This window comes from Panthera tigris, chromosome A1 (assembly GCF_018350195.1).
Source record: "Panthera tigris isolate Pti1 chromosome A1, P.tigris_Pti1_mat1.1, whole genome shotgun sequence".
NCBI classification, from domain to species: domain Eukaryota; kingdom Metazoa; phylum Chordata; class Mammalia; order Carnivora; family Felidae; genus Panthera; species Panthera tigris.
This window is the reverse complement of record NC_056660.1, coordinates 168790880-169079237: the sequence shown is the minus strand read 5'-3', so window position 1 is coordinate 169079237 and position 288358 is coordinate 168790880. Positions and strand designations below refer to the sequence as shown.

Below are 288358 nucleotides of genomic sequence, written 5' to 3'. Positions count from 1 at the left end.
AAGTTTAGAATGATTTAGTAAAAGCTTCTTTCTACTTGGAAAGAAAACATCAGAGTGAAGTCTCTCCAGCAAAAGTTGGGTGACCATAACCTTTCTTTTTGAATAGATTGTCTTCTGGCTACTGTTAAAAATAAATCTGAAAGGCAATTTAAGGATGAAAAAAAGAAACACCAAAATCTACCTGAATTAAGCAGAAGAATCAAGGCACCAAGTTTCCTGGGTTAAGTATATTATAGTTCTTTTTTTTTTTTCTCGTGATATCTTTCTTTTTTTTTTTTCAATATATGAAGTTTATTGTCAAATTGGTTTCCATACAACACCCAGTGCTCATCCCAAAAGGTGCCCTCCTCAATACCCATCACCCATCCTCCCTTCCCTCCCACCCCCCATCAACCCTCAGTTTGTTCTCAGTTTTTAACAGTCTCTTATGCTTTGGCTCTCTCCCACTCTAACCTCTTTTTTTTTTTTTTCCTTCCCCTCCCCCATGGGTTTCTGTTAAGTTTCTCAGGATCCACATAAGAGTGAAACCATATGGTATCTGTCTTTCTCTGTATGGCTTATTTCACTTAGCATCACACTCTCCAGTTCCATCCACGTTGCTACAAAAGGCCATATTTCATTCTTTCTCATTGCCACGTAGTGTTCCATTGTGTATATAAACCACAATTTCTTTATCCATTCATCAGTTGATGGACATTTAGGCTCTTTCCATAATTTGGCTATTGTTGAGAGTGCTGCTATAAACATTGGGGTACAAGTGCCCCTATGCATCAGTACTCCTGTATCCCTTGGGTAAATTCCTAGCAGTGCTATTGCTGGGTCATAGGGTAGGTCTATTTTTAATTTTCTGAGGAACCTCCACACTGCTTTCCAGAGCGGCTGCACCAATTTGTATTCCCACCAACAGTGCAAGAGGGTTCCCGTTTCTCCACATCCTCTTCAGCATCTATAGTCTCCTGATTTGTTCATTTTGGCCACTCTGACTGGCGTGAGGTGATATCTGAGTGTGGTTTTGATTTGTATTTCCCTGATAAGGAGCGACGTTGAACATCTTTTCATGTGCCTGTTGTCCATCCGGATGTCTTCTTTAGAGAAGTGTCTATTCATGTTTTCTGCCCATTTCTCCACTGGGTTATTTGTTTTTTGGGTGTGGAGTTTGGTGAGCTCTTTATAGATTTTGGATACTAGCCCTTTGTCCGATATGTCATTTGCAAATATCTTTTCCCATTCCGTTGGTTGCCTTTTAGTTTTGTTGGTTGTTTCCTTTGCTGCGCAGAAGTATATTATAGTTCTTAAACCAAAGTGTTGGCCACTGGGAATAATCTTTGTTTGCCCAGATGCATAGAAATGGTAAGACTTAATTCTACGACTTATGTTTGTACTATAATGGAAACGACACTGGCATAACATGAGCCTCAAGTTCCAGGGTCCAGCAAGTAAGCCTAAAAATAAGAGAATGGTGGAAAAAGAGCACGAACAGCTGCACAACTCCAGAGAGCACCACTCACCCAGTTTTCCATGTAACAGGAGTTCTACAACAGTGGTTCTGGCTCACAAGCAGATCGGATGACATCATCTACACACTGAATAAAGCCCCTCCTAAAGACAGCTCTAATCTTGGACCTAGTCAGTTATAGAAGCCAATAAGTTTTCTTTTTCACTTAAGCTAGGTCATAAAGTACGTGCAATTTATACATTTACTTTATAAGCCTCCCATAAACACTAAACAAGGTAATGGATATCGAGTATCTAGCACGTGTTGAAGATATAATAGGCACAGTTTAACGTTAGCTCTCTTCCTCTCCCAAATGTTTCTACTTCATTAAATCCTCACTTAAATTGGACACCATACATTAAATAGTTATTAGTAATTCCAGTAAATGTGATTAACTCAGTTAATTACCATTTCTCCTCTGCTGTTATAAGGATCTTAATCTACTTCTGCCCTTTTGTGCTGAAGTGCAGGAAGGAAGGAAGGAGGAAGGAAGGAAGGAAGGAGGAAGGAAGGAAGGAGAGAAGGAAGGAAGGAGAGAAGGAAGGAAGGAAGGAGAGAGGGAAGGAAGGAAGGAAGGAAGGAAGGAGAGAGGGAAGGAATGAAGGAAGGAAGGAAGGAAGGAAGGAAGGAAGGAAGGAAGGAGAGAGGGAGGAGGAAGGAAGGAAGGAAGGAGGGAAGGAAGGAAGGAAAGAAAGAGGAAGGGAGGAAGGGGGGAGGGAGGAAGGGAGGAACGAAGAGAAAAGGAGGAACAGGGGAGGGCCTAAGGGGGAGGAAGAAAGGAAGGAAAGGAGGAGGGAAGGATGGGGGGAGGAGAAAGAAAAAGAAACAGTCAACACAGAAAACCTCCAGCCATATTCACAATCTCTCTCTCACCTGCCTCTTTGCCTATGTTAGAAACATGGGCTCAGACTTCTAGAACAAAGTATACATCCCCCTGTATTAATCTGTATTTTTTGGCTGAAAGTAACAGAAACAAAATTCAAAGAATTAAAAAAAATTTTTTTAAGATGATTTACTGGATCATGGAACCAACACACAGAAAGGAAGAAGTACAGTGTCCCCAGGAATACAGAACGGAAAAGAGTTTAAGTATTCTCACTGTCTAACCTACACCCTCTCCCCCTCTCATCCACTCCACTTCTACCCATTCCTCATCTTGGTTTCTGTCCCCAGTGACTTCATCCTGTCTGCTCTACTGCCCATTCTGAGGGATCTGGAAACTTTGAGGTCATATCTCTGCAGGTCACTGTCCAAAGGGAAAGAGAGCTCTTCTTCTCAACTTCCACAACGAGCACTGATTATATAAGCTTGGTTGACAGACCTACCCGTTAGACATCACAGAGGTAAAGGCTGTAGGTGCCAATTCTCACAAAAGCACTTGAGTGGAGGAGGACCAGTTTCTCAGGGGAAGTGGGTGCTGTCATAAAAAAAAAAAAAAAAAAAGAAGAGATGCTGTTTGGAAACAAACAACAGTTGTTCACTGCATCTACCCTCCTCTCTTTGAGCCTGGAGCAAGACTTAGACTTACATGGCTAGCACATGCCCTCTTTCTCCTCAGTGAGCCTCATGATGGTTTGAGTCTACAAAGTCAAGGTTGTCCTGCAAGCATTATGCAAAGACATACACAGATAGAGAATCCCTAAAACCCCAAACTCCAAAATCCACATGGCAGAAGAGCCCCAGGGAACTAAAAAGATGCATTTTTATTATTCCTACTCTTACCCGAGTTTCACTCCTATCCTCTTCCTGGAGGTTCCAGGAAATGTAATTGTTGATCAAAAAGTCTGCCTGCCAAACCTCAATCCCAATATGAAAAATCATTCTACTGCATCTCAGTCTCACTGGTCCGTATTATCCAACTGTTGTGTTTGTTTGTTTTCATCTAAGGACTGGCCCCCTATTTTCCCCTGCTGGGCATCTAAGGCTCTCCCTGGAGGAAGCTGAGGTCAATAGGATGCCCAAAGAAGCCCAATGCAGTGACTTTAGGTCACACTAATATCTGTTAGGACAAGGTACTCTTATTCTTTACTTCCAATGTCAGCTCACTTGAACTGTGGGCATAATAGTAAGCAAGGAAAAAATGGCATGTAGCACAAACACATTGTACACTAGCTTTACGATGTAGTTTGAAAGGAACACAGAAAGATAAAAGAAAGATGTTTTTTAAATCAAATATTCAAGTACATGATATCAATCTAATATAGAACTATGGCAGTGGTTCTTTCCTGTATATTTAAATAATAAAACCTTGGAAAAAAGAAAAACACCTATACTCTACCACCCAGCTCAATTACTTTAATTCTTATAGGTGTTCACTCAGTCTTAGACATTGATTTTAAATTGCCTTAACTGTAGTCTTGATACCCCTTAATTTTATTCAAAACCAATCTTGGAAAGACAATTTTCTGCAAACACATGGGCCTATCAAGGATAGTCCCACTGGTAATCATGGATGGTGGCAAAATGACTTCTTATCTGTGTTAGCATGCTGGTGAATACATACCTTAATCTGCACAATCCTAGCTTCACGCAAAAAGATTGGGCAAAATATATAGAACAAAAAGGTGAAGATCAGAAATATCAGCAGGAGGATTTGATTTCACTTGAGACTCTTTTTCAAAGAGGTATATAATCACATACCCATCAAAGTGTGGTTTGCAGGTGTGTGTAGGGCAATAGAGGTCTCTTCCAGTCTTATCTCTAACCATGTTGAGACAGGGGTTGTAATAAGATGAGGTGTGATATTGGTTGTGTCTAGTCTGAAAGCTGAATAAGTGATTAAAAGTTTGAACCATATAGAGAGCCACTTATTTGTATCCTACAGGAAAGTTCTGGTAAAAATGACTTGTTCTTGCACTCTAGGCTAGTCTGCCTGCTGGTTGTGATTATCTGCGTCCATACCTGTCTCCCTACGTAAGGAGTAAGAACTTTGAGATCTGGAATGGCTGTTCCATCATTTCTGCCTATTAAGTGCTCTCCAACTCCAAGAACTCAGTGTGGTCTGGCTTCAGGCTGGGTGCTCTTCAGTGCATGGGATACATGCACCTCAAACTCATCAGTCCAACACCCACCTCCTTATCTTCCCCATCAAATTACTCCTTCCTTAGTTGGCTCCATTCTACCATCTTAGTACTAGACAGCTCATTCTTCAAATCCTTTAGACCAAGTCCTATAAATATCCTTAATTTCTCATTTTCTTTCTTTTCTAAATAGCCGATCTAGCAGACTCTACTATCACAACATATCAGAATTTACCACTTGCTACTCCCCTGGTCCAGGATGATGACAATACTCCCCTAATGAGTCTCTCGGCTTCCACCTTTACTTTTGCTCCCTTCCCACCCAACACAATTTCTTCTCAACAGAGAATCCCAAACTTAAATCGGATCATGCATGCCTCTGCCCCAAATCTCCCATGATTCCCCATCTCCTCTAGAAAAGAAGCCAATATCCCTTCAGTGGTCTGCAAGACCCCACATTTTCTGCCCCTACTAGCTCTCTAATCTTATCTTCTGCCACTCTGCCCTTTGTCAAGGTACTCCAGCACAGTGACTTCTTGACTTTTCCTTGAACATGGCAGGAACATTCCTGCCTCAGGAATTTTACACTGTTTCCTTGGTTGGAACACTTTGTACTCAGATATTTGTATGATTCACTCCCTCACTTCCTTTAGGTCTTTGCTCAATGCCACCTTCTCTGTGAAGACTTCCCTGCTTGCTCAATTTAAAATCACCACTCCCCAGCACCCTTCCTCCTTAATTTTTCTCCATAACACCCGTGATCATTTGTATACTGTACAGCTTAATTATTTATAACCTATTTATTTTCCTTTACTAGATTTTAAACTCTACAAGGGCAGACATTTTCTAGTTTTTTTGCTGCTTTATCCCTACTTCCTGGCCCCTATTAGAAATAAATATGTTTTGAAAAGACAAATTGTTGGTTGGATAGATAGATGGAGAGATGGATGGGTAGATAATTGAATGGCTGAATTAATGAATACGTTAGGTCATTTCATTTTAAATCATATGTAAAAAAGTCAATCATGTCAAATGCCCTACCCAAATTTCAGGGAGAGTTAGGAAAAGAACTGGTCTAGATGCTAGGCTGTCAGACTAAAAGATCAGTGCTCTTTCTATGCTGCTAATTTCAAAACACCCTCTAGATTAAACTTTAAATTTGGAAAAGGATTAGAATTAAATGGTTTGGGTGAATAATCACCTCTTTGTGCACATCAGTTATGACAAACAAGCAAGTAAAAATATTTAGTACAAAAAAAATGTGTTGTAGACAGTTTCAGGACACGAAACATTAAAATTCCAACCAACCAACCAGAACAAAAGGGGGAGAGATAGAAAAAAATACACATTGAAGGATGAGTATTCTTGTTTGTCTTTCTATACTGATAAAAATTAATCACATTTTCCGTGCTTTATTTTATTTTGCACGGTAAGGGTGGAGACTGTACAACTAGGTGTCATCCTTTCCAATTTCTGATCAATAACATTTCATGGCCCTTAAGGATTAGTAGATACTACAATTGGTTTCTCAGGGACATGACTAATAAGCAAGAGAAGCTGACAGATGGCTTTAATGCAGATGGCTGCCTGAAAAGAGATGGTCTTCAGAGAACACGTCAGATCTTATCATTTCATGATAGGATGATGTTCTTTATTGGGGTGAAAAGGAGAGAATATATTGGTCCAAACATTTTGCTTTGTCCCTTTGAGGATAAAGGCAGGAAGCACACGGCCAGGATATCTGTAGTTTGTGGTGTAGGCTTGGATGCTGCCCCTGTCGCCCCAATAAACCCAATTGGGTTTATCTTGTACTTTCACTGCTTGTCCACTTTCCCTGTCACTTAAGTCCTTCCTCAGACTGCATTCCCAGAGCTTCTTTATCCAATTGCAGTGTTGTTCTCACTCATGTTTAAGTGTCTAATTTCAGCAGACTCTCTTAGAATTGTGATAAGGGGCCCCTACCCTAGGGCTAATTATTCATGCATCAGTATAAGTCCTTATCATTCTCTACGCATTCTCCATCACTTTACCATGGGCAAGATTTCATTGTAAATCTACTCCTTTTACCTGTCACATTTATGGGTGGCTTTGCCAAGCCAATGAATGAGAAGATGCTTATTTACCTTAGGGCTCACCACTGGTGAGTCATCGTCTTACTGAAAGCTGTCCAGGCCTTCATTAGTTAGTTCTGCAACTACCCACTGTCTTTTCTACTTCACTTCCAATTTCCTTATTTCTCACCAGTCATTAATAGAAGAAATGTGTTACTCTTAAAATTATAACGTAACTTCTCATGAGGGAAAATAGTGGAGGTCTCTTACCTATATTGTCATTACCTTTACTATGATATTTTGGATTCGAATGAGAAACTGTGTGGTGAATTGGAAGGAAAAGTGGATTGAGAGTCGGATCTGAGTTCTAGGATGAGATATGGCCCTGCATAGCTCTATACCCTTAGCCAAGTCATTTAACCAATAGGCTTCAGTGTTTGCAACCAAAAATTGAAAGGATTGTATCAAATCAGGTTTTTCAAGTTGTATGTCTTCCAGAAAACTAGTGTCATGTAGTAAGAACACTTTTTCAAGTTCAGTATTTCATTTCATTCAGAAAAAATTTTCTGAATGCCTACTATATTCTAGGAAAATAGGGCAAATGATCCTGAACGCAGTGTGAAGAATAAAAAAACACAGACAAGAGGGCAAGGGATGGTGAAAATGTAATGACAAGGTAAAAATCCTGGAGAACTAAAATGAGAGAAGAGGCAGAATAGGTCAAGGCAATATTTGAAAAGATGGGTTTTTTTTTTTAAATTTCAAGGACTAATCAGAGCCAGGAATCCAGAGATTCAAGAAATCTAGTGCATCCCAAATGGAATAAATTAAAAGAAATTTTAATACATTATAGTAAAATTGTTGAAAACCAATAAGGGGAAAAATTTTAAAGATGTCAGGGGAAAAAGCCAGATCATAAGAAACAAAATAAGACAGCTGACTTCCCAATACATCAATGGAGTCCTAGTGATAGTGGAATGGAATCGTAAAGAAAATGCCTGCTGATCTGAAAGTCTATATCCTGGGAAACATCTTTCAGGAAAGGAGTAAAAATAAAGACCTTTACAGACCTAAGAGAGTTCATCGTTAGCACACACCCATTAAAAGATCATCTAAAGCAGGTACTTTGGCAGGAGGAAAGTGATTCTAGATGTAAGCTATGAGATGCAGGATGGAATAAAGTGAACTAATATTAATCAGTTGGTTGTATAAAGCAGTGATAATAATGTCAGCTTTTTAAAAGTAGATTTTAAAATACAACACAATAACCAAAGTCACAGGGAGATAATGGAATTCAACTTTGAAGAAAACTGGTATTACTGGGAGGAGGGTCTATATTCTGATGAATTTTAAACTTCAACAATTTAAGTATATTTGGTAAAATTCTAGGGTAACCACTAAAAGAAAGAAACAGCACATGTAACTTCCAAACTAGTAGAGGGAAAAATAGAAGATAAAAATCATTCATTCAATCGAGAATAAAAGGCAAGAAAGGAGAGAAAAAACCCACCCCAGAATAGTCCTGGCACATGGTAAATAGTTTTAGAATATCGGCGGGATAAACAGCTGCATTCATGAAGGAACGGATGGATGAATGCACATGTTGATACTCCTATACTGAAGATACCAGGTAAAAAGAAACAAGGTCCAGGATCTTGCTTAGTTTAGACGTTGCAATTTAGAGATAAATGAGTTTGCTAACCTGACAGACATCAGTACTTGTCCTGAAATATACACAGCTCCTTTGAAATCATGACTGAGAATTCTCTTTCCTATATCCCCAAGTTCCGTTCCCCTTGAGGTGAGCCAGCTGAAAAGACACCATCTGTATTCCACAGCTCTGATGTATGTTTGGTGGCACCCCAGGATTTCCCCATTCCCCACATGTTTAGGCAAAAGTCATTTTAATTTTTCACTTCATTTCAGTATTTCTGAATGCTACTTACCACGTAAGATTGCATTTTCAGACTGCCTTGATCAGTAAAGGATTTTCAGTTGTGCTGGCCCCTCTCTCCACTAGATCCCCAGGCGGAACAGCTGCAAAACTTAATCTAGCTTTTGGTAATGAATTCATTCATCTTATTTGTATGCAACTCAGGCAGACTAACCCCAACTTTAAAGGAAAATGAATGCTGATCTTTTTAAAGAGAGTGAATATGGAGCAGCCTGATCCCTGAGAGGCTCCAAGAGATTGAAGTTGTTCAAGTCTCACCCCCCTCCCCCCGGCCTTAAAGGGTAAGGCCGCACAATCAGGAACCTATTTGACCATCCCGTCAATCAAAAAAGCTGCACAGACCTCACTCACCCAGCCTGATTAGCCGGATGGACTTCTCTTAAGATGGTAAAAAGAGCACTATTAAAAATCAGCAGCTCTGCTCAGTTTCTTAATCTTTCTGAGCCTCAATTTACTTATCTGTGAATTAGGATGAGTTCAAACATAAGCATCTACAACCCTGCTTCTTCAACTTTTGGGTGCATTAAAAGTACCCAGTGTGGTGTGTTGGTTTGTTATGAGTTCAAATCCACTCGTTTACGACTTAAGTGACATGGTTTTGATCTACTTGTTTATCACTTGAGTGAAGTTGTTTTTCTCTAAGGGAAAATTTGGGAAGCCGGGTCAAGATGATATTGGCAGAATTGTTGTGCTAGGGAATGCTTATCGGTACGAATATACAGAGGAGCTACTCTGGTGTAATGCACATCTAAACTTTAAATACCAAGAATTTGTGAGGACTTACTGAGAGTGTTGTCTGGGCAAGACGACTCTTTGCTGATCTAAATAGCTCTCCAAAGATTTTGAGACACTTGCTCCTTCCATAGCCTCTTGGTTGGCCGTGGTGGTAAACCGTGCAGCAGACTCGGGAGAGAAGGGACACCTGTTTCAGCCTTAGCAAGGCTACTCCTTGCAGACAGTGGTGCAGGCCATACAGAGATCCCTGCAATAATAATAACCTTTGGAGCAGCCCACTTTGCCTTCCAATACCAGTACCATCGCCCATTAGGTATGTGCCCCCAGCAGCAACGGACCTTAGCTAGAAGCTGATTCACAGTTGTTTTTAGTTGGAAGGACTGATTCTACCAAGAACAACCTGTACAAAGATATACCTCAGCTAAATTTGGACTGTCTTTCCTCTCCTCTTTGCCTAGAACAAATAGTGCTCTAGTGTAATTACACTATCATTGGTTTGGAGTGTGTTATTTCTTTATTGGCTTAATAAGATACATCACCCTATCTGCTTTTGGCTTGTGAAATGTTACTATTAAAACTTATAATTCTGGGGTGCCGGGGTGGCTCACTCGGTTGAGCACCCAAACTCGATTTCAGCTCGGGTCATGATTCCAGAGTCATGGGATTGAGCCCCACGTCGGGCTCCACACCGAGTATGGAGCCTGCTTGAGATTCTCTCCCCTGTCTCCCTCTGCCTCTCTCTCTCTCTCACTCTCTCTCAAAAAAAATATAATTCCCACAATAAACCTGTGTTATATAAATTATTGACAAAAACAGATCTCAGTCTCTGAGCATAATTTGCCCCCTGAAAACACTCAGAGAGATTGTTAAAACACTGACTGCTGGGCTCACCCCCAGAGTTTCTGATGTGATATGGGAAAGTGTGCTGGTATAAAGACCACACTTTCAAAACATTGAGCTTTAAAGCTCCTTTTAGCTTTATTATTGTACCGTAGAGTGTGCAAAATTCAAGTTACATAAATTTTTATTTTAATATTAATTTTATATGTAAAATAGCTTTTGCTAGTTTTTATAAGCATGCATATTATCAGACTGTGTTGCTGCATTGTAGTTAAGGATAATTTATATTTACTCTCATTATTTGCCTTTAATAGTGAACAAAAGGTCTTGGCACACAGTTTATTTTTCTCTTCAAGTGAATATTTAATATGCAAGGTCAGTGTTCTAAGTATGCAGTAAAAGTGGCCATTTATGTGTTAATGAGCATTAGAAACGTTCAACTCCAAAAATACGCTTGGTTGACCAGTTCCTTACTTCTAGAATGCATTAATTCTTTTGGTTGAAGACTGGAATTCTATTAAAATGCAAATGTCCCAGAATATAATAGAAATAAACAAACAAACAGATCTTGTCAATCACCTGTTACTGCAAGTGATTTTCTCAAATTATTTCATGAGCCCCAGGTTTGATAGGATCAGGAAAGTGGAGTCATAGGCATGATTCACCAGAGGTGGCCTCACCATGACAGGAAAAGGAGATGCCATATTGGGAAAGTTCAACACTGAAAAAGTTCACCAACGTCACCATTTGGCCTAGGCCTGGACTGGTCTAGACATCTAGCAAGGCCTTCGCTCAGTAGGCTAAACCCTCTCAGTGATCTGAAGTTAAAGACTGTGGAATCAAAATGAATAAAAGCTCCATGGATTCAGATTTACCTAATAAAAGATGGTGTCCTCAAAATTCATGTGGTTCCCTGAACATGTTACTGATGACATCTATATAATATAGTATTCTGTCTTCTGGACCACAAGTTACCTGTGCACTTGGTAGAAATGGTTAGGGCAATGGCTTCTGCAATCAAGGATGGAAATCTAAGATCCAACCATTCTCTGTGGCACAGAAAGGAGTTAAACATTGCAGATCTCTGGGTATATGCTATAAATGAGAACAAGCAGAATGAAATTTAGCAGCTGTGTGTTCTCCTGAGTGCTTCTTATTACCTTATAACTTGTTTCTTTCTCTCTAACTAGAAAGCATTAGAATATTTGAGAACTCCTGGGGCCTGGAATGTCTTAGGCTACCTTATCCATTTGAACTCAAAATACACTCTCTGTTACAAGCAAGGCAAATTTGTGAAAGAAAAACAAGCAAAATGTCGAGCATAAAAGAAGTTGGAGTATGCATAAATCAGACAACCAAAATCATGAATTCCCATAAAAATAACATCACAAAAGCCCGCCTATGTATAGCTAACAAAGATGGTGTACTCTGTGATCTTGCCATGACATTGTATCTACTTAGCATATCATTAAAGCAAGGTATATTTCCAAGATAACAAAATGAGCAGACATTTAATTTGATTTCAGTAAATATGGGTTAGAATCCCTGCTGCTACCTAACTGCTCTAAAATTAGATGCCAGTGACACAATCCTAGAAGAAGCATATCTTTAACTTTGGGTAGCAAAGCCTTTGGGTTGCTGAGATAGAGGGAACTCTTTCTGCTAACTGCCATTTTGCTTTGTACACAACTCTATTACCATGATATAAAGCCCACGGGGCTATAAGTAGCAATCATTGCCTCCACTGTGCAAGAACTTTGGCGCTGGGTTGCCAGGGCTTAAATCCTAGCTCTGCCACTGAAAGACTGTGACTTCGGCAACATACGTAAACACTGGGTGCCTGTTTCTTCAACTGTAAAATCAGAGAACAATAGTATCTACGTAATGGTGTTATTGTGAGGATTAAGTGACTGAAACACTAATACACGTAAAGCACTTAAAACAGTGCCTGGCACACACTAGGTGCTAAATAAACATTAGCTATTGAAAGCTGATCATTTCTGCTGTCTTTCTTCTGCAAGTCTATCCACAATCATAAATGTGTCCATGGGCTCCCCTTGGGAATGAAAGTCCTTGTTCAAAGAGAAACTATTCATTCAAAGAGAAAACTCTGCTTGCAAAATGCTAACACACGAGACGGGTACCTTCAAGACACACAAGAGAATAGACCAAGACGGAGAAATGTCCAAAGACTGACCACAACCCAAAGCCAGCACTCCAGCTGGCCTGCAAAGGTCTGCTTTGAGAACTCACCATTCAGGGCTTATGGATCAACCATATTACAAAATATGGTTGGGGGAACTGAACTTGAGATGAAATCTCAGATCTACCGCTTAATTGTCTTGCAGCCTTGGGAAAGTTGCTTACCTTCGCTAAGCCTCAGTTTCTGAAGTTCTAGAATGGCGATGGTCATGCCACCTCGCAGGGTGAGTGTGAGTGCTAGAGAAATGCAGCATGAACTCTGGGGCCTCACACCGTTGTTCAACAGCAAAGGGAAGGCCGTTTCCAAAGGGAACCTCTGTGCTGCTAACCTGTGAGCCAAGTATTCACACTAGGTCAGACTCTTTTGTCTCTCTAGCTAGACCTCCGTGTACATTTTTCCCCTAAGTTTAACAGCATTTATCATTACTGTTAATAATAACAATAGCAACCTGCGCTTTAGTACTTACCATGTGCTGCTTGCTGCTTTGCTCCGTTTCTTGATCATAGGAACTGATACACTGGGAGCTATGTACATATAATCTATTATTGTCTATATATGAAGTGTACATTTATACATTACCACGACACATGTATATATATCCTTCACATATGTTTATGTCCACGTGTGCAAGTAATGTGTATATGCATGTGTGCATACACACATATACACACACATACATGTACATATAAAGATTTTTAAATGCCTACTCCAAGACCTATTCTTAGGAAGCTAGGCAGATGTGGATTTCAAAGAAACTTCCCTCTGTGAGTTAGTATTAAAATAATGAGGCGCTCCTTTTTGGATTCAATTGTCTCTTTATTGTCTCTTCAGGCTGAACTTGGTTGTAAGGTCACACAGTTTTGTCGAATCAGCTCAATTTGTTCCTTTAAAGTCTTACAATCTTTCCCACTGATGTGACTTTAAGTGAGAACAGTTCAGATCTTGTAAGTTGGTGACATCCTCAGGTCCTCTGGGCTCTAGATCACTGCTGAACCCCTCGACCTACCCCACCCTCTCAGCTTTTACAGGAATGTTAATGGTCAGCCCCTTGACGCTTTCTATCTACTTGTATCTACTTTTATCTATCTCCCGAGTCATTATTCACCTTAGAATGTCAGGAGTTCAGGCATTAAAATTCAGGCCCCATATAGTCCATCTACTGGTAAACCTAATGTCCATTAACCTCACCTGAATTCATGCAGCTCAGAAAAGGCAGAGAGAAAGCTTCAGTTCACTCAGAGAGAGTCTACTGAAGTCCTTCAGGGCAGCTCCCACGTTGTCTTATGAAGCCTACAGTAAAACCAAAGACCGTGCAAAGGCCATAGAATTTATTTTTACTAGAATTGTCTCCTGAGCTACAAGGAGCAATAATGGTGAACTAGCAGGAGCTTGAATATTTTACAAGAAAATTTTCTACTCACAATAATTGAGTTGTTCAAGCTATGTCCCTACCTTCCTTGTCTCTGTTTCTCCTAAATGTTCCAGCTCTTGAACACACATGCAAGCTCTGTGTGTACATATATGTTTATGTGTTTGAGAAAAATCTTCAGAGAAAAATATAAGAAATAGTACAACAAACAATCCCATAACATATTAACTACTGGAAAAATAGCATTGACTATTAAAAATATCCCGAGAAACTTAATAGAAGACCATGAGGGAAGGAAAGGGGAAAAAAAGTTACAGAGAGGGTAGGAGGCAAACCATAAGAGATTCTTAAAAACTGAGAATAAACTGAGGGTTGATGGGAGGTGGGAGGGAGGGGAAAGCGGGTGATGGGCATTGAGGAGGGCACCTGTTGGGATGAGCACTGGGTGCTGTATGGAGACCAATTTGACAATAAATTTCATATTAAAAAAATAAAATAAAATAAAAATATTTTGTTGTATATGCTTTGGACTTTTTATTTTATAAAATAAAAATAGGTCACATTGCAATCTTCTCTGACCATTCTCTCTGAATCCATTAGCATTAATTAGCATGTATATACTTCTAGTCCAGTTTTTATACTTTAACATATATATATATGTGTATGTGTGTGACCATTAAAAATATGGTATAGTATACATCATTTTTTTTTAATTTTTTTAACGTTTATTTATTTTTAAGACAGAGAGAGACAGAGCATAAACAGAGGAGGGTCAGAGAGAGGGAGACACAGAATCTGAAACAGGCTCCAGGCTCTGAGCTGTCAGCATAGAGCCTGACGCAGGACTTGAACCCACGGACCCTGAAATCATGACCTGAGCGAAAGTCAGCTGCTTAACCGACTGAGTCACCCAGGCGCCCCTATATATCATTTTTTAAAATTTACCTAGATGATATCATCCTTTATCATTCTGCAAGTTTCTGTTTTCACTCAACATTCTTTTGTGATGTATACATATTGATATACATGGATCTAGTTATTTATTTTTAATTGCCCAAGGTCACATGATACATTAGTGTAGGAGAAATAAAACCTGCCCATTTTACCACTCATGTACAAGAGACTAGGAACTCCAAACCATAATCAGCATACAGCAATGCTCTTGGGGAAAAAAAAGCATCAGTTAATATTTCCCAAACTGTAGTACTGTCTGAGAGTGTTCATGCCCTACACCTAGCTACATAAATAAATTAAAATTACAAAGGGGTACTACCATTGCCAAATTCACAAATGAATTGGGAATAAAAATGTAACACTTGAAATAATTAAAAGATAATGAAATAGATTCTTAAGGGTATTTTTTAAGGATAAAATCATTTCAGAGCTGGGAGAGAACACCATGGACAGGTACAGTTAGAGAAGTCTTTCTAGAAGAGGCAGTAATTGGGACAGGTAATGAAGGCTGGTGAAAAGCTCAAATACCATAAGAGAATGGGAGAGATAATACAGTCTGGGAACATAATTATTAAAAAAAAAAAAAAAAAAAAAAAAAGGTTTACAGGTTAGAATAAATATGGAGTATGTAGAATAATCCTGAATGGAGCAGGAAACAGCTCTTAGAGGTTAAGGTAGGGTAAACGTGGAGATTTACCATAGGAATTAGAGGAAGGGTAGGGTAAACGTGGAGAAATCTGCAAACCAGATGACACAGCCTGTGCTTGTTACCAATATGGAGCCCTTTAAGGACATCCATGTAGGCTTGGCTCTAATTGCTCTACCTACAGCTCCTAGGATGTTCCAGGCCTTCTCACGCTCCTGTACCTTTGAACACACTCTTCCCTCAGCCAGGAATGCCATCTCTGACCTCTTCAGCGTTCATCTCAGGCAGCATAGCCGCAAAGCCTTCCCTGACAAATGTCCCCTGCCCAGAATTAGGTTCTCCTTCTCCTTCTTCTCACATACTCTTATATCTTGGGCTTCCTTCTAGCATAGAACTTGTCAAAATGTGTTGCAATTATGTTTAGCTGTCTTTACCATTAAATTATAAAGTCACTGGGAAGAAGGACTTTGACTTATTTATCTTTGTGCTCCAGAATATAACATGTCATCTGTTTCAATTATTGTTTGAATCAATGCCTTAATTAATGATTCCTTAAGGAATATGTATGCTCATATAATTTCCCATATTTGAAAATATTTGCATGTAAATATTACCCACTTAGGCTAAAACAGACTCATTATTTTGATGCCTCTTGACTTTTAGAATATTTCTCACTGGAAAAAAAATTATAGGCAACACAAAGAACTGTCAATAATACATGAAATTAGTGATGTAAATTCTGAAAGGTAAATCGAAGTTCTATTTGTCCTGAAATTGTACAAAAACTTAAAACCTTCTCATCTATAGAAAAGAAAAACTACCAAAACTTCGACGTAACAGACTCTGACACTTCAATCATGCCATCTTCAAATGGATATATTGTTAAAAAAGAAAAAAAATTGAAATTTCCCATAAAATCTACTCATAAAATATTAATTTGTCCAAACCATCGTTTATCCAAAAAGTGTATTTTGAGTTCTGGCCCCGGGGATACTGAGTGAGTAAGCCAAATGCCCCATTCATATGGAGCTTATAGTCCAATGGATGGGAGATACAGAAACAAATAATGAATAAATAAATGCAATCATTGCAGAGTGTAGCAAGTCACGAAGAAACAAGAAACAAAGAAAAATCACAGAGTGGGTGGGCCAGCCATTAGATCTGTGGTCAGTAGTCTCATCTTGGAAGAGGATAAGCAGCCCTGGGCCAAGGCTTTGAGGGAGAAGACATTCCGGGCAGAGGCAGTGGAGGGAAAAGGCTAGGAATGCTCAAGAAAGCACAAGATCCCATGTGCTTGAGGGTGGGGGCAGCATGACAAGAAATCACAGAGGCGGGCAGAACCAGAGCAGGCAGACCCTAGTGAGAGGTATGGATATTTTTCTAGGAAAATGAGAAGCCATGAAGGGGTTTTAACAGCAGCAGCATAATCGTACATTGAGCACCTGCTAACTGCCAGACATGGTGCAAAGGGTGGAAGTGAAGAGCATTAATCCAAAGGCGCACTGCCTGGGTTCAAATCCTGGCTCTGCCACTTGCCAACCATGTGACCTTGGGCAACCAAGTGACCCACTTAGCCTCTGGGCATAGCATAGGGTGGTGTGAAGATTGAATTAGTGATCAGAGATTAGTGATTAGTGATTAGTAGATCAGAGCCTGACACACCATAAGTGCTTTATATATGTTTTAATTAAAACCTGTGAATATGTCAGGTTTCCCAACACACTTAAAATAATACCCTAAGTCTTTCTTTTGGCTTACAAGGCCCTACATGATATGACTCCTTATCTAACCTCATTTCCTATGACTCTTCCCTTTCCTACCAGCTTTTAGTCATTTACCAAGCACACCAAGTCTGTTCCAGTCTCAGGGTTTTCTTTGTTGTTCCCACAACCTAGAATGCTCTTCCTCGAGAGAAAGGCATGGCTTGCTCCCACTGCTCATTCATGGCTCCTCAAATGTCGCCTTTAGACAAGAAGCCCCACCTAATACCCCTTCACTTCCTCTACTCACCCTGCTGCACTTTGCTTCTATCACTGCTTAGGAGCTGACGCTGTCTTTTATATTTCTATGTTGAGTTGTTCGTTGTCTGTGTCCTCCGTGGAGGCAGAGACTTTATTTTTAAACTGATATCCTCACTACCCAGAAAACAAATAGACGAATGAGTTAATGAATAAACCACTGCATGACCTCATTTGATACTCACAATTCCATACAAATCCTCGTTACACAGGTGACAAAAGAAAGGCCTAGTGAGGAGAAGGGAGCTGTCCATGCTTGGTTGCATCCACTCCCGGGGTCTCATTCATGACAGTGCCCAGTCTGTGCCTGACTTTGCACCACCCACCCACCCTCAGCCATGCCCACACAGATGAATGAAGCTATACTGGTGCCCAGCCCATGATGATGTTTCTAGCACTTGGCAATTCCTGTCAGGGAAAGGGGGGCAGTCCCTCATACTTCTGCCAACTTTCACCCCACCCCGGAGTGATGTCCATGTCAGAGTGGTACCTCAAGCTCTACTGAGTTCTCCCTTCATCAGACATACATGCCGCTCTCCCGTCACATCATTGCCAGCTGAGCCACCACTTTCTCCCCACTCCCAGCTCTTTTTCCTCTTGATCTTTTCTGGGTGGACTCAAAGATGCAGACTGCATTGGAACGAGGGAGCTATGAATAGACAACCTCCCTTGATGCCTTTCCCTAGCTGCCTACAATCTTCAATAAAAAGGCTACCTCATTCTGCCAGCAACCTGTTGGTGGTACCTGACCTTCTGTGGTTTGATCTTTTCTCAGCCTGTCTTTGCAATCCCCTCAAACCTGGTTTCCCTTTCAGTGCCCAGAATACTGATTTATTTTGAAAGAGCACCATCGGCTGTGTCTTCTCTGCTCCATAAGTTAATCAATAACTGAGTCCAGCCCAGCAGTGGCTCAACTAATATTCCCCTTCTGCTCACCCCAGCCTTCCAACTCTGCTTTGCCCTGAGTTATGAAAGCATTGAGTTCCAGGGCCTGGGAGGGCAAGGTGTACCAGGAAAGCAGAAATGCAAGAGCAGATCAATCAATCTGCAGAAAGTAGGGTAAACCCAACTTCCTTTTGAGGGCAAACCTCTACTCTCTTAGCTCTTTCAAAAGGAAATACAGAAAGAAAAATTCATGCTGCTTCCTCTCCCCCCATTTCCATGGAACCCTGAACATCCTGTGAAGAGATGTGATAGCTAGACACTTCCACCCCAGCTGAAGGAACTATTTCAGGCTCCACCTCCCACTTACTTCTCCAAGCCTGCAATCTGTGGGCTCACCAGGCTTTTCATCACATTGGCTTTAAAATCTAGAATTTCTCTCTCTGCCTAGCCCCTTCAGGCTCATGACTGAAGCAGCCACATAATATTTTGAGATATTAATTTAGGTAGATTTCTTTCCTGTGCTTTCCCCTTTTTCTTCCTTCATCAAAGCAGGTAGCCAACTCTTTGATTCATTGCCTTAGGGCAGGTACATGGCAAAGTACAAAACAAGAAGCCTGTTAGATTTTCTGGTTTGTGTTTCCTTAACCCTAAACACACTGAGGAGGAGAAGGTCTGACAGAAGATGCAGAGGGGCTTGGGAGAAGTAGCAAATACCTGGCGGGATTTCCCCGGGCAGGGGAGAGAGAGTGATGGGCACCCAGAAGAACAGGATGACAGCATGGTCTTCTCTGAGGTGGCCACTTGTGGCACAAAGACCTCAGAAAGAGGTGGTTCCATGGGCATCTAAGGGGACAGAAACCTAAGCATGGAGGGTCCTGACTCTGTCAAATGCCCATATCCCATGTGATGTGGAAACAGACAGCTACCGGATGTCAGGAGACACTAAAGGTTTGGATAGTGAGGATGCCAGCAATGGACACAGTGGACTTCGAAAACTTTTTTTTCTTTTTTGGTGCAATCCCAAGGGGAAGAAGGAACTCCAATGACAGATGTGCCACTATCTGAACAGGATGGGCGTTCAGGGTCCCAAATCAAGTTGGTTTTTTAAAAAACAAAATGACATTGCTTCTACAATGGGGTTTATTGGAATGAGTTCAAACACAGATTTAGACATCCTCCTGGCTTTTCAATATGCTTTCCCCCAGATGTTATTTCTTAAATCTACCCAAGGCGCACCTCAAGTCCAGGCACTGCCAGCAACCTGCACGGAGATTCCATGCCCGACTCCAGACCAAAGGCTCACTCCTGCTTTGCTAGAGTGCAGAGGGAACATCTTCAGACAGACATCTTAATTCACTAAGGGTTACTGTGTTAAGTAGTTAATTTTTAATTTCCTTCATGTCAATTGGCACCTTGAATCCATCATTCCCAGAACTCAGTTAAGGCTGTCTCCAAGAGGAAAAGCTCAGCTATCCAAATCCTTCTTCCTCTACATAGAATCACTTTCCTGGGGATTCTATATTAAAATGTCCTTCAGATCTACCTTTTTTTTATCTCCATCACCATAATCCTTCAGAACTTTACTAGTCTTTGCTAATACTATATTAGTACATGTCGATAGACATGTCATGAGCATTTAAATGAATATGCAATAGCAGTGAGGTAAAGAACCATGTAGCATGTATTTTATTATATGAATTTAAATGAAGTTCTAATATTTATGATTGGAATTTATTTTGTAGAAAGAGCCTTAAATGTGATATGACTCTCCATTTTACTATTTTCTTACATGTATCTGTTATCTTTGCATGCAATGGGGTTTGGACACTGTTTTACCCAAATGCTAACATTAGTTGAGGTAAATTGGCATGGTCAAGAAATTTGTCTTGTGACAAAATACCCAGCCTGTCAACCAGTCATTTGGACTCAGTTCAGCTTGGGAGGTCAACCAAGGTCAATAGTTGCTATCTAATAAAGTCAAAGGTCTTTCTAATTAATGCTGCAACAATCACAGATTTGCAAAAATGCACCCTGGAAAAAAAAGTTGATGCTAGAATTGACATGGTTATTCTTTCTTGGTGGAACTGCATTTGATCAGAAAGCTTGCCAGAAATTCTTATTCCTTTTTCAGCACTACAGCAGCCAGGGAAAGGGGGTTTGTTTCAGTGGATGTGAATTCATTAGATTATATTTCAGTAATGTGAAGATGTTAGGTTTTGGTGATTAATGGCAGGAAATTTGGACATAGTAACTTATAAGAACCTATAAAATATGACACTGACATCGAGCAGACATGGGAGTATAGGGCGTGTTGGCAAGCCTCAAAACCAGCATCCTCCAGCAAGGAAAAAGAGACCAGCCTTCTTGTGCCAGAAGAGCAAGGAAGGGAAGCAGATGCTTCATTGAGAGCCACATGCCTCCACTCTTCCAAGTTTGGATGTAACAAATGACATTTTCAATATTCATAGGGTGGGGAAGGTAACCACTACATTCCCAAAATGATTTTTTACCTTTTAGTCATTTGCTATCTATTTATGCTGTCACAGGAGGTGGCAAAACAGATTTTTTTTGAATTTTACATTGACTCCCAGTACAGATATATTTGCAACCAACTTTCTATTGATTCTTCATAGCTACAATAGTTTGTACTTGTCATGTATCCTTTTCTCCTGGTTTGTACTCACCCCCTCACCATCCTAACAGAACAGATGTTATATCTAATGTTTTATTTTATGTAACTGTAGAGCTACAGATGATTCATGGGCTTCGCTTAGGACATGCTCCTGATGGACTAGCTGTTCTCTTCCTTGAGACCTCTACCTGGGCATCCAGCAGCCAGTGCAGTCCAACCTATTCTGTCCCAGGGCCTCCATTCCCATCCATGCAATTAACCCCCAGGCTTGGCAGTCAGTGTTTGCAAATCATCTTCTGTGATTTTATTTCACCCTGTGCTATCTGAAGCAGAACTCATTATCTTAAAGTTCCATCATCTAAAACTTGCAGATATATGCTCGTTGTCTGTTCTTTTATCTAGACTAAGTGTTTTAGGCAATGGGGCCTCTGCGGAGTAAGTGCTTTCATGTGGAGAACCTTTCCTGTAGCTCATCCGTTCCATTCCCTTTAAAAAAAAAAAATGGGTCTTTTAAAGATGAAGAAAAAAAAAGAACAGTTTCAGTATTAAAAGTATACTAAGGATCAGAGATTTTAATATTAATTAGGGGAAAATTGTGACTCTTCCTCTCTCTCCCTCTTCCACAATGATCTTTTCTAAGCTCTCTTTCTTAATTTATAATTCTTGAAGTCAAATACCTTCCAATACTTTGTCAGAGTGTCCTAGGCTTCTAAGACCAAGAGAATTATGATCCTGGTCAGAAACTTGGCAGAGTTTGGAAAGGCACCTATAAATCAAGTTGAAATTTTTGATAAAATATATAAAGGTAAATTGGTAGACAAATGATGGCTAGATATGGATTTATTAGCACAGGCAGAATTGCAAGGATATATACCAAAATGCTAGCAGTACTTATCGCTAAGGAGTATACTTCCAATGATTTCTATCATCTTATGTAAGCTTTTTTTTTAAAAAACCTCATTGTTTTCAGGGCGCCTAGGTGGTTCAGTCGGGTGAGTGTCTGACTTCGGCTCAGGTCATGATCTCATGGCTTGTGGGTTCAAGCCCTATATTGGGCTCTGTGCTGACAGCTCAGAGCCTGGAGCCTGCTTCAGATTCTGTGTCTCCCTCTCTCTATCTCTCCCTCTCCCCTTCCTCCATTCATGCTGCCTTTGTCTCTCAAAAATAAATAAACCTTTAAAAATTTTTTAAAAACTTAATTTTTTTGAGCAATTAATGCTTACAGCAAAATTGAGGGTAAGGTACAGATATATTATGTACATACCCTGCCTCCACTCAACATAGTTTCCCCCAATATCAACATCCCACAACAGGGCCTTGCATTTGTTACAACTGATGACCATACATTGACACATTATCGTCATCCAGAGTCCATAGTTTACCTTAGGGCTCCCTCTTGGTGTTGTGCATTCTATAGGTTTGGAAGAATGTGCAATGACATGTTTCCAACATTATAGTATCATATAGAGTGTTTTTACTGCCCTCTGTGTTCTGCCTATTCATCCCTCTCCCTACCCCCACCCATATTTCTTTGTTTTTTTTTTCCAGTTTTCTTCTACAATGAGAAATTGTAGTTTGCAATGAGAAAAAAAATGTTTTAGTAAAATAAAAACAGAAATGGTCTAAAAAAACTTGGAAAACCCAGAGAGTGGATAAGATTCCAACCACCACTTGGACTTCTTATGTAATTTTTCAAGAGAGAATGTAAAAACTGCTGACATTCTTAAGTCTAGGTCTAGAAATGGGCAATATCACTTCTGCTGTATTCTGTTGGCCAAAGCAAGCACAAGTGAGCCCAGGTTCAAGTACGCTGCAGAGATGGAGATTATGCATCTCAGTGTGGGAATGACATGTGTATACACACAGGGAAGGAACTGAAGGAACTGTCATTTTTTAAGATAATTACCATATATTTCCAGAAGGATCTGATAGGGAAGAGAAGTTAAAAGTCTCAGTGTGTTGGCTTCTACCTGATTCTTCAGAGGAACTCTGGAGAGAGAGAGAGTCATGTCTCAGAGTTGTCTCAGCCTAAGAGATTACAGTGAAATGTTCTCACACCAAAAAGTTATTCGTCAACAGGGTAGATGAACCCAATTAAAAAAATAGGCAAAGAATGTTAATAGACATTTCTCTAAGAAAGATATAAATGGCCAATAAGCACATTTTAAAAACTAGTCCACGTCATTAGTGATCAAGGAAATGTAAATTAAAATCACAATGAGATATGACTTCACACCCACTAGGATGGCTAGAATTAAAAAGTCACATAATAACAAATGTTGGTGACAATATAGAAAAATCAGAACCCTCATACACTAAGGATAGGAAAATGTAAAATGGTGTGCGGCCACTTTAAAAAATAATCTGGCAGTTCCTTAAGCAATTAAAATAAAGTTACCTTATGACCCAGCCAAGTCTACTCCTCAGTATGTGTACAAGGGAAATGAAGGCACATGTGCACAGAAAAACACATACATGAATGTTTATAGCAGCATTATTCACAGTAGCCAAAAAGTGGAAACAATCCACATGCTCACTGGTTGATGAATGAATAAAATGTGGTACATCCATGCAATGGAATATTATTTGGCCACAGAAAGGAATAAAGCACTGAAAGGAAGAAAGCACTGGTACCTGGGTGAACCTCAAAAAACATGGGTGAACCTCAAAAAACATGCTCAGTAAAAGAAGCCAGTCACAAGATATCACGTATGATCCAATTCATATGAAATGTCCAGAATAGGCGTAAATACATAGAGACAGAAGGTTGATTAGCAATTGCTTAGAGATGGAGGTGGATAGAAGGTTAGTTGCTACGGAGTATGGGTTTTGTTTTTGAGGTGATGAAGATGTGCTAAAACTGACTGTGGTGGTAGTTGTATGCATCTGTGAATATACAAAAACCACTGAAGTGCACATTTAAATGGGTGACGTGTATGAGATGTGACTTACAGTTCAATAAAATTATTTTTGTTTAACTGGCCAAAATCATGGAAAACAAAAGCAAAAGCTTGAGGGGAAGGTTTAGGGTAGGTAATAAAACTCTTTGGCACCTCCAGTTGTCTGTAGTTGGGGCAAAGTGGCTGGCATAGTCCAAGAGTGGTCCTCAGAAGAATGACCATGGTGTGTGCTCTTGAGAACACATTGAAGGTGTAGGGATAGAGAGGGGAAGAGGTTCAAAGAAATGGTAAAAAGAGCTCCCAAGGTATGTAAACTGGATCAGCTTGAGGAATGTACCATTCCTTAACCAATCACCGTGATCAAGAAGATACCAAATTGTGATTGTCCACGGCTAGGTCGTATGCCCACCCCAAAAGTAGACCAAAGAGAAGAGAAGAGGGAGCCTGTGAAAGAAAAGTGAAGTGCCTGCATCAGAAAGGAAAGGAAAGCTGAGCAAGTGGCAAACAAAACATGCCCACTCTAAGAAAGCAGGTTTGAGGGTTCAATCTCAGGAATTTTAAAAGTTGAATGGAAAAATCTTCCCCAGAAGTGACTAAGCTTCCTGTACAAGAAGTATGCAGACAAAGATGTGGTTGCCTGAGGGGTCTAAATGGATGGCCCTGAGGTAGGCAGCTTTAAAAGAATCCCCAATGACTCAATCCCCCAGCATTCATGCCCTTGTGTAATCCCTTCTTCTTGACTATGGGCCTGATTTACTGACTTGCTTCTAGAGAAAAAGACACAGCAAAGATGATGGGAAGTCACTTTGGAGATTAGATGACTTCCATATTGGGTGCCTTCTCTCCCTTTCTTGACCTCTTGTTCACTTGCTCACTTATTCTGAGGGAAGCCAGCTGCCAGCTTCTCTGTGGAACCCTTGTGAAGGGAACTGATGTCTCTGGCCAACAGCCAGTGAGCACTCAGGACCTGTCAATAGCCCTTATAAATAAGTTTAGGAGCAGATCCTCCCCCTGTGAGCCTTGAGACAATGGCAGCCTCAACTGACACCTTAATTGCAGTCTTGTAAGACACCCTGAGCCAGAGGCACCTGAGCCTTGTCAGTTTCCTGCCTTGGCCTCTGTGAGATAATCAATGTTTGTTCATTATACTGCTAAGTTTTGGAGTACTTTGTAACACAGCACAGCCTTTAAAGCCCCTTCTCATCCTAATATTACATTAGTTTGAGAATCTATTTTTTCAAAGGGACTATTATTGTGGGATGAGTGTGCATGTGTCTATCTGTATGAACACAACTGTGTGTTTGTATGTGCCTGCATGTATTTTGAAGGGGAGGCCAGGAAGGTGATGCATAGACAAGGAAAAAGGACAATAATTTCAGGCTCCAGACCATTTCGATGCTGATATATCCTGGCTCTGCCTAGTAACACACTTGTTTCTGAGAACAGAACTTGCCTCATCTTTCAAAAAGAAGGAAAGTGTGGCTGTGACAATGGTCACTAAAGGACTAGAGCTATCTCTCTTAACCATGTCTCATGCCCTGAGATTGCAGCCAGCCCCTGAATTTGAGCAAGCCAAATTAGCAACCTCCCAAAAATTGTTTAAAGTATAATCAGCATTACTTAGACTTTTTTTCTGATTAGTATGGGATTGGTCATGAGCTTCTCGAGGACCATTTATCTCACTAATTCTATTCTTTGCTCCACAAGAATATGTTAGCCTCCTTTTCTGCCCAGAAATCTATGGCTGCCCATTCTAAAGCCATAAATTATGCAGGAAGCTCTTCTGTGCAAAGATCAAACCTGGATTACTACATGGCTTTTATTCATGCCCAAAGCATGCAGCCTGTCTTGCCCTGGAGAGAGGGGCCCTCCCCCCAGCAGGAGCTACAGAAACATTGTTGACATGATCAGAAGCCCAGTTTCGCTCCCGCTTCCCTCCTGCCCCCAACAATTAGCCTCACTCAGAATGTCAGCTTGCCCTTATCCTAACGGTATACAATCACAAAAGAACAAGAGCTGGCATCTCAGAGCAGTGAGTGAGGGCCTGTCTAGGATTCTTTTCCTCCAACGATAATCAAGTGACCCCTCCCCCCCACCCAAGGTGGCAGAGGCCATCATCTTCATCACCTGAGGCTTTCCAGGGAAGGACTTCCAGAAACTGATCCTAGGGGGGTTGGAGGTCATACAGGAATCAGAAATCCAAGGGTCCAGGAGTTTTTCAGGTTTGCCATTCAGATAGCCATGTGGAGGGGCCACAGTATGGATTTTTGCTCCGGCCTGAGTGAGGATGAGCCCTGGGTGTCAGTAGATCATCCAGTTCGGAAACAACCTGGGGCAAAGCGCTGGAGGGAAGGCCCATTCGGGGAATAACCTCTGGTCTGTGCTCCCTGGCTCCACCAGGAAACGGCTGAGCTATCACAAAATAATTCTTCCCCTGTGGTCTGCAGTCAAACTAAGAGACAAAAAGTCTGGTAATGTGGGCAATAGGATCTCCAGGGAAGGAAGATCTGAGTTTCAGTCCTGAAACTTTCTTGGATCAATTTGTCTTCGCCAAACTTCTTTTTTTTTTTTTTTTTTTTTTTTAATAGCAATAAAGCTAAACCCACTCAAATTAGCTTAGGCCAAATAAGGTCTCAGGTATAGGTCTTCTATAGAACCCAAGGCAAATGAGTAGAATTGAACCCCAGAAAAAACTGTAACTGGAAACTAGAAGGTGACCAAGATCCAAGACAGCTTTTCTCTCTCTTACTCCTTTCTACTCTCTCCACCTCCCCCCCACCACACCCCACAACCTCTCCCCACTCCCCTCTTCATGTTCTCTCATCTAGCAATGCTGAATGACTATCATTCCTGCCTGCCTGTGCACGCCCACATGAGTTGGCCCTCCAAGTGCAAATGTTCTTAATTTAAAACACTGCTAAACTGACAAGTATTGCTGAATTCCATTTGTAAACTCCCAGATGAGAGACGCTGACCAGACAGATGGGGTCAGGGTCTGATCCTGGTCCTATCACCTGTGGCCTAGAACCAGGGTTGAGGTGAGATTCAGGCTCACACAGCACAAGAGAGCTGTTAGCAACAGGCTCTGAGGATTGGGAAGAGGGTGATGAAAGGGCAGGCATCAGGAGGGGTCTCTTAGGCTGGGCACACTGTCACAATGCATACGTTCTAATACATAGCCTGTTTTGATGCAATTCTTTGAAGAGCTGAAACTTCTAGTGCCTAAACTCCTCCCTTGTGAGTTCAGAGTTCTGTGCAATGAAGACAAACAACCTTGGAGTAGGATAACATATCCTAACTTTGCCTTCAGGAAGAGCAGACAATCACTGAGACAATGTAGGAAGACTTTGGTCACAAAATACAGAATAATAAGGACAAGCCTGAAAAAAAAAGGAGTGAGAGCATAGTAACCATTCACTCATACACTGCACCACCCTCTCCCCAGTGTCTAAGCAAGGAGATGGCTGAAGTCTGATGGAGGTGCTTTAATTAACCTATTGAGGCCCAGAGGGAATCATTGATAGCATCATCACTGCACTAAATGGATCAGAAGTTCCCAATGTCTTGCTAAGGTTTTTTTTGATCTCTAAAGGCTTAGAGACAGGGGCGCCTGGGTGGCGCAGTCGGTTAAGCGTCCGGCTTCAGCCAGGTCACGATCTCGCGGATCTCGCGGTCTGTGAGTTCGAGCCCCGCGTCAGGCTCTGGGCTGATGGCTCGGAGCCTGGAGCCTGTTTCCGATTCTGTGTCTCCCTCTCTCTCTGCCCCTCCCCCGTTCATGCTCTGTCTCTCTCTGTCCCAAAAATAAATTAAAAAAAATAAATAAATAAAGGCTTAGAGACAGTCAATGTGCCACCCTAGAAGGTGATCTTGGTCACCTTCTAGTTTCCAGCTCTCTGCTCTACCACAGAGCAGATGGGGCACTGGGGAGAGGAAGACTCCCTGTGTGGCCAGCAGAGAACTCTTCTAAGGCTATTCACACAAGTGGCAAAGACACTACTCTAGCTTGTATGGAGACATGTGCCCCATATTATACACTCAGGCCCTTTTAGGGATTTCTTACTCTAGTACATTCATGTTGGTTTACTTCCTATCTTAGCCCATACACATCTCTTTTTCACTGTCCTGTCTTCCTGCAAATGGTTCAGAAATTATATGACCCAAAGACACCATCCTTGGACTGAGGTTTCCTTTGGTGTCAGTCACTTTTGAATCAAGTACATTTAGCTGCAGTCTTGCTATTTTTCTAAATTACTGTCTTCAGCAAATGCTTCAATAAAACAGTCTTTTTATTATTCTGATGGAATTCAGCAAACAGTGTCTATGGGACTTTTGTTTTTTGTGAAGTGCTCTGTTGCCAGGATACCCAGGGTGAAGATGTCAAAAGAAGACACATTGAAAGGACAAGCTATAGTGAATATCCCAGACTCAGCCCCATGCATACTAATTATTATGATTTACCCTATGTTGCTTCTGTTTGCTATAGGAAAGATCTTCGAGTCCACAGTTTCTAAATAATAAACTATCCAGAGAATAGAAAACATGTATTATTAAGGAGGGCAATGAATGCTTAACTCCCTTCTTTTTCCTTTTCTCCATTCTTTTAAAATGTGGCACTAGGACCATTAGAGACAAATTCTGGTGTTTCGTTAATGCAAGTAGGGAGAGGAAAGAGAAATATATTTCTTCACTGACAACTTCAAGAAGAATTCAAAATACAGTAAAAAGGAAAAGGAAAGGAGGAGAGGAACTAAAGCAACTTCTAACAATGGCAGAAAGACTCTGTGGTCACCTAATTATTTCAAAAGCATATATTAAGCATTCTGTTAACAAGCATTTATTAAACACCTTCTAGGTACATAGTATGATATTATGGCCTTAAACTTAAACTAGATGCATTTGAAATGACATAGATGTAAAGTCCTATATTCAAATAAATAGAAAAGGGAAAAGGCAATTCTACAAGCTCAGAATAAATAGACTCAAGATTATCTTGGTAGTAACTCCCAAGGCCATAGCAGACTTATGATTTATGATAAGCAAAGGGTATGATGTGTGTGGCGATTTAACTTTGGACTGTCTCAGTGGTAGGATCCTGATCACATGAATATATTACACTATTAGAATGTGGGCTAGCCAATTAGATGACACATGATGGAGTATGTTAATGTAGACACAATACTTCAAAAAAAAAAAACTTCAAAAGGAGTGTTTCAAGAAAAATTCTGGATGAGACCAACAAGCTTGGTGGTCTTGTGGAGGAGGCTGACCAGGTAAAGTTCTAGAAACTACTCTACCAGAATAATTATTTAAGACACTGAGGATGTTTAAGCCAGGAGAAAAGACATTTACAAGGTTAGTAAAAATGCTACTGGAGTTGTAAAAAGCACCAAAATTAACTCTAAACACATCCATCTTGACCGAAACTTGTCTGAGCTCCAGACTAGCACTATTCACTCATTGTTCAACAGAGTAGAAACTTGAATGCTGTATTCTCCAAAGAAAGTTAGTTGGCAGTCACCCCACTGGCCATGCACTGCTAAGTCATAGCACAGGGCCTGGGGTGTGATGGGACCCTTCCTCTCAGATATGGCATCGTGATCTGAGTCCAAAGTATGATCTTGGTTCGGAGGTACTCTTCTCTCTTGGCCCAAGAGAAAGACAATTCAGAGAGCTATTCTCTTCTGCCGAGGAGAGGTTTCTCTCTTGCCAATAACAAGTTCTGAGAGAGCCACAGAGAGATGGAAGCTATCATTTTGGACCTGAACTTTCACCTCAAGGAGACACAAAGCAACTACAGATCCTGAACCCCCACTTATGGAAATCCATTCCAAAATTTCTGCCCAATTTTTACAATGCTCATCCACAGAAGCTAAAAGAAGATAAAACTCATTCTTTTTAAAACTGAAACATTTTCTCCACAATTTGTGTGCAAATATAAGAAGTGTAGCCCACCTGAGACTTCTTAAGCGGTTTCTAATGGAAGAAATGTCTGCCCTTCCTCTCTTCATGCTGCTAACTTGGCTTTTAAAGTAATTTTAATACAAAGATGAGCAAAAAAAGGTATCATTAAGACTCCAAGAAAAACATCAAGCCATGAAAAAACATAAGAGTAATAGAATCAACCTCTGTTATTCTAGTATCCAATACTGCATATCACCCATCTTAAGTACAGAAGAGCCAAAATATTTATATTGAAATCTAGATTAACCTATATGCTGTCTTGACCAGCATATGTTACAGAGTGTGGTAAGGATTAATTGCAATGATTATACTTAGTGCCTATTACATATCATTAAAAGATTTTGAAAAGAACATTAATTGTGAACTGATCACAGTAGTTTAAAATAGCGTCTCAGTTTTTCAGTAGGCATAAAGAACTTTCAAATGTTCATACCTTTGTCCCTATAATTCTTCTTCCTTAATTTTTATACTAAAGAAATAATCCCAAATGCAGACAAAGACTTATACACAAACATGTGTATTTCATAAATTTGAGACAAATGAACTCTAATATTTGAAGAATAATTATGTAAGCTTTAGAAAATTAATCCAGTAGAATTTCAACATAGTAAAATTATAGCGTGAGCAAAAAGAAAAATAAAAGGAATAAAAGATTGTGGAAATATGACCAAATAAAATATGCCAACACAGTGGTTGCATATGAATGGTAGAAACGGAGATATTTCCCATAATAAACATGCACTATATCGATGATGCACTAAATACAAACACGTTAAAGGCTCTCACTTCTTGTGTACTTATCTTGACTCTAGGTGAAGTAGTAAGCGATTATAGATACAGAAAAAAGTAGAACCTGGTTGTGCCTGGAACTTTACATCTTGCAGACACAGGACACCTGTCACTATACTGTATTTCGTGTTTAACCAGCCGAAACCAACTGCCTGAGAATGGTTGTGTCTGGATCATCCTTTCTCTTGGTCTCCCCAGCATGGTAATCTGGTTGTTTGTTGTTGTTGTTGTTTTTCAGATTAATTTTTTTCTGTTATTGGAGACCCAAGTCTCAGAGCACCCACAAGTCTTTCCACAGAAATGCCATGTTTGCAGAGGAAACGAGCTTATTTCAAAAGAACATGAGAGAGGGGCTAGAGCATAGAAAAGCATCAAAACCTCAAGACATATAAAATACATTGACAAACCTCAAACATGCCCTGGAGGATTCATGTGCAATTATCATGTAACCCTGAGTGGAAATAATTTCCATTCTGTGTCTAAAATCAGCATTCTCGTGTCTTGCACTAGAATCACTTCTAATTCATTTCCCCTCTTACCTTCTAGCTTTCTTCTTTCACTTAATTCTCTGCCCCATTTCCATCACAAAAATTCATTTAAACTGCAGCCAGGTACAATCCATCCCTACCCTCACTACAGGTGAAAAACATTGTCTTTAAACAAACATCATAACTCCTTATTGGGTTCCATGGACATGTCTAGGTGTTTTCATAAATGTATTGACCTAGTTGACACTCACAAAAACTATGAGGTACTATTACTTCCATTCTCTGGGTGAGGAAACTGAGGCTCAGAGAGACTTAAGTTGTCCCACCAGCCATGGAAAATACCTAGGGTGAAGGGTTTCAAAGATGCTGTTTAGTTCTAGGCCTCATTTTTCAACTATACCACGGTGTATGTCCATGGGATATTTGCTCTGGGTCCCCCAGAAATGGCATAACCATATCATTTACCATCCAAATTTGGCCAATTTCTAGAGGGAAAGTGATATTATTCATAATATTAGGCATAAATTTGGGTTAGCCAAGGAAAACTGGGAATAGTTACCCTAAAGTGGGAAAGGTATAAAATATGGTCAAGGGCCTCCTTCAGGCCACCATACACATAACCATGTGTGTAAGGAATATGTCACAATCTGACGAATAAATAAAAAGTTGTCAGCTGAATGGAAGTCATTAAATCATTTTTGTGTCTCAAGAAACCATCCATGTTCTTAAGAGAACATGGCAGGGACAATTCAACCTGTACAGCTACTCAAAATAATCATGCTTGAGAGGAAGCCACACTGTTGGGATATCATTAAAGACAGAAAATTCAAAATTGACCTTTAATGATTTCCAAACAGAAGAGTAGGCTTCCTTCCACTAATCATGGAGACTCCTGCTTCATAAATCTGTTTCTTAGTTATGATTTAAGTGTTAATAAATTTATCCTTCTGTGTAAATGGTATGTACCAATGCAACATTTTTATTTGGTCCCTTCGCTCCGTCACCCTTAGGTAAAACTCTGTGGGCCCAACTGAAAAACAACTGAAAACCACTGCTGGCTGTATTGACTGGGGCTGAGGCAAGGCCCAAGCCAATGGTTGAATTTCAAAGGAAACTTTGCATCTCTTTCCTTCTATCAGGAGATAATTATCAGAACATCAGAAGACCTAGAATTAGCTAGAATTTTACATCAAAGGAGGACAATATCCACAAACATAAGCAATACATTTCAGCTTTGAAGTCAATGGGCATCTCAAGGAAGCCCTTCAATGCCCATTCCTCAAAGGGACACACGATAGGTCAGCCCCCACCTGCCAAGCAAGGTCTTGTCTCTAGCAAAAGAGCCAAATGAGGTTTAAGGTTGAAACAGTCTCAGATGGCGCTACTTTGGAGGCAAATAAACTACTTCCTGTCAGGTAGAAAAAGCTGAAAGTGTGACAAGGGACAGCCATAGGAGATAAAGAAGAGGAAGATGAGACATTCAAAATGCCTTTAAAAAGGTGAGAGTTTCAGGGAAGCATATTTCTTATCAGAGTTTAAAATTACCAGCAGAGACCAACAGAAAACTCTTGCAAAATCAAACCAATAATTCATGTTAAAGCTGGAATTTCTAGAAAGATCTCCTGGGCTTAGGAAATCAATTGGGTTGTATTTAAGTCTACATGTATTACAGCTCCTGAAGAGTAGCTGTGTACAGTCACTACCTTCAGAATAGCTGATCCAAAATAGTTCACTAAGCACCAATGGATACATTCATGTTTTCACTCATCACACGCATGTTAGTGCACCAGAGGGAGGCAACATCACAGTGGTCAAAGGGCTGGTGCCTCCACTCAGAGTAGAAGATTTCAAGTCTTGGTGCCACCACTCCTTAAATGTGTGGCTTTGCAGGGGTTACTTAATGGCTCTAGGTTTCAATTTCCTTCTCCTCAGAATGTAGGGAGGGGACAATAATGGGGCTTAACTCAAAGGAGTATGGGAGAATTAAGTGAGTCAATATATATGAAATGATGAAACAATGCCTGGCAAATCATACATGCTATATAGGTGTTGACTATCATTATGAATAATAGAAACACATTGATTGCTTTTCATAGCTGGACAGATTATTCGTGCTTGTTGTTGTTTGAGTCCCTCTTATTCTGGAAAGACTGTGACACAGCTAACAAAAATAAGTAAAATACAGTAGGATAGCACACTTTTCAAGTAGGAGCAAAAGAAGTTAAAAGCAAGGGTGGAGATGAAATGAAGCTAGAATGTTTGCTGATTGTATTTTTTTAATTGTGAATTGACCTCTCAAAGACAATAACAGGTCAGAGACATGGGAAGGTGAATCCGCACGTCTGATGTGCCTTATATTAATGTTACAGTCCATTCTTAAACAATTCTCAGGTTGATGTCTCACTATTGCTTCCTCTGAAGTCAACATTTTTCCCGGTTTTGGTCTCTTTCCTTTGCATCACTGATCCTTAATGTTCATGTCAGAAATGTATAGCAGAAAGGAGGAACACACTACTAAGGAGAAGAGGGGGAGGTGGTGAGGAGGTGGAAGCTAAGCACAAAGGTGTCACAGAGCACAGGAAAGGGAAAGGATCAGAAAGTCTAAGGAGCTTAAAACACTCCCTGCCCAGCCCTCAAAAGATGTGCTGTATCTCTGCCAGAGTCCTCTCGAGCTCCCAGGATCTACAGGGAACTCCCAGAATGACCTCTGCTTCCAATTAGTGCTGCCCATTAACATTTTCATGAGGTGATGCATTTGTCTTCTGAATATGGTAATGATGTCAGTGTTCTTCCTAGTCTTGGGAGAATTTATTCACCAAAAGTGTCTGCTCCAGGAAGCAATTAGGAGAGCACTGTCTTGAAGAATTTTACTGTGGTTTGAACATCAGGATTAACTTCAGTGTAGGTCATGTTTATGTGTCACATAAACAAAGAAGTTATTGATATTCTAGAACTAGATGATTACAATAACAATTCATGTTTAGATTCATGAAACTAGAAGGGACCTTTTAGAGACCATTGAATCCTGCTTCCCTATTTAGCAGCTGTGATGAAGTGATTTTCCCCAGACCACCATACCTTGTTCTCATTAGAGTAAGAGCAGATTCACAAACGTAAATTTTTGTCAAGAGAGATAAATGGAACACAGTGCATGATTTCCCTTTTTATCTGTGTGTGAGCGTCTTTCACTGCTTCAAGCTGTTGTCTCAGGGGCTGGGTGTGTCAGGATGTTCACCACAGTTGCTTTGTAGTGGGCCATTCGGGACCTTCTGTTGATTCCTTTCCAGCTGTCCAGCTGCCATCTGTCAGTGTGGCCATGGTTATTTCTCATGAGAATCAACTATGATTTGAGAAGAGTTGCCACTTGTCAGAGTAACCAAGTAACATCACCAAGATGATTACACTGCAAAGCATAATTTTGTTCAGAATGCAGTCAGTAAACTCTACCTGGATACCGGAAGGAGATTCCATACTTATGTGCATGAGTTTCGTGGCACCTATTTTCCCACTTCTTGGAAACATGGTAGCAAAAGGAGTGGCCTCTGTAAATAGATTGTCTTGGTTATCAGCTACATGATCTTAGGCCAACCTCTCTAAGCCTATCTTCTCCTTACTGAAATGGAGACTCTGACAATAGTACCTATAACATATGGTTGTGGTAAGATGTGAATGAGATTAACCAAGCACTGGTACATGTAAGCATTAAATGAAGCAAAGAAGGGGCACCTGGGTGGCTCAGTCAGTTAAGCACCTGACTTCAGCTCAGGTCGTGATCTTGCAGTTCACGGGTTTGAGCCCCGCATCGGTCTCTGTGTTGACAGTTCAGAGCCTGGAGCCTGCTTCAGATTCTATGTCTCCCTCTCTCTCTGTCCCTCCCCCACTTGCTCTCTCTCTCTCTCAGAAATAAATAAACATTTTAAAAAAATTAATAAATAAATGAAGCAAAGAAGTAAGTCAAGAATGCGGAGTAGACAGACACTCCTTCAGCATAATAAAGTAATAAAAGAAGATGCCATGCTATGAGACATTTTTGCTTCACTAGACAACTGGGGCTTGGGGAAGGGATATAGTGTTTTTCCTCATCCTCACATCCGATTTCTAGCAAGTAATTTAGAAGGTAGAGAGAAACAGGGACAGTATTTGGGAACCAAAATAATAACTGACTCAGACAAGAATGATCATAGGATGATAAAACAGTTGGGTGAACATTTGATAAGAAACAGGATAGTTATACAGTTTCCAAATACTTTATTTAAGCAATTAGAAAGAAAAAAGTGGCAACTTTACAGTGGATGCCTCATAACCACACAATCCAAACTAACATCACCAATAATGAGACAAAGTGACATGATGTGCCTCCTGGTATGATGCAATAGGATAGACACAATATTACTTATGTAGTATTCCTGCAAAAAAATTCATAACTTAACAGTAATCATGAGGACTCAGAGAAACACAAATCAAGGAAGCATTGTACAAAACAACTGTCTAGGTAGTTTTTCAAAATGTAAAAGCTCTGAGAGACAACTAAAGGCTAAGGAACTATTCCAGATTAAAAGTGACCAATGAGTACAATGAATTTTCTTAGATTTGACCATGGATCAAGAAAACATGGTGTAAGAGATGAGATCTAAATATGAATTGTATATTAGGCAATATTATATCAGTGTTAAGCTTCCTGAATCTGATCATTATAGGATGAGTAAGTAAAAGAATATTCTTGTTCTTAAGAGATACACACAGAACTATTCAGAGGCCAATGCCATGGCATCTCAAACTCTTGGCAAGTTTCATAAGAAGAAAGAAGAGGAGGAGAAAGAAGGAGGGGAGAGAAAGAGCAGAAGTGTGGTGGGAGGTTCTGTAGAAAGAGAGAAACAAAGCAACGATTGCAAAATGTTAACACTTATGAATCTAGGCAAAGGGTATATAAAGTTCAATACATTATACTTGAATTTTTCCATTAAGTTGGAAAATTTTGCAAAATAAAACATTTCTGTAAAACGTTGCACGAAAAGGGAAAAAAGAGAAAGCAAGAGATTCTAAGACAACAAGGTGATTGCAAGAGAGATTTGTTATTGAAGGCACCATCCCCTTCCATGAAAGGCCCACTGGCCTGGGTCACACTTCCCTTGGGGGTGCTTGGCTAAGCTCCCATAGTGTTTCTGTCTCCAAGGGTATGACCATCAGTCATTGTGCTTTCACTGTAAACCTAGACTGCTGATCTCGTGTGCCCTCAATTCTTTTTGAATTTACTAATTTTTTCTTTAGTAGAATTCCTAGGCTATCTACCAATCAGAAAAAAATTGCTGACTGGCTAATTATAAAAAGTTTAAGAAGGCAGCAAACCATTTCCAAAAAGTATACATACATGGTTTAAATATTTCTTTTCCCATGAAACTTTAAGTGTACTTCTTTGAGTGGGCATTTGCCAATTGGAGCTGCATATTGTCTTTCTTGCATCGAGCACACTCACACAGCCCCTACATCAATTATTGCTAGACTTAGTTTCTTTAAAAGTTGAAAGTGTATTTCTCTTAGATGTTTACTTATTTTCAATCATTTACAGGCATCGTGCCCACTAATTTCATAGACTTTTAAACTTGACTATTGAATTCCTCTAGAATGTTCCATTTATTTTTCAGAGGGGAAACTCACTTTCCCTAAAGATATCATCAGTTGATGTAATACTTAACTGAATTCTAGAACTACAATCTAAGGCCAAGTAGATGGAAGAGATTCAGAAGCAAACATAACTGGCTCTTGGTAAGCATATAGGCATATAGCTAGCGGAGCAGAAGAAGCACAAGGGCATAATTCTGCGTGGCACCTGGCTATATGTATTCACAAGCTTCAGTCACCATGTATTAGAGAAGAAATAGAAGTCCACTGGTGAAATCCATGAGTTGGGTGTCAGTTAAATGGAGGTCCTTATGAGATCTTCAATATGACTTATTTTCAACAAGCAAAAGATTTGCTCTCTGCAGGGGTAAAAACATCTCTTCTGGTGATGAATACTAATTCTTTATGAAGTTTATCACCTATCAGAGAAACTAAAATAATGAGTGGTGATTTGGTTAACATAGAGCAACTGAGTGCCTGCTATGTGCCGGGCACTGTCAGGCACAGATTTCCTTTCTGGAGCTTCCATCTAGTGGGTCTAGTTCTGTGGGCGGCTGGGTGTCCCTTCTTTACCCCAGTAGAGTCTGCAAAAAATGTCTACTTGACTCAATAAGTAAGGAATTAATTCAAGGCTGTCCTTTTTCTCTTCTGAGGGACTGGAAGGATGAAAACATGGGAGTTTTTTTTAGCCTGTGTCGAGTCAAATGATGTTATCATTTGCCACATGTGCAACATGTTGTTTATGGTACAGTCAATTGATCATGACGCCTGAAACCAAGTGATAGATGGGACATGGCTGTAGCAGCAGCAGAGAAACAAGGAAAAATAGCCATAATTAACATATGGAGGCACACTGATGCAATTTTGTGTCTTCCTTTATTTAAGCAATTTTCTAAATTTGAGATGATTCCTTTAATTAATCATGGAGTGAAGGCTTTTTAGTTTTCAGTATTTATCTCTGCCTTCAAATTACTTACAAAAGACTGCTGCTGCTATTAGTAGAAAGAACCTTGCCTTAAAGTGGAGAAGCGACTGGGAAGATTAAAAAATGTGTTAAAGAACATAGCCATCGGTTCCAGTGTTGAGATCTGCATTGCCCATCCTCCTAATTGGCTCTGCCCATCTCTGTCTATAACATGTATCCACTCCCCTCCTGCGCTCACCTCTGCACACACACACCTACCTCTAGGTTTGATGCATAGAAGGGGGCACCTGGCTAGCCAGCCGGTAGAGCACATGACCCTTAATTAAGGGTTGTGAGTTCAAGCCCTACGTTGGGCAAGGAGCCTCCTTTAAAGAAAAAAAAAAGTATCTCTAAGAATGGCTCTTCCTTCATCTCTATGAATTAAATCCTACATTCTGCTAAATGCTCAAATCAAGACTCCCTTCCTCTGAGCAATTTTCTGTCCCTACTCCTGTCTCATGGATACATGATCCGTTACACGAATACTCTTTAGCAATGACAATGTTCAAACTCTTATTTTATCAATGAGAAAAGTGCGACTGGGAGAGCATGAATAAATAGCGCAGACACTGTCATGTGGTAGAACTGGAGCAAAACCCCAAGTCTCCTCTGTCCCAGCTAAGGGCTTTTCCCACTAGACCACACTCTCTTAGTTTTATCACATTAATACTTATTCACATAGACTGCATAACTGCCCTGAACTTGCTTTCCATCAGAATCCCTCTGATTCAGGTATGTAGAGCATGCCCACCCAATTAGCATGCAGGTTCCTTGAGGGCAGGGACTGTGCCTTTCATGTCCTCCGCATGCACTGAGTGCAGAGACACTGGCTTAAGGACAGTAGGTTTAATTAGCTAAATCTCAGATCAGACAGCATCGAAAGCTTCCTCCCAAGAACCCTCAGGTCCCCCAGTAATCTCAGACAGCACACGTCTTCTGATTGCATTTCCAGGCCCCCCCTGTGCTTTTGATTAACTTCTGTATTTTTCAGCCATAGTATTGCCAAAGCATCCATTTTGTTCCCCAGGTGGGATATAGAACTGTAGGTAACAGGCAGTTAATAAGCTTAACAGGTAGGGACAGAGGCTCATTAATGGTTGCTCTGTGATTTGTGGCCAGTCCCCCCAGCACCTAAATCTTGAAATAAATATATTCAGAGACTCCGTTATCCCAGAAGAGGACATGGATCATTTTTCTTTCATTAACAATGGAGCCGCTACAGCAACATTTTTATTTATATGCACATTTCCAAGCCTAAAAGCTTGTCCCTTTAAACCTGCTTGCACTAAATTCTGATCAGCCCTTGATGAAAGAAGACTTATGGATCGGAGACAACCTGGTAACCATCTGTGCCCAATGCATATTAAAGGAAATGTAAATTCACAAAAGACTCCCCAGCATACATCAGTTTATCCGCCCAGGGAAGACAGAGGATGATTACATAATCTGGGACAAAATCTCCAGATTCAGAAGGGCCATGTTAATGTGGTACTTTGCTGATGTACAAAGCAGAAAGGTGCCTAAAAAAAAAAAAAAGAAAAAAGAAAAGAAATTTCTAGATAAAAGGTGGATCCAACTTTCCTCTCTCTATCTGGTTATCTATCTGATGTGGTAGATACGCTGGAGGTTTCCATCCAACCATAAGATCTCACTCTCACACACACACACACACACACACACACACAAATACACATCTCTGAGCCCTAGTGAATGAGGGTCCAGGCAAGCATGTTAATATTTTATGACATTCTCTCTAGTACCACTCCCCTCCCCCACCATTCTCTCTACCTTGTCCCACCAACCTATGATCATAGCCTTGGAGCTGCTCTGGCCCCAGGCTACTAGACATATGATCAGAACTGAGGCAATGACCATATCCCTCCCTCCCAACACTTTAACCTGCTCTGACTTAATCTTAAATTAATCAGATTCCTTTCTGTGACTTCAGAATTTCGGTGACGACCAGCTCAACTTTTTGCCTGAACCGAGGGTTTTGCAAAATTAGGAGCTAAGAGGCGGCCATCTTCTGCCATGTGCTTGAAGAAATAGCTAATGTTAGTGCAGTGAGAGAAAAATAAAGCAGATACATAATGGCATGTGGAGAGCCAGAGTCTGGCAAGTCCCAGAGTGAAACAAAGAGAAAGAAATTGTGTTGCTTTCTGAACATTTTCCAGGTGCTAGTCCCTGCCAGCCCTGGGCCCAAGACTAGCCCCACGTTCTTCCCTTTGGTTTCAGGCAATAGCCCCATTTTCTTAGCATCAGTCCACCATTTTGCCTGCTTTGTGTGCAATCAAAACGAACTTTGAGGAAGCCCTCTGGCCAAGTGAGGGCAAGGCCCAGTCCAGACTTCGGGGCCATGCTGGGCTGGGAACCTGCCCACCGCCTGGCCTGACCAGTGCCTGGCCCGTTTCAGAGCCAGATCCTCCTGCTGGCTCTGAAAGAATCTTTTCAACGCTCTGCCTTTGCCAGAAGCACGCGGAGCTAGAAGACAGGCACCAAGGATGAAGGAGAGAGCCTCTGGCAGAAGTGAGAGCAAAGCCAGAGATCGCTGTTCACAACTGCATCTCTCCCTGGCTGTTCTCAAACTATAACTTATTACGGATCCACTGAAGTGTCCCTGAGCTGTGCCCTGGGGTCAAGGACAAAGAAGCTAGGCCACATCACTACAATGGGCAGTGGGTCACACCTGAAAGCTGCAGGCTTCAGTGCCTGTGGCTAGCACACAATCCTCCTGCCGCAGGGCCAGAAGGAAAGATAGGTGGGTAACTCCCTTCCTCTCTACCACTCCAGAGGCCTGTTCTTTCTTTCAAAGATACTTTGTACACTATTCCAATTTTATTGAAAGCTCAATACCAAACCTGGTTAAAGTTTTGTTTCTCCTTACCTCTAACACATATTCTAGGATCTGATCACTGGACTGAAAACTCCCCAAGCAAAGCCCAAGCGTGTCCACTCACAGATTTCTCCAAGGCACCCCCCTTCCCCACCGGCCCGTCTTGCCCCGGCTTTCCTCCACCCTAATTCCTGGATAAGCCTCCCCATTCATTCTGCAGACTGCCTGAGCCATCGGTACCACACAGGACACCTTATCCTTGGAGTGCTAAATACAAGTTAAGACTTGTGACTCTTTTCAGCTCTAATCACAGACTAATTTCTCTGATAAAGCCACTCCAGATTTCTATTCAGCTCAGACCCTTGGCATCAGGCCTTGGAACTCTTCTGGGCCCAGGCTGCAGGGCAGATCCTGTGATCTGAGCTCAGGCAGTCACCATATCCCCTCCCCCTTCAGACCTTTCTACCTGCTTTGTTTTGATTATTTTAAAATCCTGCCAAACCCATTAGGGCTAATGCTCAGCTGAAAGCAGCCACGACCTCCTGTCAGCCCTTGGCAGTGTGCAGAGCCATTGGGGACAAGGAGGAAACTCGCCATCTTCTCTGAAAGGGGCGGGCAGACTTCGCTTCCAAAGGGAGGGGGGTGGGGAGCAACCGTGGAAAAGGCACCTCCCACTTCAACCGCTGAAGCCAAAGGCTCCCCTCCCCCACCAACAGCTCAGGCCTCCCCTCTTTGAAGGACACAAGCAGCTGCGGAAGCAACAGCCGCCTCCTGGTTCAGAAAGTCCCACCAGCCGCTCACGGAGTTTGTAATCAAAACAAAAGCACACCTGTGTTTTGGCAGGCTTCAAAGAGGTTAGGAGTGAGAGCAAAAGCAAGATGGTTAAGAGAGCAGTGCTGTGAGCCCTCGACTGTGTGGATACACCACGGCAATCTGGCACCATGGCTGCTTAGTGACCTTGAGGGGGTCACCTAGCGGACCCTTGACATGCGGGAGATTCACACTTGATTTGCCTTGAACAAGGGTGCCTTCGGGAACTCAGTGCACAGTCAAAGACCCTCACAGCCTGTCCTTCTGTGGCTTAGAATTGTTCCACTTTTCTTGAACATTGAACAAATGCTTCCTATAACCTCCCCTTTGTTCTTGACTCTAAGGACGTCCTTCCCTCCCCCTACTCAAATCTGGCGCATTCCCTAAGACCAAGCTTTACTTACTTTTTCTTAAAGCCTGTCTTAGCTACCTACTGGAGCCTTCAGGTCTCCTCCTACAATCTTTTCAGACAGCCGCACATAATTCTGCAGTCATCTGAGACTCCTTTCTGTTGTTCTCAAATACTATGCCTGTGTATCACTGCACCCCTCTGCATCATTAGCTCCTTGAGTCCAAATCAGTTCAGCACACTCTTGGACTGCATGATTGATTAGAAGGAAAAATAAATAAAACAGTGACAATACACATCCCAGGGCATGGTTTCGCAGTCCCTTCCCATTCATGCTCTGAGTCAAGAGAACACAGCACTCTGTCATTCCCAAAGGTCAGAAAAAGGTGATCTTGGTCAGCCAACAGAGGCCTGGCAAGCCTTGTCCGTATGGATGTTCCTGCTGTCTATTTCTGTGTAATCCTCCCCTCAGTGAGGGAGTCGGTGATACAACAGTGGTGGCTTCCAATCCATAACTGTAGCATCTTTCTTTAGTCCCAACTGTGGAGCTGTTCTGGGTCTCTCGCCTTGGCAACCAAAGGCCTTATCTGGCCCCTATGAACTGCAAGAGATGGTGACAGGACCATGGGCCTCCTGCAGTTGCAGGGATGGACCGCAGGTGGCCAGTAATCACTAGAAATGACCTTGAGTGTCCTGGGAGGGCCAGACCCCATTGAGAGAGAGCTGGGGAAATTTGAAATGAGGTTTTGCAACGAAGCTCTGGTCGAAGCTAGCTGTGTAGACCCTCACAGGTAAAAAGTCTTATACAACAGAAGGACGAAAATCCCTACCCCCACCATACTCTCCAGGACCCACACAGGCATGCCCCTGACTGTGGCTTATCAACAGTCCTGCCTTCTATATGCCCCAGAAAGCAAGGGGCAGGGACTCTCATGGGCCTTGGAGAACATGATCACTTGCAGTGGTTGAGGAGGAAGAGAAAGAAAGAAAATCCATTCCAAGTCGGATTCTAGCAGAGTCCAAATAAGAGGACTTGGATTTTTTTTTTAAAGTAATTTTAGAAGGCTCTGGGACCTCCGTCACTGACAAATTTATCAGTACCAAATCCATCATGGACAGTAAATGTTTAGGCTCAAGTGTTTCTAGATTGGGGTATGAAGTGAGGAAATATTTTATCTTTTATTTTGTTCTGAGGAGAAGAAACCAATTCTCAAGGGCAGCATTGTTGGGGAAGAGAAACATAAGCATTAAAAAAAAATGAGATAGAAAAAAATAGAAATGGACACATCCAAAAATGCCTCTTAAGACGTCAATAATGTCTTTGTGTGTACCTTTGACAGAGCTTTTTGCCCTAAGAGGCCCAGCCAGACCTCTTTGACTTGGACCTTCTTTTTCTTAAAACTGCTCTGTTGTCTGTTCACCACTTCCCTCACAATACCACACTCCAGGACTTCTGTGCACCCCTCAGCTCCTCTCCACGCGTACACCAGCCCAGCAGGTCCACGGCTGTCAGGAGAATTGCCTGTTATCGGGCTTATGTGAGATTAAATTTAGTCATTATCTTGGAAGAGAGTTATCTCATGTTGACAAAATCCCTCAGAGTTCACTGTAGAGAACTTTAATTTCCACATTCAAATGAGATTTGCATTTGATCAGGCATCAATTAAACACTGTGCATTACTCAGTGACCTAACTTCTAAGAAGAGGCACTGCCTGCTCTCTGCTTATTCAGCTCCAGGGTTTTGTTTCCTCCTGAAACCATCATCTGAGGCTATAGGTCAGACTTGGAAATAATGGGCAATACACTTGCAGTGGTACACATGTGTTTGATTGCTCCGTTTAAAATGAGCCACAGCATTCTAAATTATAGGCTCACTTTCATGGGTCAGCTCGATCCCAATGAGGACAACACCACGTGGCCGTTAAGAGCAACCAGACAGGCCTGAGTGCAAATCTTACTCTGTCACTTTTAGCCATGTTAAATCAGGCAAGACAATGAAGCTCTCCAAGCTCAGTTTCCTTGTCTATAACATGGGAAATAACAATGACATAATGAACACAAAAAGCTTAGCACAATGCCTGATGTAGAGTAAGCACTCAACAAACAATGGCTGCCACTTATCAGTACCTCTCTTAGAGCATTAATCATTTTCTACATTTAATTATGTATTTATTCAACCATCAACATTTGTTGAGCACCTACCAAGTCACTGGAGAAGATAATGGGGATAGAGAAATAAGAATATGTGGTCTCTGCTCTCAAAGAGCTTATGGTTTTGCGGTGAGACATATTTCTTGACATGAGCTTATGAGATTGTATGTACAAAATGTTAGGAGAGCATTGGAGAAGAAGCATCCAAATTTGGCTGAAGAAATCAAGGAAGGCTTTACAGAGGGGGTAGCTGCTGAGCTCAGGTCTGAGGAATTAGTGTGTGTTGGGGACACAATGCAGGGAGGCCACTCCCTTCCATGGAAATGGCTTGTGCCTCTCAGAGGCTTGTGAGAGTACAACTCACCTAGGTAACTCCAAGCTGGCCGGTGAGGAGAAGTAAAGTAAACAGGAAGAAGCAAGCAAAAGTCAGCTAACAAAAGCCCACCATAGGCTCTCTTTAAGGGAGAAATGATTTTAGTAGTTTTGTACATTGGGGATAAGACCCAGATCTTATTTATTTGTACCCAGAACAAAGACCTGCTGTGATGGTTAATTTTATATGTCAACTTGACTGGGCCACAAGATGCCCAGGTACCTGGTTAAAAATTATTCCTGGATGTGTCTGTGAAGTTGCTTCCAGAATAGATTAACATTTTCATTGGTAGACTGAATAAAGCAGATTGTCCTCCCCACTGTGGGTGGACACCACCCAACCCACTGAGGATCCAAATAGAACAAAGGGCAGAAGGAAGTTGAATTTAGTCTACCTGACTGCTGAGCTGACACAGTCTTCTCAGACTGGGACCTAGGCCATCAGGCACTCCTGGTTCTCAGACCTTTGGACTCAGACTAGAATTTACAGTGCTGGCTTTCCTGGGTCTCCAGCTTGCAGACAGCAGGTAGTGGTATTTCTTCACCTCCATAATCATGGGAAACCAATTAAGCCAATTCTTTATTAGAAATCATATACATATATATATGAATATATACGTATATATGAATATATACGTATATATATGAATATATACGTATATATTTAAGTTCTATTTATCTGGAGAACTGTATCTGCACATAGATGATGCTCAATTAATGTTGTTTGAAAGACAGATTAATTAATGCAGCATTCCAGGATTATTATCTTACCTTCAGGAGTCAGATCAAATTTTGAAGGAGAAAATATTCATAAGGTAGAAATGGAAGTTCCCACATAAACCGAGTCCAAAGCCTCTGTATTTTCCACTGGGAAATCCCCAAGACCCTTTTGATCATCTCAAATATGTTAGATCATAAGACATACCTGAACAACACTTTCCCAGCTCTGTGACTATCACGCAATCAGTTTATACTCAGGCGACATTGGCTCTCTCTGACCATCATCATTTTCACTCCCAAAACGGGGAACACTTACTGCAGAGTTTGGGTAAGAATCAATATCTCTGGTAGAATCACCCAGCACTTTTCAAAACAAAGAATTTGAACATATGGTTTAGGAATTCAGAAGAGCTAGAGCCAGTCCTCAAGTCTGTAAGCACATCTGATGTGGGAGCGAAAGAAGGGCTGGGCTGGTGGGTGGGAAATGGCTGAGATCCCTGAGGAAAGAAAGCTTCTACCAGGTTCCTCTACAGAAAGGGAACTAGAATGGACGCAGGTGCTTGCCTTCATTTTCTACGCATTGTATTTCTTTATTAATCATTTTGCTCTCCACTTCCCATGCACATCCCTATGGGCAGAAAACAGTATCTAAATGTATGTTCTATACTTTGCTTATGTTGACATTTAAAAAAATATGGCACAATAATGAAAACTGTGCATATACAAGCACCACTTAGTTGGCTAATGAAGGGGAAATATACATACCACACAGAAGAGGCTTTATGAGGTGCCAGTTTGGGGGACTCATCCACATACTCCCTGGCTATTCGAGATTACACAGGAAATACAGTACACCAGAAGGCATGAACCACCTGTTCTCCATATTCATTGTTTTTGGTAGGCACTAAAAGTAACTTCAGGATCTTGGTAGAAAGACAGAGTAATGTGACTGCTTGTAAGGGTTCAGGGAAGCATAACCCTGTTAATTACAAGAGAAGAGCAAGAATGCCTTGCTCAGTGGAGTGTCCCAGGAAGGGTTTGTCAAGAGCTCTTTCCCAGAGAAACAGCAATTTGGATGCTGTTTCCATTGATTCTATTTTGTGTGTGTGTGTGTGTGTGTGTGTGTGTGTGTGTTTTAAGTTCTTCCATGAAGAGAATTCTGAACAGAAATTAACCTCCAAGGGAAAAGTACCAGCATTGGTAATACATTTTTTGGTAATTCCATTTATGCTCTGTCCTTTCTCTGACCTTGGGCATGAGTTAGGAGAGAGCCCCAGACAGAAGAAATGCATTTTGAAAGCTGGAGAGTCCTTTGTTGTTCACTTGAAAGAGTTAAGTCTGGGTCTCTCAGACTGAACAGATTTCCCTGCCTGTGCTCCATTAAAACAACCAGGCTGCTTCTCTCTGTGAAATGACCATTTTTGTCACTCAGTGAGACTCTTTTTTCCTCAGAAAGGTCTCCCTGGCAATGTTAGCATGCATGTGAACTCTTATTCTCACGTGTTGGTCAAGACCACGGTTGTTAATTAGATTCCATGGTGACTTGGATGAGTGGTCAAAATCACTTTGCATTTGTCTCATTAACGACTTCACACTTGGAGTCAGGCTTCCTCTGAGTCTCAGCTGCCTGGAGAGGGTGATGTGGGAAGAACCAGAAGGTACCCACCAACCCTTGGTTGAAGATATCTGCACTACCCAGGAGCTACAGGACCAGAAATGTTGCCATTTTCAATTTGTTTTTGCAAAGTTAGCATAACCTTTCCAAGGATTTCTATATTTTACGTTCAGCAAATATATATTAAGCATCCTTCATGCACAGGCATTGTGGGAAACACAGAAATACAATATCCTAGACTACATAGACTCTATAGGGAGATGGATATATATTGGTAATCATTACCTAGGATAAAAAGTATAAATATCTTAAGAGAGTTTCAGATAAAATGCTATGGGAATTCAGAAGAGGAAGTTATTGATCATTTCTGATTCAGAGAATCATTTGGCACTTCAACTGAACCTTAAAGGGTGGATATGATTTAGACCTATCTGGAAGGCATTCTAAAAGCAATGAAATTTGCAAGCTTTTTTCCTACTTTTTGACTAGTAAATATTTTTAAATAAATAAGTAATTTTGTTTTCTAGATACATTTTGTCTCTGACAAAAGAGATCTGGGGCCAGCAACTGTTTCAACAGGTACCACAGCAAGCATTTCAAATAAAATGGCACTAAAATACTGGGAAAACATAAGCTAGACCAGTGAACGTTCTGGATTCACATTTTTATTTATACCAGGAAAAACTTGGATACAAGTGATAGAAATGGATGTTTCCCAGTAAGGCCTTTGGGGGTAGATGACCAATGGAGATATGTACAAACCTTGTCCCAGAGTAGCAGGAGACCAAAGCCCTGACTATGGCCAAGTGTGGGGACTTGGAAGGGACTGTCCTTATGCTGGGAGTATAGGTAGGAAAGGTGGACTAGCTGTGGCAAACAGTCCACATTTCTAGAGCTGTCAGTCCGAAGATAGCAGGTGTGATGTCACAGAGACTCTGGGGCACAGGTTTAAATCCAGCAGTTCCTTGAGATTCTGAGAGTAGGCACATGGAATTTTTTAAGTATTTTTTAAATTGCTGATTGTGGTAAAATATATTTAACATAAAATTTATCATCGGAGCACCTGGGTGACTCAGTCAGTTAAGCATCCCGTTCTTGATTTCAGCTCAGGTCATGATCTCATGGTTGATGAGATCGAGCCCAGAGTCTGGCTCTGCACTGATAGCATGGGCCCTGCTTGGGATTCTCTCTCTCTCTCTCTCTCTCTCTCTCTCTTTCTCTCCCTCTTTCTCTCTCTGTCTCAAAATAAATAAACAATAAAAAATATATAAAAAATTTATCATCTTAATCATTTTCCAGTATATAATAGTGTTTAGCTCATTCACATTGTTGTACAACCAATCTCCAAAACTCTATTCATCCTGCAAAACTGAAACTTTAGGACAGTTTCAAAAACTTAAAAAAGGACAAACAACAACTCTCCATTGAATTGTACAGTATTTGTCCTTTCTGTGACTGAATTATTTCCCTTAGCATAATGTCCTCAAGTTTCATCCATGCTATGGCACATGCTAGACTTTCCCTACTTCTCAAGGCTGAGTAATATTCCATTGGGTGTGTATACCACATTTTGTGTAGCGCTCATTCATTGATGGACACTTGGGTTGCTTCTACTTTTTGGCTATTGTAAATATTGCTGCAATTAGTGTGGGTGTATAAATAGTTCTTCAAGACCATGCTTTCAACTATTTTGGATATATAATCAGAAGTGAGATTATTAGGTCATATAAGAATTACGTTTTTAATTTTTTGAGGGACGACCACACTGTTTTCCATAGCAACTGCACCACTTGAACTCGCCATCAATAGTGCACATGGGTTCCAGTCTCTCTATGTATTTCCAACACTGGTCATTTTCTGAATTTTTGAAAGTAGCCATTCTAATAGGTATGAGGTGACAGAGGGCCTTATAAAATTGTGCCCAATGGACAAGCCTGTTCATGCAGGGAGGGAGCTCTTAGAAGTGAGAGTTGGTGCTATGACCCTTAGTAAGCCTACAAAATAAGGCAGAAGGGAGGCTCCCCAAACAAGTGTTCCCTGCATGGGCAAGACACCCATGGCCGACTATGAAGCTCTTGAGAGATGCATGTGCCCCCCACAGTCTGAAGCTGTGGTGGAACTCCCCAGAACAGTGTAATCAGGTAAAGCCTGCATTTGGCAGTATTGTGGAAAGGGAAAATATTGCTCAAAGAAGCAGCTCTTAGGAGGTGAAGGGGGAAATGCCTAACCCTTTCTCTTAGCCCTCATGCAAGCAGAGGGCAGTGCCAAAGTCATTAGCAAAGGAATCCAACTAATGGGAGGCAATGCAAGATACTGAAGATATAGCTGGTCCTATCTTGAGCCGAAAACGTTCTGTAGGTCATAGAACAGAAACTTTTTTAGTGGCATTGGATAATACAATTAGCCCATCATACTGCAAGTTCTTGGAGGAAGGAGGATACTGAATATTTTCTAGGACACTGGTGTGGGCGCTTTCGGGGACCATCTGTTATTAAACTGCTTTTCTGGCCCAATCAGAGAAATCCCCAAGATTCCAAGTAAAATCTTCAACTAACTGAAGGATGACTCCTTGCAAGGTAGGTTGGCTCCTTTCTTGCTGGTACCTCTAACCCTGAGATCACACTGAAATTTCCTCCAAAGATCATATCCTCCGGTAAATAGCCCACCATCTCTCAGCCAACTTGAACTCTGTCTACTTGTGGCTGCAATGTCCAGATGCTAGGATCCAACAGTGTAATCTGAAAACATAAGCATCCAAGCAATTCATAATGATATTTTGGGATACAATCTGCTATTTAAAACAGCTGTTGTTGATTTACTTGGGACACATGCTGATTTTACGTCAAACAGAATGTCATGCAAACTTCTCCAAGGAGTCCTAGGGTAACAAAAAAAGAAGAGCATAGAAGATAAGAACAGCATTTATAAACGTTTGCCTACATTCAAAATTCCCCCGTATAAAATTTTTCAGACACTCTTAGAAATAATGCGCCTATCTAACTGACTTTAGATTTCCTATTTCATCATCCATGCTCCTTTGCTGATGTGAGCAAAAGAGAAAAAGGGAAAAATTTCCCCCATTGACAGGGAAGCACTAGCTACACTGAGGAAGCCTTCGGGAAATACTGAAATAATAATGCAAAACAAAAAAAAAGACAATTCTTTATTTTCAAGGAGGCACCTCATGTCTTCAAATCTTCTCTTTTCTGTTTAACCTTCCTTTTGTCTCCTAATTACCATCATCTCAACCAATTACCATCATCTCTATCTTTCTGAAACTAAACCAAGTTTATTTAGTTTAATGAAGATTTGTTATATACACAGGTTTACCAATGACAAAGACACATCAGACTGTGAGCACTTTTGAGGACGTAGAACGGATCTTTTAGCTTTTAGTCAGAAAGCTTGGAAGATGTGGGCGCTTCATAATAGCAGTTCAGTTGAATGAAGTGTGTGATTAGTGCTCCAGAAAGCTATCTGAGGGACTCCCCGAGTGGACATTTGTTTCTCCTTTACCACCATGTCCTCTTTTCTGCAGACTGCTATCTACTTTTCTGGCCCAGTCTCATGATCACCTCTTCTGCCTTGCCATTGGCCTTCAATAGCCTCCTACCTTCTAGCAACCAGACATCTTTGCTCTGCCTCAAGGTATCATCTCAGTCTGTGCACCAGACCCTCAATTCTGCTTTCTTCACTGTTCTGAGACCAAGCCTCAACCTGGCTTACTCTTTTGCCAACTCACTCTCCTCTATTCTCAAGTCTAATTGCTTTAACCCACAGTGTCCATACTGACACATCTGTGTCTCAGGAAGATGATCAAAAAGGAAGAACCCAGATTTTTTATAGTTTCATCAAAAAGCCAATTCCAAAGCACATACAAGTGGTCAATTTTTCTTGTGATCTATGATACACGGACATATCTAGGATTCCTTAGGAAGAAAAAACACAGGAGTTATAAAGAATCAGCCACTAAACAAATACTGCTATTGAACTATGAGAATAAAGAATAGCATGTTGGAGTTAGCTCATACAGCAGGTATCTTCTGGCTCCATGAAGAAGACCTGGTCTCCTTAGGCATCAAAAGTCAAACATAACAAAACAATTTTTAAATAAATGTAAAGGGTGTGGTGAATTAATAAGGTGCAAAAAAAATCACTACGAAGCACATCTGAGTCAATTCAGGCTGCTCTAACGAAAACCATAGACTGGGTAGCTTATAAACAACAGAAATTTCTTTCTTGCATCTCTGAAGCCTGGGAAGTCCAAGATCGAGGAGCTGACATGGCCACATTTTGGTGAGGGTCCTCTTCCTGGCTCAAACCAGCACTTTCTCTTTATTTCCTCACATGGTAGAAGGGGTGAGTAAACTCTGTGGGATCTCTTTTATGAGGGCACTAATCCCATTCATGATGGCTTCACCCTTATAACCTAATCACCTCCCAAAGGCCCTACCTTTTTTTTTTTTTTTTACTTTTTTTATTTTTTATTTTTTAATATATGAAATTTACTGTCAAATTGGTTTCCATACAACACCCAGTGCTCATCTCAAAAGGTGCCCTCCTCAATACCCATCACCCACCCTGCCCTCCCTCCCACCCCCCATCAACCCTCAGTTTGTTCTCAGTTTTTAACAGTCTCTTATGCTTTGGCTCTCTCCCACTCTAACCTCTTTTTTTTTTTTTTTTTTCTTCCCCTCCCTCATGGGTTTCTGTTAAGTCTCTCAGGATCCACATAAGAGTGAAACCATATGGTATCTGTCTTTCTCTGTATGGCTTATTTCACTTAACATCACACTCTCCAGTTCCATCCACGTTGCTACAAAAGGCCATATTTCATTCTTTCTCATTGCCACGTAGTATTCCATTGTGTATATAAACCACAATTTCTTTATCCATTCATCAGTTGATGGACATTTAGGCTCTTTCCATAATTTGGCTATTGTTGAGAGTGCTGCTATAAACATTGGGGTACAAGTGCCCCTATGCATCAGTACTCCTGTATCCCCCAAAGGCCCTACCTAATAATACCATCACTTTGGGGGGTTAGGATTTCTACATGTGAATTTGGTGGGAGGGGGACAGGGGCCCAGGAGACATAAACATTCATATGATAGCAGAGTATTTACTGTATGCCAGGTTTATTCTAGGTACTAAGTATCCAACAATAAACTTATGTTTAAGTGCCTTTCAGGAACTTGCATTTATTAGGTAGACAGGGAAAAACAAGTGAAAACAAAAAAGGTGTAACTTCAGATAGCAATAAATGCTCTGAAGAAAATATAATCAGGTTTAGGAATTGTGGGGTGACAGTGAGGACGATTTCAAATAGGACAGTCAGAAAAAGATTCTTCATGAAAACTCTTTCAAAGATCTGGAAGAAACCCTTCAGACAGAGTTGGAAGAGAAATTACAAGGATGCTGTGGAAGAAATAAGCCTGGTGTGTTCACAGAAACTGAGAAAGTTCATGTGACCAAATGGACTATGTAATGGGCACAAAATCAGGAAATTAGAATAGAGGTAAAAGCCAAATTATATGGGACTTGTTGGCCTGATAAAGAATTTGAATTTTATCATAGGTGTGATAGGAATGTATTAGAAAATTTTAAATGAGAAGTGACAGAATCTGACTTAGGTTTTCAAAAGATCACTGAGGCTATGTTGTGGGGATCGTATTTAGGCAGTTGCAAGCTGAAGCAAGACAATTCATTATGGGTCTTTTGCACTAAATGAGGGCATATGGTGATACAGTAGAATAATAGTCTTGAACCTGAGGAGTAGTTAGATTTGAGATGTAATCTGAAAAATGGACAGGATTTGCTTATGCATATGATCTCAGAAATGAAGGGGAGAAAAAAGATTAAAAGACCACTCCTGTAATTTTGATCCGAATAACTGAATTAATTTATTGGGTATGCTGAGTTTGAGTAATGTATTAGACATTGGAGATGCCAACAAGGCACCTCGATGTGAGTTTGGAGTTCAGAGGAGGGGCTGCAGCTGAGACAGGAGACACATAATGTTTAAAGCCATGAGACTAGACGGAATCACCTAAGGATATAGAGAAGACAGGGTTCTGAGAAATGAATCCTAGAACACCCTAGAATAGTGGTCAGAAAGAAGAGGTGGAATCAGCAAAGAAGCCTGAGAAGTAGTTGAGGTTATAAGAATGAATATGAGAATGGCTAGAAGCCAAGTGAAGAGTGTTTCAAAAACAAGAAGTGAAAATGTATGTCAAATGATGCTGTAAGTTCACAAAAGATGGGAGGGCTGTAAGGCAACCAGTAGATTTGGCAATAGGGAAGTGATAGGTGATTTTACCATGATGGTTTCAAAGAGTGGTGAGGGCAAAATCCAAGGGAATGAGTGACAAAAGAGACTCAAAATTGAGCTAGTGGAAGCAGGGTAGACAAGTCTATTGGAGTGTTCTGTTATCAAGGTGAGCAATGAAATTGGCAGTAGGTAGAGGAAGATGTGAAACTTGGGGTTGAAGAAGTTTTGTGTCTTTGTCGTTTGTTTTACGATGAGAAATATTATAAGTGCATGCCTGTGGGAATGATCCAGTAGAGAGGAGAAAATTGATGGTAGATGCTATGGACTGAATGTTTGTGTCTCCCCAGAAGTCCTATGTTGAAGCCCTATTCCTTAATGTGATGGTAGTGGGAGGTAGCACCTTGAGAGGTGATTAAGTCATGAGGGTAGAACCCCCATGAATGGGATTAGTGCCCTTTTAAGAAGATACATGAAAGAAATTACCTCTCTCCACCATGTGAGACCACAGCAAGAAGGAGTCCATCTGCAAACCAGAAGGAGAGCCCTCAGCAGGAACTGAATCTGCCAGCACCTTGGTCTTGGACTTTCCAACCTCCAGACTGTGAGAAATAAATTTCTGCTGTTTAAGATACTCAGTTTATGATACTTTTTAAAGTTTATTTATTTATTTTTGAGAAAGACAGAAAGAGCACAAATGGGGGAGGGCCAGAGAGAGAGAGAGGGAGACAGAGAATCCAAGCAGGCTCCAGGCTCTGAGTTCTCAGCACAGAGCCCAAGGCAGGACTCCAACCCACGAACCGTGAGATCATGACCTGAGCCGAAGTCAGACGCCCAGCCAACTGAGCCACCCAAGCACCCCCAGCTTATGATATTTTTGGTATAGAATCGCAAACTAAGACAATAAGGGATGGAAAATCAGGAATTGCTGGAGTTTAAGTAAAAGAGGATAAGCTCCAGTTCCTAAATGGATAGAGGACTTGGCTTTGATAGGACACATTTTTCTAGCCTAAGTGCTTTTCTTTCGGAATAAATATATTAATTGCTTCCATTTTTTCCCTTCTTTAATAGAGACAACCCTGTGGGCTATATATGAAAGATGGGGATTTTTTTTTCACCTTTCACACACCAGGAAACTGAAACAATATGGTTAGGCAACTTGTCTGAAATCAAACAGCTAATATAAATATCAGAGCCAGGACTCGTACTCTGAGCTTCTGAGGCCTCACCCCTGGTTCTCTCTGCTTTTCCACACAGCATGTGCGTCAGTGATAGGCAGTTGAGTGCCACTCTCCGGAGGCCAATTCAAAGCCACTGGTTTAGTATCTTGTGGAAATTAAGTAAGGCAAACTTTTGACAAATCCATTCAGAACAAGTGTTTTCAACTTTGATCTGCACCTGTCTTTTCCCTCGCTAGCCTAGCCCAGAGACTCAGAGCTGACAGATGGTCGTTATTCTTATCAAGGGAGCACTCCTATCTCTCCTCTTCTGCCAGTCCTTCCAGATGCATTTCCTCTCAGATGGCCGTCTTATCGAGGATATAGTTCATTCTGTTAGCAAATAGCCAAGGGACACACTAGAAACATATTAGACAGCAGAGGAAAGATGGCCTGGAATTATTAATTTGCTGGGCCTAATGCTCAAATGCATAATTAGCAGCTGACAATTGTTCTGGGTTGGGCGCAGTCTTATAATGGTCAGATCAAGGCATCATCTACAGTACTGAAATCTGACGTTTGCAATTCTCCTCTCCTTAATATAAATTAGGAAGTTGGAAGCTTGCTTTCTTAAACAGATTTTTCTCTTTCCTTTTTTTTTTTTAATCTCTACCACTACCTAACTTGCCCTTTAAAAATATGCTCATGCTCTTCCAAGGATGAACCAGAGTGAGAGACAAAGAGGATATGAATCTGAAAGGTGGTCTTCGCTGTTTTGCCACATCTGCTTGAAATTTCACAGCTGGCACCGAATCTCAGAGATTACCACAATGACTAATGAGTCACACAGTTCCCAGTCTTAAACGCATTTGTGAAAATGTTCAGGGATTTGACCACAGCTTCTCAACATCAAGAAGGAGAGGTGTGAGAGCTCCCAGACATCAGCTAGCTCGTCTCTTGCCAGGTCTGGATTTTTCCCTTCTGGATAGGATTCTAGCACATGCTTTAGCTAGTCTTGTTTTAAATATCTTAAATGATATAACTCCCTCCCCTTTCCACTGAAAGGCTATTTCACAGTCCAGTGGATCTTATCACCAGTCTGTGTTTTCCAGAAAGTTGCCTAAAACTCATCTTTTGCTAATTTCTTAACGTAACTCACATTTATTCACTTTGGCAACTCACCTGTGAGTAGCCTTCCTCCCTCATTGGCAATTAAGCAAGTAAATCTACAAAGAAGCGATCATCAGCCAATTGCCTCCCTCTATTCCTTTTTCCTGTTGGATAAACCCAGCCCATGGAGAAACTTGGGGCACTGACGCCCAGTGGTTTTCTCTACTTTTTCCTCTGTCTCTTCAGTTATCACCTCGTCACTCTCGGGGGCTGCATAGACTGTTCCATCCACTGGGTTTGACAAGTGTATGCTGTCATCAACAAAGTACAGTGGTTCCCATGGATTCCTCCCTGGTCCTGACTCCACAAGGATTCTTGAATTCTGCTGTCACTGATTGCAGAGTGGGGACAAGCAGCAGAAGGTATACGCTGCAAAGATGGCCAAAGTGGAAGATGCCACCCATCTCCCTCAAGCGGCTCCACATTTCCCACCTCCACAGTGCCTTGTCCATTCCCACGCTAGCTCCTTTCTGCTCACTCGCTGATGCTTTTCTTTCTGTGCATCCTCCTGAGTGTAGCCACCACACTTGCCCCCTTTCTCTTCACTAACAAATTCCTCTGAACCTACTTTCCACCAAGCACATTTCCCTCCCCCTGAAATATGTAAATCCCACTCATCTTTTTCTCCTTTGTTAAAGACCACCCTGTGGCCTGTATCAGTCAGATAGTGTTCCTTTCCCCCTTATTACAGATAAGAAGCGGAGACAATGTGGTCAAGTGACTTGTCTGAAGTCAGGCAACTAATATCAGTGTCACAGCAGAGCTCACACCCTGAGCCTCTGATGCCGTATCTGTGGTTCTTCCTGCTTTTCCACACAACATGCGTGTCAGAGAGTGACACACAATGGAAACAGGCTTTGCTCTTGACTCCACTGTTTTTCTAGGAAGGTGTTTCATACCTAAATACACATATTTTAGGAGTGCTCAGTCGGTTAAACCTCCAACTTTGGTTCAGGTCATGATTCACGTTGGTGAGTTAGAGCCCCGCCTTGGGCTCTGTGCTGTCAGCTTGGAGCCTGGAGGCTGCTTTGGATTCTCTGTCTCTGTCTCTCTGCTTCTGCCCCTCCCCTGCTTGCATTTGCTCTTTCTTTTTCTCTCTCTCTCTCTCTTTCAAAAATAAATAAACATTAACAAAATTAGTAAAAATACATATATTTATTTTATATGCCATAAAGAATCAACTTTCTAACTTCCCTTTTTTAGGAATTGTGTATCATGGGTGTTATTTTAATGATTATCAACAAAGGAACATTTTTTGCCAAGTTAAATATTTTCTCCCCTTGCACTTAGGCCAAATGTATTTCACTATCTAGAAATGCTTAAGTACATTGTATGATGACTGGAAAGTAATTTAATAGAATCTAGGTTTTGAATCCAAGACAATTACATTAGGCTAAGGATTTATAAAGACAGCTTTTATTTTGCTCGGTTCTTGCTTGAACTAAACAGCCACCTAGCCACAATCAAACAAAAAGTTTCTTTTGTCTTCATGAACTGATGTCACTTGAGTTGCTCTGCTTTAGAATCCACAGGACTACAGCAAAAAACAACAAGAAGAACAAGCAGTAACTGGAAAGTGAACAAGCAGGGAGGATGTGACTAACATACCTGCATACTGCTTGCTAGATCGCTTTGCATTTCCACACAATATAAACTGCGGTCCGCTTCCATTTCCACACTGTATTTTCAGTTTTTGCTTCACTCCTCTGGTTTAATTTCTAAAAAAACACGAGGTTTCACAGTTATAGCCAACTGCTTATCCCAGGCAAATTAAATTAAGCCCTTGGCATGCAACTAAAAGTTTGTTTCGCCTAATTGAGCAGCTAATGGGTATGGATGAATTTGAGGTACAGATAAAAATATTGTTTTCAAAGAGCCTCTCTGATTAGCATGCGCTGAAATGGGCAAAGAAAAATATTTATGCAGTCATTTTTATAAGCGTGTTCAAATCCATTGGTTAAGCTCCAGGGAAGATTTCAGAGGGCTCGGTCCTGTCTTTACATGAGGTGATCTGATCATTGCTGAAAGAAGGCTAAAACCCTTCACCAAAGACATTCTGACTTTCTGCTGTGTCAACACCCAGCCCCCTTTAATAATGCCTGTGGACATGTGCTCTTGCCATCACCAGTCTGTGTCTTCCCTCAGTGACCGGACAGGTCTCTACTCCGGTAAAACTTCATTGTTTGATCTTACAAATGGCCTCATCTAATAACTGTCCCTATGCCACTGTGCCACTGTGTTAGTGGGATGGAGGAGAGAAAAAAACAAATAGTTGGGGAGGCTTCTCTGAAATATTAATGTTCTGGAACTTGTTGCATTAGTTCCCTATCACTTTGCTGTGTTTGCTTTTACAGATGGCCATCTCTCTGAAAGAATCTCCTTCTTTGACATTGTGTACTTTTTAACAACATTAACAACCAAACAAATATATGTCATTTTCCCCATTTTCTAATCATAAAGGAAATGCAAAAAAAAATCCATAATGCTTATCCGGTTCACATGCCATTTAGAAATCAATTAAACAAAACTTTAAAGAGCTGTTTTAAATGATAGCTATCATTCTGACAGATTTGCCTCCAATTCCATCTATTATTCCTATACATATATGATCTTCCAAGGGTTTTATATTTCTTTTTTTCTGTAGTTTTGGTTTTCGTTTTATATCTCTTGCCCCTTCGTAATGAAAGAATGGAAGATATACTACAGGTAGAGATTAGTTTATGCAAGATGCACAGATCAAGTCCCAGAAGCATCGTTTCCTGAAAGCTGACGTCAGGTTGTTGTGGGGATAATCCTGCAGCAGATGCATATGCCTCAATGGTCCTCTGTATCTTTGCTTCAGTTAGTCTGTAGGTGAACTTGTCACATCACGTCTGCTGGTCACATCACATCACACTTGCTTTGTTAAGTACTTCCTCAGCCTTCAGTGAGCAACTCCTAGAAGTGTCCTGTATCCAAGTAAACTGCTTTCCATACCTATGTGCGGAACTGATCATCAGAGACACAAAAATAGCCATCTTATGATTTGGCTCCTCGTTTGCTGAGCTAGAAGCATAGCATCTAATGGAGACTTTCAAGTTGTAGAATTGTTAATAAAATTCAGTTGAATTGTACCCTTTACCTTCACACCAAATTCATATGTTAAAGTTCTAATCCCAAGTTCCTCAGAATATGGCCAAATTGGAGAGAGGGTCCTAAGAGAGGTAATCAAGTTAGAATGAGGACATTAGTGTGAACCTTAATCTAATATGACTGGTGTCCTTTAGAAAGGGACAACTCGGGACTGGGTGGTTTAGTTGGCTAAGCCTCCGACTCTTGATATCGGCTCAAGTCATGATCTCATGGTTTGTGAGTTCGAGCCCCTCATCCCTGCTTGGGATTCTCATTCTTTCTCTCTCTCTCTCTCTCTCTGCCCTGCCCATGCACTCTCTCCCTCAAAGTAAATAAATAATTTTTTTTTGAAAGAAAGGGGCGACTTGGAGACAGAGACAAATAGAGGGAGGATGATGTGAAGGTATAGGGAGAAGACAGCCATCAACAAGCCAAGGAGAAAGGCCTGGAACAGATCCTTCCTTTACCGCTCTCAGAAGGAACCAATCCCACTGACATCTTGATTTTTGACTTTTAGGCTCCAGAACTATGAGAGAATATATGTCTGTTGTTTAAGCCCCCCAGTTTGTGGCATTTTGTTATGGCAGCCCTAGCAAATTAATGCAGGTATTCATTTAACCATCCGTATCCCATGCTCATTTAATAAGTAATGGAGACTGACCTGAAAAGGCTTCTACATCTACCAGTGGAAATCCCTCACTCTGGTTATTGAGCAATCTTTAAAAGGGAAATTCTGATTTTTCTGTGCCACTCATCAGTCTGCCTCAGATTATATTTGTTCTTATTCCTGACTTGAGTAAGAAATTTTTACTTTTGTTTGCCCCTTTACAATTGTAGAACTTTTTTTTCCCCCTATGGGCTAACATTAGTCTGGCAACTCCTCTTCACATTGAGATCAAGAGTCCAATAACATTCTCCTGTGGGTGCAAAAGTAACAGATGCTAACTGCACATCATTTTGTTGTTCACTTACTATATCAAAATACATAGCAATTATAAGCTTCCCTTTATATAGCATATGGACATGAGCTATATGCACACACATGTACGTACACATATATATCAATCTACTTTTCCCCTTTCCACAAATTCTAGCTATGTACCCTGAAGTGGTCTACCCTGGAGGTCACAGGTAGAGCTCTCACCTGGAGTGCAAGGGAAGGAAGGAAGGAAGGAACGTAACATGTATTTACCACCTACTATAAGTATATAAAGTTAAGACATATATTATCTTCATTAATACTCCCAACACCCTGTGAGTTGTGTACTATTACTTTTACAGATGAAACAAAACGAACTCACAGTGATAATGGTCACTCATATTTGTGTGTTCTGGCCAGTACCAACACCCTCCTGTTTTCCCAAGTCTTCATTGCAATCCCACCCACGTTCATATATCCGGGTTTCCTCCTTATTTGGAGGTAACTTCTGAAAGATCCAGAAAAGGGCACCATTCAGTCCTCATGACCACAGCAGAGTTTCCTCCTTGAAAGTTTCCATAACAGGGCCATTACTTGGGGCCAGGAACACCTGGAGGCAGGGATCTCTTCTCCCTACCTGTCAGGACTTGGTTCACATGCCATCCATCTCACAGGCCCAGGGAGTGTTTAATGAAGTTGATTTGGATCAGTGGAGATCGGTGTTTAGGCCATCCTCCAAGACCTCTAAAATGTCTGGGAAACATGCCCATTTTTGGCAAGAAGTCCAGTGCTTATTGTAGTTTTATTTTTAAATAAACCTCTCTAACATTTTTTTAGTTGCTTATTTTTATTGAAAGCTCTTTCAGTTATTCAAATCAATTCAATCGGAATTTATGGAGCACCTATTTAGTGCCAGGCACAGCAGGGGTATAAAAAGATCAGTGACATACTGCTCCAGGAACTTGAGGAACTAGGAAGATACAGTAAACCCACACATAATGCTAAGAGGCAAAGATGAGAGCTATAAAGGAGTACAGCTAAAGAACTACAGGACAAAAGAGACTCATTTTTGATTGGAAAAAATCAGGAAAGACATCATCAATAAGGAGTTAGCATTTGATACACACCTTTAGGAATTCATTCAGTTAGTCATTCAGTCAATAAATATTTAGTGAACATCTAGGCATGTGCTAAGAACTAGAAACACAAGAGGGACATAATCCTTGCTCTCAAGGCCTCTACAATATAGTGATAAATTAGACAATGAACAAGTCAACAAGTTAATTGAATATGGATTACTATGGATACTAAGAATTGAATGACTAGTATGTACTGATGGTAGTAACCTAACAGGGGTAGGTGGTATTGGTGGTAGGGGTAAGGGTACCTAGTTTGGCAAAGTGGTCTGAGGAGGTCTTACTAAGGAATTGATTTTTTAGTGATGACCTGAGGAATGAGAAAAAACAAGCCATTTGAAAAGCAGAGGTTGGAAAGTCCAAGATACCGTGAGCAGTGAGTAAAAAGTTCCTTAAAAAAAAACAAACATTTGGGGATTATGAAGGAAAACTCACAAGGTCACTGTAGCTAGAGAATGGAAGAAATGGGCAGGCCAGCTTGAGAAGAGGCTGGAGAAGTAGAGGAGGTTCAGGTTTTGTCAGACCTTTGGCCATGGGGGCTATTCTGGATTTTCTCCTAATTGTAGCAGGAACTTTGAAGAATGTTAAGCTGGGCAGTGGCATGAGGCCAATTTGCATTTTGAAAGGAGGAGTTGAGTCAGAATGCCATGGAGAATGCATTGGAGCCAGGAGGTGAGTTAGGAGACAATAGCATTGGTCTACTTGTGGTATGTCTTGTAAGAGGGTGAAGCTGATAGATATAAAGATAGATCAATTTGAGATGCATTTTGGAAGAAAAAGACAACAAAAATTTACTAGATGAAGATGGGGGAGGGTATTTAAACAGAGAAAACAACACAAAGCAAAAATTCAGGGGAGAAAAAATTGTGGGTCTGCATGGGCTTCGGTGAGACTAGAACAGCATAACTCTTCCTTGCAACAGAGTCCTGGGGCATGATATAGCATTATCCCCACTCCTTAATTCCAGCTTTATTTTCTACCCCCCACCTCCACTCTTCACATATGACTCATAATTATCAAAGAAGTAAAGTTTGGTAGAGATGACAGAACCCTATGAATATATCCCCCAGAATGGGGGTCAACATCCCCCAGAATGTATTATTGTAATACTTGTCACATGAGATGCATTTTGAAAAAAAAGTGGAGGGGCTTTGTGGTCAAATAAGTTTAGAAAGTGACTTTCACATCCCCTTCCTGGAAAATGACAAAGCATATTAACATACTAAAGATTTTGTGATGTCCTCAAACACAGAAATCTATTTAGTTTTGTTAACAGTTAACATATTTTTTTCCAAACTAATAGGACATTGGCTCCCTTATGCCACAGAACAAACCTAGGGATCGTATGGAACCCAGAGGACCAGCTACATAATTTGTAGGTCCCGGTACAAAGTGAAAATGGGCCCCTTATTAAAAGTCATTAAGAATGTAAAGACAGGGACAGGAAAGCACTAACCCAAGTGTGGGACCATTCTAAGCATGGGATTCTGAGGGACTGCTCTGATCTAACACAACCATGAAGTAAGCCTTGGGGGCTCACTATCTTCAAGTTACAGAGGAGGAAGCAAACCCCGAAAAGTGAAGTGGACTCCCCATTATCTCACATTAGGACAATGGAGGCACCAGATCTGATCCTGTGCCTTGTGCCTTAGTATGCCAGATTGGCTCCTAAAAGGTAAACCAGATATTTGGGGGAGGGATTCCTACTGTGCCATTTGTAATTGATGTCACTCCCCAGTCAGGCACACCAACACCATCTCTGGTTTTGACTCAACTTTAGCAGGCTCTAACCACCCTGAGAGACCAATTCTCTCACCACTCACCACTAACTTGCTACTCAAGCTAATTCCATGCTTTTTTAGTCGTCACTCTGGTTTATTACAGCTGGTCACAGAACCTAATTACTAGCCTAACAGCAGTTCTGGGAACAAAATATAGTTCTTAAAAATATCATAAGCTGTGGGGCACCTGGGTGGCTCAGTTGGTTGAGCGACTGACTTCAGCTCAGGTCATGATCTCACAGCTCGTGAGTTTGAGCCCTGCGTCGGGCTCTGTGCTGACAGCTCGGAGCCTGGAGCCTGCTTCTGAATCTGTGTCTCCCTCTCTCTCTGCCCCTAACCCACTCGCATTCTGTCTCTGTCTCTCTCAAAAATAAATAAACATTAAAAAAATTTTTTTTAAATATCATAAGCTGCTTGATCAGAGATGAGTAAGAAAGCAAGGTTAGCAGAGGGGAGGAGAAAACAATGATTATCTGACTCTTGCCCTGTTTGTGAGAAAGAACCAAGTATTTCCTATCCGTATTCCATAAGACATTTAACACATTTAAGACATTGTTTTGTGCATAGTAGGTGGACAAAAAAAAATGTGCTTTATTCCTTAAAGGTAGGGAAGCTAGAAAAGTCTATGTGGAAACAGAATGAGCAGATGTGAGGAACTCCAGTGCCCTGTGAAACTATAAAGTAGGTGATGCCTAGTTTTTCAAGAATAAAATAAAGGAGGACTTTAAAGGAGAAGCTAAGGATGAGCTCTGGAATAGGATACCCACATATTTCAGGGATAGGAAGGAGAAGATGCAAATAGATAGAACAGAGGGTCTTAAAGAAAACAGAGATTTAGAGAGGAAATGGAGAATGTTGAGAGTTTCTACTGTTTTGCCCACTTTATTAATCAGGGTTCTCCAAAGACACAGAACAAGGATATTTCTATAAATATAAAGATGTTTATTAAAGGAATTGGCTCACACTATTATGGAGGATGACAAGTCCCCAGATCTGCAGGGTGATTCCACAAGCTGGAGACCTAGGAGAGCTGATGGTGTAGTTACAGTCTGAATCTGAAGGCCTGAGAATAGGGAGAACCAGTGGTGTAAGTTCCAATCCAAAGTCTCAGGATCCAGGAGGAGCTGATGTTTCAGTTTGAGTCTGAAGGCAAGGAAAAGCCCAGTTCAAATGTATTCAGATACAGAGAATTCTCTTTCACTTGGGGGAAGGTCAACCTTTTTCTATTCAGGCCTGCAACTGATTGGGTAATGCCCACCAACGTTAGGGAGAGCAGTCTGACTTACTCAATCTACTGATTTAAATGTAATTTCACCCCCAAACAAATACCCAAAATAATTTGACCAAATATCCAGGCACCCTGGGACCCAATCAACTGACACATAAAATTAACCATTGTATCTACTCAAGATCCATTCCTTCGTATTTTAACTCCATGACTGGATTTTCCTTTAGGGAACCAACCCTTGTCCACATTTGATCTATGTAGTTGGTCCAGGGCTGACCTCAAGCCTAAATTTCTGGTAATGGACAATGAGAACATTTCAATCCTCAAGGAAGAGTGTCTGATTCTGAGACAGACCACTGAGTTTCAGATGGTGGGACTTTGGCTATCAGCTATTAGGAGAGAGGAAAATAAGATGAAAAGGGAAGTTTTCTTGTGAGTTTAACACGTGGATAGGATATAGAGCAAGCACTGCTAAAGATCTGTGGGAAGGACTGACCTAAGATTGATGCCAACACACAAGAACAGAGCTGAGAGGTGAAGAGAGAAAAAGAGAGAAACTGAAGCTTGGGGACAGGGCTTGGTTTGAACCCCCAAGTCAACTTTCCCTGGACATTTTAATTGCACAGGTTACATGAGTTATATGAGTTAGTTGCTTTGAGTTTCATTTCATGCTTAAACTGATTTAAGGTAAGTCCTTTTTTGTGTGTGAGCAATGAGTCCTGACAGATGCTGTGAGCTCATTATGGTCAGAGAATAAGTGAAGGGAATGGGCCTCCCTTATCTTAGGAGCAGTGAGCAAGCAGCTGGCAACTCTGCTTTCCAAACGGTCCTTTTGAACTAAGTTATAGCATTGCTGAAGGCAGTTGAGTGAGCTGGATTTAGCTTCTGAGGCTGAAGCTAAATCTATCAATTACTGATGTCACACTATTAACTGGAAATGATCCTGTCCCTAAAATTCCATCACTTTGACAATAAAAATCATCTGGTGCCATTTAATATGAGCACATACAGTGTATTGTCAGGACTGGGATTGGGGAGAGTGAGCCAAGAGCTTAAAATCCCATTCCTACCGCTTTGAGTGATGGGGACAGAATTTAGGACCCTGGAGGGTTCCAGGAACTAGTTACAAGTACAGGCTGGGGCTCTCTTGACATCAGGAAGATGGTGGAATAGGAAGCCCTAAACGGTCCCTCCCTGTGTAGACACAATGATTCAACAACAGCACATGGATCAAAACCCTTTATGAGAAATCCAGAAACTAGGTGAAAGGTTCCTACACCCTGGGCAAGTGCAAATCCAGCCACATCAAAGCCAGTATTAAAAACAGAGAACACTCATCATAATCCCCACTCCTGGTATAGAGCCATATGACCAGGAAGGAACTCCCATCTCCCAGTTCCTCCCTAAGGAGCAAAGGAGTTGGAACATAGATGTAGTGTTCCAACTTTGCTGAGTGCCACCCAAGGGTCTGGCTTGTACCTCGCCTCTCTCAGAGAGTTGGCAGGGCCAGCATTGGCTAGTCCCCTGGGGTTACAGAGAACAAAGTGGTAGTTTGAATTGGTGTGCCGGCAGTCACCATGGCTCCTCCCTGGAGCTCCGCACAGAGTGAGCGGGCCATAAGCCCCAACTGCTCCCTGAGGAGGGAGAGAGTTGAATTACACACCTGAAGTCTCAGCTTTTCCTATGCTGCCTGAGGAACTGGCTTCAGTCTTGCCCGTCTCAGAGCCTTGAGGGGCCCTCACATACACTAGACCTGTGTAGGCCACAGAGAACAAAGACAGCAATTTGATCCAGCACACAACTGGTCACCACAGCTGTTCCTGCCGACCCAGAACAGAGCAGACAGGCAAAACCCCTCAAATCCCAGCTTCTCTTTGGAGAGGGAAAGAGTAGGACAGAGTGTTCAACAACTCAACTTTTCTGGGGCTGCCGGAAGAATTGGCTTTAGTCTCATTTGTCTTGGAGTACTGACAGGACCTGGTGAACTCTGGATGCCTTGGGGCTGTTAAGAACAAAGAGAACAGGTTGGGTAAGCACAAAGCTGTGAGAGGCCTCCAGAATCTCTGGCTGGACATATTGCTGAAGGTCTTCTCTTTTACAAGGTCAGTCCATGAAGACTGGGAGAAGTGGAAATTTAAAAAAATATTTTTTAATGTTTATTGATTTTTGAGAGAGAGAGAGAGAGACAGAGCCTGAGCAGGGGACGGACAGAGAGAGAGAGAGGGAGACACAGAATCTGAAGCAGGCTCCAGGTTCTGAGCTGTTAGCACAGTGCCCAATGCTGGGCTCAAGCTCACCGACCACAAGATCATGACCTGAGCCAAAGTCAGACGCTTGACTAACCGAGCCACCCAGGTTCCTGAGAAGTGCTATTTTATACAACACACAGACACCAACATAAAGAGTCAAGGAAAATAGAGAAACAGGAAAATATGTTCCTTCCCCAAAAGGAACCAGATAAATCTCCAGAAACTGATCATAATCAAATGAGATATATGATTTACCTCATATTCAAAATAACCATGATAATGATGCTTACTGAGGTCAGGAGAACAATGCATGAACAAAGTGAGAATGTCAGCAAACAGATAAGATTTTTTTTAAGTATCAAGTAACGATCAGGTTGCTGAAAAACACAATAACTGGGCTGAATAATATACCAGCCAAAAACACCACAAGAAAACTAAAGGCCAATATTGCTGATGTACACAGATACAAAAATCCTCTATAAAATCCTAGCAAACCAAATTCAGCAGCACATTAAAGGGATCATACACCATGACCAAGTGATATTTTCCCTGGGATGCAAAGATGGTTCAACATATGAAAATCAATTAATGTGATATGCTTCATTAACAGGCTGAAGGATAAAAATCACATGATCATCTCAATAGATGCAGAAAGGGTGTCTGATAAAATTCAAATCCCTTTCATGATGAAAATGCTCAATAAACTATGTATAGGAGAAATGTACCTCAATCTAATAAAAGCTATACATGAAAGTCCACAGCTAACATCATACTAAAGCTGAAAACTAGTATCAAGAACAGTGCAAAGATGTCCACTCTTGCCACTTCAATTCCACAAAGTGCTGGAAGACCTAGAAAGAGAAAGTAGGCAGGAAAGAGAAATAAAAGCATGCAAATCAGAAAGAAAAAAGTAAAAGTGTCCCTGTTTGCGAATGGCATGATCTTGTATATAAGAAACCCTAAAGACACCAAAAAAATATTAAAACTAATAAACAAATACAGTAAAGTTGCAGCATACACAAATCAACATATGAAAATCAGTTGCCTTACTATACGCTAACAACAAACTACGTAAAAAGGAGATTGGGGAAAACAGTTTCATTTACAATAGCATCCAAAAGAATAAAATAGGTCAGTGATAGCCAGTGATAACTTCAAACAATCCAGGTTGATTACTAGGTAGTTTCCTTCCTTCTCTCGTTTCCCTCCCTTTTTTCTTTTTCATAATTTTTTTTAAGTAGGTTTCACGCCCAGCGCTGAGCCCAATGTGGGTTCTGAACTCATGACCCTGAGATCAAGATCTGAACTGAGATCAAGAGTTGGATGCTTAATCGACTGAGCCACCCAGGTACCTCCTTTTCATAATTTTTGAGCCCTCTACTGCTCCAAGCACTATGCCAGTCACAGAAGTTATGAAAACAAGCACTGAAGAAGTTTACAGGCTGGGTTTGGGAAGGTCATGGTAGGGGGTAGGGAGGAAAGTATGCATCACTATTATAGTATAGTACCAAAAGTGCTTTGATAGTGACACAGAAATACCTTGAAAGCACTAGCCGGGGGAGGGACGTACTTGCCATTTCTGGGATGTAATCCAAAATGTTTGCCACCACTCTGGGTCTCAGAACTAGGAAAGCAGAAACTCATGAAAATGTAATTTCTATCACTTAATCTTGGAATCTTGTAACTGGTCACAGTGTTTTCTTTGCTCTGATTAATATAATGCTTAGAACTGATAATACTTGGCCTATTCTAAAATAACCCCGAGGGATCTTTGGTGGCTCAGTTGTTAAGTGTCAGAGTCTTGATTTCAGCCCAGGGCATGATCTCACGATTTGTGAGATCGAGCTCTGTGCTGACAGAGTGTTGTCTCTCTCTCTCTCTCTCTCTCAAAAATAAACAAATAAACTTTAAAAAAAGATAAAGTAATTCTGGTTTACTGTGACAATCATTTCATATCCTAATGTGACTCCTGAATTTACCTTATTTTTAAATTTTTTCTCATCTATTATCATTCTGTTGTACTGTTACATTTGTTTAAAATATTCGAAAGCCTTTGGTAATGAAGCTTTCATAAATCAATTATGTGCATACATATCTTAGTAAGTAATTGTTCAGTTCTTTAAATTAAATAGGGTTTTTAAAAATGAAAATTCAAGCACAGACAGTAATTCTTTTGTAGTAACATTATGACTCTTGTTTCAATAAACAAAGTGGTATGAATTGCTTCAAGGAAATATAGGTACATCAATAGGACATAACAAATTGCCAAGAAACCAATACTTGGTTTGTATACACAATATTTAGGGTTTGCATATATAACAATTTAGTGCAAGATAAATGCAGTATCATATCATAATGGGGAAAATAATGAATATTTAATAAATAGTACTAGGTTAACTTCATCACTATTTTGAAGAAAAGAAGTGACCTTAACCACATAAAACTTCTGATGGCTTAAAGAGTGAAATGTTAAAAATTAGCCTCAAACAAATGAGAAGACAATATATTTAATACCAGATCTTGATGTTTGGCCTGTCTCTTAAAGAACTGGCCAATGTAAGAATCAAAATAGAAAAGGGCAATAAAATTGGTCATAAAATGGAAACATTTTCTATACAAAAAATCTCAATTGTTAAACAATACACTGGGAACTATTATTTGATGTGAAAAATGCTAGTTCAATACCCAAAATCTTTAAAGATGTTAAAGGAAAAAAGTAAGACAAGCAGTAACATGATAATAACCATGGGCCAAGGGTTTGCTATAACAAACTAAAAAAACAAACAAACAAAAAAACTACAAAGGGCCATTAAATACAATCTCTCAATATTCTTGTCTCTGTAAACTGAGTTTTTTCAGATTTTTTCCTAAGGAAACAACAGTCTGTGGTGAGTCAGAGAGTCATGTTATCCGGATTTAGATGGAGCATAATGCAGAACAGTGAAACACTGGAAATATTCTCAGTGACCAACAAGACAGCAGTTATCAAATAAATGTCCAAGATAATGTAATAAAATGGGGGGGGGGGAGGAGTTCATAAAACTACTCCAAAAATAGCATTAAAAAAGTGATAATTTTAAAACAACTTTAAAACACTAATAAGTATGATTCCAAGACTGTGTGCATAAAGAAATAAAATAGCAGGCAGTAGGAACATAAGTAATTTTTGAAGCTGCTTTCTGTTTTTTTTTTCTCAGTTGTCTACAATGAGTATATGTTAATTTTACAGATAACACTGAAATGTTTTGAATTTCAAGAAAGTTAAAAAAGAAAAAAAGAAAATTTATTTCCTTCATATACTTCACTGATCTTCAGAGAGAAAAGTAGAAGAGAAAAAAGTACATGTAAGAGGACTGTATTTCAGGGGCACCGGGGTGGCTCAGTGGGTCGAGTGACTGACTTCAGGTCTTGATCTCATGGTTTGCAAGTTCAGGGCCTGCATCTGGCTCACTGCTGTCAGCCTGTCAGCACAGAGCCCATTTCAGATCCTTTGTCCTCCTCTCTCTAACGCTTGCCACGATTGCACTTTTCCAAAAATAAATAAAATATTAAAAAAAAAAAAGAGAGAGAGGACTGTATTTCAGCCTTCTGTTCCCAAAACAATCTCAGAATAGAAGGTTCCTCAGGTTTCCATCTCTTACTCAGGAACGCACTGAGTGGGGTCTTATGCAGCCTGAACAAGGCCATGGGCTCTTGCACCTCTTGAGGTCGGATGTGGGACAGAAACCACTTTTTCTTTGTAGAAGCTCACTTCCCTGGTCTTCTTGCAGCCAGGCCAACTTCCCAGAATGGGGGAGAGGCGAGGACATATCTAAACTTGTTTTCACCTCACACTTGATACTGAGGAGCTGAAAAATGCCGGCCTAGCTAAGAGAAACGTCACATAAAGTCTTACCAGACTGGGTACCCTCCTCCCTGTCTTCCTCTAGCTGAGTGACGGGGGCAAAAATACTTAACCTCCTGAGTCTCCATTTCCTTGACTATGAAACAGAGATGGTAATTTCTACCTCATAGTGCTGTGAGCAGGGCTTCCATCCAGATAGATCACACTCGTACAGCTGTATTGACTGTTAAAATACTGAAATTCTTGAGGTGCCTGGGTGGCTCAGTTGGTTGAGGGACTGACTCTTGATTTCCACTCAGGTCATTATCTCAGGATTGGTTCAGGAGATCAAGCCCCACCTCCTGGGTGTGGAGCCTGCTTAAGATTCTCTCCCTCTCCCTTTGCCCCTCCATGCATGCACATGCTCTCACTCTCAAAAAGAAAACAAAACAAAAAAATTGACATTCTTCTATATAAGTTGGTAAATAACCACTGCCCCAGGCCCTACAGTGTTCCCCAAGCCTCCTTATTTGCCTTATCCATAATCTTCTAACTAAAGGTGGAGGGACCTCCAGGACCCTGTTCCAACATTATTCCAGGGTGCCATTTGAATTATCCATAAAGGTGCCTTATTAGTTGTTCAACAGTTTGAGTATTTTCTCTGGTTGTGGGAATTAAATATGAATGAGGTGATCCACAAGGGTGAGATCATAGACTGAGGAGATTTGGAGCTTTTTTTCCAAGAAGCCTATACTTGCAGTAATCTATTTAGGTCAATAGGATATTTTGTCCCCTTGGGATCTACATACTTCCTCTACAAAGGTAAGGAAGACTTGAGGGGAAGTGAAAGAGCACTGAAAGGTATGACCCAGAGGTAATTCTCTGGCCTTTAAGCACTTCCTACTCTGAGTTCAGAGGAGTGGGTGAGGTCAGCCATTCACTAAGCCTCATTATGCAATCACCACAAGTGACCTTCCTTGGCCTCGCTACTTGCACATGAAGAACAAAACTAGTCTTTTTACAATAAAATAGTTTTTCTGAAGAGAAAATACATGGTCTTAGATTTTAATGGATCATCTGAGGGGTTTTGACACTGATAAAGTTTAAGAGTTGAATTTCTGGCCTATCTTGCTTCAGGGCTGGGCTGCCAACTCTTCAGAAAACAGCCTCTAAGGGGAAAAAAAAAACCTCTTAATTTATGATTCTGGTCTTTTCTTGAGGGCATTTTATCCATTCCATAGAAAAGACAGGCCCGGGACAGTCTGCTCAGAGATATTTCATGGGAACGATCACTAATTCTGGTAGACATCCCTCATAATGGACAATCGACACTCTTACCCTTCTCAAAAATATTTTTTTCCCTTGCTCTTTTTTTGTGAAAATACTGAGAAACCTTCTGGATACTAATCATCTAACACAAATTTGTTTAAAAATATCATCTGAATTTTCTAGGAAATTGGCACATTAATGATACTAAAGTGATTACAACTTACACAAGAATTGCTTCTTTCTTGTTTTTGATTAATGAACTATAAAAAATAATATGTGACATTAAACTGGGGCAGCTTCAGAGCATTGTTATGTGGTTGGAGTGAGAATTATACTAATCTGAGTGCATGTAAATGGCATAGAATTCAGATACTTTTTTTCACATGTTAGATTTCCTGTTGAAAATGTAACTGTATTAACACTATATGCCTTATTCATTCTCAGTCCTTGTAAAGTCCTGGGGAAAAGAGAACAATCCAAATTCTTGTGCCCAAGTCTTTTTTTGGGCACTTAATTTGTATGCCTGTTATACTGATTTGGAAACTTGAAACTGAAAAGGCACCAGAACCCCTAAAGACAGTCTCATGAACCACTATTGTTTTTGTTTTTTTTTCTCTAGGATTAGAAAACCTTCTGAACCTCATAACCAGAGTTTGAATGAGGGCAACTTGCACTTTTCACAGGTGTTCTTGTCTGTGACAAAGGACAAATTAAGTCTCCAAAAAGACTCATCTGCTGGCTTTTTCTGATGACTTCTATTTCAAGGTCTTCTCTCTCTAATTAGCCTCCCCAAATGGACTGTTTAATGCATAACTAATCTTGAACTTGCTCTTTTCTCTGACTGAAGAGAAAATTGCACTTCATTTTGTTGAGCTATGGTGCTTATGTTGCACATTTATCAACGAGTGATATTTTAGAATTCTAGATGGCAGCTGTTCAGAGTTTCCTCATTGGCAATATTAGATTGGGAATTACTAATGATGAATATATAAACCCTCGTTAATATACAATCTAATCAAAATTGTTCTAAATATTTAGCTTCTTAAATTCAAATTATTTTCCAAAGTATACTAGTTTAATGTGAACAAGAAACATTCTCTTTAGGGTCTAGAGGAAAGTTGAAACATTTATAACATTTGTCACATGGCCAAATAAATCATTGATAACAATATAATGCAGTGTGTTGATTTTAATATCTTCCTAGCTCTGCATCTACATCATTTTAATTTATTTCTATTATTTTCTTTTCAACAGTAAACAAAATACATCAAAAAATTCTTAGTTTGAAAAAAAAAATGGCCATGCTTGCTTTGTGTTGTTTTACCAAAGTCATTTTTTAATTAAAAAAATTTTTTTTCCAAAGTCATTTTCTTTTAGTTGGCTTTGTTTGTTCTATTGCGAGTAAAGAAGTGGAAAAAAATATGTACACACAAGCTGAAATACAACTGGCAAAAAGAGTTCACAGCATGATCTTTTTTAGTGCTTGATACCACACTTACGTAGGCAATAGACAACAGTGTCTCTCTGTCCCTACAAGCAGGCAGAGTTTACTCGAAGCGAGAAAGCCTCTGTCTCTCAAAAATAAATAAACGTTAAAAATTAAAAAAAAAAAAAAAAGTGGAAGAGGGGAGGAGAAGCCCCCAAACATAAGGAAAGAGAGAGGTGGATAACCCTCAGAGGTTATTTCCTCACCACCCTCTGGTCAATTGCACAGATCTGTCTCTAACTGAACACAACAGGAAGGTAAAAGCCTCAGTTGAAGCTAAGCTCTAAGACAATAGCTGGAAAGGATTCCCAGATTCTAAAAGGATCCACAAGACTACCTCTGCAAGAATTGTGATGCATGTGGTTCAAATCCAGCTTTGCCTTTCTCAGAAGGAGGGTATAAGAGGAACACCTGGGTGCCTCAGTTGGTTAAGGATCCAACTCTTGGATTTGGCTCAGGTCATGATCTCACAGTTCATGGGATTGAGACCCAAGTTGGGCTCTGTGCTGACAGCATGGAGCCTGTGTGGGATTGTCTCTCTCCTTCTCTCTTTGCCTTTTCCCCATGTGCATGCTCTCTCTCTCTCTCTCTCTCTCTCTCTCAAAATAAATAAATAAACTTAAAGAGAAGGATATAAAACAGTTGAAATTAAATACCTGCAGAATAGCAATTAGAGAAAAACATTTCTTTAGAGATTTACCACAGTGCTATGTCTCATCCCTTCCTGCACACTGTACCCTCTCCAACCCCCCAGTTGGGAGAGTGGTCAATGTTGCTTTCTCCTGTCTTCTAGTCTAGTGAGGGAGAATAAAGTAGACCACAAGTTGAACCTTCAGTGTGCTCTCTGATACCAGGCTAGCATGAAATCAGTGCCTGAGAAATCTATGGGTTAACTATGTGGCTGAGGCTTGGTGCTAACAGGAGGCTAAAGGAAAAATGGGCTGTATTTTGGGAAGATGGAACACCCAGAGATGGAGATGCATCACAAGATACCCAGGAAGCAGGGAGAGAAAGCCGTACTGGTCCTCAAAAGCATGTGCCCACATTGAGAAAAAGTTTGGTGAGAGATTCCCAGCAATGGACAGTCCCAAAGAACCCAGGAAAATGTCCCAGGACAAAGTCAACTTTAAATGTCTGCCACAAATTGATGTCAGTCCTTGCCTCTCCTCCTTCCCTCTTATCTTGTCAGGGAGTTGGGGAGGAAGGCAGAGAAGAGCTGGCAGAGTAAGGAAGCCAATCACATTCTGCTCACCTTCACATCTTGGGCCCTGCCAGGTGAAAGCTGGAGGAGGAGAGAGACTGTAGCTTTCAATAAACTTGGAGTTTTGACTGGACAGACATCCACGTGGCAGAATTGACACTACTCTGCACATGAAAGGGTATTTTATTTTCTGGTGTGTGGTATCATCTGGGGACAGAAAGAACCAGTCTTCGAAGTGGGTTTGCTATAGTAGTCATAAGAGAAAAAAAAATCAGTTACTTTATGATTGTCCCTTAAAGGTCATTTGTTGAATACAAATGATAACATTAAAATGCACATAAACATATAAACAGGTAGGTGAGAGCAAGCTGCAGAACAACTCTAGAAATGGGAATGCATCCTACAGAGGGGAAGTGGAATTAAGCAAGGCTGAATACCTGCTGGAGACATAAAGACAAAAATCTGCATTGCATTTAGGACAACAGAAGAATGGAATTAAAGGGGTCTCTGATGATAGCAACTGGTTCACTGCAATTGTGTCTGAAAAGAAATTGTCCCTGGACTGAAAGCCTAACTTCCTTTCTTGGGGAAAATTAAATAAAAACAATCTATTGATATGGAATAAGCATTCCTGGTCAATCTCTCAAATTAAGAAAGGAATGACATTTGTGGGTGGACGACTGGTCTTGGTCCTGGGTCCACGTGTACCTCCCATATAATACAGGAAATCATTCTCCCAGTATAACGCAATGTTGTATGTGGTTCTGGGTAAGAAGTCAGTTTTTCCAGAACCTCATCACTAAAATGTGCTGATCATCCAAATTCTTGCATCACTGGACTGAGAATGTAACTCCAAGCTGGAAGAGTTTACTGACCTTGTCACATCCATAGGAATGATTACTGTATGAACAACAGCTTGGAGAGAGTCATGGAGGTGGAGTGTAGGAAAGAAAAGAGCATCGAGTGACTACAAGCCAAGATCAACCAGCCTGGTACATCTTATGCAATGATCCCCAACACCTCTCCATCCTCTTTCTCCATACTGTGTGTAGAAACTGACTCCCTGCATTAATGAACTGTCGACAAGTGTTAATAGATAAAATCTTGGCTCTTTTTCACTAATCAGTGCAGTGATCCAGACCAAGCCATTTGTTTTGCACTGCAGTTTCCTCATCTGTTACATGAGAGATTGGATAGATCAGTAGTGTGAAGGGCATAAAGCAAATCTGCTATTTAAACTGCAGACCCCAAGTTCAACACTAGAGATTTGTGATTCAGTAAAGGGTAGGGTCCAAGAATCTGAGTTGGAACACAGTTAAGGTGATTCCAATGAAGATTATCCAGAGAAACTTTAAAACACATGACCTCTAAGATCTCTTGCAAGTTAACCCTCTTTTGCTCCAGTCTATTGCAAATATTTATTGAGCATTCACAGAATGCACAATGCCTTACAAAAACTAGTGTGCACAAATAACATGTATTTTTATTTGAAATCTGTATTCACTGGGTAATGGGTAGGATAACAAGGATTCTAGTCATCAAAGCACATCACAGCAGTCTACTGGCTGCACATGGGTAGGCTCATTTTTTTGCTGGTATGGGTTAACTAGGTGGTTGAACTAAAAAATCTCCCTTACCCATGAGATGCTGTGATTTTGAATCTAATTCTATTATATTCTTATAGCCATTAGGAGTGGCTATTTTTTCTCTATTATTTAAGGCTAAATATACATTTACTCCACCAGAAGTCCTCCAAGAAGTTCTCTGTGAGGTTAAGAACACAGAGCATTTAAAAGTTACACACACTTAGTAAAAATAAACTTTCTTGATTCTCTATATATTTGCTATCTAAAAATGCCTCAGTCTTAGTTCAAAATTTGATCTTCTTCTAAGGATTGTTCTGGTCCCTTTCCTTTACCTCATCCTGCTCAAGCTGGATGTGGTCACTTGTGTGTGACCACATACTGTAAATGAAATGTCCTTAGGGTTATGTACTGTCCCCCTGGATCCTTGCTGGTATCTGATGTGCTGTAACTTGTTTCATCTGCTGCCCATGTGACAATAGTGGCTTCTATTGAAGTATACTTTTCCTCACCGGGTTCCTTCATATGCCATGTTGGCTCCCTCTGCTGAAGTCACAGCCTTAGTTATAAGGTGACATGTTTACACATGCCTTCTCTTTTAAAAGTTTATGTCTTTTGAGACGGAGAGAGAGAGAACGCACAAGCAGGATAGGAGCAGAGAGAGAAGGAGAGAATCTCAGCAAGCTCCATACTGTCAACACAGAGCCCAACACAGAGCTCGATCTCATGAACTGCAAGATCATGACTTGAGACAAAAATCAACAGTCAGACACTTAACTGACTAAGCCACCCAAACACCCCACAATGGCTTCAGTCTGATGTTAGGGCTCTTCTGGTCCATTGCTTCTTTCCTTTCCCATCTCTGCAAGGATAAGGCATATGGTAGGATATGAATAAATGGGGTGATATCTAAAGCTCAGCCCTCTAGACACCTCCCTCAGCCATTTCTAAATTCCTGTCTGGCACCATGTTAGACGTAGTGTCATGCCAACTGTGGGGATGCTCTGAAATATATGCTAGAATAAACCCACTGTTCTGGAACGTGTTTCCACCACATAATCCAACAAAGTACAACCCCAAGAGGCCAGACTGCTGGGATATTCATGTCTAATGACGTGTATTTCTTCTCCTTTCTCCTCCCATCCACCTCCTCAGAAATATGAAGGTTTTCCTCTGTTCCTGTAAGGTAGAAACATCCCTTAAAACATATATCAGTCATTTACCCTATGGCTTATAATAAAATTCTGTGACCCAGAGTCCCTAGGCTTAGCATCTGATTTGTAAAAGGAATTTTGGCAAATTTAAACAAACTTTTTTCCCTCCTAACAAAGCCTCGATTTCAATACTATGGTCTCACTGTGAATTTTTAAAAATATGTTTTCCCACTGAAGGCCAAGAAATGACTTCTCTGTTCCAACCTCCTGTGAAATGATGAAGCCCACTGATTTAATAAGTGCAGAACCACACAGCAACATGATTTCTTGGAATGAAAAAATTGTCAGTTTAATGTTTGCAAAAATATTTTCCCTGTAAAAACAATAATCTAGATAGATTTGCGTCTCAGAAACTGGAAGCTAAGAAGAAAATAATTTGTGCAAATGTAACCATTGCATCTAGGGCCGTAGATGGCAAACTGCTTTAGACCAAATATCATTGAGTTTCCCTACTTTAGGGTCTCTTGAAGATGCTAGAATCAAAGAAATGGGGAGTAAAGTACTCTAGAGATCATTACGGAGAAATCTGGTACAAGGAGAGATGACTTTCTTTCAAGAAACTAACAAGGTTAGTAGTGTCCATTCTTTGACAACATGGCCCCAAACTGGCATTCCAGTTTTATATCCCACTCCTCACCTCTGTCAGCCTTCTTTTTCAACAAAGTCACCCAACCCATGGACCGTCGGATCTACTGATTGCATTCCTGTGTCTGTGTCTTTACTTTCATAGTCGCTTCAATGGAATGTTCCTAGGTTAGGGTTTTAAAGAGTAGTCAGCAAATCCATTAGGATTAAGTGAGTATCAAAAACCTTGCCTCCTGCTTATATTTCCATCAAACAAAGTAATCTAGTGTTGTTACAAGGATGGAAGTACCATATTTAGATTCCTTTTACCAAAAAAAAAGGTACTATAGCAGCATCTTATTTTGAGGGAAAAAGAGATTCTGTCCAATTTCCATTTGCTATAATTTGTCTATTCTTTTGAAAAGGACTTCTGACTGGGAGCCATAATGCTGAGTCTGGCTCTGAGAAGAAAGAAAAATGGGAGAATAAACACTGAGCAGGAAGCAGGGAGACCACGGTTGTTACCATAGTGATGAACATCCAGTCCGGATGGTGCTGTTGCTGGCTTGTGCTAGTGAGTGGGAGAAAACCACCTTCCTTCTGGACTAGTGTAGCTGAGGACAGAAAAATCTGAGATGACCAATTTAACTCTCTACTTGAGAGTTTAAATTGTATCTCTATAGATATATAGTCAATGCTTATTAAGCACCTAAGTGGTTGGCAATGTGCTGGGCATATTAGAGGATTTAATATATGTAAACCCAGAAAGTTAGGGACTAACATCCCCATTTTAAATATGAAGAAAGTAAAGTTCCAAGAGAGTAAATAATTTGTTATTTAATGAACTAGCTAGTAAAAGGACAGGGTCCAGATATAAATACAAATTTTTAAGTTAATTCAATCTAATTTGTTTTCATTGTAAACCTGTTTTCACCAAGACACAACTGTGTCTGTCAAATGATATGGCAGGAAAATGGTACCCCTTTGAATAATACAAACTTAGGGAACTCTATGGTGGTTACTCCAAGCTTTGACATTTAAAAAAATTTTTTTAATCTTTATTTATTTTGAGAGAGAGACAGAGTGTGAGCAGGGGAAGAGCTGAAGGGAGGGAGACACAGAATCAGAAGCAGGCTCCAGGCCCTGAGCTGTCAGCACAGAGCCCGCCACGGGACTCGAACTCATGAACTGTGAGATCATGACCTGAGCCCAAGTTGGACACTTAACTGACTGAGCCACCCAGGCACCCCTCCAAGTTTTGACATTTTATAGTTTTCTCTGTCTTGCAAGTTTTATAGAAAAATAATTTGTATTAAAGCTTTCTTTCCCTCATTTATAAACTGAATTGGTTTTCTGATAACAGCTTAATTAATTAAGAAATGATCCTAAATGATAGCTTTCAATGTATTTTGCATTAATATGACAACATGAACAGTTCACTGACTGTAGACATTATCTCATAGATAGGCAAAAGTCAGGAATTATACATTCTCTTTTTAAATTTTTCAAATGTTTTTATTTATTTTTGAGAGAGAGAGAGAGAGAGACAGAGTGCAAGCAGGGGAGGTGCAGAGAGAGAGCGAGGCACAGAATCTAAGGTGGGCTCCAGGCTCTGAGCTGTCAGCACAGAGCCCAATGTGGGTCTCAAACTCACGAGATCATGACCTGAGCTCAAGTTAGACACTTAACCAACTGAGCCACACAGGTGCCCCCTTTTTCATCCAAAAACAGAAATGCCTTTGAATTTTTAACAACAATGCCATATCACCAATAATTACAATAAACAATATCAAAAAATTAAAGGCATATGTAGTTTCATTCCTATTCCCATCCCTATTTTACAATAGTAACCGTTGGTATTTGTCCCGTTTGAACATTTATGCAGACTGTAATGGTTAAGAGCATGGATTCACATTCCAGCTTGGCCACTTAGTGTGAGTAGACAAATTAACCTCTTAGCCCTTAATATTTTATCTGTGAAACAGGGATAGGGATACTACCTACCACATGTGGCTATTATATGGAAAAACTGAGATAAACTATGTTAAGTGCTGAGCATAGTACTTGGCACCCTGTAGCAGTTTATAAATTGTCGCATATATATGTTTTATATACATTGTTTACATAAGTGGATCATGCTATACATATTGAACTACAATTCCTACTGAACAAAATATCTTATGACACATTACCATATCTACATGTAAGAATCTCCCTATCGGTTGCTGCATAACCACTATATCCTCACATGGCGTTTCTGCAGAGTGTGTCTGTGGAGAGAGAGCAAGCTCTCTGGTGTCTCTTTTTATGAAGGCACTAATGCCATCATGGGGCTCCACCCTCCTGACCTTGTCTAACATTAATTACTTCTCAAAGGCCCCGTCTCCAAAAACCATCACATTATGGGATTAGGGCTTCAATATGAATTCAATTCAATATGAATTTTGGGAGGAACAGGTATGTTCAGTCCATAATATATTAGATCGGGTAACAGATTTCTAAACAGTAAATGTTAATACGCATATCACATTTTCTACAATTTACACTCCTACCAAAGAATGCAAGAGTGCCCATCCCTCTATATCTCATTATTAACGGTTTTTAATGAACTCACTTTATTCTTTCATAATCTGATGGGCAAAACATTATATCTACCTTTGATTTGCATATATTTGGTTATTCATTAGGATAATTATCTTTTCATTCTTCATTTGGGAATTTCCATGGCATATACATTGTCAATTTTTCTTTTTTTTTTTTTCTAAAGCTTATTTATTTTGAGAGACTGAAAGCACACGCACAAGTTGGGGAGGGGCAGTGAGAGAGGGAGAGAGAGAATCCCAAGCAGGTTCTGCACTGTCAGTGCAGAGCTCTGTGCAGGGCTCCATCTCACTGACTGTGAGATCGTGACCTGAGACAAGATCAAGAGTCAAATGCTCAACTAATTGAGCCACCCAGGCACCCTCCATTTCCAACTTTTCTATACTAATATTTTTCTCATTGATTTCCATGAGTCCTTTGTACATTAGAGATGTTAACTCTTGTCTGTCACTACTTACCCGTGTCATCCTTTCCCATGGCATCCAGACTTGACCTTTATAATATTCATTACACTCAAAGGTAGTTGTTCAGTGTGGATTCCTCACTCAATTCGTGAGGTCAAGCATGCACTTACCTTATTCAGTGTTTTGTTCCCAACTCTGACTACAGTGTCTGGCCCATAATTGAATAAATAGCTCCAAAAGTGTTGAATAAATTTGCGAATAACGCCAGTGTATGTTGTTTTCTTTTTCTTTTAACTTTATTGATGCCATCTTTTGCCATACAATTTTTAGCTTTTATAATCAAATTTGTCTAATTTTTTAGCTCTTAAGTTCATACTATGCATTAAGCCTTCTTTACGCTCAAATGATTAAGATATTTTCCTGTACGTCTTCTATTATATTTCTAGTCTTGATTTTTGCAATTAAATCTTTCATATGCAAATTATTTTTATGTGTTTTGAGGTGGATATGCAATTTTATTTTTTCTCCAAATAAACACCATTTATTAATGGTCTACCTCCTTACCCCCAATGTGAAATGCAATCTTTATCATATTCTGTGTAGGACACATGTATATATTTTATATGTGTGTTTTGTTATGTGATAGGAAAAATCTCTATTTTTCTTCTAAAATTTTTTTTTGTCTGGTCTCGTGCAAGGACATTTCCAAGTAAATATGGTGTCAATTTGTCAAGTCTCTGTTAGGTGCAGTTATTCCCTAAGGGGTAGGTGGGTGAGCAGGGTATTGAATCTGGAAAAATAACCTTCCAATGTGGCTTCCTTCATTAGCTCTCCAGCGTTAAGATGCACAGCTTTGAAAGATCCATAATCATACCTGTCTGACCTGCTTCACAGAGTTATTGTGAGATGAGAGGGTGCAAATTGGTCTGCATATTAAAAGTGCTCTAAAAATTAGAAGTTCCTGAGAAGTGAAAATTATTCATATTCTCTATTATTGACAAGTATCCAGCGATTTCCTCTTGAAAAGACTTTACTCAAATTAGAACTAGATGAGTAACATTCTGTGGTAAATGGTGGCAAATCAGTGAAAACATCTTCCTGTTTTTATTCCAATGTGTATTCTAAACTGCCAGTGGGTAAGTAATCCCACAAAATGAATCAAATACTGAAGGGTTCTTGTCTAGTTTTGTGCCTTTCTCATCTTGCCCCAATACCGTGTCTGTCACAAATCAACGTAATCCTGCAGCCTTTCATTCTCTGACAGGATCCTGGGGAGACTGGAGAAACCCCCATATGCTTCTCCAGAGGACAGCAGGATGGTTTAGATAAATGTGTTTTGAGAACGATACTAGTTTTCTGGGTCTGCTGTAGAAATGACCACAAACTGGGCAACTTAACACAACAGAAACCTATTCTTTCACCGTCGTGGATGCCAGAAGTCTGAAATCGAGGCACCAACAGGCCCACACTCCCTCTGCAGATCTAGTGGAGAACCCTTCGTAGACACCACCAGCTTTTGGTAACGGTTGGCATATTTTGACTTACAACCACATCATTCCAGTCTCTGCCTCTGGGGTCATGTGGCCTCCTTTTCACTGTGTTTTCCAGTCTGTCTCTTATAAGGGTACTTGTCATTAGATTTAGGGCTCACCCAGATAATCCGGGGTGATCTCACTACCTCTGCAAAGGCCCCTTCCCCAAATGAGGTAACATTTGCAGGTTCCTGGAATAAGGACACAGACATCTCTCTTTAGGAGCCACCTTGGACCGACCTCAAATGCCTTGGATCATAAGAGGAGGTGAACACAAAGCAAGCCCAGAACAGGCAGTGTTATATCAGCTTGAGACCCAACAGGCCACAGCTCATATTAGCCACATGGAAGTTCATTTTCAAATCATGCTCATGAAGTTCTGACATTTTGCTGTTCCTAAAATATTCGTATAGCTTCTCTCAGACTCAAACTTGACTGAGGTTGAATTCAAAGACTTACATTTAATTATCTTCTTCTGGCTCCCACTCCAAATCTTTATACTCTAAATAGAAAAGAGTCAAGACAGGATCACCAAACTAACACGTTTCTTATTTCAAACCACTATGTTGCATCACAGAACAAGACAACGTCCCAATATCAACCTTCCCATCAAATCCTCTTTGTATAAGGCGATAGCTCAGACACTTCTCACAAGGGCAGTCTGTATTTTACTAAACAGTCCTTTCCCTCAATCTTTCAGAGCAAAGCTACACCAGGACTGATTTCAACTATAGAAGGCCGAAGATTAAGATTTCTTGAGATCTAAAATGATCAGCTCTGTTAGTCCTTCAGTGGAAGAATCTCCTGTTCCACAGGCACCTGCACTGATCTGAAGCCCATACTGTGTAGGAGTTTTGGATGTTCCTTCATAGGGTAAAACTCAATGGTTTTCACATAATCCTTTCAGGATTTTTCATATTACTCTTTAACTTCAGGCTTCTACCTCTCCAGAGAAAACGTCAGGCTTAGGTTGTTTCAGGGGAAGGAAACACTGGTGTTCACAAAAAGAAAACAAAAATAGGTCTTTGCATCAAACATATAGTACTATTTCCATCCCCAAACTTCTAACTACTCAAAGGTGCCATAACCAAAACATAGAGAAATAAGACTTCAAAAGGCAACTTGCCAAGGGCTGTGAGAGTTGCCATGGAGAACCAGTGAAATAGCTTCCTGAAAACCAAAAAAAGTGTTTAGGACACCTTCTAATTTGGAAACTTGGCAATGTGGCTTTCATTAGTAGATCAGAAAAAAGATTTCTTAGGAGGCAGAGTGATCGTTCCAAGGTCCCATGGCCACTTTTTGACAGAGGTCAGACTAGAATCCAGAGTTCCAGGTTCCCAGTCTACTGCTCTTTCTTCTACTGCTGCCGCATTTTCCATGCTCTTTTATAACTAAAATACTCCCTGGAGTGACAACTCTCGGGATTCCACATCAAGTGGACTCTATAGTCAGATAGACAAGAGGGCTATTATTTCTCTAAAGGACCATTAGTAAATATTGTTCAGCTTTGGGGGTTATATGGTCTGTGTCACAACCCCTCAACTCTGCCTCTGTAGTCATACAGCAGCCATAGAAAGTACGTAAACAAACAGCATCACTATGTTCTAATAAAACTTTATTGACAAAAACATGCAGCAGGCTAGCTTTGGCCTGCGGACTGTAGTTCTCAGACCCCTAGATAGACCACGGTTGGAGTTCACTTTCATTAACCCTCACTTTCCCATTCTGTAAAATGGGTATAATAATAGCATAGCTGTATAGGTTGGTTGTAAGGATTAAATGACATAAGTATGTCATGTGTTCACAGTGCGTGGCACATAACACTCGATAAATGTTGGCAATTATTATTATTTTTTTGTTATTGTATTACCACTGCTTTACTTTTTGCCATACCTTCCAAAAAAGGAAGAGAAACAAAGGAATCAACATTTAGTGCTGCTTTCTTCTCCCCTGGCTTCCAGAAAAGCCAAAATGTGCCCACTGCCATGAGCCCCTCACTGCTTTATGAACATTACTGGGTAGCTGATTGTGACAATCACACAGATGGTAACATCACACTCTGAGCTCCCAGGCCTCTGTATGCCTGAGACAGACAGTTTGTCTTCTACTTGGAACCCTGGCAAGTTCTGAACTCCTACAGACTCCTGGCTCCCTGACACCAGGTGCTCAAATAGGTAGTTTCTTTTTAAATATTGAACAGCTCTCACTTTCATTGTTTATTTCTAGAGATTTTAATGAAGCCAGGTGCATAGTTTCAAAGACCAGTCGTTTTCACTGGTGCCACCCTGCCCCTTGCATTTCCTTCTAATTTGAAATTTTTACCCCACAGAGCTCCATTTTCGCTGTCCTTGTTAAAGCTATAGGAACTTGTTAAAGCTACTGGGGTTTGGACTTTGTTGAAACCCTGCTCATCTCTCCTCATGCAAATAGGGTGGGATTCAGGATAAGGTGGGCTATTCTTTCACCTTATGCAGTTTTTCACTGAATTACAAAACCTCATTATTATTACATTTCAATGACACAGGCCCAAGAGATTGCATTATGACAAGGATCTACTAAACTTTAAAATATTAAACCCTTTTAAAGTTGGAAGTATTTAATAATGTGTCTCATCAATTCTTTAACCTCCTATCTAGGTGACAAATATTCCTGAATTTATGGTTGACAAATTAAACCCAGGAGATAGTCCTGGAGTAGATTGAGTGTGGACTAATGCAATGCCTTGTAAAATTGTTCTGTCCAAGCTTGGAAAAGGCACTGCTATTGCACTGGAAGTCTTCACCATGTGGTCACTACAGATCTCTGGAGTCAAGAGGTTCATAATAAGAAATATACAATTCATAACTGCCTTAATCCAGTATCAAGTGGCTCAATAAAAGAACCACAGATTCAGAAATATAGGTGTCCCTTTCTTCACACTTTTGGCAATTATGTGAAGTTACATTAAAATTTCCTGATAATGACACACATTCTTCCTGCCTTTCATATTCTTAAATGTGCCTACAGATCAATAGTCATGTGCACACTACCATATATCCATTTTCTTTGGTCAAGTCCAAAGCCTAGATACAGATTATGGAGAGTCTTTAGATTCAGCAAAAATACTTCCAGCCTAACTTCCAGTGATTCCCCTTCACAAAACTTCCACCAGATTTGAGATGTCTTGTTTTGGTGCTGTTGGTTTCATGCCATCTCCGCTCCCACACCTAGTTGGTGATATACTTATATCCTTCCAGGCTCAGCTCAGATCCTCCCACCTCCCTGCCTTCCCTCTTCCGGAAGAAGCCAAGTCTCCTTCCCCTGTACTCCAAATATCCATCATTTGTGCAGCCAGCATTAATGTGGCTCTCTTGCTCCCTGATCATGTGGCATCTTGACTCCAGACAGGACTTCTCTCCTTTACTAGACCATAGGGCAGGATTATTAAAATCCTCTTCCCTCGGAGCCTGGCATAGGTACCCTGCCCAAATGACAACTTCAGTTAATGTTTATTGAAAGCTCAGTGCAAAATCTAAAACCGATTACCTTCAGACTCTATTAAGGGGAGCTCCATAAATTCAATGAGGATGAATTTGTAGATTTTACCTAAGAAAACAGATTCTAACTTCAAAGTAATCTTATTAACTGCACTTTAAAAAATCCATTTAGCAAGACAGAGGAATGAGTCAAATTGTTTTTCATGAGAACTCACTTCCATACAGCTGGCCCAAAATGATTTCAATCCTGCGTGTGACAAGGAAATCCATTCCAAGAAAGGCAAGTGCTGTGATCTTCTGCTCCAGAGGGGAGTTTCGGACCTAAACAAAGGCCTCACCACAACTTGAGATCATGTTTTGAAAGCCAACCAATGAAGGCTCCATTTGGTTTAATGGAATGTTTTATATACCCAGACCCTAGGGACACATCTTGCTTGCTAGCATTGCTATTTAGATTTGGGACCAGAAAATGAGCCCCAAGGCTAAGCCTGTGAATAAAAAAATTGGAAAGCTATATGAAACATACGAGCCAAGAACACTAGGCTCCATCAAAGCCCTTAAAATATGCCCTTTTAAGTAGCACTATTCCAATTTCCCTCCTTTGCCTATTGGGAGATTCAGAAATTCACTTACAGTCCTTCAATGATATGCACATATTTGGAAAAAAATATTAAAATATTTCAAGTGTTAGCTGACGTACTTCAAAGAAGCTAGTGCCCCTGACTCATTGCTCCCACCCCAGCCCCTTGGTCCTTTTCTCCTCTGCCTCCAGATTTTGTTTGACATTTGGAAGGTTCATCTTGCTACACAGGAGCCGGCCCCAATCCCACATTTGAAGTGAATGAAACACTGACTGTATGTGCCAAAGGAACTCTGCAATCTTCAGGCATGTTGCTAGTACACACATCCTGAATTCACTTTGCATTTTTTAAAACCCTTCTTCTCACCTTACAATTAAAAAACAATCTCTACACAATATAACTAGACACAGTTTTATTAAACATGTTGAGCAAAATATGCAAGGTTGTGATAGCAGTAGGGACAAAGAGGCTGTGTTCTGAGGAACTGACTACCATTGAGCCTTAGTTGCTCAAGTACAAGTGCACCCATTTGGGAAAGTATCTAAACAAGAAAGCATGGTGCTGGGGCAGCAGTGAGAAGCATCAGTTTACATGTTTTTAGCTCTTTATAACAAAACAGTAAACTCCAAATGGTTTAAATAGTAAAGTGACATTATTTCACATAACAAGAAGGTTGGAGGGGGTTCATTCAGCTGCTCAACATCATCAGGGACCCAGGCTCTACTCATTTTTTACTTGGTCATCTAGTTGACTTTTGTCCTCAGCCTTGTTGCTATAGGCTTGCAAAATGGCTGCATCAGCTCCAGCATCAACACTGACATCCATACTGCCTTTAAACATTGCCCTCTAAAGGCAATGCTCTCTCCTTCTGAAGAGAGAGGAGGCCTCTGCCAGGAGTCCCCAGTTGGCTTCCCATGATAGTTCATTGGCCAAAATTGTGTCACATACCAATTCCTAAATTCATTATCCAGCCTGGAGAAAATTATCATGACTAACTTAGAGCAAGAGCAATTCATCTCCTGAAGCTCATGAGTATCTGATTATGAATAAAATCCGGGTTTTATTAGCAAGGAAGGCAGAGGGGCAATGGCTGGTTGTTAAGCAACTATAATATCTTCCCTAAGGAGGCCACATCCTTCAGAGAGATCAGGAATGCAGCTTGAAACGGCTATACCTTAATTTCTGGTAATAGGACCTTCCTGAAGGTTTTTGAGCAGGAAACTGACATGAACACATGAAGATGTAAGGAGCTGTTGAAAAATTGTAATTCTGAAAATTACAATTTTTATTTCACAACGTTTCCTGGAGGTAAACGTATCTTTATTTATTTATTGAACAAATATTTTTTGAGCCCCTGCTGTTCCGTGGATGCAGTGCTGAAGAAATGCTGGGGCTCTTGCCCTCAGGAGAGCTTATGATCCAGGGAGGAAGGCAAACTAAAATCTCAAGTTTGGCTCTATAAAGAAAAGAAGTAGTGTCATAACAATACTCAGTGAGGGTGTGCAGGCGGGACTGATAGAAGTTGGCCGGTCAAGGAAGATTCTTGAGAAGAGGATGCTTGAAGCAAACCAGAATAATAAGGTGCCTGCCAGGGGAAGATTTGAGAGCAACTTTGAAGCAGAAGGGACGAGTGCAAAAAGCCTCCAAGAGGAATAATCTTGGCATGTGAGACACCCATAAGACACCTAGACAACAGTTAGGAGGTGTGGTAGAAGATAAGGCTGAGTGGGGTCAGGAGAGGACTTCTTAAATCCCTCCCCCTTCCCAAAGTTGAGATGAAGTAGGATAGGGACCAAGCCAGGCAGGGCTTCTAGGCCATGGTGAAAGTTTATATGTTATTCCAAGTAGTAACAGGAAACACAATTTTCAACAGGGAAGAAGTTTTTCCAATTTTACTTTTTGGCTTCTGTGTGAAATAAAAGCGATGTAAGGGGCAGGACCGGAAGTAGACAGAGCTGTTATAAGGCAAAGGCAGAATCCATGTACATGGAGATGGCTTAGAATTGGGTGGCGGTGGGACAAGCGGACAGGTTTTACAGGGTGCTTCCTAGACATTGTAGGGTATAGGAGTTACGGTCAAGAGCTATTTAGAAATGTTCGATAAGAGCATAGAGAAATTACTTCCTGAGGAATGTTCTGGGCCAAGGCTTTAGTGTGTATGTGAATCCTCTAGGGATCTTTTTAAAGTGCAGATTGTGACTTAGCAGGTCTGGGGTGGGGCCTGAAATTCTGTATTCCTTTTCTTTCTTTTTTTTTACTTTTAAAATGTTTACTTTTGAGAGAGAGAGAGGCAGAGCATGAGTGGGGAAGGGCCAGAGAGAGAGGGAGACACAGAATCTGAAGCAGAATATGTTATTCTCCAGCAGGCTCGAGTCTCCCAGCTGTCAGCACAGAGCCGGACTTGGGACTCAAACTCAAGAACTTTGAGATCATGACTTGAGCCGAAGCTGGACACTTAGCTGACTGAACCACCCAAGCGCCCCCTGAGATTCTGCATTTCTAACAGAAACTTCTAACGGAAGTTTCCAGGTGATGCCACTGCTTCTAGTCTGAGAAGGACACTAGCAGCAGGATTCTAGCACAATGTGACCTTAACTTATTTAGTTGTTTTTCCTACTGCTGTCTTCTACATACCTTGTTCACCACACCGGTGCTAAAAACAGTGGCTACATGTTGCTATTTACATTTAATTAAACTAAAATAAGATACTCAGTTTCTTAGTTGCACTACCACATTTCAAATATTCAAAAGCCACACGGGGCTAGTGGCTGTTATATTGGACAGAGCATTTATAAAGAACTTGCCATTATTAAAGAAAGTTTTATTGGATGGCGCTGCTCCAGACAGAAGAAACTATGTCTAGTTCTCTGTGCTTGCTGTTACCGTCTTTTCTCATTCTGGTCTTTTTATGGGGACACGCACATTGTCTCTGTTAAAATCAAACGCATCTTTTAAGAACTATCTCAAGTCTACTTCTTCTATGGAACCTTCCTAGAACTGAAATTAGGTGTGATGCTTCCTTTAAATCTGTATGTTTGGTTTTCTCTGCCGTGTATTTCTACTGTATTTTGTCTGCCTAGTATTTCAAGTATCTTACTCTTTTCTCTGGTTGTAGAATCCCATCTTCTCTGGGTGTGTGGCAGTGGGGTGGAGCAGGTTGGCAGCCAGAGCGGGTGTCTATTTCTCACCCATGTGATTCCATGTGATTCCTTTGACCCTAATTCTGCCCTCACCACAGTCATTAGCATATGAGCCAAATGACAGCAAATGACATCAATGCCAGGACATTTGCTGGAAAATTAGATAAAGGTGCTCTCTTTACAGTGGGGCCACTCAGCTGCATCTTTGTGTCAGCTGCCAGCCATTTTTGCCCCCAAATGTGCAGCCCTTGCCCCAAAAGGAGAATGACTGAGAGAAAAGCAAAACCAGGAGATAAAGACAGATCCTGGGTGACGTCATCTCATACTTAGCTATGACTGTATTTGGAATGCTCTCCGTCTACTCTGGACCATCAGTTACTGGGGACAATAAATTTTGTTTTTGCTTAAGCTGGTCTACACTGAGGGGAGTCTTGTCTGTTACAACCTCTCTTCAGGCATCTGTGCTCCGCTTTGACATACAGCAGCAACATGGGCCTTGCTCACCCTCCTCCACAACCCTTCGAGCTACCCCTCAACCACTCAGTGATAAGTTCCCTAAGGTGTGTGAGCATAGACCTACCTAAATTAAGATTTTCTTTACCACTTTTAATATTCAAATTATTTTGACATGTTGATAATCAAATATTATGGAGCCAAAGAATCTTCATTATCTGCTGATGAAATTTTATTGATATTAATATTTCTTTAAGTTTTTACAGTTTGGCACATACATATTACAAATTGATTAACCTCTTTACTAACGTCACCCAAAACAAGTCCAAATCCCCCAGTTAGCATGTATCATGTGCCTGGCTGACCATACGAACTTCCCGTATATTTATCCTTCACCTTCTCTCACCTCCTGGCTTTGAAGGGACTCCCTGAAAGCTACTACACTGGGTGCTGATTGGGGCCAGCAAGCTGGCAGACTGCCTCCAGATGTCACTCTTGCAACCCACTTGACCTTCCGGATCAGCTCACAAGGAACTTCTTAGCTTATGTGTTGTCTTACTCTCCTCATTTTTATCTTGCAACATATGGAATCTGACCAGCACCTGCCCCTCCAATTGGCTCAGAAAGCTCCACAGGTACCATGTTGTTGAGAAGTTTCCTAGACTCCACACTCAGAGGTGACCCCTGACCCAGACTTGAAACTCACTACCACCCCTCTCTGCCACTTGCTCTCTAAAACTATCTTTTCTAACTGGAATTGGGCTGAAGATAGAGTGATTCGTTCTTAAAGAAACAAAGAACAGATAGATCCTCACTGCTCCATCCTTCCCCTCAAAATGTATTCATACAGGTTGCTTACAAAATAAGACTGAAGAACCACTCTAGAGGACCATGTACATGGTAAGATTTATCTTTTATTAGAGATCTTATATTACATATTCCCAAAAAGATATAAAATCTTCCAAGAGAAAAATATCAAAACCTATTTGATTCCAAGGTAAGCAACATAATCAAAATGAAAGCAGAGACTTTCTTCCAGACAAAGGAATGTAAAAACATTTCGGCACAAGTACAACAAAGACATGGGCAGGTAATTACAACGATTCACCACACGTTTTATAGCATTTTATTTTAATCAGTATTTGAAGAAAACAAGGATGTGGAGTTCTCAAACATGGCAGGTATAAGCTCAAGTTAAAATTAAAAAAAAAAAAAAAAGCTCATAGAAAGGAATGAACTACTTGACCAACGGAACACTGTGATAACCAATGTAATAAAACTGAAGCAAACAAATATGCCACTGAGATCACAACCGAAGTGTGTGGTTTTTAGTGGGTGCTGGAGACACTGAATTATTTAATCAGTTCTTGACCACAACCCAAAGCAAAAGCATCCTCTGTTCATATCCCTGATGATTTATTCTAAAAATAAAAAGCAGAACCTTGCTGGTTTAAAGAGAATTTCTGCTTTACCTGTGAACGGCTGGTGGTAACACACACTGAAGGCCTGCCTGATGTGGGAGAGACCCATCTTACCCAACCAGGGGTGGCAAAACCACAGTTATTGCATCAAGATTTTTTATGTCAACTGATCAGAATTTCCAGAACGATTAAGCACACCCACTTAACCACAGAACACAGTGAACTCCCAAAGAAGGTTGTACATTTAAGATGCAACGCAAACACTGATCTTGTTCCTGGGATTTGCTTCCAGCAATCCTAACATTGGCAGATGTCCACAAAAAGGAAGTGGTGTTTTTGTTTTCTTTTAGTTGTTTATCCCCCAAAGTGAGGAAGGAAACATACAGTACACGTTTATTGCATGAAATTACTCCCTTGTAATATCTTTATCAACACTAGTATTGTTTCCTTAGTTATTAAAGGCGAAAAAAGTTTATGAATTTCACATAACTTAACAATAATCTTAGGAGCTGCATCTTGGTTAAAAAAAAAAAAATCCAGATGATAATCGGACTACCCGGCGAAACAGAAATTAGGTTTTAACTTCTCTATAATGACGTTGGGATGGCAGGAGGTGAAAGGAAGTTTAAAGTCAGATAATTATTAGGTAACACAAAGAGAGTTTTCAAAAGTGTATATACTCAAAGAATCCTTTCTATCTTAAAATCAAATACGCTAAATGTTGCTAGTGTGGCTTTTATTTTAATGTCACGTTAGCAATGATCCCACAATAAATTTTATCAAAAGTATTGTAATGGCACATGGGCTTGGAACTTCACTTTGAGGTTAGCATGTACACAAATTTGGAATTCACTGAACAAACATGTTCTTTAATAAGATAAATCATGATGAGCTACATATAAATGGGTTTCAAAACAGGGTCCCTTTTAAAGCATTCTCTCTTCCATAGGGTTACCTCCTGTGAAATGGAAACCACATATGGATTTTGCAGGTTACAAAATCCTTGCTTTGAGCTGCAGTCTTCTTGGCAGCAGCATATTTTAATAAACAGTATTTTTCTTGTTTTCTGACATCTCAGTACATTCAAATAGTCAAGATGTTTAGAATAACATCACCACAAATTTAATGAAACAGATCAGAATGTGGCCAGCATCGTCAGTCAGGCAAAAATGATACACTTTATGTGTCATAGAAAGTACCCACCTTCTCCCCTGCCCCTCCACCTTCCCCCCTTCCCCTAACAGGAATATGGACACCAAAGGATTTAACAAGACTTATAAAAAAATAAGGCACATTTATTTTGATATGGTTATTTTTAAAATAGAAAACCCCTCTCAGAACATCTGTATTCAAATGAGCTGTGTAAAAAGACACCTTGTGGTACCTAAAATAGGTTATGGTACCTATGGAATTGCTTCTTCTATTTTAGTGACAATGGAATAAATTGCACCTATCCCACATTGTCAAGTAATGAAAATATGCCTCTTTTCTACTACTGAATGATTCAAAATCTGGTATTTCTGGAAATACTTACAAAGGGTGAGAAGGGAGGGGTTAAGTGGTACATTAGAAAAAGGTATGAAGATCAACTCTGTATATCATAAGGGTTGATGGATTGCACTTTGCCATATATTTCAATACACGAAAATTTTCTAATGTGTATGAATGATTGCAACCGTTTTGGCCATTAGCTATTACTCACCAGTTTTTTGTTCCATTTTGGTGAAAATGGGCATTGTTGTAAAACTAATGAAGGATCGGCAACATGAATACTTATAGCAACCTCTTCACAACCCCCAACACAGATATAGTTAGCATTTAACCTGAGATACAATCTGTTGAGAGGCTGTTTTAGACATATCTTCATTTGTTGTTGCATCAATTCATACTGGATGGTGGTGGTTCATGGATGGAACTTTAAAAAAAAAAACATTGGCTATAGCATGGCTTTCTTTTTTTTCTTTCTGTACTGGTAAAAAAAAAATAGTAATAATCACAGAATTCATGTTCTCACAGTAGCCAGAAGCTAAAATAATGTGCTTCCTTATTGCACGTCAAACCAAGAAGTGTATAAAAGACAATGCTTCCCAATCCAAATTTGAAAGCCAGGTTCATCTCAACTGGATTCGGAATGTGCTGATTTCCATGGGACTCAAACTGATCTCACTTATATTTCGGGCATCTGGAGGTGAATGCATCAAGGATAACGAGGAAGGTATAAGACTTGAGACCGTGAACATGTTAAAAAGCTTCTGTACCAAAATCTAGAAAGTAAACGATAAAAAAAAGTTGCACAGTTAGGTCTACTTTGAAGAAAGATTAGTAGCTCATCTATATATTCAGTGGAAAACAGTATGAGAGTGAAATTGCATTTAAAGATTCCTTTTAATGATTAAAAGGGGAAGGGGAAGGAGATTCAATACTCCTGTGCATGTTTGGACACACAGACCATCCCAGAAGCGAGGAGAGGGCAGTTCGTTCTCCAGTCCTCTTCTGTATTTCTTGAGAATTTATCATGTGCAGGGAGCACTTTTTCAATAAAAGAAAAAAAAAACATCTATGGGCCAGCAAGCTTTAAAAACATCTGTATCCTCTTTTACTCAACACTTAACACCTAACAGTGTAGTTCTTCCTGTTCCAAAAGAGCTGAGAGAAAGGACACAGGCCCACTACAAGGGACGTGCATCAGGTCAGCAAGTCCCATTTTCAGGGTGGGAAGACTACTGGGAAAGTGCTACCCTCACCCCAAGCAGGTTATCCTAATAGGTATCTCCGGATGGTAAATCCCCTTAAGACTTGATGTCTTAATGTGTAAATACAAATGCTCACACCAAATATACTTATGTCATCAGTAATAAGGTAAAGTATAAACATAATGAAAAAAAAAAAAATCAGTGCTTTCTTCACACCAACTCCATATAGGGCATGGTACAAGAAATGGAGAAGCTTATCTGCTTAAGTGGATTTTAACCCCCTACCATATTTTCTTTTCTTTTCAGATCCTACGCACATCCTAATTTGTAGGGTTGAAACTGAATCACTTGAGTCTGATCTGCAGGGTATCTGTGAGGTTTCGGGGAAGAGCTGGGTGAGCTGAGCTGCCCCCTGGGGCAGACCTGCCTGTGTGCTAGGACCTGTTCAAATGTCTTCTTTGAGCACAGCCTGATCAGAGCCAGAGGCAGAACTCTGGAGGTTCATTTCCTTCCAAGGAGGCTTGATGGAACTATCAGCAACAACAGCTTTTAAAAAAAAAACCTAAAAAATGAGCAGCCAGCAAGTCAGCCTGGGGACCTGTTCGGCCTGCCCAGTACAGACCCACATGCAAATCTGGCTTAATCAGGAGATCTAGACCTGCATTTTCCCCTGGGGAAACTACTGACTGGAGCTAAGTAAGGCTGCTTCAGGGCAGTGGTTAAACTACCCGAATGGCCACAATGTCACTGCTTTCTGCTGCTTCCCTACTGATACTCCACCCTGCTTCAGTTATTATAAAACGTGCCTTGGCCCCTCTAAGACTTCACTGAAATAGATCCTACATGAGTATGTCTGAGAGAAGAAGAAATATGGTGGGGAGGGGGGTGCGCTGCAGGGAAGAAGATGCTTTGCTGGTTAGCGACGGAAGGCTTAAGAATGGATTAGAGTGTCATCTCCAAACATAAATGTGTTCCAGCCATGCATGTTGATGTTGACAAGGAGAAGAGACTGAAGGTTGGGAAAGTGCTTTCTTAAGATAGAAAGACTTGAGTTAATTATAGCAGCTGAGGGGAACGAGTCAGTGAAGAGGCGAGGTACATCTCACTGTCAAGGATTTCAAAGTGCACTAACTCAACAAGCAAAAGTAACTTTTTAGCTCACCTTTCCCTGGGTGGTGGAACAAAGCAGCCCTGTGTCTCTGCTAGAGAAGCGGCAGTCAAACCCCTTCCTGTGGAGGATCAAGGCTGCTTCATCAGAATGCTTGCCGTCCACCTGCAAATGAGGAGAGGGCCAACATGCCCCAGTGACATTGAGGCAAATACTGACACCACTGTATACTCCACTGGCTTGAAGTCAGCGCCCCCAAACCACAAAAGCTTGATTTAGTGGGTAAGCTATGGAAATTCGTTTCCCTTCAGGTCCCATGTTCACTGTGCCTTTCCACCTGCTACACCCCCTCTACCTTCCCCACAAGGAGTCAAGAGACATTACGTTTTAAGTCTTCTTGTTAAGTCACCTCACGTTTTGGTTTCCTCCATAGTTCCTGAGGACTTGGGTATCCCTTTCGTCCACATGTTACTGTTTCATAAAAGTTTCTTCAAATAAAGCATTTAATTTTTATTTACTTAGTTTTAACATACACATTGGTTGAATCATGTGTACCTGAATTTAGTCCTTATCTGGCCACTGAATGATGTATCATCCACCTCAGAACTGAAACACACTTTTTTATTGAATGCTAATTTTTGCTAATTGCATTAACATTTTTAATCTTTAATGCATTGGTTCATTATTTTTATATAAAAGACATTTAAATTGAATTAGTTATGCTTATCACTTGCTAGGCCAACCACATTTATTAGCTTGATGTATCATTTAAATTCACATTACAGAAGCTATTCTTCTTCTGCAGGCCAAGAGAAAAATACTAAACATGACAAGTCAGCTACAGGGATCAAGATACACTTTCTTGCAATAAAATGTCTTGCATCCATTTAAGTAAGGATGCCACGAGTGCTCTGACTATTTTAAGTTATGATTTTCTTAATACATTTTACATTTCCTAAAGGGAGAAGATGCTTGTATAATAAGCAAAATAAATTAAAAAATCCTTGGAAGAATTAAGAAGTGTTCGGCTACTCAAAGGAGTGGAGTTATGTTGAGTACCGACCCCATGATGAAAATGATCCCCTTTTCAAGTCTGTGGCCACAGATATGAATATGCCCATGTTCTTAATCATCCTCACTAGGGGATACAATTTTTAACTGCGCCATAGAGACATCTTTTCTGAAGAGTTGCCAGCGTTCTCACCACTGATTTGACTTTAATGTGCCTGAACAATTTAAAGCTGTCCTCACCTCAGATTCTTGGCTGGAATAAACTATTTTATGACATTTCACACTGTTATTTTGCAGTGGTACTGCTAAGATTTTGTTTGAAGGGAGACAAAAAAGTCATTTAAGGAATTCTGAGTCATCACGGGATGAACATGATAATCATAGCAAGTTTAAATCATATGATAAAGATTCCTAATACAATTTCAAAAAATTTCAGTTCCAAAATAGCAGGAAAACAGCACAGTCAGAAAATACTTCATTTAGCATATACATAAGGTCTCCAGAAGAATAACAAAGAGAATTCTCTCCTCTGCCAATTGTACAGCCTTGGAATATCACTTACCACCTAAGCATCAGTTTCCTTATCTGTAAAATGGAGCTAATACAGGACTACCTTCTTCATTGACTCATGGTACATATTAAGCCACTGAAAATACTACGTATGGTGGCTTAGCTTTTAAGACAGAATGTGTTGGTGCAGAAGCTGTAGAAAGTGGGTCAGAACCTGGGGTGGGAGTCAGACAGCTCGAGATCTAGATCCTAGCTCTGCAATTTACTAGCTGCTTTTAGCAAAACCCCGTTTTCTTTTACCATAAAATGGAGATGAAATGAAATTCAGCTGTTTAACGGGGACTCAGCTCAGTGTCTGTAGCATAGGAAGCCCTCAGTACATTTTAGCTATTATTATTTCTATCAATACAATCAAATAATTATTGGTGATTATTTTAATAATAGCTACAAATTAAACGATACTCTCATTTAACTTCTTATTCATAAATTTTCTTTACTGACATCATAACTCTGTAGCTTAGGAATCAGAGACCGTCCAAATTATACATAAAACAATTATGCATCAAAATCATAATGAAGTCCCAATTCAGACTCACTGATTAGATGGTTTATTGATGAGACTCTTTTTTTAAAATGTTTATTTTTGAGAGCGGACAGGCAGACAGAGAAGGAGGCAGAGAAAATCCCAAGCAGGCTCCACGCTGTCAGTGCAGAGCCCAGCGTGGGGCCTGAACTCATTAAACCTGAGATCATGACCTGAGCCAAAATCGAGTTGGGGTGCTCAACCAACTGAGCCACCCAGGCTCCCCTGATGAGACTGTTTTAAAAGCACCTATCACTGGGGTGCCTGGGTGGCTCAGTCGGTTCAGAGTCCAACTCTTAATTGTGGCTCAGGTCACGATCCCAGAGTCGTGGAATCAAGTCCTGTTTTGGGCTCTGCACTGAGTGTAGAGCCTGCTTAATACTCTATCTCTCTTCCTGTGCCCCTCTCTCCCATTTGCACACTCTCTAAAATAAAAATAAAAATAAAATGAAATAAAATAAAATAATAAAATGAAATAAATGCACATATCACTATAACCTAAAGCTTTGGCCATTTTAATTCACTAGATCATCCATACAAAACCATCTGACAGCGGGTTTTGCTAAAATTCCTGCAACACATTTGCCCTCGAAATAACGAATGTGTGTATAAGGCCTTTAGCAGACTGGAAGTGACAAATAATAATAATAATAAGGAAGGGAAACATCATCTTTGGAATTTTACCATTAATTTTACAAGAGATTTAAACAATACAAAAGTAGAGATTAAAGTAATGAAAAGTAATTTTCATTGATGGGAAAAAAAGTTACACTTTCTCTCAAAACTAAAACTGCACCACTTTTGTTTAAGGGCTAGCATACCAACTAAAATAGCAATCATCTTGTCCAAGTTTTTAAAAATTAAATATTCATGAAAGTATCAGTTTTCAAGCAAAAATACCTGAAGCAAAGCAGCAGTTTTTCAGTTTCAAAGTCTGTCTCATCATTTTATTTCCAAGAAAACTGTTTTTCAAAGTAGGGAAACTGTGAATTTAACTTGAATATGCATGCAAGAAAACAGATACCTTCACAAAAAAAGATACTGTACGCTCAAGGGGAGTAAACAGACTCAAAATACCTGCTTTTATATTCATTAATATATTGGGACTACCTGGATCTCAGGAAAAAAAGGGATGGGGGTTAAGTGAAGGAAATTTACAAATTTTCAAATTGTGCCAAGAGCTTCAAATTAAGTGTCTTCGTAAAACAGCTCAGATCACGGTTGAGGCTGACTCCCTTCAGGAAGGCTTGGGCGTTCTGCAGTCACTTGGAAAATCCACTGCAGAACTCACTTCAGGGGATAAACTGACCTGTGGCTCTGGTCTAAGCAGGGCCTGCGAGGTTTCTCAGGCCACCGGGGGGAGTGGAGAGAAGATGATCTGGCTTGCAGAACAAAGCCATCGAGGTTAGAAAAAGCTCAATCAGAGGCAAGGTTTGCTTTGGTCTCATCCAAGAACCAGTCATGTGTCTAGGAATACATCATTGAACCTCCAAGAACTTAGAAAACTTGCTGAGACAGGTGAAGCACCCCTTTGGGGATCAGGCGCAACCACAGTGACCTTAACAGTAATTGTCACTAACACTTTTTTTTTTTTTTAAGTTTATTTGTTTACTTTGAAAGAGTAAGAGACCGTGCAGGTGGGGAGGGGCAGAGAGAGGGAGCGAGAATCCCAACCAAGCTCCGCACTGTCAGCACAGAACCTGATGTGGGGCCTGAACCCATGAAACTATGAAATCATGACCTGAGCCACAAACCAAGAGTTGGATGCTTAACCGACGGAGCCACCCAGGCACCCCTGCAGCTAACACTTTTTGAGCACTTGTTGTGAGCATGACCCTGTAGAGAATACTCTTCATGGATAAACTCATCTCATCTCACAAAAGCCTCTGGAATAGTTGAGGTGGTATACAAGTTTGTGTTACTACATTTAAATGCACAGGAATATCCCTATCACAAAGCATCTCCTCTTACACTCCAATAGCAATGATCACTAATTGACCCAACACACGTCCTTCAGGAGGCTTCCCACAAATGACTGGTAGATCCTTCTAAGCATGTCCCATAATTATGGGGTAGTCACTGAAAAACAGGCAGTGTTCCTCAACATTTTAAGCACTACTGCTCCCCTTCTGTTCTCAAGTAAGAGGCAGTCTAAGTGTCTGGGTGAGGATCCAGAGTCACACATGCTGGGATGTATCTCCCAGCATATCATTTACTGGCTGTGTGACCTGGGTAAGTTACCTACCATCTTCAGGTCAGCTAGTTTCCTCTTCTGTAACAGGGGCGCAATATTGCCTACCTTCATAGAACTGTTGGGAGAGCTGAATATAAAGAAAATACTCGGCCCAACGCCTGGCACATAGACAATTTCAGGTGTGTTATTAATAACTGCTCAGCTTTTTCAAAAAATACATGAGGAATACAAGTTAAAGTGAGATCAAGATTTACTTTGGGAATGAACTTCAGCCTCCAATTTATATATTAAAAAAAAACCATTGGGGTGCCTGGGAGGTGGCTCAGTCAGTTAAGCGGCCAAGTTCGGCTCAGGTCATGATCTTACCGTTCGAGCCCCACGTCAGGCTCTGTGCTGACAGCTCAGAGCCTTGACCCTGCTTCCGATTCTGTGTCTCCCTGTCTCTGTCCGCCCCTCCCCTGCTCATGCTCTGCCTCTCCCTCTATCTCAAAATAAATACACATTAAGAAAAAAAAGGGCCAACATTTTAATTTCACTTTTAGTAACAATTACAACTGCTCATGACTGAACTATCACCATTGAGAAACTTCATTTGTCAAGCACTCAGTGCTTACTACATGCCAGATACTATTCTAAACGCTTCACAACCATTAACTCATTTAATCCTTAGAACATCTCTAAGGGTGGGTACCGTTATCGTTGCCATGTTGCTAATGAGGCAAGTGGGAGAATAATGTGACTTGCGCTAAGTCACTTGGCCAGTAATAGAGGGGATACACTCCAAAAAGGTGGTTTGATTCCAAAGTGCGTTTAACAGCTTCTTTCTCTTTCTTGCCTTTGCTCTAGCTATGGATTGGTGCCCACAGCTAGCTAGGAGGGAAAAGAGGAAGACTACTTTTGATGTAATATAAGAAAAGCCTAAAACCTGAAGGGGCTCACTCTTTGATTTGAAGTTAGAAAAAGGGAGTACTGGGGTGCTTGGGTGCCTAAGTCAGTTGAGCATCTGACTTCGGCTCAGGTCATGATCTCATGGTTCATGGGAGATCAGGTCATGATCTCATGGTTCAGCCCTCCATTGGGCTCACTGCTGTCAGCCTGTCAGCACAGAGCCCACTTCAGATCCTCTGTCCCTCTCTGTCCCCTCTGTCCCTCTGTCTCTCTGCCCCTCCCCTGCTGTCTCTCTCTCCAAAAAATAAAAACAGTAAGAAAATATTATTAACAGAAAAAAAAGGAGTATTTATTCAATGGTTCCAGTAGCACTAAAACCATGATTTATCAAAAGAGGTATCAGTTCAGTAAGTAAGGATTAGAAACTGTCGTTTCTATCCATCCACAGCCTGCCTACCCATCACCCATCCATTCTTCCCATTATAAACAGGATTTAAGGCCATTCTGAAAACGATACATGCACATGGCACATGGCAGTCCCTCATAAGAAAAGGATGTTCTTTGATGTTCCTTTATCAAAATGGATGAGAGCTCAAAATATAGAGCTGTGCTCTTCCTGTCTCACACCAAAAGAAACTTGATTTGCTCATTAATGATGTGAGGTTCACAGATCAGTAAACTTCTGGAAACTGTAATAAACATTATGTATGTACCTTTTTTTTTTTTTTTTTTTTTTGTGGAAGAGAGAAAGCCATAACTTTGACTAAATTCTCCAAAATAAATGTGTCCCCACCCTCCACAAAGAATGTCTAAAATAAATAGAGATTAAGGCATGGCTGAACACCTGGTGGGAAAATTTCTCCAACCTGCCCAGATTCCTCCAAAATGCCTACCAACACCCATCTTTCAGTGTATCTGGCAACTGGAAAGGTTAGAAAATTGCACGCTGCATTTTCAGTGCTGAGACAGGAAATAACCAGTAGAAATTCATTTTCCAGGGCATTCATTAAAATGTCCAATAACAGTTATCCTTTTTTGATCAACAAGATAAGATGACAAAAAGAAAGGGGAAGGTGAATGACTGACTGTTCTTAGATATGTACAACAAAAGAAATTTTCTCCACAATTTTCACCTTTCCAGAAGTCAGGGAGATTAATAAAGTACTAATCAATTCTTGTAAGAAAGGCAAAATGAAGTAAAAACCTTAAACTGCTTCTTGTAAGAAAAGGGGGCAGTGTAAACAAGAGAAAAATCTTATTCAGTAAGTGGTGCTGATGTGTAAATGATTGTTGAACTATTTGCAAGAAACAGTTCAGCACAAACCAAACTAAAATGCCATGGAGAATAGAGTTAAATGTAATGTGGATATAAAGATAACATATCTATAAATGAATTAAATAAAAATATACCTGAACATAAAAGCAGTGGGGGAAAAAAAACCTGAACAACGTTATCTTTCGTTGTTCACCTAATTAAACAGCTTCATCAAGTTCCTTCTGGTCCCTAGAATGTCAGCATTCTAGGCTGAACCTATCACTCCAGCCTAAAGAACCCTGACCCCTGATCTGTCACCCTTCCCCTCCCCGGTCCCTGGTGAGAGTCTCCCAGCATCCTCTCTACCAAGACTCCCTTCTCTGTTAATCAATAGGCTTTCCTGACAGCATGGTTTTCCTGTTTGGTGCATTTCAGTGATGTTCCTGGTCCCCAGTTTTCAAGCCTTTAGAGAATCTTCTTTTTAATATCTCAAGCTTTTGATAGTACAAGAAAAGGAGGTTGATAAAGAGAAGGGAGCTGGACGATGAACCTACAGAATGAGAAGGCTAACAGTTACACTCCCAGACAACATTCCCAGACAGGAGTATGCTGGGGTGTTCAGCATGCTGGGAGGCAGGGTTTTAACAGATGTTTGCTCCTATCTTCACAACTCCAAATATATGACACATAGTTTTTTCCAAAAGCATATATCAAGTATAAAAGCAAGATATACTTTTACAAAAACATACATTCATCTACCAATATAGACCAATTCCTGAAAAACCGGACTTTGAGGAACAGACTTGCTGACTCTTAAATAAAAGTCAAACACTACCCTCTGAGACCCTGTGCAGCACCCAGATTCAGAAAACCTGGATGTGGGTCCTAATTCTGATATTTACTGCTGGGTAATTTTATCTTAGTTATATAATTTCTTATTTATTTATTCTGAGAGAGAGAGCGAGCACGCATGCACAAGAGACAGAATCCATGCTCTATGCAGAGCCTGATGTGGAGCTCAATCCCACGAACTGTGAGATCATGATCTGAGCTGAAATCAAGGGTCGGATGCTTAACTGACTGAGCCACCCAGGCACCCCTAATCTCTAACTCTTACTTTCCCAATTTAGTAAATGGAGATAATAGCAAGGTCTAGACACATGAGGAGAGTTTTTAAAAATTAGTAATTCCTAAGTTCTCCACACCACACCTACAGAGTCAGAATATTAGAGATGGGGAAACCTGTAAAAATCTCTATTTGAAAATCTCCCTGGTACGATCTGTATACAATGACAATAACCACCTGGGTGGATTAGCACATCTCTAGACCCTACCTTGCCTCTCTCACCATTGCGTGAGCCCATAATCATTTTCTCAATGAGAAGTCAAGAAGACCAAGTGAGGTGTAGAATTTAAGGAAACTTCAGACAGTGGCCTGGGGAATGGGCAAGTAGGGACATCCTCTATCACACTGCCAATGAGGAAGTTAGGCAGGCAAAAAGGTGTGACTCCATCACGTCAAGGTGGTTCTCAGACCCATTTCTCATGGAAATACTGTGAGGTGGTAGGTAGGAAAATGCTTACTTAGATACTAGACCTCTGGTCTTGCTTGGAACCCAATGGCTATGCTGACATTACTTCAATGGGAAAAATGCTGTGCTATCTCTAAAGGAACAATTCATTATCGTATGCTGGGAGTTGCCAGAACACAAAAACAGGAACACAATAGAAAATGTTGAGGTCTGGCTTCTGGATTTCTTCACTGAGTCATTTTTGTCTTCTTTTAGTGTAACCGTGGAATTACACTTGATACATTTTAAGCACCAAGCATTCATTGAATCAGTATCTGCATGAGGCTTCTTTCAAAGATTATTTTCCTATTATTAGAGCTTAGGGGACAGACAGCAACTCTTTAAAGAAGTGATTTTGAATGGACAAATCAATCCCCTAGGATTACTAGTATGATTTTATGTCTGTCTATCTATCTATCTATCTATCTATCTATCTATCTATCTATCTATCTATCTATCTTGAGCATGAGCTGGGGAGGGACAGAGAGAAAGGGAGAGAAAGAATCCCAACCAGGCTCCACACCGTCAGCACAGAGCCTGACATGGGACTTGAACTCATGACCCATGAGATCAAGACCTGAGCTGAAATCAACAGTTGGATGCTTAACCGACTGAGCCACCCAGGCACCCCACAAGTAAGCTTTTAAACAACTGCTAGAAATCTGTGCTAAGAATCAAAGACCAACACAGGAACTGGCACCAAGTGATATGATAATGCAAAGCAGACCTAAATACTCAGTTCTGATCATGTGCCAGCATAGTAGTTATAGTTAAACATGAGCATTTCAGTGTTTATTCTTCCTGGTCAAATTGTTAAATTGCTTTCTATTCCCTCTGCTAAAACCCTACCTTGCACCTGAGCTGGCAAGTATGGTAAGCATCATCAGGATAATAATGTATGTTTATAAAACACTTCTGTTTTCAAAGGGCTTTCACAGCATTATTTTATCTGTTTCTCACAACAGACCTGAAGCAGGCATATCTCACATCGGTCTCATTTTATAAAGGGTAGCTGAGTCAGCACTCAACCAGCAATCCAGGAAAGGTGGTGGTCCACCTGTCCACAGGTGAGAAGATCAAGGGAAGCTAGGTGGATATAGTGAGTGGAGGCCAGACCCTAGAAGGTCTGAATGCTCAAGGGTCTGAACCAAATGGGTAGCAATGGAATTTTTCATCTGGGAAGTGATGAGGTTTGTATGACAGGAAGATAGGCAATAAACAGGAAGAATGAAAGGAGCAGGTAACCATAAAAAAGAGGTGATCTGGAAAACAAGTGACGGCCCCTCATTGGAGAGGATTAAACCTTCCTCTTACTGACTGCAGTCAGCTGGAACCACTTCCAGGAAACAATCATGGAAAGGGTCATCTGGGAACAGGCTAAGGAACAGTGGTCACCATGTGCCCCAGAAGTCCTCAGGCTTAGGTTGCTCTACCATCCATACCTAGATGTGGCAACCTGAGGCTCAGGGGCTTTGTTAACCGCCCCCCCCCCCCCATTCTATCCATTCATTCCCTTTAGCACATGAACTGACAGGTAAACTCAGGAAGGCTACCATCTCTGGTGTGTCCTTTCCTTGACTTGAAAAGTAGACCCACAAGAGACTGTAGCAGAACACTAGAAAGAACACTCATTTAAGATTTGCTCAATCAGCAAATTGTTACTGAGCCCTTACTATGTGCAGGCACTATTTTAGGCAATAAGATGCAGCAAGGAATTAAAGAAAAGGTCAGCTCACGTGGAGCTTCTATTTTCACCACATCATCTGCCTTCAGGCCTTCATACTTTCTCTTAACTCTTCCGGGACCACTCTACCCCCAGAAATCTGCACGAGTCTCTTATTCTCTAACTTCCTGCACATTTTTACTCCATTATCATCTTTTCTGCAAGGTCCTCTGCCAACCACACTCTGCAAACTTGCATCATCATCTAGAATTGCCTTTCCCTTCTCTGTTTTCCTCCTTAACATGTATTACCATCTAATACGTTATGTCTCTCTTAGTTTATCTTCTTTATTTTTCTGCTCCCACCAGAATCCACGCTCCAGAAAGGCAAGGGTTATTTTCTGTTTTGCTCATGATTGTATGCCTTTAGCTGTAACTGGCACATAGCAGGCCAGGCATGAAGTACATCCTGCAGGTTTGCTCTCACGATCAGACAAGCCTTTGACATACAGAAATATACACGCAGGCCTCTTGCATTCACTTGTATTCATTATTAGAAGTCATATGTATATTCCTACATAATTAGGTGTAAGTACCTTATCTTGGTCATACAATTCAAAAAGCCCTAAGTGTCCAAATTTGCAGGCATTTATCCTTACTTTACTTGGTTTGCTTTAGTTCTTTGTTCTTAAACTAAACGTTTTTCTCTTCTTATGTTGTCTTCAAACATGAACACTCTCTCCTTTTCATACTCTGGCCATATATTTCCTACGGAATCCCTGAACACTTACTATTTCCAACTAGCCATATGCCAGCTCACAATATCAAAACAGCTCTCCAAAAGATAAAGATGATGTCAAACGTCTAATTTTTTATTCATATGTAATCTCTGACTTTAAAAGTAGGCATACATGCCCATAAAAGCAGTCTGAATTAAAATTCCATATCTAGGGGCGCCTGGGTGGCTCAGTCAGTTAAGCGGCCGACTTCTGCTCAGGTCATGATCTCACGATCCGTGAGTTCGAGCCCCGCGTCGGGCTCTGTGCTGACAGCTCAGAGTCTGGAGCCTGTTTCAGATTCTGTGTCTCCCTCTCTCTGACCCTCCCCTGTTCATGCTCTGTCTCTCCCTGTCTCAAAAATAAATAAAACATTAAAAAAAAAAAAGGTTTAAAAAAAAGTAAAATTCCATATCTAATAAAACCTTCCCCGGTTCTTCCTCTAGTGTGTCTTTAGATGTCTCTAAATAGTTGGGTTTCTCAATGCAAGGTCTGAGTTGCAGTGATTTTAAGGAGAAAGATCTGAATGTACAAGGCCTCTGATACAAAAATAATTAAATGTTACGCTTCTTATTTCTCTAACTCCTCAGAACAGTGCCCAACAAGGAGAAACAAATGGAAAATACCAGTAGAGCTGATCTTAAGGCCTAGTTCTCCCACCCACAAATAAGTGACTTCAGGTCAGCTTTTGTTCTCTTATCTAGAAAAAGACAGTATTCCCTGACCTTCTTATCACACAGAACTTTTCTGGGAATAATGTAAATTAGTAGTTGAAGACGCTCTAAACTATAGATCAAGTGTCAAATGAAAGGTGTAATGATTTTGCCTAAAGGTAAAGGCCTCTTAATGGTTCCCTGAAGCACAGTAAAAACTCACAGTACAGCTGATCCTTGAGTGCAGGGGTTGGGGACACAGATACCCCACAGGGTCAAAAATTCGCATGATTTTGACTCCCTCAAAATGTAACTACTAATAGCCTACTGTTGACTGGAAGACTTACTGACAACATAAATGGTTGATTAACACATATTTTGTATGTTATATATATTATACACTGTATTCTTATAATAAAGTAAGCTAGAGAAAAGTAAATGTTATTATGAAAATCACAAGGGGGTGCCCGGGTGGCTCAGTCAGTGAAGTGTCCTACTCTTGGTGTTGGCTCAGATCATGATTTCACATTTTATAAGTCTGAGCCCTGTGTCAGGCTCTGCACTGGCAGCACAGAGCCTGCTTCGGATCATTTTTCTCCCTCTCTCTGCCCCTTCCCTGCTTGTGCTCTCTCTCTCTCTCAAAAGAAATAAAAAAATAAACTTTAAAAAAGAAACACATAAAGAAGAGGAAACACATTCAGTACTGTACTGTATTTATCGAAAAAATTTGCGTAAGTGGACCAGTCCAGTTGAAACTTATGTTGTTCAAGGGTCAGTTGTAATTAAAAAAATTTTTTTTGAAATATAATCCCAACTTCATTAACAAATATATATATATATATGCATAGAAAAATGCTTAGAGAGGATAATGTAGTAGCTTAACATGAAGTTTGAAAATAAAAGGAAATTTTATAATAAATCTCAATTGTGATCAAAATATTATTTATGATTTTTATATATTTCCTTCCCATATATCCACATGCACTTAAGATTTTATGGTTTTTAAAGAAATTTTTTTAATGTTTATTTTTGAGAGAGAGAGAGAGAGAGAGAGAGAGAGCATGCGCGCGAGTACGGGGGAGGGGCAGAAAGAGAGAGAGAGAGAGAGAGAGAGATAGAGAGAGAGAGAGAGAGAGAGAGCGTCACAGAATCTGAAGCAGGCTCCAAGCTCTGAGCTGTCAGCACAGAGCGCGTTGTGAGGCTAGAACTCACAGACTGCAATATCATGACCTGAGCCAAAGTCAGATGCTTAACTGAGTCACCCAGGCACTCCTGTTTTATGTTTTTAAGTTCAATAATTAAAAAAAAATTTTTTTTGTATTGGAAAATTAATTTTTACATTATCCATACCTATACAAATTTACTCTTCATGGCTTCTTGAATTTTACTTTTTTTTTTTTTTTAATTTAAATCCAAGTTAGTTAACACATACTGTAATATTGGTGTTGGGAGTACAATTCAGTGATTCATCACTTACGTATAACACCCAGTGCTCATGCCAACAAGTGCCCTCCTTAATGCCCATCAGTCATTTAGCCCATCCCCCAGCCCCAGCTGTATTTTTTTTCTGCTTCCCATCCTATTATATCAAATATATTACAAAATCGTAATTCTTTATAGATATATCTTAGGATGTACCTTTGACTGTATTGTCCTTAGATTAACGAGATGAATGTCACAAGGCAAAGATGACACTAACGGAGAGAATTCACCTAGCAGCTGAAGGGTTGGCATGGGGATCTTTTCTATCATTGTAAAGACAGGATGATTCAGGAAAGAAGAAGTTATGTGGCTAACAAGGGATGGGTAACTGACAGAGTTCTTTTCTTCTTCCTATCAAAAAAAACAAAAATGTGTAAGTGATATATATTTGCAGTTTTTGTAATATTAACTAAATTACCCAACAGAGTTTAAGTCGAAAAGAAATATAAACATATATACTCTGATTTTATTATATTTTGTAAATAACAGTCTCAGACAACACACAGATTACCAATTTCAGTTCTAAGCAATATAAGAAAATGAACAGTGTCCATTTAAACCATGTTTAGAAATAGCTTTTTCCCATTGCTTTAAGTACTAAAAATCCTGAAAATAATTTTTGCCATTTTAGTACAGGGTAAGACTTTTTACGGAAACTCTTTTTCAACTTACCACAAAAGTGGGGAAAAGGTTCTACTTACATAAATGGGTTAGAAAAAGGCTTAGGGCTGAAAGCTGCCACTACGGGGCAAAAGTGCCTGAGGTTAGCTAGCAAGATATTGTAATGGGATCACGAGTAACTTATTATATCACCTGCAGGAAATTGCTTTCCATCTGATGCCAATGTACTATTGTACTTTGATCACAACTCCACTTGTCCCTCAGACCCTTTGCTTCCTGCACACACAAGTTAATGATTACTGTCTGACTGTTTTCTTCACATTCATCATGTGTGTAAGATCTTGTTTTCTTAATGTTCACTACGCAGGTAGTATCTTGAGAGTTCAATACATATGGAGACGAAACCCCTGTTTGGGGCTCTTTTCTCCTCCCGGACATTAGCCTCTCTTGTATTCAATTCTGCGTCCTCTCTCTTGCTGGACAAAAGAGAACCCCAGACTCATAGTCTGTGACATTCTTTAAGTAGATAGGTTGGGATATTGATACATCTTGCATATCATCAAATGTTATCTCTTCTCCCTCAGGTTTTACCCCACATATTCTCATGATTTCTTTTTTTTTCTTTAAATTTATTTGTTTTGAGAGAGGGAGGGAGAGAGAGCAGGGGAAAGGCAGAAAGAGACGAGAGAGAGAATCCCAAGAAAGCTCTGTACTGTCAGCACAGAACCCGACATGGAGCCCAATCTCACAAACTGTGAGATCATGACCTGAGCCAAAACCAAGAGTTGGATGCTTAACTGACTGAGCCACCCAAGTGCCTCCATCATGGTTTCATTTAAAAAAAAATGACATCATGTGTTGATCCAAAGGTGTGCTCTATAAATGTGACCCAATGACAGGATTTTTTTGAAGAAATTCTCAATATGAATAAGGATTTTAAACAACACAGGTAGTATATCTAGATCATCTGTTAAATTTGGTAAATCAATGCCACTTACTTCACTGTACTTTACTCTCCAAACAGAAAGTGTTATATATGTTATGGAATAATTATTATATACTTACCTAGTACACAATTATTCAGTATAACTTAAAAGTAATTTAGTCATTGCTATGGAATATACTTCCAGACAAGTGGTTCAGCATGTTCAAACATTAAATAAGTCTGCCAGGGCTGGGGATATGCATATGGTAGATGACACACCCAATTAATTAAATCAATGACTAAGTGGAACCTTAACTAATTATGCCTAAGGTATAAAAGCAGACATAGAAAAGCACTAAGAAGAGAAAATAATTTATATAGAAAGGTTTTTTAATCAACAGTGACATTTGGAACAGATTTAATTTTGTATCTTATTTTTTTAAATGTCCATTTCACTGATATCTTCTGATTTTGCACTCTTTTTGCAATACAGGGCTCAAATAAAAGGCTTGGCTACTTATCTGTGAGAAAAGATAGGATTTATAGAGGATACGGAGCTTAAAATTCAGAATGTCAGATTAGCAGAGGGTTAGCAAAGAGTGACAAGCATCTTGCCAGCAGCGAACTGTAGATGTCATTACAATTCAGACTATGGAGAGAGGGAAAAAAAAATTAAAGGCAGCAGAAGGACACTGCAGTATTAAGATACTGACAAAAAATATTAGATCTAAAAGAGTTGTAAAAAAAAGTACCCATTCCACACTCTTTTTTTTTAAAGAAAGATTAAACAAAGCATATATAGCAATATTCTCCAACAATACTGAAATTTAATACATATTACTGAATATTGAGGGAAGAGTTTCAATAAGAAACTTTACATGTATTCCAAGATCAAAGGACTTCATAATCTAGGTCAGGATTGCTGACAAAATCACTTTTCAGTAATAAAAGATAAAAGATTCCAAGAGAAAAGAAGACACCTGCCTTATCAGAATTGGAAGGCATTAAGTCCATTCTAGGTCAAGAAACATTCAGAAAAAGCTCTCTGGCTTTGTTCTATGCTCTTGGAGGAATTCCTGGACACTTCAGTGAATAGGTGGGACACTTCTTGATGGATCACCTATACCTACAAACAGTAATGTGCATATATACCATTCTTCCCAACCCAAACCAGTTCTCCTGACCTTCAGTGCTCCCCCAAATTGACCACACATAAGAATGGCTTGAGGAGCTTTAAACTTAGATCTCTGGGCCTTAATCCAAACCTACTAAATCAGAATGTCTGGGAGTGGGCCCTGGGAAGCCGAAGCTTAACAGCTCCCCGAAGTGAATCTCAAATCTCAGTCAGTCATATGTAGCTCTGTGGACATATGCTGGGAACCATCACCCCCGATACCTTCCCAACCTTGTGGAAGAAAGAGAGCTCCCTTTGGAATCAAAAGTATAAGTCTCACCCTTTAACTTGTTCTGAATCATGAAAATGATTCAGACTCAGAAACATGTGAATGACAAGTCTTGTCAAAGGAAAACAATGTCATGAGCGTAAGTACCTCGAGAGTTCAAGAACTAAGCCACTTATTGTCCTAAGCGAGACAAGGAAGATAAGTTTATGGTAGAGTGTGGGTCGGGGCTGGAAGAGCACCACCAACAAACAATACTGCTAGAAGCTGGCCAGGCAGGGTGGGACCAAGTCTCCTGGAAGGCTCCATCATTCATGCACTTTCCTAACATTTTTACAGTAACGAGGGGCTCAACAAGATATTTAACTGTTGAATTATCACTTCTTGATTAATCTCCTGGAAAGGTAATCTTTTAATGTGACCTTTATGATAAACCCAAAGCTTATAAAACATGTTTGCTAGAGGAAAATTTATGTGTTTGTTTAAGCTGTAAATGAATTCCCCAGCCTTGTAGTAACTAATATACTACTATAAACATCATTTGGTTTCTTGTTGGTTGGAAGGCTTCAAGCTGTTCAAGTCTAGCTTTCTCCTTGCAGCCTGTGTGAAATTAAAAATAGTTTCTGGCACATTCTCATCCAAACTGCATCAAGTTGAGATCTCCATTGGGTTCTGGCCCGTATTTCCTAAGTCAGAATTTCTTGCTAGGCTCTGTGGTGCCCTTCATTAAGTCTGCTTAAGTAATCTGATCCCTAATCATCAAAGGTTCCCATTCATCTACATCAGAACTTCCTAATAAATAAGTTATTTAAGATAATAAGAGACGATATTTTGAGTCACTTTTGCTTATTCAGTATGACCTGATTCATGGTGGGAACTTGATAAATGTGTACTGAACTTAATCTATTAAAAGCAAATGCAACATAAATAAATGAGAGAAAAATACAGTAGGGGAAAGGATGGGGTAAAAAGAGAAAAAAATAACAAAGGAAAATTATACTGAATCATGAGTTTTAGAAATAAATATCATTCAATGCAGAGGTGAAGCCTGGTGATGTGTGGGCTAAATTTGCCTATATAGATATGTTTTGGTAGGTCCGCACGACATTAAGAAGTTGTTTGTTTTGGGGCCAACTCTCAAGAAAAAAATCCAGGACATTTCACATTAAAGTTGTCAACAAAAGTAACAAAAACTCACAAAAACAGGTAACTTTTTTTTTTTTTTTTTTACCCAAAACACTGGAAATCCAAGTCACACTAGGCCCCTACATTCCCTCAAGTGGGACTGAGTTGTAGCTCCTCAGTGGGATATGACCTCATAGTCATCAAAGACCTATGGTCACCTAACTTCAGTGATTCCTGGTTCAATGCCCCTCTTTACTTAGCAGTCATCAGCAGGAAGGGACAGGGAGTAGGCATCAAAGAAACAAATCCTAAAGGGTCAATGCCAAAGAGACAATTCCCATTTACCACTTCTGTTGACCCTTGAGTGTCATAACCATGGACGATAGTCAGCCTCACATAGCCAGAGCAACCCATCGGGCATCTGTATATCTTAACAGCGATTATCATTCCAGTCCTTGTTCTCAGTGCCCCTCCACAGAACCCTCAAACACAGGACTCACTTCCATTTAGTCATCCAGATTACTCCCAGGAGGCTCTGGCAGGCTCAAGACTTTCCACTAAAATGCTCTCCTGTACAGAAGAGTGTCTCCTTACTAAGGTTTCTATCATTGTTATTTTAAAGATTAGAGTCTGGGTTGAAAATAAAAACACTTTCTAGAAAGTTTAAGTTATATGAGATGGAACATTTCTTAATCAAATGTCTTTTTAGTCAATTTCACTAGAAATTAAAATGTATTTTCTCTTCTCTAGTTCATTTTTTATTTAAAACAAACTATTGATTTAAGTCCAAGAATGTATAGTTGAGCAAAAGGAAAATTTAACCAACACAGGATTATAAAAACATTGGATCAAATTTCAATCAATTACTATCCAAGGAGTTTTGAATGGGAATAAACAAATTATTTCACTTCTAAATGAAAGCTTTATAGATCTGACATGAAAATTCTTATTGCCATAGTTAACAGAAGTTTTGCAAATTAGTGTCTATATAGAGAGAAAAAAACCATAAAAGCCAGAAACATTTTCAGGAGGAGAAAAAGACAGTAGCTGCCAGCACTCAGACAATGATTTTCCTATGCAGTTTTAGACCTAAAATTAAGCCATCTTGTCAGTAATTGATTTAAACCATGAGTCCCAAGAACTGGTATAAATCTTGACATCTAAAAATGGATATTAAAATCTTTTTCCTAAAAGATTCTACATACTGGAAGAATTCTTTGCTTTAATGAGCTGTTGCCATTTCATTCAATCAACTAGTGTTGTATTTATAGAATATGTACCACAGGCAAGAAGGCCCTGTGGGGCACATGAAAAGAAGTAGACAAGTCCCTAGAATCTAGCAGGGGGAGAGAACATGCATAGTATGACAAGGCAGTAAATAGTGGTTGGGACAGATGCAGTGGCACAGTGTCCAATTCCAGCTCGCTCATTTATGTATTTGTGTATTCATTCCTGCACCAAATAGTGACCGCTTCCTCTGCTAGGGACAATCCTAGAAGCAGAGGGAGAAAGCCCCTACTCTCAGGGAAGTTATAGTCCAAAAGAGGAAAAGGACAATGATAAAATAATCACACATGTGCATGGAGGACAGCTGAATAGTCTGAGAAAGCACTGAAGAAGGTGATCTGGCCTGGTTCAGCAGAAGCAGTTGACCAAGAGAATTTTGATCTCAACTACTACGAAGAGTTCCCTGGGCAGAGAATGAAATCACAAGTGCAAAGGCGCTGTAGGCACAGGGTGCATGGGGATTACTTAGGACCGAAAGAAAACCAGTGGGTTCAGAGTAGAAATAGTGAGAGTCATGCTAGATGAAGCTGCGGGAACAGGCAGGGCCCACATTGTGATAGGCTCTTCATGCTACGGTAAGGATTTTGGCTTTTATAATGACAGCACTGAGAAGACATCAGCAGGGTTAAGCAGGGGGAAAGGGTGGGAGTAGATGGCTGATATCTAGAACAGAGAGCACTGTTAAATGGCTTTTCCTTCTGTGAAGTCCATGCGGTCATCTGCTGAAAAGAGTAGAAAAGATTTGAAATGGTCAGTGAAGAAACAAGGAGAGCAGAATAAGAAAAAAAGGGCCATGTAGAGGGCCAAATGAGGTGGGAAATTAGTATGTATGGAGGACCGTGATGATGACTTCTATGTCACCTTGAAGAAGCATACTATCATATTGGTTCATGCCCAACTGAGCTTCAGCTAGATTATTTAATGGAATGCTGGGGTTTTGTTTTGAGCATGAAAACTGAACAAGAAGAAAAACAAGTAAATCCATTTTCAACTGATGAGTCTAAGACTAGAATAGGTACACTAGGTTTTAAATAAATTTTACAAATCAAATTTAATCTCCTAAGTATACAACCAAATTCTATCTTTAAATTCAACTCTTACTTTCTTTCAAAATAATTTCATAAAATTTCATCCAAACTGATTCCTTAACATAATTCTCTATCTACATAATAAGCAAAAATAAAAGAAAAAGACGACCTAAATGCAAATCTCACAGGATATGTGTAACTGAAGTTCTCTTTCTTGTCAGTAGAGACTAAGTCTATTACAAACATATCTCAAAACTAGAAACCATAAATCATAAAACAGTGGAAAGTCAAAATTTCAAATTTTGGATGGCAAAGAACAATCAACATCAGAACATGTGAGTTATTTTTTTTTTCTTACCACATTCACAACACTTCTTTTTTCCAGTAGTATTCGAAATAAATTAGCTGTAATCTTGTTATCATGGACACCTTGTTCAAGGCCACGATTATCATCTTGCATGAGTCTTCGATCCATGATAACTTCAATCTGACCTAATAAACAAACAAAAAAACAAACAAACTGGCCAGGGTTATTAAATACAAACATCCACTGAGGATCACATAACTATAGGCATGGTCCAACTTAAGTCGAGGAGACCGATCTCTACAACCCAGAGTACCAAGGGCTTTCTCTCAAAGCAGCTAGTATAAATGCAAAAAAATATGATTGTATTTCTGTTCTTCATTAATGTCTAGTAAAATGTGAAAAGAAATTTAAAAATCAGACAGATCAAAATTCAAGTGAAATTTAAAAAGAATTAATCTGAAGAGTAAATTACGGCCTCTAAAATTTTTAATGGCAGCATTTGGAATTTAAAAAATGTTTATGAGGTTCACAGAAAATGTATATCCACAGAGAATATTAAGACAAAAACAGATGCATAGAATCTAAAAAGGATTTGAAATACAATTTAACTTACTTGATAAGGTGGCAATTCTGTGAAGAAATGCCAGAATTTGGAGACACCCACCATGTACCCCCTCCTTCCCTCCCTGGTACTATGTTAGTGGCATCAACTGTCCTCTCTCCTCTAGCTCAAAAAGGGGTTTTATTTGGTTCCTTCATTTGCTGTGAAATAATTCCACATCTCCTCTAGTTTAATTTGTAAGATAATAGTTAGGTTATGAGTTGACAAACTAATATAAATCAATCAACCAATCAATCAAACCAAACCAAACCAAAACAACCCAAAAAGCTACCCAGAGCCATATTCATATGTTTATACTAAAAAAGCCCTAGTCATGTACACTTAAAAAAAAAAAAAAAAAATATATATATATATATATATATGTATATATATATTCATCCATCTACTCATTCATATTTGTTACAGTATTAAATAACTGTTCAGCATAAAAGAGCAATATGTAAGCTACTTTAAAAACTATTATTCTGACCTAGTCAAACTAACTCTGTTTAGTTTCTTTCTTCTGAGTTTAGGTATCTAGTACATAAAACCGCCAGTGATGGTTAGAATTCTCGTCATTACTACCTCCATATGTATTGTAGGACACAACGATCTAGAACTTGCTCCTCAGGCAATGGGGCTATCTAGGGTTTGACCATTTCATACCCAAATTAGTACATCAATCTCCTGGCAATTTCTCTCTTCTCCCTGTCTCCAAATGTTAGTCTACACAGTATGTGGCACTTAGTAAATCTCCTGGACTGTTCTCAAATTGTTTCTATGTATGCAGGCATTCAAACCCCAGGGTGCTGGGGTTCTCTAGCAGGAGCAGAGGAGCCTTATCTCTAAGCTCGTCTTTATCAGGAAAGTGGGATAACGGTTTAGTCCATGACTGTTCCAGTCCTAATGTCTAGTTCCCTACTGAAGGGCCCAACTTTGAGAACTTAAGGCAAGGTTTAAAATGGGTGGTTCAAGAGTCACAGCTGGCAAAAAGATGTTTTATATTTTGATTTTTAAACAAGCCAAGTCAACATTTACAGATTGGACAGCTTCACATAAAATCCCAGACTTCTGGGTTGTTCAAACACAGAAAAAATTGGCAACAAGGGGCCCCATTCCCCATGGAGATGATGGCCTGCCACCGAGCAGCGGCTGCCGCACTGTGCACGGAGAAGGGTGGGCTCCAGTTTGCTGAAGCCCCACCGCTCCCCACTACATCCCTGATGGGAGGCCATTATTATTTTTATAAAGGTAGTAATGTCTTTATGGCATAATCTCATGATTCTGTGTAATGAAAGCCACAAAGAAAAATGAGAAGTAGTATGTTTTTGTGTGTGCATGGACATACAGAATGTATGCATATGCCTAATATAAAAAGTGGGCTTGTGACACAGGGTACAGCAGGCACCTTCACTCCTTTATTATCTGCCTGGCTCCTAAGACATTTGTCTTAGCAAGTCTTAGTATGTAAGGAAAAGCAACTGACTACATGTAAAGGATAATTAAAAATATGTATTATAAGGGATATCAGCCTTCCAACAGGTTTTATAAAAATTAATCTGTGTCTACTATCTATTTTTTCTTTCCATCTTGTCTCTTTTACAGAATCCTTAAAGTTGTATCTGTCACTTCTTCATCCCCATATCTGTATCATTACAACTCCCTTTCTTTCTTCTTTCAGGTGGTAGTGCCCTAAAAGGATGTGATTCAGGGAAGGACCTAGGTATGGACTATAACCTCCTGCTTTGGGCACTTAGGCAAACTTGGGAATTTCTAACTCTTCTCCCTGCCTCCTTTCCTCCTTAACTTCTGGAGTCTGAGTTTCCACAGCCATTCAATTATGACAATGACAGAGCCTTGTGCAAACAACGAGCTATCAGGAGAGATAAACTGTCTTTAAGAAACAATGGTTTCATGGAGTTTCAAGTCCCTCATTCTTCATCAGAAGATTAAGGATATACATTACGTTATTTTCACAAAACCCAAAATTAACTAATATTCTTGTTCTCAAGAGAAGGTGGCTGGTGTCTGAAGATAATAATTAATACATATGACCAACAGAAAAATTATACACTTGGAACTGAAAAAAAAAGAGCAAAAAAGAACCCAAACAATACGCACCACTTTTCAAACTTGAAACCCCTAAAGACTGAGCGGAAAGTAACGTCAAGCGATGCTTGGCATCCTGGATATAGGCCATTGTTGTCATTGGGTAGACATTTGCTTGAAGAGGTAATTTGCTCATTGTCATTCTAGGCTGAATCTATAAGACCAAACAGTTCACTTTAAAAAAAAGAAATCAAGTGATATTTACATATGTGATTTAAAAAATTAGTACTGACTATGGATGAGTTTTCTTCCAAAGAGAAAAAAGTATAGCTTCCTTTCTTGTTCAAAGAAAGAACTAAATTGAAAATTAAAACATTCTTCAAAACAATATTAAAAAAAAAAAATCACAAGGATCTTAGAAAACAACTCTAAAGTGAGAAAGGTAGAACTTATCCTGGTTTTAAAAATAGGCATTCCTATTTAAATTCATAATAAAAATCTTTAACAAAAGTCTTCTAGCTTTCCAGTATTTGCATAAAACAAATTATAAAGGTATTAAGTATTCATTTCTCATCTAAGTCTAACATACCGCTTTGGTAATGAATGCTAAGCATAATAGCTCTCTATCCCCTTTCAAGAAATATCTCTTAAAATTCTTGAATCAGTTTTAATAAATACCACAGATCCCCTCATCACATCCTCTAACATATTACATTAAAATAATCAAATTCATATTTATATTTAAAAACTATTCAGTGCTTACTCTTCCTGTTTCGTTTCAATGTAGATAGTTCTAAATTTCAATTTTTCTTGGTCTAGTATCTGAATGCATGAAATACATTATTTTATTTTTTGACTGAAAATGCACTAAGCTGGGTGGGGTCAAGGAGACTCACTCAAACCACACAGGGACTCAGTTATCAGGTGTATCTTATTCATACCATAAAAATGACATCTCTACTGTTAAACTCACGAAAGTCTGACATGACAATCGAGAAAAAAAGAAGTACAAAGTTAACATAATAGTTAACACATACTGAGTGCCAATTAACACCAGGCACACTACTGGGTATCTCACAAATAAGATCTCTAATCTTTACAGAAACCCTGTAGTGTGTCCTTCACTTACTGGTTGTACTGAATGGTGTCCCCCCAAACCCATGTCCATCCAGAACCTGGGGATGTGATTTTATTTTGCAATGAGATCTCTACAGATATAATCAAGTTATCCTGGATTAGGGTGGGCTCTAATCCAATGAATCGTGTCCTTCGAAGAGGGAAATTGGGACACAGGGACACATATAGAGATACAAAGAGAACATCATAGCTACTCTGTGACAGCAGAGGCAGAGATTGGAGGGATGTGTCTATAAACCAATGGTGCCCAGGATGGCCTGATGCCACCAGAAGCTAGAATAGTCACGGAGGCATACTTCCCCAGAGCCTTTGGAGGGAGTGTGGCCCTAAGGACACCTTGATTTTGGACTTGTGGTGTCTAGAACTGTGAGAGAGTAAATTCCTGTTGTTTTAATCCACCCAATTTGTAGTCATCTGTGTCACAGGCCTAGGAAATTAATACACTTGTAGAGAAACAACTGTAAAAGTTGGAGGAAAAAAAAAAAAAAAAAGGATAGTTTGAAAGAATTCTCCATTTCTCCTGTGTAATCCTGATCTTCACATTCAAATTAACTTGTATTCTCATAAAAAGGACATTTAAACTGTCAGAACTCTGGGGCTGTCACTCTCACTCCCTACCTGTGGGTCTAGATTTCTAGTTTTGCCCAAGTACAATTCTTTCTGAGGCCAAAAAAATGTTTTTGTTTTTTTTTGAAGTCTGTTTTTTTAATAGGCCTATTTTAAAAGCAGAAATATTTAGGTTATAAATTTAGAAATAATATTTTCCCATGTATTCAAATGCTTGATCCTTGAAAAGAAAATTCACATTTTTATTGTACTATTTATTTATACACATATTAGTACACATATTTATTGTACTATTTTTTTTTTCATTCATGTAGACACCCACACATACAAATAATTGCTTCTGTCAGATTTTAAGAAAAGAGTTTCTTTTGTATACAAGGAAAATGAATCACCATAAAGTCAGGGATTCGTTTGAAAACCAAACAGCTGTGGTGGAATTAACATGTAAATTCAAAGTGTATAATGTAATTTTTATGCTTTGAAAAAGGTTTAAATTTAACCTTTGCAGGAAATTGTAGAAGAGAAAATTATCACAATCCCTTTCACTCTTTCCAGTTGAAAATCAGACAAAGTAAAAGCATTTGTTGTGAAATTATTTCTATTCATAGCCAGAAATTTCTAAAACGCTAATGTCTCGAAAACATGCTAATGTTTTTAATAGTATTATTTCAAAGATACGTTGTCACACACATACACTCTGAATACAGAAATTTAGGTAACAATCAAAAGAGCCCAATTAAATTAGAGAGCTGACAATCTGAAAAGATTTTTAGTCAATTTTCTCATTACTATTTCAAACTATTTTGTGAACATTTTGATTAAATACATACCTACTCACATTTCTCAATAGATACGTTTGTATTTGTGTGTCCATGTACACATATGCGTGTGTATTAAGATGAACATATATACATTATTCATAAAAAGAGGGGAAGAGTTCTCATGAAATTTAAAAGAGCTCATTAATACATTATACATTTAAAAGTATATATGTATTTGGCGTGCCTGTATGGCTCAGATGGTTAAGTGTCTGGCTGTTGATTTTGACTCGGGTCATGATCTCACGGTTCATGAGTTTGAGGCCCGCGTCAGGCTCAGTGCTGACAGTGTGAAGCCTATTTGGGATTCTTTCTCTCCCTGCCACTCTCTCTCTCCTCTCTCTCGAAATAAATAAATAAACCTAAATTTTTTTTTAAAGTATATATGTAATAAGTTAAATATGCACAGACCATTTCCTTATGAGGGGAAAAATACACACTTCTTCAACCCCTGATTACGCTTCCTTTCTATTAGACAAATTTATACACATTTTGGCATCAAGGGAATTAACATGCAAATGGTCACCAAATCTTCCTTTGAGAAAATACACCCTTCCAATCAGATGTTCTACAAACCAATCCCTCAAATACTTGTCTTAACTTTGGAAATATGATTGAATAAGGAACCTAGAGTACCTGTTAAAATTCAGTTTTATTTTGAAAATAATTTTTAAACTTAAGCATTTTCGAAGCACCCAAAATCAACTGGCCTATTACCATATATAAAAGTTACACACTAACATAGCCATTACTTACAGATTTTAAAGGAAAATTACCTGGTATCCATTCAGGTCAGTATAAAATCTGTTTTGGCTGTTGATGCTAGAAGAAATTCTCATTGCAATCTCACGGTTATGTTCTTTTCGGATGTCCACAATATTGGAAACTTCCACAGACTGTCCGTCTATTCCTAAATTTAAAAGAATATGTACCTTAATAGAAGTTTATTGCTCCACTTTTCTTTTAAAAAAAAAAACATTTTTAAGTTATACTTTGAGAAAGAGACAGAGACAGAGAGAGACAGAGACAGAGAGAGACAGAGACAGAGAGAGAGACAGAGAGAGAGAGAGAGAGAGAGAGAGAGAGCCAGCAGGGGTGAGGAAGAGAGAAAGGGAAAGAAACAGAACCCCAAGCAGGCTCTATGTTGTCAGCGTAGAGCCCAACACAGGGCTCAAACTCACAAAATGTGAGATTATGACCTGAGTCAAAGTCAAGAGGTAGATGTTTAACCAACTGAGTCACCAAGGTACCCTAATTGCTCTGCTTTTCTTAAATATGCTGTATAGAACTCCTTGCAAAGTTACACACTTTTCCTCTTTTCTGTTCTTATTATCTTTACCATCTTTCATGCTAAATGTGTTGCCATTCACCTTTCCCCACCTCCCCCGCCTCTTTTTTTTTTTTTTAAATTGTCAGATGGCAGAAAACAAGCACTCCGGGGCACATATTAACTCAACAGAAGGACGAAGAGGCTGGGATGAGATAAATGCAGATGAAATGTAACATGCAAATGATTCTCCAAAGAGTTCTGCAGGGGAAAGGGGACATTAAACGAGTAAAGGTCAGCTCTGCTACAGGCCAGTCCACCTGTCATCTGCACTGCCATTCCCCAACAGAGCCATGCAAGCCTTTTTCTTCACCATTCACCTTACACACTGGAAATTAGAAGCAGAAATTTACACTCTGTTGGTTCAAGAGACAGTCTATTATTGCCCATGATCTATAATCTAGGAAAAGAGACAAGAGATCCAAGGAGATGATTTATGGCTGAAAGTGATATTACCATATTAGTATTTGTGGAGTATAATCTGGAGAGCTCCCCAGAAGTTAAATCAATTTTAATTGAGTTTGGTTTCTCTTAGGACCCCTTGTTATGGAGTGATTCATTTTGCCCTTTGCTATATAAAGCAGAGGACAGCTTGAAAAAGTCCCAGATGTATCAAGCATTTATTTTCTTGGATAAGCCTAAACTGTTCACTAATTTCTATCTGTCATGCTACCCTAACTATACCTACTCGTCCTTAGTGAAGCACGGGGTCTATTTTAGAGATGGAGAGGTGAGTTACAAAGAGATCCAACACTCTTCATACAGACTGAGTATGTAGAGGAGATACAGGATCTTCAAGACAGCAATCAGGAAAGCAAGCAATCAAAAGAAGAAAGGTTGGTCCTATCCAATTTCATACAGTGTAAGGTTTTTAAGGTTCCAAGAATCCTGGACATTTACCTGCAATTTTAATTATTCCCCACCACTGCCTACTCCTCACACACAATCTCCCGTGGTGTGCTGATAACCAGTACACTCTTTAAACAAAGAGGGCTGTGTAAAGAGAAATGGCGCACAGAAGAAGGGAGCAAGGAGGACTTTTGCTGGGAGCCAAGAAGAATCTCCCGGGCTCAGTGAAGGTACAAGCAAACAGTTAAAGAAAGGAAGTTTGAATCTGTGGGATTTGTGGAAAAGAATGTAAACGCAGGCAGCCCAGGCACTAAAGGTTTATGTGAGAAGTACACTGGACACTGGAAAACGTAAATAATAATACAGTGACAATACTAAATGGGCTGAAGTGCCCCCACCCCCTGCCCCCATCAACAGAATTTTCAGAATTCTCATAGAAGTTCTTTTCTGGTAGATGTCACTCTTGCAACTCAACGACCTCAGTCACAGATGCTTTCAGCTCCTTACTCCGTTCATAAGGCTGTAATGAACAGTAGGACCTCCATGAGTGGGGTAAGGAGGTAGCCTTTTCCCCTCCTGCCATAGTCTGAACCATTAACCTCTTCCCAGTTAGGAAGATACACATATCTTTCCTTCCAAGAATTATGAGAAGAACCTGCCAATATAGCTAGCTGATCCAAACAGCTTCACTAGTATTGGGAAGTTAAAAGAAAAAAAAATCACATACATTGATGATAGAACTTCTCTGAACTAGGAAATGCATTACTTTATTCTTAAGCCCAAGCGGGGCTCAATCCATGAATTGTGAGGTCATGATATGAGCCGAAATCAAGAGTCGGATGCCTAACTGGCTGAGCCACCCAGATGCCCAGGAAATGTATTACTTTCTAAGCAAACTTTCCTTTTAGTGGGTTTACATTAAAGAACATTTTTCAAAACCAGTGAAATGTACATGGAATTTTAACAGATAAGCTTCTACAAATGAACCAAAGATGGCCAAAACACAAAATGCAACACTAGGGATGAAGTCCCCCATGCAGCATTGGGGAGGACACCAAAGGACAAGTAAACTCTAATCTACTGGAAGCACTCGTAGGGTTTTCAGCATTGCGTCATGCTTTCTCCTCTGTAGACTGATATTCTCTCAGGGGTCAACAGACTACATGAAATGAAAGAAAATCTCAACAAAGAAGAGTGTCATTAATTTCAAGTCATTTATCTCTGGAAAACATATACAAAAAACATGCTTCAAGAAAAAAAATTAATAATTTCATATTACCTCTAGCAATAATAAATTATTTCTGTTGAGAAAATCATCTTTCTCAAGCTCAGTATTATGCTCAGATCCTGTTGTGGCAACAACTGCTTAAAGATCCTTTAAAAGGAGCCTCGATGTCCATTCACACTTCAGCAAGACATTAATTTAAATTCTGCACCAGGACAGAATAAGATCAAACTTAATATACTTATTATGAATAAACCAAATAAATTTTGTAATGGCAATAAAAGCAAGGAGGTATCCCTGAGTTACCAACGAGAATGTATTACTTTTTAAAGAAGAATCTGTGTGAGAGAGATAACTTTTCCTATCCTGTGTCGAGAGCTCCCTAAGGTGTGCCATTCCCAAAGAAGCTCATGGGATCGAGGAGAGAACTCTCTGGAAGGCACAGGTATAAACCCAGTGGTTTCAGTGGTCTGCACAATCTTTGCAGTATATGGCAGCAAAAGGTACTTTTACCAAAGTGGTTCCACCTGCGCATGAATGGCCAGGAATTTCTATGCCCCTCTGGGTTTTCTTCAATCCTGGGAATGAAAACAGCCCCTATTTAACAAGGGTAGTCCAAAGGGGTGGGGCTGGGGGATGCCATTCCCAGGTTTTGACAAAAAGAAGGAAGTACCTCCTTGCTGCTAACACCTTACACTCTGCCCCCTGGAAAGAGAGAATGGAGACTGTTTATCTTTCTTAACACAGGTAATGCCAGGTAAGAATAGAGCAAGTTGGGGCACCTGGTTGGCTCAGTCTGTTAAGCCTCCTGCTTAGGCTCAGGTCATGATCTCATGGTTTGAGTTCGAGCCCAGTGTCGGACTCACTGCTGTCAGCGCAGAGCCCACTTTGGATCCTCTGTCTCCCTCACTCTTTGCCCCTCCCCACACTTATGGGCACATACATGCTCTTTCTCTCTCTCAAAAACAATAAACAAACAAAAAGAATAGAGCAAGTCCACGGGTGGAAAGCTGTAGTAGAGAAGCCGAAAGAGTCTTTCAGGACCCTGAAGTTTCTTTTCTTTTTTCCCCTCCCTAGTGCCTGTGACCTTCTTACAGATTGTTTTACACACCATCTTTGCATTCCAGGTGTTAACGACATCTTGGGAATGTAGTAGATGCAGAATCACCATTAAAGAGAATTTGTTAAGATGTGATAGGCAGTCCCTCATCATGTAGAAATCAGCTGACATAAGAGGAAAGCAAACTAGGCCATGGACAGAGTTTAGCCAGAAAGATAAGGGAATAAGTACTTTAATTTTGAGCAAACACATGCATGTTACAATGTAAACTCCTGAAGCACAGAGACTATGTCTTCCTTATCTTTATGCTCCCAGGTACACAGTAAGTGTTGCTGAGTGAAGGATAACAGCCATGTGCAAGAACCAGCCAACAATGACTGAATGCTTACTATGTACCATATACTTTACATGTGATAACTCATTCAATCCTGACCCTAAGCCTACTTGGAAATTCCTTGCTCCCGATCACAAGGTGGACAGAAGTGGCACTAAGCCTCTGAGCCACCATGTCTCACTGGCAAACTCACCACTGGACAAAGTTGGAAGTTGCTTTGGGACCAGATTAGAGCAGCTTTGCTGTGACTCTAAGTAGAAAGGAGACCTCCAGATTATTTTTTAAGAAGGGGAGAGGGTACTGACCTGGGATCTGATATCCTGCAAGTGCCACCTGAGTAAAATAAATTAGTAACAGAATAATTAATACAAATAAAATAAAGAATAATGAAAATAGGGTGACAGGCTTGCCAGAATATAAAACTTCTTCAAAACCATCTAAAATCTTTTGTTAAATGTCATAGTCACTTTAGAGGCCAATAAAGTAACACATATTAATTAAAGACACTATGATCTCACTTATCTACCTAAGATAACACTGACGACAAGCCCAAGTGCATTCACTGTGCACTGCTGCCAATGGCAAAATCCTCGGAAAATACGCTGTATGCTCATCAACAGGCAAATGAATAACAAAACCGGAAAACTCATGTTAGGGAATGCTCTGTAGCAAACGGAAAGAATGAGGTGGCTCTCTGCCCGAGTATAGAAAGATCTGATGCGGAAAGTGAATGCTGCACTTGTACACTGCGATGAACTTCATGCTAAGAACAGACACAGTATTATCTTTCTACAGGTGGGCAAATGTATGTGTGTGTGCTTGTATGCATGCATATGAGAGAGAGAGACAGAGAGTGTGTGCACATGCACAGGTATCTGGATTACCTCTCTTGAGTAGAGGATACGGGCCACACAAGATTCCAGAAATATTTCACCTGATACACTATAATGTGTGAAATTTTTGTTGAAAGAGTACGCGTATACATTACTTGTATACATAGAATTTTAAGCATTTTTATTTGTTTTAAATGTTTATTTATTTTTGAGAGACACATATAAAATAAAAATAATACAAAATAATAGAGATAGAGGACGAGCAGGGGAAGGGCAGAGAAAGAGGGAGATACAGAATCCAAAGCAGGTTGCAGGCTCCAAGCCAGCACAGAGCAAGACTTGGGGCTTGAACTCATGAACTATGAGATCATGACCTGAGCCAAAATCAGAGGCTTAACCGACTAAGTCACCCAGGTGCCCCTTAAGCATTTTTAAAAGATGATTATTTTCTAAGGGAGGGAAAAAGATGAAACTGAGTAGGCAAGGGGTCAAAGTAGGGAGGCATCACCTTTTGATTTTGTTGCTAAGCACCAGTCTTAACAAAACTGAGAAGGGTACTCCTTTCTGTGTGGATAGAAACACTGAAAGGCACCTCTGACACATCCTTTGTGGGTGAAAGAAGAGGTAGAAGGAAATGTCGCGGGGGTGGGGGGTAGAGGGGGTAAGTGACTGAGAAATGCAGATGGTGAGCCTGGGGCCGTAGCACCAGCAGCTGATGGCCTTTGGAGAATTCTAGGCCTAACTGTCTCACACAGTTTCCTCTCTTCACCATCAGATCAGTACAAAACCTATCTGGACAGGTGAAATTAACATTGACCTGCAAAACCTCGGAGTTGGTCCAATCCTCTCCACCAACCCAATCACCTTATTCTAGCAATTTTGAAATGGAAAGTGTACCTTTCCAAGGCATATACCTTAGAAATCGGGCATCACTCACCATACTCCAGTGGTTATAGGAGTAGAAGGGAGCAGCCTGGTAGAAAGGGCAAAACAGAACCTGTCTCACACTTGGCAAGAATTCGGTATCTTCTTAGTGATGCTGAATGTGTGATTAGGACAAGTCCTTACATCAAGATGGAATAATAATGACCCACACCCATCTAAGAAAATGAAAAGTAAAGATGAGAACCCAGGAGAGGTATTTAACTGAATTTGACATAGATATGAAATCATACAAAATAAATCCTCAAAAAACGCATCTAAGTTTCAAAGAAGGTCTTCAGTGAGTATCCTTAAAATATAGGTTCTTGGGCACAAATGCAACCTTGTTATCAAATTGCTGCCCTCATTCCTTTTTCTTGAATCTGTGTCTGAGCAGAGGGGGTGACTGAGTTGTCACTTCATAGCCGAAGTAGGACAATGGTAACAATAATGACAGCTAACAAAAAAAGCTGCCATGAAAAACCAGGGCATATTTCCCCTCCAATTTTGGGATTATTTAGTATCTTTTTTCCTATATTTAAATCATCAAAAATATAAAAATGCCTTTCCCATTATGTATTTACTTTTGTGACATTGTTTTTGTGAACTTATCCAACTTAACCAGGAGCTGACACTCATGGTTATTAACACACACTGCTTAGTTCAAAACATAAACTTTAATGACAAGTCTTGCAACAATGATAAATTCAGTAGGTCAATATGGAGATGCTGTTTTCTAAAAAGTAAATATTATCATTTTTAAAAACCGTACTCACATTTGAAAGTACCAAGAATAAAAATGGTAATAACTCCCACAACTGGATGACCTTTTTCTCCATGTTGACTTATTCAACTTACCAGCCATTGTGAGATCTAATTTATCCTCTGAGGTACTTGCTGATTTCCAGGTCTGTAAATGTTCACATTGATTATTTCTCCACCAGTGAAAATTTTAACATCTGCTTTCATGAATATAAATTTGAGTAAATTCCATTCCAAGTCTTGAATTTAAGAAAATGGTGATGCACTACTTTGTTTTATTTCTAAAGCACTATATAAATAACTACTACTACTACTTATTGATCAACTTATTATGCGCTTGGCACTAGTCTACATATTTTATGCTTTTCATTTCAGAAATTCTCACAATGACACAAAAGTAAATGTATAACATGAAAGGTATATAGCATTTTGATTCCGTGGATTGCAAATTTTGGTTAAAAATGACACCAATTAACTACAATATACTTGAAGACCTAATGACAGAAAGAATACACAATAAAACTGGAAGCTTTTTTTTTTTTTTTTTCCCCTAACACACACTGATGTTAAGAAATGACAGTTTTTTTTTTTTTTTTTTTTTTGAAGCTCTGTCTGGGAGGGAACACAACATCTACATCAGTAACATTTTTCTAAATCCCAAACAGGCAAGCTCTAACTAAAGCCCTTCCATAGGAGGTGAATAAAAGAGCTCACAACACTGAAGCTTTCCTATTCCGTTCCCCATGATCCACACTTGGCCTGGTCTAGGACAAGTGAGGGAAGAATGCTGGAATAATCACAATGGTCCATTTGAATATCCTCCACACTGACAGCCACTCTGAACTTGCCTACTTCCTGTTCTCCTCGACTTGCTCCTTTCCAAGGCTCCATTAGGCAGGAAGCCTAGATTCTGTACACTCTCATTTCTCAAGCTGATCTTGCCGTTGAGGCAAGAGGTTCTTCCTTGTTTTTGTTTTTGTCTTTAAAACTACATTTTCACCATCCCTTCTCCCAACTTACCAAAAAAGAAGCAATAGCATAGCTCTCACTCACCCTAACTCCAGTGGGCACTGGACAGAGACAACGTGAAATACTGGTGTCTGGTTGAACTTCAATGGCTGAGTAACAAATATTTTTCCAAAACATGTGACTTTCAATTGTTTGCTTTCAACAAAATTGAAGGGGAATCTAATCAAGTTGCCAGGCAGATCATTAAAAATAATCAACTGAAACTTATGTTCGACATAGACCACTCTGTGATTTATGGAATCTAACTCATAAAGAGTTCAAAGGACTGAATGGCATTCCTATAATAAGATTCCTTCTATTGCCACCTACTTATTTATGGTAGTAACATCATTCCTTTGCCCTACACTTATAAAAATAAAAATTAGGGGGCGCCTGGGTGGCTCGGTCGGTTAAGCGTCCGACTTCGGCTCAGGTCATGATCTCGCGGTCCGCGAGTTCGAGCCCCGCATCGGGCTCTGTGCTGACAGCTCAGAGCCTGGAGCCTGTTTCAGATTCTGTGTCTCCCTCTCTCTCTGACCCTCCCCCGTTCATGCTGGGTCTCTCTCTGTCTCAAAAATAAATAAACGTTAAAAAAATAAAAAATTAAAAAAAAATTAGTAAAAAAATCGATGCTGAAACCTATCTCATTCTGGCAATACGTAACATTCACCAATGGACACATGAATATATGGGGATACAAAATGTATAATTTATCCCACTGAAAGGCTTCCATTAAAGTTTATGAAACAAATGACAAAATTGGTAATATATAGAGATTGTTTTTGATCAACTGTATACTATTAATAATTTTTACAACTCAATGCACATCATATTTAATACTTTTAGGATAACAGAAATCTTAAATTTAAATATATAGACACATATATACATACATATTTCTTTTATAAGAGTAATGAAAGGTTAACCAATAACAACACTCAAGCATAAGAATATTCCTTTAAGCTAAAATTCTGTGAGGAAGTAGAATAGAAATATGAGTTCAAGGAGAAAATAAGGATGTGAAATTTGACTTTAAAAGATGGTCTTGGGGAGCCTGGGTGGCTCCGTTGGTTAAGTCTTGATTTCAGCTCAGGCCATGATCTCACCATCATGAAATCAAGCCTCATGTAGGGCTCTGTGCTGAGGGTAGAGCCTGCTTAAGATTCTCTCTCTCTCTCTCTCTCTCTCTCTCTCTCTCTCTCTTTCCCTTTCCCCTGCTTGTGCTCTCTCTCTCTCTCAAATAAAAAACTTAAAAAAAAAGATCTTATTCAGGCCTTTTTAAAAATGCATGATTTGGTATCAAATTGCTACTCACTGGATATGTTTATTTTTAAATGTCAATATTGATTATATTCCAGGAAAAACATCCTTTGCAATTTTTTAAATGTATAAAGAAAAACTAGATATCAGCTTAAATATATGTAATACAGAGATTTAAAAAAAAATTTTTTTAATGTTTATTTTTTTGAGACAGAGAGAGACAGAGTATGAATGGGGGAGGAGCAGAGAGAGAGGGAGACCTAGAATCTGAAGCAGGCTTCAGGCTCTGAGCTGTCAACACAGAGCCAGACGTGGGGCTTGAACCCACGAACAATGAGATCATGATCTGAGCCAAAGTCAGGTGCTTAACCTACTGAGTCACCCAGGTGCCCCAAGATTTTCAAATTCTTACAGGAACAAGGGTGTCTGATTGAAACAATCCCACCTCACACTTTGTAATGTTCTTTTACTCCTTTCTGCCTATTTAAGTGACATTTCTCCAAGATCTGGCATCTCAACAACTCGCTTTCTTTATCAATTCTTCCCCAACACCCCCAACCCTCAATGGATACTCTCTATTGTAACACTTACGCCTTTACTCATCTGGCCTGCACATCCTCTTCAGGAGATATAATACTTAGTAGGTGCCAGGCTTTATGTATATTAACTCAGTTAATCCTCCAACACTCCTATGAGGTAGACTCTATTATTGCTACCATTTTCAAGATGCCAAAACCAAGGACTGTAAAAACCTGCACAAGGTCAAACAGCTGGTAAGCAGCAGAACTGGGATGGGAGCTGGAAATGACACACAGGTGTGTTGATTCTGGAGTCTGAGCTCTTAACCATCACACCTCTCCTACGTTTCCCATCGCCACACCCTTGATCTGAGTTTAGTACGACACGTATTTGTGGGGGATGATGCTTCCCTGCTAAGAAGCTATGGCTTCAACACAGCAGCTGCTGTCAAACAGCCCCCAAGATAACCTCTGAGTTCTGAATTTGTGTAACCAGAATGTGCTTATAGTCCCTTAAAATAACCTTCTCTTTCATGCCTGTAGGGAATAATCAGATTCGACACATAGCTACTTATTTCAATTTTTAAAAGTTCCAATTAACAGAAAAAAAATCTTTAGCAGTCAATTGCACATTATGGTATTCCAGAAATGTTTTAATTACCTAAGTCTGCCTAGCCATAACTTACTTAATGCTTTTTACTCTTAAATCAAACTAAATATGGAACATAGTCCTGGGGAAAAAAATATGAGAGATTGATTGCAAACCATTTTAATATCCTCATGAATCTTTTTATGGAAATAAAAACAACTTCAGTGAAGCTCTGAGACCTTGTTTACAAGTAGGAGGACTCCAGGGATAGGAGGCCCAGATTCAAACATCCTTAGAAGATGAATTTAGGAGCAGGGAGTTATGAACAAGAGAGACTTTATGTGATACCAAGTTTTGTGAAGACTCCTTAATAGTTACACCTACTTGACCATGTTGTCTTTCTATAATTTAAGAAATTGAGTGCATGAGAAATTAAAGGACAAACTCAAGGTCACCCTAGTTGGCTTAAAGGTACAAGTAAAGATTCAGATCTCTAATTCCCAAGGTGATTCTCTTATGTGTTTAACTAGATGAAGTTCACTTTGACTCTCTAAAAGTCAAGGGTCATGTTATGACTCCATTTCGGCTATATATTCAAAACAGAAAAACTAAGCAACCTCTTTGTGATTGCTAAATGTGCCCAGGCAAGGAAATTATTCAGTCATTTCAGCCAAAGGAAAGACTTTTCTTCCATACTTCTTGATGGCAGTTCATTACATTTTACCTCCAGGCTACTTGCTTTCTTTTAGTAAGATCCATTACATATAGTACTTTTATAATATGTTGGTGGAAAATAGGCCAGAGTATTGCATTTATGATATTTCTCCTAAGGGTTGAAACATGGTTTATACACATACTCATTCACTCACAAACACCTGCCTAGGAGAACGTAGTCCCTGGGGGGGAAAGCTTGGAGGTATATATTGTAACAGATCTGGAACCTGAACGTTGTGCTAGTGAAAATGTACGTGACACATTGGTAACCCATAGCAACCTAATTCTTCAAAGTAGCTGTTGATGTCAGAAAACTAGGGCACCAAAGTCTAATAATTACAGCTCTGAAGACAAATGAAGCCACAGCTAGCAAATGTCACTTATTGATCATTATGCCACTGCAAGGTATGTGCTTATTGTGATGGCACAATATCAAATATAACATGAGGGGATACAGGGACTTCTGCTTGTATCACATTCTATCTTCCATTTCAAGATAAACAAAAAAAGCTAAAGTAGTCTATTTAGTAACACTTAAAGTTTCAATTGAATGGAAGATGATTATAGTACAAGAAAAATTAATCCTCACTTCTCCCATATTTTCCTCCAGAAAAATGTTATTTTCTACCAACTAAATAATCTTTGGGGGGGAAAAAAAGGCTCCAAAAGGGCATTTCATTAAATTATGGGTGCTACCAAATGGATTTCTTACTTAACCTGATAAAAGGCAAAGCATTATGTTTCATCAGCAATCTCTCAAATCTCTCTGATCTTGTAGAGCTTTTAACGCTAGTGAGCACAAGATTTCCTCTAATTTATTATTTCTTGAACCTTTTTGAATGTAATGTCTGAACAATAATGAAAAGAAACACACCGTGTTTTTCAATAGTTTAAATGATGTTAAGAGAGAACTTTAAGCTGCACGGTACCTCCTACCATTTTCAGAACCTGGAGAGAACGCAAATAGAGAAACTAAAACTTAAATATAAAACCAAGAAAAGAAACAAAGTGGGTTGAACCCATGCCTCCCAACTCAGTTTGTTGTGAAATCAGTAATGACCACATGGTTTTTACAATTTGGAAAAGTGCTGTTTGATTTATTCCTCATTTTATTTTCTCTTAAAGCTTAATTTGGGCCAAAAGTTCCTTTGAGGAGAAAAGGGTCAAAGAGCAACTAAAACAGAGATTGAGGAATTTAAGGATATTTTATCAGGATTGCATTACTTTAGTTTTTTAAAAGAATATTTCAAATAAACCAAATTTGAAGGATTTAATACAAATAGACATTCAATAAAGATAGATAATTCATAATATCAACTCTTTGTTTCTTTACACTTATTGCTGAGAATAAAATCTTCTGCATAATTAATGGTTTAGTAACTTAACACAATTATAGTATCTAATCATAAAATATTAATAGTTTCTCTCCCCCAAACCCCATTTTTTTTTTCTGGCTCATAAATTTGGTACTAACAACAAACAGGCTCTATTCATTAATACTCATCCAAATAAACTACATCTGGTCAGTTTAATGGGGGCAAAATTAGCATATATCCAAAGATAGATTAATGAGTTAAACTTAAAAGTAGGTATTTTTGTTATTTTAAGAAATATTAAACAAAAGCTGACCTACAAAAGTATGGAAATTGGCTGATGTTTTCTTTGCACATATTTTGATCAATCACCCAGGCGCTGTGAGGCCAAAGTTCAAAACACCAAAGAACTTTCAAGTATTTCTTAGTATTGCTGCTTTGGTGTGGCATTACCAGACCCCTTTCAGGCACTTTGAACTCCCTAAGATCCAAACACCCTGAAGACTTCACATCTCTTCCTTAGGTTTCGATTAGTGATTTAATTAAAACCCAATGAGCCAGGATGCCAACAACCCGACCCTTCACACAAAGACAGACGACGTGGGTCAAGAAGGCCACTGAAAAAAGGCTCTCTCCACACCTAGGCTTATTTTTTTTTCCAAGAAGGAGATTTGTTGAGAGAGGCTGAGATACGGACATTAGAAGGATGTATATTTTGGATGAAAGCCTTTCAGGTGAGCTGGTATCTTCATCTCCCACCAAGTACTTTCATGTTGGGAAAAAAAAAAATAAATGCTCTGGGCTTGAGAGAGCAAAAAGAAAGATTGCTATGTCACTTCGAATAGTTACATACGCTGGTTTCAGATTCAATCCAGGCAAGAACAGTAAAACTCATCTGGAAAAGCACTCTAAGTTAACTTCACATTATACCTAACGTATTTATCTGTCATTTCCCACAAACTTCTGAAGCTTTCTGCTCTCAAGCTACAAAAATCTAATACAAATGCTTCAGCCTGTTTATTCCACCCACTGTCACATCCAGAGGCAATCTGAGGTCTGTGTTCTTATTTTTTTTTTTTATTATTTTTTGTTATGTTAATATTCCAAGTGCCCAGTTGAGAAAAACTTCTGTTTCTTAACTGACTAATCAGAGAGCTGGCACTGTCACCTTGGAGGGCTGGGAATCAGCTAAATCTTGGTGGCTCCTGGTTCTGCTAAGGGGCTATGAATCAGCCGCCACTGGGCATTTTGGACTACTCAGGAGGGGAGAAAGGAAGAGGAGAAAAGAAGGGGATTTAGGGTCTGATAAATACATGTTTGTTGGAATGAGTAAACAGAAAAGTCAGAGCCTATTAATTTCCAAATCAACCACTGGGATATGATGGCAAACTAAGCTTATGGTCTCAGTCGCCAAAGAGGGCCCTTTAATTTACAGAAACCATCCTCTGTGATGAGATCTAGATCCCCTGGACAACCTGCAAAAACTGTGAAGCTGCAGTGACAGTGACTGACTCAATTAAAGAAAAGCAAAAGCAATTAGGCAAATATACTTGATTGAGAAGTTGGAATTCTCTGGTGAGCTGCTTCAGCATTAACTCTGAGACACAGCTATCCGTAAGTAGTAACTGATGAAAACCAGTGCTGAACCACACTTGATAAACAGGTCTGTGCCACAGTGGGTGCCATGTTGTACTCAAGGAAGACATTTTCCATTAAAAGCAACAGTTGTAAGCAAATCTAAAAGCAGATAAGCGGATCTTCTGTGTGATGATGCCATTTTCTACCCATACAATGACACCTTTGGTCATAGCTGAAAGTGTAATTTTAGAGCTCTCAGAGATGTTGAACAATAGCTTATGCAAGAGTACAGTTGCCTTTGGGGCACCTGGTGGCTCAGTCGGTTAAGCCTCTGACTTCAGCTCGGGTCATGATCTCATGGTTTGTGGGTTCAAGCCCTGTGTCAGGCTCTGTGCTGACAGTTGGAGCCTGGAGCCTGCTTCAGATTCTGTGTCTCCCTCTACACCTCTCCCCTGCTCATGCTCATTCTCTCTCTCTCTCTCTCAAAAATAAATAAGCACTAAAAAAAATTGTTTTTAAGAGTAGAAAGGGATGGGGCAAAAAGACTGTGACTTACTAGAGAGCTGAGAAAACTCAATAAAAGATTACTTCAGAACTATGAACTTTCTTACAGGTAGCAAAGCAAACATTCCCTGAACAAAGTACCCTTTGCTTCCCCACACTATCTAAAAAGTAAACAGTGCCTGTCCATATATTTTATCATTAGCTTTAAAATGCTTTATTATTTACTGGTATAAAGACTCAGGGAGGGGTGCCTGGGCAGCTCAGTTGGTTAAGCATCTGACTTCTTCTGCTCAGGTCATGATCTCACTGTTCCTGAGTTCGAGCCCCACGTCAGGCTCTGGGCTGACAGCTCAGAGCCTGGAGCGTGCTTCAGATTCTGTGTCTCCTCTCTCTCTGCCTGTCCTCCGCTCATACTCTCTTTCTCAAAAAATATAAATAAACATTAAAAAAAAAAAGATTCAGGGAAACAATTTTTCCTTTCCTAACTTTTTCAGCATAGCTAATAGCAAAGAAACACCTAAAGTGGCATTTTTATGAGGTCCTTTTCTAAGACAGTTGATACCATGGTTAGTGGTCTGGTTATTAGGATTACATTTGTGGTTAGAAAAGTACTCCATTCTAAAACTGGTGAATTCAACATCAACCAACATAAATGTGCAACTCTTACTGAGATTATCTGGGAATCATAGCTACACCCAAATCCTAGGGAAGGACCAGTGCCAACGCCCGTGGTTAAGTCCCTAAAAGGATTAGAAGCCCACTTACTATTGCTTGGTTGATAAAGACGCTATTCAGTACTGTCCTAAAAGCAATAAACAATTGCCTGATTTTATACTCTACCAGCTAAAGAGTTGTGAATAAAAAGAACTAGTAATGAACATTTTTCTTAAAAGAAAGTTAAATTCCAGTAATACTTGCTATTGCGATACCTTCCATATTTATTAAGGCAGGCCATATGTGGGGTGTGTGTGTATGTCAGAGGCAGTCAGTGATCCACTAACTGAAAGCCATATTTGATATAATTTCCATTTTGTAAAATAAAATAAAAATAACATTTTTTAGATCTTAGAAATAAAGTTTCCAATTAATGAACTCATGACTGGGACACATATTATGATAGAAAAGATACACAGGAAAAAAGAATATGTAGATGCAGAGAGTTAAAAGATTTACCATTTTTGATTATCAAAGGGAAGTATTATATTTTTAAAACACACAATAAGAATGATGGCAAATTTAGAAAGATTATCATATCTTCAGAAACCACTTGCTAATTGATTAAAAACGACAAACAAAACTCAAGAACCAGTATACATGTTTCACAATTGTGCTTCTCTGTTTTCTTACCCTGTATGTTGTACAGTCGGACTCTATGGGTAACACGTTCAAAAAAGCAAGTCACGTCCGAATAAAACCTTCCATGTTGCACTCTGACAAAGGGTAGTGTTGTGTAAACATAAGGCTGAGGAGGAAATGACATTTTTAAGAAAAAAATTTGGCTTTTAACTTTTCGAAGAAATGTTTATTATAATTTCCAAAATGGCAAATACTTAACCCCTGATAATCTGCAATTTCAAGTGAAAACCAAACCTTACAAGGTATCAGAATATGCACATACTATAAAAATTTACGATAAGGTTTTCCCTTACATAAAAAGTACTAAAAACAGAAAATAATAAAAATGTTTACAACCTGATTGGCCTAGATGATCTACAAACATTCCCTCCCAGCTATAAAAATTTCTAATTAAAATCCTTCTATATTGTCCATTGGTGATTTATTAGAAATACCACTCATTCTACAGCACTGACATTTTCCCAGGCAAACATTTATTAGAACCATGGCCCCTAATGTTCAGGGGTCAGGACAGGTGGTAAGGATGGCCACAGGGAGTCATCTAAGCAAACAGAAAGCAGGATTCACAAACACCATGTAATCACAGTTAGGTTTACTACTCTATAAAACATACTGCCCTTTCACTAGGAAAAGCTAGCAGAATATAACGCAAATTTACAAACTTGAAAAAACTATGGCAACTACGGGTTTAGTTTTCATTATTTAGAATCTAGTGTCAAGAAAAAACTGGGAATAAAACAAGTAACTTCGGTGACATAGGAACAAATGGAAAGCATTTATAAAGAATTCTAATTTCTGGAGCACTACAGGCTATACAAGCTTAACAAGGTCATGAAGAGTGAGGCTTACAATATGAGCTACCTAAGCAGCATCAGATTTTCAGGACAGTGCAATTTTCTTCCAAATGTACCTCTCTGGCTACAGAAAAATATTTTGAAATTAATACAATGCTTTAGCATTCACAAAGTTCTTGGACCTAATTTTCCCATATACCTAGAAAGTAATGGAAGCAGAGGAAACCTGGCATGGGGATTTCTGGGCTCCTGACTTTTTCTGATGCACCCTGCTGCCTCCTTGCTGGTGTTCTTTTATTTTCTCTTTGTAAACATACAATAATTCCCTTGGTCTTTTTATTTAATATTAGAGCTATTTAAAGAGAGAATAATGTTAAATAAATTAGTCCCTATTGGCCATATATAATATTCTGTAAGTACAGCTACTTTCCTTTTTTAAGCATAAGAACAGTCAATAAAAACAAAATTCCTGTCCAATGACAAAAGCGATCAAGAGAAAACACACTGACACAGCTCCTACTTAGGCTCCACTGCCCATCCTGGAACAGCTACTATGAGCTATGGTTTACCTTTAATTCCTCACTGATTTAAAAAAAATCAAAACAAACAACAAACAACTAGAATCCTTCAGGTTGCCAGCGCTACCCTATAAAATCTATTATTTGATGTTGGTTAGCAGGCTCTTCTAAACTGTACAAAAACAAACAAAAACAAATTAAAATAAATAAATTGTGCAACAATTTTTGCAGGAGATAGGTCTCTACACAACAAAATATGGAGAATCTTTAACTTATCATGAAGTGGAGAAAACCTGTAGAAGTAGAAAAGCAAAAAACAAACAAAAAAAGATGCTGTAAAGAAAAAAAATACAGGACTACCCCAAAATTAAAAAAACTATAACAACACAAAATAATTAAGTTCAATGACACACTGATGAAAAATTTTGCAATAAATAGGAAGAAGGATTAACTTTTACCATATATAAAGGTGCTTACGTAGGCGCCTGAGTGGCTCAGTTGGTTAAGCAGCTGACTCTTGGTCTCGGCTCAGGTCATGATCTCACGGTTCGTGAGCTCGAGCCCCACATCAGGCTCTGCACTGACGGCATGGAGCCTGTTTGGGATTCTCTCTCTCTCCCTCTCTCTCTGTCCCTCTCCCACTCTCTCTCAAAATAAATAAATAAACTTAAAAATAAAAAAAGAATGCTTACAGATCCTTAAGTCATACCAGTAGAACAATGGTCCAAAACTTACATAGGGAGTCACAAAAGAGATATGAGAGACAAATATATAATGTTTAGCCTTCCTAATAACCATAAAATCTCATCAGTGAAATATTTTTTACCTATTACTGTACGTAAAGCTTTTAAATGGCTGATTCTCAGTGCTTGGCATGGTATATTAGAGTTACTCTCAAAAACGCTGGTGGGAGTGAATATTTACGCAGTCTTTGTAGGGGACAGAGAAGTGGTACATATCAAGTCTTAAAGGCCTCATCCACTGACACAAAATGACTCTTCCAGAAAGTTATTCTCAGGAAATAATCAACACTGCATAAAAAGAATGTTACAAAGAAGGCTTATCACAATGCCACAGTAGTGAAGTACTGAGAGAAAATCTACATATGCAACAGCAGGAAATTCCTTTTTGTCATATATGTATACACACACACAGACACACACACATGTGTGTGTCTGTGTGTGTGTGTGTGTGTAAGAACATTTAAGTTCTACTCTCAGCATATTACACAATACAGTATTATGTACTATACTGACCATGTTAGACATTATACCCTCAGACTTTAATCATCTTATATCTCTAAGTTTTTAATCACAACAGTACATATTAAAATTGTTTTCAAAGAACATACTGTCAGATTGTGAGCACTATGACAATGAAAAATAAAATATGTACATGTAGTAAGACCACACTTGAAAATGGGGGAGAAAGGGATGTGCATAAGACAATAAAAAACACATCAAAATGTTGGCCCTGGTTTGCACGGCCTTGGGAATAGTTGGTAAATTTTATTGTTCTCTTCAGTTCTCTGTGTTTTCAAAAATGTGTCAAAATTTGCATATATTACCTTTACAGTCAAGGATAGGGGAATTTTTTTGTTTTTGTTTTTTAAAGTGCTAACAGTTAAGGATATAAATGGCCAGGGGGCAATTTACTTTTCCTGTATGGCTAGATAATTGGTCTCTGGATATATACCATTCCGCTTATGTATATACCAGTATAAGAGCACTTGAACCCTAAATCAAATGTAACTTCTATGCATGCAGAACAACTGTTCATTGTAGCATCTTCATGGATTCCAACCCTGCAAAAATTATTTGTTTGCCTAACATTCGACTACAAATTACCAAATGTCAGTAACAAAATATCATAGTGGAACCAACTCATCTATGCCTAATAGATGACAAGATAATGAGATGCACTTATTTTTTTCTTCATTATTCTTTCAATCAGTGCTTGTTCACTGCTCAGCTCATTGGCACTTACCTTGGCTTCCCCATCAGGTAAGAAGAGGTAGGCACCACTTTTATCCTTTTTACTCGTCGTTCCATACCATGAAAATTGTACTTTTACTTCATGACGCTTACCATCTTCTTTATTTATCATTTCCTAAGGATAAAAAAATGTTTAAAGGCAACTCACTATGAAGATATTAATGATGTTGTATTTGGTTCCATGTGTAGGTTGATTAAAAACAAAACAAAAAAACCTCAGGATAGACTGAAAAATGCTAATAGACTCTAATGTTATAATTCTTGGAGGAACAACCAAAATTTTATACTTAAAAGTATACTTTTATATTTTATACTTAGAATTTAAAACTTTCACAATAGAAACAAAAAGTCAGAACTCCCTTCCTCAAGGAAGAAAGAGATACACAAAGAGATCTGGACCAGTGTTTCTCAAACTTTCTGCACAAAGGAACAGGCTTATTTTTTATCTCCAATATGCATGGACCAATATTTTTGTGGGGTACGATAAAAGTGAATTACTACAAAAATTGCATTTAAAGTGACATACCAAACATACACTTGCATTTTTTTATTATTACATTCAACAGGCATAAATTTACTGTGCCACGGTGCTTTCGAAGTTTCCACAAACATTTCTAAACAGTTACAGCCTCTATACTTATCTTGTGGACCAGTAACAAACAATTCACAAATCAGCACCACCCACAGACCACACCCTTTAGGAACTAGTGGCCACAGTGGAACACAAAAATAAGATATATATTGCTCATGCATCCTTTTCCCCAAGAGTGTTTGGGTCAACTTTTCTCCCTTTGCATACCCAGTCTGCACATATTATAATAAAACTGATAAGCCTTCCATGAATTTGAAAACTATTCAGAACATACCTCCATAAGTCCAGATGGACCAAACTGAAGTTTAAGAAAGGAGTTCTCTAGAGTTATAGCTTCCTCAGCACTTTTTACATTCTTCATGTTGAAAATTCCTTTATCTTTGATGTTACCATTATACAGGACATACTCAGCTAAATGTGGATCTGAATTTGCTGATTCCACAACTGTATACACTTTCATTCCCAATGGTGGTATCTGTACTAGAAAAGAGATCTTTAAAAGGCAGATGAGAGATTTTTTTAAGAAATGTAATCTACTGAAAGAAAAGCATTTATAGGTCTAATAAAAACAAAAAACCACAATATTTTAAAACTCATCTAACACTATTCTACAAACTTCACAGTGGTAGAACTATCAAGGGCATTATGCTTTCATTCAATATATGAAATTATATGAGCATCCTCAATTGTCCTACAGTGCTCTTAATAGATGCCAGAAGACAAAATTCTCCATGAAGGTAAGGGCTTACTGTGAACAATGATTTTTCCTAATTATCAGGAATCTTTTTATAATACTATGATATTCAAGTACATTAAAAATAAACACGGTAAACACAATACTATAAATATTAAGCATGTTAACAGCAGTCATCGAATGCCTGGGGTCTAGCAGACAATGCACAAGCATAAAGGATGTGCACACTACATGACATGACCCCTGCCTTCCAGGAGCTCCTGTTTCGTTTTCTAGATAGGGTGCTTCCTGTAACATCTGACCAAAGCTTCTTTTATACTTTTCCTTTTTACCTTAAGGATTATGAATTTATGAAAAGCAGCCAGCAATGGCTCTTAACAAGCAAAGTAATTCTCATTTAGAGTTCCTAGCTTATGGTTGTGTCTTCAGAAGTACACGGTTTAAACTACACTCCAGACACCAAATATTGATACTTTCTAGTGAAAAGTTCAGGTTAATATTACTTTAAAAATTTTTTACCAAAAACATCTGTTACTTGAGCCCCAATTTTCCATTGTTATATTTCAGAAAAAAAGCACCTTCTTCTATTTTAGGAAGTCTTTCTCTTCCATGGTGTGTTGTGTCATCTTTGCAATGAAAAGCTGGTAGTATGCTTTTCTGAGATAAATGGCTATTTATCTCAATTTCCATATGCATAACTATTATTAAATTGAGCTAAACAGGGGCGCCTGGGTGGCTCTGTCAGTTAAGCGTCCAACTTTGGCTTAGGTCATGATCTCATGGTTCATGAGTTCGAGCCCCACATCAGGCTCTGTGCTGAAAACTCAGAGCCTGGAGCCTGCTTCAGATTCTGTGTCTCATTCTCTCTCTGCCCCTTCCCCACTTGTGCTCTGTCTCTGTCTCTCAAAAATAAATAAATGTAAGAAAAAAATTGAGTTAAATGAAAAAATTCACAATTTTATGAGTAATGATTACTTCATTACTTCAGGAAAACATTATGATATTTATAGAGATATGCAATACATGCTAATAACATATACTAATAATAACATACAGTATACACAGTAACAAAGGTATCAGTATTTCAGGAAACACAGGATCTATTTTCCTTTATTCATTTATTTTTAAAGTTTATTTATTTTGAGAGGGAGAGCATGAGCAGGGGAGGGGAAAGAGTGAAAGAGGAGACGGAGGGAGGGGGGGAGAGAGGGAGAGAGAGGGAGAGAGACAGAGAGAGACAGAGAGAGACAGAGAGAGAGAGAGAGAGAGAGAGAGAGAGAGAGAGAGAATCCCGAGCAGGCTCCGCACTGTCAGCACAGAGCCAACATGAGCTCGATCTCGTTAACTGTGAGATCATCACCTGAGCCAACATCAAGAGTCAGATGCTTAACTGACTGAGCCACCCAGGCGCTCCAGGATCTATTTTCCTTTAGTGTCACTTAACTGGCCAGTTAAATCCTCCGGTATTTACAACTTTAACCACTTCACACACATCAGTTTGACAGCTCAAGGGGGCACGTATACAAGCTCCACGGCAAAACGTACCTCATAGGCTGTCTGTGAAATAATACTTGCTGTATCCCAAACTGCGCTCATTTGAATTTCCACTGGCTTTCCCGAAGCGGAAGACACTTGTGCTGTGGGGGAACTCACATAGACGGAGACCACCGAGTTTCGGTCTTGTTCTGAAGGATTACAGATGACAAGATACCTGCAAAAACAGCCGTTTCACTTCTTAGGTCTTAAAAATATTTTTACTTCTTTCACACTATGTGTAAGGACTCAGCTCATAGACAGTCATAGAGTCAAACACACAGAGAAGACTTATAAGGAACATTCTGGTAAAATTTCTGGAGGACATGCAGTTTCATCACAAAAAACACAGTACAAAGGGTAACGAAATAATGATTCACTTTCTAAGAATAAAATGCTATACAAATGGAAGACATTAAAACAACTATAATAAAGTTATTTCCATGGCCCAGAAAATGACCTATATACAACATGGCTTTATTAGTCTTTCTAAAATAATCAGCTTGATACAACTAATATCCTGATCCCTGCCTAATCTCACTGAGTAAAAAACCCCATACATTGCCTATTGGTATTTTAGTCACAATTAATTTAAATTAAAATTCTGACATTCCTATTAGACCACTAAAACACAGCAAAAATTTATGGCTATCCATACAAAATCACATTAATTCACACATATATTGTATATATTGGGGACCCTTATTATCCAAGACGTTAGTTCTGGTAAAAAGATAATCTGAAGTGAGTCCACTTAAAATAGGGGCTAAAATTTTATAATAAACAGTGCTAGAAAAAGGTTTGATTGCGACTAGCTAGAAAAAGGACAATATAAACTATTAAGGTAAGGTTAGGTAATATTTGCAACTATATGCATTTCTTAGAAGGAACAAAAATAATGAACTGGAGTTTCTGGCAGACTTCTTCCAACAATATTTTATATTAGCACATTATGACATCCTTCATGTTACATTTAATTTTTATAGGGTGGTTTTAAACAAAACTACATTTGTAAAAAATATTCAAGGACTTCATCATTTTTCCTAAAGTCCTCTCTCATTTCTTTGATATTGAAAGAATTCTTCGTTGGAGTATCTAGCATCCTTGATTTTCTCAGCTGTGTAACTCTGGCAGATCCCCACTGTTTCATGGCTTTGCCTGTGAGCAGAAACATTCTATACCATCATATCACAGACATGAAATACAAAGCCTTTGAAAGATTTATGATTTTACTTTATAATCAATTTGAATCATATTAGATTCAAATAAATCAAAAGGTATTTCAAGAGAGGATGCTTGAATAATGTAACTCTCTGATTTATTAGTGAATATTTTCATGATCTGAAATACTTTGGTTTCCTATGCAATTCTGTAAATGCAGGAACACAGAACTGAATAGTCAGATAGCAATCCCACACCCACTGACTCATAGTAGCTACATCAGAGATGGTGGAAACAAACTAGTTTTTTGTACCTAGCGCATCAGAAAGCCTTGTAGTGCTATTTTATCCTACATGTGCCCTGTGTATTTCAACTGCATTGCCAATCACTTGAGAAACAAAATTAATGCCCACAGCGGTCAAAACTAAAGTGAAGGACAACAGGAAAACACACAAAAAAAGAAAGAGGATGTAGCATAAAATCTATAATATGTTTGACTCATAAATGGTTTATCAGGGGAAGCACTTATGATAGAAATAATATTCTGAGATGCCCAAAGTGACAGTAACAGCAATAAGAATGGCGCTTATAGTATGTATCAGGATCACACAAGCTAACTTACATCACTTATGTTCAGTGATACCATATGTATATGAGAGAAGACAGACTAAAGCCATGTTGTCAAAAACATATTTACAAAGGACACTGAAGCTTAGAGGTACTAGGTAGAACCCTACGTTATCCACAGAAGCAACTCTAAAGAATAGCAAGGGTAACGGCCCTTTGAGAGGTATGCTAAACAGACTTACCTGAGTGATCTGTCAACCTATTTGTACCCTCCCACTGCCCTCTACTAGCTGCTGCTTACATGTCACCTGACTTGTTCCATCACAAACCCATCTGGAGAATCACAGCTGCCAGGATTCATTGTTACAGAAAGACAATACCATATTCCTAAGGTGCACTGGGGAAGTAAAACAGTTGAGGATCACCCAACCTCAGCACCAAAGATGTTCAAACCATCATCCTGGAAATGAGTGATTTACTGCTGAACACCATGTTACCAGAGGCTTAGAGGTAGTATGTGAAGAACTCTAAGACACGGTCTAAAGACTCAGGCCAGCTTCCTAATTTTGTAGAAGCCCTGAAGCACATCCAGGTACTGAACCTGGAATTCCTACTGGCAAGTCCTTTGGATGCTCCATTACATAGAGCTGGTCATAAAGGCTTTGAATAATAAATTGTAACATGTGCCCAAGCAATAAATTAGGTAATAAGCATTCAGAACACTCATTCCTTCCCATTGCCCATAGAGGGGAAAATGATTCACATTTAAAGCAAATAATAGTTTTAACCATACACGTGGTTTTGTACACTATTAAACTGCTTTTTACAATAAGCTGGGAACTAAGTTCTGTTTTGTTTTGTTTTAGTAGCTAATTAGTATTTGACCATAATGATGTTTCTACTGTACTGAATGATTATATGATTATCATGCCAGGAATCTATTCAAAAACTACATGTGTAGAGTATTATGAGTATAATGCTGAACAAAGAAAATAATTTTTTAACATAATTAGAAATCCACACCATGTTTTTCAAGTATATCACAGCACAAATTTACCTAATATACACACACAAACTCCTATCTACATACATTTTAAGTAGAGTACAGAGAAAGTATAATCATAAATGAATTATATTTCCTTTGGAAATAAGTACACAATCAAAAATTAACTAAATATTCATTTTCTTTTTTTTTAACTTTTTAAAAAAAGTTTATTTATTTTGAGAAAGAGAGTGTGAGCATGCTTTGGGGAGGGGCAAAGAGAGGGGGAGATAGAATCCCAAGCAGGCTGTCTGCACAGAGCCCGACAACGGGGCTCGAACTCACAGAACCATAAGATCATGACCTGAGCCGTAATCAAGACTTGGACTCTTATCCGACTGAGTCACCCAGGCACTCCTAAATGTTAATTTTCATTATCATATTTGGTGGGTCAAACATTTGTTATACTGCCAACATCCCTAAATATGAGTTCATTTAAACCCATCAGTTGTGAATAAAACCAACAGGTTTCAATATCCTAAATGTCAAACTCGGTTATTAAAAATTAGTAATACTTGATCCACGCTAACAAAAGAAAACAGTAATATTTATATCCTAAAAATTAGAATAATTTCTATTTCATCTTGGAAGCAACTGTACAGGAAGCTCAGAACATCTTCCCCCCCACTTGTCCCCATGTTTACATTCGCTTCCCATCACCTATCACCAAGTCCCATCCAGACTCCTAGTTTTCACTAGGATACTAAGCCCCCTTAACTTACTTGGGGTTACAGCAAGTATCCCAATTCTCCATACAAAAGGAACAATCCTCACCTCATGATAACAAGCATTCATATGGTACCTGCCAACCCAATTAGATGACAGATTATGATCTACTTTGAGAGAAAAAGGAATGGAGAAAAATGAAGACATCTGTATGCTCATGTCAAACTGGGAATCATTTTATGGGAAAACTAGAATTCCACTGTACACATGGTTCTGTCCTTGAAGACTCTATCGAGGAGGAGTATATTTAGAATTCCTTCACCCCTTTTGTAGAAATGATTCATGTCATGATAAGAAAGACACCTGGGGCAATCCAAGTCCTCTCTTTAAGGCAAATCTAATCAGTGCCCACATGAACAATAGATTAGGACCATTGGGCTTCCTTCTAGGATTGGATGAAGGGTAGAGTGGAAGGAGCATGTCCTTAGTCAGAGTGACCTTGGAGCTATCTCTTAGATTGCTTCTTGTATGCGGGGCCCAGTCGTCAGGACTGTACGGGCAACCTATAAGACACAGCCTTTCATCCTTCCCACTGGGCAGGTAGGAAACTGAGGGTCATCGAGGCTAGGTATTTTGCCAACACTGACCCAGTGAAAAGTGCCAAAACAAGGCTCAAAACCTGGCCTTACCTCCCTAGCCATCTTCTTAACCATTTTACTCACAGGACAAGCTTAAAAGCACCTTTTTGACAACTGAGGTTTCATGTGGAGATTCCCTTAGTTCCAAATTCATATGTGAAGAACTTTCTCTCCTCACCGATGCCCAAGATCCCCATGGAGCCTCTCTCTTCAGAAAGCTCAGGATGAACAAAAAGCTATTTATATTTCAGTATATTTGTGAAAGAAAATTTATAAACTGGAACATTGGAACAGAAAAAAATCTTGCACTATACACTAAGGAGCTCATCTTATAACTTCACTATGTGAGGTAACCAAAACAATATTCAAGGAAAACATTTAAAAAGCATTATGTGTATTTATGACTGCGTAAGGGAGACACAAATGAGAAGTATTTGCAAGTCTCCTTTAAATACAGTTTAAAACCAATTAAGCAAACACTAAGTTATATGAACAATCATTGTAGCTTCATGTGTCTAGTGTAGTACCTGACACAGAATAACATTCAATAAATAGTTGATAAATGAGTAATGCACAGAAATCCCACTAGGAGAAGATATCATTTATAAATGATTCCTACCAGTGTGGGGCTTTAGAGGTTTATCAGATCATTTTCACTTCTATTACTTCAATTCCATAAAAAAATGATTTTAAAGTCAACAAGCTATATAATTAACCTCTTTGCAAAGACGGGAAATGACAGATCCAAGATTACAGAGAAAGTTAAGAATAAAGCAGACTAAAGTTCAGTCTGATTCTTAATCAATGACAGCAGAGTAAAAAATTCATTTCAAATAAGAATATATACATCTTCTCTAAGTAGCCTCATTAGTGGAGTGTAATCTAAAGAAAAGTAGTAAACTTACATAATTTTCTGAATGTGGAAATATATAGATTTATATGTTTATAGAAATTTTAATTTCTACACTTGAAGTCTTTTTGATACAGTCCCCCTAGTTTTCTGGGTTTAAAACACAATGCTTACCATATTAGCCACCGGGGCGAGGGGGGGGGGGCGGGAATCAAGATATTAAAAACAAAAGGACCCTTTTTGATACATGTCAGTTCTTCAAAAATCACACAGTTCTATGATTCCTGGGTTCTGGAATGAAACATATTCAAGCTGAAAACCCCACCATGGCACTTAGAATTTGAGAGGCCTGAGCAAGTTATTTCATTTCTCCAAGCCTTAATATCCTCATCTATAAAACCAGTAGACAAGACTCTTATTAGGGTTAAAAGATAAAATGTTTGGAAAATCACATAGCTCAGACCTGGCACAAAGTGGAATCTCAATAGCGATTAAATCTCTCGTTTTCCTTACAAAATCCTCCTGGCGTCCTGACCAAGGACTCTGGTACATGAATCACACTGGATGGTGGAGTGAATGTTTTAATTAACCCAGGTCACTGAGCTGCCTTAAATGCTTTTCTGTGTAAGGCATATAAAAATCTAAATGACAGAAATTAACAAGACCACATATGTGATAACACAGATCTACCTTGAAACAAGAGTTCAGACGACCAGGGTCGGGGGGGGGGGGGGGGGTAGAAATAAATGCACAGGTGCATACAATACATCCATGTACCAAGGGGTTAACCACATGGAATATGGATAAATTAAAAAGCAAGAAAAAAAGGACAGAAGGATATCTCTTGGTATGTGTAGTTATAAACTTAAGAATGTGAATACATAGCCCCTGTCCTGGAAGGATCTATAATCTAAGAGAAGAGAGAGAAAATGGGTGATGGGCATTGAGGATGGCACTTGCTGGGATGAGCACTGGATGTTGTGTGCAGGCAATGAACCATGGGAATCTACCCCCAAATCCAAGAGCACACTTTACACACCGTATGTTAGCCTATTTGACAAAAAATTATATTAAAAAAAAAAAAGGAAAAGAAGCTGTTAAGTTCAATATAATAGGGTAAGTAATAAGACAAAAGTATGCACTGTGACACACACAAAAAGGTGGCAGGATGATTAAGAATTAATCGGGAGAATATACAAAATAGGAAATTAGCTTTATACAAAATGACCGCATATACAGAAAATTATAAAACTTTACTGAGACATAAAAATGAATACATGGAGAGACATTTATTTTAGGAGGGAAAAATTAAAAAAACAAAACAAAACAAAACACAAAAAACAAAAACCAACCAATTTCCCCAAAATTAATTCATGAATCTTACATGTTGCTAACCAAAATCCCACTGAAATCCTCCTGTTGGGAAAAAGAGGGCAAGAAAATTCTGTAATTTACCTATAATAATAGACAGGCAAGACAAAATGGTTAAACAGACACACTAAAGCAATATGCCAGGACTGATTCTAGATTTAAAAAATTGAGAAATGTAAACAATGACAAGATTAGTAGAAAAAAAAAAACAAATGTATCATTTGTGGCATAGAGGTCTCTGTAACCATAACAGTAAAAAAAAAAAAAAAAAAAAGCTAAGTGAAAGGCTAGCAGAGTTGATAACAAAAGCTTAAGCATTTTTTATCTTAAAAATAAGATTAAAGAATAATAAAAAACAGAAAATCAAATTTGGGAAATTTGTAAAGTGCTCTTACAAAATCAATAGCAACATAAACAGCCAAGTAGAAAAAGTGAACATTTCCCAACTATCAAATTTAAGTTGGAATATAAATGTTGCTTCAGCTTCTAGGAGAGATGGAGTAGCTGACAGACAAGAGCTCTCAATTCTATGGCCAACTAGAAAACCCAGATAAATATGGTAATCATCTGCCTGAAAGCAACAGGAACTGCTGAGGAGAGAAAAGAACTTCAGAGAAGTGAGCTTCCTTCTCTAGCCATTTTTACCCTGGGACATGCCAATTCTCAGCACTGGGAAAGGCTGAGTTCCATGAAAAGCCTAGAGGAGGATCACGGTGGGAACAGAGAGGCCAAAAAGCACTTAGCTGGAGCTTAGGAGGCTTCAAGTGTACATTTGGCTTTCTCATCGGTTCATGTGCCAAATGCTGGGGTGCTGCACAGAAAGGGAGGCTTACAGCCTAAACAAAAACTTATGAAAAGTAGAGCAGAGACATCTCATGACATTTTAGAACCCACCAGGGAGTAGTGCCTATAGAATATACTAGACTATCAGTTGAAAACTTGGAGAGCTAGACAAAAGAGATACAAATTAGCCTCAGTTTAGCATAGTGCTGGATTGGAGGACGACTGAATGCTTCCTAGAAGAAGATACTTTCTGGAGCCTATGTAAGTGTCTACTACTTGATATAAAATTTCAAGACATCCAAAAGACAGAGCCACATGATTAAACACCAAGGAGAAAAAGACAAAAGAATTAGAACCACACATGATCCAGATAAGGGAGTTAACTGAAAAGACTCTAAAATAATTATTAATATGTCCAAGTAAAGATGAAAATATGAATAAAGAGACGAAAAGATAAACAATTTCACCACAGAAACTGAATACATCAAGACTAACCTGAATGAAATTCTGAAAGGAGAAGTATTTGAAATTACAAATTCCACAGATATATTTAACAACAGAGTATATTCAACAAAAGAAAACTTACATTATTAACAAGGTACTTCCTCTAGATTCTGGTATTATTAGTGAATATTCTGCAACTACTTCTTAATACTTTGGACGTAAAACCATTTTCTACATCAAGTATGTATGTTTAAAGCAATTAGAAAAATACAACAACAACATAAACAAGAACCTTTTTAAACGTGGGGCAGGGGAGGGATAGCCAGGTAAAGGAAAAGTAGGGAAATACAATCTAGGTAGAAAAATTCTAAGAATAAAAGCACAGATACAAGAAAAAGGATGTTATTTTCAGGACATACAAGCCATCCAACACCACTAAAATCTACACAGTAAGGTGAACTTCTAAAATATCAATATATGAGCTAGAAGGGGAACTAAATCACTAAGTCACAGTGAGGAGTGGGTATATTTAAATCATTATAAGGTGCACAGACCCAATTAGTTATAGGGAGTGACTAAAAGGTTTAACATGGTCAGATTCATTTTGAGTAGATATTTCTAGTTGCTAGGTAGAGGAATAATTTAAGGAGTCAAGATTACAAGCAGGAAGACCAAGCAAGTGGCCATAACAGCCCAGGTAGGAAAGGTGAAGACCTAAGTTACAAAAGTAGGAGAAATGCAAAAAGAACAAATCTGAGAAGCAGGCAGGATAATGTGTCAGTAAAATTCTTTGGATTCCTTGCAGAAGGCTGAGTAAAACCAGAAAAACCATCTAGCACAATTCCTGGTTTTCAGTTAGGGTGGGATAGATATGGTGGTGCCATTAATGAAGAACTAAACTACCACCTGGGTAGTGGGAGGAGCTTTCAAGGTGAAGGTGGTAAATCCAGGTTCAGACTTCTTGAATTTGAGGTGCCTGAGATACATCTACATAGATTTATTTTGATGCTCTGAAATTAATTATCCCAAACTCAGAATCCACTTATTCCCTGGAAATACAAAATTTAGGTTTCAAAAGTATGACAGGCAGAACACTTATACTCTCCTCCCCAAGATGTCCACATCCGAATCCCCAGAACCTATGAATAACGTATATGGCAAAAGACACTTTGCAGGTGCAATTCAATTAAACACCTTGATGGTGAGATTTCCTGAATTATCCAACTGAGCCCAATATAATCACAAGGGTCCTTATTAGAGAGACAGAGGAAGGTCCAACTGAGAAGAAGGCCACATGACAATAGAAGCGGGAAGAGGCTGGAATATGTGTGAAAGGGGTCACCGGCCAAGGAATGCAGGTGGCCTGCAGAAGATGAACAAGGCAAAGAAAGAGATCCTCCCCTTGGAGCCTGTGGCAGGAACCAGCCCTGCCAACACTTCGTGAGGCCCATGAAACGGACTCTGGACTTCGGATCTCCAGCACTGTGTGTAAGACAGTAAATGAGTGCTTTTTTAAGAGACTGAGTTTGTGGTAATTTGTTACAGCACAATAGGAAACTAACACCAGGTTACACTATTCCTCTTGAAAATGAAGGCTAAACTCTGGTTTCACAAAGAATGAGACTTTGTACCACCAAGCCAATTAAAGAAAATCTTGAGGTCTGGAAAGTAGGGCAGGGTGGGGGTGGGCAAAGAGCAATGAGAAGAACTTGGGGTCTTTGGAACTGGGCCCAAGGAAAAGACTGCAATGAAGTATATCCAGCGGTCTGACCCTCTCTCCCATGGAAGATGTCCTCCCACATCCTCATCCACTGACCACCAGGCCTGATGTGGCCCAATCCCACCGTCCTAGCACAGGTGGCCACAGCAAACACTACTGAGAAAGCAAATAAGGAAAACCCCAAACCTGTACTTTTGTGAGAAGCAAATGACTCACAGTCCCTTGCAGAGACTAAGGTGGTTATTCCCAGCTTTTTAAAAATTATATTTATTTTCTAATCTTTGAAAACCTTAAACAGACCCCACTCACTGGAGAAATGCACACATGCACAAGATTTTTCATGTAAGTTCCAAGGCCTCCCAGTTTAAACATCTTTCTAATCTTATAAATGAGGCCTTCTCAGGCAAATACTTAACTGTTTTCCCCATAAAAATTTCTCTAGAAACTATATGTCTTTCTTCTCTTCAATTACCAGATAATGGAATTTATATTTGTAAGAAGAAAAATTAAAAAAATTGATGTTTTCTGAAAGCTTCCAGGTGATTAAGTAACAAACATAGTCTCATCTAAGAGGCAAAAAAATTGAACACTAAGGAACAGAACACTCTTTTTCTCAGTAATAAGGATTATACTTGAATATAATAGTGTATAAATGTTACCTGATCTTCCTAACCCATGATTATTTCACCATTTTTTCCTATATTTAGGAGAAATAACTTTCTTAAAATTTATGGACAAAAAATATTCTGAATCTATCATCCTATAAACAGTCATCTGCCCAAGGACAGGATTCAAAAGGAAAGTCTACAAGTGCACTGAATATGTGAGTGAATCCAAATGTAAAGCAGTCTTTCAAGAAACAATATGACGACAGCAGTACCTAAAATTGCTATTGTCTACTAAGTATTTAATTTCTGAGAAACCCTTCTATCTCAAATCCAAGAATTCCACAAAATATTACCAATAAAAGTTCTTAGTTTCAATGAAAAGTCTGTGATATTGTTAAGCAAATATTCTAGAAAGCTATACTGTAGGAAATAATTACTTTGAGAATTATGCTTGTTTGTAATACTAATCGACAAAGCAGTAAATCAGAAACAGCACTGTACCTTAAAGAAATATTTTTGCTATTTTTAACCCAAAGTCAATTTGACTTGGCAGGTGGTGGAGGGTTTCTCAGATATAATGGTAACGATAACAATAATAGTGATAACACCAACAGCTGCACTTAATTTGCGTTTAGAACACTGCCTCACACTCAGTATGTACTTTACTTGAATTAACTCCTTTCAGTTTCACAACTAACTTATGAAGTCCTAGAATCAGGACTATTTTACAGATGTGTAGGAGTGGTTTGGTATCCTCCTGCTCGTGGGCACATAGCCATTTAAGTGACAGAGCCAGGATTGAAACTCAAGCAATCCAACTCCCGCTGACTGCAGAAGGCAGTCCTGTTTCTCTCCAGGGGGGAAAGACGCTCAAAGCGTACGTGCTAGAAATACAGCTGCGTCATCTGTAGCACTCGGAGTCCTATCAGAGTCCCCATGTCCCCAAAACTCTTGGAATGCTGCTTCATCAGAGCTCTGTATCCATCCCAGTGAAAAGCCTACACCTAAGAACCCTCTAACCACCTCCAAAGGCAGGACTGTGGTTCAAAGGGGTTTCTTTGAGGTGAAAATGAGGCTAATCTTCCTGAGCTGCTACAGGGCCAACACGTGCTGTTCCCTCAGTCCGTACTTAATTTTTCTAAGAGGTGGTAGGAAGGGAACTGCCATAATAAGTCACCAACTTGCAATAGTGGAGATATTCTGGAAAATAGTTTCCTATGTCCCTGTTAATTGGACAAACGTGCTTAATTTCCAGAATTGAGTTTTCTACCCAAAAACTTCCTTTGCCCAAATGAATGCTTCATATACGATTTATGTTTTAAAAAAAACAGACAAGAGGGGTGCCTGGGTGGCTCAGCTGGTTAAGCGTCCAACTTCAGCTTAGGTCATTATCTCACAGTCAGTGAGTTCAAGCCCCGTGTTGGGCTCTGTGCTTCCAGCTCAGAGCCTGGAGCCTGCTTCGGATTCTGTGACTCCTTCTCTCTCTGCCCCTCTGCCTCTCATGCTCTGTCTCTCTCTCAAAAATAAATAAACATTAAAAAAACACTAAAAAAAAAAAAAACACCAGACAAGAAAGTCAGTGTTAGCTGGATGTGACCCTAGGAATCACCTACTTGAGCCCCCCTCTCTCCCAACACATGTAGAGACTGGAATTAAATTTTCAAAGAAAAAGATGCTAGTTAGTGACAGCGGTGGGACTAGAATAAGCCCTTGACTCTTGGTCCAGACCATTCATAATACTGTGTGTGCTAGGCACCTGACCATGAAATCTGCTCAAAGCTCAGTGGTATGGAAACAAAAGAGTACCATAAATGTTATCAGATATTATCCCTGCAGATACTACTTACAGTTGCAATTCAACATTATAAATTGAAGTGTTAACTTTCAAAAGTACAACTGCTTATTTCAGGAACGGGAAAAGCACTTCTCAAAGCCAAAATATAACCAAAGTAGAATCAACATGCAATTTTGTAACTTTTAAATAGTCCTGAAAAATCTTACAACTATTTCCAGTGCATAACGGAAAATAGCAATAAGAAGGATAAGTACTCCTTTCCAACTATTCTAAAACCTTTGATACTAAAGCAATAATAAGAAACAGATACAAAAACTGTACATAATTTGGCTGACCCTAAGAGTCTTGTCACCAATTAAGTTGCTTTCACTCTGAGAGGAGTTTCGCCTAAAACAAAAATACCATCTGTTTTACCTAAAACATTAAGATGTTCTATTTTCTTGTCATTTCAGAAATCACATCTGTAGCCATTTTCTGAAAAGACAGCATAAGACATTATATTTATGGGTGACTGCATAAGGAATGATGTTCAATCAAAATGTAATTTTCATCTACTGAGAGAAAATTTCATTTCTCCAATAACTGTAACGCTGTAACTTTGGAGGAACACATAGTACATAAACAGGCTGATTTTCACAAATAAAAAGACCTTAAAAGTTAATGCAGTAAAATAAAGTTGTTTTGTTACTAAAGACAGACAAGGCAAATACGTTTATATTCACTGCGTATGTCTTTGTTGACAACTGAAATCTATCTTGTGTGAGGTTTGTAGGTGAAAAGAAAACAACAACAACAACTTATTATTTGTGCTAGTGAGCCACCATATAAGAGGTAAAAATATGAAAAGAACAAAACACAAGCCACTTTTACTTTCAAAACACTTTTAGACACAATATTGGTCCTGGGAAAGACATTCTACTCTACAATCCAATGAACCAATTGAAGATACACAAACACTGGAAAAAACATCACTCACAGTGAAGGCAAACACAATGTCACAAGGGATAAAGAACACATGAAGAAAAACACACAAGCCATCCAACTACCTATGATACTTTGAGTATATATTAAGCACCTACAAAAAACCCTAAAACCCAGGTATGTTTTACTTTGAAAGGTAGCCTAATTACACATACAATTTTCTTGCCTAAAATAAAATAAAATAATGCTGCTCTCCAAATAAGGATGAAATAAATAAGTCCAAAGGCTCTATTTAAAATTTTTCTTTTACCACAAAGTTGTGAAGTGTTCTGAAGTCCAAGATGGGCTTGAAGCCCTTCCTGACTTTTTCAGGATCAGGATACTTTCACTAAAATCCTTTTCCTTGTTCCTCTTGTAGTGCACGCTTTATTAATCTGCATTTAGAAGGAAAAAAAATCTTGTTCAGAAGAACAGAAGACTTTGAAATATGCCATATTACTTCAGTCTTTCCTGTGAACTGCTTTGAGTTAATTAGCTGTATCTTAGTAATTTCAGGAGACAGGATGGACATGGAGAGAAAAGAAGAGAGAGAACAGAAGACTAAATGTGCAAGAAATCAGAAAAACAAACTACGGACTCTCTCTAGTAGAATTATCACCTCCCCCCACCCGAATACACATCACTTTTAAAAATCACTCACATTCCAGATATTTAATTTACTTTATCACTTCCATAGTGCATTCTATAACTCCAACAGGGGGAAAAACTTTGGCACTACAACAGAACAGAATCCCTCAAGATTTGCATTATCCAGCAGATACACCAAAACTAATGCCAGCTCTTCTTTGGCACTGTCTCATCTCCTTTCCAAAATTTTTCTTCGGTTCCACAAAGTAATGTATTTCCAAATACCTTAACTGGAAATTTTTATAATCCTTCCTAGATTGTAGGTGGTAATCCCCAGGGTAACTCTGCCTTTACACTGTAAGGCAAATCTCACCATAATCCAACATGTATAGAACACATATTTTTCCTCTCCATCGTCTGCGCTTTCCTGATTATGATCTCTGATGGGGTAATTGCAAGATGTTGGAAGCAACAAACAAAATCGCTTTAATTTCATTAGACAAACCATGCAACTAAAACACCTTGTATAAACTTAATTCACTGTATAATAATCTGACAATAAACTAGAACCACACAGCTAGTTAAGAAAGTTTGATTTAAAGAATAAACAATAAAAAGGCAATTAAAACACAGACTAACCAGGCAATTTAGCAGGTGTTCACTCAACACATAACTACTTTGCCATTGCTTTTCAAGAAATAAAACTTAAAACTATCATTTCAAATGCAGTCTGTTCAACCACTTCCACAGATAAAATCTAAAGCTAATAAAATCTAAAATAATTTTGTACCTAGGAATAAAATCACAGTAGACTAATTATAACAGCCCGGGAAGGAAGATTCTTTTCAAGTTCACATAAAATTGATGAAAAGAATGATTTAAGATACCATGCCCTGAAAGCAGTAAGAAGACAAATTCCATCCACATTGTAAATCATTTAGAAATCACTATGTGAGAATGATAGCAGGCTACTGATAAACATTTTCTTCAAACTTCTAAATGGCAACAAAAATGTATATAATTAATTGACAGTTACAGTATTTAAAGTTGCCTATTACAAACTTTAAACTGCCTAATGCAAGATGTGTAAAAGGTATTATTTCAGGAGGTGCAAGAAAGCATTAAGAATTTCTTTTTTAATTCTGATAATGAGGAAGCCTAAAGCATAGTCAAGAAGCTAGAGCACTAGCAGACAAATAGAGTCAAGGCAAGGACTCTTACAAAGAAGAAAAGTCAACACTTACATACCTCTGTGCTTACAGAATGTGATACCATGGGCGAAGAGTCAGCACTACTTGACTTGAAAAAATTTCTTAAGAAACAGACATTTTTCAATTTTTGGAAGGGATGGGAAGCAGGACAAAGAAGAAAAGTTGAGGCACTCAAGCACGATGCTAATAACAATCTGATGTCAGTCAGAGAGTTCTGGTACTTTCTGCTGTACTGTGTCTTTATTAGGCAATTTGCTATTTAACTAATTACTTCATAATTCTTCCAAACCATTGCTGTGTAAATCTATAATCTCTATCTTCAAAATCTAAAAAACTCTGAAAATCAAGTTTTTCAAAATTCATTTGGTGGCAAAACCTGAACTGACATGAAGCCACATATAATTATTTATTCTACTTGATCTTAATATTCGGAAATTTTAAGTTATTTGATAAGCCCTGTCCCAGACCAAAATATTATTTATGCAATATGCCATATATTCATATTAAGTTCCTAAAATGTTAAAAATTCTGAATTTACAAAGATTTCAGGTAAAGGACTGAGGATTTTATTTAGAGGTAGGCTATGCAGCAGTCCAAGTCATAGACTACTTACAGCAGACATCCTATCTGTGTAGGTACTGAGCCAAAAGAAAACAAAACAAAAAAACCCACCCAAAACCAAAACCAAACAAAAACCAACAGGAAATGAAAGAAGGAAAACATGAACACATCTCAGTACAGTGTTATACAAGGCAAGAACACAAAATAAATCTGTCATCGAATGACTATCTGAACTAGGGAATAAGTATATTTTAACATGGTCCTAAATAGATCACTAAGAAACAGTGAACATTTAAGAATACTGTGTTTTCTTCATACGTGAACACCCCTAATCCCAATAGAACATATGTGCTCTTACTTTCTCTCTCTTCCAATTCTTTATTTTGCAGTATCTAATTAAGTTTTGGTTTTGGAATAAATGGAAAACCTGTTTCTTAATAATTGTGTGGGATATGATTTTTCTACCTAACTGGTAGAAGAGTCTTGGGAACAAGTTTTTAAGAAGCTTCTAGCACCCAGGACTGATTTATTCAGTGCAGATCTGTTTCTATAGTGTACACAACACAACTCTAGTCTGAGTTGATGAGGACAGGGAAGAGTAGTCAATGATCAGAAAACACAGTAGCTAGCCTGGGGTCTAGAAAACGAACCTAATGAGTAGATCATGCTAGCTGCCTGCCCACAAGCTGTTTTCATATTTTCTTTTACTGAGGATGACAATAACTTTAACTTACAAAAAAAAAAAAAAAAAAAGCCCTTGATTCCCCATACTTGAGGTGGCCACATAACACAGTTCTGGCCAATGAAATGCAACTAGAATTCACAAAGTGGAGCTTCCCAGAAAATTATTGTATCTTCAATTTAATAAAAGTCAGCAGACTCAAGTGGCATAAGTTTCATCCTCTGCTCCTCCTCCCTGCTCCTAGCTGGAACACAATGCAACGTCTGGAGAAGCAGGCACAACCTTGAGACCATGAGAACAACTGCCACAGGCTGAGGCAGGGCTGAAAGGTAAAAGGGGCCCAGTCCTTTAATGACCTCAGGGAACACATCACAAGTCCTGAACTACCTACTTTGAAACTCATACCTAAAAAAAATAAACTGCTTTCTTGTGAAGCCAATGTAGTAAGGTTTTTGTTATCTGCAGTTGAATACAATCTGAAGAGAAACACTATACCCACAAGAAACGATATTGAAGTACCAAGAACTCATATTAATCTTAAAAGAAGATAGCACTGAATGCAAGATGATTCTCCTAGCGCAAAAAATTTCCCATAAAGATTGATCACTATAGACATACTTTTCCTTAGAGGGTTGCTTAGTTTTAAATCTGTCCTTAACTGCCTATCAAATACTACACATAACTTCTCATAATTGCTACCTTCTCTACCTGAATTTTTAGTTACCAATTCAGCAAACACCTCCACCATATGAAGCACTTCTTCCTCATTTCACTCAACCATTTGTAACGTCTTCAATTCAAGCAAGTCTTCTTCATTTTCTCCATGGAAGTTGAAAGGCAGATTTCATAAAAACTTAAGCTCAAACCTCAGAATTTACCAAACCTATGCTCTCTTTAATACAGAAAGATATGCTAATGTAGGCATTATTTTAAACTTTATATAGAATTTTATGAACATAAGAGTATTTGACCAATCCCTTCTGGTTATTATTGATGAACATTTAAGTATTTTAAACATTTAAAGTATTTGTTTGGATGATAAAGCTGAGAGACATATTTTGCCCACAGTTCTCTTCACTTCTATATAGGATTATTTCTGCAGGATACATTTCTTCCAGTGCAATGCCTAATTTGAATGCACCTGGCACATATTACTAGGTTACCTTCCAGAAAGATTGCCAGGTGTCATGTTAGGATGGTGAGCAAAATCCAACCTATGCCTTCATGGGATTTATAGCAAGTTCCTTCAGCAGAATATTACATAGGTGCTAAGTTGGACAACAGTGGTTAAATGCATAGTCACATGGGAGCACGTAAGAGTGCCACCTAGTCTAACTCAAGGGTATCAGAAAAAGGTTCCAGGAATGTAACATCTAAATTGAGTTCTAAAAAGATAATCAGGAAGAGTGTGTGTGTGTGTGTGTGTGTGCACGTGCGTGTGTGTATATGACTGGGGATGTGGTGGGAAGGGTTTTTGTTTTGTTTTGCTTCTAGGCAGCAACAGTCTAGAAGTAAGAGAACACAGTATGTCAAGAGAATTGATAGTTGAAGGGTTGAAGCACATAGTGCAGGCCGAGGTGATGTGAAAGATGACGCAAGACACCAAAACGCAGACACATGATTCAAGTTAAAGAGTCTGTGAGTTCATCCTTAAGGCAATGGAGAAAAGAAGAAGAGTTTTGAACAGAGAAGTTAGAACATCATTGCTAGTATCTGTTATAGGCCTACGAAGTACTACATTCTATACTATTAAGTTCATATAGGTAAACTTATTTAATTCCTCCAACAAATGTAGGAGGGAGGGACACCCGCCACTGGGGTGTCACCATCATCCAGGGGACAGACAGTAACAACCTAAAATAGGGTACTGGCACTGAAGATAAGGAGAAGTGGACAAAACTACAATACATTTAGAAAGTAGAATGAAAAGAGACAAAGATGACCAGGGCAATCCTGAAATTTATTATCCAAATGAATATACCTTTGAGAATCAAAGGGGACCACTAATGAAAAACTGAATACACGCTCACTCTAAAATTGAGGCCCAAGTTGAGGCGCCTGGGTGGCTCATTTGGTTGAACGTATGACTTCCGCTTAGGTCATGATCTCACAGTTCGTGAGTTCGAGCCCCACATCGGGCTCTGTGCTGACAGCTTAGAGCCTGGAGCCTGCTTCGAATTCTGTGTCTCCCTCTCTCTGCCCCTCCCCACTCATGCTCCGTCTCTCTCTCTCTCCTTCAAAAATAAATAAAAACATTTAAAAAAAAATTAAATTGAGGCCCAAGTAAGTGGAAGACAAAGCTGACATTTTATTGAAGTGCTTGGGACCACAGAGTGGGTATGAGTAGAGACTAGGAGTTCTGTTTTAGAGAACACTGAGATGGAGGTACAAGTGAGCCATCTCAATGGAGCTATCCATCTGGCCCGTGGGCAGAACTCCAGAGACTTTTCTCAATAGAGATATACATGTGGTGAGTCAACGGTACGCTGACAATAAATGAAGGCAATGGAGTAGGAAATATCACTCTTACCAGAAGCTTTTATCTTTTAAATCTTCCTGAGGCAAAACAATTATTTATTTAAGATGTCTTATATGCTCTTGACTCTCCACCTCTTTCAGATGTTAACATAATCTCAAGCTACACATCTGTATTCCTGTAGATTTTTCTACGGTACACATTTACCTTCAGTTTCGGTAACCAAATTTACAACAATGATTTGGATTCATGACGTCTCCTGACTTCCAGTGCCTTCTTACTTTTGATTCACACATTAGTCAGCTGAGTTGACTTTATCCAGAAAATTTTTAAAGAGTACCTGTGGTACATTTTTATAGGTGTTTTCATATTTGAAAATGTCTTTTTTTGTTGCCTTCACATATGAAAGAGAACTGTGAGTATAAAAGGATTTCAAACCTCCACAGACTTGTCGTTACCGAGAAGAAACCTAAGTCAGTCTAGCTTTTGTTCCATATTATACATGATCTGTCTTTTTGCTTGGGTACTTTTACAATATGTCCTTTTCCTTTTAATTGAACTAAGTTAGCAAGACACACCAGGGGTGACTCTCTTTTCATTTGTATTACCCAGAGCTTCACCCTTTTCATCTATAAAGCAAGACCTTCTCGGCTCAGAAAACTTTTCATCAATTGTATCTTTGATGGTTGCTTCTGCTCCATTTTTTTCCCGAAGAAAATCTCTAAGTCTTTTGTTAAAATCTTGCCTTCCATGCCTATCATCTTCTGTCCTGTTGTTTCCACTTGTCTTCCTTGGCGCTGCATTCTGGCAAAGCGTCTCATGGGTTTTTTCTGTCATATCACTGGACACGCTTGCACAATGTCAGCCTCACTCTTCAGTACGAATAATGAAGATGCTCTCTCATCACACCCCCACCAATAACCCTTCCTTTTGTGACTCCCCCAAGCCGGCTCGCCATCTTTTTATTTCAGCTCTCCGCGTTCTGTTTCAGGCTTCTTAGAGATCATGACTCAAACTTTTTGAGAACACCAAAGAGGTCTTTGTGAAATGTTTTCCTAGTCTCTGTTACAAATCATTTTAAAAGGCAAATCGTTGTCCCGAGTCTTCTTGTACCCCTACTTTTTGTCATTCTGTAGGGCCTTTGCACAGGTTTCCTATGGTAACTTTCCATTTACTTACCTACCCTCTCAGAAGTAGACATCTACCCAGACTCTGTGTATGCTAAAGGTACCCTTGGTCTTTATTCTGGGATTGGCTGAACTCCCTCTCTTATTCCAGAGTTAGTTTTTTTTTAACAAGTATTTGTTGAGCACCTATAATGTGCCAAGTATTTGCCAGGGGATTCAAAAGCAAGTAAGTTCCCTGCCACCATAGAGCTAATATTTTAGCAAGAGAGATGGACAGCAAGAAAGAAATAAAATAACCAGTTTGTTAATAACGCTTGAAGGAGGTAAAGAAAATGCAGTGATGGAGAACACTGAATAAGTTTTACCATATATATAATACATATATAAATAATATAATATACATATAATAACATAAATTATAAAATAAGGAATAGAAGTCCAGATGCATAGAGGTAGCCTGAATGCAAAGGTCCAAAAGGCCAATCAATCAAGGTGGCTATGGCTGTAGTATTCATTCTTTTATGCCAGCTCTGGTGAACAAATGGAGAGGTTCTTTCTTCAGCAAAGAATATCACAGTATCTTTCTGGCCCGTGCCACTGTCAGTAGCAATTTCCTTGAATGGGTACTTTCCTAGGTCAGTACTCTACCATCAGTTCCCCATTTGTTTCTGCCTATTTTATTTCTGTCAGATTGAAGTCTCCAAATTGGTTGTAAAATACAGACACAATGGAAGCCCCCTTATTGTGATTAAGGCTGGCAATAGATCTGTTAATTGAAAGAGATAAAGTTGACTTGAAAGTCAAAGGTAAAGTAGGACACTTTAAAGTTATACATATATGACTCAATAACTCATATTCATGTATGTTTTACATATATATAATTTCCTAATCTACTGATACAAGAGCAAAGCTACTTTGACTATGGGACCACTAATTCCTGGGTCGTACCTACTACATAATCATCATGTGATTGATCATGTATGGTTTCCAGCTTAGGTTTTTGTGAAGTAGACCAAGAACTTCAACATTTTAAAAAAAATATTAGGCAACAGGAGTACAGACTGCTTCTCCATCTTTATGATTTTCTTCCCAAATATTTTATAGGCATCTCACCAATCAGTGACTTACCTTTGTTGAAAATCTCCAAATTCATGTATAAAAGCAAGCTTTTTGTATAATTCATCAGTTTAATAAAAAGTAATCAAATCATGCAAGAAAAGTAACAAGATCAACTGATCTGGGAATAAATAATCGATTCGTGATAATCATACAACTCAACTGAACTACAGAGGGAGAGAATTGTACTTGTTTCCCTAGCTAGCAGCTTATTGATGACAAAGTCAAGGTACGATGAGCACCAAAAAGGAATGGAAAGAATCAACTGATCTAGTTGGCTAATTAAATGGAGACTGGTTAACAGAAATCTTAGGCAGAGAGAATGAAAATAATAGCTACCTATCTCCTTAACAGCCTCAAAAAACAGCACTGTCCCTGTATTAAAATATTAGTCCTCTTGTCTGGTTGGTAAAATACCGGAATTTCAAAGCTGTGGGAGTAGACATTATAAAAAGGAAAAGGAATCAATCCCCATATCTGCTTCTAGAGACCTGCAATGTTGCTTTTATTTCTAACTGTTTACCACTGGTCAGTGAATAATTGCATTTTTCAGTCCAGTCGATCAACTTTATAGTTTGTGGATATCTTAAATTGTGGCAATAGGTTGACCGTCAAGCCAAGGTTTGGTGTTCCTCTGATTGTTCATTATCATCTTTGTTTTCATGAGTTTCAACAGGAAACTGAGAGAGTCAGTCTCAGGGTCCCTAATCAGCCATCACATAAAATGAAAGTGTCAACTTTCTTGTTTTTTAATATAATAGGTGTTATTCATCTAAGTCAATGTAAGGTTGAAACAGTATTTCAGGAATTAATAACTCATCATGTCTGGTATCATAAAAAAATAGAAATGTTAAGAGTAGTAAGACAATCATGGGAAAAGGTAGAGTCTTTTCTCCTTGTCCTTCCCCAAAGACCTTTATATTTCCCTGGGTGCGGTGGGGGGGGAATACCAGGCAAAATACAAGCTGACAGATGATTGATTTGGAATCGCAAACACCAAAAAACAGTACTTGATGTTGGTATCCAGACATGATTGCTCTAAAATAAGTTCTAACATAAAATTAACTAATATATCTGTTGAAGCTATCTCCAACTCCCTAAGAAACTTTCAGTTACTTCAAGTAATATACTATAGTCTACTGAAGTCTTTTCAGTATAACATCCTTTCTAAAAATATCCCAGATTACACACAGCCTGAAATGTATTTCTGGATAATCGGAGAACCGGTCAATCTGTATCTTGAAGAAGTCAAAATTAATAAAATATAACTCAGATGCAACAGATTAAAATACATAAACACCTTTCACAAGCAATTAATACTTAAACAGAAAAGCATCTCAGAAGAGAATTTAGGAACTCATCCTTCAAATCCATTAGTGAGTATTAATTCTTAAACAGACTAGACTATTAATAGCCACAAAGACCTACACTAGATTAGAACAGCTCAGTTTTTTTATTTTTGAGATTCTCCACTGCTGTCAGTTAACAATTCCCCCATTAAAAGAAAATTCTAAAGTAGCTTTAAAAGAAAAGGACATTTCAGCTACTCTCATACTAATAGAACCTGCAAAAGGTCCAGAGTGTCAAATCCTAGTCAAATCATGTATTCTATTATTACCTTGAATTCCCTTAGGATAATATTAAAATGCAGCCCGCAACTTTCAAGAATGGAAATCCTCAATCTTCCGGACTTTGTACATTTTCTTGCTAACTAAGGTGAAAGTATTTCTGTACTAGTTTTCTAGTACATGACAAGATTTGAGCTCACACTATTACAATCCACGAGCAACAAGCACAGTTCTTACACTAGGTATCACTGTTAATCTCCCCCAAGAAAAACCATGAGGCACAAGTCAAGCTCCATCTTGACGTTCATGGCTCTCTCAACAGACTCCAGGTGTTCATATTAAAACCACTCTGGTTCAAGTCATGGAATCTCAGTTCAGTTCTGTACAAATGCTTCTACCAGGTCTGTATTACAATATATAACACTGACGGAATCTGAGCAGTTAGAATTCTATCTCTCCTTTTCTTCACTTAAAACTTAAGTTGAAACAACTGTTAGGGATATCAGATACTTTTCTTAGATACTTTCTGAGTGTGACTTGGTATAAAAATACATTGATGACATGGTAACCGATGAGAAAATGATTTAAAGTCTTGAACCTCATTACACTATAGGTAATTATTGTGAGAAGAACTATTTGTGATAACATCAAAAACACAAAATGTGGGATCAGGCAAATCCTCTTTGTCAACAACAGAAAGTCTTATGTGTAAAAACTGATCTGATCAAGTCAACTCATTCAGTATCTTTTGAACCCACTCAGTGCAAAGAGCCTCGAAGAATGCAATCTCAATGGAGTTAACTCTGTAAGAATATAATGATGCTGAGATGCAACCTAAAATTTTTCAGGTCTCATGGTATGAAACTCTAAAATCTCAAGTGAGCAGTTGTCCAAATGTTGAGCAAATTCAAAGCTCTTCCTAACTGTTGTTTATTTTTGCTTGTAGTAGTAGTGTATTTGGAAGCCCTCTGGCATCCAGACTCCAAATATTAGATGAAAGAACTATTTAGGGAAAATATATGCCACGATACCACATTTTAACATACAATGTGAGCCATGTCGTATGCACATCTGGTGTCTAAAGTTCAATATTCTCTTCAATCAATAATTAATTGTATTTCAACAAGTCTTTATTCAATTCTTGCTATGTTGAGTAAACTTCCAAAGGTATGTTGGGGGAAATAAATAAAAGAAATAGTTCCTACCATCAAGGAGTTTACAATCTAGCAGACTTAACCTCAAATAATTATACTGACAGAAATAAGACAAAATCCATTCACAGCTATATGAGTAAGTCATTTTGGACCTGATTTAGACGAACATTTAGGGCCCCTGTCATAATGGGATGACACTTTGGGCATCTAGAGGGGAGGGGGAATACTGTACATATGGTAGGTATGTGCACTGGAGTGGCCAGTGGGTAAACTGTAGTAGACAGACTTCAAGATGACTACCATCATTCCCTCTGCTTCCTATATATGCTCCTCACATCATGTAATGGAGAAGAATTTCCTCCCCTTGAATCTCGACTGACCTTAATGACTTGCTTGACTAAGAATGTAGTGGGAAGGACCTCCTAGGACTTCTGAGGCTAAGTCCTAGAAGCCTTGCCGCTTTCACTCAGGTGACTTTCTCAGGGTTCTGCTGTGGGTTGATTCCTGTGACAACTACATGCAATAAATTAGAGGCAGAGAGAAACTGATAACAAAAGAGCAGGAAGGCATTGCAGTGGTTCAAGTAAAACGTAAAAAAAAAAAAAGTGGCTTGAAACCGAAAAGTAACAGGAAGGCAGGAGATGATGGATGTCAGAGATGAGTAGAGGGGAAAATCCAAAAGACTCTCCAGTCCCTGACACTTAAAGAGCAAGAAAAGGTAGAAATCAACGTGGGTTCTGGGGTTTAGAACCTAGACCACCAAAAAGAGAAGGATACTATTAATAAAGATTGCGATCCAAAAGGAAGTATGCATGGAGAAAACCAGAGGAAATTAAATTAGAAGTGCTGGGCAGCCATCCAGGTTACATTCAACAAGCAAATGGCAATGGGGGTATCAAGTGCCTTTTGTGGGATTAAGTGTTTTTTATATCTGGTAGTCTGAAGTCACCCAAGTCCAAAGCACTGACTTCTTTTGTATCTCCACATGCTTGATGGTTTCTTTTAAAATTAAGCCCTTTTTTTTTTCGGGCCAAAAGAGACATAAGATCCCTTGCCAATAAGTGCCTGGCTTAAAATTAATAGCACTTAATGGTAAATTATAATTGATTTGAATAAATTACTCTCAAACTAAAAAAAATTTTCTACTTGAAAAATTAAATTTGCAGATTTACAGAAGTTATCTCAATGTAATTTTAGTTGTATACTTGGTGGCATTTCAAATTATCCACTTAAAAAAAAAAAATTCCTTTATACACTGTCAGAACACACAACTTGCTGGCCTGAGCTGTGGCAACATTTGTTTCCATCCTGCCTGAAGGACCAAATGCCAAAACAAGACTGAAATCCCTGCATGTCTCAAAAGTTTACCTTCCATCCTGTATGTCCTCTGGACTCCTAATCCTCTAAATCTTTGTATTAAAGCTTTTTACAACCGTTTCCTTAGGCAATTATATGTGTGCAGAGAGAAAAAGAAACATCTCTGTGCGTTTAAGGATTATTTAAGGCTAGAAAATTTATGACTTGTTCAGGGTGCCCTAACATTTAACTCTTGTTGTACCTGCTTTCCACACAGACTACAAATGCATACACTACAATAGCTTACGTAACCTTGTGGACTCAAGCAGGTACATGGACATATATTACATCACTGTGAGCAGATTATGGACTACTTTTTAAACACTCACAAACTAAAGTACGTTAAGTTACATAGCTATAACTAATGTTGCCAACAACATGATCAAATTCATTTACATGTGTTACCGAAACTATGGGTTTAGAAACTATGGGTTTCTCATCCTTTTTACATCATAATTCCTTGAAGACTCTTTTGAGACACTTTTTGCTACTCATCCCCCTCATACAATTTTAATATAACACTTAAATGTATGTCTGTTATGCACATACCATTTTTATGCTATTTTTATATATTTAAAAAAATAGTACTTTTTTTTTCAAACTCTAAGAACCGATTTTTACCCTCCTAAGAAGGACATCTCCCTCACTGAGAATGCATGTTTTAGTTAGATTAGTAATTTGTTACTTAAATAAGAACTATGCTTATAATCAAAATAATGCTAAGCCTTAGATGATTATGTAAGATTCATGAAGAATATGAGAAAAATGTGTGACCATACTTCTGAAACTTCTAACTCAAAGACTGAGAAGTGCAAACATTTATTTCACTTTCAGTACCTGCTAAATAAAGCTATCAAACTCTTCCATTTTAAAGGTTACCATCATTCCTCATTCTTCAGTGATATTACTGAGAGTGACTCAGTATTTGTGGCTAACAAGTAAAATAGAGATTTTAAAACCAGAAGAGTAAGTAGTTCTATTCATGAGGTCCTCAAGTACAAAAGAGATAAAAGTAAGAATTCGACAATTGTTAAGTGCCCCAATTCACCTAACCACAGAAATAGTAGTAGCACTGACGTTTGATAGAAAAGAACTGTGAAGAAGTAACATTAAGATGAAGAACACTGTTTAAATACAAACTGTTTTAAAGGAAATATTAAAAAGTGACAATTTTACTAATAGTCTCAAAAATTCTATTAGATCTCCTCAATATCAAAGCCAAAAAACATATTCCTTAGTTAATACACCTGTTATCTCCTTTCTTCCTCCAGCATAAGTAGGACTAAATATCACTGCTAGTTAAAGCAAGGACAGTAGAGGAAAAAGAGAAGCCACAGGGTTTCTCACTCACTGTGGCTCCATCCCACACACCCTTCCAAGCACCCAAAGGAAGACAAATGGGGGGGAGAAGGGGCATGAATTGCTTACAGCAAGCATAACATATTTTTATGGTAGCAGAAACAAAGATCTTTCCCCACCAAAATACAAAAAGGAGGAAAAGTTAAGAGAATTAGGCCTAAAGCCAAAGAGATTTATGTATACCACAATTTATTAGGGGCACAATATTTAAGAAATAGCCATGTAACCCCAAATATTTACTTATTTTAAGACAAAGAAAACATTTAGTAGTTGCAGTATCATTACTCTTTCATGACCTGACAATCTGAAAGCTTTTAAGACTGCAACAAGACTTTCTTTAAAAAAAAATTTTTTTTTCTTAAAAAATTTTTTTAACGTTTATTTATTATTGAGAGACAGAGCATAAGCAGGGAAGAGGCAGAGAGAAGAGGAGACACAGAATCCAAAGCAGGCTTCAGGCTCCGAGCTGTCAGCACAGAGCCTGATACGGGGCTCGAACTCACAAACTATGAGATCATGACCTGAGCCAAAGTCGGATGCCCAACCAACTGAGCCACCCAGGTGGCCCCCCCCCCAAATTTTTTTTAATGTTTATTTTTTTTAGAGAGAGAGAGACAGCAGAGGAGGGAGGGGCAGAGAGAGACAGGGAGACATAGAATATGAAGGAGGCTCCAGGCTCTGAGCTGTCAGCACACAGCCTGACGTGGGACTTGAATTCATGAACCAGGTGATCATGACCTGAGCCAAAGTCAGATGCTTAACCACTGAGCCACCCAGAAGTCCCCCTGCTTTTTTAATTTTTTTTTTTTTTTAATGTTTATTTTGAGAGAGAAACAGAGTGGGAGCAGGGGAGAGACAGAGAGAGAGGGAGACACAAAATCTGAAGGGACTTTCAAGTTAAGATATAAACTATCTGTTCCAGTTAATCCCTTCTTTTTCTGGCCAAAAAAAAGAAATATAGGATTTCTTTGCCATTACTTCAATGATACTTTACTGTAACTAAAAAATACTTATCTTCTTGTTCTAAGGTATGAACTGTATATGTTTTAAGTCTCTACTTCTTGAAGAAATTTAGCCAACTAAGGCTTTATTCTATGCTTAACCAAAATGTCAACTTTATTACAGCAATTGTGTATTTTCTATAATACTATTATTCCATTTATTTTTAAATAATCTCAATAAAGAATACCTAGTGAAAATTATGAATTATCCTTTACAATTATTCTTTTACCCTACAATTTTTAAATACTAAGTTTCTCGGATAGTAAAAAGTTATATAACATAAGAATACACTGTGTATCTGGGTATTGTGGGTACTGATCTATTGATATTTGGTTATTAAAAACAGATGACTTGGTTAAATAATTACCAATAAAAACACAAAACATTTCTTTCTAAATGAGAGGTAGCCACCAATTAGTCACTCCATTTTTAGGTCACCTGAGTACCCTTCCCAATTACCTTAACATAAACCCACAATGCTAAAATGAGACAGTCTGACCAGCACAATGACAAATAACTAGTAAACAGTTTGCAGTAAAATCCTTAATAATTAAGTTTCTTCCTTCATTTTAAAAATAGGATCAGGGATTAATGAAAATAAGGTAAGTAAAACAATGAGTTCAGAAAGAACATAACCATAAATTGTATTTACCATTCCATACCAAATATCTGTAAAAAATACTGTTATAATAGTTCATTCAGCAATCAATGTACCAAGCGCTGTGTTAGCTATTAACACCAAACATGACAGCCCTGGGAGAAAATTCATTTTTTCAGACAACTTTGTACAATTAATAAATTGATTAAATAAAATACTTCCTCAAAATATATACTGGCTGGAGCAAAAAATGTTGAAAAGCAAGAATGTCAAGTCAGAACCGCAGCAAAAGTTTGTGAGAAATTATGTATTTACCTTGGATCTGCACTCAGCGTTATTACAGTTTTTTGTGGTAGAGAACTTTGTGAGCTTTGTTTCAAATCCTATAAAAATAAGCAAAAATTTTTTTAATTTTAATTTTAAAACTCAAGTTTCAAAATTAGCTATATAATAGTACGTACAAGAATCCTAAAAAGGGTAAAATGGGGAAAAAATCCTCTTTCCAGCTACACAAAGTCCATCAAAGTTCAAGATAAGTAATTCTTGTGTGTGTGCATACGTGTGTGTGTGCATTTAGATCTCAGGACGGCATATGTCACAGGGACCAGGCTCCAATTAGGAACCAAATATATCAGAGTCCTAAAGATAACTGCAAAAAGTTTTACTACTTTACCTTTGTATCACAGGTTTCATTCATATCCTTATGCAATGTTTGCCCATTTGTTAGATTTTTTACCTTAATATGAAAATATGTAACCATAATTTGATTACAAGCATCAGTATATGAAAATACTGAAATTATCTCTGATTCCAGATGTGTAAGTTCCAATTACATGCAAAATTTCAAAGCCTATCATTCATAATAGACTCTAATGATAAAAAAAAAATTACAATTTTAAAATATCTGAGTCGCCAAGTGGAAGTCTCAATCAACCATTTTTTTCAACTGTTCTTTGCTGTGGAATAGCATATTGTTCCTTTCAGAGTATGTTCTGTTTTATTGGCTCATCTGATCCTAACAACAGTATAAGCTATGTCTGGTATCGTCTCATCTTACAGGGCTCATAGATGTTAAGCAACTTTTTCAAGGCCCATGCGATCAGGTTCAGAGGTTGAGGCTAAAAGCTAGTCTCCTAATTCCTCAACCACTCCTCTTCTGTTACACACATCTGAGCACTGCCCACAGCACTCCATGGCCTGATCCTAAAACCAGAAGACAATTTAGGATCATTCAAACTGAAGTTCAGCAAGAACAGATTAAGTATTTACAGCAGCAGTGCAAACACCAAGGGGCTTCTAATTTAAGCCAAGCAAAAATAACTAATTATAATGCCCAGTTATCTTACCATATCATCTTACAATACATTATCATCAACACACTTAAGAGTGTTTTGGAAGCCTGTTATGTTTCACATAACAAAGTAAGTTCATCATTTTATTTTTCATGCTTAGATTTAGTCAGAACAAAATATACACCATAAACCAAATACAGACACACTGATAGGAAAGAAGCACACACAGATATTTCATATAAAATGATATAAATTCTAAGTACAAGGAAATCACAATTTTTTAATGTCTCTTTTCACTAGGCTTCTCATCCATCCCCCTTTCCAAATTAAGAACAAAAGAATCACACACTTTTATGATAAATATAAAAGATATCAACTAACCATGTCTAGGAGGTTATCAAAAGAGTAAGAGTTGTACGAGGTTTTGTCCTTCAAAATAAGAAGTAGTGCAGAATATCCGATTATCTTCTTCAAATTCATTAAGGAATGAAAGAGTCTGTGAACCAAAAATGTTACTGGTCTGAGAAGTAATTCAAATATCTGTATACAATATTTTCAGCTTCTTTAATAATGGCCAAACCACCATTACTCTCATCCTGTCTTCACAAAGTGCAACCTATAATGAACCTATAAAGAATTGATACTTTTTTGCCCACGATTAAGTACTTAGAAAAAAAGGAGGGGGGTTAATCACAAGATACCACTAATAAGGATTCATTTAAAGTAGAAAACTTTCTGGACATACCTGAAACACATAAACTTATTCAAAATGATTCTTCTTTTTTCTTTTTTTTTTAAACTGCTGATACTTTCTATGAATATCATGTCAAATAATAATACCGTGCATGATCACTCCAACAGCTTTAAGGCGTTCTTACCAAAAAAGCACTTTGATACTTTAGAAAATTCTTTAGCAAGTGTTGAAATAGCAAGAGAAGACATGAGTTTAACTCTTGCTCACAAAATTCAATCAGTATACACACTTCAAAAAATTCAAATTCCTGGGGAATTCAAATAAATATTTTGTTGAATTTCGTTTCATGTTCTTGTTCAAAAAAAAGAGAAAGTTTTCACAAGTCTGGCTAATGAAATTGTCTTTGTCCCTGTTAAATTTTCTTGGCCATTAAAATTGCTAACTGTATTCAAACTGTATTTTTACGTTAGAGGAACCAAAGAGATGCATACCAGTCAACTGATTCAAGATCAATTCCAGAATATAATCTTAGTACATTACCAGCTATTGCTGAAACACTACACATAGGAAAAGAATTTGTTTGAAGTTTTTCTCAAGCTCAGTCTTGTTTCTTTAAAGAACAAGTATCCCTGTTTATAGAACAGTTATCTCTAAGTAAATTCACTGGAGAAATCTGTAGAGAAACTTGGTGACTCATGCTTTAATCAACCACGGAGTCTATTATGTTTTAGAGTGATTATATCATTTTCCCCAACATAGGAAGCAATTTTGCATCTATACGTTAGGAACATTTTGCTGGCACGCAACAACATCAAAAAAAATTGTAAGAGAATCAGAAATAACTTCTTTTTGCAGAGCATTGAGATTACCTTCAAAGATGTAAGTGATCATAATCGTAAGTTAATTAACTAGGTAAATGTGTTGTTATACATACACAGTATTAAAGTCTTAAGGACATGAGTTCAGGCCATCAACCAGCTAAGCTTCTCAGTCTATTCAAATGTTTTCCTAGATGATAACAAGTGTTCTCTCCAGATTAAAAGACAATATGAATGGCTACAACTCAGTTCTAGAAACAAGCCCCTCGATCTAAGTTTATTTTTATTATCTACATTAGCTATCTTTATTAGGCTGTCTGAACCTGCAGAATAAAAGTCATGTTTTCCATCAGCTAAAACCTTATATGTATTACAGCACACTGAAGAGTCCTAATTAAACTGAGGGAATGCCACAAATCAATGTTTGTATCCTAAAGGCACACACACAGTTTTCTAATGAGATAAGCACTAAGTACTGATACAGTATTCCCCAAAGCTTTCTCAGGATGTATAAAGCTGTTTTGTTTAAGGCAAAACAAGACTACACACGGTAAATAAGTTTGGGAAACACTGGGTAAAGCAAAATTTTAATGTTTCACCACTTCAGCATTGTGGGATTTCTCAGAGCCTCTAATTTCCTAACATGCCCTTATCCTATCATTATCAAACAGTTCAGAGAACATCACTTAGAAATCAGTTTTCTACTTTGTTATCATTACTGCTGTTCAAAGCTGGTATTATGTTTGTTTCAATGAATAGTTTGATCTATATGTTTGGACCCTCATACTCACCCTTTGTTCATTTTTTTCTACCTACCTTAATTACAAGGTATAAACTGGCAGAATTTTAAATCTTTGTGTAGCTGACCTCATTACCATTTCTTCTCTTTTACATAGCCACATTATCCACTTTTAAGCTGAACATTCATCACAAAGTGTCCCAGTCTAACTCATTTTTTCATGCCATGATTAGAATTAACCTTCAAATAGCCATGAGGTATTCTTGCTCTCCACGTTATCATTTTATAAACATTCAATCTACTGTTGAGAGAGCAGTAATGTAAGTATGAATCACCCTTAGATGGCAGAAGAGAAAGCTAGAAGGGTCTGGATCCCTGTTAGCATTGTGGAGCTGCCATACCTGAACCAAGGATCTGCAGAGTTCTTTTATACGGCATAAAAGAACAGAATTTATTCAGTTTCAAGTTATTATTAGTAGCAGCCAAATGTAATCCTTAACTCATACAATTGTTCACAGGGACACTTCTGCCAATATCTGAATAAACAGTCAACAGTCCAAGAACAAGAGAACACCCAATGCTAGCTGCTTCTTTGTTTGTAATTCTCTAACTTGTGTTTTGAAATTTTCTACTTAAAATGTCTACGCTAATGACTTGATAATTGTGTATGACTTTTCAATGAAGTGTGAAGTGCTCGCAAAGCAAATTTACAAATGTCAAGTACAATTTGAGAATTATTGTGTCTTTTTTCTCTAAGATGCAATTTTGCACAGCATGTTTTTATACGCTAAAAGCGTAACCAAACATATGGAAGAAATAATGACAGGACTTCTGGAAAGGTTACGAGACAGAAAATGTCCTGAAGCAAAAACTCTGTGACCTGTACCCAAGTCTCTTTCAATATGGCAGCCACGGAGAGCAGGTATGCAGTGCAGGAGAATGACTTTTTATTTCCTCTTAGAAACTCTGCTCTGAATCTAAGCACCTTCACTTCTAAACTCTCAATAAACCAAGAAGGCAGGAGCAGGTGAAAAGGAAAAAATGGAGGATCTGACCTTACTTTTATTTTTTTTAATAGTTTATTGTTATACACACTGTTTCTGCAACTTTTGTTTTGCTTTTGTTTTGTTTTACAATACATCTCACAGAGATTTTTGAATCCATATATTAAGTGTGTCTTTATCCTTTCTTTGTGTTAGTATTAGTATTTCATTATATAAATAACAACTTTTTTCTTTAACTTATGCTCTTAGATCAACATGTAGCCACAACCTATATTTAAAACGAATACTTGTTTCTAACAAAACAAGGACTAATTTCATAGTACTCTCAGTATATTAGTAAAATATTTTCCAATGAAAAATATTTCTTCAGAAATTTTATTTTAGAAAATATTCACTTATAATAATAAATGTATTTGTTCTGCAGGGAAACCAGATTCAATAACCTCTAAATGCCTCATAGGATGGGGGTTGTGAGGGCAGGGAAGGAGAGTGAATCACCCATGATCTGGGGGAACAGTGGATGGAGAGGGTGGTGCAGACCCTAAAAAGCAAGTTAGCCCGTCTGATCCCATGACTGAACTATTATCATGGACCGATTCCAAGGCCATTTGCTTTGCCTGCAAGTGGTTTTTAAGTTTTTGAGGATCTGACCTTACTTTCAAAAATGACTTCTGTGAGCGAAAAACCAGTATCACCATCCATTGAGTGTTTGCCACTTTAAGCCCAGCTCAACCGCAACGGATGCCAAATACATTTGCCACAAGAAAACTGAGAATATATCAAGATATTACCTTGAATGTATTCTCAAGGACTGAAGTCAACTAATGAAACCTCAAGATTTTTCCCCCCAAAGAGTCAAAATATTGTAACTAAAATCTTAATTAACACTTATTACGATTAGTAATATCAGCTGTGGATCACTTTTTAATGTTGACTTTATGTGCTGTATACACTTCACATATGGGAGCATTTATTTCAAAAAGAGTCACCTTTTAAATCTATATTATAAGAAAATAAGAGCATATTTTAACAATTTTAAAATATTATCAAAGCACACCATTATTGACAGGAAAAAATCTCGAAGAAAAAATAATCTAAATCATAGTGAAACAATAGTCAAAACTCCTTCCCCAACATAGAAATCTTCTCTACACTGATCCTAATGAATGGTAATCTAAACTTGGGCATGATGGTGAAAATCTATCCTAAAAGGTAAGCCTTTCCATAATTGGGAAGCACTGTTTTACAAAGTCCCCTGCTGTTCTGAGCTAAAACCTGTACTCACTGTTTCCAATTCTGCACTGTGAAAACACCTGAGCTTCTACTCCCTCACTCATCTTCATAAACTTTCAGAGAGCTGAAGATGGCTTTGATATCAATACCCAGGCCATCCCCTCTCATCTCAAGTCCTTATATCATCCATCCATATATATCAAGGTTGCAAGGCTCTTCTACTTGCTGGGTATCTTCTAGGCTGATTTTTTTGGTCAATGTCCCTCTAAAAAACAATGAAGTATCTGAGAACAACCGGATATGAAACAGGAAATGAAGCTGCTGTACAATGAAGTGTGGCTCTTTATCTCCCTGAATTATAGCTATGATCCATTTGATACCAAATCCTTTGTCAAGAAGGTAACCCCAATTACCACACAATACATAAGAAAAAACACAGTTTTATACTAATGTGTCAGTACTCCATTTGCAGAAATGCACTGCAATAAAAAGTTAGAACAGCTAGTATAACATCAACAGGTTTCTTGAAAAATGCTTTGAAAACTGCAATACTTATAATGCATATCATTAGTAATATGGTCTAATGTACATTAAAAACTTCATCAAAGATATAAGCCTGTGACCCAAAATTTTTAAAGACTTTGTTTTATAATCACTTTTTAAATAACTATATTACCTGGTACCATAATCCACAACCACCCAATCTTTTGCAGTTCCTGTGATAGCATCATGATGTTGAAATAGTCCCAAATTTCTTCTGGCTTCTGTCAGTGCCGTGTAATGGGATGATGAAAGAAATTTACTTATCTTGTATTTCTGAGCTTGTTTCAGGGCGAAATAGTAAAGAATTTCAGCAGCCCTAGTTGCATAAAACAGTCATTAATTCTTATTTCAAAACAAATATTGACTATTTAAAACATGTGGTACTGATACATTTTCAAATGTGGTTTTTCAAAAACCCACAATTTTAGTGCTATTTATTAAAAAAAGATACTGATAATAAAGATTTCTATAAAACCATCAAGGTATCCATCTAATAAGCCTAAAGCATTGATCATCAGAGAACATCACGTCTAAATTGATATAAAGGGCCCTTGTTCTAGACGTTCCTGGAAAGAAGCCAGTACCCACTGGCAGCGTGATATTTTTTCACTATGTTCTATGTAAGTTAAACCTATCTCAACACAGCAGTAAGAAGTGGTTAATGGTTTCTGTCCTTTCTATCTCCCAGATCAACACAGACACAAAAGATGAACTTCATCACCAGAAAGCCATTTACTCTCACATATGTACATTAAAGGAGAGATGGTGTGGAGATACATGGTCACATGCGTGGGAAAGTAACAGTAAAGCAGACGCAGAAAAATGATGGCTTGACAGCTCAGTGACAATAGCTAGTCTAAGTGTTGAATGATAACAATGTAAGTGTTGAATTCAACAATATAAACTGAAAGATGATAAAACATATGCTGTCTTTTCTCATTTATTTAAAAAAAAAAGCACTTCAGCTTAAGAATAGTTTTTGAGCAAGAATACGGGGATTTATCATTTTAACACTTTTTTATTTTTTCATCATCAGAGGATATGGTTCAAGATAGGCTTCAAAAGAAGTTCTTTGAAAGGAGATATGGCTTGATGAAGTAAAAAATGTAATAAGGCTCTTTATGCCAAACGTATTAAGGATAATGGAGAGAAAATCAAGGCAATATAAAAATGTATAAAGATATAGGGAAAAAGAAATGTGAAGTACTTAAAAAAAAGAATTCCTTTAAATTTTACAATAATTAAAGGTTACTAAATAATCTCCACTTTCAAATTCTAACCCTTCTAAAATTCATGGCATGAGAAACACTAAATTTGAGTGAAAGAAACTGTATATATGTTCATATATATCCACAGCACATATTCCTGGTTTTGAAAAGAATACACACATATAAGGATATTCCAAAATGTAAAAATGGGATTTAAAAATTATATTCTTCTTTATACTCTTCTATTTTATCCAAGTATTTTTTTACAAATAAGCTATAAGATGAAGTACCTATTACCACACAATAAACTTATTTTCAAATAATTACGTTTTGAAATTCACAACTAAATGGTTTTTTGTTGTTTTATTTTAAAGCAGAATTTTCAAAATATATTACCAGCCTTAAGTACTTCCATTTTAAGTATGCTCAATAAATTAAGATTGAAACCACATTTCGTAATTATTTATCACTAAAAAATAGGTGACACTTTCAAAAAATGCAGTGGTCCAAAAGAAATCTCTATATTACTTAGTACTTTCTCTGTTTTTATCATGGATAGTTTAGAATAACATAATAGATAATTATATTCTATTGGGTAGAAATGCATAAATTTCTCTAATATAGAAATACTATTTTATTACAAATACAATAATATGTATTCATTTTGCACATTTTTGAGTATCCCAGAAAATAGTCAAAGATCAGGTTTTTGAAATAATGGTAATGACACTTATGGTAACAGTAAAAATAATAAAAACATACTGTTATACCAAAGTACAACGCTTGAAGAAATTCATGATTTTTATAAAAAGGCTTTCCAAAATGTACTGTTTCTACCAGTATATAAGAAGAAAGTAGGTGTGACATTACTTTTTAATACTGAGATTCATCATGAAAATTAATCATCATGAATTCATGATCTGAACGAAGTTGAAAGTGAACTTAACAGGAAAATAAATTAACCTCCTGAGCTACATACACATAGAACGAGCCTCATGAGTTGCTGGGGTGGTTAATCTTTACCAAAAAACACCAAGACTCAGTTACTTACACTGTCACACTCCTCACTATGACAGCTGCTAGCCACATGTGGTTATTTACACTTAAATTAGTTAAAATTGAATGAAATTAAGAGTTCATTTCCTTAGCCACACTGGTCACATTTCAAGTGCTCAACAGTTACACGTGGCTAGTGGCTACATACTAAACAGTGCAGAAAAGAGAGACAGAATATTTCTATCACTGCAGAAAGTTCTACTGGACACTGACAAAAAGCTCTACTGGATAATGATGGTTTAGAACGTTTTTATTTTCTACCAACTTTTCTGCCTTTTCCATGTCACTGTACTTTTTCAGCCTATCACTCTGCCTCCATCAGTTCTCATCTCTTCCAAGTTTTGTTCTTCTAAGCAGAAAATCATACCTATAAGAAATATATTTCTAATAAATAAGAACTGAGATGGAGCCTCTAAAGTTCTCCTACATATAAAATACATTAGTTTTAGATTATGTACTTTGAGGCCCACAGTTTGGCCACTGAGGGGCCAATTTGTTCCTTTTCAACGTTTTTTTTTTTTATTTATTTTTTTTTTTTTATTTTTGGGACAGAGAGAGACAGAGCATGAACGGGGGAGGGGCAGAGAGAGAGGAAGACACAGAATCGGAAACAGGCTCCAGGCTCCGAGCCATCAGCCCAGAGCCTGACGCGGGGCTCGAACTCACGGACCGCGAGATCGTGACCTGGCTGAAGTCGGACGCTTAACCGACTGCGCCACCCAGGCGCCCCTATTTGTTCCTTTTGACCCTTGCTCTGATTACTAATTTTCAGACACACATGCTGATGCCAATGAATATAATTGTGGTGTGCAAACAATACAGGTAATTAATTAGAAACATATAAAACATAAAATATAGGAGAAAATCTAATTACATAAACTGCTTTTCCTTCCAGAACAAAAACCCATGTAATAATTTGATTATGCTTTGGAGACATATCTCTGATTACATTAAAATTTCACAATTACATTAAACACATCCTAACACTGCATAAATTTCGTATATTATGCAAGACTCTACAAAAAGGCTATGATAATACAAAAGAGGTGAATAATTAATGTAGCTATCTAAACATAAATGTACCTTAAATGGGATTCCAATATCCTATCCATTCGCTTGTAAAAGGGTCTGGATGTAAAGTAGCCACTCCAGTAATGATCATCTCGGTCAGCATAAGTGAAAAAATCTCCACTTAGAACAGGGAACATTGATTGGCTATTCTTTCCACTGGTTACATCTTCTTTATCCAGTGCATCAAAGTAATCCGATAAAGTTCCAAACTGTATCTAATGAAAAAAAAAGTTACACTTCAATTATTCATCTCTACCTTAAAATTACATCTAGCACTGAAAGGAGAAGTTAATAATAAATATTTAAGATGTGCTTCCACGTTAAGATGAAAATCTAGCTCAGATTTTACCAAACTCAAAAGCAGGGGGGAAATACACAGTGACTCTTTCTTTTACTTGCATCAAGTCCCAAATTAAATTAAAATAAAACTGATATACCTAAGGGGTTAAAAGAGCTATTTAGATATACAAATTTGGGAATCTGATTAATTCCTTACAAATCTCCAGAATTTCAAAATATGCAGGGGTCACGGCATAGAATTATTCAGAGATGAATGAACGTTGGGAGGAAGCAGAAAAAATAAAACATTTCATTTACATATATTTAGCTATAACATTTTGAGCAAAATGTTCCAGAAGTCTGGAGTAACAGTTTTGTTAAGCATTTTCATAGGTCTTATGCACATACACTCTCCTGGCCTCCCCATCTCCCTAGTTTGAGCTCTTATAAGGGAGACTTCAAGAACAGCAGATCATTAAAAATAAACAAAACAGGGGCGCCTGGGTGGCTTGGTCGGTTGGGCGTCTGACTTCGGCTCAGGTCATGATCTCACGGTCCGTGAGTTCGAGCCCCACGTCGGGCTCTGTGCTGACCGCTCAGAGCCTGGAGCCTGTTTCAGATTCTGTGTCTCCCTCTCTCTCTGCCCCTTCCCTGTTCATGCTCTGTCTCTGTCTCAAAAATAAATAAACGTTAAAAAAAAATAAACAAAACAAAACAAAAAAGGGACTTTCTCTACCAGCAGGTAACACTGAATAGAAGTAAAACACAAAGAGTGACAAGAATTGAAAGGTTGACTGCTCAAACGAAAAGGTCTTCTGACTAATGATTTAAATTACCAGAACATAAATCCATTTTTATGAGCCCAAGCTATTCTATAAATCAAAGGAAAAAAGAAACATTATACCAGACTATGTAAACAGATATTAAAAGGCATGGTTTTTAGAAATAAACAGAGAATTTAACAGGGAATATATTTCTTTGAGTAACGGTAACATGCTAATTTTGTTGTTTCCTACCTTACACACACACACACACACACACACACACACACACACACACACAGACTAAAACCATTTTGATTCAATGTGGCAGAAAAATAAGAGTAGTTAAAAACAGTGAGTAGCATTCTAGTAGAGTGGTTAAGAACAGCACAGAACCTGGATCCAGGTGATATGGAATTAAATTTCATCTCTACCACTTACCTAACATGTGGTTTTGAGCATATTATATACTGTCTCTGTGTCTTTGTTACAGATAATAGGGTCTAAGTAAAATGCTTAGAAATACAACTGGCAAATAATGGTGTAAGTTTTAGCTATTATTTTTCTATTGCCAAGGCAAATTTCAACTGGAAACACAATGATATTAGTAAGACAAATATAAGTTATCAGAATATAATTGTGACACAATATTTTATGACAGCAAAACAGATGATTTTAAATATTTTAAAATATTTTAGTTAATTTTTGGTATTAGCCAAGATGAATATACTTCTTTCCTGGCAATTTCCCAGGGCAAAGTTTACGTAAGTGGCCTGGTGGGCTTTCTTACAAACTTAATTCAGTCTCAAAGGACTGAAACGTAATCCTTCATGCTGAGGTTTCAAAAGAAATTATTTAAGACTAAATTTTTTTTACAGAACTTTTTGGTAGCTCAAATAAAGTACATATTTGGGATTCCTAAACAAATAACTAAAAAAATAGTTAAATATTTTTTACATTAAAAGGCAATAAATAATATCTTAAACATAACTTTAATATTAAAGATCCTCAAGCTCCTCTATCTGGACAACATACAGGAAAACTTACATAAACTGTAAAAGAAGTGATGATCAATAGCAAACTGACTGTCTTGGCTAGTTCAAGGTCCGTTTTTTAGCCATCTATATTCAATTACTTACTTTTGTTTTTCCTTTCACTAAAAGAAAATAATAAATGTAAGCTTCCAGCTTAGACAAAATAACTTCAAATACCCTACAGAGAAGAGACATAACTAGATAAATCACAGAGAAAAAAAAAAAAACAACAAACACCGAAAAAAAAAACCAACCCACTTTTGTTTGAAAGGTATCTAAGGGCAATCAAAGCAGCCAACACTTGAATGCACAAATTCTGGAAAGAAAGGAAATGCAGGAGGGTTACTGTGTACAAGGTTAGAATGCAAAAGTTAATTACATTTTTTATACATGGACTATACCATGTTCATGGATGGCCTAATATGGATCAATATTCAAATTGATCCATAGGTTCAAAGCAATGCCAATCAAAATCCCAACTTTTTTTTTGGGCGGGGGCAGGGGGGCAGAAGAAAGAAGACTTATGCTATCAGACATGAAGATCTATTCTAAAACTACAGTAATTAAGACAGTATGAGATGAGTCAAACAGACAAAATTGAATACAGTCTACACAAGATCCACACAAATATAGTTTCATGCATAATGAATGACAAAGATGATGCTACAGTGTAGTGGCAAACTGGTCTTTTCAATAAATAGTGGTAGATATCCATATGGGCAAAAATGCCCTTTGATCCCTACCTTCATAAAATTCATAAAAAAATCAATTCCAAATACATTACAGACCTAAATGTTGAAGGTAAAGCAATAAAGCTACTGGAGGACAACTTCATAAGAAATATATTTTCATGACTATGAGGTATAAACAAAAATTTCTTAAGTAGGACACAACAAGCACTTATCATAAAGGAAAATACTATTATATTTAATTAAAATGAAGGATTTCTGTTATCAAAAGACAGTATTAAGAAAAAAAATAGGCTTACATAGTGGGAGACAATATTTGCAAAACTTTTATCTGAAAAAAAAAAGACTCAAAGGAAAACATATATAAGAACTATAAATGGTACAAAAAGACAGATAACCCAATTTAAGGAAAAGTCATCAAAAGTTTTAAATAGGCACCTCACAAGAAGGTACCTAAATGGCAACAAACTTATGAAAAGAGGTTCAACCTCATAACTACCAGGGAAATACAAAATAAAACAATCACATCTATCATAAAATATAAAAATGAAAAGCAATCATAACTATACAAAGTCTGAGTAAGGAAGTAGAGCAACTGAAATTGTCATAAAATGCAACAATTAATGCAATCTATTTTGGAATACTGTTTGGCAATATCTACTGAGGCTCAACATGTGCATACTCAATGACCAAAAATTTCCATCCCACTTTATACCCACATAAACTCACACTTATGTATATCAAAGCATACACAAAATATTCAAAACGGCTTTATTTATAATAGACAAAAATTGGAAAACAACCCAAATATCCATCAACAATACAATGGACAAATTGTATCATATGGATACTAGAGATATTATACGGCATTAAAAATGAATATGCTGCTACATGCAACAATATGGATGAATGTGGCAAGCACAACCTGGAGCAAGGAAATCCACACACAAAATAACAGATACTTAAGATCCCCTTCTTGTGAAATTTAAAAAGAAACAACACTAATCATGATGACAGAAGGGAAAATAAGCTTACTTTTGTTAAGAGTTGGCAATGATTTGAAGGGGATTTAAGGGACTCTTCTGGATGCCATAAATGTTCTATGTCTTAAACTGGATGGTGATTGCATGGGATTTTTTTAATTTGAAGAAATTCTCTGTACACTTATGGATTTGTGCATATCTCCTATGTATGTGATATTTCAATTTTTAATTACTTTAAAAATTGCCCTAGTGGACAAAGGAGGAAATGGGTAAAATACTAAAATCAGGACTTAATTCTGAAGAATCAGGTGGTAGATCCTTTTGTGGACCACAAGAACATTCGCTAGGAAGATGTATTTAGGGATAAAATACCCATATACATATGCCATCTCCTAATCAAGTGTTCGTATATGAGCTTTGTCTTCGAGGAGATTAAGGAGATGATTTAAACACAGACCCCATGCACAGAGTTCATACTTTGGTAGAGAGTCAGTTGTAAATATCTTGAATATACTTTATATTTTAAGTTTATCTATTTGATACTATTTAAGTTTACTTAATAAACTTGAATTCTCACGACATAGCATGTGGCCTATCGTCAGCTTTCTAATCTTCTAAACAGTAACATATGCTTCCTAAACAGAAGCATCTCAGCCCTATGAAAGAAAAAGAGAAAACAAGAATAGTATTAAGAAAAGAACAATGGAGCAACTCATTGAAAAGTGTATTATGCTGGGGCACCTGGGTGGCATAGGTGGTTGGGCATCTGACTTTGGCTCAGGTCATGATCTCACGGTTCGTGTGTTCAAGCTCCATGTCGGGCTCTGCTAACAGTTCAGAGCCTGCAGCCTGCTTCGGATTCCGTGTCTGCCTCTCCCCTGCTCACACTATGTCTCTCAAAAATGAATAAATATTAAAAATATATATATTTTTTAAATAAATAAAAAGTGTATTTTGTTAAAAGAAATTGTTTTATATTTTACCTGAAATCTAGGTTGGTATGATTTATAAGGCAGATTTTTAAAAATTTAAATCCAAGTTAGTTAGCATATACTGTAATAATGATTTCAGGAATAAAATTTAGTGATTCATCACTTACATATAATGTATAAGGCAGATTTTTTAAAATTGCTATGCTAATTTTCATTATCCATTTAAAATATTCATAAATTCTTATCACAGAGAAAAACCTCACCTTAGGAAATTAGAAAGCTGATGACAGGCCACATTCTCTTCCTTTCTACAGTATTTTCACAGATATTCTACTGTCTCATGGATTAGTGTATAAATACAATAAATACACTGGGTAATTTTCTTACAGAGTCTAATATATCACTCTTGTTTGGTGACTCACGAAACATCTGCTAAAAAAAATGCTTTTATGGGATCAGGAAAATGTGAATCCATCTGGATATATGATATTATTGAATTATTAATTTTGTGATGTAATAATGGCATTATGATTTCATTTGTAAAGTCCTTATCATTTAGAGACAGATACTGAAATGGTTACAGATGAAACTACATGACATCTGAGGTTTCCTCCAAAATCATCCCGGGGAGAAGGGGGAGGGGAGAGTGAGACACAGCTGAAGCTGAAGAGAGTGACCTAGAATTGAGCCATGGATATTGGGAAGGCAGGGTGAGGTTGGGGGGTGGTGGTACTTGAGTCATTCTCAAAACTTTAGGGTACGTTTTAAATTTTCCACAAGGGGAAAAAAAGAGTGAGAACTACAGGCAAATAATCGATTGATTTTAGAAGTCTTCTCATCTAAGAAAAATGCTAGTGTATTCTCTGGACACAAGACATTCATTTGCAAAATTCAGGACATGTCCATCTGCATCTGCCAGTCACACTACTAAATCACCAGGATGCAACTGTCGGAGAGAAACAAACTTTCAACGCCGGTAGAAAAACAGGACATCACTGAAAAATGAACTTCGCACCTTACATGTTTACAGCCACTTAAAACTCATGCCTGTTTAATTCTATGGGAATGGGGAGAAAGGGATCACTTTAGAAACACAACTATAACACTAGAGAATTCTCCTCTGTAAGAACTACAGGTTTACATAAGGACCACATATTCAAGTAAATACTGAGATATGGGGACAAGAAACTAAGGCAACTGTGTTTTAGCCTCACTTAATAATGAGGCCTCAACTTCAAATGCACTTTCATAATTAAATATTTTCTCATTACCTTAACGTTATACTCAGGATGAGAATTCATATAATCAAAAAGCAGCTGGTAATTCTTAAACTGATGATCCCATTCTGTGCGTTCACAGTAGCGAAAATCATCTCCCAGAGGGGCCAGGAGAACTGTGGTACGGAACAGCTTTGACTTTTTTCGGTACTGGTCGAGAAGCATCTCAGCCCTACAAAAGAAAAAGGGAAAAAAGGAACAGTAGTAAGAAAAGAACAATGGGGCAACTCATTACAAAGCGTATTATGTTAAAAGAAATTGTATATTTTACCTGAATTCTAGGTTAGTATGATTTATAAGGCAGACTTTTGAAAACTACTATACTAATTTTTGTTGTCCACTTAAAATATTCATAAATTCTTATCACAGAGAAAAAAACCCATAGTTTTTCCTATCCTTAGAGAAATAAAGTCACAGACCAACTTTGGCATATAATTACTAGGAACATCAATGGCCCTCCTGAAGCCCAGGCACAGATATTGGATCCTGGACAGCCGGTGTTTTAAAATGATTTGGTCCAAAAAGACAATAAGGATTTCTCATCTACATAAACTTTGAAGTTTGCTTTGATTTCACATCCCTTTCTCTAATTTAAGCTAAACTTGCCTGATTAAACATTAAAAAAATAGTTTGAACAAAACCAATTATAGAACCGTATTTCCTCTTCAAAAGGAAGAAAAACAACTCACTTAACACCTGCCATCAATAAACTCTGTATCTGTCACAGTGTCCTTCTCAGTACTGATCAACGAATCAAGCTTAGGAATTGAATTAGCTTTTCTGGATTCTACCTCCCTCAGCTCTAACCACCCATGACTCAAAAGGACAGCTAAATACTAAATGTGCTGATGTGCTTTTATATTTCATATTCTAGTAATTCTGTAGGAAATCCTTTTGCCAAATGCTGAATTGGGGCAACATTTGAAGAAGACTACGAATATAAGGTATTTAAGAGGAATGGTTTACCAAAATGAAATTAAACAAGCAGATGAACTCAGAGTAGTTCTCAATGTTGTAATGACACACTTAAGAAATTAGTGATAAATCACTAATATGCTTTTTACCCAATGTTCCAATTTTCATTTCAAGGGTTATTCAGAAGTAGGTTCTAATTCACAATATAAAAACTTATGAAAGAAACTCAAAGAACACCAATGATGAAAGAGGCATTTTATAGAAATAATTAAAAAAAACATTTAACTAAATTTAGAATCTCATGATCTTTCTATAATGATAGTCTCTGAAATTGCTTTGCAAATATTAAATTATTAGCAAAATTTCGTAACTTGGTGAGTAAACTATAACCATAATATTCTTACAAAACATAGTTTTCTGAGATTAGCATTCAGTGGAGTACTTAATTCTTACTAATAATTTACTAATATTCCACACTTACCAAAAACAATTTTAGATTTTTACTTATAATTAAAAAATACAATACAATAAGATTAATCAAACAGAAAGACAAATAAAATCAAAATAAGTAAGTGAAGAAAACCAAACATATAAATCACAGATTATAAGATATACTATGTGACAGAGCATCCATCAGATCCCCCAGGCAACCAGAATAAAAAAAAGTAAGTGATCATTTAAATGAATCCCAAGGTTTACTACTAGATATACCATATCTTGTGTATATACACATAAGACACATAACAGGAAAGAAATCACAAACATTAAACGTGCCTTTTCCATTTAGCATCTGTCCTCGTGCCCAGGCTCCTGCTCAGAAGGTGTCAAGACTGAGAAAGCCAAGGAACCAACCTATACTACCTGGTAGACAGTGGATATTTATTAAATACATGGTACACTACTGACAAATGAACCAATGGATTATCACTCTGAAGATGTACAGCAGCAATCTGCTCTTCAATTCTTTCACCAGATTCGAAATGTCAACTTAACTAGAACCAAGAAAAAAATTCCCTAGAACATCCTATCATTTGACATGTAAATCATCATCATATGAAAAATATTGTGCATGAGAACAAAACCTCAACTTGATAAAGAATGGTGTTTCTTTATTTGGGAAGTAGAGGAACTTGCTGAACTAATAAACAGTATCAAGTGTATCACCTGTAAACTACAGTTCAATTTCATTTCCTTTAGGTTATTAAAACCAAGCACCACTAATCTGGAAGGCCCGTGTTTGATCTTCATTCATCAAGAAGTAAAAAGGAAGGTGATGTCTGGATGTGAAGTAACCAGTAGAGTTAAGATTTCAAGACTTATGAGAAGTTTTTTTAAAAAATCTACTTAAGTATTAAATAGACTCTTTCATCTCTCTGCCCCCAGGTGTCTGGAAACCAGTTGCAAAATCAGTGGAACTGACTGAGTGCAAAGTATGTTCCTGGGGGGCAATCTTTGAAGTGTCAGATGGGACACAGCCACAGGATTACACAAAATGGCTTTTTCCCCCTAATAATGCACTTTAAATAGATAGGAGGACCAAAAAAAAGAGGAGCCTCACAAGGCCTTTGGGTGCACTGAGAGTCCCCAACTGAAGCATCTGGCTGCCTTCAAAGAAATTCCCTATCTTTGACCTCCTGAGCTGAGGATACTCTCCCCACCCTTACCTCTTCTTTTTCACTGTACCTTTTGCTACCTTATACTGGATTACTCTCCCATGCCTAACTAACCTAATCCCAGAAAGCAGGCTATTCACTGTTCCTCAGGGATTTTCATTGCTGTAGGAACCAGGAAAATGAAACCAGGTTGATTCCTAAACTTGGACACTTTAAAAAAAAAAAAAATTATAAATAGATTTTGCTAGAAGGGAACTATGGCTTCAAGAAGGCTCCCATGATAAAACACTTTTGTGTGTGCCACAGTGAGAAGCTCACAATGGAATATTTCATGGCCACAAGGACTCACTCAAGGCAGAGAGACCCAATCTCACCTTCCTCTTCCACACACAATTTTTAAAAAGCAATTTTTTAAAAATAAATAGACTTGACAGTAAGTACCTAGTGCAAAGATCTTATTTTATTTAAAAGGCTCTATTGTTGTGCTCTGCAATCACCTGGGGTGATTATGCTGGCACTCTATTCTCATTTTGTTGGCCTGGAGACTTTTCAAAAGTTCCCTGGGTGATTTGGGTGGCTGTGGTTGTTAAGTACTGACCTGCCTCACCCTTGCCCTTTTTAACCCTCCTGTGGAAGGTAGGATGCCTCGCTTCTTCTCAGCAAGCTGCGCTAGCATGGAGTTCCCTGAAACCATCAAACTTATGACTGGCAAAAAAAACTGCACGTAATTATTGTTATATAATCCATGTATTACAATTTGATGAGTTTAAAAATATGTCTACACTTGTGTTACCGTCATGTTACTGAAAAATTTTTTAAGGACGACATGTACAAGAACCTAGGCAGAGTAGGTTTGTGGAAACCTGAAATACTAGGGTCTTAAAACTACAGTTAAAGAATGTTCTGGTTTGTAGAGTTTATGGCTGTCATCATAGTTTAACTGTTTATAGTTTCCCATCTCACTCTCGAAAATTTCCTCATTTGCATAATAAATAACATGATGGATCAAAAAAATAAAATAAAAGCCTATTTTACTTTTCTGGCATACATGAGTAGTTTACATTAAAACACAATGTTTTTTTTAATGTTTTTTACTCTTTTTGAGAGAAAGAGACCGAACACAACTGGAGGAGGGGCAAAGAGAAAGAGAGAGAGAAAGAGAGAGAGAGAGAGAGAGAGAGAGAGAGAGAGAGAGGAGAAACAATCTGAAGCAGGATCTAGGCTCTGAGCTGTCAGCACAGAGCCTGACATGGGGCTTGAACCCATGAACCGTGAGATCATGACCTGAGCAGAAGTCAGATGCTTAACCGACTGGGCCACCCAGGCACCTCTATATTATAACACAATGTTTTATTTATTTATTTTTTAATTTTTAAAAATGTTTTTATTTATTTTTGAGATAGAGACAGAGCGCAAGCAGGGGAGGGGCAGAGAGAGAGACACACAGAATCTGAAGCAGCTCCAGGCTCTGAGCTGTCAGCACAGAGCCCGACGCGGGGCTCAAACTCACAGACTGTGAGATCATGACGTGAGCTGAAGTTGGACGCCTAACTGACTGAGCCACCCAGGTGCCCCACACAATGTTTTATTTAAATGCATTGTATGGCAATAATTTTTAAGTGAAGAAATTAAGCTTCATAAGCACCCAAATTAGAAGTATAGGTAACTAGATAGAATGAGATGCTTCTATCATTAGAGTAATTTTCTTCTTAAAAAAGTGATTCATTCCTTTGATTTTTATTTAGATAAATATGTTTAAGTATAAATATTCCTAATTAAAATTTTCTATAAGCCAAAAATGTCAGAAAGATTGAAAGAGTGTATTCATCAGAGCTGGGCAGCATTTACTATTATTGAAATTGTTATTAAAGGAACAGATAATTACACTCTTTATGTGTTCCATTTCAATAAATGTGTTTTTGCAGTTGGGTTGCTTTTCTTACCAATTTATACAATAGAGACCAGAAGTTTTATTATCAACAAAAGTATATGAAATCAATCAAACATAGTAGACAGTTTTTATAATAAGGGCAAAGGAGATGGTAATAACAGAGTATTATAGGTTCTCCATTGTACATTGATCACCTATTGTTCATTTTCCATTAAATTTTAACACATAAAAGGCACAAAGCTCTGGCATTTTTAAGTCGCTTGAAATCTGGTTTGAATGAATACCTTGAACATGGATAATGCTGGCTACTGAACCCTTTAGCAATGAGCAGCTGAGTTGCTACTTTGTTCGATGGTGTCTTATGAAATGCACATTTTCATACCTCTTTTGGACATTTCCAGGATGTATTGTTTCTGGGGGGACTCCCCAGGGACAACCAAATCTGCCTCCAGGAAGCCGTTTAAAATCAAACTGGCAGCATATTTTAGGATCAGGTCCGCACGTATGAGGGATGTCATAGCTGTAGAAGGGCATCATGTGGCAAAAAATATCTGTGCCAGATCCCAGATCTAAAATAAAGAGCCAACAGACAAACCTGAATTTATAAATTCTGTTTTCCTGTAACTGTTCAAAATGCCAGTACTTTCTACATACGTAATGCAAGTTCGACCCTAATCCACAACCTATTAAACTACCCGTACATAAGCTTCCATGACATTTAACAACCACCAGGCTGAAGGGTGAGACTCACACCCCAGTCTCTACCTCCTCTATCTAAATTTGGCAGAGACCCATCATTAACCAGCATCCACTGACCTAGGAAGATACAAACCAAACCAAAGCCAAAGCCAAAGTTGTGACTGGCTCATCCAAAATTATGGCCATGTCCATCCCTGGCTGCCAGCTCCTGCCCACCCACATCAGTAATGGGAGACACTGAGAAAGACCATTACATTAGCCACAGAAGAAGGGTAAGAAGAGATGAAGAGAATAAAAGGAGAAAAGGAAAAGTAGGGAGGCTTGTGAGAATACTGGGTAAATTCCTATCGACTTCTTGCTGTGAGGAGAAGGAAGTGCCACCAGAAGAGTTCAGACTCTCCCAGATGCTCACCAATAAAGAGCCAATGGTACTCTTCACCAAGAAGGCAGCACAGGACAAGTAAAAGTAATTTTCAAAACAAAACAAAAAAACAAAAAACCACCAAGAATAAAAATAAAGCAAACAAACAATATATATATACGTGTATATACATGCATATATATACATACATATACACATATATACACACATATATATACATATATACATATATATGTGTATATGTATATATGTATATATGTATATATATAGAAAGCAAACACTAGTTCCTGATGCAGAATTGCTTTTATTTAAAACCTCAATGCCACGAAGTCTTACCACTGCCCTTGAGAGGTCAGAAGCCTACCACCCAGTGAGTGCAGGATTTAACCAGGAGTTAAAAATGGTTATCTTTATAAACTCCTGACCTAGAAGTACCTCCCCGCCTTTACTGAAGTATGGATTTCTACTTTTCAGCAATGGGTATGTACTGCTTTCATAATAAAGACAGTTACAACAAATAAAAAATTAAAAGCAACATGCACATTTTAAAAAATGAAAATACCTGCTTCATTAAGAACCAGAACACACAAAGAAGCTCAACTGAATTCCAACATAATTTTGAAGTAACATCTTCAAATCTATCTGGTGAGCCTACAATACTCCGATTCTATCTCATACTCCATTTAGCTAAAGTAATTACCAGCTCTCTCCCAAATTTCAAAGCTATTATAATCTGTACTTTTCTGTGCTGTAAGTTGTTTCGCTGAATCAGATTCCAGCATGACATCATGGATGCTGGTCACTAATACCTGCTCTCAACACAGAGGCTGTCACAACCTCAGACACTGATGGCACCTTCTCTTCCTTCTTCCTATAGATCGAAGACACACTCCACATCCCACTGCTTCACCTCACCCCATACTATTCAGCAACTCATTTTCACATTGCAGTTTATCTGCTGCATTTGATGTTGTCTTTTATCAAATTAAGACTGTAATTTCCTTATAGGCAAGGGAGTTTTCTGTGTTTTTTCCAAGCATGGTATTAAGTACATAAAAGTACTTAGTAATTTCTTGCTGATTGATATTTATGGACAATTTGAATATAGGCGACTGTTTAAGTAGGGCCTTTTCAAATTAACAATCTTTTTTTTTTTTAAATTAATATGCTCCTTTGCACTTGATCCAACTATACAGGATACAACCCCCTACAAGTTCTTGTTTTCCCTCCAGGTTTTTATTTTCCAGAATAAAAAATGATGCAGTTAATTTCTTTCCTTACTGAAAAAAACAGCAGTACATATAAGGGAGTTACTGCCTAGATTTACAAATGATTTTTTGAGAACACTCGGGAGAGAGCTAAATTACACAGGAAAGAAAATATGATGTAATACAGTAATTTCTGAACATTGTTTTAGCAACAAAATCCTTTTTGCAGATGAAATCTTAAGGAAAACTCAGCATCAGGATGGCAGTGAATACCAGAGAGGTAAAAGCCTGGGTTTGTGAACTACACAAAGACAGATTCAAACCTCACCTCTGCACCTACTTGCCCTTATGACTTCTGGCAAATGGCTTCACGTTCCTAGCATCCATTCCTTCACCATTTAAAAGGAATTATAAGAGAACTGAATTTAAAGGATAAAGATTCAGTGAGAGAGTGGATATAAAGCATACAATACAATGCATGGCCCATAATAAAAACTCAATAAAGAAGAAATAATAAAGTATTCTGAATTAAATGGGTGTTGGGAAAGGCAAAAACATCTTAAGAAGCCTAAATCTTGTCTTCTCCTCAACCCCCCACCCCCAGCCAAGAGCTGCGAAAGTCTGACCTTGGAACACCTGTGCACCCACAGAATACAATGTGAGAACAGCAGTACAGATAACAGGAAGGCTGTTCTAGGAGGGCAGGATTAAGGTTTTAAAAGGCAATTCTTACTAGATGCAGAGACAGGAAAGACAGAAGAAAGAAACAGAGGCTGAACATGAAATAAATGACTGGATATAAGATATAACACATGTTCAACTTTGTATAAAACAGGTTCTTTTTAAAACAGAAAAAAAAAAGCACTTACAAAAGACTAATTCCTTACATTTATTTACTTCCTTTAGGCGTAAAAAAGAATCCACAATGTTCTATAGATAAATATCTTCATCATTGCTTAAAAGAGTCTTAACACAAAAACTCTGGGGAATAAATTCTAAGAATCTGTGTCTTTAAGCAACCTAATTTTCAAGACTGACACTCTGAATAAAACCTGTAACAGCCTGAGTTCATAACCCTTATGAAATAACATCTAGGTCAAGGGAGACCTTCCACGTTCATCAAACCCTACATACCCCAATTCTGTCTCCAAAAAAATTCCAGCGTTTTATGCAATGCAAAATGTTTTTTAACTGCATAATGAACTCTCTGAATAAGCATGTGAGAAAATCCAGCCCGTTTAAGAAGATAAGCCATTGTTGGGGAATGTCCAAAAGGATCAATAGACCAACCAGACCGAGGTTTCACTCCTGTTGATAAAGAAAATAAGTGTTATTTTTTTAATTGACAATGACATGAAAAGAAGTCACATTACCGTCAGAGCCATCAGAGTTTTGTGGTATTCCAGGTCTGAGGACAAACGATCTGCCCAGCATTCATTCCCCTTTAGCAAACACTCCCAGCAGGGCTCCCAGAGGAAAGGATCCTGGCCCTGTCATGTCCTCCCAGGCAGGGGAATCGCACAGTAGGTTAATCAACGAGCTGAAAGAAGCACTCTGCCATCTTTAATAGGTATTAGCAAGCTACTGCCATGCAGGGAAGCTGGAGAAACAAACAGGACCTAACCCCTGCCCTGCCCTCTAAGACCTCACAGTCTTGTTTTGCTTTGAGTTGGACAACCCAGCAACTTGATGTTACAGAATAAAGAAAAGTACGCTAACTCATTTCAACTTGTACTCCTCAATCCCAAGTTAAGGAATTTGTAGGCCATCTTTCATACTTCACAACAGTTCTGTATCATCTTATTATGCAGTGGCAGAACTGGCCCAAATAACTGTTCCGTATTTCGTTAAATCTTAAGACATTTTGATGCTGGTGCTTTCTCTCCACCTAGAAAGGATCAATGGAATTTTTCACAATTGACTCACATCAATTATAAGAGCTATTGACTAAAGATATACCTCGATTTCTCCAAGGATACAATGTAAAAAATAAACATAATAAATGTAAAGACTGGATTAATGAAATATGATTATTTACCTGGCATTATACAAACCTCATCTTTTATTTATTCAGTACACTCAAAGAAAACTTCTACATACAACCTATATAAATCTACATAAGTAGTATTACCTTGTGCATTTTTTTTTTTTTTTTACTCAAACACCAGTTTAGCACCTTCCATAAACCTAAGGGTATGAGAGGTTCTAGGGTTAAAACAGGAGTTAATCCTGATCCTAAGAGCACAAAGTTATCATGCAAATAGGTATAACACAGAGTAGCAGAAAAGAGAGGAGAGGGAAGAACTCTGGAGAACAATCCTGAAGATGAACAGAGATGAGAAACTGGCAAAAGAGACTGATAAGAAAAAGTCAGAACTCTCAGAGGGCCAAGAGCATCTGTCAAAACTCAAAGAACTGCCCACGTATTTTTGCATTTCACATATGTAATTTACCTCTAAAAATTGTAAAGAAATCCTGAACCCTATTTAGTATTTTTGGGTTTTTTATGGTGGTATGGGTTTAACAAATTCTGGAGCTGCTTTTCATGCATTCTGAGATTGAGCAAATTGAGACAAGGGAGCCAAGTTTCACACTGTTAAGAAAAGCAACTACAGAATATGTAAATGTGGGAGAGCAGGATGTACTTTGTGATCCTGAACTGAAACATGAGGTATCAGTACTAACTTATGGCTTTATAACACACACATGTGTGTGAGCCTGCACAAGAGGGCAAACATGACCTCTTTATAAAAGTTTGGATTTGTTTTATGCTACACTTTTACCTCAATTTGCTCCTTAACTCCTCCTAAAAAAATATGTGCTGTACCAAGGAAAACCTAGCACAGTACTGGCATCCTTTATAGGTCTCTGCCTAGCTCTCACCTCCTTTCATGAAAAAGATTTTGTGCTATTAAAGTAAGATTAAGATTGTCAAAATATATAAAAGTAAAAACTGTTAGGAAAAATAACAGGAAAGCAACATTAAAAAGAATAAGTACACCACTCAATTTCTGGCAAACCTAATAGACTTAAAAATTAGAACCTGAGTAATATGAATAATATAATTAATAAAACTGGATTATTTCAAGTACATTTAGTATTAAAACATAAGACAAGTCAGGGAACAGTTATAAAAATGGGTATTTTGGGCAAAAGACAATCTGAAAAACTCAAACTTAAAAAAAAGTTTCTAATGATATTAGTGTAATAAAGTTCATAAAAGCAGAAATTAACAACAAAAACCTAAACAATTTAAAAAAGCATTCCATGGCCGAATATAAAAATAAAGTATCCAAAATAACATGTTGTTCCAAACTGTTTAGAAAACAAAACAGAACATGAATTTACAAGATGCAGCCAAAGCCCACCAGAAGAAACTTCATATTCTCAAATGTATTCATTACCTAAATTTAAGAGCTAAAACCATAAAATTTCTAAGAAAAAAACTACAGAGTTCATGATCGTGGGTTAGATAATGACTTCTTGGTTATGACATCAAAACACAAGTGACAAAAGAAAAAATAAACTGGACTTCATCAAAATCAAAACTTTTGTGCATCAAAAGACACCTTCATGGGGCACCTGGGTGGCTCAGTCGGTTAAGCAACTGACTTCAGCTCAGGTCATGATCTCACGGTTCGTGAGTTCGCGCCTTGTGTTGGGCTCTGTACGGACAGCTCAGAGCCTGGAGCCTGCTTCAGATTCTGTGTCTCCCTCTCTCTCTGTGCATCGCCCCCCCACACACACTCACACTCTGTTTCCCTCTCTCTCTCTTAAAAATAAATAAATATTTTAAAAATATTAAGAAAAAATAAAAAAAAAAGGACATCTTCATGAAACTGAAAACCCACAGAATGGAAAAAAAATATTTGCAAATCATTGTCTGACAAGAAACTTGTATGAAGAATATATAAAGAACACTTACAAGTCAACAATAAAAAGACAAAGAACCCAATTGTAAAAATAGCAAATAATTTGAATAGACAATTTTCCAAACAAGATATACAAACAGCCAATACACACGTGAAAAAATGCTTAACATCATAGTCTTTAGGGAAATGCAAATCAAAGCCATAATGAGGTACCATTTCACACTCACTAGCATGGCTAAAATAAAAAAGACAGTAACAAATGCTGCTGCAGATGTGGAGAAATTAGAACCCTCCTACACTGCTGGTGAGAACGTAGAAGGGTGCAGTCATTTTGGAAACAATTAGGCAGCTCCTCAAAACGCTTAACACAGCATGCTGCCCAATGACCCAGCACTTCCGTTCCTAGGTATGTACCCCAAAGAAATGAAAACATATGTCCTCACAAAAACTTACACAAGTGTGTATAGCAGCATTATTCACAGCAGCCAAAAGGGGAATAATCTAAATGTCCATCAACTGAAAAATGGAGAAACAAATGTGGTATTTCCAAACAACACACTATTCAGCTAAAACCCCTGCTACCCCCATTCATTCTTTATTTTTATTTTGGAAGAATTCAAACTTGAGAAAAGGTGTAGGAATCATATGAAGAACTCCGATAAAGTTTCCAACTAGATTTACCAATTATTAACACATAACAAGTTATAGTGAACATCTGATTTTATCAGTGCAGCATCCTCTTCCAGTAGTAACAGGATTCTTCTTTCATGGACGACCCATTCACATGGTTCAGGTGAGGCTTACCCTGCCTTCAACAAACCCCTCCGCCCCATGACCATTTCCAAGAGGTGACTAGGCCTTGGTGATTTCAGCTCCTATACCTCTAGCCACAGAAACTGGCTCAGGGTTATGCACTTAATCCAAAGTGAGCCAATTAGTTAAGCTGTTAAGGAAAACTTCTCCTGGTTCAACTAGGAAGATGAGAGTCCTAGTTGCCTATGGCCATCTTACTCACCATGTGGAGAGAGCCATGAGAAGATGAAAGCCATGAAAAAATAAACAGAACCAAAAGAGACAGTGCCTAGACAACAAAATTCGAGTCCCCTGGATCCAACCATACCTGAAGTTACCATATATATCTCTGTAATTCTCAGGGACAAAACGAATACCTTCTTTTCATTCTTCTTTTGTTTTTCTTAGGCAAGTAAATTAGACTTTTGCCTCTTCTAACTAATAGTTATAACTAATATAAAACTAAAACCCCAGTGGGATATTATTAGAAAAAAAACTACTCTAAAATTAATAAGAATAATACATAAAATAATAGATTACAAAGTAGATGACTGTAAAAGTGACCATATTACATTTATGTAACTTAGCTTATGATCAAATAAACATCATAAATTGATGAGGGATAAAAAATACTGGGAAAACTGGTTATTTAAAAAAAAATAAAATAAAGCCTCATCTTATGTTCCCCCAAATTAACTGCCCAAAGTTGTCCAAATGAAGGAGAAAGACATTAATACATACCTAGATTTTTTTCCAGCCACTGATGTCCTTCAATTAGTTGGTCAATTAAGGCAAAATAATGTGGAGCAGCTTCATCAGGCATAACCCAGCCACCTGTCACAATTTCAAACTGACCGTTTTGTAGCAAACTGGAGAGAAAGTAATATAGGAGTTTACAATAACACACAAGAAAAGTTCAAATAAAAGATTTAAAACAGCATAAACATTAGGGACAGCCCTTAAGTATAACCAGTATTTATATTAGTTATTAAAAAAAGTTTTTTAAACCAGGGAATAAATTTCAAATTTGTGACCCTGGTGATAAAACATTCTTAGTAAAGTGTCTGTGGTGACACTCCCCCCCACCACTTCCACCCTAGGCAAAGCCACTGTAGGTCACTTTGGAAGTTCCTTTTCATAAAGTTATAATCTCCAAGACAACTTCAAAGATCCTGACGGAAACACATCTGACTTATTTCTGAATCTTGCAAAGCACCTAGCAAAGCGCTTTACTTGTGGTATATGCCGAATGAGGGTTTATTGAAGGACTGTCATTTTAAGCACTACATTTGTTTCAATACACCTATATTGAAAAAAATCAATATTTATTTTAGTCTTTCTGACACTGGTAAGTTAATCATGCAAACTACACAAAAGTAATAATAATAAAGGTAAAGCTAGTAAATATCACATGCTTCTGGGAATATAGAAAACATTATTAAGCACTTTGCTCCAAATTCAGCTAAAATGTTATCTGTATAGTTTATTTTACATTATTGAGTGAAAAGCTCTAACATTACCATTATCCGTCCATTGGGTACTCCTTTGCCATAATGCCATACAAGGTAACTAGATTCCCAGCCCTAGAGCAACTGAATTGTTACAAGATGATAGCTTCCTCCAAGGAAAAAAATGATAAATGACTAAAAATTTGAAGAAGTACCTGAAGAAGTACACAAGTCAAGAATTTAAGCAAACACCTTAAATGTCACAGACTTGTCAGTCTACAGCACGATGGTTTGAAAAATAGTGTAAAATTTCAGAAAAAAGCAGCAGCTTTAATAAGCATACACATCACTGGATACCTACCACTAACAGTCAAGTACCAAGCCAAATTTAGTTGAAGCAGACCAGACATAAAAGATTAACATTTTCCTATAAAGCCTATAACAGAATCCACAGCATTAACACAACATCTGATTTATTCAAACATATGCGTAATCGTATAATCAGTGACAGAGTGCATAATGGACACACTTTTTAAAACGGAATGAATGGGGGCGACTTGGTGGCTCAGTCGATTAAGTGTCCAACTACAGCTCAGGCGGTGATCTCACAGCTCATGAATTCAAGCCCCACATCAGGCTCTCTGCTGTCAGTAAGGAGCCTGCTTCAGATCCTCTGTCTCCCTCTCTCTCTGCACCCCCCCCACTCAAGCTCTCTGTCAAAAATAAGTATTTTTTAAAAATCATAAAATAATTAGAATGAATGAATAATTCCTTGCATAAAGGTTAATCTGTATTGCCATGGGAATCACCAACTAACAATTCACATAGAGACTGTGATAGCTCATTAAGAGTGTCTAAAAAAAAACCAAATGTCCAGTCAAACCTCGGATTCTCATAGGCCCAAATCAAGAACTTATGGTACAGAAGCTGGAAATTTAAAAAAAAAAAAAAAAAAAAAAAAAAGCATTTCTTTATGAATACAACTAAATCCAAGGCTCTTCTGACCTGCTTTTACTGTCAAACTACTTCCAGTCAGTTCTCTTTCTTATCTTCCTGGCGACTGCCCGATTTAGCCACACTCTGGAGGCTCTGGCCCAGACCCAGACTCTTACATCTTATGGCCAGTACTTGGAAGCCTGAGATGTCTGGACAGATTTGGGATTTAATCTCTGGCCATCAAATATAGAAGTGTGACTCCTTATCTCAGTATTCCAGTAAACAGATCTTCTGGAAAATTTCAGAAATAAATTGGCCAAACAAAGTCTTTGCTGCTTCTGAACAGAGAAGAGAAATTACAGATTAAAAAAACTAAAAGTTAAAATGAAAAAAAAAAAAAATCACTCCAATGATGGAATTTTTCATCTATATCAGTTTTATTTTGCTACGTAATTCCTGTCCCATAGGCATGAATGGGCTCCAAGAAACAGCAAACTGAGCAAAGAATCACACCTACTATATACAGCAAGTAGTTTCTCAGGTCTCTTTGTAAACAATCTATCTCTTTCCCCTCCCCATGATGCCCAGATGCTACTATGATCATGTATTAATCATGTATGAAAGGTAACACAACGGTTACTTTTTTTTTTTTAATGTTTATTTTTGAGAGAGAGACACAGAGCATGAGCAGGGGAGGGGCAGAGAGAGGAGGAGACACAGAATTCGAAGCAGGCTCCAAGCTCTGAGCGGTCAGCACAGAGCCTGATGTGGGGCTTGAACCCACGAACCATGAGATCATGACCTGAGCCAAGTCAGACACTTAACCGACTGAGCCTCCCAGGCACCCCTGAACACAACGGTTACCTTGTGTAACAAGACAAGACTGTCTTGTCACTTCATTCTGGGAAGGCATGGAAAGCCTCCCATGCATTAAAATGTTTTCCAGAATATTCTCACCTACTTATTTTCTTCTCTCCTATTTTTCCCAACCTGACTGGTCCCAGTGGTCCTCATGTCTCTGTTCAAATAAAACCTACCCAAAGAAGTCAGCCTGAGCACCTAATCTAAAAATACTCCCACCATACCACCACACTCCATCACACACCAGAATTACCTTGTTCATTTCCATGTCTTCTCTCTCTCCCTCCTCAGCCCCACCCACCATCAGAACACAACATAGGCTCCCAGAGAGCATGAACCAGGATATGCTGTTTTGTTCACTTTTCCACGCCCAGCCCTGAGAAGCATGTTTGGCACATAAATAGGCACTCTGATAGTTGTGAGATGTAAGAGGGATGTGTAATGAGATTCTCAGCTCAGCTTTTTACAGAGAATTTTACATTAGATGAAGCTCGGAGACATACACAAAATAAACCGGTCAGCACAGGGCCAGGTGGAAAGGAGTCTCGGAATAATATGAGGTATGAGGTGGTACAACCTAGAAAGTGGTAGGAAATATGGAAGAGGAGAGAGACAGGAGGCATTTTCATGAAAAATCAGTGGGAATTAGGAAATCAGGGGTGATAGAAGAAAGGATTACAGCCCACATGGCTTGGGACTGTTAATTCCTGGTGTCTAATGGTGGGGCAGTGTTAAACACACAGTGCAGTTGAGAAGAGAGGTCACTTTGTGATCATAAACGTAAATTTGGATAAGGCTGTTTGATATGACAGTGAGACATCTAAAAGGAGCTAACTGTAAAAGAAAAGTTAAGGAAAAGAGGCCGATATAAAAATTAAGCTTGAGGGGATTAAAACAAAGAGGAAACAGAGAAGGATAGGAAGTCAGGAGAAACAATCAAAAGGAGAGTCAAGGACCAAACAGAAGGGGGAAAAAAAAGAGAGGCAATAAGAAATGTTAAAGATAAAAAGAATCTGAAACATTCTAGAAAACAGTGATGAAGTAAAACCTGCCATTCTACTTGATAAAAGCCATTTTTATAGTTAAAAAGCTATCATGTAACTGTGGCTTACTCAAAAATAGACACTTTGGTGGGTCAGACTATAAAGCTATGAAATCTATTTTTACGGTATTTATACCATTGGGACGACTGTGGCTCAGTCAGTTAAGCGTCCCATTCTTGACTTTGGTGCAGGTCATGATCTCATGATTCAGTTTGTGAGATCAAGCTCCGCGTCAGGCTCTGTGCTGAGTGTGCAGCCTGCTTGGGATCTTCTCTCTCCCTCCACCTCTCCCCTGCTCATACTCGCACTCTCTCTCACTCTCAAAATAAATAAACATTAAAAAAATAAAATATTTATACTATTAAAATAGCAGATTAAATAAGTGGAAAAGAATGGGACATAGTTTTATTTATAAAAATTTAAATCGTGTGGCTAGAACCCACAAACCAAGAGATCATGACCTGAGCCAAAACCAAGAGTTGATGCTTAACCGACTGAGCCACACAGCCCCCCCCCCCCAATGTATATAAGCAATTAACAGGAAAATAACAGGAAAGCTATGTTAGCCTACAAAAAAGTGCCATATTTAAAACTGCCACTGTTAGCAACATAATGCAAATAAAATTAAGATGGACCGCAACTGTACATTTGAGACTTTAATAATTTTTTTAATCACATAACAGGAAATACCTATAACTACAGAAAAAGTTACTTAGAAAAAATACAGGTGCTTCCAATTTCCATGTACTCCATATTCAACAAGCATCACCTGAGCTATTTCTCTGCACTAGGAGAATACAAAATCAAAAAAGACATGCTCCCTCCATAGGATCTATTGCTTAGTTTCTGCCAAGAAACTGGCTTTTGGCAAGTTTTTTACGTGTACAATTTTTCCTCATACTTCCTAATAAACATGAGATCTAGAAGCAAAAGTGAAAAGACAGGAAAAGGGAAGGAAAGAAAATATATATGCACAGCAAATCTAGAAAACAGGAAACCAGGCACTAACTTTCAAAATTAACTTTCAAAATCAAAACACTCCTGTTTCACTCTTTTAAATGGCTGACTTGTAACTACTGGTAACGGCATCACACATTTCTATGTTTCTATCATTTCAATGCTTAGGAATTTGGTATAAAAAGCTTAACTAAATAACTGATCAAAATTAGGCTCACTTTGCCTAAGATGTAGAATTTAACTTAAGAATGTACTTGCCAAGCACATGAAGCTGCAAATAATTTTCTCTGAGTGTCACTTTTTCCCTATGTAGACATATCACACATTTGGAATTTGGTCACACACAGAAGGATAGACTCAAAGAGCTTTTTTCCCTAATGGGGAAATTGTTACAGATAACTTAGTAGTAAAAAATGCACCATTTAGCAAGCTTCAAAGAATCACAAATTAATTTCACATGAGAAAACGAGTTGACTTTGTAATCATACATCTGGGGAAATATGAAATAATACAAGATGATGTACAGGGATTCATTCTTAAATAAAAATTTAGTTAACTGGAAAATTCAAAAAGATGGAGGCTCCCGATGAATCAATTAATACCCTAAAAACATTTGCTTATCATTTGCTTGATTCGTATGCCTTTCATGGGAAGTACCTAATAAGAAAAGTAATATCTGTTTTAAGATTCCTCATATAGGAATAATTGGGGAAATTCGTCATATACTTGTCAATATTGTTGATGCCTGTCTTTAAAGATTTAGTACACGAGGCACAAATGGCAAATGAGTTATCTCCCATCATTTCTTCCTCACTTCATTCCAGCCATACTCCTCCTTTTAGTTCACTGTCCGTGCAATCTTTCTTCCTGGAATAATACCACCTCCCCCCAGAAACCATCTACCTCACTGGCTCTTACAGATCCACTGGGAGCCCGTTGTAGCCACCATATCCCATCCCACCTAAATTGTTATCTTTCATGAAAACCCTAAAATTTCTTTCATAGCATTTATCACAAAACCTAATTACACACTGTCTGTTTACTGTCTTTCTCCCTCAACAGACTGTAGGCTGCATGAAGGCAGGAGTCTCCTCCGGTTTGGTCAATATTTACTACTCAGGGTTTCTTTTAGAAAAGGGTACCAAGACCTCATAAGACAAGTGAACAAAGAGTGTAAAGCATTTATTTCAGAAATTCTTGGCTCCCCAAACTGAAAAGAAATTTAGTCTCACTCAGAAGGAAGTGCAAATTACAACTTCAATGAGATGCCACGTTTACTCATCACACTGGAAACATCAAAATGTTGTGTGTGACGTCACACTATGACATCAAGGATGTATGGACACAGGTATTGTCACATATTGCTGGCAATAACTATCAAATTTTAAAATGCATATATACTTCTGTACATATTCATTAAAAAAGTCAAGAAGTATTTTAAAGTATAAAAATAAACAAAAGCATTATGTACACTACATATGAAGATACCTTCCATGCATTCACAAAAGACCAGAAATAAAACTACATGGGCATCCATTGCAAAGAGTTAAATAAATTAAGGTCCACTGATAATATAGATTTTTATACCATCTTTAAAAAAGGAGCTCTTCAGAAGCACCTAGGTGGCTCAGTCAGTTAAGCATCTGACTTTATCTCAGGTCATGATCTCGCAGTTCATGAGTTTAAGCTCCACGATGGGCTCTGTGCTGACAGCTCAGAGCCTGGATCCTGCTTCGGATTCTGTGTCTCCCTCTCTCTCTGTTTCTCCCCCAGTCATATTTTGTCTCTCTCTCTCAGAAATAAATAAACATTAAGAAAAATTTTTAATAAACAAACATAAAAAAAGAGGGGGGAGGGTGGGCTCTTCTCTCCTGGAAGGTTCTCCAAGATATTAAGGTTAAAAGGCATGGTACATACACAAAAATAAACTAAAAATGGATGAAAGACCTAAATGTGAGACAGGAAATCATCAAAATCCTACAGAAGAAAGCAGGCAACAACCTCTTTGACCTCAACCACAGCAATTTCTTACTCGACACATCTCCAAAGGCAAGAGAATTAAAAGCAAAAGTGAACTACTGGGGCCTCATCAAGATAAAAAGTTTCTTCACTGCAAAGGAAACAAACAACAAAACTGAAAGGCAACCAACGGAATGGGAAAAGATATTTGCAAATGACATATCGGATAAAGGGCTAGTATCCAAAATCTATAAGGAACTTACCAAACTCAACACCCAAAAAACAAATAACCCAGTGAAGAAATGGGCAGAAGACATAAATAGACATTTTTCCAAAGAAGACATCCAGATGGCCAACAGATACATAAAAAGATGCTCGACATCACTCATCATTAGGGAAATATAAATCAAAGCCAAACTGAGATACCACCTCATACCAGTCAGAGCAGTTAAAATGAACAAATCAGGGGACTATAGATGCTGGCAAGGATGTGGAGAAATGGGAACCCTCTTGAACTGTTGGTGGGAATACAAACTGATGCAGCTACTCTGGAAAACAGTGTGGAGGTTCCTCAAAAAATTAAAAATAGATCTACCCTATGACCCAGCAATAGCATTGCTAGGAATTTACCCAAGGGGGATACAGGAGTGCGGATGCACAGGGGCACTTGTACCCCAATGTTTACAGCAGCACTTTCAACAATAGCCAAATTATGGAAAGAGCCTAAATGTCCATCAACTGATGAATAGATAAAGAAGACGTGGTTTATGCATAAAATGGAATACTGCTTGGCAATGAGAAAGAATGAAATCATGCCATTTGCACCAGTGTGGATGGAACTGGAAGGTATCATTATGCTAAGTGAAATAAGTCAGAGAAGGACAGATTTCATATGTTTTCACTCATATGTGGATCTTGAGAAACTCAACAGAAGACCATCAGGAAAGAGGAAGGGGAAAATAGTTACAAACAGAGAGGGAGGGAGGCAAACCACAAGAGACTCCTAAATACAGAGAACAAACTGAGGGTGGATGCGGGGCGGGGGAGAGGGAAAATGGGTGCTGGGCATTGAGGAGGGCACTTGTTGAGATGAGCACCAGGTGTTGTTTGTAAGCCAATCTGACAATAAATTATATTCATAATTTTTTTTTTAAAAAGCATGGTACAATACACATTAGTATGGAAATTAAAAATAGAAACAAAACAAATAAAAAAAAACCCACAGCAAATAGATTCTGATGAGGATGCAAAGTAACTGGAAACCTTGTACATTATGGGTAGCAATGTAAAATGGTGCAATTGCTGTGGGAAACAACATGGGGGTCCTGTATGTCCTATTTAAACATAGGATTACTACATGATCCAGTAATTCCACTGCTGGACAGATACACAAAAGAATTAAAAGCAGGGACCTGAACAGATATTTGTATACCTATGCTCATAGCAGTATTATTCACAAGAGCCAAAAGGTAGAAATAACCCAGGGGTGCCTGGGTGGCTCAGTCAGTTAAGCATCTGACTCCTAGTGGCTCAGGTCATGATCTCATGGTTCCTAAGTTCCAGCCCCGCGCTGGGCTCTGTGCTATTAGTGCAGAGCCTGCTTGGGATTCACTCTATCCCTCTCTCTCTCTCAAAACAAGATAAACTTAAAAAAAGAAAAAAGAAAAGAACAGAAAGAAACTACCCAAATGTCCTTTGATGGATGAATAGATAAACAAAATGTGGTAAATCATGCAATGAATTATCCTGATTCAGCCTTAAAAAGGAAGGGAATTCTGACACATTTCAATATGGGTGAACCTTGAAGACTTTATGCAGAGTGAAGCAAAGCCAGACACAATGAGACACATACTATATGATTCCACTTATGAGGTACCTGAAGTAGGCAAACTTCTCGAAACAGAAAATAGAATGGTGATTGCCAGGGGCTGAGGTGAAGGTGAATGGCAAGTTCTTAACAGGTACGCAGTTACAGTTTGAGATGATGAAAAAGTTCTAGAGACAGAGGAAAGTTATGGCTGCACAGCAATGTGAATGGACCTAATGCTACCAAATGGTACACATAAAATCACTAAAGTGGTAAATTTTATGTTATGAATATTTTACCACAATTTAAAAAAAAAACTCCTAAAAAAATCGGTACAATGTGCACAGCATGCTGCCATTTGCATAATACACATGCATATGTCTTTGTACATATGTATATATTACATATATTTTCCTGTATATCTAGAAAATAAGTTTGTTCACAGCAGCTGTGTCCCGTGGGAAGAACTAGATGACATGGAGACAGGGGTGGTTTATCTCTTACCCTTCACTATGTACCCTGCATATACTTGGACTTACATTAAAACATTAATGAAAAATTTTTCTAAACTATAAATGTGATACTCTGATTTCTCCTAAGCATTGAAAACTAACACAGCCATAGCATAAGATGGTCCTAAAATTTTATTTAAGAATATTTCCCATATTAGATGGCTCAATTAATCATTTCTGTAAAGTTTTAATAAGAGGATGTTCTGTATGCAAACTGGTGTAGCCACTGTGGAAAATAGTATGGAAGTTCCTGAAAAAATTAAAAATAGAACTACCCTATGACCCAGCAATTACACGACTAAGTATTTTTACCCAAAGGATACAAAAATACTAATCCGAAGGGATACATGGACCCCGATGTTTATAGCAGCATTATCAACAATAGCCATTTATGGGAAAAGCCCAAATGTCCATAGACTGGTAAGTGGATAAAGAAGAAGTGGTATAAAAAGAATGAAATCTTGCCATTTGCAACAACGTGGATAGAGCTAGAGAGTATCATTCTAAGTGAAATTAGTCACAGAAAGACAAATAGTGTATGATTTCACTCATATGTGGAATTTAAGAAACAAAACAAATGCTCATAGAAGGAAAAAAGAGAGAGACAAACCAAGAAACAGATTCTTGGGTGTAGAGAACAAACTGATGGTTACCAGAGAGAAGATGGGTGAGGGATTACGTTAATTAGTTGATGGGAATTAAGCACTTGTGATGAGCACTGGGTGTTGTATGTAAGTGTTGAATCACTAAATTGTACACATAAAACTAATATTACACTGTGTGTTAGCTGCTGGAATTTAAATAAAAACTTAAAAAAATGAAAAGAAAAGAGGCTATCCTTTAAATATTTCACTGTATAGTAAATATTACTTCATGTTCTCATTCTCCAAAATAAAATAAATGTTCATTCAAAATGAATCAGAAAATACATAAGAGGTTAAGGAATAGAATTTAAAAATCTAAATATCTTGCTATAAATGCATAAGGGGTCATGGTAGAGTTTTTAACCAACTTATTTTACTTAATACTATACCATGAGCAACCTATCTTTCCATATTAATAAATAGACCTATCATTATTTTAGGGCTGCAATGTATTTTCTAAAAGACTTTTAATTGAGACAACAACACACAATATACATGTGTTTAGTCTGATCAGCTTTGACAACTGTTTACATCCCTGTAATCACCAAAACAAGATATGGACTATTTCCATTAACTCAGAGAGTTCCTTCATGCCTCTTTCCAATCGTTTCCTACCTCAAGTGCCCCCAAAGAGAAAGACATTCTTCTTACTTCATGATTTCCATCATAATAGATAAGCTGAGCTACTCTTACACTTCATAAAATAAAATCATACACTATTTACTCTTCTGCATCAGGCTTTTTTTTTTTTTTTTTTTTTTGCTTTATACGTTCTTTAGAACGTATTACATATTAATACGTTTTTATTTAGAACGTATTTACATATTACTATGCATCTCAGTAATTCATTATTTTTCATCGTTGAGGAGTATTCCATTGCACAAATATGCCACAAGTTTTTCATCTATTATCTTGTTGATGGGCATTTGAAATGTTTCCAGTTTGAAGTTACTAGGAAAACTTCCCTATGAAAATGTGTGAACAAGTCTTTTTGTGAACATGTTTTCATTTCTCTTAGATAAATTCCTAGGAGGGGGCTCCTAGGCCACATGATGTATGTTTAACTCTGGAAAACTCTAGTGGCTTTCAGAGAGCAGTTGTACCATTTTACATTCCCACTGGCAACAGGGCAGTTCCAACTGCTGCACCTTCTTCGTCAACTCTTGGTGTTGGCAGTCTTTTTGATTTTAGCCATTCTAAAAGGTTGGGGACAGAATCTTAGAGTAGTTATAATTTGCATCTCCCTGATGACCGTACATTACCCAGCCCAAGCACACACACTTTCCTCCACACTGCTGCAGCCTCAGACACTGCGTCCAGGTGTTTGAACATGCCAAGCTCTTACTAATCCCTGGCCCATAATCACAATTCTCTTCTCATACCCTGGAATTCCTTCCCCACCCTCTGCCACCTCCTACATACCCGGCTAATTCTAACCGCCTTTCAGGTTTCAGCTTGAATACCACCACCTGCTTCAGGAAGTCTTCCAAGACCCCCTTCACGCATCCATAGAAGGAAAACACTTGATTGTGATACTGCATTTAATTATATGTCTTCCCTGCTCTGCCTTGAAGGATGGGATCAGGTCTGTCTTACTGATCACCTATATCCCTGGAGTCTAGCACAGTAAATATTTATTGAATGAAGAGTGGAGTCAATAAGGGAAGGTTTTGGAAATAAGATAATAAAATATTGTCTCAGCTGGGTCTTGAAAAATGAGTAATACTGAGATTAACCAGTGCACAAAAGGGGAAAAAAAAAAAACCCAAACAAACTCTAAGCTCAACTGACAGGCAAATTCCTAAGCAAGAAATAGCAAGAGTCTGCAGACACCCACGTGGCTCAGAAGGGCTAAGTGATGGGAGGTAAGGGTGGACAAGCAGGGAGGAATCACAGAGCAAAAGCCAGTGTGTGCCAGACAGAGGACATAGATCTGTACCTTTTGACACTGAAGCATCACTGAAGCATTTTAAAGCCAAGAAGCGACATGGACAAAATCATTTATTACAAGCCTAACTCCTGGTGAAATGGAGAACACCTGCAAGAGGCACAACTAGAAACGGGAAGACCAGGTGGAGGTTTTCAGAATAGCAGGAAACGAAGAGTAATGGGGCTGGAGCTGGGATTCAGAGCACAGAAATACTAAGGAGGCACAACTCACAAGGCTTGGGGATTGACTGGATGTAGCCTGAGGGCCAGTGGGAAGGTAGAGCACACAATAGGTCAGGGCACCAGCTCCAGGTCAAGACTGTCTGGCTCTGGTCCTCATGCCATACTTAGTAGCTGGAGGACCCTAGGTGCATCCCTTAACACCTCTGCCTCAGTTTCCTCATAAGGAAACCTAAGTCATCTTAATTCATAAGAAAGCTATAGGACCAACTCAGTAAATACATGTAAATGCTTACACCATGCCTGGTATACATTAAGCACTCAGGAAGTGTTAGCTGTTAATATTATAACTAAATAGGGAAAAAAAGAAGTTGAGGTTGGAGCTTTGGATCTGGAAGCAGCCCAAACACCCGGGAATTAAAACAATAGTGTGGATGAGCCTGCAAAGTGAAGAGGAGAACAAGGGATGCCACCCCACAGGTGAGAAAAGGGACATTTAGGAAATGAGCAGAGGAAGAAACTGAGGAGATGAAAAAGGAATGCTCAGCAAAGCAGGAATAGGAACAGGAGAGAAAGAGCTCCGGGTCACAGAAGACAAAAATGGGAAGAATTTCAATGAGACTAGAGCGATCAGGGTCGCTGCTGTGAAGAGTCCTCCCAGGAGGATTGAGGAAACATCCGATGCTGGTAGTCCCTCATGGCTTTTGCCAGTATCCACCATGTAAAGAGAAGCCACCAGCTGAAGTGACTGAGGGGTGGAAGAAAAGCAAAGCGGCCTCACTGGAAGTGAACAGGGATTGGACGAAGTGGGGAAGGAATACATACTTTTTCAAATACACATATGCTGCTGCTTCAACTATTAGCACTGAAGTTATTTTAGACACCGGTGAACTGCTTTGATTCCTTTGATGAAATGTTATGTATCTTTAGGCTCTAAACTCAATCCAAATCTGCAATTTACCTTGAACATCACAAGACACACTGTTAACTTCTCATTGCTCTGCAAATTTTACAGCAGCGTTTGGTCAAACACCATAAAATCTGACCTGTATAAAATGTATAATAAGTTAGCCTGTATAAGAACTTTTTCTAGAAACTGAAACCCAAAATGTACATCAATAAGTTAGGATTTATATTATTTAAGAATGTAATCTCAAACATTTCTCTGATTTCAATAAGCAAACAGAGGGTTAAGAAAAGAGAGTAGAAGGTTCACTTAAATATAGACCTAGGAAAAAAGATGTAAGAGAAGGGTAGAGAGATTAAAGATTTTGCATTCCTGGCAAAGCAATGAAACCCAGCAAGGTGACGAAGATAAAATATCTTCATTAACTGTAACTTCCATAACAATGCACCAATGGTAACCTTCCTCCCAGCATGTATCTGAAGCCTTATTTCATACCAAAAGGTCCACACAGGGAAGCTGGTCAAGACTCTGGTAAACACACAAACTATTCTAGGTTCTTACAACTCATGGGGCTTCTTCACTGAACACCAGTCTCAACAGCAGGAGCACATACACTGTAAAAACTGTGTTAATGTCTCAGAGCTCAGAGAGGAAAAATGAATATGTAATATGCTGGGTGCTAGTCAAAGGAAATGCTAAGGCTAATGTTTCAGCTGCTTGACTCTGAATAAGGATTCACATTTTGATGTATTATAAACATCATGCAGTATTTAACTGCATTTAGCCGAAAAATATTCAAATACGAAGCCTAAAAAGTAAAAAGAATGTTAACATACTAGTCATTTTCAAAAATAAAACAAGCATAGACAGAAAATGTGCTGATTATTTAACAGGAGGCAGTTTCTTTTAAATGCACTGGCTATGTGTTACAAGTAGGCACCGTGACTATAATTGATTAAATTACACTGAATCACACACACAAAATAAAAAAGCTAGATGTTGTTTGCATGGATCTCCTTTAGTTAACTAGATTCTCATTTTTAAAAGCATGGAGCTGAATACTGCTGCCACAGGGGGTAAGAATCAAACAAGTCACTGCTAGAATAGATTATGGGATCATTTGAGTTATGTTTCTGTTAAGTTTCCACAATCAATTGGTATTCTTCAGGGACAATAAAAGCTTACATGGAACTCTGCTGGAATTAACAGGTTCTGTTCTGCAACAGCTAGCTTGCAAATTTAGGTACAGACATATAATCCATAGACTCATCTTCAAAAGGGAAAAAATAAACCATTGCATAAGCCTTATACTAGCAGTAAAAAAAAAAAAATTCTGTCACTACTGCCAGTTGGGACAAGCTCAGAATTTTAAATAATAAGAGCACACCTATGTATTTATTAACTTTTCCCAAAAAAACATGCATTCAGGCAAGGAGGATTAAGAATGTTATGTTTAAGTAAATAGGGAAAAAAAATGCTATTACCCTCTTTCCACAGATAAATGTAATAAATGAGTAAAAGTGAATGATTATAACAAGAAGGGAGAAAACTGTGCCAAAGCTTGACCAGAAATAAAACTCGTTTGCCCTATTGTTGCCATAAAGCAATACATTCTTCAAGCAAAATGATATCATTAAGATCAGGCCTATATTCCAGAATATTTCCCATTGCCAAAACAGCATCTCTCAAAGGAAGGTTAAGACAAAAGACTGAACATTAGATTCTAATGTGCATTCCCACTCCCAACATCTTACCATTCTCTCTTCTTAGTATTAGGTTGAATCACGTGAAACTGACATTTTCGTACATCAAAAATGGTACAATTTTGGCAATATCATACAGTTCAACCTAAGTAAAATGGCCAAGAGAAAAGAAAAAGGGATAGAAACTTGCATCCAGATAGAATCAGGTAAAGGGGACTACCCTCATGCCATAAAACTGGTGGCATTTCTGACATACTGTGGAGGTGAAAGAAAGAATTCAAGTGTGAAAGAAAGAATTCAAGTACAGACTTGCAATTGCCCTGCAAGAGAAACCAACGAGGAGTCCCGAATCATGAAGAGAAAAGACTCAGAGAGAACTGGGCAACAGCCCCTAAGTTGGAGGGCCAAGGACTGAAGCAAAGCTGAATCCTGGGACAAACACTAATCACAGTCTTCATGCTTCTCTCTTTGGGCTCTTCCTACAAAAGTCTCTCCACCCCAAGCTCTTTACTGCTACAGAGGATGGCTCCCTAATACAGCCACACTGGGAGGAACCAAGCATGGCCTCACCTTACCAAAAGCAGCAGGCAGCAAGCCCAGTTTCCTTCAGACTTGGCTGGACTCTTCCCTACACTCTTATGAAGCAGAACCTTCAGACAGGCCAAAGCTCTTACTTGGCTTACAGGTCATATTAAAAAAAAAAAAAAAAAATGCTACATGAAGAAAGCCAATCCTGGGCTGCGCAAAGAGCAGACACTTCATAAATTTCTCCATCTTCCCACAGTCCCAGCTCGTCTCTTCCCCTCGGCTAGTGTTGCTCACATCAAGGACATATTTTCCAGCTGCTGGGCCCCTGATGCTCATGCAGCCTTTCAGAATCCAGCTCTCCAACAAAGGATATGAGCAGGGGGAAATACATCAGCTAGCTTTCTTGTTTGCAAGCAACACCTGCCGGCTCTGGAGAGCAACTGCATTGAGAGACTCTCCTGAGCACGCAAAACCGAGGACTAAAAGTCCAGGCTTAACGAAGGGCTGGAAGAAAATGAGGGGCCGTGCTACAGGGATCACAGGGACCATGTCACGGATGAGAAGAGTCTTGGGAATGCACCAGTGCCGTGAGGGATGGCCTGCAACCTTCCCTCCGTGTCTGCTTCCCCTGCTTCCATCTGTCACCCTCGCTTCACTCTCCAAAGATTCAGACCCTAGGAAATATTATACTGATCAGCTGAGCTCAGGTCATAGCTGGTCTGTCTGACCTGAGGCAGGAAGATGGAGAGTCTGACTTACGTGTGTGACAGACCATTTCCCAAAAGGAAACCAGGTGGAATGGATGCTGGCCAGCCATTTTAACCAACACCCACCACAAGGAAACAAAGTAGTCAGAACAGGAAGGAACTGGAAGCCTGCTACACTCTCTGTTTTGGGACAAATTCCAGGTGTGGACACATCTGTTATTGCTCAAGGATGAATAAAAAGGAGGAAAATACTTGGACTTACAGGGTACAATGTAAAGAATGCAGAAGGGCAAAAAACAAACAAAAACAGTTAAAACCAAGCATTCAAAGCCAGAAAAGAACACCTTCCATACCACAAAGAACTGAACCTGAGAGAGAAAAGAAACCTTAAGAAAAATCTCCCAAACACAGGAAATATAACAAAGAAATAAAAAATGCACGTGCAGAAGAGTCAGTAACCAGAAAATTTAATCCTAAAACAAAGGAAATAAAAACAGTAAGTAATAACAGCAGAAAACATAAACTGAAGATGTCTGAATTGATATATGGAAAAGTTAATAGTAAGTTATACACATACCTAGATACATGGTGAAAATTTAGAATTTTATGGATAAAACTTTTAAAATCCTAAAAACATCTGAGCAGGGAAGTGATGGGGGGGCGGGGAAGGTTAACTTCACTGAAGCAATACATTAAAAAGGTTTTTTTAATAAAACATTAATTTTATAGTTAGATGCTTTTATTAAAAGATGAAGACTAGGGGCGCCTGGGTGGCTCAGTCGGTTAAGCGTCTGACTCTCGATGTCGGCTCAGGGCACAATCTCACAGTTCATGAGATCGAGACCCATGTCAGGCTCCGCACTGACAGTGCAGAGCCTGCTTGGGATTCTCTCTCTCTCCCTCTCTCTCTGTCCCTCTCCTGTGCACACACATGCACGCTCTCTCAAAATAAATAAATAAACATTACAAAAAATAAGATGAAGACTCTCATGATGACTTCAAAACTAAAAACTATATTCAGTGTCCAAGAGAAATACTCAGAGTGACAAATAAAAGTTAAAGTAACAAGAGCTTCCAATATTTATTAAGGACTTAGAATATGCCAGGCATTGTCCTAAGCATTTATTTCTATTCATCCAATCCTTGAAAAAAACCAGAAGAGGTCTCAATATTATCCCCACTTGACAAATGAAGAAAATGAGGTTCACAAAAGTAATATGCCCAAAGTTCACACAGTAGATGGGAGTGCCAGGATTTGAATCCAGGTAGCCTCATTCCAGTGACCAGCCATTTGAACTACCACTCTAAATTGCCTGTTTTTAAGGAAAAAGGGCAGCACAAATGAGGTAAATCCAAACAACTACAAGTGACTGGTAGTAATAGCACTTTAGTTCTTAAATGGAGAAAAGATAGTTATTTGTCAATGGTGAAAGATACAATTTACAATCAAGAAGAAAGAAATACTCAGCCCAAGAGTACCCAAACCTTACAGTAACTGGCCCACAGTAGGTGTTCAGAAAGAGTTGTAGAATGAATGAACAAATGAGCTAATAAGCCAACAAAAGATCAGGCATGAACCCTTAGGTACTGAATTTGAAAAATAAAACACCTAAAATAAAAGGAAGCTGACAGGGGAACAGTGGCAAAAAATAGGTATAGTTCCTTACGTGAAAAATTTTTTGTTTCAAAAACAAAAATGTGTTCCAAAGTGATTGATTAGGGAACAAATTTTGTATTGCTTAAGTGAAATTTTGTCCCTGAGAAACAATAAGTGAAGAAGGCATAAAACTGCACCTAGCTGAACCCATTCACATAGGAATACGTATCTCTCTCTCTCTCTCTCTCTCTCTCTCTCTCTCTCTCTCTCTCTCCAAGGTCTACCAGCTACCTCAGTCCACTGTCTTCATACCCATGCACATATGCTGAACAACTTTTGATCAGATTTCAGATAACTCACTTTCTACCACTTTGCACCAACTCACAACGTGTACCCTTGCTGACACCCATGTCCACAAGCAAGCTTTACGTCTTTTATTGTAGCATTATGTATTTCTTAATCATCTAACATACATAAAACTCTATTAGCATCTTTATTAGGTTCCCATGTTTTGTGTGTGCATGTCACTAACAAAGTTTTTGAGTGCTGCACCCTATCAAAAAAAGTCTGATGGATAATGATAGAAAACCAATTCCCTCCAAATTATCTTTAAATGTTTATGTCAATTTCCATCAAAACCCTTTTTTTTTTTCCTTCAGTAGCGTAGGAAGATTTTAATAATTAATTCTAAAACTCTTTGGGAAAATGAAGTGGTCACTCATTAGAAGAATTTTTCAGTAAAGAAAGAGGAGACTTTTAACTGTCAACGAAGCATATCAAACCACAACTGCAAACAGAAAAGTCCATGAAAGAGGTCAGGAAGCCCAGAAATCAGCGCATATTTAAAGACAATAAAGATGGCACATCAAATCAGTAGGAAAAAACCGGGACATTTTAGATCTTAGGAAAGCGGCAGAGCACAGCATGGGAGGGAAACCTGTGGGGCTGGACAGGCTGCACCAGATAGCACACCAGCACGGCACGTCCCAGCTGGGTGACCCTGGACGACCAGTGTCTCTATCTGTAAAATGAGGACAGTCATTGTACCTACTTCACAGGACCGCTGCAAGGATTATCCGTTATCATTTGTGAAGTATCAGAACAGGCGCTAAAACAGTGAGCGCTGTACATGTGATACTAAATAAAAGAAAGCAATGCATGCTAAGATAATCTTTATACTCTTGGGAGCAGAGAGGAGGGAGGCATGGGGATCAGAACCTCCCACCATACCATATTAAAAAGATAAATTCCAGGATTTTAAAAAGTGAATGATAAAAAGTTAAACTGGGTGGGAAAAAAAGGACTCTTCCTCTAATCTCTAGATTGGGAAAAACCTTTTAAAATATGACAGTAAAGCTATCAAGAAAACAGATTGATATGTTTGATTACAATAAAATGTTTAAAGCATGTATATGAAATGCTAAGATTTAAGAAAATAACTTGAGAAAAAATAAGGGTTAACGCATGTGTGTACAAACTTACAAATCAGTAAGAAGAAAATTATACCATCAAGCAATTCACAAAAAACTTTGCCTGTACATATGAGAAAGTACATAACATTATCAGTAATCAAATTTTCAAATTAAAATATTTCAGCCACCATCAGGGCACCTGGGTGGCTCACTGGGCTCAGGTCACGATCTCACAGTTCATGAGTTTGAGCCTCGCATGAGGCTCTGTGCTGACAGCTCAGAGCCTGGAGCCTGCTTCGGATTCTGTGTCTCCCTCTCTCTCTGACACTCCCCTGCTCACCTTCTCTCTCACTCTCTCTTAAAGATGAATAAACCTTAAAAAAATTTTTAAATATTTCAACCACAAAATTGGTCAAAGTTTTAGAAAAAAAATATATTGGTGACCAAAACGCAGAGACACTGGTACATGGAAACAATCTTTCCAGGGGTCACTTTGATTATATGCTTCAAAAAGCATTTAAAATATTAAGCCCCTTTGACCTAGTAATTCAATTTCTGGGACAGAGTTGGAACATTAGGATTTCAATAGAACAGTTTCAAGTCACTTTCCCACAGATGAAGCAGAATCAAAGAAAAAAAAGATTTGGAGAAATATTTTAAGTTTCAGACAGAAGGCTAAGAATTTTCATCCTCTAAAAATTCAACACGTGTTTCACTGTATAATTAATTAATATTACCAAATTGCAAAAAAAAAAAAAAAATCTTAAAACAAACCTTTTAACAGCATCCTTCTTCGGCTTATCTATAGTATCCCACCACTTTGAAAGGTAAGAAATCTCAGACCACATAAATTTCCTCCGTGAGTCTTCTTTCAGCTTGATGACCATGTTATTAAAAATATACTGAGTCATCTCTCTAAAGTAGTCATCAAAAGTCTTCAACCAACCTAAATCAAAACACAAATATACAACAAAGGTCTGATTCATATGTCTGATTTCAACTCAGTCACATTCCATTACATGACCTTTGGATGCCCTTAGATGTTTCATTCATATGAAGACACATTTACAAATTTCACAAATATTTCAAGTAGTGAATTTCAAGTAGTGAAATTCCATTTGAATGCACATGACACTCAAAAAGACACTAATGCTACAATAACAAAAATACCCTGAAATCTGTACAAAGTCAGAAAGAAATGAGAAAAATGAGACAAATGACCTGAGGAAAAAAAGCATTTATTTATGCATGATAATTATAGTACCTGATTCAATTATGTATAATTTATCTCTAATGTAAGGAATTTGTCTTCATTTTAAAAATCTGAACAGCGTTAACAAGTTGGCAGTACTGTTCTCATCATATGGAATTAAGAGTGTATCCTTTCATACCACATCTGAAATTCTCTCCCCATTTTAGTAAGTGAAACTAAGAAAATCGTAAGTACAAACTATATCTAAAAGCCAGCAGCAAAGCAATAAGGTAATTAACAGCACTATTATGAATACAGAGAAGTAGAATTCTGCCAAGCACAGGCATTAGTTTCCAAAGGCTGCAAATTACTCCATTTTTTGGAAGCACAGACTGACACTAATAAAACAACACAAGTGTACATGAAGTCTTTTTCAAAAGAAAATTGTAGATGTTAATGACTTAATTCTACGACTTTTCCTCCTTCTCAAATACCCTGGAAACTTTATCTAAAGATATTTGCAATTTCACTATAAAGAAACCTTTTTAACAAGACCCACAAGTCTAAGCATAGCCCTATCTGGCAGAGTATTAAAACAACCTGATAAGCGGCTGAGGCATACAGTTACCAACTCTATCTACTAGCCAAGTGGATCCTCCAAGAACAACCTCTTATCTATGAAATCTTACAGAGATAGGGGTGTTCTATACATCCAGGCTAAACTACCACTCTATTTATTTCCAAAACTCAAACATGTGGGAGGACTAAAATATAAGGAGTCAACTGGTTATTTCTTTTGTCTATAATTAAGTTAATATTTGAAGTACAGTATACTGACTGAAAAAAAAATGAAAATCTGCTAGGGCAGAGAAGACAATACAAGTATTTTGACAATACAAGCATGAGCTTCTGAAAAGGGCATTGCTACTCTGACTGTATTTCTCCCTTCTGCTTTAACTAAAATCTATCGATCTATTCATTCTAGAGTTATTTACTGAGCATGTACAAAGCGACAAGTATGAAACTAGAAGCCAAACAGGAAGGCAGTGGAAAATTGTCTTTACAGGACTTTCTTGATCTGGGGCACTTTCAAGTCACCAAAGAAGGGTACCTGGATAATTCAACTTTTCCATGCTAAAAAGCCTGCACCTATAGAAAATTCAAAGATATCTCATGAAACAATGGTCTGCAAAGAATCCCATCTTGCTTGAGGAAGGTACAAACCTGGACTCCTGTCCCAGTGTATGAAGCCAAGATCCACATCTGGATTCCCAGGGACAAGCAAAGAAAATCCAACCTACCCCTAAATGGGAATGTTCAAACTTGCTGCTGACCATGCCAAGAGAAAAAAAACATCAAGTGCTCAGACAGGAGCCCAGGATATAATATAGCACTTGATAAAGATTAGTTGCTATCGTCATCATCATCATCATCATCATCATCATGTTTTTAATTGCCCCGTCCCCATCTCTATAATTGAAGCAGGTAAAAAAGGAAATAAAAGATATTTTTAACATGTAAGTTTTGAAAAGGATACCTTTATTTAGAATGTTTACACAAATTGTTCCACGTCTTAAACATACTGGTTACCCAAAATTATTGTTTGCAAAGAATTCATTCTATGCCCGTTGTAGGCTGAATTGTGTCCCCTCAACATGCCTACGTTGAAATCCTAAACCTCAGTACTTCAGAATGTGACTATATCTGGAGACAGGGTCTTTAAAGAGGTGATTAAGGTATAGTAAAGTCATGAGGGTGCGCCCTACTCCAATATGCCCTTGTAAGGACAAGCAGATAGACACAGACACACACAGAGGAAAGACAGAGGAGAGAGACCTTCAGAAGAAACCAGCACTGCCAACACCTTGATTTTGGACTTGCAGCTTCCAGAACTGTAAGGAAATAAGCCACCCAGTCTGCAGAACTTTGGTATGGCAGCCCTAGTAAACTCATATAGTCCTAGAAAAAAATGAGTGCTGCTACCACCCCAAAAATAAAGAATGCAATGTGGGAAGAATTTTTATTTTACTAAGCACTGTCATAATATCTAATTGAATATATAAAGTACCTCCATATTGCAAGACTGAACTGAAATCAAATGCACGTAAGTGACAACAATTTCTACCCCATGCTATTATTACTCTATATGTGCAGTAAGAACCACGTAAATTATCGAAATGGCTCTATGAGAACTACCGTCTTTAAGGCAACACTCACAACTTTTACCTACATTTTTAACAAAGAGATCAAAACTAAGCCCTAATCATTTGGCTACTTACTCAGTAAAAGAACTATGAACAATGGAATGACTCCAAAATTAACAACAAAACTCTAGTGACCTAACATAGAAAATGAATTTAGAAGAAATCATCTTTATGAAGATGAACAAGTAACAAGTTTTTTTTTTAAGTACAATTACTTGTTTTCATCAGTTATAATTTATTATTAGCTAAGACCCTTTCAAAGAATAGTTTATCATTGGAGTTGTCATAAAGGAATCACAGTGACTGATTAATCCATTTTGCCTTCGACACTTCATTTGCCCTTCAACAATCATGCAGGATATATGTCAAAGATATTTACATGAGCCAAAGTACATGCTCAGAGATGTCAACTTAAAAGCCTTCCATAAAGCTCATCTATAATAGACATTAATATCACTACAATATAGCACAATTAATGAAGAATGAACTAAAAGATAGCCTCTTGCAGCTTTCAATATTGAGTAATCTAACAGTAAATTAGCTTTTATTGCTCTTATACAATAGAGTAATCAAGTATTCCCTTTTACACTGAATTGGCTATTTCTTTCCCTAAATTACTGTAAAACTACAACTGTATATTAACATGAGACCAATCAGAAGGATAGTATTTTATGAAAAGTTGTATGGGATGAATTTTTGTGACATAAAATTAGATTCCTACCTCTGGATTTAATAACTTAGGACATTGAGTTGCAAACTGATTTACTTAAGTGGTCAATTCACAGCCTTTTTCTCTCCCTTGAATACACTTAGAAATTGAACCAGGGCTAGAACAGCACACAGAAAACCTTTCCATTTACTGTTTTCCACTCTGACAACACTCTAACCCATAAAACAGCTAATCACTACTTTTAAGTAAGTGAGGAAATATCTGCAACAAAGAATACACAATTAGAAGTTCTGTAAAGGATGAATAACTCTAAATTTGCTCTATGTTATCATAAAAAAAGTTAAGTTCTAAGGACGCATGGGTGGTTCCAGTCGGTTAAGTGCCGACTCTGGACTTTGGCTCAGGTCATGATCTCCCGTTCCTGAGTTCAAGTCTTGTGTCAGGTTTGGGATTCTCTCTCCCCTCTCTCTCTGCCCCTCCCCCACCCACTTGCGCACGCACAAGAGCGTGCACATGCGCTCTATCTCTCAAAATAAAGAAATAAAACTTGAAAGAATTTAATTTCTATAATATAAAGCCTAGTTATGTTGAAAGCTCTACTGCTTATTTTTAATGTGCATGAACAATTAAGCACTTAGTGACCGTTCGCTGACAAACCACCATTTTTAGAAATTTGACTCCTGATCTAGCTTTGTAGTCTGAAGACTTTGTGGCAATTTCATCCTCTGGAGGAACACTTAGTTTTATTTGGTTCAAGGGCATACACAGCACTGATTTAGGACCTGGGCAAGGGTATCTCACCCTGAGCCCTGGACTTGAGGGATCTTCCTATTCTTCCTCTGACCACATCCCTTTCACAAGGCAAAGAAAGAACTGCCCACCCAGAGCCCGCCTTGACCTGCCCTCCTAAGCACCATGACCCAGAAATGTGTCCAAATAGCCCCAAGCCAGTTTCTAGAGCCCAGAAGGGGCCTTCTATATGTCTTTCTAAAGGACAGTTGACCTGGAGGTGGTAATCTCTGTAGCCTGAGCAATGGCCAGGGGGATACAGTTTGCAGGGATGTGGGAAAAGTGCTGGCGTGTCTGTGCATCTGTGAGCAAAGCCCCTCCTGGTTTAGGACAGGGCCATTTCTGGGAAAGGAGGTTGGGCTGCCCCACAGGCTGGCTTTTCCCACACAAACTCAACACACTGCAGTGGGGAACTGGAGCCCCAGCAATCTCAACCCACATGTGGCCTTCCTGATAACTGTGCTATTCCTCAAAGTAGGAGGAAAAGACCTATTCTACTTATCATGTATCAGTTTGATTTATAACTTTCGAATGTTTACACAAAGGGTCTGAGGGCATCCACATACTTTTATACCAAGTCCTACAAATTTGGGAACCTACAACCTGAACTCCCAACCAGTCAATTCTCATGAATCTAGCACCCGGTATGAAGACTACACCATCAAAAGTTGAGTAAGTACATGATAGATGAGTGAAATGTATAGCCAAAAGAATAGGGGAAAAGGGTATATAGAGTATAAATACAAATTTATTACTTCAATTAGAAATGAAACAAAAAGGAAAAGACACCACACCACACACACACACACACACACACACACACACACACAATTAGCTCTAACATAGCCACTGTCTGTTCTGCTAACCTAATCATCTTTGATCAATATCTTTAAGTTATGAGCTTATATTTAAAAAGGCTCTGTCAGCCCTAAGATGATTTAAAAGATGCATCCCAAAGAAGTCATGCCCCTCAAATCATTGTTACACTGTTGTGGTTCCCACTACTATGACAATTATTTTTTAATGACTACATTAATTCTACTCAGTTAAATAGGTACCAACTGTTAAGAAAAGATAATAAATCTTGCATCAAAAATAATTATAACAAGATAATAAACATTTAAAAACTGCAACTTAAGCTTCATGTTACTTCCATTTTAACATAGTATTCTCTAATTTAAAAATAAGTACAAAGAGGATTCATAAAACAAGAAAGCTTCTTTATTTTAGTAATGAAGTCATCGTCTACCAACAAATGATCAACAGGCTTCTTCCATCACTTGTCAAATCCTTCCATATTTGATTGTAACATCCAGTCTTACACTTAAGACATTGCATACTATGTTAATTGGTATTATCATAACTCAAACAATAAACTGAGTTTTAATTAATGTCCTGTTCTAGTTTATCCATTCACCCATTCACACACAAATCAAACATCTAATAAGACAAAGCAAAAAAGCTAATAAATGAAAACAGATTCTACAGTAAAAATAAGAACAAAATGCTATGGGAATAAAGAAATGATAAATTCCTAGCAGAAGGACAGAAGATTCTTAGAATAGTCATCGTGTGGATAGAGGGAAAAGGGGGTAGATCCCAAATAGAAGCAAGGGCATATGGAAAAGACACTAAAGCCATGAAGTCCTGTGTCAATCTCAGGGAGAAGGCAGCCAGGTGTGGCTATATCGGAGCTTACATGGTGGAGGTACAGTGAGAAATACAAACAGAAGTGGGGGCAGACCACTGAAAATCTTCTGAGCCATTCTTGTTTCTTAGTGAAGGAAGTTAACGTCTTCTGTGCTTTCAAAAATGACTACTGTGAGCGTAAAGGATATACTTCAGTGTACAAGACAAACAGGAAATGAGGCCACTGCACAAGTTCTGCTAGAAAATGGTTCTGGAAATAGAAATAAGAGGCCAATGAGGCAAAATGAAGAGCATATGTTAGCTGACTGAAGCTTCCAAGACAGAGTAGAGAGAGTCAAAGATGAAGCTGAGGTTTTCCAAAGACCTAAACCTGCTGAATCCTACAAATGCTTCTGAACTCAAGTTTCCAGAATAACCTCACCTTTTTTCCAGGTGATTCAGTGTCATCTAACAGATTTCAAAGCATATCAGCTTCACTTCCACTAAGGTGTTTGAGATACAGCACTTTTTGAGCCAGTGTAAGATGCTGTCACTGGTAATTCTATCCCACACCACAGGAACCATCTGCATCACTGTTAGGAGAGCTGGAGTTTTGTTCATCCTGCAGCTGTAATATGCACAATGTCCAATTGTGATCCTTTACTCTATTGCTTTTCTAAATGTCCTTTAAAAGACCTGTGTACCTTGATATGTGACACCTGCAATTATGAGATCAACCTCCACAATAATTTCTAAATCTGTGCTAAAGTTACTTCCCTCCTTTGTTAAGGATTCCATCCATGAGCATCATCAATTCACACGGAGCAGGACACTTCAGGCCTACTAAGTCTTCCCCAAACAGAGCATAGTGGTTTGAAATAATGAGACCGGTCTATAATATGAGAGACATCCTTAGAAGTAAAAGTAACAGTGACTTCCTTCGAGGAGTTACTCCTAGTGTACGTGAGGTTATTTAGCCTTATGAGCAGGCAAATACTGGGCATATAATCAAAGTTTCTAAAAGAAACCATTTAAAAGCTGGAAAATACTGCTTCCAAATTACTTTCTAACTGTAAAATATGTAGCAATGAGGAAAACCACTCACCATCTCATGGACTCAAGTAGTATTTAAGGACAGAGACATCCATTTCAGTAAAGACAGACCAGAAGAAAAAAAAAAAAAAGGATGAGGAACAGTGTGGTGAGGTGTCTACTCTTCCAAGATAGTTCATAAAATGTTTTTTATCATTAAAAATACTAAAGTAGATGACATTGGCTTGGAAACACTTAAAAGACCTTCCTCCTGGAAGCTTTGCCTGTGGGTTTCAGAAGTATTACCTTCAAGAGACAGTATTAAGTAATGGTTGTAAGTCCTAATTCCAGAGCCAGACGGCTTGGGTTAAAGCCCAGCCCTGACACGAACACATTACCTGGACTCTCTTCTGCCTTAGTTTTCTCATTTGTGAAATGAGGGTAATAACAGGACTTTTGTCATGAAGTTGCTAAGAGCAGTAATGGATTTAATACATGTAAAGTACCTAGAATAGTGCCTGAAACGTAGTAAAGTCCCATAAGTATTAGCAATCATTTATATAACTGGTGCAGTAGTGAGCTCTGAAGCATCAGACTCAAAAGACAGACAAAAGTAACCAAAATAGGAGAATGGGGACATGTGTGACAATCACCTGCATCTCTAGGTAATACCTGATACATGTGCTCCTAAAGAATGCAGTCCAGTTAGAGCCCCAATGGACTTTTCCCCTCTAAAACACAACCTCAATATACCAACTCTAGAGATCTCTTAAAAAGATAATTCTAAAGAGCCATGTAAATATTTAACTCATAATGCCAACATTTTCTTAATTAAGATTACCAGATAAAATACAGGATGCCAAGTTAAATTTGAATTTCAGATAAATAATGAATAAATGTTTACTATAAGTGAATCCCATATGAGATCTGCAAGACATATATACTAAAAAAACTATCCACTGTTTACTGGAAATGTAAACATTTTTTAAGCCAAATCTGGCAATGCTATTAACAACCCAAAGTTCAGATAAATGTGCTGAATTAGCTAATGCCCATAAAGCAAGAAAATCATTTGAACTAAGTCACATATCTTGAGAGGCAGCATAGTAAATGGAAAGAGCACAGACCTCAGAATCAGGCAAATCTGAGCTTTAACTGCCATCCTGTGCCAATGTCTAACTGATGGATCTTGAACAAATTAGTATACCTGCTTAGTCTCACTGTCCTCACCTGGTAAATGATGTGTGATTTACTGGTGTTGAGGGTTGCAGAATGTATTACACAAACTAATGTAAGAGACACAATGAATACCAGTTCTCACTCCGTTCTTCCTCATACTATCTTAGCTCCAGAAATTCAAATTTCCCACCACAGTAGCCAAAACCAAAGAATTCACTTCATCTCTCAATCACTAACCAGAACAAAGGACTCCCCAAACTGTCCACAAACCAACCTCCCCTCTCCTCACCATCTCCTTCTATTCGGCAGGTTCCTTTGGAAGCCAGAGCTCCAAGTCCCCCCTGCTTTCGCCCACCCGGGCATTACCCAACTGTGGGGGGACCACAGCTCTTCTCTTATGACTGTTCTTAACAATATTTTGTTAAGTATATTTGTTAAGAATAACAGAGAAGCTTTAAAAATAACATTACACAGTGATTTCCCCATGTTTTTGTTCTTTTGCTTTTTAAGAATAATAGCACATAAACTCATTTCAAATTATAATACAGTACTAAATGCAAAATTCTGTTTTTCAATTTGCCACAAAAGAAAGTCAAAAAATTCTACTCACTCATTTGAATCAATAAAAACTCTGTAAAAGAACTGCAAATGCACAAAAGAAAATTATTTTCCAGTGTGACTCTTGTACCTAGGTCTCCCTTCTATTTGGAGTCAGACCACATGGGGGATTATTTTCTAATGTTCATTTTACAAATTGCTTAACTAACAATATGCTGTCCAACTTTCCATTTAGTACACCTTATCTTCTCTCTACACACTGCGATTCCTTTGAAGGAAAATTAACTAAACATTTCAGCAGTTTAAGTAGTGGGAAGCAAAGAATTAAGATTGTAGATACAAAGGTGCTGTAATTGTGTTTTAATCAGCTTATTAAATATAACATGAACATGTATCAATCAACTAACATTTAATTTCATGGTCTGTGATTCAAAACTTTTTAAAAGCGTAACAGGGCAAAGTTATCAGCACTGACTTAACAATTCCCTTCCAATTTTGTTTTAACTCATGTAAACCATATAAAATATATGACAACTGTTACATGTCCTCATGGGCTGGAAGAAGACATAATTAGAAATTTATTAAAATATAAACATAATTTGAAATTTATCTGTCTTATGAGATATCAGAACATGGTCCAAAAAAGAAAAATATCTACACATATAAAAACACAACAACATAATTCTTTTTCTTTAACATAATTCTTAAAGTTAGGGAAAATACAGGAATCTTTTAAAAATCTATTTCAGTACTTCTATCCCCAACAGACAAAACTCCACCAATGAAACAAACTACCGAGCTAAAGTTTTAAATTGTTGCTGTAGAAAATGCAAACAAGTCTCTATAAATCTCATTTAGAAAGTAAACCGCCTAATTGCACATTCATTTAGGCGTATTCCACAAAGATTTCCTGCTACAGAGTCACATTTGGACTTGGAATGTTTGTGCACATACTTCTCTCTATTCCTCAACTGAAAGTGTGGTTCTTCATGATCTGAATGATTTGGCTTGTCACAGAACAATTTAGTTTACCTAAATTCTACTTTTGTTAAGGAGTGGTGAAATTTTTTTATTTTTTTTTTAATCTTTTTTTTGAGAGAGAGAGAGAGAGAGAGAGAGAGAGAGACGGAACGCAAGCAGGGGAGGAACAGAGAGAGAGGGAGACACAGAATCCAAAGCGGGCTCCAGGCTCTGAGCTGTCAGCACAAAGCCCAACGCGGGGCTCAAACTCATGAACCGTGAGATCGTGACCTGGGCTGAAGTCGGACACTTAACCAATTGAGCCACCCAGGCACCCCGGAGCGGTGAAAATTATTTAAAAAGTCAGTGGGTTCTATTCTCTAGCATTTTGCTTTATAGTAAAAAAAAAAAAAAAAAAAAAAAAAAAAAAAAAAAATCGCTGTAGTTTTAAAAGGTCTGTGTCTGACCATTATTTTTTCCTCAAGTGGAGGAGGGCCTGAGGTTAAGGGTCATTAACATCTTTTACTAAGACAAAAAGATTCAATTGTGGTTGCTAAGATACCAAAAGACAGATTCCTCTATTGCAGTCAGGACCAGTTATTAGGGATGTCTCCCCACAGAACAACACATGAACCACACCGGGCACTGCTCACCGCACTGCTGAGGCAAACAAACAGAATCTAAAAGGCGCAGGCAATCCCTGCCCTTGAAGAGCTTAATATCATCTGGTGTTTGTATTTAAAATTACAAAGCATATTTTAAATATTTTTTTTTAAGGAATAAAAATAAGACAACAGGAAGAAGGGAAGGAGGGAAAATAAAACCACATGTCAAGGTCAAATGCTTTATCTGAAGCTGCAGAGTCAGATGCCCTGGCTCATTTAGCTTATTTAACTGAATGAGTCAGTACTATGTGCTGCTTACTATTCTGGGAGTTAGTGACCTGGTGGTTATAACACAAAGTGTGAGCCCTCATGGAGTTTACATTCTAGAGTAGAGACGATGCAGAAGTGCTATAAATGTTTACATCTGTGCCTATGTACAGGTGTGCATCCAAAGTTCAAGAAGCTAAGGAGGCACACAGAGACAGGTGGAGAAGGCCTTATGTATATTTACAGGTTACCGTATGTCAAGTGGCAGGCTAGGCAATGAGGACTACTCTAACAGGAGGCACATGTACTCCGACTCTCAAGTATACTCAGGTGGGAGATCCAGGTAAACTAATAAGGCATTCTTGTGGGGCCACTTCCTGCCCCCGTAAACTTGGTAACATCTTCCTCATGAATAGTGACACTGATCTCCAAGGGTTATTGTGAGCATTAGATGTTAATAAAACATTCGCAGACTGCCTGATAAACTACAAATTTTATTACTACAGTTAAGTGCGCATGTTATAGAATTACAAGAAATGAGATTGGTGGAAAGTGAGGATGGCAGAAAAGGGGAAAAAGGAAAAAAAAAGTCTTTAAAAATCTAAAAAGCAGGAGAAATGAATTCACACGAGGACTCACAAGACATAGCACAAAGTGTATATATAAACCTATAAGAAATTGGACACAATGGAATCACATCACACACCCAATTAAGTGACAGGAACAGGGGCACCTGGGTGGCTCAGTCAGTTGAGCATCTGACCCTTGACTTGGGCTCAGGTCATGATCGCACGGTTTGTGGGATGGAACCCCACATTGGGCTCTGTGCTGATGGTGTGGAGCCTACTTGAGACTCTCTCTCCCTCTTCCTGCCCCTCCCCCACTCAGGTGCCCTCTCTCTCTCCCAAAATAAATACATAAAAACTTAAAAACAAATTAAGTGACAAGAACAAAACTGTAGATGGTTGGCAGAGAAAAAAGGAGAGAACAATTTAAATACTACAGTCGCTCTGCCACTGTTTCACTGAATAAGGGAATGTTTCAGAGTGAATGAGATTTATAATTAGATGTGATTTTCATCACCTTTTGTATTTACTTGATAACTAACTCCTGCTTTAAAATGCTACTCCAACCATATGATCTGCATTTTACAGATACACAAATGTGCCCCCAGGGACATGGGGGCAAGTATATGGCAGAGCCGGGATGTGGGCCTCATTCTGCCAGGTTCCAGACACCTGCAGTCTTTCCATGATGCCCAGCCATCGGAACTTGGATTTGAAGGGACAGGCTAAGATAAAGGAGGAAAATGATGCAAACATTTAAGAGGAAAAGTTAATAAGGCTGAAAGGTATTTGTAGGAAAAGGTAAAGTCATTAAGACCAAAGAGAAACCAAGTCAGAAGCTCGTGCAGCAACTGCTCAACACAAATTTCCAGAATAATACTAATTTCCTCTATTTCATACCTTTCTGCATAATAAACACTGAAGTACTATGGAAATTCAAACATTTCAGCATCCAAACTCTCTCCCTGTGTACCTCACACACCCAAAAAAGCAGCACATGTGCCTGTACCCACCTGTACACACACTTCACCAAATCACACTTCCAGACATAGAGTAACAAGTTCTACTGTCTTAGCAACAGAAAGAAAGGAATACATGCCAATAAACCAGTGGGAAAGAATGTAAGTCGGAGATAAATGAAATGTTGGAATAAAGAAAAAACTTCAAAGTACAGGTGAATAATGGTGCCTCTGATAGTAATGATGAAATGGAGAAGCTGAGAAAAGTAACAAATAGAAGCCTAAGTAAGTCCTTCAGAAGAAGTCTTTGGAAGTGCATTCCCCCCCAAAAAAAATTCCTGCAGTGGAATTCATTAAGTATTTCTTCTGTGCCAGTGTACTCACACTCACAAATATATGCATCGAATCATATTTCCCACTGTAATTTTAGCAATTTTCCCTTACCTTGGAGGGAAAAATCTGTGGCACCAATAAGTAACAAAAGTTGTCAAATGAAATAATAACAACGATAACGACAGCAGTTACTTTTGGGCCATGCATCACGCCTTAACATCTCATCCTATGAAGCAGACACTTTATCTTGATTCTATTAGGAAAAAACTTACTTTAATATTAAGTAACTTGCCTAAAGTTGTCTCACACTGATGGGGTTGGGACTCCACACCCACATCTGCCTGACCAAGGCTCTTAACCACTTTACATTTTGCTTCTCCATTTGGAAGATTCAAATGTTCCCATAAACACTCTGCATTTTGTAATGTAGAGTTTATGAACACAAAATAATTCTCTCATGCAATATTTTAGAGAAAAGTAACTAAAATGAACAATCAGCCCCTTAAGTGAGTGCAATTTTTCAACCCCCAAACTAAGACCTTCTTGTGTTTATTACTGTTTCATATTGCAGAAGTCCTATCTGTGAATGGCACACAAACTGATTAAGTAAAAACTCAAAATACAAGACATATAAAAGGAATATGTTGCTGTCACAAGTCAGCAAATAATGTCTCAAAAATGTGAGAAATTAGGTCTACCACCTTCTCATTAAAATACTCTGTGCCTATATGGGCTTAATAACCTGTAGTTTTTTTGAAGTGTAAATTTTACCTGGGTCATTATGGGAATGAGGCACCACAAAGACTTGAAGGGGCTTAGAGTCCCATTCATTAAACACATAGCTAATGTCAAATCCTTGTTTCCAAACTCCACCATCTGGGTTGTCAAAAGGAATCAGACTGTAAACATCCAACATCTAAAAATATTAAAGACACAATAAAGGGGAAAAAAAGTAAATTTAACCGTGTATTACCATTTTTAATTTAAAGTTAATGTTGGAAAATATTTGCTCAAAGTTATTCATTGCTGTACTGTGTGTATGCATTTTACTAGATAAAGCTATTTCTGCAGACATTAACTGAAGAGTTTAAGGCAGAAAACATTTAATTACCATTCAAATTCTTAAAATGCTACCGTGTTACTTAACTATCCTGATAAATAATCCCCGCCCCATCTGCTTCTAATGAAAAATAATTCCATTCAATTCCTTCTTGCCCTGTTCTACTTCTACTACAGTCTAGTAGAAATTAATAGGAACTAAACAGCAAGCAAACAATTTCTGATGAAATGTGATTATGAGCAAATATTTCAGCATTTTCAAATACAATATTGGATAATTACTTTTTACTTTGAGTTATCTTTATTTTGCAATTAATTTCATATATTTTAAAACCTGTATCAGAATGGAAATGCATCTACAGCTATGCCTTCATTTAGCATATGTTCTGTTTGCCCTTTTTATTCTAAAAATAAAACTACAACTGAGTCAACAAGGCATAATCATTTAAAAATGGAAGAATTTTTAAAATTAAGACTCAGTTTCTTAATGTTCAAATGTCGTCTTAAGCTTCCAATGTAGTAGTCCTGGGTAATAACCTATTCGGACACAAAGGAAAAAATACTGCCCAAAAAACCCCACAAAACCTTAAAACCTTGTATTTTTCCCTGTAATACTCTCTCTAATATTCCCTCTAATACTAAATGGGATAAAGAACACAAGTGACTGTGGTAAAATTTAAATTATGTAAAAAATTATATTCTAATATATAAGTGGGTTACAAAAAATTTAAAGATATCGAACAAATTATATAAAAAGTGAATACAAAGTATTTTAAGATAGTAACATCTCTCTCACTTCAGAATTTATGACTTTAATAAATATAACACTCCCAAGGATGAGTCAATAAATCTTTGAAAACCAGCTGGGAAGGAGGATGTGTTAGCAGTCTCTGTTATTCCTTCTGGTCCTTTCTCCGGCCCTGCAGCTCTCCTGATTCCCCACTGCCTTGCTCTGCATGCCTTCCATGGTTGTTCTGCAACAGGGCTGTTTCTGTCCAGCCCACCTCCAAAAAAAGTTCTGTGGTTCTCCTTTAAAAGGTACTTATTTAAAACCTAAACAAAGCCAAGAGTCACAAAAATAGATACACTTTTAAAGCACAGAATCCTGATACTGTCTGAACTTGGCTACGCACTAGCTGATAAGATTATAGGCACAAGGCCTGGACAACTCCCATGTCTCCAGCTTACGGACTGGACTGGCCTGTGAGCCACGGCCTCAAGAAAATAACATGTTTTCAGTCCCCAGAAGTTAGTGAAAACATCTACTCTGAAGCAAGGCCAGAGCCAACCCATTTTGTCCAGCTGTAAAATATTCACCCTTCAGGGTCCCATCACCAAGTTCCAGCTTCAGGTCTAAGGTACAGGTTAAACACAACTCTGCTAATTTGCAGAACAGAGCATATGTGACACACCCTAAATTTAAGAAAAGTAGAAGTCCTTTCTTATATCCTGGTTTACAACTCCACTACCCTCCAGAATGCTATCCAAGAGAAGCAGAATGCAAGCCAAATCCATAATTTTAAATTTTCTGATAAAATTAAATGAAATTAATTTTATTGATATATTTTATTTAACCCAATGTATTCATAATATTATTTTCTCAACATATAATCAATATAAAAATGAACAATTTACCTTTGTTTTCGTAAAAAGTCTCAACACTTAGAGCACATCTCACTTCAAACTAGCCACATTTCACATGCTCAGTAGTCACCTGTGGACAGTGGCTTCCATTCTGAACAGCACAGCTCTACAGTATTTCCCTTCCCTCTTTCACAAAGAGATAGTTAGCAAAAGGAATCTAACCCTACACTGTGTGAAACCTATAGTGTATAACAGAGACATAGTAAGAATACAGCTTTTCTTGTACTCTTTATAGGAAGATGAGAAAATCTCTTTGACCAAATTTAAACCTCTAAACTTCATCTACTAGAGAAAGTCAGACCTAAAAAACATACAAAAAGGCCACAACGCATAAAATAATAAAAAAAAAATTGGGGGAAACACAGAATTACAGAATTTTATCACTAAAAAGAACATTAATGATCAGGTGAATAATCAAGCCAGTTTACAAAAATACAATCTAAACTACAGACAGTTTAAGCAACTAAGTTAAAACAGACACCAGATCAAAAAAAGAAAGTAAAAGACAAAGAAGCCCAATGATTATTAATGAATGCATACATTACCTGCACATCTGAATGCCTACTTCCACCTTGTAAAGCGAATGAACAGTCTTCAGGGTCCACTACGAGGGACAGCTGTTTTGACGGCAGAAGAGGTAAGCCAGCACCTTGGCTGAAATTGCCTTGTGAACTTTTTGGACCATCCTCCACAGATTCACTCAAATTGATGACCGAGTCTCTAATATTTGAGATGATCTCATTATTCTCAGCTAGCAAACGCTCCAAATGGTCTATTTTTTCTTGCAACATTGAGAGCTGGCCCTACAATAAAAAAGAAAAAGGCAGCTATAGGAAACTCTAATATAGCTCTGCTGAGGCACACACATTTTTTTTAAAAATTATGTGCCTGCCCAAGAGTGCAGCTACTCACCCTTCACTTTCCACTTCTGTAAGTGGGATCACAAAGAGCGTGAATGGCTGGCAGTGTTGAAACACCGACTTACAGCAGAAAATCTCCATGGCTTCAATCTTTGCTTAATCATATTTTAAAATGTGCAACAGAAAGACCAAAAATATTTAGGGATATACTTCCTACTGCCCCAAACCCAGCCCTAAAAGATCTTTGAGTTCTCTATAATACCTAAGAACAACATACTATGTTCAGGTATGAAATTTTAAATTTAAGTATAATTGATTTTAGTCACTTGAAAGGGTCAAAAAGCGTGAACCTGAAAAAAATCATTCCATCATAATTGGCAACCTTGTGGACAATCCTAGGTAAGAAATATCATCTAAAGGAAAATCAGTTAGTCAACTCTTAATTAGCCATATGCATGAAAAAACCTGGAATGAAGGTCCCCCAAGTAATCATACTGTAGGTCATTTGGACTCTCCTACCATACTGTGTGACTTTATGATTTTTTAAGTGATCCTCACATTAAGAGGCTTGTAGTCCTTACAACATAAACCTTGTTATACAGAATAATATCTCAGCTTATGAGAGCAAGGACAATCTTTGTCTTGTTCACTCCTATCTCTGGAATGTCAAATAAACAGGAGATACTTAAATATTTGTCACATGGCCCTTATATTTCTAGAACTCAACAAGAATTCTTTACACCTACTGTAGCAGGCATAATGCTACACTGGGGAGACAGATATACGTAAGATAGGAGTCCTTACCTTAACACAAAATGACGCTGTAACTAGCAAGAGACTACTCAAAAAGTCCGTGCTAGGGTTTAATAAACATAACTATATACATAGTGAAAAACAACTCTGGACACCCAAAAACAAAAGTTCTATCACCAGTAAATAATAGGAAGACAGAAAGAAGGAGGGAGGGAAAAGGGAAAACACCTAAACGTCCACAGGTAAGGAACTGGTCAAATGGTACATCTATATCATGAAGATGTTCTCAGTCCCTGAAAATACAGAAATATAAATTCTTTAAAAATTAAAATATATGAGAAGGTGTTTTCAGGAGATACAATGGAGAAAAACCACTTTAAAAAGCATGGATAAAAAATAGTAATTTGATACCATCCCTTTTTGAAAAAAAAATACATAATCGAGATGATAAAAACTGATTATGGGTATTTAAATTCTACTTTAGTCTGTTATGAATAGTTGTTGACTGATAGGGAAGCCAGGAGAAGAAAAGGATTCTACTTCCAGGTTAGTGGCCACTTCAACAAGGGGAGAAGAGAGGTCAGCAGACTGGAGTCTTCCAAGGGAAGGCCACTGCAGCAACCTGTGTAAACTGAAAGACGTCTGAAGGGACTAGAGAAAATATTTCGGAATGAGAAAAGAAATAGCCAAAATTAGAAGCAAATCAGCAGCACATTGTCTTTGTGGGGAGGAGGGAGGTGGAAGAGCAAAAGACAGTCTCCTTAGACCTGAAAGATGCTCTCCCAGGTCTATTTAGAGGCACGTGACAGAAAAAGCCCATGCATGTCAAAACTGTCACCGCTGGGGTGGTGGGCTATTTCTAAGAGGTAGAACTTTGAAACCTGTTCATCAGCATATATAGAAGGAGGAAGTACAAGGTTTTAGCACAGAACTCACCCTGTAAGACAAGCCCCATTTCCTCTACAGAAAAGCAAGAGAAAGAATACGCACCAGGTCACGACCAGAAATGGCAAAGCAAAGGAAATGTGATGGATCAGTACAACACTAGTTCAGGGCTCAAAGAGAAGCTGGCTGAACCAGTTAGATTCCAGGTCAGCAAACCCATTGAGCACTATCATACTACAAACACTTCTTTATCAGCACATATGGATGGACAGTGGTTCTCAGTAGAAAGGCCAAAGGGAGTCCCCCACCCCCTTGGCATAACCCAAAGTTCACCCAAAGAAGCTAAAAACATTTGAATCAGGTATGCAACAGACTAATCTGTGCATATTTTCATAAAATGACATGCTATCAAAGGCTGTCTGAAATAATAGGAAAACTTTTCTTCACTTATTATCAAAACATCAGAGACTGCAGCTTTTTGAAATCACTGCTGATGAATTCTGTTGAATATTTCCAATACTGAAGATACAAGTCTATGTCAGGGATGCTTGCAATTTCTACCACAGCAGGTAACAACAGTAAATCGAGTTCCTGATTCCAAGCAGAATTAGAACATGTTGGCTTATCTTGCCTCCAGTAAAGCTACCCTCATCCATAAAATAAAACTTTTGTCTAAAATACCACCACCCTAGAGCTTTTAAAGATGCAGCATGTTTTATCGGACACTTACAGTGTATAAATTAATACAGTGTCTGCATTTCTCCAGACCTACCTGCACTTTCAGGAAAAGATAATTTTGGAGCCATGCACAAGGCAAAGCTGCCTAGAGCTCAACAAGCACACACTGAGAAACAAGCACACACATCTGGGAATATTCCTACAATGGCTCTAGCCCGATAACCCATGGATGAGCATATTATTCAAAATAAATATTACAGGAGGTAGATGTTTCATGAAAAATAATCCTGAAGGTGCTAAAGACGACTTCGATCTCATTGTAGTTTTTAAGATACAATTAATGATCAGTACCTGGAATTCTGTACTGAATTAATAAGTCCATGGAGAAAATTGTGGCCTGGGGATATGTCAGCAGAATGGTCTAATGAAAATCATTTTTTTTAAACTATATTATGCAGTGGAATAAAACCTCCCTCCGGACAGCTGAAATTCTTGAAATATACATACCTCGTAAGCAAATTCTTGTACACAAGACAGAAGAAGAGTAGTATGACCTTAAAAGGATGCACTTGTAGTCTGCATTGAAGTAACAGAAATCACAGGTATCGTTTCAATTATGCTGACAAGTCAAAGAATACTGATAGCAATACTGAAAAAGACAATTTTCTGTAGGGTAAGAAAATCACTTGTGAGAAAAACACTTTATTCTTTGATTTGCTAATCAGTTCTATAGGGAGGCCCATGGTGTTTTACTGCTGATGAGTGGAGAAGGAGGTCATGCTATTTGATGTACTCTGCTTTTGATGAAAGGGAAAAACTGAATAATAATAAAAAAAAATTTCACTGATATCAATGACTTTTGAGGGAGAAAATTTAGAGCCTACTACAAGGCAAAACAGGATCAGTAGCCACTCAGTCCTATGAACAAAATCAATCAATGTGCACCTACAGCCAAATCTGAAAGCTTGTTCCGCAATTACTGGCCCCGGGTAAACACTAGCTGCCGGGATCGGCATCACGATGATCACTGAAACTCGGCTGAATCTGTACATCAGCATCTTCCTTCCTGTTACAGTGGAAAAATTGTGTGCCTTCCCCCTCCCCGCTTCAAAGGCCAACACTTGACTGGGGAGCTCCAAACCCATCTCTCTCGACAGCTCAAAGGCTGTACTCTTTTGGTTAAAACTCTCTCAACACTGCTTCATCAAACTCCCTTTTCAAAAGTAACTCATTCTCAGTAGTATAACATGTAACATTAGGTCAAACTATATGAAATTTGCCATTCTCATAAATCAAATATAGTACAGTTCACCAATTTCCTAGGGTTCAACTTAGCATGATATTCTGTCTAAAACACCAAATCAAACTCCAGTGCTTCCCTTAGCCCCACAATCCCCTTCCAGGGCCCCAGCGCCTTCAGAGACATACAGAGGTTATCAACAGTCTGTACTCACTATATACATTCCTTATAAATTCCTATTCTCTCATCTGCCCACTGTATTCAGCCTGTGCGTACCACTCCACCCAAACTGCCCCTGAACAGGCCCCAAAGACTTCCATGGAGTCAGTCATGATAAGCACACGCTGTGCTCACCTGACTCATCATCTTGAGGAGCATCTAGCACACTAGACCACTTCTTCCTCCTGGCAACGTTTTCTTCACCTACTCTCAGCACAGCATGCTCTAGGTTTCCTTCTGCCTCTGGTTTATCAGTCTCCTTCTCTCCCCAGTAACTACATGATGAAGGGCCTTAAGGTTAATTTCTGGGACCTCTGCAGTCTCTATACTATCTTAAACTATCTCATACACTCCATGGTTTAAATTCCATCATTTGTACTGATGTCTCATCTACATTTCTATCTCTAACTGAAGCCTCTTCTCTGGAAAACAAACCCATACATCCAAATGACTACTCCGCTCCTCCACTTGGGTTTCAAACTTATGCCCCAAAGAACCCTCCCAAATAAGCCTTCTGCATCTTCAGATCTTCAGTAAGTAGCTCTAATGTCCACCTAGTTAGTCACTCCCCAAATCTTGGTGGCATAACGGATTCTTCCTCCTTCCTCACCCCGCTCACACATCCAGTCTATCTGCAAGCTCTTTCCTTACTACCTCTACAATAGCTGTTGAATCACTCCACGTCTCTCCCTCTCAACTGCAACCATGCTGATCCAATCCTCCGACAATCTCTCCTGTCTCGTACACAGCAGCCTCTTAACTAATTTCCCAATCCTAGGCTTACATCCTTCAACCGCGACCTATGCAGCTGCATTTTATCTTTCTCACAATACAATCCAGAGCTAGTTTCTCACTGCACTTACACTACCATCAGTAAGGACCTGTATCCATCTATCCCCCCGCCCCCAATTTAGCTTCACCCTCATCTCATCTCAGTTCTAAGCCAGTTCCTCTTCAACCCATCTCGAGACCTTCATACACGTTCTTCCTTTATAGAGTACTTCAGATCTCACCTGAAATGTCCCCTCAGCATAGCCTTCCCCAGCCATCCTGTATAAAACAGGCCTTCTCAGGGGCACCTGGGTGGCTCCGTCAATTAAGCGTCAGACTCTTGATTTCAGTTCAGGTTATAATCTCAAGGTTTGTGGGATTGAGCAGTGCAGAGTCTGCTTGGGATTCTCTCTGCCTCTCCCTCCCCCTCTCAAAATAAATAAACATTTCAATAAATAAATAAATAAATAAGCCTTCTCATGTGATTCTGTATTATGTCAACTTATTTTTTGTCTTACTACATCTTTTACCTATTTTATTCATGTACTATTTATTTCCCCATCTTCATCACTAAATAAATATTTATCTTGAGAACAGGCACCACAGCTATTGTTATTCATCACCATACCCTGATGCCTAGCACAATGCCTGATGCACAAAAGAACTGCAAATATTTACTGGGGGTGGGGGAAACTGTGTGCAACCTTTTCTCTAAGATAAGGAAGTATTAAATGTCATTTTTTGGCACAGTTTACACCAAAAATAATATGAATAAAAATGAAACACTAACATTTTTTAAGAAGTAAATCAACAAAAATCTTCACTGTGACCCAAAACATAGGTAAGAATGAGAAGTAAACGTCCTCAATTATAGGGTGATCTTCATCGACTAAGAGGGAAATAATACAGAAATTGAGCCATGTTTGGCCACAGTGACAATCATGACTTTGTGAGTAGGGTAAAATATGTGACTCCTCCTCTAGGGCAAACAGAGATTATGGATTTTGTACAGTCCAACCACAATTTTTCAACCTTCACTACCATTAGTAAGCATGGCTCAATGGGCTCTGTCAACTGATGTGGGGGAGGGAAAGAGTCTGATAAAAGAACCCAAGGTGATTCTGAAATTCTTCCTACCATGATAGTGATAGAAAATCTTCACTCAACCAAATCAAGTTTCTAGTTCAGAGACCTATAGAGGAAACAGTATTACATGTTTATAAGATAACCACCAATGCCACCAAAGGCGGCATTCAAAAGAAACAAAACTTCACTCCAAGATGTATGTGCTTGTAAGTCTGAAACTCTAGCTCCATACCACCTATCATTCATGCTTTCTTTTCCTCTGTATTGTTGGATTTTGTTAGATTCAGTATATTACTCCATCACATCAAGATATTTCTGGACCTGGATTCCATCACTAAATGTGCCCACCATGCAGTAAATGTGACTGGGTAAAAGGCTCTAACAATAACCATCAGAAGCATCTGAAAGACTGCTCAAAATTACAAAACCCAGGAATCCACCCTGGAATCTTGGGAAGAGTCTCAGAAACTGCAGTGTTTATGTTCCACAGGTGATTCTGGTGATCAGCCAGGTTGGGGGCTGATGTCTCTGACTTCACACATGTCAGTGCAATATCTAAGATAAACAAGCCAAAAATAATCCACTTGCCAAATCACCCCTAAACTAGAGGGTAACATAAATTCATAAACATGCATCTTTTGATAATCTGCTTAACTGGGTATTAATTCTTCTAATTATCCTTGTACCAGATTCTTCCATCTCATGCTCTAGGATATTATACTTCACCACATTTTTATTTTTAAGTAACTGCAAATAATGATTACCTTTATTTTTAATGACTCCTTTTAGCTAATAAAGGCAGTTTAGGTGAATGGTTAAGCACATGGGCACTGGGTCAGATGATGTGGGTTCCAACAACACCTTTGGTACACTAGCACTGTGACCTTCAGAAAATAACTTAATTTTTCTGGGCCTCAGTTTCTTTATGGGGAAAAAAAGTGCTAATACCTACTGCTTGGAATGGTTACAAAAGAACTTAGCACAGGGCCTTCCAAGAAGCAGGCACTCAAGAAGACATTACTTCTATTGTTGCTACAATAAAAGTATGGCTTTGTAAAATCACTTTGAAGGGTACAACTTTCCAGGGTACAACTGTGATTAAGAACAGACTCTAGGGGCACCTGGGTGGCTCAGTCGGTTAAGTGTCAGACTCTGATTTTGGCTCAGGTCATGATCTCAAGGCTAGTGAGTTCGAGCCCTGCATCGGGCTCTGAGCTGACAGTGCGGAACCTGCATGGGATTCTCTCCCTCTCTCTCTCTCCCCGCCTCTCTCTCTTTCTCTCTGTCCCTCCCCTGCTTGTTCACTTGTTCTCTCGCTCTCTCTCAAAAATAAATAAATAAACTTAAAAAAAAAAAAAACAAAACAAGACTCTAAAGCCAAGAGTATTATCATCAAAACAGGACAGGAGACCCAGCCTCCATCCTCCCACAAAGATCAACAATGAAACAGCTATCTGTGAACAAAAACAGCTATGGGACAGCCCTGGAGTCTCCTCACAGCACAGTGGAACAGAACACCTGAGAATAACCACACAGTAAAAGAAGGAAGATGGCTTCATTTTGTGTGCATAATCCCATCCCCCAGGCCGGCACTGCTCAGGGCCACAAGGGAACTCCCCAGTTAGAAACAGTTCCCCTTGGTAGGAAAGAAGAGCAGGGTAAAACCAGGTTTCCCAGTCACTGGGAGTACCACACCAAGAGATATACAGAGATATCTAGGAACAAGAAAATAAAAAAAAAGCAGGGGCTAGCTACCAAGAGCGGCCACACAGCATGAATAAGAATGGTTCACAGTGACCTGCTCTACAGACAAACCCAGCAGCTTTCACCATTGTAGAGGGAACCAATGGCCAGCACATCTGCCATGGAACCTCTGCAGATTTCACCAACTTTCACCTCACATGTATTGGCATTACTGATGCCAGCCACCTGTGTCCCTCCTACTCTCTCCCCACTCAGCCTCTCTGGAACTTAGGAACCACACCAGCAGCCAGCCCAGGCCTCTGCGGCTGCTCAAGTGCAAAACTCCGGCCCAGAACCCCGCGGCCGACCCCCATTGCCATGGAGCTAGCCCCTCCAGCGATGCACTTGCATGCCGCCAACCTGATGCTTGTCTCCAACCTCCACTGCCTGCACATACTCAGGAAGAGACCCTGCAGCCACAGGAGAGCAAGCCTATAGCCAGGGCCTCCACGGCTGCTTACGGGCACGGAGGAGGCCCTGTCTTCGGTCACTAGCCTGCACCGCCACACTCACCTGGCGCCAAACACTCCAGCTGCGCAACTGCATGTCCTCAGCCTGACCCCCATCACCAGCCTCCACTGCTGTGTGTCCGTGATGAGACTGAGCCGTCGTGGCTCATGGCACATCAACATCCAGGGCCCGTGCAACTACCAGTGCCTCCACGGTTGGCCCCAGCCCTTGCTGCCTGCCTTGGCTCCTACCACTACATGTATGTCTGCTACCAGCCCTCCACCACACAGGCCTCTGCAGCTGAGGGCACCACCAGCTTAGGACACCACTCTTGTCTGCCCTGGCTCCTACCCACTGGGCCTGGAGGTGCCAGTGAGGACTCAAACAGCCCTCACAGCCACTGCAGACACCCTGCAGCATTTGCCAAGGACCACGCAGCTGTTAATGCTGTGGACCCCAGCAACCTGAGCCAAAGAGACATCATGCCACCCTCAAAACCGATGCCGCCACATGCCCCTGCACCGCTTGAACTTGCGTCACAGGTGGCAGACCTGGGGTCACATGCTGGGATCACTAGCATGTTCCTGCTTCCCCTCTCCCCCGCGAGTGAAAGACTTCCCTTACCAAAGCCAGTCCATAAAATCTGGAGGTGCAGATTTCTTCAAAGACATAAATTTCCATACAAGGTTATAGAGATCACAGAGGATCTGGAAAACATGACTCTACTAAAGGAATACAGTAAACCTCCAGTAACTGGTCCCCCCCAAAATGGAAATATAGGCATTTCCCAGCAAATAATTCAAAATAATGTTCTAAAGATGCTCAGAGTTACAAGAGAACACAGATAAACAATTTAACAATACCAGGCAAACAATATAAGAACAAAATGAGAGGTTCAACAAAGAGATGGAAAACATAAATAAAAACCAAACAAATTCGGGAGCTTAAGAAAACAATGACTGAAGTCAACAAAGACCTTTAACATAAGACTTGACCAAGCAGAAGAAAGAATAAGTGAGCTCCAAGACAGAACAATTGAAATTATCCAGAGAAGAAAAAAGAAAAAGGAAAGGAAAAGAGTGAAGAAAGCATACATCATCTGTGAGGTAACAACAAAAGAACCAATCTGCACATTATTACAATTCAAGAAAAAAGAAGAAAAGAAGGGTTCAGAAAGCTTACTTAAAGAAATAACAGCTGGGGCGTTGGGTGGCTCAGTCAGTTGAAGCCCTCGATTTCATCTCAGGTCAGGATCTTGCAGTTCATGAGTTCAAGCCCCACATCAGGCTCTGTGCTGACAGCAGGCCAATGGCCTGCTTCGGATTCTGTGTCTCCCTCTCTCTCTGCCCCTCCCCTGCTCGCACTGTCTCTCTCTCTCTCTCTCTCTCTCTCTCAAAAATAAACATTAAAAAAAAAAAGAAAGAAAGGAAGAAAGAAATAATGGCTGAGAACTTCTCCAATTTGAAGAGATTTGGATATCCAAATTCATGGAGCTAAGAGGTCACCACACCAAATCAACTTAAAGAGATCCTCTCCAAGACTTTACAGGGCAGGAGAGAGTGGGATGATATATTCCAAGTGCTGAAAGAAAAGAAATGCCAACCAAGGATACACTACCTGACAAAGTTGTCCTTCAGAAGTGAAGGAGGGATAGACTTCCCCACACAAACAAAAGCTAAGGGAATTCATCACACAACACCCGCCTTACAAGAAATGCAGAAAATAGTTCTTCAAACTAAAATAAAACACACTAATTAGTAACATGAAAACCTATGAAAATATAAAAACCACTGGTAAAGGTTAAGTATATAGTCAAATTCAAAGTAATATTTTAATATGGCAAAGTGTTAGTCATTTAATTCTTGTAAAAATGTCAAAGGACAACAGTATTAAAATAACTACAGCAACAATAATCTGTTAATGGATACACAATAGAAAAAGGGAAGTCGTGACATCAAAAAGGAAAGCAGGGAAAAAGAGTAAAGGGGTAAAGTTTCTGTATGCAATCGAAGTTGTTACAGTAAAATGGACTATTCTATTTATAAAATGTTCTATGTAAGGATCATAGTAACCACAAAGCAAAATCTACAGCAGATTCACACATGATAAAGAGAAGAGAATCAAAGCCTACCACTATGGAAAATCACCAAGTCACAAAGGAAGGCAGCAAGAGGAAGAAAACACATGGAAACTATGAAACAGCCAGACAACAATTAATAAAATGGTATAAGTTCTTACCTATCAATAATTACTTTAAAACTAAACAGAGGGGCGCCTGGGTGGCTCAGTTGGTTGAGTGTCCGACTTCGGCTCAGGTCATGATCTCACGGTTTGTGAGTTCTAGCCCCGCATCGGGCTCTGTGCTGACAGCTCAGAGCCTGGAGCCTGCTTCAGATTCTGTGCCTCTCTCTCTCTCTGCCCCTTCCACATTCACACTCTGTCTCTCTCTCCTTCAAAAATGAATAAACATCAAAAAAATTAAAAAAAAAAAAAGTAAGTGGACTGAATTCTTCAGTCAAAAGACAAAGAATGGCTGGATAGATTAAAAAAAACAAACAAAAAAACAAGATGTAAGCATATGCTGTCCATCTATGTACATATGGATATATCCCCATACAAAGACGCACACGCACAGTGGAATCTTATTCAGCGACAGAAAAAGGAAACCTTCCATTTGTGACAACATAGATGGATCTTGAGGAAATGCTAGGTGAAATAAGTCAGACAGAAAAAGTCACATACTATATGATAGCACTTGCATGGGGAATCTAAAAAAGCTGAACTCAAAAAAATACTAGAATGGTAGAGGTTGGGAGGCAGAATGGAGAGACGTTGATCAAAGGGTATAAACTTCCACTTATAAAAAACAAAAACAACTAAACTAAGCAAAAAAACTTCTAATCATGAGTAAGTTCTGAGACTGTAATATATAGCATGATTATAGTTAATACTGTATTACATAAAGTTGCTAAGAGAATCAATCTTAAATGTTCTCATCTTAAGAAATAAATAGTATTTATATGACATGACGGAGGTGTTAGTTAACACTATGGTAATATCCATTTTATAATATCCACGTAAGTGCATCAAATCAACATATTGTACACCTTAAACTTATACAATGTTATACATCAACTATATCTCAATAAAGCTGGAAAATAAAATAAAACAAAAAATAAAGCCCAGTCAAATTTAAATTCTGGCTCCACTACCCCAGAGTAACCTTGGGCAAGTTACATAACTTCTCTGTGCCTCAGTTTCCTCATCTGTAAAATGGAGATAATACATCACCCATAGGGTGGTTATGAGTGCTACAAATCAGTTTAAATGATGCTTGGTGTGGTAGGCAGAATAATGGCCACCCCAATGATGTCCATGTTCTAATCCCTGAAACCTGTGAATCTGTTACTTTACATGGCAAAAGACTCTGTTGATTTGAGTAACTTAAGGATTGGGAGATGGGAAAACTGTCCCAGAATATTTGAATAGGCCCAATGTAATCACAGGGGTCCTTACAAGGGAAAAAAAGGAGGTGGGAGGCAGAGTCAAAGGAGATCTAAAGATGGAAGAGGAGGTCAGAGTGATGCCATACTGGAAGGGCGCCTTGAGCCAAGAAATGCAGACAGCCTCTAGAAGCTGGAAAAGATGTGGCAATGGATTCTCCCCTAAAGCCCAAAGAAGAGACGCAGCCCTCTCAACATCTTGATTTTAGTCCACTAAGAGCCATTTCAAACTTCTGACCTCCAGAACTGGAAGGTAATACATTTTTCTTGTTTTAGCCACTAAGTTACAGAAACTATAGGAAACAAATACACCTGGTAAAGAGCTGACCCTATATAAAGCTTAGAAAGTGTCCGCCCACTTGCAGTCCCTACTAGAGGAAGTCCATCCAAATCCCCATCAGAAGAGTTGGAGCGCTGTGAGCCCCAGCAACCCAGAGCCCATGCAATGGAGGAATGAAAGGTGACAGCATGTGACTACACAACCTCTTTCCGAGGGGCTCCTTTTGGTCTCACAAGACCATGCACTTATCTTTGAACAAAAGATGTAGGAAAAGACTTTATAATTAAAAATACTTTTCTCGGAAAGAAACATCAACATCTTCATCTTAGACAGTTGTAGGATCAATGAATAAAAAGTGTTTTTAAAGCTATTCTGGAGCTGTGGAGGGGCAATCGGGACAAACACCAAACACCAAGGTGGCTTGGACCAAGGCAGGGGAGGCAGAGGAAAGAGGAAGGATTTGACAAGACAGAGGAAGTTAGGGAAGGGAGTGACAGGAAAAGAAGAAACATAGTTTTTTGGGGGGTTTTCTGTTTGTTTCTTTTGCTGAGGCAACTGGGAAAATAATGGATGGCATTTTAGGGAAGTAAGGAGTGAGTCCTGGGGAAGGAATGGGGGGGGGGGGACGGCAAAGGTTCTCTTCTGGAACCATTAGAAAGTGGTCTAATGGTGTCTAATGTGGTATTCGAATAGTGGTGGTATGAGGGTGACAACAAAGTCTGAAAGTCAGGAAAATACACAAACCTGAGTGGTCAGTGTGAATATGAATTTAAAGCAATGGATAAGAATGGGGATTACCTAGACAGAGAGCACAGATCTGCCTTTAATAATTGTAGAAGGCTCACCAGGCAATTCTCACACATACCCAGTTAAGAGCCGCTGTATTAAAACTAAATATAAAAACAGAGATTTGGTAAAAGAGAGTCTGTATTTGCAGCAGGGTGTCACTGTTACCGCAGTAGTTCCAGGTCAGTCAGCCGCCATTCAGCTACACAGAAAACCCTGCTATTTATATTTAGTCAGATCTCAGGCACTTAACAGGAGGGCATTTGGGTTTCATCAAATGACAAGAAACCCCTCAAGTGACCACTCCCCATCTTAAGATGTATAGTATTGAAGCCCAAAAAAGCGTGAACTGAGGCAGGGACCGTATTTGTACATGTAACTCTACCAAGTTGTTACAAGCCACAAACCACAGTGACAAATGACCTTTTAATGGTGTTTTCCAGACCTGAAGCTTATCATGCCTGAATCTCTTCCAAGGTATTATGGTCTTTGTGCTTCCACTCGTCCACTCAAAGAAATAAATGCACTCACCAGGTGAGCACAAAGAACACTTAATTACGTAAAACCTTGCCAAAACACAGGAGCATCGGGTTTTGCCTTGGCAAATCATTATTCACAAATCTCACGCGCGCCTGGGTATGACGTTAATAGAGGCTACTCAGATACAGGTAGACAATAAGCGTGCAGGTGACTGTAAAGGGAAGAGCTGGGACTTCAAGCTCACCATGCTTTGCCCCAGGAGGGTACCCTTGGGACTCTGCAGCTGCCAGAATCACTGTGCCTTCCAGTCCAGACCTAGAATTAACAACAGGCCACACCGGTTTTTCCCACTCTTTGTGAACCCCCATCCTCTTGCCACCTCCAAAAATGGGATCAGGACTCCAGTTGCTGGCGCTTTCTCCAGGCTCCAGGACACAGTCCCATCCCTCCCCCCTCCATGAGTTTCCAGATGTATATTGAGATTAGAACTATATGGCCCCCATCCACACCACCCCAATGCAGCTGCAAAGAAACCACCTCCTGTTAAGACAACATTTTAGACATGAAGCTATTATATAAAGCGAGATTCTGCAAAATGGGTATCTTCTTCAATATGATGATTAGAACAAGGGCTTGTAAGTAGCACAATGTGTTTACACTGTAAAATATGTCCATGCAATGCAGTTTTATAACTTTCAGATACATTTAATGACTGCAAATAAAGTGGTGCTAAGCAAATTAGGTGTTGACGAATAGAATACTTCCTTTAATTCATTACTTCCCAAACTGTTATGTGGAACATTACCTTTCTTTACATTTTTTTGCAAAATATCTTTTTGAAAACCACACTGGTTTTATTTCTACAACGTATTTTTAATGTATTTCTATTCTTATATATAGCACTCTGAGATAATGTCAACAGTGTATCCCACCCAAGAACATGAATGAAAGTTCATGGGATATACTTTCAGACAGCAACAAATCCCAAGGAACCAGGGTCATGCTGTCATATATCACCTGGTCAATGACTGCTGGTCGATGTTGCTACTCTGTCTTATATTTTTGGAGATAGGCCTGTCTTTATGCACAAGGGTTGTCATTATGTACTATTTACATACCACCTAAACTCATTGTGCATGGATGAATGGCATATGTTGTATGCTAGGATCTGATGATAAAAGTTCCATAGACATGTTTACCCAAGTAATTTTCAGAAACATAATTTCAATGTAAAAAGAGAAGAATTGTAGTGGAAAATACAAATCAACTTAAACAGTGTTAGCCTATTAAAATAAATGCAACTGACATGACTAAGATGGTTTTTCGTACAGAAATAGTATTGGGGGCCTCGGAAGACTTGTTTTAAGTAGATAATCAGCCTGGCTCCAATCTTATTTATACTAATCATCTACTGAATAAGCCCATTTTATTCCTTACTGACCAGAGAAAGGTAAGTATTTAGCCAAGTCCCATCTGAATTATCATAAATTCTGAATTTCCTAACTCTTCTGTACAAGCAGCAAAGATTCTAAAGCTTTACAAATCCTTTCCTACAGACTTTGTAAAAGTCCATCTGAACCAATCGATCTGTAAGGGCAAGGTGGGGCGTGGTAAATACCACAGAAGGAACAAACGCAATAGTAAGGCACAGTATGATATATAAAAATGTAATGAAAACAAATTTCTAAGTACCACACAGTCAGCTATAAAGATGAATTAAGGATACAAATTCCTTGGGTTCTTCTCAAATCTTTTTTTCTTTCTTACAAACAATCATTGGTTAGATCTTCTCCCTGAAAGTTCTAAGAAATACCTTGTATCTCAAGTGTTGTCACTGGACCCTACAAATTTTCAAAAGTTGGCCTTGAGTCAAAGACAGTTATAATTTCTTCAGTTTGGGGGGAGGGTGTGGTCAGCCACTCATCAAAAAGGAAGGGCTCTTCTTTACTATCAACAAGAGGCAGTATGGGGGTACTCAGAAATCTGTCTGACCTTAAAAACAACCGTAAGCTATGAAGTCCCTATTTTAAGTGTTGTTTTTTGATCTTTAATAAACCCATCTCTCCCTCTCTCTTCTCTCTCTCTCTCTCACACACACACACACACACAGAGAGAGAAAGAAAGAGACAGAGAGAGAGAGAATTACCTATTTTCTGTTCTTATAACCTAGAAAAAAAAAATCCTTTAGCTCCATAATTTGGGCCCAAAATGAGAAGGGTCTTTTTTAGTTTCCTATTGAAATGCTCCTTTGAAATCCTTCCTTAGGACAGTCTTATCTTTTCTTAGGTATGCTGATCAATGAGCTGGTTTCTGACAATTTGAATACAAGCTGCTTCATTATATTAGCATCTGCTACACAATAATCTCAATATGAGAAGCATAGCTTTGGCTATAAGAAATGTTCCTTGGCTGTCTGCTCTCTTCTCACAAAGCACAGTCCAGAGTGAGCTCATCCACTCCGACTTTGCTGATGACTACCAGATCAGCATCTCCCTTCCCTCATCTCTCACTTGGGCACCCCAGCCCCCGTGGCTACTCCACTAACATCCACCTCCTCATACTTGAACCTGAGGTTGGTTTCCCAAACCGGGTTATCTTCCAAACTATCCCTTTCTGCAAACAGTTTTAGCTAATTCTCCAAACGCCCTAAAGGAAAGAAGAGGGAAAATTTTTCACTCAAGCCACACCCATCGTTACCCTTGATAAAAAATCTGTTAGAAAGCCCTGAGGCTTCTTTTCACAAAATGTCTGCACACGTTTTCCTCTTGATTCTAGCCATTTCAATACTGGTACATATAGGGATTTAGTGCCTTATGTCTGTATTACCTCAAACAGATTCTCAGCTGCCTTTCTGCTTCTGAGTCTTCCTACACACTGCTACCAGAATAATCTAGATTGAAAACTCTTAGCTCCCTTCCAGGTCTAAAATTTTCTATGAAATTAATTCTCCAACGTGGCTTTTCCTGATATACTCCGTAACTTTCAATGGTTCACTACCATTTGAGTCATGTAACTTCCCAGGCTGGCTCTCAGGGCAATTCACAATCTGATACCATGCTACCTATCATGTTTTCCCAGTTACTCTTTACAAACACCAAAGATCCCAAATCAAACCAATCTCCTCACCTCTTCTCATGGTGCAAGGCTCTTTCATTACCACAAGCCTTCAGAAGCTCTGTACTCCACACTAGGAATGTTCTTTCTCTCTTCAGAGTCCTACCCAGTCAGAAAAGCCTGTCTTTTGTCCCAGGTCCTTTGGTCAACTTGAGCCAGGCTGTTGTTACCTGGCTTAAGTGCTGAATTCCCTTTAAGGCCTCTGCCCTTAAACCAAGAATAAGAATTAAGATCATGGACTCTTATTTTATTCTTAGGTCCTGTGTCCCAAGACCCCCTGCACAGTGCCTGGTACATGATAGGTACTCCATAAATCTGTGTTCATTGGTAATAACTAGCATTTACTGAATACGTACTATGTGCCAGGCACCGTTCTAACTTTTAAAAATTAACTCTTGTGATGAATAAATAGCATTCAGCTGTCTCTAATTGTTTCACAAACAGCAGTTGCGTTGCTTCAAATAACTAAAATGCTCTTGCAAAGCAAGTAACATTATCTAGTAAACTCTAAGGTAATTCTCAAATATATGCTGAGTAAAGTACAACAACAAGCACTGAATTATAGGCCAGGATGCATATTCCAGGTATGCTATGACTGGTTACAGGACCCAGGACAAACTGATGAGGTTAACTTTATGTGTCTCAGTGTTATCTGAAAAATCAAAGACTAAACTACCTGATCTGGAAGGATCCTCCCTACTCTAAAATTCTATGCCTGACTTCCTATTATGACTTTTCTAGGGGTGCTCGTGACTATTAAAAGAATGACTATCTCTATAGACTCTCAAAATGCAGATCCAGGACTTTTTTATGGAGAAAATAAATGTGAGAGTAAGTCACATTCTCTGGCTTCTATCTGCTAATGTTCCACAGGTAAAAATGTTACCACAAAGGCCAGGACCCACAAGTCCCACTTTCTTCCATACTTGTGGTATGAAGGAGCAGGGGAGAATTGCTACAAAGTCTATCTTCAGCCCCAAAGTACAGCCTTGCCCTGAATGAGGAGGAGTGCTTCCCATCACAAAACACCATCTGTCCTAGAAAAAAACATGTGTTTACAAAGAAAAATCAATCAATCAATCAATCACTGGCCAATTTCCCTGCTCTCAAGACTCCTCATTCAGGACAAGGAGGCTGACTGGTGGCAAAAAGTCACATCTGAGGCCTGCTCTGCCTTTGGAAAAGAATTTCATTTCTCTTGACTCCCAAAGGTGACTGACTGCCTGCAAAGGAAGCCAGTGAGAAATCCAGATGCATGTGAACAATGCACAAATGCATTCATTTAAAAATAGGGGGGAAAATACTTAAAAATCGCAACACCAGTTAGGTTCATTACGCTCATTTTGTTCAGACTAAGTGTACTGCAATTTAATGATGACAGTTCAATCTCTGAGGACACAAATGGGATGGTGGCCTGTGCCAAAAGGAATGAAGAAAGTCACACATAACCTTCAAGAAGCATGAAGAAGGATCAAAATTAGCAGGAATTAATTACTCTTGGAAGAGCAGCAGTCCGGTGCCCGTGCAGACATGCTGGTAGTTCTCTGCCTCCGAGGTGAGTAGCCTTCAGGGTCTCAGAGAGGTCTGCCAAGTTCCATCCTAGATCTACAGTTTATGAAGAAGATGCCCGGACCTATGCTCTCCCTCCACAATACTAACTAACCCAAGCAGTCTGATTAGGCTCAGAATTCAGCCTATCTGTGAATTATAGCACATCTAAAATACAATAAAGTCATGGTTTTCGATCTGGAGACTATGGATCAATTTTGCAGTTCATGCCCCAGAACCCTCCATCCCAGAGCAGTCCTGTAGTGAGAAATCTGCAAGTGATAGAAGGGAAACAAATTAAACATGTCAAGCATGTCCATGCTCCAGCACAGAAGTTCCCCAAGGATACTCGGAAATCCGTGAAACATGTATATAACACCAGTTTTAAAACACACTCTGAAAACACAAACTAAGTTTCACTAAGTTTATCTAATAACCAGGTGACAAGAACAAGAATTTTATTTTCAACATACACCTCTGCTTCAACAGATCTAACCATACTATTTGCCTCTAACGTTAATAATAGAAAAACACAGGTTACACCTGGGGTTGGCAAACTTCTTCAGTAAGGGGCCAGAGAAGAAATATTTTAGGCTTTTTGGGCCAGAGAGTTACTGTGGCAACTACTCAGCTCTGCTCAACTTCTGTAGTACAGAAGCAGCCAGAGATGATTTGTAGCAAAACGAGTGTGGCTATGTCATGAAATATTTAACCACTTGAAAACATAAGAACCATTTTTAGCTTATGGCCCTACAAAAAACAGGTGGTGGGTCAGATTTGGCCACAGTTAGCTGACTTAGACTGAGTTCAAGACCAGACATCTGGGGGCACAAAAGGAAAGGAATAACTGCCAAGAACTTCATTATTTCCCTACCCCACTTCCATCATCCTTCCTTTAAAAGAAACCTACTTAAAACAAAATGAAATGAACAAGAGAGAAATCTCTATCCACTTCCTGGTTTTCCTCCAGAAGAAATAGCAAATGCAGTAACTAGAATCATCAAAATTAACATAAATAAAACAAATGCACTTTAGAAAGTAAATAGCTTGCCTGAGAAAACTTCACACACCTCAAATTATGTTTGAGTATGATTTTTATACTACCTTGCTATACTAATCAATGTATCTTACCTTCCTAGGCAAAAAGACAAGGGGAATATACCTAGACTACTTTTAACCTCTAATTCAACCTACGGAAAGTAAAAGATGATCTATTTACTATCACCTGCCATAACATTTTTCTCAGCACAAGTCTATTCAATTAAAAAAAAGGAAGTTTCATTACAATAATCTTCCACTTTTTCTTTAACTTGCATGTGAACATAATATCTACGCTTGTGTTTTCAGTAACATACTGCAATTTAGAATCCTAAAAATGTAAGTGAATTTTCAGCATCCAGAGAAAGGATTCATTTCATATAAAAAAAATGCTACTTCTCCTTTTGAGAATTAGAGCTAAGTCTTCTGATCTTTCCTTCCTAAAAAGCAAAATGCTAACAAAGTGCAAAGGGTATAAAGAACAGGCCTTTGGCCAAGTGATTTTCAACAGGGTTGATTTCTTCCCCCAGAGGAGATTTAGCAGTGTCTGTAGACATTTTTGGTGGCTACAACTGGGGCAAGAAGAAAGGTGTTTCTGGTTTCTACTGGATGGATGCCAGGGATGCTGCAAAGCATCCTACAATGCACAGAATAGAAAAGGCATGGGAGTTTTCAGCTGAAGTACTTCAAAGGTGACCTTTTATTTAGAAAACAGTATGTTAGACTTACAAACACAACATAAAATATTTACTGGATACCAACTATGTGCTTGTCTGCCTAACAGTACAAATAACATGACATTAAATACACTATTTCACAAAAGTTACGTTGTACCCTTGAGAGACTCATTTAATTCAAATCAGATTATTTATTACCCATCACAAGACAAATATAGCAATACTCAAGCCCTAGGTCACCAGTATAATCACCCCTCAAATTTGTTTGAACCTAAACATGGTTTCAACCTTAAAATTAGCAGCCTGGCTTGAAATTTACACCCGAAACAGAAACCCACTTTAGCCAAAATAGTCTATCTGCATTCCTGATCAACCTAATAATCACAACTATAAAAAGAAGCAAAACCCACTCTTTGGGAGTTCTTCCTCCTCTCTTCAGCTCTACCTGCACTGTAAAAGCTGATGCTACCTGGAACTCGACCACCAAGACACAAGGGAGTAAGGCCCTTCCAATCCAGCATCCAGAGGTCATATCCCATGCTTTTGAATATCCTCCCACTTTCTAAAGGTCTCTCTGGAAGCAAGGGAACAACAAGGGAAAACTAGGACCACTGGGATCGAAGAATAAAGCAAGGGATAAACGGCTGCTACTGAACTACTAATTCCAGGAAAAATCTCAACACTTATTCCAGTCTGTTAAAAAAGACCAAAGTTTTAACATCTATCAAAAAAAAAAAAAAAAAAAAAAAAAACTGACTCAAAGTAAAAACAACAAAGTGGTAATTTTAGTTAATTTGCCCTCAGCCCAGATACCCCATAATGCTAATTAATGAGTCACAGAGAAGATGCCTTTCTGATAAATAGGATTACAACATCTCTCAAACAAAAGTATTTGTTTAGGCACTGAGAGCAGTGCTGATCTGGAAACAACAAATTCAATTCAATTAAAAAAATAATAGACTTAAGTCTTCAGACCAGATGCACTCTTGCCCCAGGTGGTGTATAGGAAGTGAGCTTGGGTCTTAGTGAGACCTGGTGGGCAGGAGTTCTGCAGAACTGCTGACCTTAAGAGGGGGTGGTGGAGACCAGCCTCTCCAGGGGCTTTCCTGTTCTTGCATTCCTCTTCAATGCCCTTTTGCCACCAATGTCAAAGTTCCATCACGTCCCCAAAGTCACAGATCTCAAAGAGTACAGCCCGCTAAATGAAACAAAATCCCTTATACACAAGTGCACAAGCCCTAGCAACAAATGCTATAACCTAGAGAGAGGTTCTCTGCACTAGAGTACGGAGAAGCAAGGCACACCCTATTTTTCTACATATCCAAACATAAGACATTAATAAGACATCCTATTGCATACAAGGTAGACAGTAAGCAACTTGTTAAATCTGCTTATAAGAAGTGATGAAGAATTTCAGGAAGACCTTAATGAAGTCTCTCTTTTCCAGCTGCTCGAATTCTTGCAATACCTCAAAGCATCTTTCAGGGCATTAGGCCCTGGCCAGCCTCTTAACTGAAGTGTAAGTTTAATTAATTTTTCTAGCTGAGATTTATTAACCCTGAAATATACAGAGAAGCTAACACAGGTAAGACCACCTGTTGCCTCCAATCCTCAAAGGAATTCCTCCCAGGAGCACAGGGGAAAGCCTTCCAAAGACTATGTCAGAGGCAGGCAGCTGTCCCAGGGTGGGACAAATGAAAGTACCCTGAGTTGGGCCTACTTCTGCCCCAGAGTCTGGCCAAGTAGTAGAAAACACAGAGTTGTAGGAGGAAGGAAAACGGATGAAGCCAGAACAGCAAATAGAGTGCTCTCAATTTAGGATGGCTTTAAAACATACCTTGCTTACAAAGAGACCATATACATTACTAAAGGTTCCACACTGACTAAAAGAAACTAAAATCCTAAATCCTAAGCTAAAATTCAGTGGAAATCAATCCCTTTATAGATAAATCATTCTACTAGATACCAAAAATGATGCATAGTGACAGACTAGCTTGCTTCAAATTCACCAAAGATACATAATATATTGCAAGCTCCTTTTGTTATGTTTGGTGTTCTCATCAAATTAAGGTTTACATGGGAGTTAGCAGTAATGAAAAAAAAATAAAAAAGCAACTCAAAAGACTATATGCTGTGCTGCATAATGGTTTTCATTACAATATTTAGCTGCAAAGTGAGCAACAAGACATTTTGGGAGAGACACAAATCTCAAACGTTAAAGTTTCAGAGAAAGGAGCACATTCATTAGAGCTTCATAATGAAAGTTCCTTAAAAAAAAAAAAAAGTCATAAGCTAAGGAACCACAGAGCAACATGCTCTATCTTCCACATCAGACCTTTTCTGCAGGCAGACTGAGGCCTAAACATTAGGCAAAGAACTACTATGAGCTAGTATACTATTAGTGGCTGAGAACCTAGACTCCACAGGCCACCTGTTCAAATCTCAGCTTTTAGTTGTGTGACTTTGGGCAAGTTAATCTCTCTGTGCCTCAGGTTCCTCATCTACTAGCGGTGGGAATCGAGTTTATCCTGTAAGACACAAAGGTTGATGTCAGACATATAAGAGTTGGACTTACAGAGTGTTTATCCTGTCCACCTGTTTGGGAATTCAGTGGCTCTCCAAAACCAAATCAGTAAAAAGTGCTTTCTTCCTGAAATGAAAATCCAGTCCTGAAAATCTGAGAACAGCAACCTTAAGTATAAAAAGCTCCACCTTCCAAATCCTCTTCCTTGCACACAAAACAGAATACATACAAGAGCCTTCTCTTCCAGCAACCACCGCCACTTTCCATCAAATGCATTCTGCTCTATGCAGAACTTCAGCCCCCTGAGGAGGACTAAGGCTGGATATTAAAATATTGGAATTAACTTTGCCGAAGATTTCCCAGTAACTGAATGAGTCACTCACTTCTTTAGAAACAGTAAAATGTCAAGGTTGCCAGAAAACCCCAGCCCCAGATGTTTGCATAAATCACTTCCAAGTGATCATCAAGCCAAAGCCAAAGGACATTATTCAAGATAACAGCTTAAGTAAAATATATCAGCTTTTATGATTTTTCCTGTAATGGAGAAAATTCTGAAAATGTGATTACTGGGGTGAAAAAAAAAATCAAAGCAAGTTTAGTCCCCAAATTATACAACATATTAAGCAAGGCTTAGAATTCCTTTTGCTATGGCTTCACAGGGTGAACTCCCCACCCCCTTTTATAACTTTTATCCAGTCTCATCAACAGGCACTGGACAGACTCTGAAGTGAAGATTGAAAGATGCTCCACAGTGCTTACTACCTAAGAAGAAGCTTTTAAATTTTTTGAAACATGTTTGCAACAGCATTTCTAATACCTATCACCTGCAAAACATTTTGAGGGCTCTGTATGGATGACGGCATCCACAAAGAGGTCTTTTTTCACTTTCACAATTTAATTTTAATTAAATTCAAGCCTTTCGCCCTAGCATAACACAAGAACAAATGGCAAGGATATTCTCTGGCACTTACATGGTCAAAAAAGAAAAAAACAAAAAACAAAAAAACCTCGTTAACCTGTTCAATATCCCTGGGTCGAGTAGTTAGATCAGCTTGTCACGGCTTTGAGATCTTCAAGTTCATTCATTACAGAGTATACACAACACCCAGTTTTACTAAAATTTCTTAACTGCACAGGTCAGGGGCAAAGAAATTGAAACTTGAAATCGCACACGCGGCGCGGTATCCTTACAAACAGAACCGATTGTCTGTTTGCTTATTTTTAGTAACTTTAAATAAAAGACTTAAGACCGGTGGTTTCCCAACTCGATGGAGAATTTGACCACTGGGCGCAGGACTGAGCGCCCCACAGCTTCCGGCTTGAGTATAACACGCGCTTCCCTACTGGGCTCCCACGTCTGCTCCAAACAAACCCTATGTAATAGCTGAAGAATGACGACACTAAAATCAACCCTACAGATTCACATCTAAGAGGTCTGCAACACGAAATAAACTTTTGCTTATTACTCGAGAGACAGTGGGGTGATAAAACAGACCAGATAGGGTCTGTCTGATCAATTTTGGCGACTGGGGGCGCTCGGGGGGGCGGTCTGTGCAGCTTAACCCTGTGTGTGCCGAGGGGCTGCCCAAGAGCGGTAATCGGGCGCTGCGTCGGTTCCCCAACAGGCAGGTGCCCCAGGCCACCCCAACAGGCCCGAATGGGAGTGCGGGAACATGGCCACTACCCTGGAGCGCGATCCCGCCACCGCATGCCGCCCGGCACTTTGTTAACTCGGCGCGCCCGCGAGGAGGAGGCTCACGGGTCGCCGGCACCGTCGTCCGAACGCTGCAGAGCCGAGGCTGTAGGAGGCTCGGAGCCTCCTCCAGTTCGACCTCGCCCTGCCCCGGCGCGGAACCTCGGCGGGAGGAAGAGGTCGCGAAGCAGCGGGGAACACGGGCCCCCACGCCTACGCTCGTGGAGCCCCACGCCGGTGCTTACCTGAGGAAAAGAACCCTCGCGGCGCGGGCTCTTGGGGTAGTCTAAGTGACCCCGGTCCAGCATCAGGTAGAGCGAGAAGATCACCACACAGAAGATCGCGCTGCCGAACACGGTGAACTGCCGGCTTAACTTCATTTTCCTCGATACACTCGGGGCTAGGACACTGTCCTCACCAAAGGAGGAGGAGGGCTGTGGACTCCTGCAAGCGGCCGCCGGAGGCTCTCTGCTCCCGGGCTCCTGCTCTCCGCGCTTTCGGCTGTGGGTGCGGATTCCGACCGCACTCCGCACCTTGTCTCCGGCGCCACTACGCGCCCTCGGCCTTCGCCCGGGCCCACCGCCCTCCCTGGGGTCGGGCGTCCCCTCCTAAGGCGGGACCCGCCTGCAGCCCGGAAGGGGCCCCCGCAAACTTGATCTCGAGCTCGGCGCCGGCACCCGGCAGGACGCGTAGGGCAGGAGGAGAAGAGGTCGCTGTCCGGACTTCCTGCCACCGCCGCCCCGACCGAGTCAGCAGGAAAAGTTTTCTAGACGAGGGCAGGCGTGTCCCCCTCACCCAAGAGATGCGGGATCGGCGGAGCTGGGGTAGACAGCACCGAGCTGCGTCTGAGCAGCCCAGGGTAAAAGAATCGGGTCGGGAGGAGCCCGGCCCCACAACTTAGCGCCGGGACCGCCAGACCCGCCCCCGCGGCGCCACCCCCGCCGGAGCGCCTTCCTGCTGCCGCCGCCGCCGCCGCCGCCGCCGCCGAGGCCGGGCCAGGGTGCACCCCGGGCGCGGGGACGCACGGATCGGGCAGGAGTTTCCTCCGAGCGCTCGTCCGCCAGCCGGCTTCTCCCGCCCCCCGGCGCCCCTTCCTCTCCCCTCCCGGACCCGGGCTGCGCGGGGAGGGCGCAGGGGGCGGGCGGCGGCGGCGCGCGGCGGAGGAAAAGGAGAGCAAGAAGAGGAGCGTCCCCGGAGAGAAGCCCGCTCCAGCTGCAGCCGCAAGTCCCCTCCCTCCTTCCCGCCCTGTAAATGCGGAGATGGCGGCGGCAGCTGCGAAACGAAGCGCCGGTTCTCCAGCGCCACTCGGCGCTCCTACAACGTCCGCCACGAGCAGGAGGAAACTGCCGCGGCGAGGCGGCTGCTGGGTCAATACGCGCCCGCAGCCCTGGAGCAGAGCAGGCGGCTGGCCCCGCCCATTCTCGACGCGCCGGGATGGGGCGGGGCCTCAGGTGCCCAATCACAGTGCGCCGCCCAACGGGCCCGCCCCGCACCCTCCTTCCTGAGCCCAGGAGGAGAGAAGACCTCGGACGGCTTTTGTGAACTGGCAGGCAGCCTGGGTGGAGGTGAGGCCCTCTGAGGCCTTCAGACGCCAGCAGCCCACGTTCCACAGAGTGTGAGCTTTCTCCTCATTTCCTTTTTGGTGCCCAGGTTTCCTGTCCTTGAGGAACCGGGCCTGGCGTGTCTGGGACGGCAACTTGGTGAGGAGCTGTAGAAATTGAGGAGAAAGGGGCTTCTCATTATGTTCAGGTTCCTCTTTTCCTCTGTTGCTTTTGGCGACTTCCTGATGAAACGTGAAGGAAAGGAGACTGCCAACGACAGCTGGCTACAAAATCTATGAGTGGAGCCTAAGAAGTAATGCTCGTGGGGGTTAGTGTTTAATTGCCACTCAATCCCAAATCCACCCTTTTTGACTGCACCGTGAAAATGGATCTGGGCCCTTTTAAGTAAGTTTTTCTTTGCCAGCAGGTGCTGAAGCTTTGTCAGTAGAGGGCGCTGAAGAGACATCGCAGGAAGAAAAGGGTTTTGCTTCTTGGTTTTGGTATATGGGTACGCAGGCGCTTGTAGCATTCCTGGCTTTCTCCAGTGCCAAGCTCCACTAGTGGTTGGAGGTCAGAAATTTCCTCCATCATCCCTAACTCTAGTGGTTCTGTAGAGGAGGCCCTAAAGTGAGCCACTACCCATGAATAACTCTCCAGGCTCTGTAGAGACAAGATTTGTATTAGGTTCCACAGGGTAGTGTTCTGTAGGTGTGACTTCTCTGCCATTCAGTGAGCCAGAGTTTGAGAACTCTGCCCTCTCCAATAAAGTCTGGATCTTAGCCCTGTGAGGGGCTGGCGAGCTCCTCTTTGGGGAGCTCTGTCCCAGCCCAGGGGTTAATTATAAGATTTGCTCCTTAAAACTGCTCTTTCTATATACTCTAGAGGTTATCTTCCCCCTAGTGAATCCCTCATTAATTATCTATTATAGTTTATAATATTTTTGCTTAAGCTTTTTATTTTTTGTTAAGCTTTACCTGTAACCCCAAGAGATGAGGTTAGGAATTTGGTTTGATTGGGTCTTTGGCTTGAGCTCGATGCTGAACTCCCTGCCAAAGGGAAATAAGATGCTAGTGATTCATGGCACCCGGGGCATCCCAATTAATCAATTTCCTGTGGCTGATTGTGATGAAGTACCAACTGAACCATGTGCCTTGGGGGCCCAAGTAGCTGTGGCTGTAAGGTGACTGGTATGGCTGTAAGGTGACTACAAGGACTATGGTGTGATATGGATTCTTTTGAGTTCCTTTGAATGCTTACAAAGAGAAACGACAAGCACAGATCAAAGTTATGACATGAAAACCAGAGAGCTTCCATAACAACTCTAAGAGAATTTCAGATAAATGATATTTCTGAAAATTAAACACAAAATTAAAAATTTCTGGTTACTGAATTACAACTTCCATTGAATTCACAGATGTGCCAAGTTTCTCATGTAAAAGTTAGGGTATTGATTATTAAATTATAGGACTTCAAAACTGAGAATGGGTTGGGCCCAGATGAAACTGGCAATTTTGAAACATTAAGTCACTCTGGGCCTTTCTTACCAGTGGAAGTGGGTTGCTCTCCAGTGTCTGAGGAGGTAGATTTCCTCTGCTTGAAAGCTTTGTGACAACCTCACCTGGGGACGATGCTTGAAAGGGAATATATATTCTCCTCAAAACCCACCACAATCACCCTCTGATGCCACTATAGTCTTAACGCTGCATGCTCTTGGAGGATAGGTTCACACCAAGGTAACTACAATGTGGTTACTATGTTAATACATAGGCAGAAACCTCTTGAACATGTGTAGGAGTGGCTTCTACCGCATCAGACCATGGATGGTGGAGTAGAACACTATATTGAACCAAATTCGTTGTTAGGATGTTAATTTTTTGTTTTAGCTTATGCAGCTAGAGGTGGTTGATTGGTTGATTGAAACTTGGACTCATTGGTGGCATACAATTGGTGAAGTTGAGGTGCCCAACTTTCCCAGACATGTGGAACAGGGAATCCATGGTTTAGGGAAATGTTATACTTGACTTATCATATACAATCTGCATACCCATCTTCAACTGTGTTCTGTCAAAGGCCCAGAGACACTCCCTAAGCTGAAAAAATGAGAAATAAGTGAGAGGAAGACATGAATCTTTGAAAATCTGTATGGATGTCCCCCACTGTAGGCCATGTATGATTATAGAGGATGTACCATTGATTTGGGCATCTGGATTTCAGTGGAGATGACAGAACCTAATAGCAAGGGGACAAGTGGCACTTGGGTATCACATATAATTTGGCTACATTTGTGTTAAAGGGCAACGACAAGTATGTACAGGCACTCAGACTGCCTTGGCCCACAGAGGTACCCTAGGAACAAAACAGATAGGCAACCAAATAAGAGTACTGCTTGATGTTTATAATAGGAAAAGCTGTAAGTCAGGTAGGTAAATCTAACTTGAGTTAGTATAGTGGACAATCACAGCTTCTCACTCAGTTTTCACACCTAAACTAATTCACAGACTCAAAAACCCCTTGATTGAAGGAGACTCCTTCAGAAAGGACCCTTCACCTTTGCTACAATACACAGTGTAAATGCTCCCTTAAGCGCTGTGTGGCCATTTACTAGAGTGACAGTACATTGGAGAAAATGAAATATGCAAATCTTTTGAGGTTTATTAGACACTGGATCTGAATTGATGCTAATCCCTAAGAATAAAAAAACACCACTTTTATGATTCAACCAAAGTTGGAGTTTATCTTGGTCAGTAGTTAAATGAAGTCTTAGCTCATGTCCTACTCACAGTTGGTCCTGTTAATTCATTTGATCCACACAACAACTGTGTGGTTATTTTTTCAGTTCTAGAACTGACAATACCCCCCGCCCATTGGCTTTTTTCCCATAAGATGAGGGTCATTATGATAAGAAGACCTATGTGGGAAACTCCTGGATATTTCACTGTCTTCAAAGATAGCAAACCAGAAACAATACCACCAGAAAAGACTTGAAAGAAGCAATGGTGGTGATACCTATCACATTCCTGCTTAACTCACCTATTTAGCCAGTGCAAAAGTCATATGGATCTTGGAAAATGTGGATTACTATAAACTTAATCAGGAGGTAATTCCAATTGTGGCTTTTGTCCCAGATGCAGTATTTTTACTGGAACAAATCAACATAGCACCTGGTACTTGGTATACAGCTATTGATACAGCTAATGCCATCTTTTCTATACTTATTTATAAAAAACCATCAGAAGCAGTTGGTGATTACCTAACAGGGCCAATGGAATGCCTTTACAGGGTTACCTCGGGAGCACATCAATTCTCCTTAATATAGCCTACAGAAATGTTGATCCTCTTGACATTCCACAAAGCATCACACTGGTTCATTTTGGTTGTTCATAATGACAACATTATGTTAATTGGATCTGATGAACTGGAAGTAGCAGGTATTTCAGATGTCTTGGTATGGTATATTTGAATTAGAGGGCAGGAGAAACTAATCATGAGCATGAGATGACAACTCTAAAGTGGTCCTGGCATGTCCCACACTTTTAGGGTGGGACAAGTTCTAGGATGGTACAAGCTCTACAAAAAAAAAAAAAAAAAGCCACTGAGAGATGAGATGAATCCAATAAAATGGCATAGGTTAGAAATGATGAGGATTGGGAAAAAGAATAAAGTGATTGCTGCAGAGACTGGTCATACCAATCATGTGGCTATGGGAGGAAATCAACAGCCCAGCTGGTAGGAAAAGAATACCCTAAACCCTGGGAAGTCAGGGGTTGGGGAAAGAATCACTAAGCTTCTCTTGGCTCTCACTTATAGGACACCTGACCTGGACTGTCCTCTCAGAATTCCTTTGTAAGCTTGAATATACATCCTTAACTTAAATCCTGGGCTCTTAGATGTTAAAACTCAGATCTGTAGTTTTCAGATCTTAAACTAAGGACTGTTACCTTTCAGGTGGATGACCTCCACCTGAGATGATAGAACAAAATTAATTTTCTGAACATCATTAAGATTCCCGCTAGGCTGGTATTATTGTCAGTCCCTTGGGGTCTCTATCATGTAAGGAAAAAAACAAAATTCTCTTGTATGTTTTTTCCAGACCAGCAGTAGCTGAATTTAACTGCTGCATCTATCATTCCCTCCTGACCCTACTGACAAAAACTTAACAGCTTTTCCTTCAAACATTGGAGAATTAAACCTTGACACCCATGTCAGCAAAATGCCATTGCTGAAGTCACTACAAACATATTAGCAGAATCTAATTCACCTGGAACAGTCCATACCATAAGGGCTAGGCTGGTTGGCTATCATAGCCAGATTGTTCTCTTCAGAAGCATTGCAGCCTGCTTTGCAGGAAATTATTTAGCTCCAATCAAGGAGTTTGCCCACCATAAGGGACACAGAATTGACTCACCTTTATTGTAATAAAGGACATTTAACATTCCTAATACAGTTTATGCCCCCACTAGTGTACTTATACTCATGTGGACATCAGACCTCTACTTGCCTGACAAACATAAACCATTTTAAACTCTCTAATCCAAGTGATTATAAACAATCATGTTGCCCCAGACCTCCTGCTAGCCAGTCAAGGGAGAATATTTTCAAATGCCAACACCTATTGTTTCACTTAGATTAATGAATCAGGAAAGTGAAACAGTCTATCTTCTGCCTTAGAGAGAAAGCAGTGTGGTTTTCTCAGTTCAGTCTCAACAACACCTGAGACGTACTTAACTGGCTTGACTGTGGATGGGGAACCTTTTTGTAATTTATCTTTCAAGTTAGACTGACCATCTTTCTAGGAGTCATAGTCATGGTCACTCTGATCTGCTCTGGCCTAAGATGAATGGAAAATATCTGGTCCAAATTTCTACAATCAATCATTATAATTAATTAGGTAATCTAATGGGTGGCCCAGACTCTTGAAAATTGTTCTTACTTGGATACATGAAAGGTCAGGGGTGGAATCAGTGGTATAGAGCCCTATTGCCACATGACTTTCCATGTCTTTACATAAGCCAAGTCTGATCAGAGTCTTGGTGGAATGCCCTGCAATTCCTCCACAGCCAAGGGGAGATAAGTTTCTTTAGAGAAGCAGACTGCTCTAAAGCCTTTTCTCATCAAACTCCCTAGTTTCAGTTGAGCACAGGACTTTCTATGTTACTCCACCCACTTTCAAATGTAAGTTCAAGCTTCTGTGTAAGTCTAGAAACTGCCAGGCTATAGTTTAGATGGCTTCTCAGGAGAAGATCAACCCATAACTCTTCTCTGTCATCAGGTCCCTCCAGTTTACTGTCATCCTGTGGAACTAGAGATGTGGGGAGGTGACACCACACCGATATTGTTTTTGCTGTGTAAGTAATAAATTACCTAAAGCCAGTTGAGCCTGTTAGCATCTTAATGGTTGAATCTCTGGAAGCATGGCAAGCCAACATAGTAACTTCAGTAGTGATCCTTGTGGTTCTACCAGCTACCACACCGCTGCATAGGGGGTATTCAACCACTTGTTGGTTAGAAGCGTAGGATTTTCCTGATCTGGAGAGTGAATAAAGCCACTCTAATGCAGCAGAAAATACTCATGCAGAAAAACAAGGGTGGGCAGAAGCAAGACTTTGACATATTACGGTAACCGAAGCCTGCAGGGATGAAGCAAGTGGAGAGAGAGATTAAAGACACAGGAAAAGGAAAAGTGAAAGAGCACGGTGGTAGGTAGCAAAGAAGGTATAGTGATGGGAACCAAAAGCTCTGAAAAAGAGAATCACTCTGGCAGGAAGAAGACCTCCCCTCCTCCCTCTAAGACCAAAGAAGTCAGCCTCCTCCCTGTCTTCCCATCATAGAGCTCCTGTGATCTTCTGGTCTCTTACTGGATCTCCTGTCTGATCTTGTCCTATTGTCACCACTTTCCCAATGCTCTAGCTTTGTGAAAATTTCAATCACATGTTCTTGCCTAAAATCCATCAGTAGTTTCCCAGCACTCTCAGATCTAATTCTAATCACATTGGTATGGACCCTAAGTTCCTTCCTTCCAGTTCTGACCCCTGCCTTTCTATCCAGCCTTGTCTCTTCCCGCTCTTTCACACACAATCTTCATCCAAGTTATGCTAAACAACTTGCTTTCTCCCTGTTGAGCCAAGGACGCAGGGCCACTATGTACAATTGTATAGACCATACATAGGACACCTGTAAGCGGTGCTGTACATATTGCTGATATTGTCAATTTGTGTAGTTATTGGAACTATCTTCTGGAAGATGGCAGTAGAGTATCTTATCATAATGAAATTAATATAATATGACAATTTTGTGATATGTGGAAATAAAGCACCCTGAATAAAGGTCCAATTTTATAAAACTTGAACAAAGGTGCACCTCATATCCTTGGTGTAATTCTTTATGTTTAGCACGCCTTTCAACTGCCTTGTCCATCAGCAAACTCCTACTCATTCCACACACAAAAAACTCACTCTCTCTTCAAATACATTACCAGGTATTTGTTATAACTACTTATTTCATGGTCTAGAAGTATTTGTGTTCTTCTCCCTTCTCTGAATTGTCTAGTGATGTGTTTTTAATAGTTATCTTTATTCATTTTATCTTGAATGAGCACATGAGGTGCTCTGGATCAGAGATTTCTTACTACCCCAGAGTAAGTAAGAACTGCATGCTACCCCCTGCCAGCTTGCCCCAGGTATTACCCCTGGGGCAATATCATGAAAGACAATGAAAATTTTTCTACATCAGTGGCCAGGTACTCTACAGACAGGGGACAAGAAGTGATTTTTCTGTGTTTATGAAGGTAAAGGATACAGCTGTTCCTCCTCATCTCCTGAAAGAGTCTCCTCCTTACTCCAGATGTTTCTGAGCTCTGGGACTTCATTCCTAGTTGGAATTTAAATAACTAGAAAGGTAATAATCCAGTCTCCCAGCACCTTCAGAGCTAACCTAGGTGCCTATCCCAGGACATAATATTTTGCTCTGGGGAAGATAAGAGAAGTTTTATTCTCCCTTTGGATCTGAGCAATTAACTCTGTTATTAGGGAAACAGACAGCTAAAGGTCTCATCCTTATGATATGAGAAAATGTATTAGGAAAAGTAAAAGCAAATATTCTCTATAGTGCTTATGTTTCTGTGGCTTAGGAAGCTAGGGTTTTTTGTACAAACATTTTTTTTTTAAAAAGAAGTTTTATTTTACTGTATCTGGAAGCTGCATGAGGGCAGGGCAGGACCCATATCGTAAGGATTCAATCTGATTCCTTCTCCAGGACACATAGCTTTTGTGGCTTTGGGAAAGTTACATGATATCTACAAAACTCCATTTTCCAACATGCCACATGGGGATAGTAATAGCTATTTTTCAGCATTTACTGTAGGATTACAAGAGGTAACAAATAACATGTTAGGAGAGCATTCCCCAGACACCTTCCATTTTCTCTGGGAAAGAAGAATGTTTCCAGGAAGCAGTGAGTAGGGTACAGAACATATGAAATAGCCATTACAGGAAGCAGATAATGGAGCCCTCATTGGACAGCACTGGTATGTCATAGAGGAAGTCTGCAATTTTCTCTCCCTGACATTGATCCAAGGAAAGTTGGCTGTAAGGATGATCCAGCAAGGACCCTTTGTAGCAGGATTCAAGAGCAATGGCCATGTGAGGAGTGCTCAGGGAAGGAACATATTATACTATTTTCCCTACCCACATAAGTATATTTTTGCAGCTGAGGTTTGTTAAAATGGGCAATCAATGTAATATTGAACAGGAAAAAAGCCTGGGGTGAGGTTTCTGGAAGGTATGAGGTCTAGTTCCATGCTTCTAATGATTAGAAGGTCTGTATCTACAGAAGATCCTGAGGTTATATTTGGTAACAACTGGAAAATTTATCTCTTCCCTTGCCAGCTGCTACTCTAAGTCTGTCTGAACTCTTCAGTTGCCTACATACATCATATCTAAGGTAAAAGTTTGGAAGGAGGAAGGAACAAAGTTCTGAGTACTCATAACTTTTAGAAAATTTTATAATTGTGATTGCATAAAACATAAAGGATGGAAGATTCAATCCTTTTATCTCCTACCTGTTGGGAAAATCAGTCTGCCAAGGGCCCTGAGCATCTCTACACATTATTTCTGGGTATGCCAAGAATAAAAGAGACCCTGACTGCTCTTTATTTGGGTCATTTTTCAGGATTGTATTTGCAGCCAGCAACCTTGAGGAACCAAGTAATACTTTCTTCCAAACAAAGAGTAGGCTTACTTACCAAAACTATAAAAGCAGTGTGTTCTCCAAGTTCAGTATTCCTTGGCCTATGACAGAAATCTCCTATGTATATGGCACCCACTTGGGCTCCTTCTTTAGACCCTGTGGGATTTGAGGGACATGGGAAACTAACACCAACATCATGCTCATGCTGCTTTGACATGTTCTTTTGTCTCTAATCCAGGCATCTCGTGTTTTCTGCTGGTGTCAATAAAATAGTGACAGGCCAAGACCCTTCACAGATCTTGAAACTACTCGCCTACCTAAGAGAATCTTGACATTGTTGACATAATCTTCACCTCCCTTTGCTTTTCCTTCCCTGAAAGGAAGCTGAGAGAGAGGATGAGTCAAGTAACAGTAAACTTCGGAGAAGGTAAGGGAAACAGAGCTAAAAGAAGAGTGCCTTTTCTTCATAGTGTTTCTCACTATTTGAAATTACTTATTGTCTTCTGTGTGTCTCTTCCAATAGAATGAAAGCTCCTGAAAGTCAGGGGCCTTTTGATTTCTCACTGTATCTTAGTGAGTAAAATAGTGTCTACAAATGTCAAGGCCTAATAAATATTCATTGAATGAATTAATTATTATTTGGGCCTTGAGGCACCAGTTGGGGTGAATTGGTAACACTCATAATGGGTTGCTCTGGCTCATACTGGAAGTCTCTTTGCTCTTGAACTGCATTTAAACCTACTCCTCTTGTCACTGTGAATCAATCAGCACTCAATCTTTGTGTTCCTATAAGGGTGTTTATATAGATAGAAAGAGAAAAGATAGATAAATATACACATATGTAGGTATGTATAAAATTTTAATAGAATTTCTCCCCAAATTATTTTACTAATTATCTTAACTACAAAGAGAATTCCAATATGGGGATAGATAGAAATAAACTACACATAGTGAATGACCAGTGTGTGCTATGACCAGTTGTGCTTTTCTTGTGCTGCCCCATGTAATTCTCACAACTCTGGAAGTTTAGCATGTTAAAATCTATTTAATATATAAAGGAACTTCGATACAGAGTGGTTAAGCAATCTGCTTTGGGATACAGAGATACTAAATGGTGTGGCTTATTGTTTCTGGCTTCCAAACCCCTGGTCTTTTTGATACAGCATTCTACAGAGTTATGGTATCTTATACCTTGTATACAGTGAATAGATTTTCTGAAGTAATTTTCAGGATGTGTATCAGTCAGGGTTTGGTGGTGCGAACAAATAGAAACAATTTTAGTTATTTTTAAGAAGAAAGGCATTTAATAGATTGTGCTTGCAAAAATGAATGTCAGGATTGGAGAAGTGAGTTATAGACGGAGCCTCCAAGAATGAATGATTCCAGTACAGTACAGAGTTGACCTCTCAGTGGAGCTATAACTGCTGAGGACTCTTGGATGCTGGTTTCAATAACATAACCCATGAGGGCAGGTAGAGCCAGAAAACTATTGCTGTCCCAACTGCCACAACTACTTATTGTCATCAGGGGGCTGAATGATGGGCCATGGAACACTGCTTCAGAAAAAAAAAAATGTTTCAGTGATATTAATTATAAGAGAAATACAGCCAAAAGTGGTCACGAAGATGTCCTGTCTTCTCTTATGTTTTCTAAATCTTGCATGAATATATCTAATTGACAGTATCCATAGCTCTAGGTGCAAAGAAATCTAGGAAACGTTGTAAGCTTCCAGTCTGCATTATGAAAGATGCCATAAGAGGAAAGTGGAATGGGCATTAGATGAGCCAACCTGCAGTACTTAACCACCAGCAGTATTAGGAGAAATACAAACACACGAAATGGGTTAAGATGTTTAAAACTGACTCTGTCCAGGAAAACTTATAATACGTAATTATTAATTTGAATTCCAAACTCCTGACATTAAAATCTTTATGGCTATCTTGGGGAAAATGTCATCCATGCACATGACAATGAAGGCCAATAATATATCTAGATATGGACATAACAGAGAAGGGAAAATTATTTGTGGTGTAGGATCACTTTCATTCTTTTATAGTCCTTTGTTTGCTGACACTGTGATTGGCATGGTTTTGGGGAAGAGGAGGCTTATATCTAGCAGGCCCCAGGTCTTCCTCTGGATTATCTTTGGCTCTAGTTTCTCATATGCCAGCACAGTACTCAAATAGGAAAAGCTTAACAATTTAGTACTCCAAAGCTTCAAAGACACTTAGCACATACGAAAATTTTACATGCCCCAGGGAGGCACAAAGATTTGCCTGAGATCTCATGGAGACTGGACTTGAAGCCAAGTTCTCTGGCTCCCTGTCCAAACCTTTCTTCATCCCAACAAAATCAAGCCTTGAATTGTATGCCTCCTAAATACAAAGTGATATTGTGTGTGTGTGTGTGTGTGTGTGTAACAGAGAGAGAGAGAGAGAGAGAGAGAGAGAGGTGGGGGGCACCTGGCAGGCTCAGTCAGTTAAGCATCCTACTTTGGCTCAGGTCATGATCTCACAGTTCATGACTTCCAGCCCCATGTTGGGCTCTGTGCCGACAGTGCAGAGCCTGGAACCTGCTTCGAGTTCTATGTCTCTTTCTCTCTCACTGCCCCTCCCCTGTTCATGTTCTGTCTGTCTCTCTCAAAAATGAATGAACATTGGGGCGCCTGCGTGACTCAGTTCGGCGTCTGGCTTCGGCTCGGGTCATGATCTCACAGTCTGAGTCCGAGCCCCATGTTGGGCACTGTGCTGACAGCTCAGAGCCTGGAGCCTGTTTTGCATTCTGTGTCTCCCTCTCTCTCTGCTCCTCCCCCACTCGTGCTCTGTCTCTGTCTCTCAAAAATAAATAAACATCAAAAAAATGAATAAACATTAAAAAAAGAGAGAGAGAGAAAGATTCCATTTATATCAAGTTCAATAGCAGGCAAAACTCAGCTATATTTTCTGGGAAGCATACTTACATGTTAAGTATGAAGCAAAACAAGGACATGTTAACCGTCAAAATCTGGTTAGTAGTGAAGGTAGGGAGTTGTTACCAGTAAAAGGCACATGGGAACTTCTGGGGTGGTGGCATTGTCTCAGGGGACTCAGTTTTGTAGGACTCAAGCTTTTTTTTTGTTGTTAATTTTGAAACCCAGTGTCATGTATTTAACTTTCTTGTCTTTAATAACACTTCATTTTAGTACTTACTGTATAATAGAGACAGGCTAGGTGCTTTTCATGGATTATTTCCTTAAACTGCCAAAAGAACACCCTCATAGAGGCACTGTTATTATCCCCACTTCATAGATGAGGAAACTGAGACACAGCCTTCACTAACCTGCCCAAATCCACACACTTAGGTAGCAGAGCTGATATTTGATTTATCTGGCTCCACTATGAGCTGCTTAACCACTTTGCTATACTAGCCACCGGAAACTTAAGGGGTGAGTAAATTAAGGACCTCTCTTTTCTTCATTATTTTACAGTCATAAAAGTTAGTTATGATAACTATGTTAGTAAGAGAAAAAAAGCAGGATACGAGATTATATGAACACACACATAGTGGTTACATCTATGTTAAAAATATATATACATAGGTTTAAAAGACCAGAATATAAAACACTGAAAAGTTAGGATGATGAAAATGTGGGTACACCCTCTTCTTTGTTTTCCAAATTTATTTTAAAGTGGCCATATTAAATTTACAATGGGAAATGTGCTATAAAATAAACTTCCCATTTACCTGAAACATAAAATTTCATTTCCACACCCTTCTTTCCTACAGCTTAGTATAATCTTTAGAAGCCTCTTCTGCTCAATGAGTGACTTCATTACCAAATTGATGGCACCAGATCATTCTAGCTATGCAAATCACAAACCCACAGCCAGCTAAGGAAACGGCGGATAAAAGATTACATTAAAAATTAAAGCAACGTGTGGAGATGTGGAGATAATGTGCTTACAATTATTTCTACATATTTAATATTTATGCAATTACGAAGCCAGTCATGACAAATCTTAAATCTTGAGTCATATTCTTTTTGTCCTCTGATACTTTTGACCTTGAACTGAGACCGCCAAACAATATATAAAAAATGGATGTGGGAGAAGCATTTCCTTTGGCCTATAAATGATAAATGCTTTCTTCTTAGAAAGTGATCTCATTTCTTCCTAGCCTTTGTTTATTTTCAATGCCTTGTATTTTTTTTTCTGTGTTATATTCTGATCATCCTTGAAAGCACTGGGCTTTCAGTCTTCCACAGTTTGGTTGTGTTGTTTTCTGGTGTTGCTGCTGTGATGTGTTTTCTGTCAGAGGAAATTTACAGGCACATTAGCCTACTTGACAGGCACAATGAGCCACAAGGCTCTCCTAAGGAGAAACTTCCACGTGCTGTGGTAAGGTTTTCTCGGTCTCTCCATCCCACCCTCTCTCTTACATTTTAATACCTCCACCGTGATTCAGACACAAATCCCAGCCACTTTCACTTATAGCACTTACCTTGGATCCTGGATTTAACTCTCTGGTTCCTGGTAACAGCAGTACTTTAGTTCTGCATTAATTAATTCATATTTCTGCAACAATCTAGCTACAGTAGTTTGTGGATTAAGCCAATGTCTTTCCTTACAGTCATATAAATACCAAGTATGAAATGGATGGGAATATTTTTTTTTTCCTATGATGAGTCATTGATACAAAGAGGGGAAAATAGCATCCAAGAACTATACAAATGAAAAGCAATATAATTAAATTTTATGTAGGTTGTTTAGAGAGAAAATACTAAAACAATTTACTTTTCTCAGTGTGTCATAGAAAAATGGTCAACAAGAATCAATAAAACTTATTAAAAATTCAAAAACATAAAATGAGACATAACTGAAAGGGTAAACTGTTTTCTTGGCAGATTCCAAATAAATCAAAGTATTTCCCTACAGCCACTGGGGAGTGGAAGGCCTTTGCATTTGCAGTTTCATGTATATTATGTTGCCCCTAGGAGAGTAAATTTGCTAAGATATAGCAGTTCTGGTACATTCGGACCCTGACTTCATGCCAAACTATCTCTTCACTGTAACATCTTCCAAGCCTTTTTAGTAAGTTTTGAAGAGTCAGTTAAGTGTCCGACTCTTGACTTCAGCTCAGGTCATGTCACGGTTTATGAGATCGAGCCCTGCATCAGGTTTTGCACTGACAATGTGGAGCCTCCTTGGGATTCTCTCTTTCTCGCTCAAAAAAAATATAAAAATTTAAAAATAATAATAATAATAATAATTTTTGAAGGGTGGTTTTATTTTGAGATCATCCTCTTTGTCCTTGGTATGTTTGGATCATATGCATGTTACAATGTCACCTACAGAAAGTATTTAGAACAGTCTGTAGGGTGCCTGGCTGTCTCATTTGGAAGAGCATGTGACTTGTGATCTCAGGACCATGAGTTCAAGCCCCATGTTGGGTGTAGAGATTATTTAAATAAATAAACTTTAAAAAAAGGAAGTTATTTAAAATAATCTGAAATCACATGTAAATTTCCTGCATGATTCTCTGCTAAGAAGCAGAGATATTTCCCAAGCCAATCCATAATCTTGGTCTGAGCTGCTCTATTTGTTGAATGAATAAATAAATGAATGAAACTTGCATTATATGGAAAGTTAGAATAGGTGGTTTCCTGGTAGACTCATTCTTTAGAGAATTAATGAGGAACACTCTTAGTTTGACTCTGTCATAGTTCAGGCTGCTATCCAAAGTACCATATACTGGGGAACTTATAAACTACAGAAATTTATTGCTCACAGACCTGCAGGCTGGAAACCTGAGATCTAGGTACCATCAAGGTTGTGTGAGGGTTGTCTTCTAGGTCGCAGACTTCTTCTTATGTCTTTGTCTTTACATGGTGGAAGGAGCAAGAGGGCTGTCTTTTATAAGAGCACTAATCCCCTTCATGAGGGCTGTACCCTCATGACCTAAGCACCTCCCAAAGGCCCTACCACAAAGTACTATCACCTTAGGGGCTTAGGATTTTAACATATGAATATGGGGAGACACAGGAACATTCAGGCCATTGTTGGCTCCCTTCCCCTTTTTCTTTCTTGGAGCTATACTCTCCAAGTTATTTCAGAGTAGCCAACTGCATCTGTGTTCTCATGTATGCCTCTCTCTCCCTTCCCATCTTTAAAAGGACAAATAAGTCTTCATTTCTAGTAGCCTACTGGTCCTTAGAGAGAGTGACCCATTCCTTCAGCTCCCTAAGAGTGAGAGCAGGCCATTGATTCCTATCTTTAGAGTGGTTCTTCCTTGGTCCAGTTTTCTGCTATGACAGGGATTCTTCTTTCTGCCCTTTGCTCTTCTGTAATGACTGCAAGGATGAGGAGAGGAAACTAGTTTTCCAGGCTGTCAGGATGACCAGGGACCACCTGCAGCCAGTCCAGAGCAATAATAAGAGGCACCATTAATCTGCCCACCATCTGGAAAACACAGAAAATGTCAAGAACAGGAATTGTTTACCCTCACACAAAGAAAACCAAAGCCCCCGTCCCTGGACTTATATATACTGCCATTGTCCATCTAAAGGTCTTCAGAAATGGAATTCATTCATCTAGAGTGATTTGAGTAAGACTTTTTTCCTGAAATAGGAGGCCAATTTAGACAACACCTCAAGGTGTTTTTAAATTCATTTTTTGTTGGTTTTATTTTTCAGTTCACAGGGTCCTAAAACAATGGATACATTTTTTACAAACAATATACATTTCTGTCCATATCTAAACCAGTGGGAGATTTTCTCTAATTTTAATACTGAATTATTTGTAACAAATAATCATCAAACACTTCTTTTCCAGGCAGGCACTGCTACAGAAGCTGGATATACAATGTAATGCAGACTGCATAGAGATGCTGAGAATTATTTGGGCCCTCTGATGAATCCATTCACCTTTTTGTACCCACTCATACTTTAAACTGCACTCAAGTGAGCTCTTTACATTGTAGGTTTCACTTGCCTCCTGGATCCCCTAGGACTAAACCAAAGACACTGAGTTCTAGCTCCTTTATCCCAACCCCAGCCTAGTGGATGAATTTTTATTGGCATGAGCGTATTCAAGAGTAGAGCTTTATTATCTCCCTAAAGTCCTGAGGACTTTTTCTTTTGGTACCAAGAACTCTTTACTAAAAGCCAGTGCCCAGGTAGATGAACTGCCAAAAAGGAGCCTAAAACATGCAAACATTTGCTAGTCTGGATGTCTGTGCTCATAGCTATCTAGGGAGCTGCTACAAGATGGATGGAGAGGCAAAATTACTCACTTGGAAGCTTGGCTGTCAAGAGAAAATCCAAACCCAGGAGCTTTTTTCCTAAGAACCCCTATGACATTTTATTCTTTAAATAAATCTTTTTTTTCCTCTCCTTAGGTGAGAGATTGACATTTTAAGATCAATCATGCCTCTGCTTTGCAGGGTTGGTAGACTTAGAGCAGGATAAATGGAAATTAAGCAAAATTTCCATTTTTTTTGAATAAAAATGCTCAAAATAGCTATATTCTAATTCAGTCTAAAAGAGGGATGCTCTTTCCCCAGTGGTCATTCTTATTACTATGGTTATCTCCAGACCTTTTGATGTCAAAATTTCACCCTGTTTTCTCTAAAAGAACCATTCTGAGCACACACCTGCTGTTTGAATAGCAGCAGAAAGCAAAGGAATCTCATAGTATGTTTTTCTGCATCATAGCCAAGAATGTTTTAGCGCTTCTGATATAGTCACAGGTTACCACCTTTCCAGCCTCTCTGCATCATGAGATAAGTTTCAGCTACTACTATAGGCTACAGATGAATTATTTCCTCCTGTTTATATTCTTCTTCTTTTTGTTTTGTTTTGTTTTGTTTTGTTTTGTTTTACTCAAGCTGTAGGTCCAACGTGGGGCTTGAACTCATGACCCTAAGATCAAGAGTAGCATGCTCTACCAACTGAGGCAGCCAATTAGCTCCTCTTCTTATTCGTAATGGTCTTGTTAGCATTTGGCCAGCCTCTCCCCAAACCAGATTTGGTCAGCACTTGTAACTAATTAAAAATTATGTTTTAAAAATATAAGGCTCGGAGGCCATTCAATTAGTCAATACACATTTATTGTGAGCCTACTATGTGCCAGTCATTGTCGTTGGTGCTGGGTGCTATAGAATTCCAGGGAGCATGCTGGGGTCAAAGGAGCACGAGACGAGCATTAGAAAGTGCCATTCTAGGACCAGTCTTACCTCTGACCAGCATGTGAGCTGAACGGGGCAGAGCCTTCAACCTCTGGGGTTCCAGTTTTCTCACATGCAAAATGAGGGGTGGAGAGAGCTACTCTTCTTTCAGACTCCTAATGTTCTGTTGTTGCTGCTAGCTTCATTAACTCACTGCAGTGGAAAACCAATGACCTCACAAAAGCAAATGCTTTTATAAGCCTTCCCAAAGGGACCTAATTCTAATCCAAGGAGCAATTTCAATGCTAAGACAGATGCCTCTCCAAGACCCAAGAAGACATGTTAAGAATGGGTACATATATGTTTTCATTTAAATCTATATTTGAGCCTAATTACCCCCAAAAGGCTTGCCTGCTTTCCAGTTTCTCAGTAGTATAAAGGAGTAATCTTTAAACATGGAGGGTCAATTAGAACTCCAAACACCATGGTCTAATCTCCCAGGATGATAATAAATCCAAGTTACAAAAACAAGCAATAACTCCAGGTAATTCTGGACTTACCATAGTGGCAGGCCATCAGGGCATGTTAAAACTCCCCAATTCTGTGGTATTTCAGGAGTTTCAATAGTTTTCAGAGCCCCTGAGACTATTGCTATTTATTTGTTTGTGAGTATTGACAATAAAATGAATGCTTGCTGCTTGTACAATATTGTATTGTTCCTAATTTGCAAGCCACTAGATAGTCTTCTAATATCATGTGAGCACTATGTTTTTTTCTGTCTTCTCACTCTACCAAATATATCTTATAAGATGTTTTTTAAGATGTATCTCAAGTTGCAAAATAATACTCAACAGTTTGGTATTGGGACCAAGCAGATTATTTGAAATTCAGCATGATTCCCCAACTTCTGACATAAAAAAGCAGGGGAAAAATAACAAAGGAAGACTTATATTGCTTTTTATATCTCCTCACTCGACATTTGTGGTTAGTTCATTTCAATTTCTTGTATCAAAAGGATATAGTAGCTTACCATACACCATTGCTCAGAGGGAGGACAGTTCCTTGTTTCCATTTCTTAAAAAGAAGACCCCACATATACACCATACACATTTTTTTTAGTGAAGAACGGGTAGTAAGGTATGAGTTACATTGAATGGCTCTGTTTTCCTGACCTGCTGATAACATTTCATGGCTTTCTCTTGTTTCTTTCTTCCCTCTCACTATAAATATCAGAGCTGATGACTGACTTTTACTGCTGCCTTTCATGCAGATTCCTTGGGCTTGCAAATCAGCTACTGATTCTGTGAACCTTGTCCCTGACCTACCCTTGCTCACACAGTTTCCTAATAATGGGGCTAAGGGGCCACAAAAATATACAAACATTGTATACCACACTGATTTGAATAGTAAAACTCGAAGGTTGGATTTTGGACTTACTGTTTCAGCTCATTTCTGTCCCTTTGGTGCATGGTACAAGGCAGCTGCCTACTCAACATGTTGCCTATTGGGAGGATGGCAAAAGGGCAACCTGGACAGGTGACACGAATGGAGAAGGAGAATAGAAATGTTTGTAACAAAGCCTTTCTGCAAGCAGTAAGTCTACTCCCACTGCAAACATTGTTGCTCTTTAAAAACAACATTTCAAGATACTTTACCTTTCTAAAATGAGCCACCTTCTCTACTAATGGTCCAGGTTAACATTCCATCAGACATAGATAGATGTCTGACCTTCTCCTAGCACTTTACACTCACATTCTTATTCTGCCTGATTAAAACTTAGGAGGCAAATGTACTGGGTGTATTGGGGTGTGTATATATATACATACACACATACACATACCTCTGTATACTCAAATGCCATACTGATTTAGAAATGGAAGACTAGGATAATTAATCATGGTGATTAGCATTTTTGAGAACATAATATGTGTCAGGCACTATACTCAACACTTTATTACATGCTCATACACACACAGACACACACTGTCACTGAACACAATTTGAGGGAGAAACTATGATCAACTCCATTTTATACATAAGGAAACTTACACACAAAGATGTTAAGTGAGTTGCCCGAATCACACAGCTATAAGGTATCAGAACAGGTAAGCACTAAGCTGCTTTTCCTAAAACCCAAATGCTTATTTACATCAGCCATCAAGTTACGCAATATATGTGTTATTTGGGAACCTGTTTCCAAACATTAGATAAACTTGGGTTCTGTTGCCAATCTTCTGGATTTTGTGATCATTCTGTCTTCCCAAAAAAGTGAAAGTTCCTCAGGTTACAGCTCCTGGAAACAAACCTTTAAACCTCAGGCTCTTGGACCATGTTGGCTAATATGATAGCACATATGGCTACTTAAATTAAACTAATGTAAGTTCCTCAGTTGCAGTAGCCACATTTCACATGTTCACATGTGGCTAGTTGCTACTCTGCGAGCCAGCACAGCCATTGAACATTTCCACCATAATAGCAGCACTGCTCCAGGAGGCAGATAACCTGAGGAGATACAGAAGTGCAAATGATCCTTGAGCCCCTTCTAGAAAAGGAACTGACATGTGTTGCCAAAGAAGGACATTATTGAGAGCCTGCCTTGGCCAGGCACCGTGCTAGATGCCAAAAGCACAATGATCAATACGGATCAATGAGGCAGAAATGACCTCTGCCCTTCCTGGAACTCCCATAATCAGTCATCCGAGTGAACACTGCTGTGGTAAGGGAGTCTAATGTGCTAGGAGGCCTAGAAGACCTAGAAGATGCATCATCGAACCCTGGCTTCGGAGCAGGAGTAGGGCAAGGCTTTCTGGAGAGAAAGGAATGTAAACTATGATCTTGATCGTGAGAAGTCTCATGAACCACATCCAAGAGGAAAAGTGTTCCTGACTGAATGAACAGCCTGTGTGGAGACTCAGAAGTGTGGATAATGCTTGCTGGGATTTGGGGGAGTTTAAATAAGTCAATAAAATTACTTTCTCCAGCCTGTTTCTTAGAATCAGAGCTTGGATAATTTTTTCCCCCCGCATTTTGACAGAGTTATTTTGCATGGAGGAAAGGCAGTAGAGAAGCAAAAAGCAGAGGACAGTTCAGAGTAGGCATCCAGGAACCATAAGTGGCTGGTAGCTACCCCGTACCACTCAAGTGTTCCAGTATGAAGAATGTACATGGACAGAAACCTTGGATGATAACAGTACAGCAGCCACTTTATATGAAGGACACTTGCCAGATACTGTGCTGGGCAGTTTACTAGCATTATTTTACCCAGTCCTTACCATAAGCCTAGCCACTTCCCTACATTTATGTTTACAAAATTAAAAATTGGGGGGTGCCTAGGTGGCTTGGTCAGTTAAGCATCTTACTTCAGCTCAGGTCATGGTCTCATGGTTCATGAGTTCAAGCCGCTCTTCGGGCTCTGTGTGGACAGCTCAGAGCCTGGGGACTGCTTTGGATTCTGTGTCTCCCTTCCTGTCCCCCACCCCACCCACTTGCACTCTGTCTCTCTGTCAAAAATAAATAAAACATTTAAAATTAAAAAAAAAATTGGTAGAGTGACGCATGAGATAGAACAACCTGAACTCGTGAGCTCTTCTGCTGAAACACCAGATTATACAGTCTCCCCAGTTATTGCTCCTTCCCTGCCCAGGCTAGTACCACCTAAGATGACCAGCTAGAGGAATGGTTTCACTCACATGAAGTCATGGAAGAAAAGCCAAAGAGTAGAAATAAGAAAGCTTGTGCTGCAGAAAAATTAGTTTGTACCAAACTAAAAGTAAAGTGTAACCCAAAAATGAAAGAGGTGGCCAGGGGAAATGCCCTCTTTCTTACAGAACCTGTCTGTTTAATAGTTAACCATTTACTAATACTGATTAATCCCAATAGGAGACTTTTGCTTTTTAGCCCCAGAATTTTCCAGAAAAATACTAAACCAGGAACACTTGTATTTGTCATCTTATCCAGCAATGATCAGACTAATTTCAAAACATTTATGATTTACAGTGCAATAGTTCAAGCCAACTTTCTTCACAAACTTCTTTCTAAGATTGCCTCAATCTGTTGAAAACTGTTTTATGACTCAACCCAGCTAAAATTTCAGCAGCACGTATCTTCGGATAAAATGCTTCATTCACATCAAGCAGTAATTAAATGTGCAGGGCATGAAATAAGCAGCAAGTTTGGCTTCAGAGCCATCTTGCAATCTGTAAACGATCCAAGATAGACCATATGCCTTTAAATCTAGATGACTGCATACGTATCCAAGAGAAAGCTAACTGCCATTTCTCCACAAGAGTCATCAAAAGATGAAAAAAGAAGAAAAAAAGATGAAAAGGGATTTATGTAGCTTGTCTGATAAATTGTATATTAATATACATTCTCACTGAGACTTGGTAAATGGCTCTTAACTTTCCCCTTTGCTTCTTGATATAGTTCTACTAGAGAAAACATTCAAATTGACAACTCAAACTAACATTATTCTTAAGTAGGTCATTGCAATGGTCTGTGGTAGCTATTTGGACAGACACGGAGTTTTTGTCTGTCTAGCAAGGGTTGCCATTCCTCTTCTTTTGGTTCCTTACAGAAAGTTCTTCCCCATTCTACACTAGGGCTGGCCACCATTGTACCACCCTGACTCTTGAACAAGCTTGCCATGCTGCAGAGGGGTGATGGAGTCAGTCATGAACATGTGAAAGAATAAGGCCAATCTGAATCTCCTTGAGATTGCTGTCCAGATGGGGAAAGGAGAAGTCTTCCATCCATGGGCTTGCAAACCTAGAGGGATGTGAGAGTGGGACTGCTGGTGGCCATCTTGCTACTGCATGAAGAGTGCCCACGTGAGAACAGTCAAGTGGGGAAAAGCGGAGCTGGGAGATAGAGACAGAGTGCTGACCATGTTGTTTGGGCTTGTGGATTCCATCATGTCTGATGTCACTTCATGAGCATTGAATGAGTTAAATAGTGACTGGCAACAACAGGAGGTGCTCAATTAATGCTACCCCCCATCTCTTTGTCTCTCTCTTTGACTTTGGCAGCTGCCAGATAAAGATTCAAACCATCTTTGGCAGCCAACATTTGTGTTTCAGGCTTTTAGAGGAAAGCCAGTAAGACAGAATGGAAAATGATGAGCACAGTCTGCACCTCAGAGCAATGCAAGCTGCATCTTATAGATATCTCTTTGGGAGCAGCCATTCTTTGCTCAGTGTACTCTCACAGCTCAGACAACTGCCTGGCCCATAATCAAGTGAGTACAAAAAATGATGCTTTATTTCCTGAAGGAGGAAGGCGGCGAATTGGCCAGACCCTAAAGTGGAACCTACTACAGGAAGCAGGCTACATAAGCACCTCCGTGGGCATGCAGCTTTCCAATGGCCAATCATGCGAAGGTGCCAATCTGTGCTTGTTTGGCTGCTTGCCAGTGGCACCATTCTATAGAAAGCAGGCAATCTAGACTCTTAAAAATACATAACTTATCAACTTGACACAGTGTTTAACCTCATGAAAACCAGACAGCATGGCGGTAATTAGTGCTAAATACTAACAGTGATTTAAAATTCGGTTGCAATTGGGCAAGTAAAGCCACCTCTACTGAATTACATTGGCAAAACATGCATCCTCTCACCCCTGCAAGGTTTTGATGATAAAACCTTGGCTTGCACAATAAATGCTGGTGGTTGATGATCAAATTGGGTTGTTGATACGCTACAATCTGTACAATATGAAAATCTTAAAGGTAATTTTTGAGATCTTATGTTTGTGATTGTTCAACTTGATAAGCAACATCATAAATATCATAGAATTAAGAACTGGGATGGATTTTACAGATGAAAGAAACTAAGGCTCAGGAAGGTTTAACGAGCTCTTAAATGGCAAGGCAGGGACTACAAGACATGTCGTCTGGTTTTCAGTTCTGTCACACCCCACTTTCTCAGAGATGAAAGCACAGGACATCAGAGTTGGGCTGGATCCTCAAAGTCATCTAGTCCAACCTGCTAATTTACAGGTAAGGCAAGGACATGGGGCCCAAGAGATGAGGTTTTTGCTGAAGATCAGAAAGCAGTTAGGCTAAAACTTATTGACTCCTGGACCAGGGCTTACTCCTTGTGGCCATGGATAAATCAGCTTTATTAAACTTAGTTTTCAAATGCAAGCCATCCCAGGGGTGCCTGGGGGGCTCAGTCAATTGAGTGTCCAACTTTAGTTCAGGTCATGATCTCACAGCTTGTGGGTTCGAGCTCCACATCAGGCTCTGGGCTGACAGCTCAGAGCCTGGAGCCTGCTTCGGATTCTGTGTCTCCCTCTGTCTCTGCCCGTCCCCTGCTTATGCTCTGTCTCTCTCTTTCTCAAAAATAAACAAACACTTAAAAAAAATTATTTAAACACAATCATCCCACCATGTAACTTCCACCAAAGGGCAAGCAAACTAACAAACACCCAATCTTCAGGGAAATCTGGCAGTAGATAAGGTCTGGCAATAAGTTAGAGAGATGGGGTCTCCTTGTCAAGAAAGTGCATGGTAACATATAAATAAACAACTGAACTGAAAGACTTTGATCTGCCAGGTGTGTTATATTTTACTTTTCTCATAGTCACTGAGATCGAGAGGCTGCAGCTCTTTCTGATACTGAAACTTCACTACTTCAGCAAAAAAGGCCCTTAAATGGCCTAAAGCATCAAGTCTTTTCTCGGTTCTTGGTTCCTAATTTATTCTGATACAGTAGACAGGGTTAAACTAGAGTATGTGTGTTGTTACAGTTTAAAGTTCACTGCTTTCTAAATTCCTGTAAGATATGTGTATACCAGGTAGAGTCTACATAACTGTAAATAAGTCTCAGTCTCTTTCTCCTCTCTAGCTCTTTCCGAAAATTAGAGGAGTTAAGTCATTCTATCTAAGGAAGAGGGGGAAGGTGAGAAGCAAGCCTCTGAGTTGCCTGTCCGCCTACAGAAGAACATTAACATTGTTAATCAGCATTACAGGCTTGGCTTGGCTTCCCAGGGAAATGGTTGGTAGAGATATAAAATGTTTTAATCCTTTCTAAGCAATGTTGTCCTTGGTGATAGCCAGGAAGGAGGGATTTCTTCTTTTCATTTATACCTTTTAGCAACCTTGTAAAGTTTTGAGTTACTTACAATAAGAACCAAACTAATGTCAAATTAGGTTAATGAGGAATTATCAGCTGCTTGCTCTATGCCCAACATTGTGCTAAGCCCTCCTGAAGAGATAAAAAATAATATTGTTCTTGCCCTTGAAGAGTTCACTATCTTCATAGAACAACAATATTTAATAATAAAAATAATAAAATATTGCTGTTCCTTGGGTATAGTGAATTCTAGTAGGGCTGACCCTCATCCAGTGGGGCATGACTCCAGGAAGCAGTCAGAAGGAAAGGAAGGTAGTTCTGAACACTAGGAGTAGTCCAAATATGAACACGAGGGCTGTCTCACAGGAACCCATGAAAGAAGTCATCTCCATTTTCTTTTTCTTGCTTGTTTTGGCTTCCTGTGATGAAACTCTTAATTAAGGCTATAGTGTGAGGGGTCCCTTGCCCCACACTTTACCCCTTTACATGTCGTTTTTTATGTGGCTGGGAAAGTGGTGTTGTCAAAGCTTCAGAGAGGTGGTGCAAAAGAGCCCCTTCATTCTTGCTTGTCATACCATCGTTCCCAGGCCCAGGGAGTGTTATGGACCTGAACAGGTACTTTCCTCTGATAGTGAGTGATGAGGCTTAAGTGAAACCTGCAGTCTTGATTCTCATTACTGAGATTAAGAGTGTGGTTTTTGTGGGTTTTGTTTTCCTTGTTTATTTATTTTTTATTTCCCCAGCCCATACCTTTGTCTTTTATGCAAATAATTGAGCGATGCCTGGGTGGCTCAGTCAGTTAAGTGTCTGACTCTTGATTTCGGCTCAGGTCATCATCTCATGGTTTGTGAGTTCAAGCCCCACGCTGGGCTCTGTGCTGACATGCAGAACCTGCTTGGTTGGTATTCTCTCTCTCTCTCTCTCTCTCTCTCTCTCTCTCTCAAAATAAAATAAATAAACTTTAAAATAAGCTGAGGTAGCAGCCACAATCCTTGAACAAAGAATAATAGTCAACCAACTCCATTTATCCCTTTTGGAGCAAAGTAGATGTGCCTACCAGCTTCCCTTCTAAATTGCTTAAAACAGTCTCCATTATAGTTACTAGAAAGGACTTTGGAGATACACCCAAGGTACTGGGAGTTCCCAAATAAGTTCTTTAATTTCTCAGGATTTCTGCCTCCTTATCTCTAAAATATAGACAACCCTACCTCCTAATGATGTCATGAGAATTAAATGAGGTGGTACAAGCAAGGAGATAAATACTGTGCTTGGCCTGTGGGTGAATATGTAATATTGGCTTTTATTTTTATAATTATCCTTAACATCAATCTGGATCCTCTTTTCATTTCAATTTTATCATATCAAAAAGTATTGGGAGTGAGTCAGGGAAGGCCCACAATGTGCTCTGTCATTGTAAAAGAGGAGGGAATGGTAAATTCAGGCTCAGATCTGTAACAGATGAATTCTCACAGAAATTTTTATTGTTCATTCAGTGTGTAATAGTACCAAACAATAAAAATGAGTAGCAAACCACCTACTACTCCTCCACCCTAACAAATCAATTATTATTTTTCTATATTCTTTTTTGATTTTCTCCATCACCAAACATAATTTTGCAGTTACACTTACAGCAGTTTGGATCTATTCAAAAGCACATAAATGCCCTGATGAGCAATTATTGATTGCCTGTGAAGTATCAGGCCTTATTCTATGGTACTGAGAACACAAAGAAGAAAACACCTTGAAAATTCACAGTCTAAATGAAATATGTTTTTTGTTTTGGTAGTGTGTATATATACATATACATATATATACACACACATATGTATATGTACATATACTTCCCACAACACAAGGATTTTTACATGTTGCTACAGAAGAACAGAGGAATAGCAAGAAACAAAGATAATGCATATTTCAGAGCTGATGGTAAAACAGAGAAATAACTGGAGACTGCCTGGCCAATCTATATACAATGGCTGGGTTCATTCAAAGAGGCATATCCTGCATTAGGAATCACTATATCACAGAAAAGATAAAGATAAGAAATAAAAAGAAGAGGATGAAAGGAATTCACATAATACATGCATTGTGGGATGTCTGCAATAGTGATGACTTCAAAATAAATAGAAATAAGCAATCCAGATATGAAAAAGAGACTAGTTATAAAATTTAAACCATTCATGAAATAAGAGAGAAGGAAAAAGAAAGCTCTGAAACTTAAAGATAAAATTATGTGTATTCACTCTTAGCTTAATGTTTGTAGGTACTGCAAAATGGGTTTTCAACCAAAAGAGAGAAATCTGTCCATTAATAGAAAAGTAAAAAATCAATTGCAATTGCGAAAATTTTTGCTGAAGGTTCAAAAGCAATTAACAACAAAAAACTACAAAAATAAATGAGATAAGTGGGAAGCACTTGGCGTATATCATAGGAGAATTGTTGAATTCTCTTTTTCACTTTGAGTTATCTTGCTTTTGTTACTACATTTCTTATGGGAATCATGTGAATAATTAGGCAATGTACACAGGCTCAGTTGAGATCTTACCCATCATCACCTTTCTGGTAAGCATTCGTTGACATCAAAAAGAAAGTTAAATAATCAACCATTAAAATAATCAACTTCCTTAAGTCTTAGCAAATTCTCACCCAGAAATGAAAGTGTAAGTGAATTTTACTGACAAAAGTAATGCTTCTAGGAAGGTTATTGCTTAGTTAACTGGTTTCCACAATATTGCTAGAGAAGCACAATTTGAATCATTGTTGGGACAGCAGCTGGCATGGGTTGGATATTGGTGAATTTCAAGTCTTTCCTCTGGTCCATGTTTATGTCCATGACTCAATAATAGGATGGACAATTGAACTGATGTCAATCATTTATTAAAAGTAAGCTAACAACAATGGTAACAACAAAACGCTTGAAATATCTTAAATGTTCATAAATTAAAAATTAAAAATTACATACATCCAACTCAATACTAATCAGCTATGAAAATAACATATATGCACAAATGTATGTAAATACAGAAATCACAAGAACAATAAGGATATATATTGTGGAGAAATATTCAAGATATGGAAAGATATTCAAGATAGCCTTTAAGTAAAATAATTCTAGTTATGTAATGGCATCATATACATATCTTTTTTAAAGGGAAATTATATATACCTATGATTATTTCTGGAAGGATACACAAGAGATTGCAAATAGTGCCTACCTCTACAACAAAACTATGGGGAGAGGTATATTTGTGCTTCTGGGTTTATACACCATCATACTCTTTGAATTTTTAGCCATGAGCATGAATTATTATAATAGTAAACTAGTTTAAAACTGAAAATAAAATATTTAATAAAAAACTGCAAGGACAGTTAATGGCAAATGTCAAATATATCAGAGAAACTATTGAAAGCTTAATTAAGGGAAATCACTTATTGGCCCCCAAAAAGTGAGATAAATAATTTTCAGTGAAAATAAATTTATCTCACGATTCTAAAATAGAACAACCAGAAAATAAATGCTAAACAATACATTAAACACATTAGTTGCCATGTGTTAACAGCACTAAATTATAAGGAAAACTGTGAAACTAATGATTCTTTTTCAGTCAATTGCTTTAATTATCAAGAATCAAATATATAAATGAAACTTTTCTCAAAGAACTTTATGAGCTTCCCCATGAATATGCATCTAAAAGACAGAAGGCCTCTTCCCTTCTTCCTAACCACACTCACGCACACACACAGCTCTGCCACGCACTGTCAGCATATGCTCACTACTGAAGGGAAATTTAATTTCATGACCCACCTAAAATACCGACATCTAAATGTAGACATTCTTTTCATTGGAATAGCTGCTGCAACCATACCCTTACATGGTAAGGAAAAATTCAAAGGGATACATACATTTTTGGAGTTTGTCACGTGGTAATTTAACATGTGGCACTTGCAAAGGATAGGCTTTGCGGTAAGAGGAGCTGCTTCCTTGCTTTACCCATTCTGGGCCAAATCCTGCTTATTGTCATCAAATGCATCTACTCCTTTCAGTATTCATGTTAATATCACAAAGCATTCTTGTAATGCAAAACTTTGTAGTGACAAAGGAAAGGACAAAATAAGAATGTCTGGATCCAGACTGGGGAATTAGTACATGGGATCATAAATAGGAAATTAAGCATACAAATACTCTATGGTTCTCTCAGTAACCCCAAATCCTTCTCATTAAAAGATTGGTGAAGACTTGAGCCTAGTCCCATTTGATTTTTGTTTGTTTAAAGGATATTATTATATTATTATTTTTTAATGTTTATGTATTTTTGAGGGAGAGAGAGAGAGAGAGAGAGAGCACAAGCAGAGGAAGGGCAAGAGAGAGGGGGGCAGAGGATCCAAAATAGGCTCTGTGCTGACAGCAGAGAACCCATTGCGGTGCTTGAACCGATGAACCATAAGAACATGACCTGAGCTGAAGTTGGATGCTTGACCCACTGAGCCATCCAGGCACCCCGAGCCTGGTCTCATTTGGACCCTCACCTTCTTGCATATCTTCCACTGATCCTCATTAATGTTCTTTAACTGTTATTAGCAACTTATTATTAATGATGATTCTTGTTACCGTTTATTGAGAACCTAGAATGGGTTGATCACTGTACCAACCATATTGTATATATTTACCGAATTCTTATAATTCTACAAGGAAGTAAGGGCTCAAAGGAGGCACATGGTTAGAAATAGATAAATAATAAATAATAATTATAATTAATAGTATCAAAGCTGAGATGAGAATACTGGTGTACCAGTTAGGGTTCTGGGTTGCAAATGATAGATTCTGATTCTGGTTAACATAAGCAGAACAGTAATTTACTGGAAGGATATCAGAGACCTCACAATGTTTTTCTTTATTTTTTTTCCTTTTTTCCCTTTTTTAATGTTTATTTATTTTTTAAAGAAAGAGAGACAGAGCGTGAGTAAGGGGAGGGACAGAGAGAGAGGGAGACACAGAATCCAAAGCAGGCTCCAGGCTTCTAGCTGTCAGCACAGCCTGATGTGGGGCTCGAACCCATGAACTGCGAGATCATTCCCTGAGCCAAAGTTGACCACTTAACCAACTGACCAACCCAGGCACCCCTAATTTTTTCCCTTTAAAAAAGATGTCATATTATGGTGAAGTGGGCTCAAAACTGTTTAGAGGAACAAAGGGGAGGCTAGGCAGTCAGGAGTTTAGCCCAAGTCATACTACTTGTTCATAGTAGAAAACAAAATGGACACATCAAGGAGAATGGCTGAATAAATTATGATGGAATTAATGGAGTATAATGCAGCCATTAATAAAGATGAACTGAGCTCTTGCCAATAGCTTGGAGAGATTTCCACAAGAAGTTGCTGAGTAAGAAAAGCAAGATGGAGATAACTATCTATAATATGATCCCATCGTTATAAAACATCCGAGCCTAGATAGTTACATACACATACATGAATATGTATTTGTCCACACATGAATACATGGTATGGAGAAAGACATGAAAGGATATATTCTAGCTTGTCACCAGAAGTGTTTTGCTGAATGAGGCAGAGGGCAGGATGAGGGATAATAGAATCAAGAACAAAAAAATAAAAAGCATGCTTGTGTATGTGATTACATTTCTGCATTTTTGCATAATTATATTCATGTGCAGTACATGTAATAAACAATTTAAAAAATTTTTTTATGTTTCTTTATTTTTGAGAGAGAGACCATGAGAATGTGAGTGGGGGAGGGGCTGAGAGAGAGGGAGGCACAGAATCCAAAGCAGGCTCCAGGCTCCAAGCTGTTAGCACAGAGCCTGACGTGGGGCTTGAACCCACAAACCATGAGATCATGACCTGAGCCAAAGTCGGATGCTTAATCGACTGAGCCACCCAGGTGCCCCATGAAGCAGCTTCTTTATTTTTCCTTTCATCATGGGAACCTAGTCCCTGACTTCCACTAGACTCATACACATAGTGGCAGATGCTCCAAACACCTAAAGGTGGTTTAGCTGGGTGGCCATTGACACTTAACAAATATGCAGCTATCTGACTCTAAAACCCCTGCACACTTTTCACTATTCCAGATAGTTTCCTCTGCAAAGATAACTTGGTGTCTGTGTGTCAATGATGTATCTTTAGTCTGTAGTGATAGGGCCTTTGGCAAGTATATTTCTACCGAATGAGCTACCACTTTTCCTAATTTCTTATTGTACCAATCCAAATTTAATCTGCAATATAATTGCTTTTAGAGTTTTTTTTTGGGGGGGGGTATAGGGGGTTGAGGAATATCTTTTATATTTCTATATTTTCTCTCTTTGATGTGTGGTGACAATAAGGATTATACAGATCATCCTGACTTTTGGAGAGAAAGTATCAATTCATACCTGAAAAAGATTCTCCTTCTGAGCAAGAATAACTGGCTACAGTGCTCCTTCTTTTGTCACACCATCAAATACTCCCTGGCTGCAGCCATGACAATTTTGTTATTTAATTATTTCATATCAACCTTAATGGATTAAGCCATTGCAGCTAGTTGTTATTGTTTTGCAAGACCTCTTAGTAGGCCAAACGTCCAAAATGACTCCCTACTCTCTAGTCTGGACACAGTTTCTAGGAGACTAAAATCCATGCAGTCATTGTAAATGCATAAAAATTCTTGGAAATCTATTGAACATATGTAACAGAGGTTACATAATGGATACTAAAATTCAAAACCGTGTTTCATAAAAATGCCTCTGAGAAAAGTGAGCCAGAAAAGTACAAAAGATTATAAATACTATGCTACCATTTGTGTAAAAAGAAGTAAAAAAGCATTCACGTACCTACCTATCTTTACAAAAGGAAACATAGGAAGGTGTTATGGGCTGAATTGTGTCCCCTCAAAATTCCTAGTTGAAGCCCTAACCCCCACTACCTAAGAATAGGTAGGATCTTTAAGGAGGTAATTAAGTTAAAATGAGGCCATTAGGGTGGGCCCTAATCCAATCTCACTGATGTCCTTGTAAGAAGAGAAGACTGGGACACAGAGAGATAGCAGGAGCATGAGCGTGCGGAGGAGTGACCATTTAAAGAGGCCGTAAGAGGGTGGCCAAGTAGAGAGGCCTCAGAGGAGCACACTTACCCATACTTTGGTGTCTAATATTCTTTTATCAAAAGGAAGCAGGGCTTCCTAGAGAAATAGCAGAAGACTGGAGCAGAATGGGTACAAGATGAACCTATGGCATTTTGTTGTGCCAGAAATAAAGGAAGTGATTTTAAAAAATGATAGAAGCTAGTTTGAAGGGTCTAACACTGGCAAAATTGGGGACAGTGTTATTACCAAAATAACTGAGTTCTTCGTTGAATTATAAATTAATAATAAGATAGGAATCCATGCGTTCATACTGATAACAAGATAAATTGAGGGGCACCTGGGTGGCTGATTCGGTTGAGTGTCCAACTTCAGCTCAGGTCATGATCTTACAGTTTGTGGGTTCGAGCCCTGTGTTGGGCTCTGTGATGACAGCTCAGAGCCTGGATCCTGCTTCAGATTCTCTGTCTCCCTCTCTCTCTCAGACCTTCCCCTGCTTGTGTTCTCTCTCTGTCTCTCAAAAACAAATATTTAAAAAAATTGTTTAATTAAAAATATAGAAGATAGATTGATAAGGGAGAAAAAGGGTTCTTGCTTACAGTATAATGCTGCATGTCAAATGGCAAACATGGAAGGAAGGCTAGAGTTAGATAAATATCAATTTGCAAAGATTGGTCCAGGCAAGAGTCATCAGTGGATGCTAAATATAGGACTAATTTTGATGGGGAACAGAATATTTTCATAGTCTTCAAGAAATTTCCCATAGGCTGCTTGTTAGTTATAAGGGGAAAAAATAATAATTATGTAGTATACAAATAGCAGGACACCTTTACCATGTAATCAAAATTAACATCACAGTGAAGAATAAATAGACATCATGTGCTTCTGGATGTGATACCTTGAAAAGGACACAAATTGCTTATGTGATATTCTGGCCAGTAATGTATAACCTGATTTAAATCGTGAGGAAATATCAGACAAGCCCAAATAAAAAATATTGTATATTTTTATACTTCAAAAAAAATTAATAACATGAAAGTCAAACAGAGCCTGTAGAAATTTTCCAGTGAAAGGCTGATAACTAAATGCAATATTTGGATCCTATACTGGAGGGAAAGAAATATTATTGAGATGCTGTTGTGTTACGGGCACCTGGGTGGCTCAGTCAGTTCAGCATCTGACTCTTGATTTCAGTTCGGGTCATGATCTCACAGTTTGTGAGTTCGAGCCCTGCTTTGGGTTCCTCGCTGACAGTATGGAGCCTGCTTGGAATTCTCTCTCCCTCCCTGTCTCTCTGCCCCTCCCCCATGCTAGTTCACTCACTTTCTCAAAATAAATACGTAAAGTTAAAAAAAGATGCTATTATTAGTGGACAAAACTCACATATGGATGGTGGACTAGGTAACAGTATTACCATATTTACTGAAGTTGAAAACTATATTGTGATTATTTATGTAAAAAAAATTCCCTAATATTATGAAATATACACTGAAGTATTTAGGGGTAAAGAGCATAACATATACATGTTACTTTAAATTGTTCATGGAAAAATATTATATATATGTGTGTGTGTGTGTATATATGTATATACATATATATATGCACATATATATATGCACATATATATATATATATATATATATATATATAAACACACTGTGTATAGATAGATGATAGATACCTAAGACAAATGATAAAATAAATGGAGTAAAATACTAACAATAGATGAAACTGGGTAAAGTATATACTAGTATTTTCTGTAATGTTCTTTGTCTTGCATCTTTATATACATTTGAAATTATTTCCAGATTAAAGGGGTTTTTGGTTTGTTTTCTAGGACTTGTTTATCTGTTTTGTATGTCTGGGAAGATGTTCTAAGAAAAGGGTTTTTTCATCTGAAGAGATTCCTGTTTAGGAATGGGTGTTCTTACAGTGAGCCAGTTTCCTGTCCTTTAGAGGACACTGATCTATAGAGAAGATGGCAGAAATTAGGAAAGCAGCTAAAGAAGCTGGCTATGACTACTATTTTGATCCAGGAGAAGATAGTTTTTTCCTTACACTGAGGAACTGTTAGCTCAAGAATGAACAAAATTTTAACAGGAAGAATATAAGATTGTGAGTTATAGCAAATTTATTTATAGCTTTAACATTTTATGTGAAAATAAATGACAGTATGGAAGGGA

The 288358-nt window shown here is 38.9% G+C and overlaps 2 protein-coding genes and 1 long non-coding RNA gene across 6 annotated transcripts; 1 reads left to right on the top strand and 2 right to left on the bottom strand.

The window, feature by feature from the left end:
• Positions 1-20837: 20837 nt before the first annotated feature.
• Positions 20838-37844, bottom strand: LOC122231536. The gene is made up of 3 exons (XR_006208798.1): positions 37743-37844; positions 22709-22791; positions 20838-21288 (listed from the first exon to the last, which is right to left on the bottom strand). It is a non-coding gene; the product is annotated as an uncharacterized LOC122231536 (long non-coding RNA).
• A 51770-nt stretch (positions 37845-89614) lies between these two features.
• On the bottom strand, positions 89615-254921 carry MAN2A1 (mannosidase alpha class 2A member 1). 4 transcript variants are annotated; one of them, XM_007094093.2, is made up of 22 exons: positions 254406-254921; positions 230378-230635; positions 227901-228045; positions 214961-215132; positions 195798-195925; positions 191527-191700; positions 188486-188672; positions 183679-183856; positions 177742-177944; positions 174528-174710; positions 169745-169859; positions 168387-168454; positions 140681-140846; positions 138716-138934; positions 137842-137964; positions 134535-134649; positions 119169-119302; positions 115943-116084; positions 113272-113405; positions 106684-106878; positions 93997-94107; positions 89615-92405 (listed from the first exon to the last, which is right to left on the bottom strand). In XM_007094093.2, exons 1-22 carry the CDS (start codon positions 254538-254540, stop codon positions 92253-92255), a joined length of 3438 nt encoding a protein of 1145 aa, XP_007094155.1. In that variant the 5' UTR covers positions 254541-254921; the 3' UTR covers positions 89615-92252. The 4 variants fall into 4 exon arrangements, with proteins under 4 accessions (XP_007094155.1, XP_042846956.1, XP_042846946.1 ...); XM_042991022.1 differs by lacking the exon at positions 254406-254921 and adding an exon at positions 240756-240804; XM_042991012.1 differs by lacking the exon at positions 254406-254921 and adding an exon at positions 233516-233623.
• Positions 254922-254962: 41 nt separating this feature from the next.
• On the top strand, positions 254963-264136 carry LOC107180728 (serine/arginine repetitive matrix protein 1-like). The gene is made up of 4 exons (XM_042956725.1): positions 254963-255019; positions 255062-255775; positions 260971-261046; positions 264124-264136. Exons 1-2 carry the CDS (start codon positions 254963-254965, stop codon positions 255737-255739), a joined length of 735 nt encoding a protein of 244 aa, XP_042812659.1. The 3' UTR covers positions 255740-255775; positions 260971-261046; positions 264124-264136.
• Positions 264137-288358: the final 24222 nt, after the last annotated feature.

Coding starts and splice junctions, on each gene's coding strand:
- LOC107180728 (XM_042956725.1), top strand. CDS start 254,963: ATGCGGGATCGGCGGAGCTGGGGTAGACAGCACCGAGCTGCGTCTGAG. Junction 255,020..255,061: donor CTGCGTCTGAGCAGCCCAGG/GTAAAAGAATCG, acceptor CCCACAACTTAG/CGCCGGGACCGCCAGACCCG.
- MAN2A1 (XM_007094093.2), bottom strand. CDS start 254,540: ATGAAGTTAAGCCGGCAGTTCACCGTGTTCGGCAGCGCGATCTTCTGT. Junction 134,650..137,841: donor TACCTGATGGGGAAGCCAAG/GTAAGTGCCAAT, acceptor TTTCCTCCTCAG/CCTTATGTTTACACAACACT. Junction 94,108..106,683: donor TAAGGACAATACAGTCAAAG/GTACATCCTAAG, acceptor CCTCATTTGCAG/GTGGACGGCAAGCATTCTGA.